The sequence below is a fragment of the Ornithorhynchus anatinus genome, chromosome 3 (genome assembly GCF_004115215.2).
Source record: "Ornithorhynchus anatinus isolate Pmale09 chromosome 3, mOrnAna1.pri.v4, whole genome shotgun sequence".
Classification (NCBI taxonomy): domain Eukaryota; kingdom Metazoa; phylum Chordata; class Mammalia; order Monotremata; family Ornithorhynchidae; genus Ornithorhynchus; species Ornithorhynchus anatinus.
Genome location: NC_041730.1, coordinates 86,697,950 through 86,966,366, shown reverse-complemented (window position 1 = coordinate 86,966,366; position 268,417 = coordinate 86,697,950). Strand labels below are relative to the sequence as shown.

Genomic DNA, 268,417 nt, shown 5'->3' with positions numbered 1-268,417 from the left:
GAAAGCCTAGCCACACAAAGTGCCCATCAGCTGGAGACATTTTGACTTCCGCAATTTGGGGCTTCCTCTAAAAATCAAAACAAAACAAAAACCCCTCAGGGCACGAGTCCAGCTTTGTCACGTAGTCGAGAAGTTCAAAGCGTGACATTTGAGCAGCAGAAGGGTCATCCAAAAGGTCTGGTGACTTTCCAGTGCTTGAACGCGGTGTCAGTGTGATCAGAGCTTTGAACCGGAATTCATTCATTCATTCAATCGTATTGAGCGCTTCCCGTGTTCAAATCACTGTAGTAAACATTTGGGAGAGTACAATATAACAACAGACGCATTCCTGCCCACCTAAGGGGCCCACATACTCTGTCGTCAGTAGCCCCTTACTATCTGTAAGAGCCCTCTGTCTCTTTCCAGAGGTTTTTTTTGGAGGGGGGTGGGGATGGGGATGTTTCTTAATTGTGTTCATTTAGAAACTGAGTGTGTTTCTGGAGACATTTGCAGGGAGTCTTCTTGAGAAGCGATCTTCCCCCACCTCCTTCTCCGAGTGCCGGCAAGAAAGCCGCGGTCGGACTGCAGGCTCCTCGTGGAACGGGCTTTACCTTGGGAGGTTCATGGGACCCAGCCGCATCCTGCCCCGAACTCTTGCTCTCTGGAGAACTGGGCCCCGGGTGGGATCGGCCAAGGAGTCATCGAACGGCGAGTCCGAGGCAGGCCTGCGCGGTGACTAGTGCCTAGCGACGAGAACGCCAGCGCTCGGTCCGTGACTAAGCTTTCTGCGGGCACTCAGCAAACAAAGAAGTTCCTACTTTCCCCTCTGTCTCCATCTCTTTCCAGCCGGCTCGATTCCCGTCCCCCTTTTATCTTCGGAGATCTGTGGCAACGAGAGCTGCTCTCTGGGGGCCTCGCCCGGGTTTTAGGCTGCTTGTGGCAACCTGGGCTACGTGGGACACGGGCGAGACCGTTCCGGGTCAGACTCACGAGTCTGAACAGCCCAGTGGCAGCAAAGGAACGGAGAAACCTTGTGGCGGTTGCCCTTCCTCAGGTTTTCTAACACCCCCTAACTTTTCCTTGTAATAATCCGTCGGGGATGTATCCCATCAGGAATTTGCCTAAACCTATCCTGAATTTTTCACTACTTTCTACCTTGCCAATTGCGGAGGGTCCTCGCTTGTGAGAACAGACACACCCTGAATTCAATCCCACTGGACAGGAGACTCCTAGAGGGACAGGGATCGTGTCCAACTGCGTTGTCTTGTACTCTCCCAGGGGCTCGGTACAGTGCTATGCACAGAGGAAGCGCGCAATCGGTACCACTGATTGGTGGACTAGTAGTCTTGATCTCGGTTGTATTCGCGACACTGCCTTGATAAGGGCCAAGGAGTTCACTTTTGCCAGTCTTGACCACTGGCCCTGTCTGTCTGGCAACCCCAGTGAGCCCCCCCCCCCCAAAACAGAGTCAAATAATGAAGAAAGAAATGTCAAGATTGAAAATATAGTTTGTCTAGGTACCCTTGGGTTCAGCAGTCATCGTTTTAAACTTGATTTTAATTTTGAAGGGGTGGGGCCACCAGAAGAGACAAAATTGTATGGGAGCCATCTTCCCCAAAAGCCACCTAGGAAAGGAGCAGGTCTACTGGAGGTCAGGGGAGAGGGTTGGAGAAGCAACGTGGCTCAGCGGAAAGAGCACGGGCTTTGGAGTCAGAGGTCATGGGTTCGAATCCCGGCTCGGCCACTTGTCAGCTGTGTGACTTTGGGCAAGTCACTTAACTTCTCGGTGCCTCAGTTACCTCATCTGTAAAATGGGGATGAAGACTGTGAGCCCCACGTGGGACAACCTGATTCCCCTGTGTCTACCCCAGCGCTTAGAACAGTGCTCGGCACATAGTAAGCGCTTAACAAATACCAACAAATACCAACATTATTAGGGTTCATTCTTGCCTTTGCGACCCTCCCCAACCCAAGGAGGGAGTTTGTGCTTTTCCTCTCTGGATTTTCTTGGTCAGATGAAAGATGAGTGCTTAGTAATACAGTGCTCTGCACACAGTAAGCACTCAATACCATCGATGATAAACACCGCTGATGATAGGAGGAGTTATTCCGACCATACCAGCATTTGGAAATCCGACTTCAGTTGTGGGCTTCCATTGACCCTTTTAAAACTGGCATTTAATGCCAGTTAAATGCACTCTGGCATTAGCAGGACTGCTTCATCGGGCTGCCCTAGTAGAAATCTAACCCCGGGGCGGTCTGCCCTTTCATTTGGAGGGAGGGAAGGGGGAATGGGGAGGGCAGGGGTTAGGAGCAGGGCCTGGTGGGCCAACTCCGGCGTCAGTCTTCCAGAATCCAGCCCTTTGGGGCTCGGACAATAATAGACACTAGGGCCTTTGTGACAACCAACACCAATCATCTCTTTCTCCCCCAAGTTATGTCTTTGGCATCGTGTCCCTCACTGATGCTTTGGGCTCCCAAACTTCAGGAAAATGGCACCCCAGCCCTTGAAATAGGGAATAGATATTGAATAATCTCAATCCCAGTTTGGCCGGCTCGGCCTTGCAGTGTCTTACCCTCAGGGCCCCACAAAGGTACAGACACGGCAGTCATCTTTCAGAGCAGAGGAGTCCTCCTGCCCCTTTCTGGGCTTCCCCCGTTTCCGGACCCCGAGGGCGTGGCAGGGTCATCCTGTTGACCTGCGTAATCCAGTCGCCCAGCCCCACTTCTTATCTAGGAGGGAAGCGGGATACATTTTTAAGGGATAGCGGCATTACGTGGTGGAGAACGGTTCTTCTTCAGTCAGGATGGAAATGGGAAGCAGCGCGGCCCAAGGGCTTTGATTTTGCGGATCGGAGGCCTGAGAGAGCTAGGCACGGTACCTCAGATCTCACGTAAGTCGGCTTGGGACGGGCCTGTGGATTTCCCGGCTCCCCCGTTTTCGAAGCAACGGCGGCCGCGGCAGGGGACAAAAAAAAAATCGTTCCCCCTCGTGCCCGCTTTAAGGATCTCCCTCCCGTCAACACAGTCGCGGCATTTTGGGCGTTTTCTCCCTGGGAGTTGGAACCCTTCTGAAGCTGGTGGGGACATTGTGGTAGTCTCAAAACATCAGGCCTGAGGCCACTAGGGATCGCTCCTTTCCCCAGACTGCAGGCTGTAGCTGGTACAAAGAAGTTTTTATATTTTATTTATTTTCCCAACCGTCTTCCCTGGGGGATAACTCCTTCCCGTAGAAGTCGATCTCTTCGGGCGAAGCTCGGGCCACGAGTTCCTCGGTAAGACTTAACTGCCGGCCAGTCTTCAAAGGGACCTGCAGCAGACCGCCCTGCTCTGTCTCCGTTGCCAAAACGGGGCACTCGGGATCGTAAAAAAGCGTGACCAAGGCGGGACCGGTTCCCAGGATATCTACCCTCACCCTGCCCCTCTTCCCGAGGACGTGGCAGGTGGAGAGATGCTGCAATGCTCGATAATCATCCGGCCGAATTGAATCCTTAAAGGGAAATCTTCACTTTGGCCCGAGAGCGCTGGTGCTTGAAACCGAAGCTGCCCCAGCCTCCGGAAATCGAGTGTGGCAAATCCGTTCTAGCAGTCAGTGACGCTCCTCCCCCCCCTCCCGTACACCCCTGCTTCCCAAACCCCTGTTGTTTTTCCTTTTTGTTTCAGCTCGGTCCCCACCCCGCAACCGAGGCGAATTTACTTGAAACCGTGGGAGCAGAGAGGGTGCAGAGCAAGGTGGGGGAAAAATTAGGGGGGGAGGAAGAGAGGTCCTGCGTCCAACCTGATTGTCTTGTACCTACCCCAGCGTTTAGTACAGTGCTTAGCATAGCCTAAGCGCTCAATGCCATCATTAAAGGTTTTGTGTGTGACGTCCTTTGGGAGGAAGGGACGCCCCCGCTTCCTCCCCCCTCCCCGTGTGTCTGCATTATTGCGCGATGGTGATCCAGTGCCTTTCCGCACCTTTCCGTCTCCATCCGGTGAAGCAAGCGTGGAGGGGTCCCTGAAAGCGTCTCTCACCCAGGGACCACCAGCCTCTCGGGAACCCGTTTTCAGCTTGTTTTCCAACGATTTTTTTTATAAAGAAAGGGTCCCCGTCCTTCCATGCCTTCCGTGCCCTCCCCCTTTCCGGCGTCATTTCGAAAAGGAAACGGGGGGCTGCCTGCGTGATCGTTCAGGCAGTTTCTAGGCAATTCCATGTGTGTATGTTGGGGGTTTTTTACTGTCCTTCAAAACAGGAGTTTGGAAATGGGGGTGGGTGGGGTGGGGAGCTCTCACCGATGGTTGCTGTTACTGTTAGATCAATAAAGATCTCAACTCTTCATTTGGTGGTGTTTTTTGGGGTGTGGGTGAGGGGAGGGGTGTGGGTGTTCCTCAGCTGCCAGAGAGCACAACTGGAGGTGCTGCCCCGGGCGTGTGGCTACTAGTAAAAACCAGCGAGCTTTTTCCCTCTGGAAGAACAGGGATCTTCCCGCTCCCCATCCGAGCAGCCGTGCCGCCCCGTAACAGACGACGTTCAGCTGCCGTCTCAGAATATCCTCTGGCCCACAGGATGAGGAAGATCGTGTTTCCCTGCCAGAGCGACAAGGCGAAGCCCAAGGTCCCCAGCAATGCTGGAAATGAGGCCCCTTTCCTCTGGAATATCACTCTGTTTATGGCGGAAAAAGCAGCCTCCCAAGAGCTCCAAGATGGTCCCGATCGTGGAGCCCTGTGCCCTTTAAATTGGCCCTGCTGTCTCCTCAGCGGGCAGGGCTCGGCTAGAAGGGCCTGTGAGCCGGGGCCCGCTCTCCTGTTGAAAGGGATATGCCCTCCTTGGAGGGGATGGGATTTTTTGCCCCGCCTCTCCTGGAAATGACTCCAAGGCCGGCTTTGACCTCATCATATCTGGAAGAAGCAGCGAGGCCCGATGAGAAGAGCACGGGAAGAGACCTCGGTTCTCTTCCGGGTTCCACCGCTTGCCGGGCTGGGTGACCTTGGACAAGTCACTTTAACGTCTGTGCCTTTGTTTCCTCATCTACGAGAAGGGGACGAGACGCTCGTTCTCCCTCGCCTGTGCCCGAAGCCCAACGTGGCACAGGGACCGTCCGAGGTGATCGTACTTTGTGTCTACTCGAGGTCTTAGAACAGTGCTTGACAAGCGCTTAACAAACACCCCCGTTAATTAATTCTGGGATCTCAAGGAAGCCGGTTGGATGGAAAGCTCAGGGCGACCGATCTCTCCCTTACTGCCATTCCTGTCTCAGCAAGGGGGACATCTCATGTCCTCAAAACGAGCCATGACCTTCAGCTGTTCAGCTGGGGGCCCCTGCTTGGTCAGGCCACGTCTGTCACGGGGAATGTGGGTTCCCTGGGCCAATAGACTTACTGTAAACACTCCCACTGGCTGTGGCCAGAAATAAGTTGACCTTTCCTTCCTTGTCTGAAGCCATATAAGTATTGCTGAGGCATCTGGTCAGGGATGTCCTGGGAGCCAACAGCTCCTTACAGTCGGCCTTAAAAACCCTCAGTCATCTTGTACCTTCCTACTTGGCCTCGCTGCTCTCCTACTGCAACCCAACCCACACACTTCACTCCTCCGCTGCCAACCTGCTCACTGTACCTCGGATCTCTTCTATCTCATTGCCGACCTCTCACCTCACCCGCGTCCTGCCTCTGGCCTGGAACGCCCTCCTTCATATCTGACAGACAATAACTCTCCCCCCCGTTCAAAGCGTCACCGAAGGCACATCTCCACCAAGAGGCCTTCCCTGACTAAGCCTTCATTTCCATTTCTCCCGCACCCTTCTATATTGTCTTATTTGCTTCTTTTATTCACCTCTCCCTCAGCCCCCCAGCACTTACGTACGTAGCTGTAATTTATTTATATTGATGCGTGTTTTCCCCTCAGACTGCAAGCTTGTTGTGGGCACGGAAGGTGTCTACCAACCCTGTTATATTCTCCCAAGTGCTTAGTATAATGCTCTGCACACTGTAAGCTCCACAGTAAATTCATTCAATAGTATTTATTGAGCACTTACTATGTGCAGAGCACTGTACTAAGCGCTTGGAATGTACAATTCGGCAACAGAGACCATCCCTGCCCAGTGACGGGCTCGCAGTCTAATCGGGGGAGACAGACGGACAAAAACAAGGCAACATAATCACGATAAATAGAATCAAGGGGATGTACACCTCATTAACAAAATAAAGAGGGGTGATTGACCGATTAATTGAAGCTCCCCTGGGCATTGCAAAACCACCAGAGTTTGACTCAAACGTTTTTGGATTTGTTCTTGAACAGTGAAGTGACTTTGGTCCACTCTGGGGTGGGCAGATCCCTCCCCATCTAGAGAATGCCACCCTGGCCCGGCCCAGCCCACCCATGAAATACATCTGAATCCTTGAGACTGACCCATTCCCAAAACCCTCAGAGGCCACTCCTGAGTAGACACTGCATCACTGTGCTTTAGCCTACTCACAGAACCCACATAAGAGGGGTTTTTTTTATGGTATTTGATAAGTGCTTACTTATGTCAGGTACTTTACTAAGTGCCGGGCAGATACGAGCTTATCAGGATGGACACAGTCCGTGACCCATGTGAGGCTCAGTCTTAATCCCCATTTTACAGATGAGGTAACCGAGGCACAGAAAGTGACTTGCCCGAGGACACGCAGCAGGAAAGTGGAGATCTGGGATTAGAACCCAGGTCCTTCTGACTCCCAGGCCCGTGCTGCTTCTCAGAGTTGGGGTTTGTGATGGATCAAGGGCATCGGGTGTGCAGGGAAGATCAGTTAATGCCCCATCAAATGAATTTATGATAGAGCAGCTGCTACTATCAAAACACTCTGTGTGGGAGGGGGTGGAGGAGGGGCCGCGGGTATTAGGGCTGCACTAATAATAATAATAATGTTGGTATTTGTTAAGCGCTTACTATGTGCCGAGCACTGTTCTAAGCGCTGGGGTAGACACAGGGGAATCACGTTGTCCCACGTGGGGCTCACAGTCTTAATCCCCATTTTACAGATGAGGGAACTGAGGCCCAGAGAAGTGAAGTGACTTGCCCACAGTCACACAGCCGACGAGTGGCAGAGCTGGGATTCGAACTCATGAGCCCTGACTCCAAAGCCCGTGCTCTTTCCACTGAGCCACGCTGCTTCTCTAGTCCATCCTGAAGTCCCCTGTTGACTCCCAAGGGGTGGGCGATAGGGCAAATTAAGCAGAGACTGCCACTGTCAGCCGGTGGCTCAGTCTGACCCGTGGGAGTTAGCCACAAAGTTGCCAATCAGCCTGTGTAAACACTTATGGGTTTGGATGTGTGCCACTCTTACAAAGTGGGTAAGACCTCATAAATGCCACTGCAGGTGCCTAAACCAGAGCTGGAGTAGAGTCCTGCGCTCCTCTCGGGTCTGCCCCTGGGTCAGAGTCAGCCGGGGCTCTGGAATTGGAGAATCCCTTCTTTCTTCGGCGATCCTTAGTTTCCCCTGGTCCAAGGGAAAACTGCCCCACCCCCTGCACTCAGCAGGTCTCTACCTGCTCATGTCAGTGCAGAACAGGATAATCAATGTCTTATGTGTTAAGCACTTACTATGTGCCAAGCACTGTATTAAGGACGGAGGTAGATCTGAGATAATGGGGCCTCACATGGAGGTCACAGTCTATGTAGGAGGGAGGATGGATATTGAACCCCCATTTTGCAGATGAGGGAAGTGAGAGGCACAGAGAAGTGAAGCGACTCGCCCAGGATTACACAGCGGGCAAGTGATGGAGCCGGGATTAGAACCCAGGTCCTCCGACTCCCAGGTCTAACTGTTTCCACTAGGCTATGCTGCTTCATCTTCACCATTTCTGGGTTCCTGCTGCACGGCTCCGTGGACTCCATTCTTTCCAACTCCAGGAGCCGATGATGCTGGTGGTGAGCGAGCCCTGTGACCGGGCCACAAGCCCGATAAGGAAGAGTCTGCAAAGCCGGAATCCCACACCAGAAGCCAACAACACGTTCCTTTCAGGAAGCAGAGTGGGCCATGGGGCAAATCCACATCTCAAAAGAGAAGTCGTGCGGCCTAGTGGATAGAACCCGGGCCTGGGAGTCAGAAGGACCTGGGCTCTAAATCCCTGCTCCACCACTTGTCCGCTGTGTGACCTTGGGCAAATCGCTTCACTTCTCTGGGGCTCAGTTACCTCATCTGTAAAATGGAGATTAAGGCTGTGAGCCCCATGTGGGACATAACCTTGTCCAATCTGAGTAACTTGTATCCACCCCAGCACTTACTATAGTGTCTGACACATAATATATGCTGAACAAATACCACAATAAAACAAAATAAAAAAGCACCATGAAAGTAAACTCATCCACCCTGCCTCACCCTGAGTGGCTGACTAGACTCACAGTGTTCCTCTTAGCTGCCTTGAAGAAACAGCTGGGCGCAGGGGCTACAATAATAATACGATTCTAATACTAATGTTGGTATTTGTTTAGCACTTATCTATGTCCCAAGCACTGTAAACTAAGCACCGGGGTAGATTCGATGCGTGTAAATTGGACACAGTCCCTGTCCCACGTAGGCCTCACATTATACCCTCCCAATTGCTTAGTACAGTGTACTGCACCAAGTCAGCACTCAATAAATGGATTTATCGATTGAGGGAGCACAGGTAGCTTATCCCCATTCCCAGATGAGAAAATGGGGAGACACAGAAAAGTTAAGTAATAATAATAACGATGATAATAATTGTGGTATCTGTTAAGTGCCGGGTGTTATGTACCAGGTGCTCTACTAAGCCCCGGTATGGAGTCGAGCAAATTGGGTTGGATACAGTCCCTGTCCCACATGGGGCTCGCAGTCTTAATCCCCATTTTACAAATGAGATAACTGAGGCACAGAGAAATAAAGTGACTCATCCATGGTCACCCAGCAAGCAAAAGGCGAAGCTGGGATTAGAACTCAAGTTCCCTGACCGCGAGGCCCAGGGCCTTTCCATGAGGCCACAGTGTTTCAGTGGGAACAAGCCTTGTGGAAGTTTTCCCATGTCAACCTATGGAAACGTCCCTTAGTGTCAGTCGCCACCCCTCCTTCTGACAAACCAAGACATCCTGAGAACTGAGAAGACAGCAAAAGATTTATTGTAATGTGCAAAGCATGGGCCAGACCACTGGAAACTACCATGGTAGCAGCTAGGTAGTCAGTGGCCCCCTCCCCACCCCCCATCCTCCCTAGCCCACTTCATCCTTACCACCTCTCCTTTCTGCCTTTGCTGCGAAAACGGGGACGCTTCCTACGTCAGCCACCCCCTCCACCCGCATTTCCAGGCACCTAAAAGTCACTGGCAGCGGAAGCTGACCCTCTCCTCCAGACTCTGAGCTCGTTGTGGGCAAGGAACGTCTCCGTCCGTTATGTCGTGCTCTCCCGAGCACTTAGTACAGTGCTTTGCACACAGTAAGCGCTCAATAAATACGTTCGAATGAATGAGTCCCCGGGGCCGGCCCTTCAGTCAGCGGTAGCCGCTTCAGTCTGTGGCCGGTGGGGCGGAGAGTAACAGGAGGGCCGTACCGGATACCTTCGGTTGTTACGGCCGACGGTTTCCCTCACCCTAATCTGCGCTCCCCAATAGTTCCCATGGAAATATCAGGGGGAGCGTCGACTGCCACTCGGACAGGCAGATGAATAACCGGTGTCCTCTCTGTCCCGCCGTGCCAGGAAAAAATCCTGTTCCTTTCCGGACGGACGAGGCTCGAGGATCCCCGACCTAGTCCTGGCCCGGAACTCAGGGCCCAGCGCGGGTGGGAGGTGAGGGAATCAAGCCAAGTCTCCAGGGCCGCGTAGCCCAAGATCATCCCCGATCCCGATCTCCCGGACTCCTTCATTGGCATCCGCACTCCTCCACGATCATGTCTTCGTGGTGGCCCAGGAGGACTTGGTCGCCTTCCAGGTACAGCATGCTCATGGGCCTCGTCTTCACGGGGGTGCAGCAGGTGTTGGGCACCAGGTTGGGGTGATAGTACTTGAGCATGCTCTAGAGGGAGAGAGTAGGCCGGGGAAGGGGAGGTCAGTCACAGTTCTCGAGGGATGAATAATAATGATAATAATGTTGGTATTTGCGAAGCGCTTACTACGTGCGGAGCACAGTTCTAAGCGCTGGGGTAGATCCAGGGTAATCAGGTTGTCCCACGTGAGGCTCACAGGTAATCCCCATTTGACAGATGAGGTAACTGCGGCCCAGAGAAGTGAAGTGACTTGCCCACAGTCACACAGCTGCCAAGTGGCAGAGGCAGGATTCGAACCCATGACCCCTGACTCCCCAGCCCAGGCTCTTTCCACTGAGCTATAACGCTTCCATTAACCCGCCAGAAAGGAAGGTGAATCAGCCAAGAGGAAGATCAGCACCTGTATAGGATGCTGTCTGTCCGTAGGTTCTCCAGTGCTCCCCTGGATGACTCTGCCTATGGAGGTCGGCTCAGAATGGAGCCCACGGCATTTCGGGTTAGGGCCCAGGCAGCCTCCTTGAGCATAGTGAAGGGATGGCTTTATGTGCCCTTTCCCCCCCCCTTAAAAAAAATAATAATAATGGTATTTGTTCATTCATTCAATCATATTTACTGAGCACTTACTGTGGGCAAATCACTGTACTAAGCACCTAGGTGAGTCAGAGTACTTGTTTTGTTGTCTGTCTCCCCCATTTAGGCTGTGAGCCCTTTGTTGGGCAGGGATGGTCTCTCTGTTGCCAAATTGTCCATTCCAAGCGCTTAGTACAGTGCCCTGCACACAGTAAGCGCTCAATAAATACGATTGAATGAATGAGTACAATACAACAATAAACAGATATGTTCCCTGCGCATAATGAGTTTACAATCTAATACTTACTATGTGCCAGGCGCTACACTAACCGCTGGATATAAGATAATCGGGTTGGACAGACTCCCTGTCCCACATGGGGTGCATAGTCTTAATCCCCATTTTACAGATGAGGTAACTGAGGCCCAGAGAAGCAAAGTGACTTGCTCCAGGTAATACGGCAGACGAGTGGCAGAGCTGGGATTAGAATCCAGGTCCTCTGAGTCCAAGACCTGTGCTCTGTCCACTAGGCCATGCAGCTTCTCTTTCTCTTAACTGAGTCCTCTAAATCTGCAGTGCAGGGTGATGGTTGTAATAGTAATAATAATAATGATGACAATAATAATAATAATAATAGTACTTGTTAAGTGCTTATTATGATAATGTTGGTATTTATTAAGCTCTTACTATGTGCAGAGCACTGTTCTAAGCGCTGGCATAGATACAGGGTAATCAGGTTGTCCCACGTGAGGCTCACAGTTAATCCCCATTTCACAGATGAGGTGCACCATACTAGTCACTGGGGTAGACATAAATTAATGAGGTTGGGCGCAGTCCCTATCCCAAAAGGGGATCACAGTCTAAATTAGAGGGAGTAGGATTAATCCCCATTTTATAGATAAGGAAACTGTGGCAGAGAAGTTAAGTGACTTCCCCAAGGTCTCATAGCAGACCAGCGGCTGAGCTGGGATTAGAATCCAGGTCCCCTCACTCCCAGACCCAGGCTCTTTCTCACTAGGACAATGCTACCCAACTCTGAGGGTCTCCAGAGTGGCCACTCTAAATAATAATTATGGTATTTGCTAAGCGCTTAACTATGTGCCAGGCACTGCCAGGAGTTGGGTAGATCCAAGCAAATCGGGTTGGATACAGTCCCTGTTTCACGTGGGGAATCACAGTCTTAATCCTCGTTTTACAGATGAGGTAACTGAGGGCCAGAGAAGTGAAGTGACTTGCCCAAGGGCACATAGCAGACCAGTAGCCGAGCCGGGGATTAATCTGACTTCCAGGTCCCTGCTCTATCCCCTATGCCGTGTCACTTTTAGAAAAGCACTCTAATGATAATAATAATGATAATGTTGGTATTTGTTAAGCGCTTACTATGTGCAGAGCACTGTTCTAAGCGCTGGGGGAGATACAGGGCAATCAGGTGGTCCCACGTGAGGCTCACAGTTAATCCCCATTTTACAGATGAGGCACAGAGAAGTGAAGTGACTTGCCCACAGTCACACAGCTGCCAAGGGGCAGATCCTGCATTCGAACCCATGACCTCTGACTCCGAAGCCCAGGCTCTTTCCACTGAGCCACGCTGCTTCTAGATTGTGGGCGACTATAAGCTCAGTGTGGGCAGCGAACATGACTACCGGCTCTGTTATATTGTACTCTCCCAAACGTTTAGTGCAACGCTCTGCATGCAGTAAGTATTCGATAAATACAATTGATTGATTTATTGATTGATGAGGGGCAGGAAACAAGTGTTCCCACCCTAAAAACAATGCCCTGAGAGTAGCCGCTAGAGGGACTCTCACCCCAGAAGAGTGGACGGGCTCATTCATTCAATCGTATTTATTGAGCGCTTACTGTGTGCAGAGCACTGTACTAAGCGCTTGGAATGTACAATCTGGCAACAGATACTTTAGCCTAGGTAGTAATACTAGCAGTAATTGTGGCACTTGTTAGGCGCTCTCTATGTGTCAAGCGCCGTACAAAGCACTGGGGTAGGTACAGTATATAAAATAAAATAAAAATGGTATTTGTTAAGCGCTTATTATGGGCAAAGCACCGTTCTAAGCGCTGGGGGATACAAGGTGATGAGGGAGTCCCACACGGGGCTCACAGTTTTAATCCCCCTTTTACAGATGAGGCATCTGAGGCCCAGAGAAGTGAAGTGACTTGCCCAAAGTCACCCAGCTGGCACGCGGCAGAGCCGGGGTTAGAACTCATGACCTCTGACTCCGAAGCCCAGGCACTTTCCACTGAGCCACGCTGCTTCTCTCTATGCAGATCGGACATGTTTCCTACCCAACACAGTCTAAGTAGGAGGGAGAACAGGTATTTCGTCCCCCTTTTATGGATCAGGAAACCGAGGCAAGATAAGTGAAGTGACTTGCCCGCGGTCAGCCAGCAGGCAAGTGGCCTAGTGGGGCTTAGAACGGGATCCCCCGACTCCCAGCCCTCTGATTCCCAAGTCTGTGCTCATCACACTAGACACCCCTGCTTCTCTGGCCCGAGTCAGGGTCCAAGAGTGCCGTTCGGCTCCCGGGTGACCTGGGGCCAGTCACAGCTGCTCTGTGTCTCGATTTCCTCATCTGTAAAAGGAATATCGTACTACCTGCCTCTCCTTACCTTCCTCCTCACCTCCAAGAGATGTTGCCAAAACAAAATGAGATTAATAATGTTGGCGTTTGTTAAGCTCTTACTATGTGCAGAGCACCGTTCTAAGCGCTGGGGTAGATCCAGGGTCATCAGGTTGTCCCACGCGAGGCTCACACTTAATCCCCATTTTACAGATGAGGTAACTGAGGCACCGAGAAGTTAAGTCACTTGCCCACAGTCACACAGCTGCCAAGTGGCAGAGCCGGGAGTCGAGCCCATGACCTCTGACTCCCAAGCCCAGGCTCTTTCCTCTGAGCCACGCTGCTTCCCACTACCGAGCTTCGGAAAAATAAAGGTGCAGTCCAAAATATTATTATTATCATCATTGGACTGTCAGATGTGGCTCTGGGGCTCCCGTGCTAAGGAAAGGAAGACCTTTAATAAAAGCGGCTGGTACGCTCCTCTGCTCTATTGTAAGCTCCTCCACTCCACTGTAATAATAATAATAATGTTGGTATTTGTAAAGCGCTTACTATGTGCCGACCACCGTTCTAAGCGCTGGGGTAGACACAGGGCATTCAGGTTGTCCCACGTGGGGCTCACAGTCTTAATCCCCATTTTACAGATGAGGTAACTGAGGCACCGAGAAGTGAAGTGACTTGCCCAAAGTCACACAGCTGACAAGTGGCCGAGCCGGGATTCGAACCCATGCCCTCTGACTCCCAAGCCCGTGCTCTTTCCACTGAGCCACGCTGCTTCTCTTGTAAGCTCCTTGAGGGTAGGGGACTTGTCTACCAACTCCCGGTGTATTCTCCCAAGCATTTAGTACAGTGCCCCGCACACAACGGCAACTGTTTGATAAATAGGGAAGCCGCCTAGCCTAGTGGAAAGAGTTCAGGCTTGGGAGTCAGAGGACCTGCGTCCTAATCCCGACTCCTCCTCTTGTCTGCTGCGTGACCTTGGGCAACTCACTTGCTTCTCTGTGCCTCACTTGCCTCATCTGTAAAACGGGGATCAAGACTTTGAGCTTGGGCTGTGTCCAAGCTGATTAGCTTGTAATAGTAATAATAATGTTGGTATTTGTTAAGCGCTTACTACGTGCAGAGCACTGTTCTAAGCGCTGAGGTAGATACAGGCCGTCCGACGTGAGGCTCCTAGTTAATCTCCATTTTACAGATGAGGTAACTGAGGCACAGAGAAGCGAAGTGACTCGCCCACAGTCACACAGCCGACAAGCGGCAGAGCCGGGAGTCGAACCCACGACCCCTGACTCCGAAGCCCAGGCTCTTTCCACTGAGCCACGCTGCTTCCCGTCTACCCTCGTCTCTACAACTACCTTGTATCTACCCTAGTACTTCATACAGTGCCTGGCACACCGTAAGCGCTTAACACATACTGCTGATTGATTGATCGACTCATCCAAGATAATAATGATAATAATAATGTTGGTATTTGTTAAGCGCTCACTAGGTGCCGAGCACTGTTCTGAGCGCAGGGGTAGACACAGGGGAATCAGGTTGGCCCACGTGGGGCTCACAGATGAGCATTTTACAGATGAGGGAACTGAGGCACCGAGAAGTGAAGGGACTTGCCCAAAGTCACACAGCTGACAGGTGGCCGAGCCGGGATTCGAACCCATGACCTCCGACTCCAAAGATCTGAGTAGCGGAGGGCAGAGAGAGGGAGGTGGTTACCTGGATGTAGGCATGGTTGGTGGGTTTGAATTCCTCTCCCAGCGGGTTGGGACAGACGCCCTCACAGCGGTAGGCGTTGTACTGCTTGGGATAGATGACCCATTTACTCCAGCCGACCTGACCGAAGTCCACGTGGAAGTTCACCCTCCGGCACCGGCCGCTGGCGCCGCTGACGGCTTCCTCCTTCTTGTGGCGCCGGTGTCTCTTGAACTTCTCCCGGAAAAGCCTCGCCCCCCGGGCCCTCTGAGAGTTTTCTGCTGCCCTCAGCAAGGGGGAGCCGCCCAGGCCGCTCTGCTCCTTCGAAGGGTTCGAGTGCAGCATCAGCAGCACGTCCGAGGCCGGGGCGTCCGGCCGCCGGGGCCCGCAGTTCCGAGCCGTCTCCTTCCCCCCGGCCGGCGTCTCCTCCCGGGAGCCGGATTGGCCGAACCAGTCGGAGAGGGGCCCGGTCACCTCCAGGACCGTGCCGTTGGGGGTGACGCTGACGCGCGAGGGAGCGAGGGTGGACCGGCCCAGCAGGCGACGCTCCCGGCAGGAGTCCGGGCCGCTCTCTCTGTCCGGTTTGGGCTGGTGGAAGATCTCCACCAGGAGTGGCTTTTGGGCCTCCGGGCTCAGGGGGTCGAGCAGCGGGGACACGGGCACGGGGAGCCTCAACTCTGCCATCTCCAGCTCCTCTGCCTGGTTGATGAAGGAGAAATCAAAGGCGAAAACCCATCGCTGCTCTTCCAGTTCCACTCCTAGGCAGAAAATAATAAAAATAACGGTGGTATTTGTTAAGCACTTACCGGGTGCTAGGCACTGTACTCGGCACTGGGGTGGATGCAAGTAAATCAGGTTGGACACCGTGGTCCTCATGGTCTCAATCCCCATTTTACAACTGAGGCCCAGAAGTGAAGTGACTTGCCCAAGGTCACGCAGCAGACGAGTGGCGGAGTCAAGATTAGAACCCATGACCTCCTGACTCCCAGGCCTGTGCTCTAGCCACTCTGCCAAGCACAGAAAGACACGCGGGTAGGGGGGAAGAGTCAATAAAGAAATGTCTGCCCCACCTTGGCTACCCTCACAAACCCTGGCCCCCACTTCATTCTTCAACATGGTGGAGTCGGGTCAAGCCCTGAGCTGTTCACGTCCGGCCACCGGAAAGATCCAGGGCAGGACCCTTCTGACCAGGGCGATGGGACAGAGCTGCGGAACGGTGCAGTGACTCAGCTGCAGGTGGCTGCTGGTACCACTTGAAGGGGCGAGGGGGGGGTTAAAAGAAGAGGAGGAGGAGGAGGAATATTTCCACTATCCCCGCCACGGCTGAGAATTGATTCTTCTAAGCTTCCCCCAAAGCTCTAGTCTGTAACCCCCAAAAAGCCAGTTTTGGTGATGGACTACTGGCACTCAACGGCTTGGTTCAGGATTAACTACTAGGGCCAGAGGTCACAGCGTGGCCCAGTGGAAAAAGGTCGGGCCTAGGTCCTGGGTTCTAATTCCGCCTTCCCTGAATTGCCTGCTGCATGACCCTGGGCAAGTCACTTAACCAATCATATTTATGGAGCACTTACTGTGTGCAGAGCACTGTACTAAGCGCTTGGAGCAGAGGAAAAGGGAGGGCTCGGTCCGGGAAGGCCCCCTGGAGAGGGTGAACTATCAGTAGGGCTTTGAAGAGGGGAAGTGTGCTAGTTCGGCGGATGTGAGAAGGGCCAGAGGTAGGACTTGGGTCAGGGGTCGACGGCGGGGCAGGCGAGGATGAGGCACACTGAGAAGGCTCCCAAGCACTTAGTACAGTGCTCTGCACACAGTAGGCACCCCATAAATGCCACCGACTGAGATTAGTCCCTTCCCACTCACCTTACCCTTTCCCCTCTCCGCCACCTTTCTGCCGCCTTGAACCTACAGCTAGGGGAGGCATCAAGCGTGCTTAGTGGGGAGAAATAGCTTGGACACTAAGTTAGTCACAAAATAGTATGACCACAGCAGAGTTCCTCTCTTAGAAGATCCTCTACTGGTCCCAGTCCTCAAAGGGGCCATGTGGAAATTGGGTGTTTACGGGCAAGAACACTCAGGAAGTAACTAAGGGCAAGTGTTCCCATGTACATTTGCGAGTCTGAGCAGACTTCAGGAAGGAGGAGGTGAGGTGCAGCATGATAATAATAATAATAGTAATAATTCGTGATATTTGTTAAGCTCTTACCATGAGCCAAGCACTGTACTAAGCCCTGGAGTAATATAATCAGGATAATCGGGTTCCACATGGGGCTCACAGTCAAAGCAGGAAGGAGAACAGGTAGTGAATCCCTATTTTACAGATGAGATAACAGAGGTTTAGGGAAGTTAAGTGATTTGCCCAGGGTCAAAGAGCAGACAAGTGGTGGAGCCCGGATCTTTGGACCCAGGTCTGTGCTCTTTCCACTAGTCCGCATCTTACCAAGTATCTGAACTCCATTAGCATAGGGTTTTAGCTGGCTTAATTGAGAAGTCCTTAACAATGGGATGGAAGACTGCTACTTCCCAGACTTTTAGTATGCCTGGGAGTCCCTTAACTTCTTCCAAGATCTTCCGCGATCTCCCTTTCCCCAAGATGAAGTTTCAGAGGTCTGTTCTTAAAGGAGCAGCTCCAACGTCAATATGATTCTCAAACACAATGCACTGTCCAGTTCTCTAGTTTCTCCTTCCTCCCACTGTCTTTGCTAGACGTGGGCAGAGAATCGAAGAGGAAATGGTGACTCCGGTCAGCACCTTTTGCTTCCCTCTAAACACCTGTCAGCTGTGTGACTTTGGGCAAGTCACTTAACTTCTCTGGGCCTCAGTTCCCTCGTCTGTAGAATGGGGATTAAGACTGTGAGCCCCACGTGGGACATCCTGATCACCTTGTAGCCTCCCAGCTACAGTGCTTTGCACATAGTAAGCGCTTAACCAATTCCATCATCATCATTATTATTATTACGGGTAAGAGTATCCAAGAGTCTGGGGATCGAAATGGCTACAGAGCTTTTCCTTTATCTGTGCTCTTTCTTCAATTATCCAGGCTAGCAGGCCCTTCCCGACGCTGATAATAGAAGCAGCGTGGCTTAGTGGAAAGAGCGCCGGCTTGGGAGTCGGCGGGCGTGGGTTCTGATCCCGGCTCCGCCACTTATCAGCTGTGTGACTTTGGGCAAATCACTTCACTTCTCTGGGCCTCAGTTACCTCATCTGTAAAATGGGGATTAAGATGGCGAGCCCCACGTGGGACAACCTGCCGACCTTGTATCTATCCCAGGGCTTAGAAAAGTGCTTGGCACATAGTAAGCACTTAACAAATACCATTATTATTATTATTAGAGAGAGTGGACTGCACAGGTGGGGTGATGGAGGTGTGGATGTGAAAGATTGGAGTCTGGGGTCCTTTAATAGCATCTAACATCCCGAGCATGGAAAAGAGAGCCCTTACCTCCCTCCCCCTCACCCCCGGCCAACACACACACACACACACACACACACACACACACACACACACAATCACCTCACCTCCCCCAAGATCTCTACTAGCCCCCAATGGATCCTGGACTCCTCCCCCACTCCTTTTCCTCCCCCACCCGCCTGGCAGAACAACTGCTTAATCCAATAACCCCCTCCTTCTCCCTGCTGTTCTCAGACACTTATCCCCCAATAACCCCTTTCTTATTTCACCCCCACCCCAATCACACTTTCCCACAAAACAGTCTGATTAACTCCCTCTCTACACGGTAAACTCGTGTGCAAGGAACACGTCTACCAACTCTGTTGTATTATTATCTCCCAATCAAGCAATCAATCAGTGGTATTTACTGAGTGCTTACTGTGTGCAGGGCACGGTAGTAAGTGCTTGGGAGAGTAATAATAATAACGATGGTATTGGTTAAGCACTTACCGTGTGCCAGGCCCTGTTCTGAGCGCTGGGGTAGTTACTAGATAATTGGGTTATATGCAGTCCCTGTCCCACATAGAGCTCACAGCCTTAATTCCCATTTTACAGATGAGGGAACCGAGGCAAAGAGAAGTTAAATGACTTGCCCACGGTCACACAGCAGGCCCGTGCTCTATCCACTAGGCCACTCTGCTTCTCTAAGTGCAACAGAATTAACAGAGACATTTCCTTTCCATAATGAGATTAGTACAGTGCTGGACATAGTAAGCGCTAAATAAGTGTCGCTGATTGATTACATTCCTTCCCTCAGCTACTTTGCTTGCTTTATTAGGCCACTCATCGACTATAGCATTAAGTCCTTCAATTTTCTCCCCTCTAAATACCAAACCCCCTCCACTGAGACCTAGTTTCTGTGCAGGATCTAGGACACTGTCTCTTCCATCTACCCTCTTCCGGTGGTCACCCCCAACTAAATAATTATTCTGACCCTTGTTCTGTGGGACCGCTAGGGACTACGGGACACCAGGGCACCAATTCACCGAGGATGCATCTCGGAGCCCCACGGGAGAGCCACAGCTGTTCACAGAAATGATGACTGCTGTGTAGTCAGAGAAGCAGCGTGGCTTAGTGGAAAGAGCACGGGCTTGGGAGTCACACGTCCCGACTGTACTCATCCCGACTCTGCCACTTGTCAGCTGTGTGACTTTGCGCAGGTCGCTTAACTTCTCTGGGCCTCAGTTCCCTCATCTGTAAAATGGGGATTGACTGTGAGCCCCATGGTGGGCAGCCTGATAACTTCCATCTATCCCAGAAGTGCTTGGCACATAGTAAGCGCTTAACGAATGCCATCATTATTTTTATGATGTACAACAGAGTTGGCAGGGAATGTGTCTACAGATCCTGTTGCTCTCTCTCAAGTGCTTGGCACAGTGCTCTGCTCAATAAATACCATTGATTGATTGAACGATGTACCCAGAGGCCTCATATGGCTGTTAGGGCTTTGGGGGGAAGCATTTGTGATTTTAAGTGCCTGAAGAAGGTCCTGTAGGGGTGGAAGAACCGCCCCCCACCGCCTCTTCTCCATCCTCCCTGCTTCGTGAACTCTCTGCCTGCCCCCCAGGCCCCAGCTGGGGTGCCGCTCCGACCTGGTTCGACCTTCATTTCAGGGTAGATTCTGCCCACGGGTCTTACTCCCCTACCCACGGGTCTTGCTCCCTTCCTTGCAGTCCGACCCCATCGCACCCCGACCCCCAAGAGGCTAGGTGATGAGCCTGGGGGGACAGTGGCGGGTGGGGGCTGCATTGGCATTGAGGGGAGGTGAGACTCCCAGGTGACATTTACAAATGACCCTTGGAGGGGGTGGCCTGGTCCTCTTCTCCTCCCCCCCGACCCAACTGCCGCAAAGGGAGGGCAGGGCTCACAGAGCTGGGGTGCTGGGGGGGAAGCAGGCCTTCACTTTAGATCAGATTAACGGATGTGGATTGCACCCCCCTCCCGCCCCCCGGCCGGGTCGGGTCGCTGTCTGGCCGCTGACCCGAGGGGCTGGCTCAGGCCCAGGCCTCGGCCCCCGGAGGGCAGGGGAGGGGAGAGGAGGGGAAGGGAGGAGGGGTGTGAGGTCGACGAAGGGGCAGCGCCGAGGGCCACCCGGAGGGATGTGGATTGGGCCGACTCGGGGCTGGAAGGTCTGGGATAGTCTCTAAATACACCCTAAACCCTCTCACCCCCTCTTGGCCCAGCAGGGCCTGGCGGAGACATCAACGGGCAGGACGATTAATTAGTTGGCATTCAAAATACTACTTACGGTATATGTTCAGCGCTTACTATGTGCAAAGCCCCGTTCTAAGCGCCGGGGTAGATGCAAGTTAATCAAGTTGGACACGGTCCCTGTCCCACATGGGGCTCACAGTTGTAATCCCCATTTTGCAGATGAGGTAACTGAGGCGCAGAGAAGTTATGCGACTTGCACAAGAGCACACAGCAGAGAAGTGGAGGAGCTGGGATTAGAACCCACGACCTCTGACTCCCATGCCTGTGCTCTTGCCGGGGCCCACCTCGGCCAGAGCACCGTACTGAGCACTTGGGGACTCACAGTGCCGATAGACTGGTAAAACAGAAGCAAGGGAAGGGCAGGCATATCAATTGATTAGCAGTATGAATTCAAATAATTGGAGCAGCATGGTCTAATGAGAGAGCACGGGCCTGGGAGTCGGAATACCTGGGTTCGAATCCCGGTTCCCCCTATTTACCTGCTAATTTTTGCCTCTAATCTTTAGTTTCCTCATCTGTAAAATAGGGACTTAAAAAATAGTGGATAGCGCACGGGCCTGGGAATCAGAAGGACCTGGGTTCTCATGCCGGCTCCTCCACTTGTCTGCTGTGTGCCCTTGGGCAAATCACTTAATTTCTCTGTGCCTCAGTTACCTCATCTGTAAAATGGGAATCGAGATTGAGCCCCATGTGGGACAGGGACTGCGTCCAACCTGATTATTTTATTTTATTATTTTATTTTATTTTGTTATTTTATTATTTTATTATTTTGTTAATGAATTGTACATCGCCTTGATTCTATTTAGTTGCCATTGTTTTTACGAGATGTTCTTCCCCTTGACGCTTAGTGCCATTGTTCTTGTCTGTCCGTCTCCCCCGATTAGACTGTAAGCCCGTCAAACGGCAGGGACTGTCTCTATCTGTTGCCGACTTGTTCATCCCAAGCGCTTAGTACAGTGCTCTGCACATAGTAAGCGCTCAATAAATACTATTGAATGAATTTGCTTGCATCCACCCCCGCCCTTTAGTACAGTGCCTGACACATAGTGAGTGCTTAAACAAATACCATAATTATTATTACTTAATTTCTCTGGCCTCAGTTCTCACCTGCAAAATGAGGATTAAGACTGTGAGCCCCATGTGGCCCATGGACTGTGTCCAGCCTGATTACTTTGTATCTGCCCCAGCGCTCAGAACAGTGCCTGGCACAAAGTGATTAACAAGTACCATAAAAAGAGAAAAATAAAAGGAATGAAATACTTGTTCTTTCCCTTAGATGTTGATCCCATATGGGACAGGGGTGGTGTCAGATTGATCTGAGTACCTTGTATCTATCACAGCTCTTAGCGCAGCGCTTGGCACAAAGCGTTTAATACCGTTATTTGATTATTATTAGTAGTAGTAGTAGTAGTATTCAATCAGTAGCATGTATTGAGTGCATACAGTGTGCAGAACTCTGTACTAAGCGCTACGGAGAGTACAATAGCATAAATAGATCCGATCCCTGCCCTCAAGGAGTGGGCCTAACAGTAAACTAAGCACTGGGAAACACGAGGTGGCTGTAAAGGACAGAGGACAGAGAGGGTACATACTGGATTGGCAGGGGATGGGCAGGGCCCAGACTGGTAAGGACAGGGCACGGATAGGATACGAACAGAGCACAGACAGGACAGGACATGGAACGGGCAGTGCAGAGGACAGACTGGTGGAATGAGCTGGGCACAGCCAGAATATGGACAGGACACGGACAGGACATGGACAGGGCATGGGCAGGGCACGGACAGAGCACAGACAAGACCGGACAGGGCACGGACAGGGCACAGACAAGACCGGACAGGGCACGGACAGGGCACAGACAAGACCAGACAGGATATGGACAGGGCACGGACAGGGCAGAGAAAAGACCGGACAGGACATGGACAGGGCACGGCCAGGGCACAGACAAGACCGGACAGGGCACGGACAGGGCACAGACAAGACCGGACAGGGCACGGACAGGGCACAGACAAGACCAGACAGGATATGGACAGGGCACGGACAGGGCAGAGAAAAGACCGGACAGGACATGGACAGGGCACGGACAGGGCACAGACAAGCCCGGACAGGGCACGGCCACCCGCCGGACAGGATACGGACAGGGCACGGACAGGGCACTTACAAGCCTAGACAGGGCCCGGGCAACCCCCGGACAGGGCACGGACATGGACAGGGTACGGACAACCCCCGGACAGGGCACGATAGGGCCCAGACAAGCCGGCCAGAGCACGGACACTCCCCGGACAGGACAGGACATGGACAGGGCAGGGCACAGACAAGCCTGGACAAGGCACGGACGACCCCCGGACAGCGCAAGGGCAGGGCAAAGACAAAACCGGACAGGGCACGGAAAACCCCCAGGCAGGGCACGGCTAGAGCACAGACAAGCAGGGCAGGCACAGACAACCCCCGGACAGGATACGGACAGGATAGGGAAAGGGCCCGGACAGGGCACCGACAAGCCTGGACAGGGCACGGGCAACCCCCGGACAGGGCACGGAGAGGGCACGGACAATCCCGGACAGGGCCCGGACACCCACCGGATAGGAGACGGACGGGACACGGACAGGGCCCGGACAGAGCACGGACAACCCTCGGACAGGACATGGACAGGGCACGGGCAAGCCCCGGGTAGGGCACGGACACGGACACAGATAGGATCCGGGCTGGACAGGGCAGATGACGGACAGGCCACGGACAAACACGGGCAGGGCAGCGTGGCTCCTTGGCAAGAGCCCGGGCTTGGGAGTCAGAGGTCACGGATTCGAATCCCGACTCTGCCACTTGGCAGCTGTGTGACTGTGAGCAGGTCACTTCTCTGAGCCTCAGTTCCCTCATCTGTCAAATGGGGATGAAGACTGGGAGCCTCACGTGGGACAACCTGATGACCCTGGATCTCCCCCAGAGCTTAGAACAGTGCTTGGGCCCACGGTAAGCGCTTCACAGATACCAACATGATGATTATTATCCCCTACGGGGCGGACCCAGAGCCGACCCCAGGCGTGGGCAGAGGAGGGACGGGTCATAGGTAGGACCGGGAGCGGGAGGGCCGAGATTAGGTCGGCCAGGGCGGGGGCGGGGGGGCGTTTTACCTTGCGCCCGGAGGCTGCGGATGATGCGCGCCCGAGGAGGAGCGCCGCGGAACAGGTTGAGCATGTAGGGGGCCGGGGCCGGGGCCTGGCCCGGGGCTGGGGGCAGATGGACCTGGCCGGGGTCTCTGGTCCGGACCGCCGCCGCCGTCGCCCCCCTGACCAGGACGAGGACCCAGGAGATCTGGAGCAGCCCGGGCCGGAGGCCGCGGCCCATCATGGCTCTGGCCTGGCTGGACCCGGCCCCCTCCCACCTTTATATCCCCCCCGCCGCCTCCCCCACCCTCCCCAAGCGGGCTGACCCCAGGAGGGTGGGGTGGACCGGGGGTCAGGCCGGACTGGGGGGGGGGGGGGAGAAGAGCCCTCCCCTCCTGTCTGGGCAGGGGGGCGTGGGGGGCTGGGAGGCTGCCCGGGGGAAAAAGGCCAGAGGGAGCGCTTGCAGGCCGGTCCTTCCTTCCTTCCTTCTTTCAATCGTGCTTACTGAGCGCTTACTGTGTGCGCGGCACTGGACTAAGCGCTTGGAAAGCACAATGCGGCACCTGAGACATGCATTCATTCATTCAGTAGTATTTATGGAACGCTTACTAGGTGCAGAGCCCTGGACCAAGCGCTTGGAAAGCACAATGCGGCACCTGGGACATGTATTCATTCATTCGATAGTATTTATGGAGAACTTACTAGGTGCAGAGCACTGGACCAAGCGCTTGGAAAGCACAGTGCGGCACCAGAGACATCCATTCATTCGATAGTATTTATGGAGCGCTTACTAGGTGCAGAGCACTGGACCAAGCGCTTGGAAAGCACAATGCGGCACCAGAGACATGCATTCATTCATTCGATAGTATTTATGGAGCGCTTACTAGGTGCAGAGCACTGTACTAAGGGCTTGGAAAACACATTTCGGCACCTGAGACATTCATTCATTCATTCGATAGTATTTATGGAGCGCTTAGTATGTGCAGAGCGCTTGGAATGGACAATTCGGCAGCAGATAGAGACAGTCCCTCGTCATTGACGGGCACACAGTCTCCCTGCCCGACAATAGGCTCACAGTCTAGAAGGGGGAGACAGACAACAGAGCAAAACACTGTCTGGTCCTTTGTTCATTCATTCTTTCGATCGTATTTATTGAGCGCTTACTGTGTGCAGAGCACTGTCCTAAGCGCTTGGAAAGCACAATTGGGCACCAGGTAGAGACAATCCCTACCCAACAACGGGCTTACGGTCTAGAAGGGGGAGACAGATAACAAAACAAAACGCTGTCCGGTCCTTCGTCCATTCATTCACTCAAGCGTACTTACTGAGCGCTTACTGCGTGCAGAGCACTGTAGTAAGCTCTTGGAAAGCACAGTTCGGCACCAGACACAATCCCTGCCCAACAACGGGCTCACGGTCTAGAAGGGGGAGACAGACAATAAAACAAAGCACAGTTCGGTCCTTCGTTCATTCATTCTTTCATTCGAACTTACTGAGCGCTTTTGGTGTGCAGAGCACTGTTCTAAGCGCTTGGAGAGTACAATTCGGCACCAGAGAGCGACAATCTCTAACCAACAACGGGCTCACGGTCTAGAAGGGGGAGACACATAACAAAACAAAACGTTCTCCTGTCCTTCGTTCATTCATTCTTTCAGTCGTGCTTACTGAGTGCTTACTGTGTGCAGAGCACTGTACTAAGCGCTTGGGAAGCACAATACGGCAATAAAGAGAGACAGTCGGACCGCCCACCACAGGCCGGTACTGTCCGAGTGTCCTGTTCAGGGCCTGTCCGTGCCCTGCCTGAGTCCCGCATGGGGTAATGAGTGGCTTAAAGCCCTGCACGGCCCTGGGAGTCAGAGTTGTGGGTTCTAATCCTGGCTCTGCCACTTGTCTGCTGGGTGACCTTGGGCAAGTCACTTCACTTCTCTGGGCCTCGGTTACCTCATCTGTAAAGTGGGGATTGAGACTGTGAGCCCTTCTTGGGACAGGGACTGTGTCCACCTCGATTTGCTTGCGTCCACCCCAGCGCTCAGTACAGTGCCTGACACAAAGTAAGCACTTAAATACCAACATGAATCCCTCTCCCTGCCCTATTCCTTCATTCCTTTCTTCACTGAGTGCTTAGTAGATGCAAAGCCCTGGTCTAAGCACTTGGGAAAGTATAATGCAGCAATAGAGACGATCTCTGCCCACAACGAGCTCATTGGTGGTGGAGGTGGGGGGACGGGGAGTAGGGGGAGAGATGGGCATCAGTACAAGAAAACAGATAGTATAAAAAAATAAAATTACGGATATTTTTAAGTGCTGTGGGGTGGGGGGAAGAGCCAAGGGAGCAAGTCAGAGGGATGCAGAAGGGAGTGGAGGATGAGGAAAAGTGGGGCTGCGGTCTGCCCTGCCTCGAGGCACCCCCCGGCATGTATAGGTGTGTGTGTGGGGGGGGGGGGAAATGAATCGATCAATCAATGGTATTTATTGAGAGTTTACCGTGTGCCAAGCACTGTACTAAAAGCTTGGGAGAGTATAACAATATAGCAGTTGGTAGATATTCTCCGCCTGCAAGGAATTTACAGCCTAGAGGATTAATCATTTGGGTTCCCCGAGTAACCTACTGGGGTAACAGAAAAATCGCATTCCCTCCAAAGGGATCAAATGCCTCAAAGAGGTGGAAAGTTGAGGGGGAGTCTTGGCTTCTTAGCCCCCCGATCCAGGATGTTACAAGCCTGCCAGGCTCTCTCTCAAGAAACAGCTCTAAAAAGGCTTCGGATAGGTGTGTGTGCATGTGCTTGTGTGGGTGTTTGTGTGTGCATGCAATGGGGTTATGTTTGTATTCATTCAATCATATTTATTGGGAGCTTACTGTGTGCAAAGCAGTATACTAAGAGCTTAAACAATAGCTGCAGCACCCCTGGGAAGCAGCATGGAGTAATGGATAGAGCACAGGTCTGGGAGTCAGAAGGTCATGAGTTCTAATCCTGGATCTGCCACTTGTCTGCTGTGTGACCTTGGGCGAGTCATTTAGAACAGTGCTTTGCATATAGTAAGCGCTTCACAAATGCCGTCATTCTTATTATTTCACTCCTCTGTGCCTCAGATACTTCATCTGTAAAACGGGGATAGCGACCGCATCCAATCCGATTTGCTTCCAACAACCCCAGCACTTAGTAGAGTGCCTGACGCAGAGTAAGGGCTAAACAAATACCACAGTTATCGTTATTATTTCTCAAGAACCCAGTTGGTCTTCTCTGTGCATTAGGGGCTCACACACTAACAGAGGAGACAGATATCCAAATATTTACAGGCAGAGAGGTTGGGTGGACAAATTGTACACGAGCGCTAAGGAGCGGGTAAATAAGCTCAGAGTGCCAGAGTTGGCTGAAGGGATGCTATGGTTCAGGGTGCCGGGTGGGTGTTATTATGTGTTTGTGAGTCATGGGTGTAGGCCTCGATGAAAAAGGGGGGGGTGTAAAGTGCGTGTGCTTGCTTGTGATGGGTACGTTTGCGTTTGTATAGGCGCGTAACGTGTGTGCCAACGGGTCTATGTGTTATGCACGTGCAAATGTCTGTACGGTTAAGGATAATGGGTGTATGTATGTGTTCGCTTGTCTAGTTTTGTAATGGGTGTTTGTGTAGTGGGTTTGTAATGGGTTTGTATGTGTTTGTGTAGTGGGTTTGTAATGGGTTTGTATGTGTTTGTGTATGTATTTGTGTATTGGTGTCTGTTTCTGCCCCCCAAAATACCGTCTGAGGGCAAGTACGGCCCAGACAGAGTCAGAGGGCCGGGCCAGGCCAGACGTGGGGCTCAGAAGACATTTTCCAGATGGTCCCCAGCCTGGGAATTCTCCGGACGGTTATCTGACAAGCCCCGGGCCGGCTGCTGGGGCCAGGATGTGGATTGGGCTGGTGAGGAGTGAATCGGGGGTGGGGTGGAGAGAGCCACAATTAGATGGTGATTGGCAACCCTTATATACCCCCATACACACTTTGGCTTCCCACTGAGGGGCTTCAGACTCGCAGTCAGGCGCACTCATCGCACACAAGCACACACATACACATATCTACTGCACAGGCACACCTTCAGTCACTCTCTCAGCCACCTATTTTGCCCCTTCCCCCTCCCCCCAGAGTTGGCATGGGTGGGACAGTGGGCCCTGATTGCACCTAAGGAGGCTGGACTCTTGCATCGGGGCAGGGTAAGGCAGAGGCGGAAGTCCCCGCACCCACAGACAGACAAATGGCCAAACTCCAGCAGGTTTGTCTCTCCTCTCATGCCTCATTTGGGTCTCGGAGATGACCCAGACCGGATGGGATCGGGACCGGGGGGGCGGGGGGTGGTGGTGTTCATTACCCTGGACCTCTGACGAGTCATCCCGAGCCTCACTCACTGACCGTGTGGGCCATTCAGTAGGGCCACCAGGCAGGGAGAGCTGGGCAGTGTGCCGTCCACCCCTCACCCAAAGGACTGAGGCCGGAGAGCTGCTCTAATGTACAGAGCCCAGTCCTTTCAACCTTAGGCTGAGGGGAAAGGGTGGTGTTGAGAGCAGGAGTCGTGGGGGGCTATCGATTGGGTCCTGGTAGCTTCGATGGCAACTCCATCTGCTGGCCCCGACAACAGCGCTTGATTCGTCACTAAAGAAGTGCTGATGCTCACGTGAGTAGCAGTGAAACAGCCAGCCCGGAGATGCCGGGGTTATTAACTGCCAAGCCCGGAGGTTCCAGGGCTATGAACTGCCAAAACCCAGAGGTGCCCGGGCTGTGATCCGCCGGTTTTAGAGGTGCCCAACCTATAAACTGCTAATCTCAGAGGTTCCCCGGGCTATGAACTGCCAATTTCAGAGGTGCCAGAGAAGCAGCGTCCGCGAGGCCTAGTGGTTAGAGCATAGGCCTGGGAGTCAGAGGACCTGGGTTCTAACCCCAGCTCTGCTATGCTTTGTGACTTTGGGTAAATCACTTAACTTCTCTGAGCCTCAATTACCTCATCTGTGAGCTCTTGCCCTTTTTCCTGTTTGCATGAGCTTCGCGCCACTCCGCTGGCTCTGAAGGACCTTAGGTGGATTAGGAGTCGCAGTGTGGGAGTTAATTTTTCCTGGGCTCAGCTCTGCTAAGGCGGAGGTCCGGGGAGAGGCAAATCCAGGCCTAATTTTCCTCCACCCCATCCGCTAGTGGTAACAATCCCGCTCATGGGCCGCCTCCAGCCTCCCCAACATCTCTCTCTCTGTCTCTTTCTGTCTCTGTCTCTGTCAGCCCAATTTAGGTCTACTGTGAACCCTTCCTAAACAACAGTTTTAAGCAAACTCATGTGTGTATCCCTACATGACCTCTCAAGCAGGCTTTGGTTGGGCGCTGAAGCTGGACTCAGTCAGTTCGAGTCCTTCTATTTTTTAAAGAAAGGCATTTGTTAAGTGTTTACTATGTGCCAGGCACTGTACTAAGAGCTGGGGTAGATACGAGATAATCAGGTTGAATATAGACCAAGTCCCTTTTATCTGTCTCTCTCCATCTCTCTGTCTCTGACCCTCTCTACCCTTCCCTCGCCCTCCTCCGCCTCCCACAGCTTCCCAGTGGTTCCCAGTGGTTCAGAGTGGGGAGACAGGATGGCGGGGATCTGGGCGATCTGCTAGGCACTTCAGGGGATGGGCAGCTGTGTCTCGGCCTGGAGAGGGTCGTGCTCCAGGGCCTGGCGTGGTGGGCGGTGTGGGCAGTTAAAACGTCCAGCTCTGCGGTGGCCAGACTCTCCATGGGGTGAGGTGCAGCAGCAGGGCAGGGTGGGGAGATACGAGGTGCCGGGTCCCCTTTCGCCCCGGCCTCTGCTGAAGTCGGGGGAGCCCCCGTGGCTGAGCTTGGTCCATCGCCATACCTGACCCTCACCCGGCCGTGGACAGAGAGCAACCTGGCATAGTGGATAGGACACAGTCCTGGGAGTCAGAAGGTCATGGGTCCTAATCCCGGCTCTGCCACTCTTCTGCTATGTAGTCTAGGGTAAATCACTTCACTCCTCTGTGCCGCAGTTACCTCATCTGTAAAATGGGGATTGAGGCCGTGAGCCCCACTTAGGGACTGTGTCCAGCCTCATTTGCTTGTATCCACTTCAGCGTTTAGTACAGTGTTTGGTGCATTCATTCATTCATTCAATAGTATTTATTGAGCGCATACTATGTGCAGAACACTGTACTAAGCGCTTGGAATGTACAATTCGACAACAGATAGAGACCATCCCCGCCCATTGATGGGTTTACAGTCTAATCCGGGGAGACAGATTGACAAAAACAATAGCAATAAATAGAATCAAGGGGATGGACACCTCATTAACAAAATAAATAGGATAATAAAAATATATACAAATTAGCTCAGTGCTGGGGGGAGGGGAAGGGAGAGGGGGAGGAGCAGAGGGAAAGCGGGGGAAAAGGGGCTTAGCTGAGGGGAGGTGAAGCAGGGGGCAGAGAGGCAGCAGAGGGAGCAGAGGGAAAAGGGGAAAAAATAAGTATTTGTTAAGCGCTTACTATGTGCAGAGCACTGTTCTAAGCGCTGGGGTAGATACAGGGTAATCAGGTTGTCCCACGTGAGGCTCACAGTCTTAATCCCCATTTTACAGATGAGGTAACTGAGGCACATAGAAGTGAAGTGACTTGCCCACAGTCACACAGCTGACAGGTGTCAGAGCTGGGATTTGAACCCATGACCTCTGACTCCCAAGCCCGGGCTCGTTCCACTGAGCCACGCTGCTTCGACTATTATTATCCCTGGGCTGCCTGCTCCTGGGAGGAGGCTCCCTTCTCTGAAGGGATCCTGCTGCACAGCCTTCCCCACCTAGTGTCCCCCTCCCCCCACCCCAAATCCCAGAATCCAGTTTATCCTCTGAGGGGTGAGGAAGGATTCAAAGAGAGAGAAGGGCCAGCTTCCAATTTCCCCACACCTCTATTTCGTTTCCTTTTGGCTTCTCTAATGCACTTAGTTAATAATAATAATAATGTTGGTATTTGTTAAGCGCTTACTATGTGCAGAGCACTGTTCTAGGCACTGGGGTAGATACAGGGTAATCAGGTTGTCCCACGTGAGGCTCACAGTTAATCCCCATTTTATAGATGAGGTAACTGAGGCACAGAGAAGTGAAGTGACTTGCCCACAGTCACACAGCTGACAAGTGGCAGAGCCGGGAGTCGAACTCATGACCTCTGACTCCGAAGGCCAGGCTCTTCCCACTGAGGCATTAAAGTATTCCCCCAGCATCCCCTTCCCCCACAGCACTTATGGCTCTATAATAATTATGGTATTTGTGAAGCACTTATTATGTGCCAGGCACTGTATTAAGCACTGAGGTAGATTGTGCTGTACTATATTGTACGAAATTTCCCAAGAGCTCAGTACAGTGCTCTGCACACAGTAAGCACTCAATCAATACGATCGAATGAATTAATACAAGCTAATCGGGTTGGACACAGTCCATGTCCTGCATGGGGCTCACAGACTTAATCCCCATTTTACAGATGAGGTAACTGAGGCACAGAGAAGTGAAGTGATTTGCCCAAGGTCACCCACAGTGGACGAGTGGCAGAGTTGGGGTTAGAACCCAGATCCTCTGACTCCCAGGTCTATGCTGCTTCTCTTTTTCTGGAACTAACTGGGTCCTCAGCCTGAGGACTCTCTATATTCATTCTCTGAGATATAAACTATCCGGGTCAGTAGACTCCTGTTGGGCATCCCTTATCCCAGCTGGATCTGGAGAAGGTGGGTTTTTAAATTTAATTTTGATTTTGTAAGAGTTTACTATGTGCCCAGGCACTGTACTAACCTCTGGGGTAGATACAAATTAATCCGATCGGTCACAGTCCATTTCCCAGGTGGGGCTCAGAGTCTTAATCTCCGTATTACAGATGAAGTAACTGAGGTACAGAAAAGTTCAGTGACTCTTCAGCAGACAAGTGGTAGAGTCAGGATTAGAACCCAGGTCCTCTGCCTCCCAGGCCCTTGCTCTTTCCATCCGGTTTGCTCAGCCTTGTCCTCTGGCCCTCATCCCTGAGAAGAATGCTCCGAAGGAATGTGGGCTCACAGAAGCAGACGGCCTTCCCTTCCTCTCCCTCCCTTCGCCCCGCTCTGCGCAATGCTGGACAATTTCAGTGCCGAAGATGGAGGGCAAACCTGTGCCCTGCCATGCCAGTGGCGAAACTCCCCTGCCCGCTGGCTCCTGGACCCATGAATTCATCCCCCTTCTCCTTGCCTGCAGCTCTGCCGATGTGAAGACTGAGATGAGCGCTACACTTAACTCCTGCAAGGCCAAGGCAGAATCAGTCTATCAATCAATTGTATTTACTGAGCACTTTCTATGTGCTGAGCACTGTACTAAGCGCTTGATATACTCTCGTATAATGAAATAGTTAGTAGACATGTTCCCTGCTCTCAAAGAGTAGAATTTTGACCCCTATCTCTCCACCTCCCCCCTCCACCCCTGGAATTTTACTTTCCAAGCACTTAGTACAGTGCTCTGCACACAGTAAGCACTCATTAATTACGCTTGAATGAATGAATCCTAACCATATGGCGGATCACTGTGGCAGAAACCACAGTAATAATAATACTAGTAATAATAATGTTGTTATTTGTTAAGCACTTACTATGTGCAGAGCACTGGTCTAAGGGCTGGGGTAGATACAGGATAATCAGGTTGTCCCACGTGAGGCTCACAGTTAATCCCCATTTTACAGATGAGGTAATGCATCAAATTTCCCGCCAACAAATATTCTCTGTGGACCTCTAATTCTGTAATCCCAGGGGAAAGAAAGCAGGCTCAGTTTTGCACATGAAATCTTTGCACCGAATCAAACTGTGATCCCACTTACAGCCACATAACCCTAGGACGCAGCATGGCTTAGTAGATAGAACACAGGCCTGAGAGTAAGAAGGGCCTGGGTTCTAATCCAGCCCCCCATTTATTTCTGTGTGACCTTGGGCAAGTCACTCGTGGGTGACTTAGTTACCTCATCTGTATAATGGGGATTAAGACTGGAGCCCCATGTGGGGCATGAACTGAGTCCATCCTGATTAGCTTGTCTTTCCCCAGCCCTTAGTGCAGTGTCTGGCACAAAGTAAATGCTTAACAAATGCCAAAGAAAAAGGACTCTGACTGACACCAGCTTCAGCTCCCAACCAAAGTCTGCTTGAGAAAGCCATGGAGGGAAGTACATACACAAATATGAGTTTGTATGCTCACAAAATGTATTTTTTTTTAGGAAGGCTTCACACTAAACCTAAATTGGAGGCAGTAACTCCTTTAACAAAGCCCACCCAGATACTGCGGCTATTTGAACACTTCCAGTCAGAATGTCTCTTATGATGGTTGTAATTTTTGCTACCAAGGTCTCTGGTCCCTGTTGTAGGTACTTTCCCATTTTCTGGAGTGGGAAACTGCGGTTACCTGCTTTGTCTAGGCAAAGTCATCAGAGTACTCTTGGCTCTGTCTCATTTTTTTCTAATGGTATGTGTTCAGTGCTTCCTATGTCTCCAAGTGTTGGGTTAGGTACAAGTTAATCAGGTCAGGTACAATCCCCGTCCCACACAGGGTCACAGTCTAAGTCTCTTGGGTGGCCAGGGGTTTGGGCTCCTAGGACCCTGGACCTCCAGTTCTTCTCCTGACCCTCAGATGACCTGCAGCCAATCGCTGTAATCCTCAGTTTCTCCATTTGTAGAAGAAAGGGGGCATGGAAGGATGACCTAATGTTTTGATGGTTAGATTTGGGTTATTAATTTCATCTATTATGTATAGGATGCGGAATGAGCAGCCAGTTCCAGAGCCCTGTGGTGGGCAACTCTCCCTCACCTCTCCTACCTGCCAGCTTCCTCTTCATCTCCCGTGGACGGCAGGGAAGGGCAGGGTGGGTCCGAACCCCGGCTCCTGCCTCCAAGGGGGATCCGGGGCGGGTGGTAGGCCCATCTCCTTCAAGAGGCCTTCCCAGATTTAGCCCCACTTTTCCTCTTCTCCCACTCCCTTCTGCTTCAACCTGATTCTCTGCCTTAACTGTTCCCTCCTCTCCCCACCCCACTGCACCTATGTATATATCTGTCATTTTATTTATTTCTACCGATGCCCGTTTACTTGTACTGATGTCTGTCTCCCTCCTCTAGACTGTGAGTTCATTGTGGGCAGGGATCGTCTCTCTTTACTGCTGCATTGTACTTTCTCAAGCGTTTAGTACAGTGCTCTGTAGTGGAAAGAGCCCGGGCTTGGGAGTTAGGGGTCATGGATTCGAATCCCGGCTCTGCCACTTAGCTGTGTAAGTCGCTTAACTTCTCTGTGCCTCAGTTACCTCATCTATAAAATGGGGATTAACCGTGAGCCTCACGTGGGACCACCTGATTACCCTGTATGTATCCCAGCGCTTAGAACAGTGCTCTGCACATAGTAAGTGCTTAACAAATACCAACAGTAAGTGCTCAATAAATCCGAATGACTGACTGAATGTAGCACTGTCCGGCCAACTGCTGGCCGCGATTGACCAGCCCTTGGGGGCGGACTGAGGAGGCTGGGGGAGGGTTTGAGGAAGAGAGGCAGGGTGGGACCCTCCTTGTCTACCCCTCCCCATCCCAGGCCCGTCCCCGTGGGAAAACGGACGGGATGCTGGCCTGGGGGACGCTGGGGGAGGGGAAGAGTCTCTCCTGAGACCCACCAGGCAGAGGAACAAAAAAGTTGCAAGAAAGGAGCTGGGACAAAGACGACCCTCCCCTCCCCTCAATTTCCACTACCCAGACCCACCCCCAGGCTGCAAGGGGAGGCAGGAAGAGAGCTAGGGGAGCAATGTCGAACAGAGAGCTAGGGAAGATGCTACAGGTTGAGGGTTGTGAGTTCAAATAACAATAATAATAATAATAATGGTATTTGTTAAGCTCTTACTATGTGCCAAGCACTGAAGCGCTGGGGTAGATACAAAGTAATCAGGTTGCCCCACGTGGGCCTCATAGTCTTAATCCCCATTTTACAGATGAGGTAACTGAGGCACAGAGAAGTTAAGTGACTGGTCCCAATTCACACAGCTGATAAGTGGCAGAGCTGGGATTAGAACCCACGACCTCTGACTCCCAAGCCCGGGCTCTTGCTACTAAGCCACGCTATTTGTTAAGCACTTACTATGTGCCAGGTACTGTACTAAGTGCTGGGGTGGCTACAAGCAAATCAGGTTGGACATAGTTCCTATCCCACGTGGGGCTAGCAGTCACAATCCCCATTTTACAGATCAGGGAACTGAGGTCCAGAGAAGTGAAATGACTTGCCCAGAGTCACACAGCCGAAAAGTGGCAGAGCCAGGATTAGAACCTGCGACTTTCTGACTCCCAGGCCCGTGCTCTATCCACTACACCATGCTGCTTCGAGGGCCTGGAGGGCTGGGATAAGCTTGGAAGCCCCATGGGCAGGGAGATGCAGGACCCCTGGAAATTGAGAGGGGGGCGAGGAGGGAAGGGCGACATCGTTAGACAAGTCACACGACCTCCTCCGGGCCTTCCCAAGATCAGAAATCTGAGGGTCACGGTAAACCCGGCCCACCCTCGCCATCCCGACAGAAGGATCTTGAGTTCGAGGATGAACTGCTGTCGGTGACAGGACTGTGAGTGTCACTGGCAGAAACCCTCTTGCACACTGGCGCACTTCAATGCAAGCTTTGTCCGTGAAAAATGTAGTCAGGCCCCATTTCTGGCCCAACGCCATTCACTGCTCAGACAGCAGTGGTTTAGAGGGGAATCACGGGCCATCCAAAACGGGAGGGACCTGGACTTGAACTGTGTTCTTCAGTAGCGGTGATGGTTTGCATCTAGTCATCCCCACTCTCTTTCCCATTCCCCCTGGGCCTTTGGCCAACGTTATGGCGGTCACAGGTGGGTAGAAAGGATGCAATCCACAGCCACAAATAGAATATTATTCATTCAATTGTATTTATTGAGCATTTACTGCTTGCAGAGCACTGTGCTGAGCACTTGGTAGAGTGCAGATAACAACTAGCAGGCACATTCCCCGCCCACAACCAGCTTCCAGTCTATGATACTAATAATAATGTTGGTATTTGTTAAGCGCTTACTATGTGCAGAGCACTCTTCAAAGCGCTGGGATAGATACAGGGTCATCAGGCTGTCCCACGGGAGGCTCTCAGTTAATCCCCATTTTACAGATGAGGTAACTGAGGCACAGAGAAGTGAAGTGACTTGCCCACAGTCACACAGCTGACAAGTGGCAGAGCCGGGAGTCGAACCCATGACCCCTGACTCCGAAGCCCAGGCTCTTTCCACTGAGCCACGCTGCTTCCCCGGTCTAGGGGGCTCTGTGGCAGTGAATGCCTTTCGCTTATTTTGAAAGCTTTATGATCCTCAGAGTGACCTATCAATCATTTTTATTTATTGAGCGCTTACTGCATGCAGAGCGCTTGGGGGAGTACAGTATAACCGAGTTGTTCCACACGTTCCCTGCCCACAGTAAGGGTCGAGAAGCCATTTCCATTTCCTTCCCCTTTCCACGCTCCTCCTTTAGACCGTAAGGTCCTTGTGGACGGAGAACCTATCGACTCCGTTGTATTGTGCGCTTAGTATAGCGGTCTGCACACAGTGAGTGCTCAGAGAAGGGCATCAGCTGGCAAGGCCGTGAAGTCCATTGCGTAGTCATTCATCCATTCAATAGTATTTATTGAGCGCTTACTAGAGAAGCAGCGTGGCTCGGTGGAAAGAGCCCGGACTTGGGAGTCAGAGGTCATGGGTTCGAATCCTGACTCTGCCACTTGTCAGCTGGGTGACTGTGGGCAAGTCATTTCACTTCTAGGTGTCTCAGTTACCTCATCTGTAAAATGGGGATTAACTGTGAGCCTCACGTGGGACAACCTGATTATCCTGTGTCTACCCCAGCGCTTAGAACAGTGCTCTGCACATAGTAAGCACTCAACAATTACCAACATTATTATTATTATTATGTGCAGAGCGCTGTACTAAGTGCTTGAAATGCACAATTCGGCATCAATCAAACCGTTCATTCATTTATTGAGCGCTTACTGTGTGCAGACCACTGTACTAAACGCTTGGAAAGTATAATATGGAGGGCCCAATGTGTACAGAACATTGTACTATGCACTTAGGAGAGTATAATCCAATATAATAGAGCATATAAAATAATAGGCTTGGGAGTCAGAGGTGATGGGTTCGAATCCCTGCTCCGCCACTTGTCAGCTGGGTGACCGTGGGCAAGTCACTTAACTTCTCTGTGCCTCAGTGACCTCATCTGTAAAATGGGGATTAAGACTGTGAGCCCCACGTGGGACAACCTGATCCCCCGTGTCTACCCCAGCATAGTAAGTGCTTAACAAATACCAACATTATTATTATTATTAATTAGGCAGCTGTATGACTGTGGGCAAGTCACTTAACTTCTCGGTGCCTCAATTCCCTCATCTGTAAAATGGGGATTAACTGTGAGCCTCACGTGGGCCAACCCGATGACCCCGTATCTCCCCCAGCGCTTAGAACAGTGCTCGGCACATAGTAAGCGCTTAACAAATAGCAACATTATTATTTAGTAGGCACGATCCCTGCCCTCAAGGCGTTTACAATCTAGGTAGGGGGTGGAGATAAACACTAAAATAAATCACGGCTGGAAGGAAGAAGAGTCTATAAAGATATGCACATAATTACTGGGTGTGGGCGGGGGGGGGGGGAGGTGGTGGTGTTGTGAGTACTTAATTGCTTGTGCGGTTTGGAAGTGCTGAAATGGCAATTGGGATTTTAAGGAGGGCCGATTAGAGATGAATCAACCAACTCCTGCTGGAGGAGGAGTGCTTTGAGAAGGGCTGTGAAAATGGGAAGAGCACTCATCTGTCGGGGGGCGAAGTAGGAGGGAATAACAGCCGGAAGAACCGAGAACAAAGCAGAGGATTATCCCGGGGGGGAAGGAACGGTGCGAAGGAAAAGGGTGTCTCGTGGAAGAGGGGGGAAGCAGGATAACGAGGGAGAAAGCTAATGAGGTACTTTAAAGCAGTGGTCCCGAGGTTTTCGACTGTAAACTCGTTGTGGGCAGGGAACGCGTCTACCAACTCTGTTCATGATAATAATCATGATGGTATAATAATGTGGGTATTTGTTAAGCGCTTACTATGTGCAGAGCACTGTGCTAAACCCTGGGGTAGATACAGGGGAATCAGGTTGTCCCACGTGAGGCTCACAGTTAATCCCCATTTTACCGATGAGGTCACTGAGGCACAGAGAAGTGAAGTGACTTGCCCACAGTCACACGGCTGACAAGTGGCAGAACTCATGACCCCTGACTCCAAAGCCCGTGCTCTTTCCACTGAGCCACGCTTTGCTAAGCTCCGACTATGTGCAAAGCACTGTTCTAACTCTGTTACGTTGTGCTCTCCCGAGCGCTTAGGACAATGCTCTGCGTACGGCAAGCGCTCAATAAATAGGATTGATTCTGCTTCGTGCAGAGTGGAATGTGGTCTCCGTTAAACGCTTACTATTCTTTCATTCATTCATGCAATCGTATTTATTGAGCACTTGCTGTGTGCTGTGTGTACTAAGAGCTTGGGAGAGTAGAATGTAATAATAATTATAGCATTTGTTATTATTATTATTAATAATAATGCTGGTATTTGTTAAGTGCTTACTATGTGCAAAACGCTGTTCTAAGCGCTGGGGGGATACAAGGTGACGTGGGGCTCACAGTCTTCATCCCCATTTTACAGATGAGGTAACTGAGGCCCAGAGAAGTTAAGTGACTTGCCCAAAGTCACACAGCTGATAAGAGGTGGAGCCGGGATTAGAACCCACGACCTCTGACTCCCAATCCCTTGCTCCTTCCACTGCGCCACGCTGCTTTGTTAAGGGCTTACTATGTGCCAGGCACTATATTGAGCCCCGGGGTGGGTATAAGCAAATCGGGTTGGACACAGTCCCTGTCCCACCTGGGGCTCACAGTCTCAATCCTCATTTAACAGATGAGATCCCTGAGGCACAGAGAAGTGAAGTGACTTGCCCAAGGTCACACAGCAGACAAGTAGCAGAGTTTGCATTAGAACCCAGACCCTTCTGACTCCCAGGCCCGTGCTCTATCCACTACGTCATGTTGCTTCTCTATAAAATAATCTGACAATAAACAGACACATTCCCTGCCCACGATGAGTTTACAGTCTGGAGGGAACACTCTGCTAAGCGGTGGGATGGGTACAATCACATCAGATCAGAATGGGCAACCTCTGGAAAGTTTTTGAGGAGTGGGGGTGAAGCAGCGTGGCTCAGTGGAAAAAGCCCGGGTTTAGGAGTCAGAGGTCATGGGTTCTAATCCCGGCTCCACCACCAGTCAGCTGTGGGACTTTGGACAAGTCACTTAACTTCTCGGTGCCTCAGTGACTTCATCTGTAAAATGGGGATGAAGACTGTGAGCCTCACGTGGGACAACCTGATTACCCTGTATCTACCCCAGCGCTTAGAACAGTGCTCGGCACATAGTAAGCGCTTAACAAATACTAACATTATTATTATTATGTGTGCAAAAAAATGTTTCAGAAAAAAATGTTCTTGGCAGCAGATCGAGGTATAGACTGGAGAGGGGAAAGGCTGGAGGGCGGGAAATCAGTGAGGAGGCTGATGCTGTAAGAGTTGTAGTAATATTAACACTTAATGATGCAAAGTACTGTGTTAAGCAATCAATCACATTTATTGAGAGCTTATTCTGGGCACTTGGGAGAGTACAATATAATAGAGAAGCAGCGTGGTTCAGGTTAGACCGTAAGCCCGTCAAACGGCAGGGACCGTCTCTATCTGTTGCCGACTTGTTCATTCCAAGCTCTTAGTACAGTGCTCTGCACATAGTAAGCGCTCAGTAAATACTATTGAATGAATGAATGAATGGAAAGAGCACAGGCTTGGGAGTCAGAGGTCATGGGTTCGAATCCTGGATCTGCCCCTTGTCAGCTGTGTGACTTTGGGCAAGTCACTTCACTTCTCTGTGCCCCAGTTACCTCATCTGTAAAACGGGGATGAAGACTGTGAGCCTCACGTGAGACAACCTGATGACCCTGTATCTACCCCAGCACTTAGAACAGTGCTCTGCACATAATAAGCGCTTAACAAATACCAACATTATTAGTTATAACAGAGTTGGTAGACATGTTCCCTGACTGTGAGAAATTTACCATCTAGAAGGGGAGGCAGACATTAAAATACATTATGGATATGTACATAGGTGGGGCTGAAGGTGGCATGAATAATGCAAGGACCGCGTAGAAGGGAGAGGGAGCAGGGGAAATGAGGGCTTAGTCGGGGAAGGCCTCTCGGAGGAGATGGGATTTTAATTAGTCTTTGAAGGTGGGGAGAGTGGTGGTCTGCAGGGGGTTCCAGGGAGTTCCAGGTCAGAGGCACGATGTGGATGAGGGGTTGGAGGCATTCATTCAATAGTATTTATTGAGCGCTTACTATGTGCAGAGCACTGTACTAAGCGCTTGGGATGAACAAGTCGGCAACAGATAGAGACGGTCCCTGCCGTTTGACGGGCTTACGGTCTAATCGGGGGAGACGGACGGACGAGAACAATGGCAATAAATAGAGTCGAGGGGAAGAACATCTCGTAAAAACGATGGCGACTAAATAGAATCGAGGCGATGTACAATTCATTAACAAAATAAATAGGGTAACGAAAATGTATACAGTTGAGCGGACGAGTACAGTGCTGTGGGGATGGGAAGGGAGAGGGGGAGGAGCAGAGGGAAAAGGGGAAAAAGAGGGTTTAGCTGCGGAGAGGTAAAGGGGGGATGGCAGAGGGAGTAGAGGGAGAAGAGGAGCTCAGTCTGGGAACGCCTCTTGGAGGAGGTGAGTTTTAAGTAGGATTTCGAAGAGGGAAAGAGAATCAATCTGGCGGAGGTGAGGAGGGAGGGCGTTCCGGGACCGCGGGAGGACGTGACCCGGGGGTCGACGGCGGGACGGGCGAGACCGGGGGACGGCAAGGAGGTGGGCGGCGGAGGAGCGGAGCGTGCGGGGTGGGCGGTGGAAAGAGAGAAGGGAGGAGAGGTAGGAAGGGGCAAGGTGACGGAGAGCCTCGAAGCCCAGAGTGAGGAGTTTCTGTTTGGAGCGGAGGTCGATAGGCAACCACTGGAGTTGTTTAAGAAGGGGAGTGACATGCCCGGATCGTTTCTGTGGGAAGATGAGCCGGGCAGCGGAGTGAAGAATAGACCGGAGCGGGGCGAGAGAGGAGGAAGGGAGGTCGGAGAGAAGGCTGACACGGTAGTCTAGCCGGGATATAACGAGAGCCCGTAACAGTAAGGTAGCCGTTTGGGTGGAGAGGAGAGGGCGGATCTTGGCGATATCGTAGAGGTGAAACCGGCAGGTCTCGGTCACTGATAGGATGCGTGGGGTGAACGAGAGAGACGAGTCAAGGATGACACCGAGATCGCGGGCCCGAGAGACGGGAAGGACGGTCGTGCCATCGACGGTGATAGAGAAGTCTGGGAGAGGACCGGGTTTGGGAGGGAAGATGAGGAGCTCAGTCTCGCTCATGTTGAGTTTTAGGTGGCGGGCCGACATCCAGGTGGAGACGTCCCGGAGGCGGGAGGAGATGCGAGCCTGAAGGGAGGGGGAATCTGCGTGTCATCTGCGTGGAGATGGTAGTCGAAGCCGTGAGAGCGAATGAGTTCACCGAGGGAGTGAGTGTAAATGGAGAACGGAAGAGGGCCGAGAACTGACCCTTGAGGAACTCCAACAGTTAAAGGATGGGAGGGGGAGGAGGCGCCAGCGAAGGAGACCGAGAATGACCGGCCAGAGAGGTAAAAGGAGAACCAGGAGAGGACAGAGTTCCAGGTCAGAGGCACGATGTGGATGAGGGGTTGGAGGCCAATTAGATGAGATCAACAGAGAGTTCGAGGTTGCCAAGTGAGCGTGCTGGGTTGTAAGAGGAAATCTGGAAGGCAAAGTAGGAGGGGGCAAGGTGATTGAGTGCTTTGAAGCTGATGGTAAGGAGTTTCTGTCTGATGAAGAAGTGGATGGGCAACCACTGGAGGATCCTGAGGAGAGGGGAAACGTGAACTTAAAGTGTTTTTTAGAAAAATGATCCACTGGAGTGGGGAGAGACAGGAGGCAGGGAGGTCTGAAGGAGACCATGCAGTGATCAAGGCGGGATAGGTTGTGCTTGGATCAGAGTGGTAGCAGTTTGGATGGAGAGGAAAGGACAGATTTTAGCCATGTTGATTACAGATGGAATACGTGGGATGAATGAGAGAGATGAGTCGACGATAATGCCAAGGTTTTGGGCTTGAGAGAAAGGGAGGACGGTGGCATTGTCTACAGCGATGAGAAAGTCACGAGGAGGACAGGGTTTGGGTGGGAAGATGAGGAATTCCGTTTTGCCCATGTAAGGTTTAAGATGTCAGGGGGACATCCAGGTGACGATAGGCTGAAAACAGAAAGAGGAGAGGAGCATAGTGTAGTGGATAGGGCACGGGGCTGGGAATCAGAAGGTCGTGGGTTCTAATCCCGGCTCCACCGCTCGTCTGCTGTGCGGCCTTGGATAAGCCACTTCACTTCTCTGTGCCCCAGTTACCGCATCGTAAAATAGGGATGAAGACTGTGAACCCTACATGGGACAGGGACTGTGTCCAACCCAATTTGCTTATATCCACCCCAGTGCTTAGTACAGTGCCTGGCACCTAGTAAATGCTTAAGAAATACCATAATAATAATAATTATAAGATACATGCAAGACTGCAGAGAGAAAGAGGTGAGGGCTGCAGAGGTAGATTTGGAATTGGTCTGCATAGAGGTGGTAGTTGAAGTCAAGTGGAGTGGGCATAGAAGGAGAACAGAAGGGGGCCTAGAACTGAGTTTTGAGAGATTCCCACAGATGGAGGGTGGGAGGCAGAAGAGGATCCCGCGAAAGAGACTGCAAAGGAATGGCCAGAGGAGGAGATGCCAAGCACTGGGAAGGAGGGACCAGGTGGGAATTAGACACTGGACCACCCTTAACAACAACAACAACAATAATAATAATAATTGTGGTATTTGTTAAGCACTTACTATTTTCCAGGCACTGCACTAAGTGAAGTGAGGCACTGAGAAGTGAAGTGATTTGCCCAAGATCACCCAGCAGACAAGCGGCAGAGTTGGCATTAGAACCCAGGTCCTTTTGACTTCTGGGCTCCTACTCTATCCACTAGGCCACGCTGCTCTTTCTGAGGCAGTCAGCACCCTCACACTTGGGGTAGGATTAGCCTGGTTCTCTGGAGACCATCTTCTAGTATCAACACTGCATGACTCTTACAAATACCAACATTATTATTATTAATTCCTCAGGGCCTCTCCTCTGGGGCTCCATTTATTGAAGCGTGAAATGGCAGGGTGGCACTCTTTGTTTGCTCGTCTTTATGGACCACCCACAGGATGTCCAGACCAGAACCATGAGCCTGGAGCTTACGTTTATAAGCTTTGCCCTCAAGGAGCTCGGGGCCTAAGGGAGAAGGCAAGGCAGATGAACAGATGGTGGGCATGCTTGTTGACCTTAAGATAGAGTAAGTGCAGGACTTAGTGGGGGCTGGAGTGGGGGCACCAGGGGTGCTGGGGCAGATGCAAGGAGAGGGGTAGTTGTACTAAGTGCTTCGAGAATGTGGGAAGAAAGAGGATAATAATTATGGTATTTGTTAAGTGCTTACTATGTGCCAGGCACTGTACTAAGCGCTGGGGTGGATACAAGTAAATCGGGTTGGACATAGTCTCTGTCCCACAGAGCGCTCACAGTCTCATTCACCATTTTACAGAAGAGGTAACTGAGGCACAGAGAAGTGAAGTGACTTGCCTAAGGTCACACAGCAGAAAGGTAGCGGAGTTGGGATTAGAACACATGACCTTCTGACTCCCAGGCCCGTTACTCTATCATGCTATTATTATTATTATTGTGGTATTTGTTAAACACTTACTATGTGTCAAGAACGGTTCTAGATGCCGGGGTATCAATCAATCGTATTTATCGAGCCCTTACGGAGAATTGTACTAAGTGCTTGGGAGAGTACAATAAAACAGAGTTGGTGGACACCTTCCCTGCCCACTGTGAGCTGAGATAGATTCAAATTAATTAGATCGGACACAGTTCCTGTCCCACATGGGGCTCACAGTCCAAGTAGGAGGGAGACCAGGCATCGAATCCCTATTTTACAGTTGAGGAAACTGAGGCAGAAACGTTAAGTGAGTCTCCCTAGATCACATAGTGATCGGCAGAGCTGGGATTAGAACCCAGATGCTCTGACTCCTGGGCCCACGCTCACTAGGCCACGCTGTTTTCCAGAAATGTGTCAGTAGTTGTCTTTTTGCTCTAAGATGAGGCCACCGGTTGCCATCGCTCACCACATCTGGATGTGGACAAAAAGGCTGCCGAAGGGCCACGGGTCTCTTCTATGGCAATGCCCAGTTCACAGAGTGGTGGGGCAACTGGAATCTGAAGTCAGAATAACCTCCACTTCGAATCCACCCCCATCATGCCCTCTCCAAGGGGGTAAGTCCTCATTCATTCATTCATTCATTCATTCATTCATTCATTCATTCATATTTATTGAGCATTTACTGCGTTCAAAGCACTGTACTAAGCACTTGAGAGAGTACAGTATAACAACAAACAGACGCATTCCCTCCCCACGACAAGCTCACAGTCTTGAGCTGGGGAGGGACAGACATTATTATACATAAATAAATTAAAGATATATCAATCAACCAATCAACCCATTAGTCATAGTATTTAAATTCTTGGGAGACTACCGTACAATAGAGGTGGTAGACACCATCCCTGCCCACATGAGTTTCAGTCGATAGTGGAAGACAGACCTTAAAATAAATTAGATAGGGGAAATGGCAGGCAGCGAGGCTCAGTGGAAAGAACCCGGGCTTGGGAGTCAGAGGTCATGGGTTCTAATCCCGGGCTCCACCACTTGTCAGCTGTGTGACTTTGAGCAAGTCACTTAACTTCTCTGTGCCTCAGTGACCTCATCTGTAAAATGGGGATGGAGACTGTGAGCCCTTTTGGGACAACCTGATTACCTTGTACCCCCTTTCCCAGCAGTTAGAACAGTGCTTGGCACATAGTAAGCGCTTAACAAATGCCATCATCATTATTATTTGTGGAATTGCCGGAGGGGGGAGGGCTGAGGATGGGGTGGATGTCAAAATGTTTAGGGGATTCATACTCAAGTGCACGGGTAACCCAGAAGGAAGGAGATTGAATCGTGTTCTCCCAAGTGCTGCTTAGTATAGTGCATGTGGTCATGGATTCGTATCCCAGCTCGGCCACTTGTCAAGCTGTGTGACTGTGGGCAAGTCACTTCACTTCTCTGTGCCTCAGTTACCTCATCTGTAAAAGGGGGATTAAGACTGTGAGCCTCATGTGGGACAACCTGATGACCCTGTATCTACCCCAGCGCTTAGAACAGTGCTCTGCACATAGTAAGCGCTTAGCAAATACCAACATTATTATTATTTAGTGCTCTGCACCTAGTAAGCGCTCAATAAGTACGACGATGGGCTGATTAAGTGCTTAATAAGTAGCATAAAAACAGCTGAAGCTGGTGAAGGTGGGCATAACCTCAACCGGCCAACAGGTGGCAGTGCAGGCCAGGCAGTCCTGCTGTCCAGCGGACCATTCATTCATTCAATCGTATTTATTAAGCGCCTACTATGTGCTGAGCGCTGTACGTGCCAGTTTGGTGCCTTACTGTGTGCAGAGCACTGTACGTGCCAGTTGGGTGCCCAGGGCCTGAAGGGGGAGGCGGGGGAGCTGTGTGTGTGTGTGTGTATGTGTGTGTGTGGCGGTCAAGCGCCTAGTACAGTGCTCTGCACACAATAAGCGCTCAGTAAATACTATTGAATGAAACACTAAACACTATTGAATGAGTGGGAGGGTTCAGAGGCTCTCCCACAGAGTTGGGCAAACTCAGGGAATTTTTGCAAAATGGTGTCAAGGACATCTCTCCCTTCCAGTGCATCACACCAGCAGTGGTCAGTCTAGGGGGGAAGCAGGTAGCTGTCCAGAGAGATCCCCCACCCACCACACAGACGCAATCGCACACACCCCTCCCATGGACTTCCCGCACACCAGGATGTTCTTTCTTGCCAGCTGTGTGACTTTGGGCAAGTCACTTAACTTCTCTGTGCCTCAGTTACCTCATCTGTAAAATGGGGATTAAAACCGTGAGCCCCACGTGGGACAACCTGATCACCTTGTATCCTCCAGCGCTTAGAACAGTGCTTTGGACCTAGTAAGCGCTTAACAAATACCAACATTATTATAATTTCTCATGCTCTTCTTGCTTTTCCTTTTTCTCCTCCTGCTTTCTTTTTTCATTCTCCTTTTCCCTCTCTCCTCTCCTTCTTTCAGTCTCTTCCTCTCCCTCTCTTTCCATGTCTCTCACAGTCTGTGATCCAGACACTCTGTCCTTTCCCTTTCCTTGTTCTCTCTCACAGTTCATCTCACACACTTTCTCCCTTCCTTTTCCTCTCTCACTGTCTCTCACAGTCTTTCTCAAGCACGGTTTCTCTTTCCCTTCCTCTCCCCCTCCTTTTCTGTCTCCCTCTCCCTTTCTCTCCCTCTCAGTCTCAGTTTCACATATATTCCCTCCCTCTCCCTCTCTCTCTCTCTCACAGTCTCAGTTTCACATACATTCCCTCTCCCTTTCTCTCACAAGTCTCTCTCTGTCTCTCTCCCTCCCTCTGTCCCCTTTCCCCCCAGGAGCTGCCAGGCCTGGCTGCCAGCACGGCCCCTCGGTCACCATGGAAGCAGGCGTGGGAATGCCGGGCCAGGATTGTTGTGGCCTTGAATGGGCCGTGGGGGCTGGAGATCTTTGCCTTTCAGGACAGGACGGCTTCCCGCCAGGGGGATCTGTGACTTCTGCCAGGCTGGCTGGCCCCGGCCACCCTTGGTCCTGTTTGGGAGCCTGGAGAAGGGAGCAGAACCCCTGTAGGAATGGGTAGTTTGTACCGGCCGTAGCTCCACGAGAGGAGCGGAACAAGGGTGCTTTTACCCCACCTTTTGAGGGGGTTGGGAGGGGGCATCTAAGGTGGGTCCCAGTGTAACGTGATGATGTTGTATGTGCCATTTTGCAGAAGTTTTCCGAGCCCACCTGACTTCCCTCTTGCTCCGGAGTCACTGAATTCCCCTCCCATGTACCTCTGAATGCAGGCACTTCTTCTGAGCTGAGCAACTCAGCGGTGGTGAAGCAGCGTGGCCTAGCAAGAGCGTGGGCCTGCGAGTTTTGGGACCTGGGTTCTAATCCCAGCTCTGCTACTTTCCTGCTGAGTGACCTTGGGTGAGTCACTTAACTTCTTTGGGCTTCAGTTTCCTCATCTGTAAAATGGGTATTCGGTTTCTGTTCTTCCTTCCCTTTAGCCCGTGAGCCTCATTTGGGACAGGGACTGTGTCCGTCCCGATTATCTTGTATCCACTCCAGTGATTTGTGCAGTGTTTGGAGCGTAGTAAGTGCTTAATCAAACAATCAGCGGTATTTCCTGAGCTCTTACTGTGTGTGAAGCACTAAGAAATACCACTATTATGATTATTATTATCGCTTTGATTGTTGTTATTATTATTACCCGGTGGCAGGAGCCAAGGCAGAGGGAGGTTGTGGGGTTAAAATAATGATAATAATGGTGATATTTGTTAAGTGCTTGCTTTGTGCCAAGCACTGTGCTAAGGGCGGGGTATGCAGTGTGAGAATTATGAAGAAAAAGCAGAGGTGAAATTGGGCTGAAAAGCCCAATGTAGGATCCATAGATCTGGCCACATTAGGCACACAAGAACATTCTCCCTTGTTGTAAGGTACTCGATGTTTGTAGCACCTGGTGCTGTTTTCTCTTTTGACTTTTTTCAGGGTATTTGTTAATCACTTACTATGAGCCAGGCACTCTTCTATGCGTTGTTTCTACTAAGGAGTCGATCAAGATAGGTTGGAAAGAGTCCATGTCCCACATTTTACAGATGAGGCGCAGAGAAGTTGTGACTTGCCCGAGGTCACACAGCATTCATTCATTCAATCGTTTTTATTGAGTACTTACTGTGTGCAAAGCGCTGTACTAAGCAATTGGGAGAGTACAGTATAACAACAGACACGTTCCCTGCCCTCAAAAAGCTCACGGTCTAGAGGTGGAGACAGACATTTACATGCATACATATATAAGACAAGTGAGGGAGCCAGGATTAGAACGCAGGTCCTTCTGACTCCCAGGCCCGTGTTCCGGGCTCTAGGCCACTCTGCTTCTCCAGTCTTCTCATCTCTCACTTTCCAAACAAAGCTTTCACTCAGAGAGAGCCGTTCTCATCTTGGCTGCAATGCTCCTTTCAGGTCTGAACTCAGAAATTGCCTCCACGTTTTCAGCTGAGCTGCAGCCCTTTCTTAGGCTTCATTCTACCATGTCCAAAAAACGCTTCCTCTGCCGTCCTTGATTTGGGTTCCCCAGTTTCAGCTCTTAGTTTGGCAGCTGTTCGGTCTCCTGCTGTCACTCATTCTCCTCCCATGTCCCACCCGGCATAGCCGTGCTAGGGAGAGCATATTTTCAATGCCGGGAGGGACTGGAGTAGATATAGGACAAAGATTAAAAAAAAAAGAATAGCAGATATGAAGGCATTCGTGCCCGACTGTAGTGGACGTTAATAAGAGTAGTAGTATTTATTGAGCACTCACTGGAAGAAGTGCACTGAATTAAGTCCTTGGGAAGTACAAAACAAGCAGGCTGTACTCATTCCCTTCCCACAAGGAGCTTCTACTCTAATGGGGGAGACGGAAAGGAGAGAGAGAGGCTAAAAAGCAGATGAATGGTCAGCCCACCCACTCTACAGGCCCAGAAAGGGAGGGAGGAAAGTCTATGCTCACCCAGAAAAGGCAGCGGCGAGATGCCAATACTAATAATATTTGTTAAGCGCTTACTGTGTATTAAGCACTTTTCTAAGCACTGAGGAAGATACAGGATGATCAGCTCAGACACGGTCCCTCTCCCACACAGGGCTCACAACCTAAGGTGGAGAGAGAACAGATATCGAATCCCCATTTTGCAGATGAGGTAACTGAGGCACAGAGAAGTTAAGTGACTTGCCCAAGGTCACACAGCAGACAAGTGAAGGAGCTGGAATTAGAACCCTGGTCCTCAGAGTCCCAGACCCATGCCTGTTTCACTAAGCCAGGCTGTTCCAGTGGTAGCCAGAGGTAGCTGGAACCTCCAGATCCCTGTCCATCATTCCTTCTCTGAGTCTGGACTGGCATACACATCAACCCTGAGTTGGGCATAAACACCGCCCTGGATGGCATCTATCGAGCTAGACTGTAGATGCTAGACTGTAAACTCACTGTGGGCAGGGAATGTGTCGGCCTGTTGTACTCTCCCAAGCACTTAGAACAGTGCTCTGAACACAGTACCGTGGCTCAGCGGAAAGAGCCCTGGCTTGGGAGTCAGAAGTCATGGGTTCGAATCCCAGCTCTGCCACTTGTCAGCTGGGTGACTGTGGGCAAGTCACTTCACTTCTCTGGGCCTCAGTTCCCTCATCTGGAAAATGGGGATGAAGACTGTGAGCCTCACGTGGGACAACCTCATTCCCCTGTATCTACCCCAGTGCTTAGAACAGTGCTCTGCACCTAGTAAGCGCTTAACAAATACCAACATATATATATATATATGTATATACACAGTAAGTGCTCAATAAATATGCCAGATCGATTGAAGCCCCCTCCGCCTGCTGGAACCACCCTGTTCAGGGCTGGGGGTGGAGGTGGGGTATCGGCCTTTCCCCCGCGCCCCCGTGGAGGGTCCTGTTTCTTTTCTGTCCTCCCATCCCCCTGGGATTGGGATCGTGCTGGCCACGCTGCTCCCACAGCTGCCCCCCACCCCGCGGGGGCTCCCCAGGGGGGCTACCCTGGTGGGCTATGTGTGCCTTTCTCAGCATCCCCCACACCCCCCTGCCTGCCAGCCCCCTGGGATGGCTGGGACTCAGACAGATGACTGTCTAGTGTGGATCTCTGGAGGAAGGTGAGGGGGGAGCCGGCCTGGTTGGGGAAAGGGTGGGCTTGAGGAGAACATACTAGCGAGTAGCTGGGCATCGGGGGAGAGACATTCAGCCCCTCTCCAAGCATTCAGGGCTGGGGGGAGAGAGACATCCCTCTCCCCTGGAAGACCGAGGCCTCGGCTGCCCACCCGAGTCTCCCTGCAGCAACCAAGGGCCAGTCTTCAATAAGGAGCCAGAACTAATTACGAGCCAGAACTATTGGCGGGGAAAGGTCTTCAACTGGGCTCCGAAGGCCCAGGAAAACTCTTGGGCAGGGAATGTGTCTGTTATATTCAGTTGTAGTCTCCCAAATGCTTAGTTTGGGAAGCTGCGTGGGCAGGGAATGTGTCTGTTATATTCAGTTGTACTCTCCCAAATGCTCAGTTTGGGAAGCAGCGTGGCTCAGTGGAAAGAGCATGGCCTTGGGAGTCAGAGGTCATGGGTTTGAATCTCGGCTCTACCACTTGTCAGCTGTGTGACTGTGGGCAAGTCACTTCACTTCTCTGGGCCTCAGTGACCTCATCTGTAAAATGGGAATTAAGACTGGGAGCCTCACATGGGACAATCTAATTACCCTGTATCTACCCCAGCACTTAGAACAGTGCTCTGCACATAGTAAGCGCTTAACAAATACCAACATTATTATTAGTAGTAGTAGTACAGTGCTCTGTATAGCTACTACTGATTGATTGATTGATTTGGAATGGCATCTCCCTCTGGCCACTTTTCCGGTAGAGTGCCTCCTTGGCCTTACCATCTTGTTTTGACCTTGGGCAAGTCATTGAGAAACAATGTGCTCTAGTGGATAGATCAGGGACCTGGGAGTCAGAAGAGCATGAGTTCTAATCGCCGGTTCACCGCTTGTCTGATGGGTGACCCTGGACAAGTCACTTCACTTCTCTGTACCTCAGTTACCTCATCTGTAAATAATTGGAATTAATAGTGTGAGTCCAGTATGGGACAGGGACTGGGTCCAACCTGATTAACTTGTATCTACCCCAGTACTTAGAACAGTGATTGTGACATAGTCAGTGTTAAATTCCATTATTATTATTATTATTTTTATTCTCTGTTCCTCAATTACCTCATCTGTAAAATGGGGTTTGAGACTGGGAGCCCTGTGTGGGACATGGACTGACTAGCTTGTATCTACCCCAGCAGTTTAGTACAATGCCTGGCACGTAGTAAGTGTTTAACAAAGACCATAAAAAAAGTAATTGAGACCCAGAGAATTTAAGTTTCCTCATCTGTCAAATGGGGAGTAAATATCTGTTCTCTCCCCTGAAGTTGTGAGCTCTGTGTGGGGCAGCGACTGTGCTCAACCTAATTATCTTGTATCTTCCACAGCACTTAGGACATTGTTTAGACATAATAAGTGCTTAATAAATGCCACAGTTACTATAATAATAATATTTATTATTATTATCCTGCTAAGGCCTTCTCTGAAGCCAGCCTGGGCCTGAGAGCCGAGGTACTCCTGGTCCCCTCCCGTCTCTGTACTGATTTGTAAAGAGTCTTGGGGCAAACCTCTGTCCTCCTCCCAAAAACCTCCTGATTGCTTCCGGCCCGGCGTGAACCCCTGTGACCGGGTTGGGCCACCTCCAGAGAGACAGCAGTTTGTTTCCCTGGATCCAGGCGGCCCAGAGGAAAAAACTGAGGCTCAGAAAGGGGCAGGGTCTTGTTTCGGGACACCCACATCGAGGGGAGACAGGAACCCCGTCTCCTGACTTCTGCTTCCACAGTTCTTCCTCCACCCATCAAGCTTACCCCGCACGGGGGTTAGGAGTTTGGGGGCAGCATGCTGAGGGGGAAGCTGGGTTGTGCAGCCATCGTTCAGGCAGGACTCCTAACCCTTTGAGTGCCTGCTGGGAATGGTCTGCATTGATCTCCCCCCCCCCCCCCCCCCCCCCCCCCCGCCCGTGGGCAGCGAGAGGGGCTGAGAGGTGGGGAGAGGACAGGCCTCTCCACCCCCTTCTCATTGCCCTGGGGTGACGGCAGCAGGGTGTGAAATCCTTGGAAGAGGGAGCTGGGGGTTGCCTTTCCCAAGGGAAAACAGGAGCCTTTCTTTTCAGAGTGATTTTCCCACCTCAGTCCTCTCCGCCACCCCTACCCCCACCAACCACTTTCCCACTTTCCCCCATCTTGTTTGGTGAAAAGGAACTCCTGGTTCTCTAGGGAGAGTTAAGAGAAGCCAGTTCCTCTCATCCTTCAAAGCCCCTTTCTGATTCTGTGGGAAAACCCCAGACGGCGCACACAGCCCGTAGAGCCAGCAGTGTCTGTGGCCACCTGCTCACCTGAGGTCTCCATGCCTTATTTGCTGCCCCTGCAGAGGTGAGTGGGGACAGGGAAGAGCACTTCTCAGACCCCACCTTGACCACCTCTTCCTCCTCCTCCTCCTAGCTGACCTCCCTGCCTCCTGTCTCTCCCCTTTCTAATCCTTACTTAACTTTGCTCCTCAGATCACTTTCCTCAAATGTCCTCGTGGATCAAATGTCCACATCTCTCCACACCACAGAAACCTCCAGTGGTTGCCCATCCACTTCCGCATCAACCAGAAACTCTTTACCACTGGCTTTAAGGCCCTCAATCATCTCACGCTCTCCTAATTTGCCTCGCTGATCTCCTACAACCCAGCCCACACACTTTGCTCCTCCAATGCCAACCTACTCATTGTATTTTGATCTTGTCTATCTCAATGCCAACCCCTTGCCCACATCCCCCCTCTGACTTGGAAATCCCTCCCCCTTCATCTACAACAGATCATCAATCTCATTCATTCATTTATTCAATTGTATTTCTTGAATGCTTACTGTGTGCAAAGCACTCTACTAAGCACTTGGGAGAGTACAATGTAAGAACAAACGGACATATTCCCTGCCCACAGTGAGCTCACAGTCTAGAGGGGGAAATAGGCATTAATATACAAAAAGAAATAAATTACAGATAGGTACAGATAAATACATATGTGCTGTGGGGACGGGAAGGAAGATGAATGAAAGGAGAATATCAGGGTGACACAGAAGGGAGTGGGAGAAGAGGAGAGGAGGGCTTCTTGGAGGATATGTGTCTTCAATAAGGCTTTGAAGTTGGGGAGAGCAAGTATCTGGCTGATATGAAGAGGGAGGGCATTCCAGGCCAGAGAAAAGATGTAGGCGAGAGGTCGGTGGTGAGATAGACGAGATCGAGGTACAGTGAGAAGGTTGGCATTAGAGGAACCATGTGTGCAGGCTGGGTTGTAGTAGGAGAGGAGCCAGGTGTGGTAGGAAGGGGCAAAGTGATTAAGTGCTTTCAAGCCAATGAAAAGGAGTTTTTGTTTTATGAGGAGATGGATGGGCAACCACTGGAGTTTCCTGAGGAGTGGGGAAACATGATCTGAACGTTTTTGAAGGAAAATGATCCGGGCAGCAGAATAGAGGATGGACTGGAGTGGTGAGAGACAGGAAGCAGGGAGGTCAGCAAGGAGGCTGATACAATAATCAAGGCAGGATAAGATTAATTGCTTGCATTAATTAGTTTGGATGGAGAGGAAGGGGCAGATTTTGGCGATGCTGTGAAGGTAGAACTAGCAGGATTTAGTCTCCTTGCCTTCAAAGTCTTACTAAAATCACAGCTCCTCCAAAAGTCCTTACCCGATTAAACCTTCATTTCCCCTACTTGCTCTCCCTTCTGTGTCACCTATAATCGATCAATCAGTCATATTTACTGAACACTTACTGTATGCAGACCACTGTACTAAGGGCTTGGGAGAGTACAATTTAACTATAGAAACCGACACATACCCTGTCCACAAAGATCTTACAGTCTAGAGCCTGTAAATTCACGTCTGTTTCCTTTAAGCACTTGATATTCACCCCACCCTCAGCCCACATCCCTTATGTACATATCCTTATGCCCTGCCATTTTCTCTTTCTATCATTTATTTTAGCGTTTCTTTCCTCCTCTAAACTGTAAGATCCTTGTGGGCAGGATTGGGCCACTTACCTCTATTGTACTGTACTCTCCCAAATGCTTAGTACAGTGCTCTGCACCCAGTAAGTGCTCAATTAATCTTTTAATTAATTCTATTTACTGAGCACTTACTGTGGGCAGAGCACTGTCCTAAGTGCTTGGGAAAATACAAGAGGATTGGTAAAATACTTTCCATTTACAGGGGGCCATAAATACAAAATACAGATGGGGGCAATAGTAGAGTATAGGAATATAAGTATTATGGGGATTTGCATTGATTATAATATAATGCAATTATAATATAATATCACAATATAATTGGGATATTTGTTAAGTGCTTACTCTGGGCCAAGCACTGTAATAAGCACTGGGGTAGATACAAGATAATTGGGTCCCAAATTCATTCATTCAATCGTATTTATTGAGCATTTACTATGTGAAGAGTACTGTGCTAAGCGCTTATAGTGTACAATTTGGCAACAGATAGAGACAATCCACGATAGTCTAAGTGGGAGGGAGAACAGATATTGAATCCCCATTTGATTGATTGTGGTCCCAGAAAAGACTGTCTCTGAAACCTCAAAAGCGTCAGACACCATTTTTCCCTCATCTATTTGGTAAGCCACTGTTGATGATGATAATAATAATGTTGGTATTTGTTAAGCGTTTACTATGTGCCGAGCACTGTTCTAAGTGCTGGGGTAGACACAAGGGAATCAGGTTGTCTATCCAGATTCATTCAATTGTATTTATTGAGCACTTACTGTGTGCAGAGCACTGTGCTAAGCGCTTGGAAAGTACAATTAGGCAACCCATCAACGGGCTCATTCATTCATTTATTCAGATGTACTTTTTGAGAGCTTACTGTGTGCAGAGCCCTGTACTAAGCTCTTGGAGAGTACAATTCGGCACCAGATAGAGACAATTCATTCATCCATTCAATTGTATTTTTATTGAGCACTTACTGTGTGTGGAGCACTATACTAAGCTCTTGGGAGAATACAATTGGGCAACAGATAGAGACCATCCCTGCCCAACAACGGGGTCACAGTCTAAACAGTTCTGCCTACGACCCAAACTTAATAACTGTGGCTTTTGTTAAGCGCTTATTCATTCATTCAGTCGTATTTATTGAATGCTTACCGTGCGCAGGGCACTGTACTAAATGCTCAGAAAGTACAATTGGGCAGCAGATAGAGACCATCCCTGCCCAACAACGGGATCCCGGTGAAGAAGGGGAGAGACAGACAGCAGAAGAAAAGAAGAGAAACGGTCAGACATCGTTAGCATCGAAGTCAGCGGAGGGAGCTGCGACCCCCATTGCTTAGAAGCTGTCATGGGGTAGGGAAAACTTGGGGGGGGGGCTTTTCCTCTTTTTGGTGAAAATGAAGGGGGCATCTAGAACACCAAGACAACCTCCCCTCAAAAAAATCCCACAAAGAATAGAGTGAGTGACCCCCAGGGATGGTGATGATGTGGTTTGGGGTTGAGGAGCCCTGGGACCCCAAGATGTGTCTGGACTATTTAGCTGGTGTAAACTTGTTGGGGGAAGGGACTGTGACTGTTTATTGTTGTACTGTACTCTCCCAAGCTCTTAGTACAGTGCTCTGCACACAGTAAGTGCTCAATAGATATGATTGAATGAATGAAAAAGGCAGCCTGAACCACCCAAGAACATTCCTCTTGTTTCTAACTCACGGGGGCTGGGCTGCTGCTTTCTCTGCCCTCTGCCACCCTGCTCTGCTGGTTTCTGTGCCTGGGGAGCAGGAAGAGACCCTTCCTCTTATCCCTTGGGTCACCAGGGACTGGCAGTGCCCTGGAAGCACAGCCTGGAGAAGGTCCATCACTGCCATTTTGGGGGAAGATGGGAAGTGGTGGTGGGAATCTCAGATCTGGGAATCTGGGGGAGTCCAGAATGCAGCATGGGAAAGAACACCGCCTGGGAGTTAGAAGACCTGGGTTCTAATCCCAACTTTGCCACGTGCCTACCGTATGACCTTGAGCAGGTCACGACTTCTCTATACCTCAGTTTTCTCATTTGTAAAATGGGAATGAAATACCTGTTGTCCCTCAGACTGCGTGTGACCTGGTTCTCACATATCTAACCCAACACGCAGCACATAGGCAGGGCTTAACAAATACTATCATTATTATTATCACAATCATCACCATCTTCATTATTTTTATTAATAGGGTAGAAGGTATCCAAGGGGTAACCTGTCCTGGTCCTGAACCTAATCACAAGGAAATTTCCTTCTGGAGATGGGAAAGGGGGTTTGGCCTAGTCTTTCCCCTCCTGCCTCTCATCCGCCCTACCACCCTTTGGGGTCAGTGGGGCTGGTGTCTGCTGGAACCCCTGGGACCCGAGTCCAAGCTCTGCAACTCCGGGTTCACGGCCGGAGCTCCATAAAGAGTTGCGGAGGAGGGGGCATCCAGGAGGGGAGAGGGGGAGTCTGTTGCTTAGTTACAACTGGGCAACAAGCCTGCCTTCTTTAAAGGAAAGAACGAGACGGGGTGAGGGCTGGGAAAGGGAGGGAGCCAGCTAGTGTCTTCAGGGATTAAGGGTCTCTGAACCGTGCTAATCAGCCAATGATTTATTTCCAGACAGTTGCAGCCTCTGTGTACATGAGACGGCAGCACAGGGGCGGTCTGTCTGCCTGCCTGCCTGAGCCCCCCGCCCTGTCCCATCAGAAATGGGTGGAGAACATGTCTACCAACTCTGTGATACTGTCCTCTCCCAAGCTTTCAGTACAGTGCTCTGCACACAGTAAATGCTCCATATGTACCACTGACTGATGGATAGATTGAGAAGAAACAGGATGCTGGAGAGGAAAGGGGAGAGGGCCACGTTGGAGGCCGTAGGCACGGAGAAGGCCCTTGGTTGGCATCCTGTGGCAGTGAGGATCCCCAGGTCTTAGGGACCTTGCCCTGGCATGTGGCCTCGGGGCCTTTGCTCATGAGTCCAGCCCACGGCTGGGAAGTGGGATGCTGCTCCTCTCCCTGACGCTCAGAGGGCTAAACTGAGTCCCGGCAGAGGAAAGTAAGACCCCCTGGGACCTAGGCCTAGCTGATCGAGTGTTTTAAATGAGTGATGGTAAGGAGATTCTGTTGATGCAGAAGTGGATGGGCAGTTATTGGAGATTCTTGAGGAGTGGGGAGTCATGGGCTGAACTTTTTTTGGAAAAAGAATCCAGGCAGCAGAGTGACGCATGGACTGGTGAGGTGGGAGACAGGAGGCAGGGAGGTCAGCAAGGAGGGAGATGCAGCAGTCAAGGAGGGATAGGATAAAGGTTTGGATCAATATGGTAGCAGTTTGGATGGAGAGGAAGGGAAGGATTTCTGCAGTGTCATCAAGATAGAACCGACAGGATTTGGTGACAGATTGAATATGGGGGTGGAATGAGAGAGATGAACTGAAGACAACACCAAGGTTAAGGGCTTGTGAGACAGGGAGGATAGTGGTATTGTGATGGGAAAGGAAAAGTTTGAGTGGGAAGACAAGGAGTTTAGTTTTGGATATGTTTAGTTTGGAGTGTTGATGGGACATCCAGGTCCACGCTGGGGAAGCAGGATGACTCAGTGGAAAGAGCAAGGGGATGGGAGCCAGAGGTCATAGGTTCTAATTCGGGCTCCGCCACTTGTCAGCTGTGTGACTTTGGGCAAGTCACTTCACTTCTCTGAGCCTCAGTTACCTCATCTGTAAAAAATGGGGATTAAGACTGTGAATCCCACGTGGGACAACCTGATCACCTTGTATCCCCCCCAGTGCTTAGAACAGTGCTTCGCACATAGTAAGCGCTTAACAAATGCCATTATTATTATTATTATTATCTAGGTAGATGTGTCTTGAAGGCAGGAGAAAATACACAGTTTCAGGGAAAGGGCTAGAGATGTAGATTTGGCAATCATCTGCAAAGAGGTGGTAGTTAAAGTTATGGAAGTGGGTGTAGCTGGAGAAGAGAAGAGGGCCCAGAATTGAGCCTTGAGGGACCCCTCTTTTAGAGGGAGGGAGGCAGAGGAGGAGCCAGCTAAAGAAACTGAGAAGGAGCAGTCAGAGAGATAGTAGGAGAATAAAGAGAGGACAGTACCAGTGAAGCCAAGGTTGGATAAAGTTTCAAGGAGAAGGGTTTGGTATACAATGTCGAAGGCAGCTGAGAGGTCTAGGAGGATTAGGATAGAGTAGAGGCTGTCAGATTTGGAGAGAAGAAGGTCATCGGTCACCTTAGAGAGGACTGTTTTTGTGGAGGGAGGCGGGGCAGAAGCCCGATTGAAGGGAGTCAACGAGAGAATTGGAGGAGAGGAAGTGGAGACAGTGGGTGTAAACAATTCTCTCAAGATGTCTGGAAAGAAATGGTAGGAGGGAGGTGGGGCCATAACCGGAGGGAGCCATGGGGTCAAAGTAGGGCTTTTTTCATATAGAGGACACATAAGCACGTTTGGAAGCAGTGGGGAAAGTGAAAAGTTGAAGATGGCAGCCAAGGAGGGAAGAAGGGAAAAGGCTAGTGTTTCAAAAAGCATGAAGGGACGGGACAGAAGCACAGGTGGAAGGAGTAGATTTAGAGAGGAGGTGAGAGATCTCTTCCTGAGTTGCTGTAGGAAATGTAGGAGAGTTGAAAAGGGTGGAGGAGGAGTGGGGGACTTGAAGAGGAGCAGAGGAGATTTTAGAGAGATCATAACTGATGGTTTCAATTTTGTTGATGAAGTATGTGGCCAGGTTATTAGAGGAAAGAGATGGTGGGAGTCAGGAGACAGAAGGTTTGAGAAGAGTATGGCTTAGTGGATAGAGCATGGGCCTGGGGTTCAGAAAGTCATGGGTTCTAATCCCAGCTCCACCACTTGTCTGCTGTGTGACCTTGGGCAAGTCAATTAACATCTCTATGCCTCAGTTCCCTCATCTGTAAAATGGGATTTAAGACTTGTGAGCCCCGAGTGGGACAGGCACTGTCTCCAATCCAATTATCTTGTATCTACCCCGGTGCTTAGAACAGTGCCTGGCACATAGTAAGCATTTAATAAATACTGTTATTATTATTATTATTGAGGAGGGAGTCGAATGTTTGAAAGAGCTGTCATGGGTGCAGTGGGTGTGGGGGTGAGATAGGAAGAAGTATTGTTCTCAGGCAGTGGAGAGGGCCAAATTGAAGCAGATAAGAATGAATATAAAATAGACAAAGTCAGAGAGATTACTGGATTTCCACTAACAGAGCTTCATAGCTCAGGCACAGGAGGGAAGGAAATGGACTGTGGAGGTGATCCAGGGTTGCGGGTTACTGGTACGAGCCTGGCTGAGAGATAAGGGAGCAAGGGAATTGTGTTCAGTGGAGAGGGTGGTGTTGAGTGTGTCGATCTGTGCGTCAGGAGGAGGTAGTTTGGGAATGGAGACCAAATGGGGTAGGGTGCGTGTAGAATATCACAGAGAGTCAAAAGATCTGAGATCTCTGTTGGGGGAAAAGGACAGATTTACACAGGGTGGGTTTTTGGGACAGAGAGCTGGTGAGGAGGTTGAAACAATGAATCAATCAAGGGTTTTTATTAAGTGCTTACTGTTTGCTAGAGCACTGTACTAAGCACTTGGGAGAATAATTAATAACAACAATAATAATTGTGGTACTTGTTAAGCTCTTACTATATACCAAGCACTGAAGTGGATACAAGTTAATTAGGTTGGACACAGTCCCTGACCCATATGGGGCCCACAGTCTTAAACCCCATTTTACAGATGAGGTAACTGAGGCCCAGAGAAGTGAAGTGACTTGTCCAAGGTCACACAGCAGACATGTGGTTGAGTTGGGATTAGAGCCCAGGTCCTTCTGACTCCCAGGCCTGTGCTCTATCCACTAAGCCATGCTGCTTCAGGAAAAAACAACTATTTGGTGCTTTTTAATCAAAGCACCTTGCATAAGTTATTTAGTCCTTGTAACATCCCTGTGAGGTAGGGTACAGGTATTATTACCCCCAATTTACAGCTGGGAAAACTGAGACATGGGGCAGTTAAGTGGATTGCTCAAGGCCAGACAGGGAACGGGTCTCAGAGCAGGGACTTGAACCCAGGATCTCCGCCTTCAGGACTGTGGCTCTATTAGAATCCAGGCCCCCTGACTTCCAGGTCCAAGCTATTTTCACTAGGCCACACTGCTTCTCATCCTGTCCCCAGGTTCGGCGGTTTGGCGTGTTGGTTCCGGCTGCCGTCACTGTTGGAAAATGGGCAGGCTGCTGGGGGAGAGGGCATCGTCATCCACGCAGGCTCCTCTCTCCTACCCCAAGACCTCCCCTCGCGGGGTGGGAAAGTGATCCAGAGGGGCAGAAGCTCGGCCGAGAGGCCGAGACGGGCATGATTTGTCACTGCCGTTTGTCGCTCAAAAGGCCCAGAGGGCTCTAGAAAGACTCCAGGAAGGCCCGGTTCCCCCTCCTTGGACTGTGTGGCAGCATAAACCGTCCTCCTGGTTCCCGTGACTCAGGCGACTCGGCTAGGTGCCAGGGACAGAACAATAGGTGTGGGTTTGCAGCCCACATTGGCCCAAGTCGGTTGTCCCAGACCGAGTCCCTGAGGGGGTGGAAGCAGGGGAATGCTCCGGGCTCTTCCACCTGAGAGACTGGGGTGAGGAAACTGGGCTGGATGGCTTACTGTAGGCTCCTTTTGGTGAGGGAACGCGTCTGCTTACTGTTGTATTGTACTGTCCCAAGCCCTTAGTACAGTGCTCCGCACACAGTAAGTGCTCAATGAATACGATCGAGTGAATGAATGCTACTGAATCATAAGAGTAATGCCAGGTTTATGGGAATAATAATTAACGATGGTATTTATAACCGCTTAATATGTGCCAGGCATTATAGTCCCTGGCTCTGAGCCGAAGTGGTGGAGTTACCTTGGCTTGGTTATTTCTCTCACACACCCAAATCCCGCCGCCCTGCCCGTGAGAGTGCCTTGGTTTGCCATGGCCCCCGTGCCCGTCAGGGCAGACTGACAGGGTGCAGGCTGTCGGGTGCCTGTGTGTGCCCCGGCTGCCCCTCCTGCAGGGTTGGCCAGAGCTGCCTTATTGAAGGCACATCTCCAAGAGGCCTCGCGGCCCAAGCCCTCCTTCTCTCTTCTCCTACTCCCTCTGCGATGCCCTGACTTGCTCCCTTTATTCATTTCCCCTCTCAGCTCCTCGGCACTTATGTACACATCTGTACTTTATTTATACTAATGTCTGTTTCCCTCTCTAGATTGTAAGTTTGTTGCGGTCAGGGAATGTGTCTGTTCTATCGTTCTATTGTCGTCTCTCAAGCACTTAGTAATAATAATAATAATGTTGGTATTTGTTAAGCGCTTACTACATGCAGAGCACTGTTCTAAGCGCTGGAGTAGATACAGGGGAATGAGGTTCTCCCATGTGAGGCTCACAGTCTTCATCCCTATTTTACAGATGAGGGAACTGAGGCACAGAGAAGTGAAGTGACTTGCCCACAGTGCTCTGCATACAGTAAGCGCTCAATAAATACAATTGACTGACCCTATGGGCTGGGGTGCCTCGGGGGATGGTGGCCGGGTGGTTTGGGCCAGCTCAGGACAGCACCAGGAGGGAGCTTGAGGCGTGCCAATATCACTGTCCAAAATGGTTCAGGTTCATTCATTCATTCAGTCGTATTTATTGAGTGCTTACTGTGTGCAGAACGCTGTACTAAGCGCTTGGAAAGTACAATTCAGCAACAGACAATCCCTGCCTAACAACGGGCTCACAGTCTCCAACACCTGGTTCTGGGCCCATCTGGGGAGGGTCTCCGGCCCTTGTCCCTCATTTGAGGCTGGACTTGGGACACTGGAGGGAATTGGGGTGGGGGGAGTCTTGGGCTGGGAGACTAGGGGTTTAGCATTCTCGTTTCTGCTTTGCTCCTGACTTGTGTGATCTGGACATGAAGCTCTTTGAGCCTGTTTCCCATCTGCGAAATGGGGAGAATAATTCCTTCCCCACTCGGCCAGGATCGTTGTGAAACCCAACAAAAGATGTGAACTCTGTAGGTGTGTAAATGCAGCAACAACAATGTGGCCTTACTGCGACCCTGGGACCTGCATTCGAATCCCGGCTCTGTCCCTTATCTGCTATGTGACCTAGGGCTAGTCACTTCACTAGGCCTCAGTTACCTCATCTGGAAAATGGGGATTAAGTCTGTGAGTCTCATGTGGGACGTGGACTGTGTCCAACCTGATTAGCTTCTTTCTACCCTTAGTATAGTGCCTGGCACGTTGCAAGCGCTTAACAAATACCACAGACAATATATTATTATTAACAAATATACTGAACACCTGCCAAGTCCTGAGCACTGAACTATCCCTGAGAGGAATAACTGTGACACAGACCTTGCCTTCAAGAAGCTGATACGGATGAGCTAATTATGCTGTTTGAGAAGCAATGTGGCCTAATGAAAGGAGCCCGGGCTAAGGAGTCAAAGGACCTGTGTTCTAATCCCAGCTCTGCTACTTCCCTGCTGTGTAACCTTGGACAAGTCACTTCTCTAAACCTCAGTTTCCTCATCTGTAAAATGGGGATTCAATAACCATGAGTCCCATGTGGGACAGGGACTGTGTCCAGCCTGTCCTGTTTTTACCCTAGAGCTGAGTACAGTGCTTGGTCTGAGTAATCACTTAATATCACGGTTACCAGATCTTTGAGGACAAAGATCGTGTCTTCTAATTCTCTTGAACTCTCCCAATTACTTATTTTAATTGAATTTTAATTTTTTAATGGTATCTAAATGCTTATCATGGGCCAGGCACTGCATTAAATACTGGGGTAGATATGAGAGAATTAGGTTGGGCACAATCCATGTCTTAATCCCCATTTTACAGATGACAGCCCCAGAGAAGTGAAATGACTTGCCCCAAGTCCCACAGCAGACAAATGGCAGAGCTGGGATTAGAACCCAGATCCTTTTGACTCCCAGGCCCCCGCTCTATCCATTGAGCCACGCTGCTTCTCAGCTTAGTCACGATTCTGTGAGGAGACCACACATGCACATCCTTCAGAACGTGCTATACCTCCACCTGTCTACGTGGCCTAGCAGGAACACCACCGGCGGGTAGAGAGCACTAGTGATACTGAGCATTGTAATCCATTCCTGCTCCCCGTTTCTCAATCCTGAAGTCACAGGCCCGATGCTTATCGGTCATCCCCAAAGGGGGACCCGATTCAAAATCAGTCCAGTGCTCTGCCCACAGTAAATGCTCACTAAATACAATCGATCGATCCATCGGTTGGAGGGCTTCAGGGAGGTGGCGCCTCCGTTCTTACGGACCCAGTTCTGTCGGTCTGGTGCAGCTGGGATTCCACAGGGGGAAACGGCAGAGTTTTCTGATATTTAGGCTGAAAATCGGATGCTGCCTGAAAGCACAATAATGCTGAATTCCTTCAGTGCCACAAATCATCTGACCCCTCTTTGAGAATGGTCGGTGCGGCTGAGGCTGAAACCGCACTCCGTTGTCTGAGGGGCTACTGCTTTCTGTTCTTCAAACTCAAAACCAGATGTAGCAGGCTGTGGAACCAGAGCTGGCTGCCGCACAGTCTGGTATGGCCTCGGAGCTTGTCTATTGGGTTTCGGGCTCCTGCCGAGAACAGAGGATTTGCTCCCTTTATTACCCCTCCATCAACCCCTCAGCACTTCTGTCCTTATCCGTAATTTTTCATTCATTCATTCAATAGAATTTATTGAGCGCTTACTATGTGCAGAGCACTGTACTAAGGGCTTGGAATGTACAAATCGGTAACAGATAGAGACAGTCCCTGCCCTCTGACGGGCTTACAGTCTAATCGGGGGAGACGGACAGACAAAAACAATAGCAATAATTCATTCATTTATATTGTCTGTCTCCTCCTCTAGACTGTAAGGTCTTTATAGGCAGAGAACGTGTCTACCAACTCTTGTATTCTACCCTCCCAAGTGCTTAGTACAGTGCTCTGCACACAGCAAATGCTCAATAATATTTTTTATGGTATTTGTTAAGCGCTTGCTATTGCCAGGCAGTGTTCTAAGCGCTGGGGTAGATACAAGATAATCAACTTGGACACAGTCCCTATTCAACATGGGACTCGCTGTCTTAATCCCCATTTTCCAGATGAGGTAACTGAGGTCCAGAGAAGTGAAGTGACTTGCCCAAGGTCACACAGCAGACAGGTGGCGGAGCTAGGATTAGAACTCAGGTCCTTCTGATTTCCCAGCCCGTGCTCTGTCCACTAGACCACATTGCTTCTCTAGACTGTAAACTCTCTGTGGGCAGGGAATGTGTCTGTTTCTTCTTATCTTGTACTCTCCCAAGCACTCAGTACAGTGCTTTGCACACAGTAAAGGCTCAATAAATATGATTGAACGAATCAATGAATGAAATACAATTGATTGATCGATGGATTGGGTGAGAGCCCTGGGATTATCTCTTTCTCTCTGCCACCTTCCCGTGAGGAGATGCCTGTAAGAATATTCATAATTGTGGCCTCTATTAATTGCTTACTATTTACCAAGCACTGAATTACGCGCTGGAGTAGATACAGGAGTTTCGAGTCAGACACAGTCCCTGTCCCACATGGGGCTCACAATTCAAGTAGGAGGTATTGAATCCCCATTTTACAGATGAGGTAAGTGAAGTGCAGAGAAGTTAAGTGACCTGCCCAAGGTCACACACCAGGCAAGTCAGAACCCAGGTCCTCTGACTCCCAGGCTCGGGCTCTTTCCACTAGGTCACGCTGCTTCCCAGCCACCACAGCTCCCACCATCGAACCCACTCCTTTCCGAAGGATCCTTCTTCCAGTTGAGGTCCAGGTTAGTCGGACATTTTGCCAATTTTACCTACTTACTGAGCTCTTACTGTGTGCAAAGCACTGTACTAAGCACTTGGAAAAGTAAAATATAATAATTCATTCATTCAATAGTATTTATTGAGCGCTTACTATGTGCAGAGCACTGTACTAAGCGCTTGGGATGAACAAGTCGGCAACAGATAGAGACAGTCCCTGCCGTTTGACGGGCTTACAGTCTAATCGGGGGAGACGGACAGACAAGAACAATGGCACTAAACAGCGTCAAGGGGAAGAACATCTCGTAAAAACAATGGCAACTAAATAGAATCAAGGCGATGTACAATTCATTAACAAAATAAATAGGGTAACGAAAATATATACAGTCGAGCGGACGGGTACAGTGCTGTGGGGATGGGAAGGGAGAGGTGGAGGAGCAGAGGGAAAAGGGGAAAATGAGGCTTTAGCTGCGGAGAGGTAAAGGGGGGATGGCAGAGGGAGTAGAGGGGGAAGAGGAGCTCAGTCTGGGAAGGCCTCTTGGAGGAGGTGATTTTTAAGTAAGGTTTTGAAGAGGGAAAGAGAATCAGTTTGGCGGAGGTGAGGAGGGAGGGCGTTCCGGGACCGCGGGAGGACGTGACCCAGGGGTCGACGGCGGGATAGGCGAGACCGAGGGACGGCGAGGAGGTGGGCGGCGGAGGAGCGGAGCGTGCGGGGTGGGCGGTAGAAAGAGAGAAGGGAGGAGAGGTAGGAAGGGGCAAGGTGACGGAGAGCCTTGAAGCCTAGAGTGAGGAGTTTTTGTTTGGAGCGGAGGTCGATGGGCAACCACTGGAGTTGTTTAAGAAGGGGAGTGACATGCCCAGATCGTTTCTGCGGGAAGATGAGCCGGGCAGCGGAGTGAAGAATAGACCGGAGTGGGGCGAGAGAGGAGGAAGGGAGGTCAGAGAGAAGGCCGACACAGTAGTCTAGCCGGGATATAACGAGAGCCCGTAATAGTAAGGTAGCCGTTTGGGTGGAGAGGAAAGGGCGGATCTTGGCGATATCGTAGAGGTGAAACCGGCAGGTCTCGGTAACGGATAGGATGTGTGGAGTGAACGAGAGGGACGAGTCAAGGATGACACCGAGATTGCGGGCCTGCGGGACGGGAAGGATGGTCGTGCCATCCACGGTGATGGAGAAGTCTGGGAGCGGACCGGGCTTGGGAGGGAAGATGAGGAGCTCAGTCTCGCTCATGTTGAGTTTTAGGTGGCGGGCCGACATCCAGGTGGAGACGTCCCGGAGGCGGGAGGAGATGCGAGCCTGAAGGGAGGGGGAGAGGACAGGGGCGGAGATGTAGATCTGCGTGTCATCTGCGTAGAGATGGTAGTCAAAGCCGTGAGAGCGGATGAGTTCACCGAGGGAGTGAGTGTAAATGGAGAACAGAAGAGGGCCGAGAACTGACCCTTGAGGAACTCCAACAGTTAAAGGATGGGAGGGGGAGGAGGCTCCAGCGTAGGAGACCGAGAATGTAAACAGACGCATTACCTGCTCCTAGTGAGCTTTTATACTCTTGAAGTTAGGCCTCACCAGGGCAGAGGGGGAGGGGAAGTGCTTAACCAGACCCCCTATGGTGCTGGAGTTTGGTCCCTGGGGAGGAAGATGGGTCTCCAAAGGACCCTGCAAATAAAGAAGCAGCATGGTGTAGTAGATAGAGTTGAATAATAATAATATAATAATGTTGGTATTTATTAATAATAATGTTGGTATTTGTTAAGCGCTTACTATGTGCAGAGCACTGTTCTAAGCGCTGGGGTAGATACAGGGTCATCAGGTTGTCCCACATGAGGCTCACAGTGAATCCCCATTTTACAGATGAGGTAACTGAGGCACCGAGAAGTTAAGTGACTCGCCCACAGTCACATAGGTGCTAACTATGTGGCAAGCACTGTTCTATGTGCTGGGATAGATACAGGGTCATCAGGTTGTCCCACATGAGGCGCACAGTCTTCATCCCCATTTTACAGATGAGGTAACTGAGGCACCGAGAAGTGAAGTGACTCGCCCAAAGTCCCACAGCTGACGGGTGGCGGATCCGGGATTAGAACCCATGACCTCTGACTCCTAAACCCACGCTCTTTCCACTGAGCCACGCTGCTTGCTCTGCACACAGTAAGCGCTCAATAAATACGATTGAATGAATCAATAGAGCATGGACCTGGGGCAAATCACTTCACTTCTCTGGGCCTCAGTTACCTCATCTGTAAAATGGGGATTAGGACTGTGAGCACCATGTGGGATATTGACTGTATCCAACCTAATTATCTTGTATCTACCTCAGGACTTAGAACACTGCCTGGCACATAATAGGCACCTAAGAAATACCATTAAAAATACAACAACAACAAAACTGCTAATTCTGTTGTACTGCGCTCTCCCAACCACCCACGTGGGACAGCCTGATTACCTGAGCAGCGTGGCTCAGTGGAAAGAGCACGGGCTTTGGAGGCAGAGGTCATGAGTTCAAATCCCACCTCTGCCACTTGTCAGCTGTGTGACTGTGGGCAAGTCACTTAACTTCTCTGTGCCTCAGTTACCTCATCTGGAAAATGGGGATTAAGACTGTGAGCCCCATGTGGGACAACCTGATTCCCCCGTGTCTACCCCAGTGCTTAGAACAGTGCTCTGCACATGGTAAGCGCTTAACAAATACCAACATTATTATTACCTTGTGTCTACCCCGGGGCTTAGAACAGTGCTTGGCACATAGTAAGCGCTTAGCAAATACCCTCATCGTCATTATTATTATTACAGTGCTCGGCACATAGTAAGAGCTCACTAAATATTATTGATTTACCCGTCTCCATTGCCTCCACAAGAGGGGGCCGCCGCACCGAAGGACAGGGAGATGAGGAGGTGGAGGAGGAAAAGGAGGAGGAGGAGGAGGAGAAGAAGAAGGTGGAGGAGGAGGAGAAGAAGTTGGAGGAGAAGGAAAGGAGGTGGAGGAGGAGGAGGAGGAGGAAGAGGAGGAGGAGGAAGATGTGAAATGGTGTTGGCCCACAGGGTGAAGCAAGGGGCTTTGGAGCCAGGGAAAAGGGTCTCTCTCTGAGCTTTCTGGGGATGCGTGGAAAAGGGGGCTCTGCTAGGAAGGGCCATAGCAACTTGATCTGTCCTCTCCTGGAGCAGAAGAAAATCCTGGGTTTTTCCAGGTTCATGCCGTCACTCCACTTCTGGAGTTGTGCTCTGGCTTAGTGGAAGGAGCCCGGGCTTGGGAGTCCACATGGGGTTCACGGTTTTAATTCCATTTCTGCAGATGAGGCACAAAGAATCAGAAGAGAAACAGCGTGGCTCAGTGGAAAGAGCACGGGCTGGGGAGTCAGGGGTCATGGGTTCTAATCCCCGCTCCGCCGCTTGCCGGCTGTGTGACTTTGGACAAGTCACAACTTCTCTGTGCCTCACTTACCTCATCTGTAAGATGGGGATTAACACTGTGAGCCCCACCATGGGACAACCTGATCACCTTGTATCCCCCCCAGCGCTTAGAATAGTGCTTTGCACATAGTAAGCGCTTAATGAATACCACCACTGTTACAAAGAAGTTGTGTCTTGCCCAAGGTCACACAATAGATGTGACAGAGCTGGGATTAGAACCTAAATCCTTCTGTCCCCCAGGCCTGTGCTCTTTCCATTAGGCCACACTGCTTCTCCCGCCTTTCCCAGAGGCCCCCTGTCTCTAGCTCTGCCAATAATAATGTTGGTATTCGTTAAGCGCTTACTAGGTGCGGAGCACTGTTCTAAGCGCTGGGAGAGATACGGGGTCATCAGGTTGTCCCTCGTGAGGCTCACAGTCTTCATCCCCATTTGACAGATGAAGTGACTGAGGCACAGAGAAGTGAAGTGTCTCGCCCACAGTCACACAGCTGACAAGTGGCAGAGCCGAGATTCGAACCCATGACCTCCGACTCCCAAGCTGGGGCTCTTTCCACTGAGCCACACTGCCAATAACCCTGCCTCCCCAGTCACCTGGGGCTTTTCCTCTTAGACCACGTGCGGTCTAAACTGTAGACGACACGCTCACTGTAGGCAGGGAATGTTACATTGTTAGAATGACCTCTCCCAAGTGCTTAGTACAGCGTTCTGCACTCTGTCAGCGCTCCATAAATGCAATGGATTGATTGATTGGGCAAAGGGGGAGCAGCCATCGGAAGGGGGCACCAGGAGTGAATCTCTGATGGGGTCTGGGATAGAGAACGGGGCAACTTTCCCCCCTCAGGGAGCTCTGTGTTGAACGGGGGAGATGGAGAGGACACCCGCTCGGCAAATGCGCGGCGTCCTAGACACCTCAGTAACCGGACGGGAAAGAAGAGCAAAGGAGATGGATTGTGTCTGTGGGTGGGGCTAATGAGGGAAAGCTTCCTGGAGGAGGTGTGGAAGATCATGATCTGTTCCTCTATTCCTCTCCCCATCTCCCCAGCCCTTCCTGAAGTTTCATCTTTGGGTTTATGGCTTCTCCTCCTTCCCCAAAACACATGCGCTCACCCCGACGCACCCCCGCCTTTCCAGGTGCTGATGCTTTTGGTGGGGTAAGGCGCAGCTGGCTCTGTTTTAAAAACCCTCTGTCCTGGGAACACCTCCTTTCCTAGATGGGAGCGGAGAGGTGGGCAGGGTCGGGGTTGGGGTTTGGCGGGGGGTGGTGTCAGAGAGAGCTTATTTTCCGGGCAGGGTTTGGAGAGGAGGAAGTGACTCATGGTTAAAGAATCAACTCCCTCCTAGTAAAATGGCAGGAAAAAAAGTGAGCGTGTTAATGTGTGCGAGCTGGTGTGTTTATAAATTCATGTGTGTTTTTTTGTTCATATGCGCATACTTTAAAAAAATTCATTATTTTGTTAAGCGCCTGTTATGTGTCAGGCGCTGTACTAAGCACTGGGGTAGAAATAACCTAATCAGGTTGGACAAAGTTCATGTCCCACATGAGACTCATTCTTTTATTCATTCAAACGTATTTATTAAGCACTTACTGGGTGCAGAGTACATCGTACATTCCAAGCGCTTAGTACAGTGCTCTGCACATAGTAAGCGCTCAGTAAATACTATTGAATGAATGAATGCTTGAACAGTTACACGGGTCTGTGTTTATGCGTGCCCACCTCTGTGAGTACGTGAGGCCGCACAAACCGCTCCGAACGTGAGTGCGGCTGTGTAGGCGTGAGGCCACGGGGATGATGGGGTGTGGGCAGGTGGGTTGTTTGGGTGCTTTGACCGATACGGTAGTGTCCATTTTGGCTCCGCATATCTTCTTTTATTTCCCAAAAAGGAGTAAAATGCCTTCGCTGCCTAGCCCTCCTTTCATTTATTCAATCGTATTTATTGGGCGCTTACTGTGTGCAGATCACTCTACTAAGTGCTCGGAAAGTACAATTCAGCAATAACCTCTTTTCCTCCTCCCTTCTGCATCGCCCTGTCTTGCTCCCCTTATTCATTCCCCTTCCCAGCCTCACAGCACTTGTGTAATGATAATAATAATGTTGGTATTTGTTAAGCGCTTACTATGTGCAGAGCACTGTTCTAAGCGCTGGGGGAGATACAGGGTCATCGGGTTGACCCACGTGAGGCTCACAGTGAATCCCCATTTTCCAGATGAGGTAACTGAGGCACAGAGAAGTGAAGTGGCTTGCCCACAGTCATACAACTGACAAAGGCAGAGTGGGGACTCGAACCCATGACCTCTGACTCCCAAGCCCGGGCTCTTTCCACTGAGCCACGCTGCTTACATATCTGTCATTTTGTTTCTCTATATTAATGTCTTTCTCCCCTCCTAGAGTGTAACTCCTTGTGGGCCGGGAACGTTTTTGTTATATCGTTATGTTGTACTCTCCTAAGCGCTCAGTTCAGTGATCTGCACACAGTAAGTACTCAACAGATACTAATGACTGAGTGAGTGAGAAATTGTTGATTTCTTTTGAAGTTATGTTCTCTTGAGACTGCCCTTTGCAGCCCCTGGCCTGTAGTTCCTGGTAATTTGTTATATAAAGAGGTGGTCTATTTTAGGCTTCAGTCAACTTGGGCTATGAATATTTGGTCTTCTGACCTAAGGATGTTTAAGGCTGGGCTTAACTTTTGGAAATCAACATTTTTAGAGATTATTTGTGGTTTATTGGAAACTATTTCACAAACCAAGTTCAGTGGGGTGATAAGTAATAGGCCATTTGGCTCTCCAGGGTTATGTCTCCGTCTGTGGAAGCGGGATATGCTTGGAGGGCCTGGATTCTGATGGCTTTCCTTGATACCCATCAATTAATCAATCAGTGGTAATTATGGAGTGCTTACTATGTGCAGAACATTGTACAGAGCACTTGGGAGAGTGCAATCCAGCAGTTTTGTTTTTGAATGGTATTTGTTAAGCACTTACTATGTGCCAGGCACTGTACTAAGTGCTGGGATAGGTACAAGTTAATCAGATTGGACTCAGCTCCTGTCTCACATAGGGATTCACAATCTTAATCCCTATTTTAGAGTTGAGGAAACTGAGGCCCAGAGTAGTGAAGTGACTTGCCCAAGGTCACGTAACAGATAAGTGGCAGATCGGGGATTAGAACTCAGGTCTTTCTGACTCCCAGACCTGTTCTCTATCTGACACGTTCCCTGTCCACGACAAACTGTAGAGGGATGTTTTAGTTTACAGCCTGCTTCCCTCCCCTCTGAAGTGCTAACTTTCCCTCTAGTAGTCTCAAAGGGACCTGTCATTCCTGAATTTCCCCAAGCCCCTTCCAGCTTCCCCAACTTCTGGGGGTAATGAGTTGGGCAGGAAACGTGTCTCCCAACTCTGTTGTATCAACAAATCAATCATATTTTATTGAGTGCTCACTGGGTGCAGACCACTGTACCAAGCACTCGGCAGAGTCCAGTGTAATAATAGTGTTGATAGACACGTTAATTAATTCATTCATTCAACAGTATTTATTACTTACTATGTGCAGAGCACTATACTAAGCGCTTGGAATGTACAATTCGGCAACAGATAGAGGCAATCCCTGCCCAGTGACGGGCTCACAGTCTAAGTGGGGGAGACAGACGGCAGAGCAAAACAGAACGAAACAAAAACAAGGCAACATTATCACGGTAAATAGAATGAAGGGGAGGTACACCTCATTAACAAAAGAAATAGGGTAATAAATAATATATACAAATGAGCACAGTGCTGAGGGGAGGGGAAGGGGGAAGGGGGAGGAGAAGAGGGAAAGGGGGCTTAGATGAGGGGAGGTGAAGGGGGAGGAGAAGAGGGTAAAGGGGGAGCAGAGGGAAAAGGGGGGAGCTCAGTCTGGGAAGGCCTCCTGGAGGAGATGAGCTCTCCGTAGGGTTTTGAAGAGGGGAAGAGAGTTAGTTTGGCGTTCCCTGCCCGCAACGAGCTTACAGTGCTCTGCACACAAAAACCACCCAATAAGTACCACTGATTGATGGGTATTTTTATTTGCTTGCTACCTGCTGGGTGGAGTGTGGTCTAGTGGTTCGAACCCGGGCCTGGGAGTCAGAAGGTCAAAGGCTCTAATCCTGGCTCTGCCACTTGTCTGCTGTGTGAGCTTGGGCAAGTCACTTCACTTCTCTGTGCCTCAGTTACTTCATCTGTAAAGTGGGGATTGAGACAGTGAGCTCCGCATGGATTAGGGATTGTGTCCAATTCGTTTTGCTTGTATCCACCCCAGTGTTTAGTACAGTGCTTGGCACATTCATTCAGTCCTTCATTCAATCATATTTATTAAGCGCTTATTGCGTGCAGAGCACTGTACTAAGCGCTTGGAAAGTACATTTTGGCAACAAATGGAGACAATCCCTACCCAACAACCGGCTCACAGTCTAAAAGGGGGGAGACAGCCATCAAAACAAGGACTTAAATATTATTATTATTATTAAGTGTTTCTATCTATGATGAGCCTGTCACCTTCAGGATTCAAAGGTCTCCCCTCATCCTCTTCATGGGGGTCCCTGGGCTGACCTGATTCAATAGTATTTACTGAGCGCTTATTATGAGCAGAGCACTGTACTAAGTGGTTGAAATGTACAATTCGGCAACAGATAGAGACAATCCCTGCCTATTGACGAGAAGCAGTGTGGCTCAGTGGAAAGAGCGCGGGCTTGGGAGTCAGAGGTCACAGGTTCTAATCCCCACTCTGCTGCTAGTCAGCTGTGTGACCTTGGGCAAGTCACTTAACTTCTTTGTGCCCCAGTTACCTCATCTGCCAAATGGGGATTAAAACTGTGAGCTCCACGTGGGACAACCTGATCACCTTGTATCCCCCAGCGTTTGAACAGTGCTTTGCACATAGTAAGTGCTTAACAAATACCGCAATTTTTTTTTATTACAGTCTGATCTGCACTGCTATGCGGAGGTAGACTTCAGTCATATTTGCTCTCCCCCCCTTCCTTCCAGGTTAAAAAGAATCGTAATACTTTCCACCTGCCCTCCTAAAGAAGCTCTTCATATCCCCCTTCTCATCACATTTAGCCCATTCTACCTTCTTCAAGAATCTTCTACCTCGCTGCAAGAATTACTTTTCCTTTTAAGAAAATGATATTTTCAGTCCAATACTTGAACTATGTGGGGGATGTTAGTTTGTCTATTTTAAATAAAACTTAGTTTGTAATCTTGTTTGTAACCTTTACTGTCTTGATTTATGGGTTTTTTTGCAAGCTTGAAAAGCACTTGTCTATATTAAATTTCCATATTTAGTTCCAGCCAAAAGATGAGTATTTGGAAGGTTGAACTACTTGCTATAAATTCAAAATTGACTGTGCCAACAGGATCATACATCACCTCTTCCTCTAAACCAATCATTAAGCACCAGCAACTGATCAGAAACCCATGACAACTGTCCACCTCTCCCTACTAATTCCCATCGTAACTCTCTCCTGTAATGGTTTTATCTACTTGTTTTGTTGTCTCCCTCCCTCCCTCTAGATTGTGAGCCTGTTGTGGGCAGGGATTGTCTGTTTTTGTTGCTGAATTGTACTTTCCAAGCGCTTAGTACAGTGCTCTGCACACAGTAAGTGCTCAGTAAATACGATTGAATGAATGAATTCTTCAGCTCCGTCCTGCTTAAAATGAGGTGGTCAGATTGGCATGTAATATTTCCTCATGTGGGCAGACCGCAGCTTTACGTACTGGCAAATCTATGCACCTTCTATTTGTTTAGAAGACCTGGGCCCTGATTCCGGCTCTGCTGCTTCACCGCTGTGTGGCTTTGGGCTTTTCTGTGCCTCGGTTTCCTCATCTGTATAATAGGGATTCAGAACCTGTGCTCCTCTCTCCTTAGACCGTAAGCCCCGTGGGGGTCAGGGATTGGGTCTGATCTGATTGTATCGCATCTACCCAACGGGCCTGGCACTGTACTTGGCCCATAAGCAAGTGCTTAACTAGTACCAAAATTGTAATAATTCTGTTTCTTTCTTCTAAAGTCCCATCTTCCAGTTGGCCTTTTGGCTTTCCCCTTCTAGACTGGAAGCATGTTGTGGGCAGGGAACGTCTCTACCAACTCTGTTGTATTGTACTCTCCCAAGCTCTGAGTACAGTGCTCTGCACCCAGTGAGCACTCAATAAATATCATGGATGAAGATGATGATGAAGATGATTGACTGGATTGGGGGAGGGGGCAGAGGGACCATAGGGGAATGAACTGAGGGCCATGTTGGAGCTGGAAGATCACTCATTCATCTATTCAATCGTATTTATTGAGCGCTTACTGTGTGCAGAGCACTGCCTAAGTGCTTGGAATGTACAGTTTGTCAACAAATAGAGACAATCCCTACCCAACGATGGACTCACAGTCTAGTAGATGGGCTCACAGTAACAGATCCTTTATTGTTCCCTGCAACCAGCCTCTGAGGTGGAAGATTCCTCGATCAGATTATGGACCAGAAGCTATGATGTAGGCAGGAATCAATCAGTCAATCAATGGTATTTATTGAGTGCTTACTATGTACAGACACATTCCCTGAGAGGATGGAGTCTACCAAGTCCGTCGTACTATCCTTTTTCATACTGTATTCTCTCAGGGGCTTAGTACGGTGTTCTGCACACAGTGAGTGCTCAATAAGTACAACTGAATGAATAAATGAATTCCAAATGCTTAGTACGGTGCTCTGCACACAGTAAGCACTCAATAAATACTATTGATGGACTTATTAATTGATAGGTGTTGGGCTTCTCCCAGTGCTTCTCCACAAGGGGATCAGACGGTCTAGTTGACCAGACACCAATACTAGACATCTGGGAGCTTATAGTAAAAACAGAAGACACTCCCTGCCTTCAAGGAGTTTACTATCTAAGGGAGGAGACAGGCAGACACAGATTGAATACATTCAGTGAGAACGAGGGGGAAAACTTAGATACAACTTGATTAATTGTCTAATATTTGAAGCAATTCTTCTCTTCATAACAGACTTTTCTAGACTGTAGCTTGTCTCGACTGTAAACTCCTTGTGGACAAGGAGAGTGTCTGCCAGCTCTGTTATATTAAACTCTCCCAAGTGCTTAATTCAGTGCTCTCCACGCAGTAAGTGCTCAATAAATATAATTGATTGGTTGGTTGATTGATTTCTAATATGGAGGAATTTGTGAATCTCAATGAAGTTGAGATTTGAAGCTCATCAGGTTGTAAACCCATTAGGCTATAAGTGGACAGGGAACGATCCCGACTCTGAAACATATCTGCTGCGTGTCCTTGGGCAAGTTGCTTAACTTCTCTGTGTCTCAGTTTCCTCATCTGAAAAATGGGGATTAATACTGTGAGCTCCTTGTAGGACATGGACTGTATCTCACCTGATTAGCTGTATCCACCCCAGCGCTTAGTACAGCGTCCGGTGCGTAGTAAAGCCCTTAATAAATACCTTAAAAAAAAGTGCTATGCTTCTGTTGAACTTTCCCAAGTCCTTAGAACAGTGCCCTCCCCGCAGTAGGCATCCGATCAATACCATTGATTAAGTCAATCAATCAATATTATTTATTGCCTCCCTTTTTAATCCATCGTCAGTCATATTTATCGAGTGTTACAGCGGTAAGCATTTAGTGGTGGTCTGTCCGATACGAAGAGGGAGGGAGTTCCAGGCAGAAGGAAGATCGGGAGCAATAGGTCGACGGCGAGTGAGAGAGATGAGATTGCGGCACAGTGAGTAGGTTCATTCATTCATTCACTCAATCGTATTTATTGAGCGCTTACTGTGTGCAGAGCACCGTACTAAGCGCTTGGAATGTCAAATTCGGCAACAGAGACAATCCCTGCCCGACATCGGGCTCACAGTCTAAAAGGGGAGACGGACAGCGGAACAAAACAAGTAGTCAGGCATCAATACCATCAAAATAGAAAAATAGAATCAGAGGTATTTACACATCATGGATAAAATAAATAGAGTAATAAAAAATATATACAGATATACCCAAGTGCTTTGGGGAGGGGAAGGAGGTAGAGCAGAAGGAGGGAGTAGAGGCGATGGGGAGGCGGGGCAGAGGGAAAGGGAGGGCTCAGTCTGGGAAGGCCTCCTGGAGGAGGTGAGCTCTCAGTAGGGCTTTGAAGGGGGGAAGTGTGTTAGTTTGGCGGATGTGAGGAGGGAGGGCGTTCCAGGACAGCGGTAGGACGTGGGCCGGGGTCAGCGGCGGGACAGGCGAGAACGGGCGACCGTGAGGAGGTGAGTGGCAGAGGAACGGAGTGTACAGGGTGGGCAGTGGGAGAGAAGGGAGGTGAGGTAGGAGGGAGCAAGGGGATGGAGAGCTTGGAAGCCAAGAGTGAGGAGTTTTTGTTTCATGCGAGGGTTGATAGGCAACCCCTGGAGGGTTTTGAGGAGGGGAGTGACACGCCCAGAGCGTTTTTTTAGGCTGCTGTTAGACGGGCCAAGTGTGTGGGCTGGGTTGTCATGGGAGAGGAATGAAGTTAGGAGTGGGGAGAGATGACTGAGGGTCTTCGAGCTGACGGCGAGGGGGCTGAACTCTGGTGAGGGCTTGGGAGAGCACAGTAGATACGTAGTCTGAGAGCCCCGTGCGGGACAGGGACTGGGTCCAACCTAATGATCCCGTACCTACCCCACCGCTTACGACAGTGTTTGACACATAGTAAGCACTTAACAAATACCATTTTTTTAAAAAAAGTATTCCTGTCCCAAAAGAGCTTGCCATTTGCAGGAAAGATAGACGCTCAAATTCATTACAGAGAGGAGGAAGTCTGATGCTCACAGTCTGTTGGGAGGGGGCGAGGGTTGGTGGAGGGGAGTTGGAAGGATTATACGATCCAGGATGTATAAAATACCCGGCTGCCCCTTCTGAAACAGTGGGAAAGAAAGTTCAGCAGGGGTCAGGAGCGGGTGGGGGGGGGGGGGGTCACACGGTGTGCTCTGCCACTCAAGTATTTATTGAGCGTTTACTGCGTGCAGAGCACCGTACCGAGTCCTAGGGAGAGTACGATCCAATACAGTTGGTGGACGCGTTCCCTGCCCACAGAGTAGGTAACAGTCCAGAGGGGGAGACAGAAATTAAAATAAATAAATGACAGGTACGGAAGTGCTGTGGAGCTGAGGGGGGAACTCAGGGGTCTGGGACTCAGGGAGCAGGCTAATGTCATTCACCCCCTTTCCCAGCTGGGAAGACTGAGGGCCAGAATGGACAGTGGCTGTGCAAGCTACAGGGGATGGAGCTGGGGTCAGAGCCAGGAATCTCAGGTGGGAATCTGTCTAGGAATAGATCATTCACCCCCTTTCCCAGCTGGGAAGACTGAGGGCCAGCATGGAGAGTGGCTGTGCAAGCTACAGGGGATGGAGCTGGGGTCAGAGCCAGGAATCTCAGGCGGGAATCTGTCTAGGAATAGATCATTCACCCCCTTTCCCAGCTGGGAAGACTGAGGGCCAGCATGGAGAGTGGCTGTGAAAGCTACAGGGGATGGAGCTGGGGTCAGAGCCAGGAATCTCTGGCGGGAATCTGTCTAGGAATAGAACGAGCAAATGAAAAAAGGGGAGGGAGAAGGGAAGGAGGCTGGGAGAGAGCGACCAAAGCAGAATGGAAGTCAATCAATGAAGGATATTTCCAAGTCCCTAGCTTCCAGGGAAAGACCATTCCAGGTGCCATCTTTCCCTCGTGCCAGAGCTGCAGTAGGTTTGGCGGGAATCCCAGGCTGACCTGCGGGTACGAGAGAGAGAAAGCGTGTGAGAGAGAATAAACGGGGGAGAGAGAAAGTTTGTGAGCGATAAACAGAGAGGGAGGGAGGAGGAAGAGAGGAAGGAGAAGCAGCATGGCCCAGTGGATAGAGCCCGGCCCTGGGAGTCAGAAGGGCCTGGGTTCTAATCCCGGCTCTGCCACTTGTCTGCCGGTCACTTCACTTCTCTGGGCCTCAGTTGCCTCATCTGTAAAATGGGGATGAAGAGGGTCAGCCCCATGCCGGACAGGGACTGTAGCCAACCTGATTATGTTGCATCTACTCCAGTGCTCAGAACAGTGTCTGGTCCGTAGTAAGTGCTTAACAAATACCATAAAAGGTGTGTGTGGGAGGACTAGCCCTGGTTTTAAACTCTCCTCCTCCTTCTCTTTCCGTCGCGGGTGGGGCCCAGCGTCAATGAAACATAAGGTCGGTCGGTCAGTCAATCGGTTGTATTTATTGAGCGCTTACTGTGTGCACAGCACCGTACTAAGAGCTTTGGAGAGTACAATAATGCCATAATGATGGCATTTGTTAAGTGCTTACGCTGTGCAACGCACTGTTCTAAGCGCTGGGGAGAATACCGGGTGATCAAGTTGTCCCACGTGGGGCTCCCAGTCTTCACCCCCATTTTACAGATGAGGTCACTGAGGCCCAGAGAAGTGAAGTGACCTGCCCAAGGCCACACAGCAGACAAGCGGCAGAGTCGGGATTAGAACTCATGACCTTCTGACTCCCAGGCCCGTGCTCTAGCCACTACATACATATCTGTACTTTTAATTTTTATTAACGTCCGTTTCCCCCTCTGAACTGTGAGCTCGTTGTGGGCAGGGATCACCTCTTTTTTTTTCCACTCCGTTGCCCTTCCCAAGCGCTTAGTACAGTGCTCTGCACACAGTAAGCTCAATAAATAGGATTGAATGCATGACTAAGCTCATTAGAGAAGCGGCGTGGCTCTTGGAAATAGCCCGGGCTTGGGAGCCAGAGGTCATGGGTTCGAATTCCGACCCTGCCACTTGGCAGCTGTGACCCGTCCCGCTCTTCGATTGGTCCGCGCCTAAGCCCCGCCCCTCTCTCGCCCCACTCCTTGGTCGGCTCCGCCCCCTTCCCGTCCCGCTCTCCGATTGGCTCCACCCCTCCGTCGATGCCCCGCCCCTCCCGTCCCACTCCTCGATTGGCCCGTCCCTCTCTAGGCTCCGCCCATCTCTAGGCCCCGCCCATTTACCGACAAGCTCCCCAATTGGCTCCGCCCCCTCCCTTCCCGCCCCTCTATTGGTCCGTCTCTCTAGGCCCCGCCCCCTTATCGACAGCTCCCCATTTGGCTCCGCCCCTCTCCCCAATTGGCCCCGTCCCTCTAGGCCCATCTTGCAGCCACGCCCCTCTCACGAAGCCCCGCCCCGATCGGCTCCGCCCCTTCCCGCCCCGCCCCCATTGGCTCCGCCCTTCCATTGAGGCCCCGCCCCCTCCCGTCCCACTCCTCGATCGGCCCGTCCCTCCCTAGGCCCCGCCCCTCCATAGGCCCCGCCCATTCGCCCACCAGCTTCCCATTGGGCTCCGCCCCCCCCCCGTCCGGCGCCTCGATTGATCCGCCCCTCTCCAGGCCCCGCCCCTCTCCCAACGAGCTCCCCGATTGGCTCCGCCCCTGCCCGCCCGGCTCCCCGATTGGCTCCTCCCCTCTTCGGGCCCCGCCCCCTCGTGCAGCCCCGCCCCTCTCCCATCCCATTCCCTGATTGGCCCCGCCCCTCTCCCGTCCCGCTCCCCGATTGGCTCCGCCCCTTCCCTCCCGGCTCCCGGATTGGCTCCTTCCCTCTTCGGGCCCCGCCCCCTCGTGCAGCCCCGCCCCTCTCTGGGCCCCGCCCCCTCTGGCAGCCCCGCCCCTCTCCCGACGAGCTCCCCGATTGGCTCCGCCCCTTCCCTCCCGGCTCCCCGATTGGCTCCTTCCCTCTTCGGGCCCCGCCCCCTCGTGCAGCCCCGCCCCTCTCTGGGCCCCGCCCTCTCTGGGCCCCGCCCTCTCTGGCAGCCCCGCCCCTCTCCCATCCCGCTCCCCGATTGGCTCCGCCCCTTCCCTCCCGGCTCCCCGATTGGCTCCTCCCCTCTTCGGGCCCCGCCCCCTCGTGCAGCCCCGCCCCCTCTCCCAATCCCATTCCCTGATTGGCCCCGCCCCTCTCCCGTCCCGCTCCCCGATTGGCTCCGCCCCTTCCCTCCCGGCTCCCCGAGTGGCTCCTCCCCTCTTCGGGCCCCGCCCCCTCGTGCAGCCCCGCCCCCTCTCCCAATCCCATTCCCTGATTGGCCCCGCCCCTCTCCCGTCCCGCTCCCCGATTGGCTCCGCCCCTTCCCTCCCGGCTCCCCGAGTGGCTCCTCCCCTCTTCGGGCCCCGCCCCCTCGTGCAGCCCCGCCCCTCTCCCGACGAGCTCCCGGATTGGCTCCGCCCCTTCCCGCCCCGCTCCCGATTGGCTCCGCCCTTCCATGGAGGCCCCGCCCCTTTCCCCTCCGGCAGCCGGCCGGGCTCCCGCAGAGCCGAGCCGAGCCGAGCCGAGCCGAGCCGAGCCGAGCCGAGCCGAGCGCAGCCGCTTCCCGGGCCGGTCCTTGTCCGGCGGGCGGTGTCGGCGTCCCATGGCCGCTGCACCGGAGCCTCCGTGTCCGCGGGAGCCGGCGGGGACCAGGTAGGGGGTCGCTCCTCCCTCCCTTCGTCCTCCCGTCCGGGGTGGGGGACCCGGCCTTCCCCTCCCCGCACCCTCCTCACCGGGGCTTGCCCCCCGGCGCGGGGAATAATGCTGCTGTGCCCAGCACTGTGCTGAGCGCTGGGAGAGATCCAGGGTCATCGGGTTGGCCCACGTGAGGCTCCCAGTCTTCATCCCCCTTTTAATAATCATAACTTTGGTATTTGCTAAGCGCTTACTCTGTGCCGAGCACTGTCCTAAGCGCTGGGGGAGAGACGAAATAATAATGTTGGTATTTGTTAAGCGCTTACTCTGTGCCGAGCACTGTCCTAAGCGCTGGGGGAGAGACAGGTTAATCAGGTTGTCCCACGTGGGGCTCCCAGTCTTCATCCCCTCTTTAATAATAATAATGATGTTGGTATTGGTTAAGCGCTTACTATGTGCCGAGCACTGTGCTAAGCGCTGGGAGAGATCCAGGGTCATCAGGTTGGCCCACGTGAGGCTCCCAGTCTTCATCCCCCTTTTAATAATAATAACGTTGGTATTTGTTAAGCGCTTACTCTGTGCTGAGCACTGTCCTAAGCGCTGGGGGAGAGACAAAATAATAATGATGTTGGTATTTGTTAAGCGCTTATTCTGTGCAGAGCACTGTCCTAAGCGCTGGGGGAGAGACAAAATAATAATGATGTTGATATTGGTTAAGCGCTTACTATGTGCAGAGCACTGTGCTAAGCGCTGGGAGAGATCCAGGGTCATCAGGTTGTGCCACGTGAGGCTCCCAGTCTTCATCCCCCTTTTAATAATAAAAACGTTGGTATTTGTTAAGCGCTTACTCTGTACTGAGCACTGTCCTAAGCGCTGGGGGAGAGACAAAATAATAATGATGTTGATATTTGTTAAGCGCTTACTATGTGCAGAGCACTGTGCTGGGAGAGATCCAGGGTCATCAGGTTGGCCCACATGAGGCTCCCAGTCTTCATCCCCATTTTAATAATAATAACGTTGGTATTTGTTAAGCGCTTACTCTGTGCTGAGCACTGTCCTAAGCGCTGGGGGAGAGACATAATAATGATGTTGCTATTTGTTAAGCGCTTACTCTGTGCAGAGCGCTGTTCTAAGCGCCGGGGAGATCCAGGGTCATCAGGTTGGTCCACGTGAGGCTCACAGTCTTCATCCCCGTTTTAATGATAATGTTGGTATTGGTTAAGCGCTTACTACGTGCCGAGCACTGTTCTAAGCGCTGGGGGAGATAACAGGGTCATCAGGTTGTCCCACGTGGGGCTCCCAGTCTTCATCCCCTCTTTAATAATAATAATGTTGGGTATTTGTTAAGCGCTTACTATGTGCAGCGCACTGTCCTAAGCGCTGGGGGAGATACAGGGTCATCAGGTTGTCCCACGGGAGGCTCACAGTCTTAATCCCCATTTTACAGATGAAGTAACTGAGACACTGAGAAGTGAAGTGACTTGCCCAAGGTCACACAGATGACCGGGGGGGGGCGGAGTCGGGATTAGAACCCACGACCTCTGACTCCTAAGCCCGGGCTCTTTCCACTGAGCCACGCTGCAGGCTCCTTGCGGCCAGGGCACGTCTCCACCGACTCCGCCGTACTGCACTTAGTCCACTTAGACCAAGCGCTTAGTCCAGCGTTTAGAACAGGGCTTGGCACACAGTAGGCGCTTAACGGATATAATAATAATAATCTTGGTATTTGTTAAGCGCTTACTATGTGCAGAGCACTGTTCTCGGCGCTGGGGTAGACACAGGGGAATCAGGTTGTCCCACGTGGGGCTCGTAGTCTTAATCCCCATTTTACAGATGAGGTCACCGAGGCACAGAGCAGTGAAGTGACTCGCCCACAGTCACCCAGCTGCCAAGTGGCGGAGCCGGGATTCGAACCCATGACCTCTGACTCCCAAGCCCGGGCTCTTTCCGCTGAGCCACGCCGCTTCTCTATCATCATCATCATCATCACACTGCTCTGCAGAATTGAATCTGGTTGTTTTCAGCCCCTCCCGCGGGGGGTTGTCCGGTGCGGAAGGAGACCAGCTGTGAGCGACCCCGAAAACCCCTCGCCCCACACAGTGGACACCTCCGGACGGTCTCGGGGCGCGTCCGGGACTTGCCTCTTTAGCCCGGACCAACGGGGGTGGCTTCTGCACCTCGGGGGAGCCGAGAGCTTTCCCGAATTCGGGAGACGGCCCGGCCCACTCTGCCCTGCCCGCCTCTGGTCGTCGGGGCTCGGGTGTCCGTCCGGCCCGGGGCCTTCTGTGCTAAGGTCCGCTGCGGGAGACACCAGGGGTCCCCGACCTCGCCTCGGTCAGGATGGGAAGCCTGAATCTGGGGGTGGGGTAATTGGGGAGAATAAAGATGGGACCTGGGGCAATGGTAATGGTATTTGTCCAGCGCTTCCTATGCGCCAGGCACTGCACTAAGCGCTGGGGTAGATAGAAGCTGATCGGTTTGCACGCAGCCCCCCCATGGGACGCAGAGCCTTAATCATTTACCGACGGGGTAGCTGAGGCACAGAGAAACTAGGTGACTTGCCCAAGGACCCACGGCAGACAGGTGGCGGAGCCCGGGGAAGCAGCGTGGCTCAGCGGAAAGAGCCCGGGCTTCGGAGTCAGAGGTCACGAGTTCCACTCTCAGCTCGGCCACTTGTCAGCTGGGTGACCGTGGGCGAGTCACTTCACTTCTCTGGGCCTCAGTTCCCTCGTCTGTAAAATGGGGATTAACTGTGAGCCTCACGTGGGACGGCCCGATGACCCCGTATCTCCCCCAGCGCTTAGAACAGTGCTCTGCACCGAGTAAGCGCTCAACAAATGCCAACGTTATTATCATTATTAACTCGGGTCCCCCTGACTTTCGCACCCGCGCTCTATCCACGAGGTCACGCTGGTTCTTTTAGTGCCTTGAGATCCCCCCCCATTCTGGTGGCTACCTTGGACTTGAGTGCGAATCATAAGTTAGCCATCCCTATGCTCAACTGAAGGAGTTTGAGTACCGCAGGACGTGCGTGGGGAATCCGCGCTTGGAGGAGAGAGGGGATTCCAAAAGTGCCAGGTGTTGGCTGGAAGGCGCTGGAGATTTCCCTAGGGAAACGCCTCCCCCCAGATGCTCCTGCCCCCGATTCCAGCCCCGACCTCGGATTTAATCCATCCTTGCAAAGATATTCAGGCGTTTTCCAGCCCAGCCGGTCCCCCCGCCCCGGGAGGTTACCGAGAGTCCGTCGAACGAAATCCCCGATTCCCTACTCTGCTTGCCCAAGGTAGTAGTCGCCCCCCGTGAGTAGGTGAGTCTATTTACAGTCTGGTTGGGCAGCCGATGATGATCATTGGTTTTTGTGGCCGGATGTAGGGCTGGGGTCGGGGGCGTCGTGTTTTCCGTGGGTGGGTTGCTTCGGGTTAAGCCACTTCGGTCAAAAGACGTCCTCAGGATGGCTCTAGGTCAGGATGTGTGCTCGGGGATCCACCTGCCCACACGCTCTTTAATCGGGATTGTGGGCCTGGTCGCAGCGGCGGGTGGGGAGTGGCAGCCACCTGAGGGGAGGCAGTGATTGAGGCAGAAGCCAATCTCTTGGCTTTCAAGAGAGTCCAGCCTAGCCTTGTGCTGAAATTAGGATTGGGATGGAGCTTTTCCTCTCTTTCCCCAACCCAGACTCTATTTTTTTTTTTTGATGCAGCGGCACAGGGAGGGTGAGAGGCTGGGGAACGGGCCCGGGGGTGGGGGGGGGTCGGACGGGAACGGTAAAGGATGGCAGAATCCCAGCCCCGGACCGCCGACTGCCCGATCTCCGGAAAGCCTCAGCACCCTGAATTCTGGTGCCTTTGGGGGTCCCTGGGTTGTGGCCTTAGGTGCTCCAGCTCCGCGGTATGATCATTCTGCTGCCCTGCTGCCCTGTCCTGCCGCGGGCACTTGGCCGTAATAATAGTGGGATTTAAGTGTGCCAAGGACACTACTGAGTGCCCGGGTAGATACAAGTTAATCGAGCCAGATTTGGCACCAAGGTCCCACAAGCAATGATGATAATAATCTTGGTATTTGTTAAGCGCTTACTATGTGCAGAGCACTGTTCTAAGCACTGGGGTAGATACGGGGTAATCAGGTTGTCCCACATGAGGCTCCCTGTTAATCCCCATTTTACAGCTGAGGTAACTGAGGCACAGTGAAGTGACTTGCCCACAGTCACACAGCTGACGAGTGGCAGAGCCGGGAGTCGAACCCGTGACCTCTGACTCCCAAGCCCGGGCTCTTTCCACTGAGCCACGCTGCTGGAGCTAGAGTTAGAACTCGGGTCCTTCTGATGTCTGGACTTGTGCTCTACCCACTGGGCCACACTGGTTCTTTGAGCGCCTTGAGATCCCCCATCCTGGTGGCTATCCTGACCTTGAGGGGGAAGCCGAAGCTTGCCCTCTCTACGCTCAACTCCAGGAGTTTGAAAGAATCTGGAATTTGGGTACTTGAGCGTGCGGGCGGGGAGTCCGTGCGTGGGGCTTCACAGTCCAGTGGGGGAGAATAGGTATTAAATCCCCATTTTACAGATGAGGAAATTGAGGCACGGAGAAGTTCATTCAATAGTATTTATTGAGCGCTTACTATGTGCAGAGCACTGTACTAAGCGCTTGGGATGTACAAATCGGTAACAGATAGTGACAGTCCCTGCCCTTTGACGGGCTTAGAAGTTGCGACTGTTCCAAGGTCATAGAGCAGTAAATGGCCAAGTTGGGGTTAGAACCCAGGTCCTCTTGACTCCCAGCTCTGTGCTGTCCATTAGGCTATGCCGATTCCCAGCGTGGCTCAGCGGAAAGAGCCCGGGCTTGGGAGTCAGAGGTCATGGGTTCGACTCCCGCCTCTGCCAGTCGTCAGCTGTGTGACTGTGGGCAAGTCACTTCACTTCTCAGTGCCTCAGTTACCTCATCTGTACAATGGGGATTAACTGGGAGCCTCATGTGGGACAACCTGATTACCCCGTATCTACCCCAGCGCTTAGAACAGTGCTCTGCACATAGTAAGCGCTTAACAAATACCAACATTCTTCTTCTTCTTCTTAATAGTCCCTAATGCAGCCCGGCAGATAGGTGCAAAAGATTATTGGTTTGCTAAGCACCTCAAAGGGTCCCGCTCCTCTCTCCCCACCCCCCAGGTCCCATTGGTGATGCATGGCAGGAGGAGGGCAGGAATTCGGGAGCTCAATAGCGTTGCATTTTTCTTCTTTTTTCTCTTTGTAAGTATCCTTGCTTGCCCCCAGGCTGATTTCTTTTAGGCCCTGCCTGACTTCTTTCACATTTGCGAACTTTCTGTACTCACTGCTGCCTGCCAGAGACAACTGTGAATGAGCAGTTCAAAGCCAGACGGTAGTGAAATAATCATTTCCTTTCGGGGGAAGTTTAGCTAGGGTGTTGGAAGACACGGAGGTAGACAGTGCTTCCTGTGTGTTGAGACTCTCTCCCCTCTACGGCCCTCTTGAAGGTTTCTGCCTCCCTCTTGCCGGGGTTGGGGTGGAGGTTGGGGGATGGAGGCGGAGGAAAGAGAGAGAATGTGTGAGTAATAATAATTATGGCACTTGTTTCGTGCTTACTATGTGCCAAGAACCGTTCAAAGCTCTGGGGTAGATGAAGTTAAGTGAGCGCTTAGGAGTTAATCAGGTGGGACACAGTCCCTGTCCCTCATGGGGCTCACTCTCTTAATACCCATTTTCCAGACGAGGCAACTGAGGCCCAGAGAAGTGAAGTGACTTGCCCAAGGTCACACAGCAGACAGGTGGCAGAGCTGGGATTAGAACCCAGGTCCTTCTGCCTCCCAGGCCCGTGCCCCATTCACTAGGCTGTGTTCTGTGGGGGTGGGGTGGGGTGCTCAGGCCTAGGAGAGGATTGTGTCTTTCTGTATTCTCCCAATAGCTTAGTACAGTGCTCTGCACACAGTAAGCACTCAATAAATACTATTGATATGAGATTTCTCCCCTTGTCCTACTGGGTGTTAGGTGTTAATAATGTTGGTATTTGTTAAGCGCTTACTATGTGCCGAGCACCGTTCTAAGCGCTGGGGTAGACACAGGGGAATCGGGTTGTCCCACGTGGGTCTCACAGTCTTAATCCCCATTTTACAGATGAGGGAACTGAGGCACCGAGAAGCTAAGTGACTTGCCCAAAGTCACACAGCTGGCAAGTGGCAGAGCCGGGGTTCGAACCCATGACCTCTGACTCCAAAGCCCGTGCTCTTTCCAGTGAGCCACGCTGCTTCTTTCTTGTTAGTTCCCCCTGTCGTGTCCTGAGCATTCCAGAGAAGCGGCGTAGCTCAGTGGGAAGAGCACGGGCTTGGGAGTCAGAGGTCATGGGTTCAAATCCCCGTTCAGCCCCTTGTCAGCTGTGTGACATTGGGCAAGTCACTTCTCTGTGCCCGTTACCTCATCTGTAAAAGGGGGATAGAGACTGTGAGCCCCACGTGGGACAACCTGATCACCTTATATCCTCCCCAGCTCTTAGAACAGTGCTTTGCACATAGTAAGCACTTAAATGCCATAATTATTATATTATTATTCCTGCCGTAGGGGTGTGGTACCCTTCATGGGCAGCTCCTCCCAGACCCTAGTCACCCTTTCACCCCCTGCAGGACTCTCTGTCAGCAGGGAAGTGTGAGACCAGGCAGGGCAGACTGGGATGGGAAGATCAGGAGAGAGAGCATCACCTGCACCTGATCAATCAATCGATGGTATTTATTGAGCGCTTACTGTGTGCAGAGCACTGTGCTAAGTGCTTGGGAGAGTATAGTGCAATAGAATAAGCAGACAAGTTCCCGGCTCACATAAGCAGCGTGGCTCAGTGGAAAAAGTCTGGGTTTAGGAGTCAGAGGTGATGGGTTCTAATTCCCGCTCTGCCACCTGTCAGCTGTGTGATTTGGGGCAAATCACTCCACTTCTCAGTGCCTCAGTTACCTCATCTGTAAAATGGGGATTAAGACTGAGAGCTTCACGTGGGACCACCTGATTCCCCTGTGTCTACGCCGGCGCCTAGAACAGTGCTCGGCACATAGTCAGCGCTTAACAAATACCAACATTATTATTATTATTATCACGAGCTTACAGAGCCCTTTGTAAACTTGTCCCCTTTGAGTAGGTCTCCGTCAACCTGCCCACCCACACACCTGAATTTACCAGCTTTCGCACAGGTATCCTGTGTGGTAGAACTTTCCTAACTTTTTCTCTTTTAGAGTTCCCCAAGGACTTCTCTCACCCCCTGCCCCCCACCTCTCTGATTCACGTTTGCGGTGCAGGACAGGAGACTGAAAGGCAGACTCTTCCAGGTGCAGCTGTGGGTGAGGGTGTATATGTGTGTTTGTTCGTGCAGCTTGTATTTCTGTTGCAGTGGGTGGAGAGGGGCTGGGGCGGGGGCTGTGGAGCTGAGACCCCCTTTGCTATGGCAGTGCAGCCAGGGGCTGTGTGACCTGGGGTAAGTAGATGAACCTAGCTGAGCTGCAAGTATTTTAGACTATGCGGACAGGGAACGTGACTGCTAACCCCGTTGTATCCCAATCGCTTAGTACAGTGTTCCGCAGATAGTAGGCACTCAGTAAATACCATCGATTAGTTGCAGAGAAGTGGAAGAGAATCAGCCATTGTTAGCCCGGGGCCCGAGGGAGGAAGGATTGATTGAAGGATGGCGTCTTCAGTCCTACTCTGAAAGGATCGGTTTGGAAATTCAAGGGAGCATTCCAGATGCCAGGGCACGGAGGAGATGGGAGGCAGAATCCGGACCGGATTGGGGGTGTGTGTCGGGGGAGGGCGGCGGGTGTCCATCCGAGGAGGTGGTGTAGGGAGATGACTGCAGGTCTCCCTGTGGCTGTGAGCTCTGGCGTTGCAGTAGGAAAACCCTCGAGGAGCGGCGTCGAAGCCAGGATTCCCGGCCTGTCATTAGCAGGGGCTTTTTGTCGTGGGAGGGGAGCTGGTGTCTAGCTAAGAATAGCCCCCCAAATCATAGCTTTGGCCTTCTAGGGTGTGTCTGCCGCCGGCCTCCTGGACCCGCTCCCTGGACAAGGGCTTTAGCCATCCAGTTTTCTGCTTCATTAGCCTGCTGCCTTGGACTCGGGCTGGGCTGGGCCGTTTCCTCCTCTAGAGTCAAAGGACGGGCTGTCCCGTTCCCGGGCTCTGGGCCCTCGACCTGGTTAAACCCAGTGGTGCTGGGCTCTAGGGAGAGACGGCCCTTCCCTCCCTGCCCTCTTCCCCCCCCCCCCCCCCGCAACCGCCCAGGGTGGAGAGGAAGTGGTCTCGGCCCCTCTGGACCCACCGGGCCAGAGGAGGGAAGTTGGATTTGGCCTCTGGGGGTGGGTGCAGGGTTGGGAAAGTGGTGAAGCAGCTGGAGGGAGTCTGAGCCACTGGCATCCCTTGTCACGGGATGTGCCCTCCCTGGACTGTGGGTTTCCTCCTGTCCCAGGGCGGGCAGCCTGGCTGGTGGCCCTCCTGTTCTCCAAAGGGTCCAGAACGGCCAAGATGGGTGCCCGAGGCCCCGAAGGAAGCCGATGGCAGGACGCAGAGTTGGGAGCCGAACCGGGCGGCCCCGTAGTTAGCTAAGGTGGAAGGGTGAGGTGAGGGTTTGAGGGGCAGGTGAATAAGATGACAGAACCATCTCTGGACGAGCTGCCACTCAGGTGGGGGGGGAGACACCATTTCCAGAAAAGGGGACGAAATCCTTCTTCCCTTCCCCCTCTCCTTCCTGAGCCTCCTTCAGGATTGCCCTCCACTCCCCACATGCAGAGGGGCTGGGATGGGGCATGAGGGACCCTTTGGCAGCAGGTGCTGGGGGGAATGTAGGATTTGGGGGGACGGAGGGGGCTTCTCTGAGCTGCCTTTCTCCCGGGCTCTTTCATCGCTCACTCACCCCTTGCTCCGTCGTGTGCCCCCATCCAGCTGTGCGGGGAAGTCAGAACAATTGTGCCTCTAGATGGGATCCATCTGCCTTCGTGAATGGAGAGTGGAAAAGGGGGGAAATTCCCTTGGGCGGGGAGGGGAGGTGGGGGGTGAGCCTCGGGAGAAGAGTGATTGTCCCAGGCAGATGGCATTTTCCAACCCTGAAGGAGCAGCTGTGCTCCACCGTGTTCGGCAAATAAGGACTCCCAACTCCCTTTCCCCTCCTCCTCCTCCCCTCCCCGAGGTGGGGAGGGATCCCCCACTCTCCTCCTGAGCCCTGCAGGGGCCAGGGGTGGGGTGTGGGACAAAGGTGGGGAGCCTGTGCCTCCTCCCCTCTGCAGCTGCTTGGTTTTTCCTTCTCAAAGGACAGGGGCTGGCAGAGGCCCGGATCGAGGGGGTCCTGGGGCTGGTGAGGGAGGGCTGGCAGTGCCCCAACTTCACAACTGGCCCTTCCCAAAGAGGGGCCAGAGGCTTTTACCTGTGGGAGGGAGCCGGGGCCGTGGGCTTGGATCTCCTCCCCAGAGAGGCCCGGTGAAAAGGGAAAGACGTCACCTGAGGGCCAGGGGTTATCTTCCCTGGGGGCCGGCCAGGGAAGAGGTGGCGGGGCCGGGGTTGGCCGTTGGTGGGGGGCAATGCTCGGTCCGGGGAGGGGGTCAGGCTGGAGACTCCCCACATGGGCCCCATTGACTCCTTTCCCGGGCCCTGAATTCAGGAGGGCAGATGGTGCCGGAAGGCTGCGCGGGCATCAGCTTCGTCGGCTTGGAGGGGTTTCAGAGATCCTGTTTGAAAAGAGGAAGGAAGAAAAAAAGATTTTTCCCTTCTTATGTTTTCTTTTTCTCTCCCTTTCCCATCGGCCCTGCTGCAGGGGCCGGGCCAGTGTCAGTTTGGAACTTAACCCCTTACTTTCAGCATAGCCCCGGGGGGCTGCCCACAGTGGGCTCTGGTGACTCGCCTGCTCCCTTCCGCGAGGGTCTCTGTTGACGTGGCTCTCCGCGTCCTGCCCCTTGGCCAAGCAGGGGTGGGCGCTGAGCCTGGTGTTTCCCGTGTGGCAGCGGATGGCAGATCTCCTAGAAGGCTTTGGGGTTCCCGAGGAAGCTTTGTTTGCAGTAATAATTGTGATACTTATTAGGCGTCTATTGTGCCGAACCCTGTCCTTATCCCTCATGGGATACACAGGCTAAGAGGTGGGAGAACAGATAGTGGCCTAGGGGAAGGAGCGCTGGCCTGAGAGTCAAAGGACCTGGGGCTCTAGGTCTTACTCCACTACTTGCCTGTTGTGTGACCCTGGGCATGTCACTTGACTTCTTTATGCCTCAGTTTCCTCATCTATGAAATGGAGATTAAATACCCGTTCTCTCTTCCTACTTAGATTGTGTGCCCCTTGTGGGACGGGGACTGGGCCCTGCTGATTATCTTGTATTTATCCCAACATTTAGTACAGTAGTTAAGACAAAGTAGGCACTTAACATTATTATTATTATTTTATAGATGAGGAAGTGGGCACAGAGAAGTTAAGTGACTTGCCCAAGGTCACACAGCAGACAACTGGTAGAACCGGCATTAAAACCGAGGACTTCAGACTCCCGGTCCTGTGCTCTTTCCCATCTGGACAAGCTGTTCATTAGAGGCCCCAGCTGGAAATGCCCTCCAGGTCATCTGGAGCATCCCCCTGTCTTCAGGTGGGATCAGCCTTCCAATATACCTGAGGCAGATGAGGGGCTCTCGAGAGGAAGCAGACCCCCACCTCCTCCCTGAGACTCCAAGAGCCTATTTCCAGCCAGGTGCGGGGGTGGGGATTCTGCCCAGTGGACAAAGGAAACGGGATTTGGGTATATTTCTGGGGCAAGGTGGAATTGCCCCCATTTTACAGAAGGAGAGGGGGAGGTCCACAGAGGGCAAGTGATTCAACTGTGGTCCCACTGTAAGCCAAAGTTCTGCCTCCTCCGCCTTGATCCCAAGTCCTCTGCTGCCCTCGGAAATCCTGGCAGCAGGGAGGAGGGTTTCGGTTGATCATCCGGGAAGGCCCTATCTTTGTTCTGACCCCAGAACAGAATCACGGTTGCTACGTTTTGTAGTTAACCACAGGTCTGGTGGCAGGGGCCGGAGGGAGGAAAGGCCAGAGAACGTCACAATCTCACAATCGAGATATTCACCTCCCTTTGGGTCTCAGACCTCCTGATTTTGAAACAAAGACTCCTTGCAAGCCAATCACCTTCCCCACAAAGTTTAACAAAGTGGCTTGGGGGCTTTTTTGGAGTTCTGGGTCAGAGTGGCTGGTGGCCCCCAGTGAAAACCGGACAAGGAGATGAGGCCGAGAGCCCCTTGAGATTAGGGACTGGGACCAACCTGATGGACTTGGATTTACCCTCGCGTTGAGTACGGTGCTTGGCACAAAGTGTGCTACAAATGCCACTTGTACACACTGTGTAAAGTGACATCGTATACGTTATTTGGTGGAAGCATGCAGATTTTGCGTGATCCTAGGATGTTCTTCCGGAGGGGAGAGGGGCTTCCTCAGAGCCTTTGCATTCCTCTTTCAGATGTGTATAAACTGTGGTGTTGCTTTCCAGTCACGGAACTCGACAAGCAGGGGGCTCAGGCTGAAAACAAACAAAAAGATGACAGAAGAGCGTCTAGTTGCAGACAGGGGACAGACCAGTTGAAAATTGGACTGTCTCATATAAAAGCAGACAAATGGCCACCTAAGGTCAGGGGCTTTTTCCCACCCCCTTATGTCTTGGGCCGTCCCCAGGCAGGGTGGGGTCGGCCGGACGGGTGGAGGGGTCTCTGACCTTCTGGGGACCTTTCATTCCCCCCTTTGATCCTTGGATCCTGGATCCCTACAGGTTTGAGATTGGCAGCAGAGGAGACCCCCCCCCCATCCCCCGCACTGTCCCACTGACCAGTGAAAAGAGCATAGGCCTGGGTATCACAGGACCTGGGTTCTAATCCCATCTCTGCCGCTTTTCTGCTGGGTAACCTTGGGCAAGTCACTTTACTTCTCTGGGCCTCAGTTATGTCACCTGTAAAATAATAATAATGATGGTATTTGTTAAGCACTTACTGTGTGCCAAGCACTGTTCTAAACACTGGGGCAGATACAAGGTAATCAGGTTGTCCCACGTGAGGCTCACAGTCTTAATCCCCATTTTGCTGATGAGGGAACTGAGGCACAGAGAAGTTAAGTGAGTCGCCCAAAGTCATACAGCTGGCGAGTGGCCGAGCTGGGATTAGAACCCATGACCTCTGACTCCCAAGCCCGTGCTCTTTCCACTAAGCCATGCTGCTTCTCCATGCTGGACGATGTTACCGCAACAGTAGGTGTCTCAGTTCGCAGGCAGTGGGGAAGGGTAAAGGGGGGCTGTGGATGAGGCAGCTTGGACCCCTAAAGTGTGTCCCATCTGGTTGCCTGCCTGCCTACCTAAGGACCCCTTGCTGCTTCTATGTGGGACAGAGACTGTGTCCTACCTGATTAGCTTATCTACTCCAACGCTTAGTACAGTGCCGGACACTTAGCGCTTAACAGATACCATTATTATTATTATTATTATCCCTGCCTGAGCTTTGTGCTCTGAGCTTTCTTCTGGGCTGGTGCCAAGCTGCTGGTTTGATTGGCCAGCAGCTGCAGGCTGCTCTTGAAGAGTTCCTCCGGTGCTTGAGAGTCTGGGAGGCTGCTTCCTGGAGAGGAGGAGGAAGTTTGCCCAGGGATCTTGTGTCCAGGAGATTTTACTCTGCTTTTTTCTGGTGTCAGTGGAGCCCCATCAGGATCAATGGGTCGGGATGGTTTTTGTCGGGATGCCGCCGGGGGAGCGGGTGGTCTCTGGTTTCTCGCACCGAGCCCGGTGTGAAAACAGCCCTCCCCACATCTGCAGCCGAGAGCACTGATGTCTTTCTGTACCCGTCCTGGCCAGAGGGGAACATGAGAAGCTTTTGAAGGAAAAACACGCCACCTCCACAGGATCTCTTGCTTAGGGAGGAAGGAAGCAGCTGATGTCATGAGCTGGAGGGCCGGGTGCGTTCCTGGCTGGCTCTGTGGCTAGGCTTGCTGGGCGATACTGTGAAAGCCACTTGCCCTCTCTGGTCCTTATGATAATAATAATAATAATATTTATGGTATTAAGCACTTACTGTGTGCCAGGCGCTGAACTAGGCACAGGGGTGGATGCAAGCAAATCGGGTTGGACACAGTCCCTGTCCCAGGTGGGGCTCTCTGTCTCAATCCCCATTTTACAGATAAGTGAGGCCCAGAGAAGTGAAGTGACTTGCCCAAGATCACACAGCAGACAAGTGGCAGAGCTGGGATCGGAACCCATTGCCTTCCGACTCCCAGGCCCGTGCTCCATCCACTATGCCATACTGCTTTTCAGGAGCTGCACAGATTTCTCTTAATTCCATCATCTCGAGGGGGTGAAGATTAACGAGGTTATGCAGAAGGTCCAGAATAGTTGCCAAGCAGCAGCTCTTCCCAGGTAACCCATTGGCAACTCAGGTGATGGTTTCTTTTTGGCTCTTTGGTTTAGATGCTTGCAGTGGACTTGGGATTCATAGGTGGTTGGGGAAGGGGGAGTAGAAGGAACAGAGAGAAGCAGAGTAGTCTAGTGGATAGAGCACTGGCCTGGGAGACAGAAGGACCTGGGTTCTAATCCCGGCTCCACCACTTGTCTGTTGTGTGACTTGGGGCAAATCGCTTTACTTCTCCCTGCCTCAGTTACCTCGTCGGTAAAACGGAGATTGTGGGACACGGATTGTGTACTCAGTCCAGTGCTGGGTACATAGTAAGGGCTTAACAAATACCATTGGGAGGAAAAAAATAAAATAAAAAGAAGCTTCTACTTCAATATGGGATGTGGAGTTGTGGATTTTATTCGCAGGACTGCGGGCAGACGTGTGTGCGTGTTTGTGTGTGTGCGTGCATATTGGGAGGTGGACAGGATGTATCACAGGGCCGGAAAGTTGTCACTGGGGCGAGGAGGCAGGTGGGTGGGTGGCTGGATTGATGACACCCCAGAGAGGGGCCCACTTAGGGGTTACCATGGCAATGAACCTTTAGCTTTGATTTCGAGATTGGCGCTTGGTGGCAGCTCCTCGAGGTAGTCGAATGCTGTTTTTGGGCTAATAACAGTGTCTGTTGTAGTCGCGTTCTTACCGCGAGGCCAGGTTAATGTGGAAGGCCGAATGGTCTAATGGAAACCCCTGGAGTCCGGGAGTTGGAACACATAGGTCCCGGTTATGCCTATGACCTTCTGGGTGACCTCGGGCAGGTCACTTACCCTCCCTGGGTTGCAGTTTCCTCATCTCTAAAATGGGAATAACAGTGAGATTGTTGATGTTAAAGGAACGAACAGGCGTGTACCTCCTGATGGATCTAGAGGAGAGTTTGAAACTGCCTGGGCTTCAGCTCCGGAGCAGGTCTAACCTTCTGGATTGGGTTGGGCCGGAACCAGGCCTTTGGCCCACACCGGATTCTCTACTGGACCGACGTCTGAGAAATATTGTGTGGGCCCAGCAATGGGGGAGCCACAGTTAGTGGGGCAGAGAAGAGCTGGGCTATGAAAGTTCATTGTAGTTGTAGTTGTTGTAGTTGTAATAGTTGTAGTTGTCTTAGAAGTATTGTAGTTTTTGTTGTAGTGGTAGTATTTGTTGCAGTAGCGGTGGTTGTTATAGTTGTTGTGGTTGTGCTAGGAGTAATGGCTGTTTTTTAGTAACTGTTAATAGTAATAATTATGATATTTAAGCACTTACTATGTGCAGGGCACTATTCTAAGCGCTGGAGTAGATACGGGGTAATCAGATTGTCCCACATGGGGCTCACATTTTTTTAATCTCCATTTTTACAGATGAGGTCACTGAGGCCTAGAGAAGTGAAGTGACTTGCCTAAGGTCACCCAGCAGACAAGTGGCGGAGCCGGGATTAGAACCCACGACCTCTGACTCCCAAGCCTGGGCTCTTTCCACTGAACCATACTGCTTTTGCAGTAGAAGTTGTAATGGTAGTTGTCGTTGTAGTAGTAGTAGGTGTGATAAGGGTAGTTTGGAGTAGTTGTAGTATAGTTGTAGTGGCGGTTCATTCATTCATTTGTATTTATTGAGCGCCTATTATGTGCAACTGTCACTGTTGTGATTGTGGTGGTGGTGGTGGTGGTTGTAGCGGTCGCGGTAGTAGTGGTTGTCGTAGTTGATGTAATAGCATTTATTGAGTTGTCCCCGGTGCAGTTCACTAAACTCGAAAAGTAAAAGCAAAGAGATGACGTGTTCTCTGCCCACAAGGAGCTTACACTCTAGCAGCGGAGTCACATCTAAAAATATTTACAAACTGAATGTTCATAATAAAATGTAAGTGCTGCCGGTGGGACAATAGTAATAATACTGTTAGTATTTTTTAAGCGCTTGCTATGTGTGGAGCACTGACCTAAGCTCTGAGGTAGATATAGGGTTGTCCCACGTGAGGCTCACAGTCATAATCCCCATTTTGCAGATGAGGAAACTGAGGCACCGAGAAGTGACGTGACTTGCCCAAAGTCCCACAGCCGACAGGGACCGGAGCCGGGATAGAGCCCACGACCTCTGACTCCTAACCCCGGCTCTTTCCACTGAGCCATGCTGCTACTCTGAAAGTAAGTGGCGATGCCCTGGAGGCCGGAGGGGATGCGCGATTGCCGGGGTGACGGATGAGAGGTCAGGGCTAGCAAGGAGTAGATCTGGGAGACACGCACCTAGAGGGGGTAGTTGACGTCCAGCGAGCAAACAACCTCTCTGGATTTGCCGTGTTGTCCTCTCTCGCCTTCCTGGACCCTGTTGTGCAGGCTGAGCAAGACTGTCCCCGAGCATGGGGCCATTCCTTGATTTCTCCCTTCTCATCCATACAATAAATACCATTGATCGATTAATTAAAATAGTCTTTAATCCCTCTTGACTGAGGGATTAAATAATAATTATGATATTTAAGCACTTACTATGTGCAGGGCACTGTTCTAAGCCGCTGGGGTAGATATGGGGTAATCAGATTGTCCCACATGGGGCTCACGTTGGGCATCGGGAGCAGGGAACGTGTCCATTAATTCTGTTGTACTCTCCCAAGTGCTTAGTACAGTGCTCTGCACAAACTAAGCACTCATTAAATACCATTGATTGAATGATTAGAAGACACAATACAAGCCATCAGGGCGCTTACAGTGTGTAGCTGTGGAATCCCCAGGAATCTTTGTTTGGCCATAGGGTGGAGAATCCCAGGGAATAGAAAATGACCAAGGCTGGCAGCAACTGGAGCACATCTTGGCTGTGGCCAGGCCTTAACAGTGAAGCCCTTTTGTCCAGGAGCTGGTGGTGCTGGGGGAGGGGTGTGTGTGTGTACACGTGTGTACGTGTGTAACAGGACAGAGGGCAAGGGCCAGAACAGGGCCTTCACGTCTCCCCGCTGGGCGAGTCCCCCACTGCTCAGTTGGGGGAGGCAGAGGATGGCACCTAGGCTGGGGAGCGGGTCCGAAGCAGCCGCCAAAAAGAAGCTGAGGAACTGGAGGCCAAAAGAAATCATAATAAAATCTGTAGTAGTAGTTGTTAAGCGCTTACTGTGCGCCAAACTTTGGGTGAAGAGGTGGGGTTAACCATGTTACCAGAAGAGACTCAGTCCCTGTCCCACAAGGGGCTCCCAGGTCAAGAGGGAGGGAGGGTGGGTATTTAATCTCCATTTTACAGATGAGGAAGCTGAGGTCCAGAGAAGTAAAGTGACTTTCCCAATATCACGCAGCAGGCAAGTGACAGAGCTGGGATCAGAACCCAGATTTCCTATCTCCCGGCCTCCTGGGCCGAATCAGAACTTCCGTCTGCCGCTCGTGGCTTCGGAAGAACCACCCCCGGATATGTCACCATGGAATCAGAGGCCTTTACTATTCCTCCGCGAGAGGTGAGAAGGGAGTGAGAGTGTTGATGGATGTTTGGATGTGGCGTGGTAGTGTTAATAGTTGTCAATCAAAGGCATTTATTGAGTGCTTACTGTGCCTGACCTGATTGTCTTGTATCTACTGCATTGGGTGGTATTGGGTAGTGAGGACTTGACACAAAATAAGTGCTTAGCAAATACCACAGTTGTTGTTGTTCTAGTAAATGTTTTACCAAAAATGCTATTGTTATTACTGTTAAGTGCACTTGCATCCCTATTAATAAACACTTCAGGTAATAAACACTTCAGGTGATGATTGTAATCTTTCTCTAAACTCGACAGATTTAACATTTCTATATCCACTCCCTTGGAGAATTTATTGGCTCCCATGGCTTCGACTACCATTTCTATGTGGATGATTACCAAATTTACATCTCCAGCCCTGATCTCTCTTCTTTGCAGTATTTCCTCCTGCCTTGAGGACATCTCCATTTGGATGTCCCGCCGAAACCTCAAACTTAACCTGTCTAAAATAGCACTCCATCGTCCCACCCAAACCCTATCATCTCCCTGACTTTCCCGTCACTGTAGTCAGTGCCACCAACCTCCCTGCTTCACAAGCCTGTAACTTTGGTATTATCCTTGATTTATCTCTCATTCAGCACATGTATTCCATCTCTCACCAGATCCTGTTGCTTCTACCTTCACAACCTTGCTAAAATCAGCCCTTTCCTCTTGATCAAATGGCTACTTATCCTATCCCACCTTGACTGCTGCATCATCCTCCTTGTTGACCTCTCTGCCTCCTGCCTCTCCACTCCAATCCATACTTCACTCTGCTCCCTGGATCAGTTTTTCTGAAGAAACTCTTAAGTTCACATTTCCCTACTCAAGAACCTTCAGTGGTTGCTCATCCACCTTCACACTTACCACTCCTTACCACTGATTTGCTTTAAAGCACTCAATCAGCTTGCCCTCCACCTATCTTACTTCACTGATTTTCTACTAAAACCCGCCCTAGTCACTTCTCTGATGCCAACATACTCACTGTATCATGGTGGTCTTAGAGAAGCAGCGTGGCTCAGTGGAAAGAGTCACTTGGGAGTAAGAGGTCATGGGTTTGAATCCCAGCTCTGCCACTTGTCAGCTGGGTGACTGTGGGCAAGTCACTTCACTTCTCTGTGCCTCAGTTACCTCATCTGTAAAATGGGGATTAACTGTGAGCCCCACGTGGGACAACCTGATGTCCCTGTATCTCCCCCAGCGCTTAGAACAGTGCTCTGCACATAGCAAGCGCTTAACAAATACCAACATTATTATCCATCTTGCCCCGACCCCTTCCTCATGTCCTGCCTCTGGCCTGGAACTCCCTCCCTCTTCATGTCCTACAGATGTTCACTCTCCCCACCTTCAAAGCCTTATTAAAAGCACATCTCCTCCAAGAGGCCTTCGCCAACTAAACCCTCATTTTCCCCTACTCCTTTTCCCTTCTGTGTCCCCCTTGCACTTATATTTGCCTCACCCTCAGTCACACAGCACTTATGATCATATCTCTAATATCTGTCTCCCCTTCTAGACTGTGAGCTCCTTTAGGCACAAAACATATCTATCAACTCTGTTATATTGCACTCTCCTAAGTGCTTAATATAGTGCTCTGCATACAGTAGTTACTCAATAAATTCTATTGTTTCTTTTCTTTCATTCATTCAGTTGTATTTGTTGAATGTTTAATGTGTGCAGAGCGCTGTATTAAATGCTTGGGAAAGTACAATACAACAGTAAAACAGTGACATTCCCTGCCCCCAACGAGCTTAGTCTAGTTAAGCACCAGTATACTGAGGCATTTAAACCATAATGTAAGCACACAGATAAGTTAAAAAGTCATACATTAATAGAGAGGAACATGGGCGTTCATTTTTTATTTTTTTTTAAAAAGCTGTGGTGGAAAATGATGCAAATGTAGACAGTGGTATAGGGACAACTGGTACATTTGTGTGTGTGTGTGTCGTGCTTCTGCTCAAGACTGTAAGCTTGTTGTGGGCGGGGAATGTGTCTATCGTATTGTACTTTCCCAAGTGCTTAGTACAGTGCTCTGCACACAGCAAGTGCTCAATAAATACAATTGAATGAATGAAATGGAATAAAATTTCTCCCCAGCCTGTCAGACATTCCCTTCCCCCACAGATCCTATTGCCCTCATCCCTCCCCACCTTCAAAGCCCTCCTAAAATCCCACCTCTTCCAGCAATCCTCCCGATTTAATTATCCACACTCCAAATCGTATCAACCCAGTAGCTGCCCCTCTTCCTATCTTCAGCTTTTGGCTGTAGATATATTAGATTTCCAGTGAACGTTCAATCAATCAGTCAGTCATATTTACTGAGCACTTACTGTGGGCAGAACACTGTACTAAGTGCTTGAGAGAGTAGACCATCAGCGCGTTATGATCAGAGAACATGTCTCTAATTCTGTTGTACTCTCCCAAGTGCTTAGGACAGTGCTTTGCAAATTATAAGCACTCAAAAAATACCATTGATTGAGTACAATATAACAGGGTTGGTAGACACATTTCCTTCCCACGGTGAGCTTACAGTCTAGAGTTTACAATCTCATATTCAATTTATGTAGTTGGATTTCTTGGCTTGTGAATATTTCTATGTCTGTCTCCCCATTAGAGTGGAAGCGCCTTGTGGTCGGGGAGTCTTTGTGGGCAGGAAATCTTTGTGGGCAGGGAACGTGTCTCATGCTTCTGTTGCTTTTCCCCAAGTGCTCAGTACCGTGCATTGTGCTCAGTAAACACATGACATCTGCTACTAGTGCTGTTACTCCTGTGACTGCTGCTACTATTCATTCAATCATATTTATTGAGCGCTTACTCTGTGCAGAGCACTGGACTAAATGCTTGGAATGTACAATTTGGCAGCAGATAGCTACTGTTATCTACTAGTTATCTACTACTAGTACTGGGAAGCAGCGTGGCATAGTGGATAGAGCCACGGGCCTGGGAATAGAAGGTCATGGTTTCTAATCGCCGCTCCACCACTTAATAATAATGTTGGTATTAGTTAAGCGCTAATAATAATGTTGGTATTTGTTAAGCGCTTACTATGTGCCCAGCACTGTTCTAAGTGCTGGGGTAGATCCAAGGTTAGGTATACAAGATACAAGGTACAGACACTTGCCTGCTGTGTGGTCCTCACTTTTGTGGGCCTCAGTTCCCTCATCTGTAAAAGGGGGGATTAAAACCGTGAGCCCCACGTGGGACAGGGGCTGTGTCAGACCCGATTGGCTTGGATCCACCCCAGCGCTTAGTTCAGTGCCTGGCACGTAGTAAGCGCTTAATTACCATTGCAACTGCTACTGAGAATGCTACTTGTGTTACTTCTACTATTTCTCCTCCTCCAAAAAAGCAAGTGGCAGTGAAATGCCTCCCTGGGCATAGGGAATGGGTGTGAAGGCGATTTACAGTAGTTGTTAAGTGCTAACTGTGTGCTAAGCACCGTTCTAAGTGCTGGAGGATGGGTGGCGTTCCCCGTGCCCCAAGATGGCATCTGCAAGGCAGAGCAGGCTGGAGACAGTAGTCCCTGGGGGCCTTGGAGGGAAAGAGGATTAATCAATCTATCAGCGATAAGTATTCATTCATTCAGTTGTATTTATTGGATTAAGACTGTGAGCCTCACATGGGACAACTTGATTACCCTGCATCTCCCCAGCACTTAGAACAGTGCTCTGCACATAGTAAGTGCTTAACAAATACCAACATTATTATTATTATTATTATTATTGAGCACTTACTGTGTGCAGAGCACTGTACTAAGCGCGTGGAAAATACAGTTCGGCAACAGATACAGTCCCTACCCAACAACGAGCTCACAGTCTAGAAACGGGAGACAGACGACACAAGTAGATGAGCATCAATAGCATCAAAATAGATAAATAGAACCATAGATAAATGCACATCATTAATAAAATAAATAGAGCAATAAATATGTATAAGTATAAACAAGTGCTGTGGGGAGGGGAAGGGGGTAGAGCAGAGGGAGGAAATGGGGCAATGGGGAGAGGAGGAGGGGCAGAGGGAAAGGGAGGGCTCAGTCTGAGAAGGCCTCCTGGAGGAGGTGAGCTCTCAGTAGGGCTTTGAAGAGGGCAAGAGAGTTAGTTTGGTGGACGTGAGGAGGGAGGGCATTCCAGGTCAGAGGTGGGACGTGGGCCAGGAGTCGACGGCGGGACAGGTGGGAACGAGGCCCAGTGAGGAGGTTAGCGGCGGCAGAGGAGCGGAGTGTGTGGGCTAGGCTGTAGGAGGAGAGAAGGGAGGTGAGGTAGGAGCTGGCAAGGTGATAGAGCTTTGAAGCCAAAGCTTCTTTTGAGTGCTTACTGTGTGCAGAGCAGTGTACTAAGTGCTTGGGAGAGGCTGGTAGACTTATTCCCCGCCTACAATAACTTTATGTATTAGCCTCAGGAAGGAGTGCTGAGAGAGGACAGTGGAGGCTGCAAAGTAAGGTGTATGAATAATGATAATTATGATATTTGTTAAGCAATTACTATGTGCTAAGCGCTGTTCTAAACGCTGGGGTAGATACAAGGTAATCAGGTTGACCCACTTGGGGCTCACAGGCTTAATTCTCATTTTACAGATGAGATAACTGAGGCACAGAGAAGTGGCTTGCCCGAAGTCAAACAGCAGACCAAGTGGCAGAGCAGTGATTAGAATCCATGTTCTCTGACTTCCAGGCCTGTGCTCTTTCCACGAAGCCATGCTGCTTCTCAGCATATTGCAGCATGGACGATGTTAGCCACAGCAGTAGGTGTCTCAGCCCAGGCTGGGCAGTGGGGAAGGATGAAGGAGGGCTGCAGATGAGGAAGCCTGGGCCTCGGACCTCTAAAGTCCCATCTGGTTGCCTGCCTGCCTACCTAATACCCCCTAGACTGTAAGCTCATGTGGGCAGGGAATGTGTCTGTTTATTGCTATATCGTGCTACCCCAAGGGCTTAGCACAGTGCTGTGCACACAGTAGGTGCTCAAAGAAAGATTGACAGCCTCTGACAGCCTCAGCTGACACCTAGCAGCCGTGGGTGATCTGGCTCTTGAGATTTTTAAACCTAACAACTGCACGGTCTGTGTGAGGGTCTCTTCTGTCCCGGGAGCTGGATGACCTGGGGGGCAGGAAGAGGAAGAATGAGCCTCTCAGTGCTCCCTCCCCCACCCCCCCACTCTTCCCCACCCCCAGCCTCTCCACTCCTTCCCTGGGGGAGGTTCCCAAGCTTTGTTGTGGTGGGGTTGGGACCTTTGTAGTGCTCGGGGAGGAATGCCTGTGGCCCACTCTGAAGACAGGGTTTTGGAATCACTATCCATCAGGAGTTATATTGTTTGCCAGCTACTGTATCGTACTCTCCCAACTGCCTAGTACTGTGCTCTGTACACAGTGAGTGCCCAGTAAATGCCACTGATGATTTATGTGGACGAGGATGTGCCTGCCAACCCTGTCGCATCTACTCTCCCAGTTGCCTAGTATGGTGCTTCTGTATACAGCAAACGCTCAATAAATACCACAGTTGTTACATGGACAGGGAATGAGCCTGCCGACTCTGTTGCCTCGCACTCTCCCAATGGCCTGGTAAGGTGCTCTGTACAGAGTAAGCGCCCAATAAATACCACTGATAATGGTGATGGGTTAGGGCCTGTTTGGGTTCTAAGTTCCGGCCTTGGGAGAGCCCAGCGGGATCCGGGAGCCAGGCGGGATCTGGGACTTGTCCCGCTGGTGTTTAATCTGTCTATGCTGACCACCTTCTGTCTCTCTGCCTCCTGCCTGGGTGAGCGGCTCTCTGCTGCTGCTGTTCCCGTCAGCGTCTGTCTCAGTGCGAGCTTCTCAGCCTCCTTTCCCTGGGCATAGCTATCGTTTCCAGTGTGCTGAGCTTGGCAGGACCCTGCCCCCTACCCCAAATCGCTTACCACCTTGGGGCGTAGGGGCCCTTACTGGGCCTCAGGAAGGAACAATGATGTGCCTGCTTTCACAGACCTAATAGCACTTGTTGAGCACTTACTGTGTGCAGAGCAGAGGAGAAAGCACAGGCCTAGGAGGCAGGATGAACCTGGGTTCTAATCCTGGCTCTGTCCATTGTCTGCTGTGTGACCTTGGGTAAGTCACTTCACTCCTGAGCTTCAGTTACCTCATCTGTAAAATGGGGATTAAGACTGTGTGCCCCATGCAGCAGGGACTGTGTCCAACCTGACAACCTCATATCTGCCTCACTGCTTAGTACAGTGCTTGGCACATAGTAAGCATTTACCAGATATCATTTTTTAAAACAAACTATACTAAACACTTGGGAGAGTACAGTAGACACAGTGTCAGAGCTACCCAGAGTTTACAATCGATAGTATTTGAGTGGCTACTGCGTGCTGAATGCTGTGCTTTGCTGTGCTGTGCTTGGCTTTCCTCTTTTGTCGTTCTCCCTCCCCACTCAGTGTCCCATCATTCCCTGGCCCCAGCCACTGGGTCAACTTTCCTGTGAAAGGGGAGGAAGAGCCTCAGGGGAAATGGGAATTGGGTGGAGCCAACCTTCACAGAACAAATAAACCAACAAAACTCCATCTTGAGTCCTTTTAGCCCTGAAGAGCCCACCACCAGGTCCTACCTGAGAGGTGGGATGGGGGTGGGGAGGTCCAATTCAGAGAGCTGTGGGGACCCTCTTCCCTGAAACTCTGGCCCCCAGGAATCTGTTCCTGCTACTGGAGTGCTGCTGGAACCATCTGAGTCCCTGTTGTTCACAGTGGGGAGCTGGGCCCGTGTCCACTACTGTTTTGGCCAGAGCAGGATGGTCAGCCGGTCCTTTTCCTCTGCTATTTTGGCCAGAGGGGATGGTCATCCAGGCCCATATCCTCTGCTGCCTTGGCCAGAGGGGATGATCAACCAGGCCTCTGCTCCCCGCAGTTTTGACCACAGGGGATGGGTCAGCTGGGCCCCTGCCCTCCGCTGTTTTCACCAGAGTGGACATCCACCCTCTGTCCTGGAGGAGGGAGCTGGGAACTGAGATCGATAGGCTGCACCCTCTCTGGCTGGGAGCCTCTTTGCCTTTCAGAGTGAGAAGGTGGAGTGACCCCTTCCATGGGGTTGAGATGGAAGGGGGCAGGAAGATGGGTGGTGTGGCTGCTTCTCTTGGCCGGGACCAGGAGTGCCCAACTCTTACTCTCCTCTGATCTCCATTTCCTGCCCTGGCAAGTGGTGTGCCATCCAGGATTGGAAGAGGAGGCAGCAGGAGGAAGGACAGCAGGGGCTCGGCCTATTCTCAGCAGCCACAGCCCTTGGGCTTTATGTTCCGGGAAGCCTGTGCTCCCAACTGCCTTTTCAATGAACTAGTTAGCGTGGGGATTTTTTTTTCTTCTTTTTCCCTTGTCGCTTTTCAGAGCGACTCTCCCATGGTCTTTGCTTCATTTCTCTTTCTCTTTGAAATCCAGGGGAAGCATTTCCTTTCACAACTGCGCACATCACAAACAAATCTCTGTAAGAGGAAGCTCCGTCCATATTTCTGCTGCTGCAATGTGTTTCCTTGACAAAATGACCCTCACCAGCTGGACCAAGCCCCACAGCTCCTCCACCCACCCCCAACCAGGCCATCCGCTCACTTGGATGGCAATAAGTATCTATCAGTCCGTCCACCGGTGGTATTTGTGGAGTGCTTACAATGTGCAGAGCACTGGACTAAGTGCTAGGAAGAGCACAATCGATTTAGTAGTCACGGATCCCTGCCTGCAAGGAGTTTGCAATCTACCCGGCAAGACCCAGCTGGTAGCCCCGCATCCTCTGGCTGGACTAGGTTACTTCCTGTCATCTCATCCATCCCCCTGCCTCTTGGCAAGATGGCCGTAAACCATCCCGGATACATAGGTGTCCTGACCGGCTGCCTCCCATTTAATTCTCCCTCTCCAGAAATTTTCCCTTATGTCTAAGTAATGTCCAATCTTCCAATCAGTGAGTGGTGTTTATTGAACATTTACTGTGTGCAGAGCACAGTACTAAGTGCTTGGGAGAGGACAGTAAATACCCTAGAGTTACTAATAATGATAATGGTGGCATTTAAGCTCTTACTAAGTGTCAAGCGCTGTTCCAAGCATTGGGGTAAGCTAATCACGTTGTCCCTGTCCCACATAGAGCTCAAAGGCTTAATCTCCATTTTACAGATGAGGGAACTGAAGCCCAGAGAAGTTAAGTGACTTGCCCAAGGTCACAGAGCAGATAAGCAGTGCAGCTGGGTTTAGAACCTAGGTCTGCTGACTCCCAGGCCAGTGCTCTTATCCACTATACCATGCTGTTTTTCAAAGTTTCTCAAGCATTCAAAGTTGGTAGGCGTCTCCAATCAAGTAATGGTATTTATTGAGTACCTATTGTGTACAGAGCACTATACCCAGTCCTTGGGAGAGTCCAAGCTGTGCTCCCTGCCCAATACAAGGTCACAGTCTAGATCGGGAGAGATTTCCTCTTCTGAGGTGAGCGGGATGCACCCCAGGCTGAGGTTTGGACCGGGGTAGTGGAGGGGCTGTGGTTGGGAGGCTGCGGGCTTGGCCCAGCGCCTGTCCCCGCTTGGCTGTGTGACCTGGGGAGAAGATGCCCACTTCCTTGAGTCTGAGGGATGCCCCCTCCCCTGACCTTGTGGGGATTGCGCATTATGAGTCTTTTCCCCCCTTCCTAAAGCATCAGGAAGTTTTGGAGGTGGACGCCGAAGGGGACACAAGGTGGAATTGTTCCCCGGGTGGTGACCCTGGGGTGGGTGGGCCGGGCTGGTGCCAGCCCCAGGAAGTGGTTCTGCAGGTTGGGGATTGAGCTGTATGTGTGTTTGTGTATGTGAGAGAGACAGAGGGTGGGAGAAAATGGGGGAGATAGTGAGGAGTGGGTAGAGTTGTGGGACGGGGGGCAGCAGTGGGCCTGTCCTGGTGCTTTGAGTGGGCTAGCATTGGCATTCCTTTTCCCACATGGCTATCCTGTCCCTCCCCGCTTCTCCCCGGCCTCCAGTGAGGATTAAATTCACTTGGGCTGAAACTGTGCCAGAGCAAAGAGGCCACTCTCCTGTACGGCTAAGGCTGGGGGGCTCCGACGAACGTCCCTTTTAGGCAGCTTCTGTGCCCCGAGAGGGTCCATGGCTTGCCCCCTTCCCCTCTTCCCGCCCACCAACCTCTAGGCTTGCAGACTGTGCGGGGCACAGCCCAGGTCTCTTGGCTCATCCCTTCTCAAACCAACCGGTTCCTGGATCGGCTAAAGAGATAAACAGGAAGTGAGGAGATGCTGGAATGCTGGGTGCTTCCCCCCCCCCCCCCCCCCCCCCCCCCCCCCCCCCCCCCCCCCCCCCGACTCCTGGAGGAGCCTTAGGCTCCTTGCTCTCAAACAATCAGTCCATCTATCAGTAGTATTTATCGAGTGCTTTACTGCCCTAACACCCTTGTACATTTTCCTAGAAGTCCTGAAAGTCTGGGCTGATCAGTTCTGAAAGTAAAAGAGAATTTTGTTGGGCCAAATGAAGGGCGATCAGCTTGTGGCTTTTTGGTAACCTTAGTAATAATAATAATGAAGTTACTAATGAATAATTATGGTACTTGTTAGGCACTTACTATGTGTCAAGCACTGCACTGGGAAACAGATGACTGGGGTGGACACAATCGATGTCTTTCCTGGGACTCGGCATTCAAAAAGGAGGGAGTAGGATTTAGTTCTCATTTTATAATTGAGGAACTGAAGCACAGAGAAATTAAGTGAATTAAGGAGACGGAGCAGGTGAGCTGCAGAGCTGGGATTAGAAACCAGGTCGTCTGATATTGAGGCCTGGGCTCTTTCCACCAGTCCCTCCTGCTACCCTGTGGCCTCTGTCTTTGGCTGTGGGGTAACAAAATGTGGAGCAACTCATTTCTGAAAAGAAAAGCTGTGGTTTTCTTTGGTACTTCCCATGTACCACCTATATGGGACTCACAGTCTAAGTGAGAACGGGGCTTTTATCCCCATTTTACAGATGAGGAAACTGAGGCATAGAGAAGTTAAATGACTTGCCTAAGGTCACCCAGAAGACTTGTAGAGGAACCAGGATTAGAAATCCAGACCCTTCTGACTCTTTCTACTTAATGCAGCTTTTCTGCTTCCTGCTTCTCCCACTGAGTCCCAGTTCTCCTTCTGCGATATGAAGTAAAGTTGCTCACTGTCCTTGCCTTCTGGCCGATGCCATGTTTCCCTTGGCCTGGCCTGCCTTTCTGTTTCCACCTTCCCCCTTGTCTCCCCTCCTCTCTTCTCATCATCCCTGGGTAATGCCCCTCTTCTTTTAATGGTGTGTAAAGCGCTTTCAGTGTGCAAGGCATGTACTAAACGTTGAGGTAGATACAAGCTAATCAGGTTGAACACAGTCTGTGTCCCTCATGAATGGAGCTCCCAGTCTTAATCCTCAATTTACAGATGAGGAAACTGAAGCACAGGGAAGTGAAGTGACTTTTTTATGGCATTTAAATACTTACTATGTGCCAGACACTGTCCTATGTGTTGGTGTAGATCCAGGGGTGAGGCCAGACCTGGACTTCTGACCTGCGGCAGGGAGTCCTGGGAGCTGCTGAGTCTTGGTGCTGCTCTGCTCACATATTTTTCTATGGGCGGGATTCAGCAGGTGGTGACCGGTGGTGGTGGAGGTGAGGGTGTTGGGCTACTGGGCTTTCTAGGGGTCCCAGCCCCCTCCCCCCTGCCCGTCTAGGTTCCAGAGGCTTAGGAGCTGGACATTCCCCTCCCCCACTTGCCCACTCCCCATTGCTCGGCTCTGCCATGCATCCTGAGGTCACTTGGGGGAGATGGCTCAGAGAAGGCCATCTCTCCACTGGACCACACATCAAACCCCTGCTTAATTGACTTCGGGCTCACCATTTGCCCAGTTCTGTGCTGATTTTCAGCTGGTCTGTCAACTGCCCCTGATCCAGAGCCAGATGCCTTTTATGCCCCATCTTTTTTTAAAAAATTGTATTTACAAGGCCCTTACTATGTGCTAGGCACTGTTCTGAATGCTGGAGTAGACACAAATTAATCAGGTTGGACACAATCCCACATGGGGCTTGCGGTCTTAATCCCCATTTTCCAGATGAGGGAACTGAGGCTGAGAGAAGTGAAGTGACTTGCCCAAGGTCATACATCAGACAAGTGGCGGAGTTGGGATTAGAACTCACATCCTTCTGACTCCCGGGCTTTTGCTTTATCCACTAGGTCATGCTACTTCTCTTAACTGTAGATGCCCGGCTGTCCAACCCTATTGCTCGGAAGTGGTGTCTGTGATTAAAGACACATTGGAGGGAGGAAAGGGAGATCTGGAACAGCTCGGAGACCCACTATAGATGTGGTAGATTTCCGAAAAATTTCAGGATGGCGCGAGCTTGTTAGGGTGCTTGGTTGGTACACCGGGCTCTGAAGGGGCTCTGAAGGGGCATTCGGCATCCGCGAGCACCGTCGGTGCCTGCCCCTTCTGGAGGTCTTGCCACTAGTGCGTGAGGACTGTGGGCTGGGAGGAGCCCGGGAAGGTGCTTGGAAAGACCGAGGGGACCCAGCCATGCTGAACCGGGAAGGGAAGAATTGAGTTCTCGGGGCCGGTCCCTCCCCTGCTCAGTTCTCTGGGAAATGCTTGGGTCCCCAGTGAGCTTTACAGGAAAGGAACGTGATCCGCTGAAGTGTGCACACTTTGTGGCTGACGGGGGGATTCCATAGGCAGGGTGATGCCTCCCCTCATTGCAAGATGCGAGGGTGTGCGGTGGCTCCTTTAACCTCGGCCTCTGTGGACTTCCATCTCCTTCTTCCCCACCCATTTTTAGTCTCTCCCCGATCCGTCCTGAGGCGACCAGATTCCTGACCCACCTCCCTTGGCCTGACCATGGAATTGGCAACCTCACACCTGGACTGAGCCGTCCAGAACCGACCGACACTGTGGCATTATGTCACGCTGTCTGGCTGCCCTAACACCCTCGGCGACGCTCTCTCTCCAGCAAACGGCAGAACAGACACCGCGGAAGGGGGAAGGGAGAGAGAGAGCTTTGTTTCTCACTAGAGGGTCAGGGAGCTGAAATTTCAGGAACCCAAGTGGCGGCCGAGCATTATTCTGAGCATGCTCAGAGTTCATTCATACACTATATAGCCTAGAAACATTTGCCTGATGAAGAAATGCAGAAAATTGACTATATCCTGGACAAGATACCTGAAATTCTAAGGCTTTCCTAGCCAGTCCAGGGCAAATGGTCAGCATGGCCTGAGAAGCAGCATGTTCTAGTGGATAGGGCGCAGGCCTGGGAGTCAGAAGGTCATGGGTTTTAATCCCAGCTCTGCCACTTGTCTGCTGTGTGACCTTGGGCAAGTCACTTCACTTCTCTGTGCCTCAGTTTCCTCGTCTATAAAATGGGGATTAAGACTCTGAGCCCTTCATGGGACAGGGTCTGTATCCACCCCCCATTAACTTGTATTTCTCCCCCCCCTCCAGTGCTTAGTACAGTACATGACACATTTATTATTATTATTGTTAATAAAAGATCTACGGGCCTCAGGTTCCTCATCTGTGAAATGGAGATAAAATACCAGTTCTCCCTCCCTATTAGATTGTGAGCCCCAGTGTAGGATAGACACTTAGTGGCATATAGTAAACACTTAACAGATGCTACTATTATTATTTTTCTTATACCATTTGGCTGCCCATTTCCAATTAAGAGTAGAAGACCATAGGCAAGATCATTCCTAGCAGGCCAACGGTCTATGCTGTTCTGTGCTTTGTCTTTGACAGCGACACTAGGATGCTTGGAGGACCTCTGCAGTTGGTACCTTCTTGAATAGCCGCTCCCTCCGCCCCCATAATAAAATGGTGGTATTTATTAAGTGCTTACTATGCACCAAACACTGTTCTAATCACTGGGGTAGATACAAGGTAACCAGGTTGGACCCACACCCTGTCCCACCTGAGGCTCACAGTCTTCATCCCCATTTTACAGATGAGGTAACTGAGGCACAGAGAAGTGAAGTGACTTTCCCAACACCACACAGCAGACAAGGGGCGGTAGCTGGGATTAGAACCCACGTTCTCTGACTCCCAACCCATGCTACACCCACTAGGCAATGCTCCTTCCACGTCCCCTCCAAACCCGTAACTTTACCTCTCACAGCCCATTCCAATCCTACTTGTCTCTGGTTTTACCCAAATACCTCTTGAACTGACTGCTATTTTTTGGTTTGCCCAGCTTCCTCTGGAGATGAATTGCCTGTGTTTGCCAGGAGAGGAAGGGTTTCCAATTGCTTGTTTTGAACCTGGCATCCAGCGTCCGGTGGTGCTCCCTCGTTTTGATGCCATGGAATATGGTGAACAAGAATTCTGTGCTTGTCCTCGCCTTCCGTTCATGCCTTTGCTTCAATCATGTTTCCTCTCAGATCCTGCCTGGAAATTTCTTTAGCTGGTTGTTCTACCAAAGTTTCAAAGCAGTGTGGCCTAGTGGAAAGAGCCTGGGCCTGGGAATCAGAGGATGTTCAAATGGGTTCAAATTCCGCTCTGCCGCATGTCTAATGTGTGATCTTGGGCAAGTCAGTTCACTTCTCTGTGCCTCAGTTCCCTCGTCTGGAAAATGGGGATCAAGACTGTGGGACAGGTGGGATAGGGACTGTGTCCAACATAATTACAAAGCAGCATGGTGTAATATATAGAGCACGGGTCTGGGAGTCTGAGGGTCATGAGTTCTAATCCCAGTTCTGCCACTTGTCTTTAGTGTAACCTTGGGCAAGTCATTTCACTTTATTCCTCTGGGCCTCAGTTCCCTCATACATAAATGGGGGATTGAGACTGTTAGCCCCCCGTGGGACAGGGACTTTGTCCAACCCGATTTGCTTGTATCCACCCCAGTGCTTAGTACAGTGCTCTGCACACAATAAGCACTCAGTAAATATGAATGAATGAAATGTCCTAATTATTATTACCTCAGTGCTTAGAACAGTGCTTGGCAAGGTAAGCGCTTAACAAAAACCACAATTATTTATTTTTTGTTATCCATCCTTGATCATCTCACACCTTCTTAAAGGTGTGGAGGCCAGACTTCCTGCAGCTCTCTCCAAGTGTGGGCAGATCATGGGACAAAACTCCACCTTGTGTCTTCTGACTTGATTATCTCATCTTGACCACAGTGCTTAGAACAATGTTTGGCATGCAATAAGTGTGTAACAAATACCACAGTTATCCCCTAAGATTGGGAACCCCAAATAGGATAGGGACTCTGTCTAATCTGATTATCTTGTATCTATCCCAGCACTTAGAACAGTGCTTGACACATAGCACATAATAAATACCACAACAATAATAATAATAATATGACCATGGTGGGGAATGCAGTGGTGGCTGCAGGGTGGCCCTGTCCCACATGGGGCTCACGCTCTAAAAAGGAGGGAGGACAGGCATTGAATCCCCATTTTACAGATGAGGAAACTGAGGCACAGAGAAGTGAAGTGACTTGCCCTAGGTCACCCAGCCGGTAAGGGGGCGGGGCCGGGATTAGGACCCAGTTCCTCTGACTCTCAAGACCCTGTTTATCCCCATGCAGCTGAGTTCCTGCATGATGCAGGCTATGATGGTGGTGGTGTAGAGAGCCCAGGGCCCAGAGGATGGAGTGGGAAGGGTTAAAGAAGCTAACCCGGCTGAGGCAGGGAAGATGGCCGGATGTGTAAGCGGAAATGGCAAAGGACAGGCTGTTGGGTGAAGTCACTTCCCTCTTTGGGTGCAGCCCCCTCATGACTCCTCCCTTCCACAATAACCAATTTCCTTCACAGCGGCCACCAGCTTCCACCTCCCTGAACTCCCAGGGCCGCGGGGTCACCAACAGATATGTGGGCATGCCTTGTCCCTCACCACCCTGTGGAATATTGCTTTGTCTGCCCATGAGGTCACTTCCTTGTCTGGGGTGGAGAGAGTGGGGACTGGTTGCCCTTGCTTTCCAACTTCCTTTTTCTTCAGGGTATGGGTCAGGAAGCCAAGGTGCTATGGGATGTCGAGACTTTGGCCTACCGGCTTTTGGGCCTTGGCGAGAGGGTAGCGCGAGACGTTTCCTCGCGCCCGGCCTGGATCCCCGGGTGCGGGGAGCCTCGGACCCCCCAGCCAAACCTCTGCCTTCTTTTCTTGGAACGCCTCTTTGAAATGATGTGTGACCCTGAGAGTTGCTTGAATTCTCTGAGCCTCTGTTTCCACTATGAAAGGGGAAGCCCAGAACAGAGGTATAGGGAGGGTGGAAGTCGGGGATTTATGCTTTGAGCTTCCTGTTTAGGGAATAGATTCTTAGATAAATTCAAGTTGGTGAGGTTTTATAACCTGAGAATGTTAATGCTCAAGGGATAGGGGCAGTTTTGGTCCCTGGCAAACACAATCATTTATTGAGTGCTTACTGTGTGCAGAACACTGTACTAAGCACTTGGGAGAATACAATATAAAAATAGACACATTCTCTGCCCCCATTGAGCTCACAGTCTAGAGGGGGAGACAGACATTAACATAAATAAAATTACACATATGTACATAAGTAGCTGGGGGACTGAGGAAAAGGTGAATATCAAATGCATAAAGGGTACAGATCCAAGTGCACAGAAGACATGGAAGAAAGGGAGTAGGGGAAAAAATAGTTTGAGGAAGAGCTTTTGGAGCTGTGATTTTAATAAGGCTTTGAAGATGGGGAAAGTGGTTGTGTCTAACCCAATTATCTTGTATCTACCTCAGTGCTTAGTACAGTGCCTGGTACAGAGTAAGCACTTACCAAATACCACAATTAAAACTGTTCTGAGACCTGGCAGGTTTTCATAAAGCAAAGGACCGTGTCTAGCGGCAAGCCGCATACCAGAAAAACCATGTTTCTGTCTCTGAAGGGCTAAGCAGGGCTCAGAAGAGAGATGCTGGGGACTTGGGGATCCTGGTAATTGCGGATAATTTGCAAAGAGAGCAACGGGTTCATCCCTGAGCAGAGACCTCTCCAGTCCACGATTACCCGCCTGGAGATGTTTCTGCTCAGGGGAGAGCCCGGTTGCTCTCTTTGCAAACGATGCAGTGAGATAAGTGGTGGAAAAAGGAGATCCTGTTGGGCGGAGGGAGCAGGAAGCAGGCGGATTCTTCGCGCGGGGGAAGTAGAAGGCTTCGCCTCTTGGGCGTAGCGTCCGCGGAGCAAGATTCGCCAAACTAACTCTCTTCCCCTCTTCAAAGCCCTACTGAGAGCTCACCTCCTCAAGGAGGCTTTCCCACACTGAGCCCCCTCTTTCCCTCTGCTCCCCTTCCCCCCAACCCTCTGCTCTTCCCCCTTCCCCTCCCCTCAGCCCTGTGTTCATTTGCATATATTATTTGTATGTATTATTTATTACCCTATTGATTTTGTTAGAGGTGTACATCCCCTCAATTCTATTTATCTTGATGATGATGTCTTTTTTTTTTTTTGTTCTGTTTTCCTTTGCTGTCTGTCTCTCCCCCGTTTAGACTGTGAGCCTGTCATTGGGCAGGAATTGTAACTGTTGCCGAATTGTACATTCCAAGTGCTTAGTACAGTGCTCTGCACATAGTAAGGGCTCAATAAATACTATTGAATGAATGAATGAATTTGACGAACGTGGGCCTTTTAGGAGAATTCTGCTCTCTTGGCTTTCTTCCCCAACTCACATTGCCTGTATGTGCTTGTCTTCCCTGCCGTCCCTCTCCTGGCTGGGTTCTCCCCTGGCTGGTCTTCCAGGCTTTGCCCAAACATGTGTGGTGCGGGTCTTGGCACGTTCCTTGCCGTTTGGGTTTGTGATAACACACTGCGCACATCACTGGCTCCTCTGCTCCTTCCCTCCTGGCTGCCCTTCTCTGAGTTGGGGTCTATACTGTAAGTTCCCTCTAGACCGCAGGCTCATTGTGGGCAAGAAACTCATTCAATCGGATTTATTCAATGCTTACTATGTGCAAAGCACTGTACTAAGTGCATGGGGGAGTACAATATAACAGACATTCCCTGCCCACAACAAACTCACTGTCTAGAGGGGGAGACTGACATTAATCTCCATAAATAAATAAATTACAGGTATATGCATAAGTTTTGGGGGGCTGTGAGTGGGGATGAATGAAGGAAGCAAGTCAGAGCGATGCAGAAGAGAGTGGGAGAAGAGGAGATGAAGGCTTAGGCAGGGAAGGCTTCTTGGAGGAGATGTGCCTTCAATAAGGCTTTGAAGTTGGGGGAATGTGCCTACCAACTCTGGTGTATTGTACTCTCCCAAGTGCTTGGTTTAGTGCTCTGCTCAGACTAAGCATTCAATAAATGCGATTAAATGATTGGGTTTGGGTCTTGCATTCAGGCAGTGGTGGTGGGCTGTCCTCTGCTCCTGGCTGTTGCCCCAGGGACTGGCTTGAGTGGTGACAACGACAGTCTTCTCTGTGCCTGTGGCCTGAGCCAAAGGTCCATGCCCTTTCTCCGCTGTGAAACAGACATTCGCAGAATAAAATCCAGCCCTTTAATTTACCGGAAACTGGCATGGCCGAGCCTCAAGAAATCCGATCTCGACCCCATTCCTGCTTGACCTGATTAAGGCTGAGTTCCTCTGAGGAAGCCCCAGACCCTCCAGGCAGCTCCTAGTTTGGGCCAACCTCACTGATGCCCCGTTGCCCCTGTCTCATCTCTCCCCCACGGCCCAGGCATGGGCCTAGGGCATCAGGGGGCCAAGGATGTCCAAACCTAGCCGTGTCTACAGCGTGCCCTCTCTATTGTGCCCTGGGGTTGGAGGAGGGGTGGGATACCGAGGCTGCCCACATGCCCCGGGAGCACGAGAGACCCATGGCTGGGGTGATTGGACTGCCCTGCACAAGTTCCTGAACTTGAGGGAGCCATCGTTTCCCTACTGATTCTTTTTTTTCGGGGGAGGGAACAGTTCTGCACTCCGCCCAATCCCATATTTATTGGCGTAATGGCTGTATTTCATAGGTCAATTTTTCCTCATGAGTATGAGCCTCTCATTTTTGAGATGTTACCATGTGGGCTCTGTGGCTTTTCTGTGGAGGTGAACAGGGCAACAGTAAATTTGGTAACAGGTTTTCCTCTACCAGAAATCTTGGCTCTAAAAGGTGTGTGTTGTGTGTGTGTATGTTGGGCGGGTTTGGGGGAGGGAGAATAGTCCTCTCTCCTTGTCCTTCCTCCTCCAGTTCATAGGAGGTAGGGAGGGGGTAGTCTACCCACTTCATAGATGGGATCACTGAGGCCCAAATATAGTAGTAGCTCTTCCTCTACCAGAATGCTTTGCTTTCTAAGGCACATTTGTGTGTATGTGTGGGGGACGAGTGGGGACAGGGGAGATCATCCCCTCCCCTTGTCCATCCTCCCCCAGTTGTAGGAGGTAATGAGGGTAGTCACAGGTGGGACCACTGAGGCCCAGAGCAGCATCTGAATCCAGACAGGCCTGCTTGAGTGGTTACGGCCTGACCACTCTGCCCCCGGGCCAGTCCAGTGATGCCACCAGCAGCGGGAAGGCAGCTAAAACGATTCCCATCTGGGGGCCATGTGTTGGCTTGGTGATTGATGTACGCCCAGCTGGCGTCCGGGCGAGGAGGTGGGGGGAGGGCGATGGCCTCAGCCTCGGAGCTCAGCTCTCCCGGGGTGTGTCTGCCTAGCCTTGCGGGCTCACGACTGGGTGTAGTTGGGGATTATAGCCCCTCTCCCCCAGAACCCTCCTACCCTCCCTCACCGTATTGCTTTCTAATGGCATGGTTGTCAGATGCTGCCTCAGAGGGACCTGAGAAGAGGTTAGTAGGAGGTACTCTTGAAAAGTAGCATGGCCTAATGGATAGAGCCCCGGCCTGGAAGTCAGAAGGACCTGACTTCTAATCTTGGCTCCACCACTTGTCTGCTGGGTGACCTTGTGCAGGTCACTTCACTTCTCTGTGCCTCAATTACGGAAGCAGCGTGGCTCAGTGGAAAGAGCCTGGGCTTGGGAGTCAGAGGTCATGGGTTCTAATCCTGGCTCTGCCACTTGTCAGCTGTGTGACTTTGGGCGTTATTTAACTTCTCTGTGCCTCAGTTCCCTCATCTGTAAAATGGGGATTATGACTGTGAGCCCCATGTGGGACAACCTGATCACTCTGTATCCCCCCCAGCACTTAGAACAGTGCTTTGCACATAGTAAGCACTTAACAAATGCAATCATTATTATTATTATTAGAAACTGTGTCCAACCTGATTAGCTTGTATCTACCTCAGCGCATAGTAAACACTTAACAAATACCATAAAAAAGAATGAAAGGACATTAGATTCATCATTCTAGTGTGGCAAGGGAACCTCGAGAGATCATTTGGTCTAGTCTCCTGCCCCAGGTAGACCGAACCACCTCTGTCTGCTAATGGGCTGTTTTAAAGCTCTCTAGGGATGGAGACTCCATACTGTTAACCCCCTTCAATCAATCAATTGTATTTATTGAGCACTTACTATGTGCAGAGTACCGTACTAATAATAATAATGTTGGTATTTGTTAAGCGCTTACTATGTGCAGAGCACTGTTCTAAGCGCTGGGTAGATACTGGGTAATCAGGTTGTCCCACGTGAGGCTCACAGTTAATCCCCATTTTACAGATGAGGTAACTGAGGCACAGAGAAGTCAAGTGACTCGCCCACAGTCACACGGCTGCCAAGTGGCAGAGCCAGGATTCGAACCCATGACCTCTGACTCCCAAGCCCAGGCTCTTTTCTACTGAGCCACGCTGCTTCCCACTAAACACTTGGGAGAGTACAACAGAATTTGCTGATACTTTCCCTGTCCATAATAAGCTTACAGTCCAAAGATAGATATTAATGTGAATAAATAATTTGTAATATCTAACAAAGATATGTACGTAAGTGCTCTGGGGTTGGGCAGTATCAAATGTCCAAAGGTCACAGATCGAACTACATAAGTGAATTAGAAGGGAGAGCAAGCTGGGGAAAAGAGGGCTTAATAGGGGAAGGCCCCTCGGAGAAGGTGTGGCCTTAATAATGCTAGAGTCAAGGTGGTTTTTTTCCCTCCCACCACAGTCTCCCCTGCTGCAGTTTCTATCTGTTTCTTCTTGGTCCATTCTCTGTTGGTGCTGAGAGCAGCTAGTTGGTGTCTTCCCTGTGGAAAATGACTTTCTCCCCCTCCCCACTACACACACACACACACACACATGACACATACCCACACGCACACCCGACCACTTACAGAGCCTTTCCATCTCCCTCATTACGGCGGTCAGCTGCCTTCCCATCCGCCTCAATTACTCCTGGCACCCCACACACTCTGGGAGACGTGACAGAAACCAAATGGGAATATCCTATTCTTGCCGCTTTCTCTCTGGAGGCATTTTAAGCTCTTCAGGGATCTCCTTGTTTCCAGATGAGGGAGACAGGCATCACTCCCCAAACCAGAATTAGCTGTGGGTTTGACGCAGCCCCCCATGGTCTCCAGCATTTCCAGGGCCCTTATTGTGTGCTGCAGAGGAAGGGGGCTTCAGGTGGGCCCATCCAAGCCAGGGGCAGTATCTAGCTGAGGGTCGCCCAGTGGGATCGGAGGTTTTGCAGCCCAAACTGTTGGGTCTCCAGGCGGCCGCCTCAGGATCCGAGGCTGAGGAGTCTCCTCCTGTGAAGAAGGGCGGGAAGCGGGCGATGCTGTGGGGTGGGGCGAACTTACTATGGGAAGTGGGGGAGGGAGGCCGAGGCCAGAGGAAAATTTGCCTACAAGTGTCTCGGTAGTACAGGGGGAGAAGAAGGCCTGTGCTTCCTTCTAATTAGTGGTGTGTCAGGCAGATGTATCCTGCAGCTGCAGGGCCTTCCTTCCCCCCTCCGCCTGTCCGCTCACTCCTCCAAGGGCCCTCTCCCCTTGCCAAGCTGCCCCAGATTTATCCCCATTGTTCAGCCAGCCCCTGGCATTCTGCCAGGGAAGGGGGTCCAGGCAGGAGGAGGAGAAGGAGGAGGAGGCGTGTGAACGGCTGCTGCGGCTGATCCAGGTCTCCCCTCCCCTCTTGGCGCCCCCAGAGCTAGGGAAGGGGGAGCCCCCCAAGCTCCTGGCTGAGGGGTGGAGGGAAAGGTGCGTGTGGAGAGGGAGGCTGGAAGCTGGGATTGCTCTATCTCTGGGCCAGCGGGAGGTGGGGTGAGGTGGCGGGGGAGGCTCCCTGCCTTCTCTGCTCGGAACTGGGCTCTCACAGCCTGAGCTGGGAAGCTCTGACGTGGGCACCGGGAGGCGGGTTTCAGCCGCCTCGCTGGCCACCTCTGGCGGGTAGGGGTGGGGGACGGCACAGGGAGCTGCAGCCCATCGATCATCATTATAGGGATTTATTGAGTGCTTACCCTGAGCACACTTTGTTCCTCGAATGCTAACCTTCATACATTCTTTCAGCCGTATTTATTGAGAGCTTACTGTGGGCAGAGCACAGTAATAATTGCTGGGGAGAGTTCAGTATAATAATGAGTCACATTCCCTGCCCACAACGCACTTACAGTCTAGAGACGAGCTTAACCTTCTCCCTGTATCTCAGTCTCGTCTGTCTCACTGCCAACCACTTGTCCACTGCCTGGACTGCCCTCCCTCCTCAAATCCTACAAGCAATTACTCCCCTCACTCCTCAAAGCCTAACTGGAGGCACAGCTCTTCCAATAGGCCTTCCCTGACTAAGCTCCTCCTTTCCTCTTCTCCCACTCCCTTCTGTGTCTCCCTGACTGGCTCCTTTTATTCATCCCCCCCTCCCAGCCCCACCACACATGTACATCTCTGTTATTTATTTTACTGTCTCTCTCCCCCTCTAGATTGTAAGCTCACTGTGGGCAGGAAATGTCTATTATTTTGTACTCTCCCAAGTGCTTAATATAGTACTCTGCCCACAGTAAGTGCTCAATAAATATAATTGAATGAATGAGTGAATGAGTAGCGCTGTATTAAGCTCTTGATATTCGCCTCCCTCCTAATATCCTGATATTCGTCTTTCAGCCTGATCTGCCCTGGCCAAGCTGGGTGTTCAGCCTGGGTAGGGCCTCTGGGGACTCCTGGATAGAGGAAAAGAGCAGTGGGAGCTGGGGCCTCTCAAAGCCCCTAAATAAGTTTGCTCTGGGCCTCAGTTTCAGGGTGAGGGAGGCCCTCTTGTTTCCCGCTCAGTACGTACATATAAAGGAGCACTGCTAGCCATAGGGGTAGGCCAGGGGTAGTCCTCCGCAGCCTCCTCCATCTCGGCAGGAGCATTTTCCTCTTTTTCTGAAAGGGGAGAATCAATCAATGGTATTTATTAATTGTTTACTATGTGCAGAGCACTCTACTAAGCATTTGGGAAAGTGGAATAATCAATCATATTTATTGAGCACTTACTGTGTCCAGAGCACTGTGCTTAGTGCTTGGGAGAGTACAACACAACAATATAACAGACACGCACTCTCTGCCCACAGTGAGCATAAAGTCTTGAGGAGCTTAGAGTCTATAGTGTAACAAAACGAGGCCCAAATCAAGAGGTTGAGCTCTGAACCTCTCCATTTACCAGAGGAGTGAGTGAAGGGATGTTTTTGTGCTTGAGAAACTCGGCAGCGGGCTTTAGTCGCTGGCACATTTTTGTCCCAGCAGTGGAGGTGGCTCATGGTCCTGGGCAATGGAGGAATGCGGGGTCGCAGCTGGGTTGGTTTAGGATCGTGGAGAAGATTCTTCTGAGTGAGCTCCTTGACGGGGCCTGTGGACAGAGATGTCCACCAGGAGTGGCCATGTACTCCTCACCAGGGGTTGTCGCCCCCAGAAAGAGAAGTCGCGTGGTCTAGTGGACAGAGCATTGGCCGGGGAGTCAGAAGGACCTGGGTTCTAGTCCCGGCTTCACCACTTGTCTACTGTGTGACCTCGGGCAAGTCACTTCATTTCTCTGTGTCTGTTACCTCATCTGTGAAATGGGATTTAAGATTGGGAACCCTATGTGGGACAGGGACTGTGTCCAACCTGATCGTCTTGTATCAACCCCAGCGCTTAGAACGGGCTGAATACATAGTGAGCACTTAAGAAATACCATTAAAAAAAAAAAAGGAGTTGACTGGAAGCCACAAGGACTTGAGGGGGTCCAACTGCCCCAGATCATGTCACAGGTGAAGGGGCCTGGGGGATTGGCGGCTGATGGACTTGACAACAACAGTACCCAGCATGGGCCTGTGGCCACTGTACCAACTTTCACCATAGAAAACACCTCCATCCTCCGTACCTCACAAGTCTGTAGCCTCGGCATGATCCTCAACCCATCTCTCTCATTCAACCTGCACGCTCAATCCGTCTCTAGAATCCACCTTCTCCTCTCCATCTGAACTGTTACCACGCTGATCCAAGCACTCATCCTATCCTGCCTTGACTACAGCATCGGCCTCCTCCCTGACCTCCCTGCCTCCTGTCTTTCCCCTCTCCAGTCCATACTTCACTCTGTCAGAATCATTTTTCTGAAAAATTGTTCAGTCCATAGCTCCCTCCTCAAAAACCTCCATCACCTCCACATCAAACAGAAACTCCATTCCATAAGCTTTAAGGCACCCTCTCTCCTTACCTTTTTCATTCAATCATTTGTATTTATTGAGCACTTACTGTGTGTGGAGTACTGTACTAAGAGCTTGGAAAGTACAATTCAGCAATAAAGAGAGACAATCTCTGCCCACATTTGGGGATCTCTTACCACAACCTGATCCACACACTCCGCTCCTCTAACACCAGCTTTTCTCTATACTTTGCTGCTTCCCACAACTTTTTATTTATTTTCATGTTTGTCTCCCCGTCAACTGTAAGCTCCTTGATGACAGGGATTGTGTCTACCAACTCTGTTGTGCTCTATCAAGCTTTTAGTGCAGTGCTCTGCCCACAGTAAGCACTCAATAAATACCATTGATTGAGTCCCCTCAGTCCCCGGGGTGGCAGCTGGACATCTCAGAACAAAACTGAAGTTTTGTGCCTTGAAATAACCCTGCAGTTTTCCACTGGGAGGAGCTCATCCAGCCATCTAGGTCAAAGTCAGTTGTCGGAACTCCACCAGGGGACTTTTTTTATTGTGTCGTCGAGTCGTTCCCGATTCAGAGCGACTCCGTGGATATACTTTCTCCAGAACGTCCTCTCCTCTGCCGTAATCTGCAACCTTTCCAACGGTTCTTCCTTTATCGTTGTTGTGGTCTCTATCCATCTAGCTGCTGGTCTGCCTTGTCCATGTTTTCCCTGGACTTTTTCTAGCATTAGTGTCTTCTCCCGAGACTTAATCCTCCTGATTACGTCCAAAGTATGCTAATCTAAGTGGAGTTATTTGGCCTTCCAAAGACCACTTTGGCTTAATTTGCTCTAAAATCCATCTGTTTGTTTTTCCGGCTGTCCATGGATTTCGCCCACGGGACTGAGGCAGTCCAAGTCCATGCTGCCCTTCCTAACCCCATCCGATGAGAGACTCTCTGGCATCCTGACTGGCCAGCTGACTGAGAGTGATTGAGTAGCTGGCTGGCTGCCTGACTGGCTGTCTGGTTGTCTGTCTGTCTGTCTGGCTGATGACTGACTGGCTGGCCGACTGACTGGCTGTCTGGTTGGCTGTCTGTTTGACTGACTGGCTGGCTGGCCGGCTGGCCGACTGACTGGCCGACGGAGTGATTGAATGTCTGGCTGGCAGACTAGCTGAATGATTGATTGATTGGCTGGCAGGCTGACTGGTTGGCTGACTGACGGGCTGGCTGGGCCCTGGATTGAACTAGTGGAAAGGGAGAGAGGTCCTTCACTTTATCTCTTCTCTAGAAGGAATGGAGAGTAGATTCTCTCTGCGGCATCAGTCCGCCGAGCCCATTGGTGGGGTGGGAGCAAAAGAGCACAAGACATTGCTGATGCTCCCAACTGCTCCAGGCAGGCAGCTCCCCTGTAGCCCCCCAGTTGCTTCTGTGACCACAGGGACTATGCTGCCTATGAGAAGCAGTGCGGCTTAGTGGAAGGAGCACGGACTTGGGAGTCAGAGGATGTGTGGGTTGTAATCTCGACTCCGCCACTTGTCTGCTGTGTGACCTTGAGCAAGTCACTGAATTTCTCTGGGCCTCAGTTACCTCATCTGTAAAATGGGGATTAAGACTGTGAGCCCCACGTGGGACAACCTGATTACCTTGTTTCTACCCCAGTGCTTAGAACAGTGCTTGGCACATAGTAAATGCTTAGCAATTACCATTATTATTATTATTACTATGTGAGTCTGCAGATCATGAGCCCCAGCTTGGTTCCCTTTCTCTCCACCTTTCAGCTCCCCTGCCCAGATAGGTGGGCAGGCAGACTGGAGGAGGCAAAGGTGGGCAAATAGTCACTGTGCCCACTCCTTGTGGGCTGGATAAATGAGAGGTTCAGTTGCTGGTCCAGGGTCCAAGGCGAAGAAACCGGGGGACCAGCCTGGTAATAAGTGCTCGTATCAGTGTGGTAGCAGTTTGGATGTGGAGGAAAAGGCAGATTTTAGCGAAGTTGTGAGGGTAGAACTGACAAGATTTGGTGTCAGATTGAATAAGAGAGATGAGTCGAGGTTATTGCCAAGATTTCAGGCTTGTGAGACAGAGAGGATAGTAGTACAGTGACAGGAAGATAGGGGAAGGACAGGATTTGGGTGGGAAGGTGATGATTTCTGTTTTGGACATGTTAAGTTTGAGGTGTCGGTGGGTCGTCCAAGTGGAGATATCCGGAAAGCAGGAGGAATTAGGAGATTGCAGAAAAGGAGAGAGATCAGGTCTGGAGATGTAGATTTGGGAATCATCTGCCTCGAGAGGGTAGTTGAAGTTATGAGAGTGAATGAGTTCTCCAAGGGAGTGGGTATAGATGGAGAATAGAAGGGGACCCAGAACTGAGTCTTGAGGGACTCCTACAGTTAGGGGGTGGAAGGCAGAGAAGAAGTACGCAAAGTAGATTGAGAATGAGCAGCCAGAGAGATATGAGAACCAGGAGTGAACCATATCAGTGAAGCCAAGGTTAGATGCTTCCAGGAGGAGGGGTGGTTCACAGGGTTGGGAGGTTGAGGAGGAATATTAGGATTGAGTTGGATTTGACAAGGAGATCATTGGTGATCTTTGAGAGGTCAGGGGATTGAGGAGAGAATTGGGGAAAAGGAAGTAGAGTCAGTGGTTGTCGATAACTCACTTAGTTTTGAGAGGAAAGGTAGGAGGGAGATGGGGCAATAATTGGAGGGAACAGTGGGGTCAAGAGTGGCTTTTTTTTTTTTAAGGGTAAGGGATACATGAGCGTGTTTGAAAGCAGTGGGGAAGAAGCCATTGGAAGGTGAGCAGTTCAAGATAGTGGGCAGGGCGGGAAGAAGAGAGGGGGCAAATGTTTTGATATGGTGTAAAGAGTTGGGGTTGGAGGGAGTGGATTTTGAAAGGAGGAGGGAGTTCTCCTCTTGAGATACAGCTGGGAAAGATGGGAGAGTTGAAAGGGCAGGAGGAGTGAGGGACTCCAGAGGAGCAGAGGAAATAGGAAATTTAAGGGAGATCATGCCTGATGGTTTCAATTTTCTCAATCAAGTGTGTGGCCAGCTCATTAGCAAGAGATGGGAGGGACAGGGGTTTGAGGAGGGAGTTGAATATCTGAAAAAACTGGCTAGGGTGATGGGCATTGGTGTCAATAAGGATGTAGAAATAATATTGCTGGGCAGAGGAGAGGACAGAGTTAAAGCAGGCAAGGATGAGTTCGAGTTGGACAAAGTCGGCTTGATATTTGGATTTCCGTCAACAGCGCTCCACAGCTTGTGCGCAGGCACGAAGGAAGCAGACTTATCCTATCTCGCTTATCTGCTTCCTCGCTGACCTCCCTGCCTCCTGCCTCTCCCCATTCCAGTCCATACTTCACGCTGCTACCCGGATCGGTTTTCTAAAAATAAATTTAGTCCACGCCTCCCTGCTCAAGAACCTTCAGTGGTTGCCCATCCACCTACATGAAACAGAAACTCCTCACCGTCAGCTTTAAAGCACTCCATCATCTCGTCCCCTATTTACTTTACTGGTCTCCCAACCCCCACGCTTTGCTGCTGACACACCAGCTTGCTCACTGTACCCCGATCTCATCTATCTCACCACCGACCCCTTTCCCTCCCTCTGAACTAGAACTCCCTCCCATTCCATATCCGCCAGACCACTACTCTCCCCACCTTCAAAAGCCTTATTAAAGTCACTTTTCCTCCAAGAGACCCTCCCCGATTAAGCCCTCTTTTCCCCGAATCCCTCTTCTATGTTGTTCATTCATTCAGTCATATTTATTGAGCGCTTACTATGTGCAGAGCACTGTACTAAGCTCTTGGAATGTACAGTTTGGCAACAGAGACAATCCCTGGCCAACAACGGGCTCACAGTCTAGAAGGAGGAGGCAGAAAAACCAAACAAGTAGTCAGGCATCAATACCATCAAATGCACAAGTTTATGCACTTGGATCTGTGACCTTTGGGCATTTGGTGTTCACCCCACCCTCTGCCCCACAGCACTCCCTCTCCAGACTGTAAAATTATTGTGGACAGAGAACGTGTCTATCAACTCTGTTATATTGTACTCCCCCAAGTGCTTACTACAGTGCTCTGCACTCATAAATACCATTGATTGGGTCTCAAGGATGGTCCGTGGGGGCCAGGGAGGGCGGCCCTTTCCGGGACTAACCTTCTGGGGACTCAGGAGCCCAGATGGTCCATCCTCACCCCTCATTTTGTTCCAGAGAGAGCCAATGGGCCGAGTGCATGGTTGTGTTGCCCTGGTTCCATTCTAGGTTGCCTCCTGATAGTTGAGCTTTGGAAAGCCACCGAGGCATCCGGTCCAGGAGAAGTGGCTTTTGGCTGTGGTCAACAAGGTTTCCGCGGCACCTGCTGTATGCCCGGCAGTGTATGGAGTGCCCACTCTGTGCTGGCCAGTGTACAGAGCACATGCTAAGTGCCTAGTGTGTGCTGGGCAGTGAATGTAGGGCGTGCCTACATGCTTTCTATATGCAGAGCAGTGTACTAAGTGCCTATTATGGGCAGTGCATTGAGTGCCCACTATGTGCTGGACAGGGTACTGAATTCTCTCTGTGTGCCGGACAGGGTCCTGAGCCCTTATTGAGTTCTCACTATGTGAAGAGCAGGGTACTGAGCATTTACTAAGTGCCCATTGTTTGCTGGGCAATGTAGTTAGAGTGCCGCTGAGTACCCGCTACGTGCCGGGCAATATACTGAGGGCCTACTAGGTGCCCGCTATAAGCAGGACCGTGTTCTAAGTTCCCACTGCTAGGCAGTGTACTGAATGCCGATAGAGCATCATCTGTCTGCAGGACAGTGTACTGAGTTGTCTGTGTGCCAGGCGGGGGACTGAGGGCCCATTTTGTGCATGTTAGTGTACTTAGTGTCAATCAACCATCCGCTATGTGTAAGTCAGTATACTGAGTGCCTTCTAAATATCCTAAATATCTAAATATCCTATATTAAGTGCCCACTAAGTGCCCACTATGTGGTAGACAGTGTACTGAGTGCCTCCAGAGCACCCTCTATGGACAGGGCAGTACTCTACTGTGTGCAGGCAGGGAATTATACGGATGTAGGACACTGTTCTGGCTGCCTAGTTGGTGTAGGGCACTGTTGTGGACAGTGGTTAAGTTCAGAGTGCTGCCCTGGGCACCCAGTGGTTGCCTGCTGGGTCTGGGGACCTTGTTACGGACGTCTGCTGGCTGAAGGGTACTGTCCTGGCCACCTGGTTGGGGTAGGGCACTGTGCTGGTTACCACCTGGGTACAACATGCCGGGGGCTCACCAAGTGTAAGACACTGGGCTGCCTGGCTGGTGCAGGACACTGTGCTGGGCAACATCCAGGGCACAGTGCTCGGGGCCCACTGGGTTCAGGGCACTTAACTGGCCAACTGGTTGGTATAGGGAGCTATGTTGGGCACCAGCTGGTTGCAGAGTGCTGCGCTGGTCACTGAGCCCTTGGCAATCTCTGGTAAAGAGGATGTCCCCTCCCCTCAAGGAGGTCACAAGCCGGGAGAATGAAAACCCTGAGTCACTGTGGGCTCCTTTACTCTGGGGTTACATAATGCTAGTTATCGTAATAATAATGATAATTGTGGTATTTGAGTGCTTACTATGTGCCAGGCACTGTACTAAGCACTGGGGTGGACAAGTAAATTGGGTTGAACACAGTCCCTGTTCCTCATGGGGCTCAAAGTCTCAATCCCCATTTTACAGATGAGGTAACTGAGGCCCAAAGAAGTGAAATAATAATAATGTTGGTATTTGTTAAGCGCTTACTTTGTGCAGAGCATTGTTCTAAGCGCTGGAGTAGATACAGAGTAATCGGGGTGTCCCACGTGAGGCTCACAGTTAATCCCCATTTTACAGATGAGGTAACTGAGGCACAGAGAAGTGAAATGACTTGCCCAAGTTCACACAGCAGACAAGTGGCAGAGCTGGATTAGAACCCATGACCTGATTCCCAGGCCCATGCTCTATCCACTGCGCCATGCAGCTCCTTCTAGAAGGGGACTTCCAGCGGACTCAGGGATAAGTGGGGCAGGCGGAGCTTGTCAGCTCCAGGGTCCGGCAGGGGCAGGAAACCGGTCAGCCTTATCCAGCACAGTTCCTCTTTCTGCTGCCGCTCCTCATTGGGCCGGTGTGAGCCCTGGGCCTGGCAGTACCCTGATCCCGGGTAGGTAGAGAAGCAGCGTGGCTCAGTGGAAAGAGCATGGGTTTTGGAGTCAGAGGTCATGAGTTTGAATCCCAGCTCTGCCACTTGTCTGCTGTGTGACCTTGGGCAAGTCACTTCACTTCTCTGTGCCTCAGTTACCTCATCTAATAATAATAATAATAATGTTGGTATTTGTTAAGCGCTTACTATGTGCAGAGCACTGTTCTAAGCGCTGGGGTAGACACAGGGGAACCAGATTGTCCCACGTGGGGCTCACAGTCTTAGTCCCCATTTTACAGATGAGGTAACTGAGACACAGAGAAGTGACTTGCCCACAGTCACACAGCTGACAAGTGGCAGAGCTGTAAAATGGGGATGAAGACTGTGAGCCCCACGTGGGACAACCTGATTCCCCTGTGTCAACTGTATATATTTTCATTACCCTATTTATTTTGTTAATTTTGTTAATGAAATGTACATCACCTTGATTCTATTTAGTTGCCATTGTTTTTACGAGATATTCTTCCCCTTGACTCTATTTATCGCCATTGTTCTCGTCTGTCCGTCTCCCCCGATTAGACCGTAAGCCCGTCAAACGGCAGGGACCGTCTCTATCTGTTGCCGACTTGTTCATCCCAAGCGCTTAGTACAGTGCTCTGCACATAGTAAGCGCTCAATAAATACTATTGAATGAATGAATACCCCAGCGCTTAGAACAGTGCTCTGCACATAGTAAGCGCTTAACAAATACCAACATTATTATTATTATTAATAAATACACTTGATTGATCGATTGAGGCCTGGCAGAGTAGTTTGGCTCCCTCGTGAGGTGCAGGGCTTGAGGGGACCCAACTCCTGGATCCTCCCACGGGTTGGGCCTCTTGCTGGCTAAAACTTCAGCTTCCCCATATGTGATCCTGGGCCACAGAGGGAGGGCGAGGGGGAGGACAGGCAATTGGCCTTCCATCAGGAGCATTGAGAATCTGGTACCAGATGGAGTGGGGGCCGTGGGCATCCCCTTGACCACCCTCGCTCCAGCCCGTCCTGCCCTCCCGGCGGCCCCTTGCTCTTGGGATCGGCAGGCGGGCCGCGGGAGAAGGAGCTGGACGCTGCTGAAGTCTCTCTGGCCCTGCTGGGAAGGATGCTACATCCCCGGCTCCTGCCACCCAGGGTGCTCTATGACCTCTCCCTGCCCCCGCTGTAAGGCTCTTGGCTATTTTGGTCTCTGGCAGCCTCCGCTCCAGCCAGTGGACTGGATCAGAGCTGGCTGCTTGGATGTGAGTCACTCGGCATAGCCCCGGACCCCCTGCCCCCTCCCTGGTCTGGAGCTGCTGTGTCAGCAGAAAGGAGAGCACATTACTGCACTCTCTCCTCCTCCTCTCCCCCTCTTCTTTACCTCCCTTTCTCCTCCTCCTTTCCTCCTCCTTCCTCTTCTTTCCTCTGCCTCTTTCTCTACCCGTCTTGCTTTCCTTCTCTCTTCCCCCCCTCCTTTCTCCTCTCCCCAGCCTGTCTTTCCTCCCACTCTGCCTACATCCCAGGCCATGCCTTGCTCCACAGTGATGGGAATTTCCAGAGAGGCAGAGACTTGCCTGGTTCAGCCATCAGAGAAACTACATATATAAGTTGCAGTGTGGGGAACTTAGGTTGGACAACAGAAGGATTTCCAGTCAGCGAGGGATGTTGGGTCTGGGAATGGGTGTGGAAGCCCTCCTTCTCGAGAGGTTTAAAGACAGGGGGAGGTTCACCCGTCATCCTGCCAGCATGCAGGGGGTAGACTGATTGACCTCTCGGTCTTCTCTGGCTCTGTGACCTCTGGGGCAGAGACATGATTAGAATTCAGCCCCTTGCCGTCCCTAGCTCGGGCTAGATCTGTTGCTGAGATGCTGCTGGGTGGGAGATGGGGGCTTTTGGGACATTTCCTGCCGATCTTGGAAGGAAGATGGGGCCAGGGCTGGGGCTGCAGGGGAATGAGGTACTTCCTGGTTTGAGGGAGAGATTATGTGTTCATTACCCAGCTGCCAGGCGGGGCAGCCGCAGGGGAACCCAGGCTCCCCCCATCTCCTATCTCCCCCGCCTCCCTGTCCACAGCTGCAAATATCCGTCTCATCTGGATTCCCGCAAAGCGGCCGGCCACCAGCTGTGGGGAGCGGTGAGGTCAGCCAGCCGGGACCGTCGACCGTAGTCACTGACAGGTTTTATTCAGGGCTTGAGAGGGAGGCCCCCGGAGATGAGCTGCTCCAAGCTTCCATGAGGCCTCAAGATGGATGGAGAGAGGGAGGGTGCCCCTGGGGCCACGCCATGAGAGCGTCCGGGGACCTGGGGCTCTGCACAGCCGTGTCTTCGGTCAATCTCTCTCCCTGTGGCGGGAGTCGTGTCTTCGGTCAATCTCTGTCCCAGCGGCGGGAGTCCCCGGAGAGCTGGCCCATCCTTGCCAGTGGCTGTTCCCGCCTCAGGCTTACTCTAGGGTTGTTCGCCCCACCTCACCCTCCATCCCCCTCACAGGTCCGGGGTCGGATGCCATCGGGAATACACTCCATCCAGCATTAACCTCAGCCCGGCGCTGGGAGGGGAGCCACGGCTGGGCAGTATGGGACGTCCCAGGTTCTATCCCGGTGTGGCCCATCTGGGCTGTGTGATCCGAGGGCAGCCACTCGACCTCTCCGAGTGCCCCCTTTCCTGTTTGTACAGAGGAGGCTAATCCTGTACTCCACCTGAGAAGAGAGTTTGATCTAAACAAGAAAGCGGGAGTCTGGGTAGTGTTCTAAGCCGCCGGGAGGTAGGCCCCTCAAACAGGATGAGCGCTTTCATTCACACAGCTGTCACCGGGACGGCTGGGAGTCGTCAAGGGGGCCAGTGCCGGAGGCCGACCGGAGAGAGCTGCCTCCAAAGCCCAGAGGGATGGATGATGCTGGCCTTGGGGAGCCGGGGTGGGGGAAGGGATTTGGCAGCAGCGTTCTCTGGAGGGTTCCAGAAGTGTGGGCATGCTGTGCCGGGGAGCCACCGCCACCTGGGCTGGAGAAAAATTGCTGCTTCCAGGAGGCCTGGGCTGTGGGCCTAGTGGTTGCCCATCCAGCTCCACATCCATCAGGGCTTTTTTTTTTAACTGAGTACTTACCGTGGCAGAGCACTGTATCTGAGAAGCAACATGACTTAGTGGATAGAGCACGGGCCTGGGTTCTAATCCTGACTCTGCCCCATGTCTATTGAGTGACCTTGGGCAAGTCACTTAACTTGTCTGTTCCTTAGTTACCTCATCTGTTTAAAAAAAAAAATGGGATTGAGTGTGAGCCCAATGTGGGACAGGGACTGTGCGTAATCTGATTAACTTGTATCTACCCCAGTGCTTAGCGCAGTGTTTGGCACTTAGTAAGTGCTTAACAAGTGCCATAATAATTATTATTCATTCAATAGTATTTATTGAGCGCTTACTATGTGCAGAGCACTGTACTAAGCGCTTGGAACGAACAAGTCGGCAACAGATAGAGACAGTCCCTGACGTTTGACGGGCTTACGGTCTAATTGGTGGAGACGGACAGAGAAGAACGATGGCAATAAATAGAGTCAAGGGGAAGAACATCTCGTAAAAACAATGGCAACTAAATAGAATCAAGGCGATGTACATTTCATTAACAAAATAAATAGGGTGATGAAAATATATACAGTTGAGCAGACGAGTACAGTGCTGAGGGGATGGGAAGGTAGAGGGGGAGGAGCAGAGGGAAATGGGGGGGAAAGGTTTAAGCTGCAGAGAGGAGAAGGGGGGGCGGTAGAGGGAGTAGAGGGAGAAGGGGAGCTCAGTCTGGGAAGGCCTCTTGGAGGAGGTGAGTTTTAAGTAGGGTTTTGAAGAGGGGAAGAGAATCAGTTTGGCGGAGGTGAGGAGGGAGGGCATTCCAGGACCGCGGGAGGACGTGGCCCAGGGGTCGACGGCGGGACAGGGGAGAACGGGGGACGGTGAGGAGGTGGGCGGCGGAGGAGCGGAGCGTGCGGGGTGGGCGGTAGAAAGAGAGAAGGGAGGAGAGGTAGGAAGTGGCAAGGTGACGGAGAGCCTCGAAGCCTAGAGTGAGGAGTTTTTGTTTGGAGCGGAGGTTGAAAGGCAACCACTGGAGGTGTTTAAGAAGGGGAGTGACAGGCCCAGATCGTTTCTGCGGGAAGATGAGCCGGACAGCGGAGTGAAGAATAGACCGGAGCGGGGCGAGAGAGGAGGAAGGGAGATCGGAGAGAAGGCTGACACGGTAGTCTAGCCGGGATATAACGAGAGCCCGTAGCAGTAAGGTAGCCGTTTGGGTGGAGAGGAAAGGGCGGATCTTGGCGATATTGTAAAGGTGAAACCGGCAGGTCTCGGTAACGGATAGGACGCGTGGGGTGAATGAGAGAGACGAGTCAAGGATGACACTGAGATCGCGGGCCCGAAAGACGGGAAGGACGGTCGTGCCATCCACGGCGATAGGGAAGTCTGGGAGAGACCGGGTTTGGGAGGGAAGATGAGGAGCTCGGTCTCGCTCACGTCGAGTTTTAGGCGGCGGGCCGACATCCGGGTGGAGACGTCCCAGAGGCGGGAGGAGATGCGAGCCCGAAGGAAGGGGGAGAGGACAGGGGCGGAGATGTAGATCTGCGTGTCATCTGCGTAGAGATGGTAGTCAAAGCCGTGAGAGCGAATGAGTTCACCGAGGGAGTGAGTGTAAATGGAGAACAGAAGAGGGCCGAGAACTGACCCTCGAGGAACTCCAACAGTTGAAGGATGGGAGGGGGAGGAGGCGCCAGCGAAGGAGACCGAGAATGACCGGCCAGAGAGATAAGAGGAGAACCGGGAGAGGACAGAGTCCGTGAAGCCGAGGTGAGATAAGGTATGGAGGAGGAGGGGATGGTCGACAGTGTCAAAGGCAGCAGCGAGGTTAAGGAGGATCAGAATGGAGTAGGAGCCATCGGATTTGGCGAGAAGGAGGTCACGGGTCACCTTAGAGAGAGCAGTCTAGGTAGAGTGGAGGGGACGGAAGCCAGATCGGAGGGGGTCCGGGAGAGAATGGGAGTTAAGGAATTCTAAGTAGCGATTGTAGACGACTCATTCTAGGATTTTGGAAAGGAAGGGTAGTAGGGAGATAGGACGATAACTGGAGGGGGAAGTGGGGTCAAGAGCGGGTTTTTTTAGGATGGGGGAGACGTGGGCATGTTTGAAGGCAGAGGGGAAGGAGCCCTTGGAGATTGAGTGGTTAAAGACAGAAGTTAAGGAAGGGAGGAGGGCAGGGGCGATGGTTTTAATAAGGTGAGAGGGAATGGGGTCCGAGGCGCAGGTGGAGGGGGTGGCACTTGCGAGGAGGGAGGAGATCTCCTCTGAGGATACTGCAGGGAAGGATGGGAAAGTAGGGGAGGGGGTCGGTGGGGGGGAGGGGAGAGGCGGAGGGGTGACTTTGGGGAGCTCAGACCTGATTGTGTTGATTTTTGTGAGGAAGTAGGTGGCCAGATCATTGGGGGTGAGAGATGGGGGAGGGGGAGGAACAGGGGGCCTGAGGAGAGAGTTAAAGGTCCGGAACAATTGGGGGGGGTGGCAGGCATGGGTGTCGATGAGGGAGGAGAAGAAGTTTTGCCTGGCGGAGGAGAGGGCAGAGTTAAGGCAGGAAAGGATAAATTTGAAGTGTGTGAGGTCGGCTCGGTGCTTGGACTTTCGCCAGCAGCGCTCGGCAGCTCGAGCATAGGAGCGTGGGAGGCGGACAGAGGAAGTGATCCAGGGCTGTGGGTTAGTGGAGCGAGAGCGGCGGAGGGAAAGGGGGCCAGAGAGTTGAGATGAGTAGAGAGGGTGGAGTTGAGAGCGGAGACCTGATCGTCGAGAGTGGGATGTGAGGACAGGGCGGCAAGGTGAGGAGAGATGCTTTTGGAAAGACGGATGGGATCAAGAGAGCGGAGGTCTCTGTGGGGCAGTAGCAAAAATTTGCAGGGGGAGGGAGTGTGAGAGATGAGGCAGGTGAGAAGGTTATGGTCAGAGAGAGGAATTATTATTATTACTAAGTGTTAGGGAGAGTACAATACAACAGAGTTGGTGGACACGTTCCCTGCACATCATACCGAAACTTCTCACTTTGACTCTTAAGTTAATCAGCTGTCTCCCCTCTGCTTATCCTTGCTCCTCTCCCACTACAACTGAGCTCAGACACTTGGCTCCTCTAGCGTCAACCTCCTTACTGAGCCTCGCTCTCCCCTCTCTTTCCGTTGTTCAGCTTGTTTCCACCCTTTCTCCTGCCCGGAACTCCCTCCCTTTCACAGCCAACAGGCCACAGGTCTCCCCATCTTCAAAACCCTATTAGAACCTTGTCCCCAAGAAAGCTGTCCCTAACAAATCTCTCCTCACCCTGTTTTCCTATGCACTTGGATCCACATGACCATCCCCTTCCCACAGCACTTAGGGACCAATTGATCCTTCGATTGTATTTATTTATTATTTATTGTATTTATTGAGTTCCTACTGTTTGTAGAGCACTGTAGAGTACTAAGCGCTTGAGAGTGCAGTGTAAGAGTTGGTAGGCAGTTTTTGTGCCCACAATGAATTTACAGTCTAGAGACACAGTTCATATGTCTCATAAGCCTATATGGGCATATCCTTGTACTTGGTTCCTTTTCATATGTGTAATTTAACGTCTGTATCCCCTGTTAGATTTTAAGCAGCGTGGCCTAGTGGAAAGAGCCCGGGCCTGGGAGTCAGGGGACCTGTGTTCTAAACCAAGCTGACACTTGCCTGCTATGTGATCCAGGGCAAGCCACTTGACTTCTTTGGGCCTTGGGTTTCCCATCTGTAAAATGGGGATTAAGACTATGAGTCTGATTTGGGACAGGGACTGTGTCCAACCTGGTTATCTTAGATCTACTTCAGTGCTTAATGCAGTGCCCGGCACGCAGTAAGCTCTAACAAATACAGTTACTAAAAAAAAAAAAGCCTCTTGTGGGTAGGGATCATGTCCACCAACTCTATTGCATTGTACTATCCACATCAAACAAACTCCTCGTCATTAGCTTTAAAGCACTCAACCACCATGCCCCACCTACCTCACCTCCCTGATTTCCTGCTACAGCCCAGCCTGCGCACTTTGTTTCTCTTAAATTAACTTTCTCACTGCCTCTAGATCTCGTCTCTCTCGCCGCTGACCTCTCACCTATGTCCTGCCTCTGGTCTGGAACACCCTCCCTCGTCATGTTCGACAGACAATTACTCTCCCCCAGTTCAAAGCCGTATTGAAGGCACATCTCCAAGAGGTCTTCCCTGACTAAGCCCTCCTTTTCTCTTCTCCCACTCTCTTCTGCATCACCCTGACCCGCTCCCTTTATTCATCCCCCCCTCCCCGCCCCACAGCACTTACATGTACATATCTGTAATTTATTTATAATTAATGTTTGTCATCCCCTCTAGCCTCAGAGTTTGTTGTGGGCAGGGAATGTCTGTTATATTGTACTCTCCCAAGGACTTAGTATAGTGCTCTGCACACAGTAAGTGCTCAAATCTGATTGACTACTCTCCCAAGTGCTCAGTACTGTGCTCTAGACATAGTAAGTGCTCAATAAATTCCATTGTTTGATTGTTTTGGACATACTGTGGGACCGAGTTAGCCAGTGCCCTCCCTGGCTCTCAGTGGCCTCTGAACACTGGGGCTTGGGCTCGCAGAGAACATAGAGGTGAGGAGACCCCCTGGTTAACCGCTATCCCTCCGCACCCCCTTCTCAGGTGACTTGGTGAAGCCGCCTGCAGATGATGGGTACCACGGCCAGCACCGCCCAGCAGACAGTGTCGGCCGCAGCCCCCCAGTTCGAGAACGTGCCCGGCGACGGGACCATGGACGACCGCCATTCCGTCAGTCTCCATTCCTTCCAGACCATCGGCCTGCACAACAGCAAAGCCAAGTCCATCATCACCAACAAGGTGGCCCCCGTCGTCATCACGTGAGTGACCGTGGCCGGGGGTGGGCCCCACCCTCCCGCCATCCTCTGGCCGATGGACCTTGAGTCCGTTTGGGGAGCAAAGTAGCAGGGGCAGGGGCGGAGACTCTTGGAGCCCAGGATCAAGGGAACGGAGCAGTGTCCAGTAGTACTACTGCTGGCCAGAAGCGTGGACCGTGGTTAATGGAAAACAGGAAAAAGGAAATAGGTCGGATTAGTCGGCTCACTGTGGTGGTGGTTTTGTGAATGATTTTTGAGGACCTGACCCAGGTTTAGCAACTTAAGACCCAGTTAAGTGGGGGAAACTGAGGTAACCCACACACTTAGATGTCATTTCCAGAGCAGCCCAGTTTATTAACAGCACTGGTTGTCCCCAAGCAGCCGAGTCCCGAGCCCTCTTCCTTGAGAAGTTTTGCCTTTGCCGGTTCAGGTACAACTGCAGAGAGGAGTTCCAGATCCACGATGACCTGCTCAAAGCCAATTACACAGTGGGGCGCATCTCGGAGAACAGCCTGGAGCATTACCTGGTCCAGGTAAAACCCCCGGACCGTTTTCCTACCCCACAACTCTTCTTCTCCCGAGGGATCCATGGCCTGAAACCCCCTGATCAAAGAATATGGGGAATCTCACTGCCCTGTGAAGCCTCATCAATTCGAGATGGTGTAGGTGCAGCTCATCCCAGAGGCAGGGGGAGAGCCTCGTTGATCTCCCAGCCAGGCGAGGCAATGGGGAGTGGAGTAGCTTTTGAGTATTTGAAGAGGGAAGGGAAGGAGGGACGCAGTCTGACTCCTTCCCCTAAGGACGAGAGCTCAGGTTGTTTGAGGATGACACTAGTCCCTGAATCGCAGGAATTACCACCACCTTCGCCCCACCTTCTTGCCTTCCCCGGGGGAATCTCTTTGGGAGACACAGCTACCTATTCTCCTTAGGTTGGGCTGTTCCTGAGCTGACCAAGTTCTGGATGACTCTACCTCCGAGGCGGCTGTGGTGGAGAGGCTGGGGGGAGGGAGGACCACTGGATTTTACTAGGGGAAAATCCTGGGGAATGAATAAGGCAGCTGTTCCGGGCTTCCTCCCCACCTCTGCCTCCGACACACACACACTCTCTCCCTCTGTCCATCTGGAATCGAATCCTCCTGCACCTCTTGAGCTCCGTGTTCAATCCCCTGACCCTCTCCTCTGCTCTCCTGTCCCAGGGGAGGTGCTTCATAGTCCGGGACGTGCACAGCAAGCTAGACGTGCTGAACACCACCGGCGGATGCGGCGCCCCCAACTTCCGCCAGGCCAAGGGCGGGTATGCGGTGTTTGGGATGGGGCAGCCGAGTCTTGGGGGCTTTGAAAGTGTCCTGCAGAAGCTCCAGAGTGACGGCTATAAGGTAGGCTGGGTTGCCTCGCTGGGCCCAGTCTGGGGCAGACAAGGCAGGCCCCAGGGGCTGGGGGAAGCAGAGAGGTCGGAGGACAGGGTGAGGGGTGGCAGGATGGTACCTCTCCGAGCTTCCTCTGGGAGCCACCAGGTTTCCACAGTGCAGAGGGCCAGGAGAGTTGGGGGGCGGTCTTTCGGTGAACTGGGGGCTTTGGAGGCCCCAGCATCTTCTGGACAAGGCCCTCGGGTGGGGTCCCCTGCATCTCGTTGTCATCGGCGGGCTGGGGGCAGAGGTCAGGCCCCCTCTCCTTCGCTCTCTGCAGGAGTGCATCTTTTTCTGCATCCGCGAGGAGCCCGTCCTGTTCCTGGCCTCGGAGGGTGACTTCGTACCCCACACCCCACGGGACAAGGAGAGCCTGTCCGAGAACCTGCACGGCTCCGGTCGGTCTGCCCAGGTGGAGAGCTTGGAGCTGGCCATCCGGAAAGAGGTGACAGTGTGGTGGGGCCGGCGGGGGCTCAGTTTGACCAGGGCGAGGCCCGGGCCCCGGGGCTTTCTGAGGACCGAGAGGAGGAGCAAAAAGGTCAGTTTAGGGCCAGTTCAGGAGTGGGTGATTGCTTCCCCCTGCTCTTCCAAGCCAGGGCCGCCAACCGGGACCCCCAAGGGAGGCCCAAGCTGTCTTTTCATTATGGTGTAGTCCAGACTCGCGGAGAAACTCTCCAAACTGACCAGGCCCACAGGACACTTCACTAGCCAGTCCTCCCATTCTCCGTTCTTTATTCCAGGGACTCTTTGCAAGATCAGCCCGTGGAGTTGGGCCCAGGGAGTGGGACTGGAAAGCAGACTGGAGATGCAGGGTTGTTCGTCAGTTTGATAATCTTCCCTCCCTCCTTCCTTTCTCTGTGTCTTTTCTCTTTCCTTCCTTAATTAATGACATTTACTGTGTACTTACTGTGTACAATGCCCTGTACTAAACGGTTGGGAGAGAACAATAGAATTGGTGGATAAGGGGCTTACCATCTTCCCTTCCCCAGCAATCCCCTACTCCCATTGGTCCCTCTCTCTTTACCTGGCCTCGGTGGTAGCCCTGGGCCCAGTGATGCCGTCTGAGTACCAGGAGTCGGGTGACTATGGACACTGGGCATTCCACCCTTTCATAGTTGGGTGGGGAGAATCCATGGAACGATTACTCTTGAGAGGAATGTTGGACCTTTGTTCTGCCACTATCATCGCCACTTGGACTCCCCCACGCCAAAGCCCGCATCATGCGAGGAAGAGGAGACTCTCCTGCAGCTTGCAGTATCCCTAGAGCTTTTTCCTTCTCCTTTCGGGCTCCGGTCCTCACCGGTGGCCCCAGGCCTGGCTGTTTCAGGGGCCCGGCTGTCACTCTCCCATGCGCAGATCCGTGACTTTGCCCAGTTGAGCGAGAACACATATTACGTGTACCACGACATAGAGAATTTCCGGGAAGAGCCACACACCGTGCACATCCAGAGCGAGGATGACGTCCGGGTGACCGAGGAGGTGTACAAGCGGCCTGTCTTTCTGCTGCCCTCTTACAGGTACTGGGCGGCCGCTGCCGGCTGCCGTCCCTCCCTCTGGGGCCCCGGAAGGAGCGGGGACCCTTGGATTCTGATTCCTCTGGTGACTTTGGGCCATTTCCTCTTCCAACCTCAGCCTCCATTTCTGCATCTGCAAAAAACAGAGAGTTCTTGGCCCCTGGCTTGCCTCCCTGAGGTGTGTCAGTGGGTCTAGGAGGCCCTGGGACGGAGCGGGGCGCTCTGGGAGGAAGGACTGGAGACGTGTGACTCCAGCAGGCCCGTGGCCGGTTCTCTGGGCTCTCCCTGGGGAGTGTCCACGCAGGCCTTCCCATTGGCAGGCTTCTTTGTCTCTGCCAGGTACCTTCGCTTGCCTCTACCGGTGGATGGGGCGCCTCCTGAAGCCCAGTTTGATGCCTTTGTCGCTTTTCTCAGGGTAAGCCCGTGGCCGGGACAGTCACCCCATCAATCCAATCAGTAGTATACTTGAGCACGTACTCTGTGCCGGGCACTGTACTGAGCACTTGGGAGAGTACATAGGGTGAGAGCTCAAGGAGCGTACTTACAATCTAACGGGAGAGAAGAATGCCAAAATAAATTCCAAGGAAGGGGGAAGGAATGGTGTGGAGAGATCTGGACATAATAATTACGGTATTTGTTAATAATAATTATAGTATTTGTTAAGCGCTTACTACGTGCCAGTCACTGTACTAAGTGCTGGTGGAAGTCGGGGCGGTCTGAAGGGAAGTATCCAAGTGGTTAGGTGACAGATCAAGCTGGGCCTGGAGACCACAGAGATGGGAAAAGGCGGGGGAAAGTCTGGGCAGAGGGTCTCTACTCTGCCACAGTGTTTCTCCCGGGAAAGACCAGTGTGAATGAAACACCCACCTATGCCCAGACTTCCAGACCTGCGTATCCGTCCTTGGTGAAGCCTTGTGCACTAAGGTGGCAAATGCGCTGCACATTTTCAAACCTTCATCCATCGGAATCATCGTCGTCGTCATTGAATGAGCTGCCCTGTGTGTAGAGCCCCTCCTGGATGGCTGGGAATGTAAAGCAGAGACTCCTCTGTCTTGGAGGAGCGCTTGGTCTCAGGGAAAGACAAATCGGCGCATATAGCCAATCGTGCAGCGACACGAGTGAGCAGAATGAAAACAAGCAATGGTATTTGAGTGCCTGCTATGTGTAGAGCCGTGTACTAAGCTCTTGGGAGAATACAACAGAGGTAGCAGACACATTTCCTGCCCACAACGAGTTTACAGTCTAGAGAGACAAAAACAAGCAGTTGCTTAATGAACAGGTGTACCTGCAAGTGCTAAGATGACTGAAGGGTGGGGTGGGGGCATGTGTCCCGGGAGCTTGGGGGTGTTGCCTTGGAGGGCTTTGACAGAGGGGTTGAGAGATGTGGTTGGAGAAGGGAAAGATGATGCTCCATTCAGGAAGAGAGGCCTGTGCAGGAGCCAGATTTGAGGGAATGGTGAGCAAGATAGAAGGTCAGCGAGTGAAGAGTGCGAGCTGGGATGTGGTGGGAGAAAGAAGCGGAGAAGTAAGAGGGAGGCAGCTGCTCGAGAGCCTTGAAGCTGATGGACAGGAGTTTCTGCTGTCCCTCTCTTCCATCCCACTTGTTCCCCGGCCGATGGCAGAAGGTGCTCAATTCCAGAAACTCAGTTTGAGAGTAAATGTCAGAAAGAGGCAGGCGGGCTCCGAAGAGCCTTCGGTCGGAAAGCCTTGACTCTTGGCCTTGCCAGGGACCCGCCGTGGGGCTGGGCCATCTCCCCAGCCCGCCAGCTTCACCCCGGTGCCGATCCCCTCCGTCGCCCACTGGAGTCGGCACCGCTTGGTGGAGATGTCCGAGGCGGATTGCCCCGACTCACAGCCAGGGCACCCATTGAGCAGTCACCAACCCCAGGCCCCGCTGATTGCCACGTGGCCTTCTCATGCCGGGTCCCCCCCTCCCGGAAACGGAAGAGCGGGACTCCCGGACTTAGCTCTCAGCTCTGTGCCCTGGGGTGCTCAGTGGGTGGGCAGACAGATGGTTGGATAGGTGGATGCCGGGGGTCCACGGGCATCCATTCCCTTGGCCTACTCTGACATTGGCACCTTCAGCTCACGGTGCCTTGTCCTCCCCAGGAGAGCCCCAGCCTGCTGCTGCTCCAGACACCCACTGCGCCACCCCCGGCCCTGCTCTTCAGCTGTCAGACCGGAGTGGGCAGGACCAACCTGGGCATGGTCATGGGCACCCTGGTGCTGTACCACCGCCGAGGGGCATCCAAGCGGCCGGAGTGAGTGAGGGGGATCCCTGGCTGTAGTGGGGGAGATTGGGGAGAAGCAGGTTCAGGGAGGGGGGTAGCTACCCGGCCAGCCCTGATGACCAGCGTGCTGGGATGCTGGGCCTGGGCCAATGGAAAGAGTTTGGGAGCTCATACTGCTGTTGGGGGGCAGGGCTTGCCAACAACCGCACAGTTCAGTCTCCTGCTCCAGCCTGGAGGATATCCTTCTGGGCTTCAGTTTTCCCAGTTGGATCTCATCCTCCCTGACCAGGGTGAGTGAGAACATGTGCCTGCTGGGTCTCAAGGGCCTGGAGAGGCAGAGAGGAGGAGAGGGAAGGCAGACCACACCCTTAATATCTTCTCCTTCTCTTCTTTCCTCCCCTTTTTTCCTTCTCCTCCTCTTGTCTTCTCCATTTTCCTCCTCCTCCTCTTCTTCCTCTTCTTTCCTTCTCCTCTTTCTTCCACTTGATTTCTTCTCTTACACTTTCCTTCTCCTCCTCTTTCCTTTTTCTTCTCATCTTTGCTTCCTGTCTTTCCTTCTCCTCCCCGTTTCGTTTTTTCTCGTCCTCCTCTTTCCTACTTCTCTTTTCCCCTTTCCCCTTTCCTCCCCGCCACCTCGCACTTCGGCAGGGTCTCCTCCCCACCAGCCTCCACGTTGCCCCGGGATCACCTCAGGTTGGTCCAGAACTTCATCACCATGGTGCCCAAGGGGAGTCAGATCGTGGAGGAGGTAAGTGGAAATGAGGGAGCTGCTGAGCATACTTGGGGTTCTCCCCCTCCCCTCCCTTCACTTGCAACTTATGGAGTTGGGGGAGGGAAGGGAAGGTGAGCCTCACTGCCTCTCGAACACCCTGAGACCTCTTTGCGGGGTGGTTGGTGGGGGGGGGGGCCCTCTCCCACCCACTTTTGTTTCAGGTGGACAGCGCCATTGCCTTCTGCTCTGAATTGCACCATCTGAAGGAAGCCGTGCTGGAAAATAAGAAGCAGCTGGAGGAGGCTGAACAACAGGACCAGGCTCAGGTGAGGGGAGGCATCCTTCTGGGGGCATCAGGCTGCCTGAGGCAGCAGGTGCTGTGGTGTTGGGTAGACCATGACCCGGGAATTCCAGGCTGGGGCTTGGGGAAGCCTGGGTCCCGGCCTTGACTGAGCTCCCATCTTGCTGAGGGATGCCTTTCCCCTAGGGTGACGGTGAGCCGTTCCCTCCGGTCGACCCTTTTCTACGATTTTAAACTGGCTGATGCTTTCCCCTTCTTCCCGATGAGGCTCAGAGAGGGAAAGCGTGGCGCAGTGGGTCCGGTAGAGAGTGGGGCTTGCTCCCCAACTGTGGCCTCCATGCTCTTCTCATCTCAAGGGGATCCAGGGCCCCCGAGAGACGACTGGGTCCGTGGCCCAGCAGGCTGATTGATGACATTTTGGGGGCAACTTGGGTAGTGCCCCCAGCCTATCTCACTCCTCAGCCTGTATCGGAAGGAACGTCACTCCATCTTTTTCAGAAGCCATGGAAAGGATTCCCAGAAGTCCACTGGGCTCTGGCCAGTGTCTCCCCGGGCTCTGGACAGCACAGTCCCTCTGGGCTCTGGACAGCATCCCTCTGGGCTCTCCATTCAGGGTCCTTCCGGGCTCTGGACAGCGTCCCTCTGGGCTCTGGACAACATCCATTCTGGCTCTCTGTTCAGTGTCCCTCTGGACTATGTTCTGCCTCCCTCTGGGTTCTCCATTCAGTGTCCCTCCGGGCTCTGGACAGCATCCATCCTGGCTCTCTGTTAGACTTCCCTCTGGGCTGTGTTCGGCGTCCCCCGGAGTCCAGGGCTTCGGACAGCTTCCCTCCGGGCTCTGGGCAGCATCCCTCTGGATGGTGTTCCCCCCGGGCTCTGAGTGGCATCTCCAGGTGGTTTCCAAGATCCCCGGCAGGAGAGTTCTCTTGGCGGCTCGTTATGGGCAGGAAACACGTCTGCTGATTCTGCTGTATTGTACTCTCTGAAGCTCTTAGTCCAGGTCTCTGCACACAGTAAGTGCTCAATATATACCATTGATTGATTAGGCCTGCACCAGGGAGCAACTTTGTGTTCTGATTGTAGGATGGAGAGGGGGCAGAGCTTCTCAAGGGGAGCAAGAAGGACCAGAGGGACAAAGAGGCGGGAGCCAGGGGCAGGTAGTCATCCAGGGCTAACGGGATGGAGGGGACCCGATCACGGGGTACACTCAGACCCTTTTGGAAGTGTTCAGGTCTGATCGGAGGCCTGAACGTTGTACTTTCCAAGCACTTAATACAGTGCTCTGCACACAGTAAGCGCTCAATAAATTTGAATGAATGAATGAAGCCAGGGTAAGCCCAGCCCAGACAGCTGTGGGGGCTGAAACATTTGATTCACCCGTGTTTGAAACCAACCCTCTGCCAGGAGGGCAGAGTTGTGGGGTTGGTGGTCACCCCTGTGGAGCTGGCACCACTGTGCCCGCGAGGTTCACGATATTATCAGGAGCCATCAGGATCGTCTTCTCCTGCTCCCTCCGTCTCTGGCCTGAGAGAGCTAGTAGATCTATTTGGAGCATCCTCTCCCAACCCCCCGCACTTCCCCCCAGCCTCCTCTCCATCTAGCAGATTCACAAGAGAATCAGATGCAAATGGTGTCAAGGGGAGAGAGGGGGCCTGGGCTGCTTCCCTGACTCCCAGCTCAGCTGTGGACCGTGTGAGGGCCCCTGCATCCAGCTGACACCGTACAGGGCTCTGGACAACAGGTGCTGTGTCCGAGAGCAGGGCCAGAGGTGGAGGTAGGTGGAGGCAAGGACGGGGGAAGGGGAGGAGGTGGCAGGGCGACAGGGCTGTTGACTTTTCCCCACCAGGCCCCGGCCTCCAGACATAAACAGGATGGAGCTGGGCCTGGGCCCAGGTGTGAGCGAGTGCACCCGTCCGGCTGGCCCCGTGATCGGGGCAGCCCCAAGGCCCCTGGGGTCATTCTGGGAGGGTAGGGGAGGCACGTCTCTCCACCGGTCAGCCGGGGTGGGGATGGAGCCGGCGATCTGTCTGTCCACGCAACGGGCCGTGATGTGTCAAGGCAAGGCACTTGCCATCAGGGGAAGGTCTGTGGAAGAGGGAATTTTTATACTCTGTGTGCATACGTGTGTGTTTGTGTATGTGTGTGCTTGTGTGTGCATCGAGGGTGTTTACGCTGTGTGTGCACGAGCCTGTGTGTTCACACACAGTAAACGCTCAATAAATATGATTGACTGAGTGTGTGTCAAGGGTGTTTATGGTCTGGGTGCACATGTGAATGTGTGTGTGTGTGTGTGGTGATTCTCCTCACCCCAGAGCAAGGGATCCAGTCATCCCTCCCGGCTTCCCACCTTCCTCAACACCACACCCCCTATTTGCATAGTGCAGTGCTAAACACTTAGGCCACTGCTCTACACACAGTAAGTGCTCCATAAATACCACTGATTGTTTGATCCAAGACTCCCCAGTTCAGGATTTGGCAGCATTTTCCTCTCCCCGGTCTGGGCCAGAACCATGTGGAACAACTGCAGATGGGAGGGCAGTGGAGGGTTGTCCAGGGAAGAAGAGTGGTGGACAAAATGGAGAGGGGATTGGGGGTGGTTCATGGAGAGGTTTGGGGAGATGTCAGAGGAGGCAGAGAAGGGTTAGGAAAGGAGGGGAGGAGGAGTGGGGAAGGGGAGGGGGAGCTGTTTTAGGCATTCCCTATTTTTGGTTGGGTGCCAGGAGAGGGCCTCAGGCCCCTACATCCTTAGCAGTTCCTGTTGAAATGACCAAATTCCTTGCAGCCTAATTTCTTCTGGGCCCCAGATCCTCTTCTCTCATTCCCTCTCCTGTCCTGAGACTCTGGAGAGTTGAGCCCCTCCTGTGACTCCAGTTTCCCCTCCTTTCAGCACCTCCTTAAGCTGCCTGGGTGATTTTCTGCTGAAAGCCCTGTCCTTCTATCCTTGGGCCTTATGTCAGGTAGGCCCAAAGCCTGGATCTCCTACTGCTGTCCCCAAGGAACAACAGCTGGTCCCGTCTCAGGACAGAAGCTTGGTCTCGTGCCCTGGGAGATGGACGTGGATGGGGAGAGCAGAGCCTATAATTTCCCAGGAACACGTTTGCTCAGACAAGGATGAGACCTGGCTACTTTCCAACCTGGCCCAAATCACCCTTATAACTCTGAGGGCTGGGCTTATTATTATTATTATTATTATTGATAGTAATACTTGCTAAGTGCTTACCGTGTGCCAAGCGTTGTTCTAAGCACTGGGGTAGATACAACTTAATCAGGTTGGACACAGTCCCTGTCCCGCATATAGGACTCACACTCTTAATCCCCGTTTTACAGATGAGGTAATTGAGGCCCAGAGAAATGAAGTGATTTGCCCAAGGTCACACAGCAGACAAGTGGCAAAGCTGGGATTAGAACCCAGGTCCTTCTGACTCCCAGGCCTGTGCTCTAATTGGAACAGTGTCGGGGGCATAGGGCAGGTGGGGGCCCAGATTCCTTGGTACTGCTTCCCTTGCCTTTAGGGGCTTCCTATAGGGGCTTCATCAAGATAGCAGTGTGCCTTGGATTCTGGGCCTGGTTTTTATGCCATACTGGAAATACCTAGCAGTGTCAAAGACCCGTTTTTATCACGGACTTTATATTGGCATGCTACTTTTGGTCATTCATTCAAACGTATTTACTGAGCTCTTACTGTGTGCAGGGCACTTTACTAAATCCTTGGAATGTACAGTTCAGCAACAGATAGAGACAATTCCTGCCCCAGAACGGGCTCGCAGTCTAAAAGGGGGAGACAGACAGAAAAACAAAAAAAGGTAGGCTTCAAATAGATATTTATCAAAATAGATAAATAGAATCATAGATATATACCCATCGTTAATAAAATAGAGTAAATAATATATACAAGTATACACAAGTGCTGTGGGGAGAGGAAGGGGGTAGAGCAGAGGGAGGGAGTAGGGGGAATGGGGAGGGGAGGAGGGGATGGATCCTGTGTTTGAGCATATTTAGCTTGTCGCATCAGGATCAGGGAGAGTGTTCACTTTAATTACGGAGGGCAGTTGAAAGTGAGATTTTTGCAAGCCCTTTTTGACCAAAGGACTGGGGAGAGCTGGAGAGTTTCTGGTGTGCTGTCTGAAATAGTTTAGGCTTTGTCCTCTGCCAGTCAATCAATCATTTACTGAGCATTTACTGTGTTCAGAGCACGGTACTAAGCACTCAGGAGAGTACAATGCAACAATATAACAGACACATTGCCTGTCCACAACAAGCTTACAGTCTAGAGGGGGGGATTGGACTAAAGTCTGAAGATTGGACTACTTGCCACTTGTCAGCTGTGTGACTGTGGGCAAGTCACTTAAATTCTCTGTGCCTCAGTTACCTCATCTGTAAATTGGGGATTAAGACTGTGAGCCTCACATGGGACAACCTGATTACCCTGTATCTCCCCAGTGCTTAGAACAGTGCTCTGCCCATAGTAAGCGCTTAACAAATACCAACATTATTATTCTGTCAGTGCTGGGAGGGGGGCAGAGGCCCCCAGGTACCACTTAGCACCAGGGGTGGGAGTGGAGGAAGTTGTTTTAATCATTCATTGCTTCTCTTTCTTCTTCCAGGGGAAGAGCAGCAGGGAGCTTATCCTGCAGAAGACCCTGAAGAGTCTCGAACGCTATTTCTACTTGATCGCGTTCAATTATTACCTCCATGAACAGGTCCGAGGCCCCGCCTAACTCCGTGGATAGCCTGTTGACCTCGGAGGAGGAGCTGAGGCACTAAAGTCCGTTTGTCTAGCCCCCTCCCCACCCCCAGCCCCTCCTCACAGTCCCTGGAGGGTGGGAGATGGCTCATAGTCCCCAAGCTGGATCCTTCTCTTGACACCAGTCTTTTCAGTACTCTCCTCTTTGTGGTCCAGCTGGCTCAAGTCTCTGCGGTGATCTGTGACTGGCTTGGGAATGGAGCAGAGAAGGCCTCGGCTCTGGAGATGGGCCATGGCCTGGCAGAAACTAGGGCAGTGTCGGGTAGCCTTCCACAGGAAACATAATAGTCACTCAACGGGAGGCCCTTCTGTTTGTAATAGTTCTTGTTAGGCACTTACTATGTATCAGGCACTGTTCTAAGTGCTGGGATAGATACAAGCTAATCAGGGTGGACACAGTACAGTCCACATCCCAGGTGAGGCTCACAGTCTCAATACCCATTTTATAAAGAGGTCCCAAGGCACAGAGAAGTTGTGACTTGTCCAAGATCACCCAGTAGACAAGTGGCGGTGCCGGGATTAAAACCCCAGTCCTTCTGATTCCCAGATCTGCGCTCTATCCACTAGGCCATGCTGCTTCCCTCTGGGCGGCAGGATATCCTGGGGGGTCAGGAAGCACCCTCAGGCTGCCAGGGAGCTGCATTTCAGACCGTTTAGCTCCCCAGCCCCTGAGCGGAGCTGGGGGCTGGTGCTGGGGGAGGCAGGAGGAGCCGAGGCGGGTGGGATAGGGTGGGGTTTAGTGGGGCTGGAGTCTCTCTCCCTCTGTCCCCTCCCACCTTCTTGTGCAGAGTTCAGTTGCTGGGGACACCACTTTGTGTAGGTATTGACATCGTAGAGTACCCATTCACTGAGAGCCAGTTGAAGGAGCCGTGTGAGTTGAAGAGCCTTGTAGGGGGACCCAAGGATACTATAGAAAAATAGCACTATTCAGGGGTGGGCATTCTGCAAGGTATGGCTGTACCCTGAATTTCTATAGTGCTCTGGTAATTCCAAAGTCCTTTTGCCTCTATTTATTCTTCTTTTATTCGAATGGGGAAAGTAGGGGCAGGTGAGGGAATCGGGGCCTGAGAGGTTAAGGGACTTAGCCCAGGTCACATAGTGAGTCAGTGGTGGGGCTGGGATTAGAGCCCAGGCTTCCTTCCCATCTCCTGCCCCCTGACCAGCACCCCGAAGGCTGTCGTGAAAACTGCTCTGGGTGGGATTGTGGGAGGCAGTAGGGAGCGTGGCCCAGTAGGCAGGTGAGCGGGCGGTGCCGCCAAGCCCGAGTCCCCGTCCGACCCGTCGCTGAACACCGTGTTTCTCTCTCTCCGTGGCCGTCAGTACCCGCTGGCTTTTGCCCTCAGTTTCAGCAGATGGATGTGTGGGCACCCAGAGCTCTACCGACTGCAGACAAACATGACCCCGGCAGAGCTGACGGGCACCGCAGAGCTGATCGCCAAGGGGACGCGTGTCCTGGTAAGCATCTGCTGAACATTCTTCCCCACCTCCTACCTGCCAGAGATCAGGAAGCCGGAGGGTGGAGCTTCCCGGAGACAGGCACGATCCCACCAGGTCTCCAGGGCTCCCTGGTCCTTTAACAGTTTGCACCAAGACCCTTAGGATCCCAGAAACTTCCTCCGTCCTTCCCCTCCCTGTGGATGGGGCAGCTGCTCATTATGGGCAGGGAATGTGTCTGCTAATTCATTCACTCGTATTTATTGAGCGCTTATTGTGTGCAGAACACTGTACTAAACACTTGGAAAGTACAATACAGCAATATATTATTGATTACCCTATTTATTTTGTTAATGAGGTGTATATCTCCTTGATTCTATTTATCTTGATGATGTTGTCTTGTTTTGTTTTGTTCTGTTATGCTTTGCTGTGTGTCCCCCCCATTTAGACTGTGGGCCCAACATTGGGCAGGGATTATCTCTATCTGTTGCCTAATTTTACATTCCAAGCACTTAGTACAGTGCTCTGCACATAGCGTTCAATAAATACTATTGAATGAATGGAGAGAGCCCGCAATGGGCTTCTGTTGTATGGTACTCTACTGCTCAGTACACTGCTCCGCACATAATAAGCGCTCAATAAATACAACTGATGAGTGATGATGAGGAAGCAGCCCACAGCCTGATTTTCCACAGCCCAGGCCAACTGCCTTCAGGAATGAGTCCTGGGGGCAGGTTGGAGCCTTTGGCCTGTAGTAGGGGCCATGTTGTCTATGTGTAGCCATAGGAAGGACCGCTTGGGTTTCAGGTTTAATCATATCTCCCTATCGCCACCCCCATCCCCACTGCCGTCATCATTCATTCATTCATTCATTCAATAGTATTTATTGAGTGCTTACTATGTGCAGAGCACTGTACTAAGCGCTTGGAATGTACAAATTGGTAACAGATGGACAGTCCCTGCCCTTTGACGGGCTTCCAGTCTAATCGGGGGAGACAGACAAGAACAATGGCAATAAATAGAATCGAGGGGAAGAACATCTCATTAAAACAATAGCAAATAAATAGAATCAGGGTGATGTACATCTCATTAACAAAATAAATAGGGTGATGAAGATATATACAGTTGAACGGACGAGTACGGTGCTGAGGGAATGGGACGGGAGAGGGGGAGGAGCAGAGGGAAAGGGAGGAGAAGAGGGTTTAGCTGTGGAGAGGTGAAGTGGGGGGTAGAGGGAGCAGAGGGAAAAGGGGAGCTCAGTCAACGATCAACAGCAGTCATCATAGTATCATCGGCGATCATCATTTCATCTTGGTATCAGTTAAAAAGTATCAGTATCAAGAGTATGTACTGAGTGCCTATCCGGGGAGTAGAGCCCTGTGCTGAGCTCCTACTGGGGGAAGAGTCGTAGACCGAGTGCTTACCATATTAAATATTTGGAGAAACATTGAGGAACTTATAGTATAATGGGAGCATTGTGTGGGCATTGACCCCATATAGTGCCCATTCACAGAGAGCTGGTTGAAGGAGCTGTGCATGTTGAAGGGCCCTGTTGGGGGATCCAAGGGTGCTGATGGGGGAAACAGTAGATATAGTTTGCAGATCTACCCTAAGGAAAAGTGAGAGAACAAAGACCTAGGTGTTAGCAGGCCATCGATAGAGATATAAAATGAGTGCTGACTTGGGGGTGTGTGGCATGACTGGGGGTGTTGATCAGGACCAGAGTCCTTGGGTTGTGCAGAGGCCACCCCAGGATGCCCCATTAAGTGATCCTCCTCCCGCCCCCATTTACACATCAAGAAATGAAAGCCCAAGAAGAGCTAGCCACTTATTTGCTCAAGGTTATGCAGTGAGAGCCGGGGTTTAGAACCTCCAGCCCTTCCCGAACAGGGCTACTTCTCCTCCGTTTCCCTCTATCTCCATCTTGCCCCTTCTTTCTTTTCCTTCTCTCATCCTCTCTTTTCCCTGCCCTGCCCTGACCCTCCCAAAGCAGCCACCCTCAGCGTGTGACGGCCCAGGCATTTGGCTCCAACCCCCTTTCCTTTGGCCGACTCCACTTCATTGTTTCCCACTGGACCCAAGACACTGTAACCCCACACCTGGGAGAGGTTTGAATAAGTGAAGCCTCAATGAGTGACCTTAATAGTAGTCATAATTTTGATATTTGTTAAGCCCTTACTATGTGCCAAGCACTATGCTACAAGCAGAGGTAGCTACAAGCCAGTCTCTACACAGTCCCCATCTACTATCACTACTACATGATTATTTCTTAAGTGCTTACTGTGTACAGGGCTCTGTACTGAGTGCCGGGAAAGAATACACGGGAGGGAATTAGACAAGGTCCCTGTCCCTCAGAAGGGGGGCTCAGCACTTAGAACAGTATACTCGCTGTACCAAGTGGATTCTTAAACGCTGCTGTGGCTACTATTCAAGTGCTTAGTACAGTGCTTTGCACACAGTAAGTGCTCAATAAATGATTGAATGAATACTCTACTACTCATCTCTTCACAAGATCCCAGGGAGGGAAACAGGTCTGGTCTGAGGTCAACTCCCTATCATCCCCCTGCCTCCAGCTCCCCCAGCAAGAAGGCATTAGGGGACTCCATCTCATCCTGCTTTGCCCTTCTGAGCTCCAGCCTGCCTCCTGTTGCCTGCTCCTTCGTCTCTCCTGCCAGTGCTCCACTCTGGCCCCCTACCTCTGGCAGACCCGCTCTGCAGAAGGAGACAGCAGCCGGCCCCTCCACTCCCCTGGGTGCGCCTTCCTTCCGCAGGTAGCGGATGACCGTTTTTCCCCCGATGTGCTCAGCACCATCAAGGAGATGGACGTGGCCAACTTCCGCAGGGTCCCCAAGATGCCCATCTATGGCACCGCGCAGCCCAGTTCCAAGGTGAGCCAGCCTCCCCGGTTGCGTCGGTAACCACAGGGCGCCGGGGGAGCTTCTTCGCCACCACTGGCTAAGGATGTGGGAAGACTGGGGTTGACTGGGGCCTGCCCTCTCCCCACCCTTCACAGGCAATAGGAAGCGTCTTGAGCTATCTGACTGATGCCAAGAGGAAGTTCACCCACATCCTGTGGGTGAACCTACGGGAAGAGATGGTTTTGGAGGGTAACGAGCAGACCTACACCCTCCGGGAACCCGGGCACCTGGACCGGCTGATTCCTGTGCCAGCTACATCGCCTGAGCAGCTGGAGGTCAGCGGCCCCTCTCTGCTCCCCTCCCCCCTGGGCCACAAAGGGTCAGCTAGAGCCTGGCACAGTGCTGGGGGGACGGAGCTCCTTCTGTCGGGAGAGAGACAGGCAGGTTCACAGACACGGGCGGGATCAGCCATGAGAGATGTAGGCTGTGTGGGGTCAGGATGGGAATGGACAGATTCCTGAAGGTCCCCAAATCCCACTCCACCAGGATGTGGGGGCACCCACTGGTGCTTGAGTCGGTGGTAGCTTACTAGCAGGGGGGTGAGAGAGAGGAATCCATTCCCACGGAAAGCTGTGCTGCTAGAAATAGCAACTTCAGTGGAGTTGGGATAGAACTATGGACAAGTGTCCGTAATGGATCCCTGTTTGGGATGGAGAAAGAGTTGGGGGTGTTTGATAGCCCTCCCCTCAACCAGGCCTGGCTATCCAGGAGAGCAGCCCACACAATGCTTCTCCAACTCTCCTGGGGCCACTGACAGGGACGGAGGCCTGAGCTGGGCAGACTGGGGTTCTGACCCAATGATAGCGCTGCCGGTGTTCTTCCATTTTTAAAACGGAACCTACAGAAGGGAAATACCGGGCGAGATGGGATTGGGAGCCTTGGGGTGGGATAGGGAGATATGGATAGGGAGAAACAAGTTGGGTTGGTACTTTGTTACCCAAGGAAGGGGCCGGGGCCTGAGCCGAAGCGGTTGCTGACCATCCCCACTCTTTTTCTCCACTCGTCCCCAGAAACTGGAGTCACAGCTGCAGGCTGACTTGCTGGCTTCTCAGAAGGGGTTGGAGGTGCCCTTGGAGCCAGATAAGCCGAAGAAGTTGTTGAAGAGCTGTATGACCATGCAGGATGTCTTCAACCTGCACAAGGGCATCCACAAGGGGCTGCTGTACTACAGGGTCCCCATCCCTGACTTCTGTGCCCCCAGGGAGCAGGTAATAACAGCCATAACAATGACTGGGACGTTAGTCAAATGCTTACTATGTGCCAAGCCTTGAACTAAACACTGGGGTAGATACAATGCAGTCATAGCAGATACAATCCCCGGCCCCATAAAGCTTCCAGTTTGTGAGGGAAGGAGGGAGAGCAGGCAATTTATCCCCATTTTACAGAGGACGAAACTGAGACCTAAAGAGGTTATAACTTGCCCAAGTTCACACAGCAGGCAGGTAGAAGAGCCGGGTTTAGAACCCAAGTCTGTGCCCTTTCCACTAGGCCAAGCTACTTCTTGGTAATGGATTATGGTAATTGTGGTATTTGTTAAGCGCTTACTATGTGACATCACTGTACTATGCGCTGGGGTAGATATGAGACATTCAAGTCTCACATGGGGCTCACATTCAAGTAGGAGGTAGAACAGGTATTAAATACCCATTTTCGGATGAGGGAACTGAGGCCCAGAGAAGTTTAAGTGATTTACTCAGGGTTACAAGGCAGACAGGTGGTGGAGTTGGGATTAGAACCCAGGTCCTCTCATTCATTCAGGTGTATTTATTGAGTGCTTACTGGGTGCAGAGCACTGTATTAAGCGCTTGGGAATCTATAATACAGCAGGCACTTGCTCTTTCTGCTATTCCACACTGGGTCAGGCCTTTCTTTGCTATAGGCCGGGTGGCTATTGATTTGCTTTCATCCTCGACAGCAGGCCTGCCCATCCGGTATTTTTATTTTGAGCCTCCCAGCCTCCCTCTGCCTCGGCTCCCGCTGCCGAGTGCCAAGACTCAGAAGCGGTGCTCATGTTCACCGCGTCCTGGACGGGAATTTAGGGGCTCCAGAGAAAGGGTGGAGTTGCAGGATGTCCCATAATGACACTTTCAAGGCTCTGTGGATTGATCATTATTAATAAAAATAACAATAAAAATAATAATGGTACTTATTAAGCACTTTCTATGTGCCCAGCACTGTTCTGAGCGCTGAGGTAGATACACTAATCAGGGGGCTCACCCTCTTAATTCCCATTTTACAGATGAGGTAGCTGTGGCCCAGAGAAGTTAAATGACTTGCCCAAGGTCACACAGCAGGCATGACGAAACTGGAATTAGAAGCCAGGACCTTTTGACTCCTAGGCCCACGCTCTATCCACTAAGCCAGGCTGCTTCTCATTTCTGTAGAAGGTTAGGGGTGTCACCGTCACTTCTCACCACGTGACCCGAGTCCCGTACAAAGTGTAACATCCGCCTGTGACTTCCGGGGTGGAGGGCAAGTGGTGCTGGATGGTGTTGATGGGAGCAGGCGGAGCCAGAGGCCAAAGGGGAACAGCACCTTTCTCTGGAGCGGCGGGGATCCCACAGACGAGTATCGTGTTTGTGTGTCGTATTTGGGGCGGAGGTTTACTGAGGTGGTGTGTGACGGAGGGTACGGGTGACCACTTCGTGGTAGCGGAGGTCGCCTTTAGTCCCTGATGCCCACGGTGAGTCACTCGACGTTCACCACCACTGCCAGTCTCCACTCCACGTTGCCCCTAAGTACCAGCTGTATCCACCCCAGCGCTTAATACCGTGGCTGGCACATATGAAGCGCTTAGCAAATAGCACAATAATAATAATACCGGTGCGTGCTGGTGAGAATTCACCTGCCCGGAGCAATGAGAAACATCTTAAGAGTAGGAAGAATGAGACAAGTTAGCGTGCTTTATGGGCGAGTCAAGACTTTGGAGAAAGAGATGAGAGAGAGAGGGAGAGGGGCAGGCATTGGCTGGCTTAATAATAATAATAAAGTTGGTATTTGTTAAGCGCTTAGTATGTGCAAAGCACTGGGGTAGATACAGGGTAATCAGGTTGTCCCACGTGAGGCTCATAGTCTTAATCTCTATTTTACAGATGAGGAGGTAACTGAGGCACCGAGACGTGGCTCAAGACAAGCAGCGTGGCTCAGTGGAAAGAGCCCGGGCTTGGGAGTCAGAGGTCACGGGTTCTAATCCATTTATTGCCATTGTTCTTGTCTGTCCGTCTCCCCCGATTAGACTGTAAGCCCGTCAAACGGCAGGGACTGTCTCTATCTGTTGCCGACTTGTTCATCCCAAGTGCTTAGTACAGTGCCCTGCACATAGTAAGCGCTCAATAAATACTATTGAATGAATGAATGAATGAATAATCCCGGCTCTGCAGCTAGTCAGCTGTGTGACCTTGGGCAAGTCACTTAACTTCTCTGTGCCTCAGTTCCCTCATCTGTCAAATGGGGATTAAAAGACTGTGAGCCCCACGTGGGACAACCTGATCACCTTGTATCCCCCAGCGCTTAGAACAGTGCTTTGCACATAGTAAGCGCTTAACAAATACCACAATTTATTTATTTATTTAAGTGACTTGCCCCAAGTCACACAGCTGACAAGTGGCAGAGCCGGGATTCGAACCCATGACCTCTGACTCCCAAGCCCGGGCTCTTTCCACTGAGCCACGCTGCTTCTCTAAAGATGGCTTCTCTATAAATGGCTTGACCATTTAAAGTTGTCTCTTGCCCCCCACTGGCCTCTTGCTGCATCAAAGGCGAATGAGGGTAGTGTACGTGAACCTTGGAGAAATTGCTAGAAATTGGGTGCTCTGAGAGAGGCTCCTTACTGTCCTTACTCCCACTTTTCAGGTCAGTTCAGACAGATAATAATAATGTTGGTATTTGTTAAGCGCTTACTATGTGCAGAGCACTGTTCTAAGCGCTGGGGTAGATACAGGGTAATCAGGTCGTCCCACGTGAGGCTCACAGTTAATCCCCATTTTACAGATGAGGTCACTGAGGCACAGAGAAGTGAAGTGACTTGCCCACAGTCAAACAGCTGACAAAGGGCAGAGGCGGGATTCGAACTCATGACCTCTGACTCCCAAGCCCGGGCTCTTTCCACTGAGCCACGCTGCTCCCAGCTGCCCCACTCCTGCCACCGCCAGAACAAGACGGACAGGAAATTGAAGCAGGGTGAGGGACAGGAGATAAGATGTCAAGCCTGGGGAAGGACTGGACAGTAACCTGACCCCCATGATCTGAGGGTGTCCCAAGACTGGGGCATCTAGTTGGAAGAGTGGGAATAGAGTAGACTGGCCCCTCCACTGCAGGGCTGTCTTTCCTACAGGACAGGGTTGTTTTTGTTTTTTTTAAATGGTATTTTTTAAGCGCTTACTATGTGCCTGGCACATTATTCATTCATTCAATAGTATTTATTGAGCACTTACTATGTGCAGAGCACTGTACTAAGCGCTTGGAATGTACAAATTGGTAACAGAGACAGTCCCTGCCCTTTGACGCGGGCTTACGGTCTAATCGGGGAGACAGACGAGAACAATAGCAATAGCTAAGCACTGGATCAGATACAAGTTGATCAGGTTGGACACAGTCTGTGTCTCATATGGGCTTCACAGTCTTAATCCCCATTTTCCAGATGAGAGAGAACTGAGGCACAGAGAAGTTAAGTGACTTGCCCAAGGTCACACAGCGAACAAGTGGCGGAGCCGGGTTAATAATAATAATGGTGGTATTTGTTAAGCGCTTACTATGTGCAAAGCACTGTTCTAAGCGCTGGGAGCATATAAGGTGATCAGGTTGTCCCACATGGGGCTCACAGTCTTCATCCCCATTTTACAGATGAGGGAACTGAGGCACAGAGAAGTTAAGTGACTTGCCCAAAGTCACACAGCTGGGATTAGAACCCACAACCTCTGACTCCCAAGCCCGGGCTCTTTCCACTGAGCCACGCTGTGTGTCTACCCCAGCGCTTAGAACAGTGATTTGTACATAGTAAGCGCTTAACAGATACCAACATTATTATTATTATTATTCTCTGAGCATTAGGGCAAGGCATTCAGGTCAGACACCATCCCTGCCCCAACCAGGGTTTACATTCTAAGTAGGAGAGAGAACAGAGATTGAATTCCCATTTTAGAGATGAGGAAACTGGGGCCCAGAGAAGTGAAGGGACTTTCCCAGAGTCACAGAGGAACAGAAGCAGAGTCAGGATTGGAACCCAAGTCTTCTGACTTCCAGGCCCCAGCTCTTTCCATTAGGCTGCACTGCTTCTCTGGGAGAACATAGTGCAACTGAGTAGGGAGACACGATCCTTATGTTCAAGAAGCTTGCACTATGGCGAGGAGGGCAGCCTGCCGGGCGGGGTGCAGCTCCATCAAGGGGCGCCCTCGGAAGTCCCATCTCCCAGAGGAACTCTTCCTTCAGGGCTTCCTCTTTGGTCCTCTTGGAGTCTCTGGAAGCTGTGCCCATTTAGAACCCCCACGGGCAACTGTCTCCCAGTTTGGGGAACACTGGGGAGGGGGCCCGAGAGTTCCCTTCTGTCCCCTCTCCCGGGTGGCAACTGGCTTGGTTTTGGGGTGGGGGCGGTTGGGCACCCTTGGAAGTGTGTGTCTACACCCTTAGAGAAGCAGCGTGGCTTAGTGGAAAGAGCACGGGTTTGGGAGTCGGAGGACGACGTTTCTAACCCTGCCTCCGCTATTTGTCTGTTTTGTGACCTTGGGCAAGCCGCTTCACTTCTCTCTGCCTGTTACCTCATCTGTAAAATGGAGATTAAGATCGTGAGCCCCCCGTGGGACAACCTGATTACCTTGTATCTACCCCAGTGTTTAAAAGAGTGCTCGGCACACAGTAAAGCGTTTAACAAATACCATTATTATTATTATTATTCTGAGGAGGCTAATGGCTCCCTGCTGGCAGCCTGGGCAGTCAGTTTCCATCAGCCATGGGCAGCCCCGGGCCCAGCTTGGTAGGTGCTGGCATCCAGAGGGTCCCGGTCCTCTTCAGAAGGGTGGCCCTACCCCACTCCAGGCCGGCGGTCCTCAGCCCTGCTTTCTCCACTCCGTTTCTCTCCACAGGACTTTGACCGACTCCTGGAAGTGATGAAGATCGCTTTGGCCAAGGATGCGGACGCCGGCTTCGTCTTCAACTGCCTGAGTGGCCAGGGCCGGACCACGACCGCCATGGTGATAGCCGTCCTCACTCTCTGGCACTCCAGCGTAGGTGTCCGCCCGGGAGAGGGCCTAGGGACCGTAGGGGGTGGGCAGCGGCAGGTGGCTGGAGGCAGCAAAGGGCGGGAACACTAGTTTGTCAGGGTTGCCGTGGGTCTGCAGGGAGGGGTGGGGGGAGAGCTGGGTGTGCCCAGCCCTTCTGAATGCCCCAGGTGGTCCAGACCGGGGTATCTGAGGGGGGTCCACTGGGACCTGGGGGCATGGGGACCTTCCACCATGTCTGGCTCTGAGCTGCTGGGCCTTCTGGTGGCTGTGGCAGAGTAAGTAGAGGATTGGATGGAGGTTGGGATCAGGGCCAGGGCCAGGGTGAGCCTGGGAACAGCCTCCAATTAATCAGTAAGGATATTTATTGAGCACTTATAGTGTATGGAGCACTGTAGTAAGCCTTTGGGAGAGTACAATACAACAGATTAGAGCGGGAGGGAAGCAGGCTGTATTTCTTGGGCATCTCAGCAGGCTGGGCTGGCCTGGGATCGGAGATCCGGTTCTTCTTGAGGACAGAGGCCGGGGTTCCTAGGGGCGGGTCCCGTCGCACGGTTGGGCACTGCCGGAAGGCCCGGGAGCACTCGCCGCTTTTCCGGAGCCCCCATCTGTCTGGCACTGCCACGATCCCGGCTGGTGTCTCCGCAGGGCATCCCCGAGATGGGCGAGGAGGAGATCGTCAGCGTGCCCGATGCCAAGTACACCAAGGGGGAGTTTGAGGTAAACACAGCTCCCTCCACCCCCTGCCCACACGTCTTTTCGTTGCACCCTCACTCTCTTCCCTAAGTCGTTCTACTCTCTGCTGTAGCCTGAAAGCTCTTTGTGGACAGGGAATGTGTCTGCTTATTGGTGGTGGGCAAAACTGGGATCCCTCGGGACTTCCGGAGCTGGAATGCGGGGGCTGGGATGCCTGCTGTTGGTCCCTTGGCCCCATCCCTCCGCCGTCCCAGCCAGGTCGGCGTCTCCGACCTTACTTTGCAATTGGAGAGACTGAGGCATGGATTGGGCCTCCAGCTGGGGGCCTTTGTGGGCAGGAAGAGGTCTCCTTTGCCCATGTCCCGACACTCTGGTAGACTGGGAAGGCCCTTTTCCTCTCTCTGCGCCTCTATTCATTCAATAGTATTTCATTCAATAGTATTTATTGAGCGCTTACTATGTGCAGAGCACTGTACTAAGCGCTTGGGATGAACAAGTCGGCAACAGATAGAGACAGTCCCTGCCGTTTGACGGGCTTACAGTCTAATCGGGGGAGACGGACAGACAAGAACAATGGCACTAAACAGCGTCAAGGGGAAGAACATCTCGTAAAAACCGATGGCAACTAAATAGAATCAAGGCGATGTACAATTCATTAACAAAATAAATAGGGTAACGAAAATATATACAGTTGAGCGGACGAGTACAGTGCTGTGGGGATGGGAAGGGAGAGGTGGAGGAGCAGAGGGAAAAGGGGAAAGTGAGGCTTTAGCTGCGGAGAGGTAAAGGGGGGATGGCAGAGGGAGTAGAGGGGGAAGAGGAGCTCAGTCTGGGAACGCCTCTTGGAGGAGGTGATTTTTAAGTAAGGTTTTGAAGAGGGAAAGAGAATCAGTTTGGCGGAGGTGAGGAGGGAGGGCGTTCCGGGACCGCGGGAGGACGTGACCCAGGGGGTCGACGGCGGGATAGGCGAGACCGAGGGACGGCGAGGAGGTGGGCGGCGGAGGAGCGGAGCGTGCGGGGTGGGCGGTAGAAAGAGAGAAGGGAGGAGAGGTAGGAAGGGGCAAGGTGACGGAGAGCCTCGAAGCCTAGAGTGAGGAGTTTTTGTTTGGAGCGGAGGTCGATAGGCAACCACTGGAGTTGTTTAAGAAGGGGAGTGACATGCCCAGATCGTTTCTGCGGGAAGATGAGCCGGGCAGCGGAGTGAAGAATAGACCGGAGCGGGGCGAGAGAGGAGGAAGGGAGGTCAGAGAGAAGGCTGACACAGTAGTCTAGCCGGGATATAACGAGAGCCCGTAATAGTAAGGTAGCCGTTCGGGTGGAGAGGAAAGGGTGGATCTTGGCGATATTGTAGAGGTGAAACCGGCAGGTCTTGGTAACGGATAGGATGTGTGGGGTGAACGAGAGGGACGAGTCAAGGATGACACCGAGATTGCGGGCCTGCGGGACGGGAAGGATGGTCGTGCCATCCACGGTGACGGAGAAGTCTGGGAGCGGACCGGGCTTGGGAGGGAAGATGAGGAGCTCAGTCTTGCTCATGCCCAGTTGTGTTTGAGGAGTCAGGTTGGGTTGCACTCCAGTCCTCACCTGAGTGGGGCGGACAGAAACATTGCTGCCAGCGTGGTTGGCAGAAGGGGGATGAAAATTCCTTAATCTCCCCCGGGAATGCGAGGGCTGTAGGAGCGGGCCCCTGCTGCAGAAAGATGCGTCCCCCCCCCCCCATCCTGCCCTCATCTCTGCTGCTCTCCTTTCCACGCCCCAGGTGGTGATGAAGGTGGTCCAGCTCCTGCCCGATGGGCACCAGATGAAAAAGGAGGTGGACATGGCCTTGGACACCGTGAGTGAGACCATGACACCCATGCACTACCACCTGCGGGAGATCATCATCTGCACCTACCGCCAGGTGAGCCCTTCCCCTCCCTCCCTCCCTATTTCTTCCTGGGTTTTCTTTTCCTTGGTCATTCACCCACTGCCTCCCACCGCCACCCACTGCCATCCACTCACTGCAGTACCCCCATCCATCTACCCGGTGCAATTCCCCTGTCCATCCATTCGCCCACATGTCCACCCATCCATCCACTTGTGTGTCCACCCAGCCAACCACCCATGTGTCCACACATCCATGATGTGCCCATCTTTCCACCCAGGCGCTTACCCCTCTACCCAGTCATCTACCCATCGACCCACCCACACGTCCAACAATCCCTCAATCTCCTCACCCGTCCGTTCACCCACCCACACGTCCACCTACCTGCTCATCTGTCCACCTTACCTATGCACCTATCCACCCACTGATTAAGTGGCCACTATATGCCAAGCACTGAGCTAGCCTCTGTGGAGTGTAGGGCATTCAAGGCACATCCTGGTTTCAGGAAGTTTACAGTATGGTGAGGTAGACACTGAATCATGAGTAATGAGCTCAGTAGCGGTGATGAAGTGGGAGCACTCCTCACCCCTGCATGTGTGGGGTACAGCATGGATATTCATGGGGCACATGACCATCTATACCTCAAAGCTGCTGGAAGTTCAAGTCCTTGGTCCGGGATGACTCTTTCAGACCCGATGGAAGATGGCATTGTGGGGCAGGTTGACCCATTCCCACCAGACGTAGAACTTATGGGTTGGGTAGAGACTGGGCAGACAGCTAGGAGTTCACCCGGAAGAGCTTCCATTGATGTCACTGGGCCCCACAAAGGTGTATCAATTTCCGCCCTTCCCCAATACTTAATCATATTTATTGATCTTTTACGCTGTGCAGAGTACTGTACTAAGTGCTTGGGAGGGTACAGTACAACAGAGTTGGTAGACGTTCCCTTTCCACAACGAGTTTACAGCCTACAGGGGGAGACAGACATTATAAATAAGTGAATTACAGGTATTTGCCTAAATAATGTGGGGCTGAGGAAGGGGTGAATGAAGTGCAAATTCAAGGTCAAGGGTATTGCAGAAAGGAGTGGGAGCTAATTCTCTTCCCCTCTTCAAAACCCTACTTAGAGCTCACCTCCTCCAAGAGGCCTTCCCACACTGAGCTTCCCCTTTTCCCTCTGCTCCCTCTACCCCCCCTTCACTTCCCCTCAGCTAAGCCCTCTTCTCCCCACTTTCCCTCTGCTCCTCCCCCTCTCCCTTCCCCTCCCCTCAGCACTGTGCTCGACTGCTCAATTGTATATATTTTTAATATCCTATTTATTTTGTTAATGAGATGTACATCACCTTGATTCTATTTATTGCTATTGTTTTTGTCTGTCTCCCCCGATTAGACTGTAAGCCCATCAATGGGCAGGGACTGTCTCTATCTGTTGCCGATTTGTACATTCTAAGCGCTTAGTACAGTGCTCTGCACATAGTAAGCGCTCAATAAATACTATTGAATGAAAGAATGAAGTGAGAGCTTAGTTGGAAAAGCCCTCTTGGAGAAGTGCTCTGAGAATGGGGAGGGTGAATGTCGGATATGAAGACGAAGTTCCAGGGTAGAGGCAGGATGTGCGTGAGGCGTTGGCAGTGCGAGAGACGAGAATGAGGTACACCGAGTCGGTATTCGAGGAGTGAAGTGTGCGGGCCGGGATAGAAGAGAGCAAGACAATCAAGTGCTTTAAAGCCTGTGGTTTAGGAGTTGCTGTTGGATGCAGAGGTGGATGGGCAACCACTGGAGGTTTTCTGAGGGGTGGGCAAAGGTGGACTGAACGGTTTGGTAGAAAAATGACCGGCAACAGAGTGAAGTGTGGCCTGGAGTTGGGGGAGACAGGAGGCAGGGAGGTCAGTAAGGAGACTGAGGCGGGAGACAGGGCGGGAGGTTGCCTGCTTATCTCTGTGCCACTAGATGGCGGAGCTCACCGAAGATTTCTCCATCCTTAGTGGCGTTTCGGCACCTCTACACCCTCCTCTTTTGGTTAGCAACTTTTATCCAGCGCTTAGAACAGTGCCTTGCACATAGTAAGCGCTTAAACGCCATCATTATTATTATCATCCTGCCTAGATTCTTATTTTTATGACCCACATGCTTCAGGAGGAGCCCCTCCTAGGGAATGGTACCCATCAAACCCACTTCCCTTCTTACCCTTTAAAGCAGATCCTGCGGACGACGGCTGTTAGCTGACATTGCAGTGGGCTCCCCGCGAGACTCCGTCCTGTGCCTCGGTCTCCCCATTGGTAACTGGGGATATATAACAATGTTGGTATTTGTTAAGCGTTTACTATGTGCAGAGCGCTGTTCTAAGCGCTGGGGTAGATACAGGGTAATCAGGTTGTCCCACGTGAGGCTCACAGTCTTAATCCCCATTTTACAGACAAGGTAACTGAGGCACAGAGAAGTGAAGTGACTTGCCCACAATCATACAGCTGACAAGTGTGCCTACCCCAGCGCTTAGAACACTCCTCTGCACATAGTAAGTGCTTAACAAATACTAACATCATTATTATTATTATTATTAAGTGGCAGAGCCAAGATTCGAACCCGTGACCTCTGACTCCCAAGCCCGGGCTCTTTCCACTGAGCCACACTGCTTATATAAAATGCTTTGAGCTCACTGACTTTTTTTAAAAATATTTGTTAAGCGCTGCTTATGTGCCAGGAGCTATATTAAGTGCTGGAGTAGATGCAAGTTAAGCAGGTTGGAGGTAGTCCCTGCCCCACGTGGCGCTCAAGCTCTTAACCCCCATTTTACAGATGAGATAACTGAGGCACAAAGAAGTCAAATGACTTGCCCAAGGTCACATAGTAGACAAGTGGCAGATCTGGGAGTAGAACCCAGGTCTTTCTGACTCCCAGGCCAATGCTCTACTAGGGTATACTGCTTCTCTATTGTAAAAAAAAAACCCCATAAAATAAAATAGTACCACTGAGCTCCAAAACGATACTTTTTTCCCCATAAGGAGCCAGTTCCCCTTCCCCTCTCTTCCAAATACCAGCATGGCTAAGAGGAGCAACATGGTTTAGGGGAAGGATTATGGACCTGGGAATCAGAGCACCTGGGTTCTGCTATGTGATCTTGGGTAAGTCACTTAACTTCTCTGTGTTCCAGTTACCTCATCTTTAAAATGGGGATTCAATACCTCTTCTCCCTCCTATTTAGACTGTAAGCCTTGTGTGGGTCAGTGACTGTGTCTGACCTGACGACCCTTTATCTTCCCCAGTGCTTGACACAAAGTCAGCTCTTAACAAATCCCACAGTCATTAGTATTATTACTAGATCAGGGGACTTAATAACAATAATAATTATAATAATAATGACAATAACTGTGGTATTTGTCAAGTGCTTACTAAGTGCCAGGCACTGAACTAAGAGCTGGGGTGGATACAAGGAAATCGGGTGAGAGACAGTCCCTGTCCCACATAGGGCTCACTGTCTTAATCCCCATTTTATAGATGAGGTAACTGGGGCACAGAGAAGAGAAGTGAATGGGACTCACCGTCTTAATCCCCATTTTATAGATGAGGTAACTGGGGCACAGAGAAGAGAAGTGACTTCCCCAAGGTCACAGAGCAGACAAGTAGCAGAGCTGGGATTAGAATCTATGTCTTTCTGACTCCCAGGCCGGTGCTGTGTTCACTATGCTATGACTTAGCACCCAAACCTACCTTGGGCACCTTGTGTTGGTCCCATTGAGGCAGTTGCTGTATGGCCCAGAAGGGTACTATTATATCCAGCTCTGCCAGTGCCCGGGAGACCAATACAGATTTGTTTGCTGGAGACCCTGACACAGAAGGAGATGTGGTGGTCTTAGGGCTCTGGTGGAGTTCGATTCATTCATTCAATTGTATTTATTGAGCACTTATTGTGTGCAGAACACTGTACTAAGCACTTGAGAGAGTACACTACAACAATATATAGACACATTCCCTGCCCACAACTAGCTTAAAGTCTAGAAGGGGGGAAACAGACATCAATAAAATAAATTACAGATAAGTACATAAGAACTGTGAGGCTGAGAGGAGGGATGAAAAAAGAGCAAGTCAGGGTGATGCAGGAGGGAGTGGGAGAAGAGGAAAGGGCAGTCGGGTAGGAGAGACCCAGGGGGCCCCAACTGAGGGAAGCCAAACGTCAGGTGTAAGCCAAGCTTGAAGTGACCTTCCCCAAGGTGGACGCCGGGTTGCTCCTGCTGGTCGTCCAGTTTCCAGTCCAGCCCCATTCCCAGAGGGAGGAGCCCTTTGCCCCAGTCAGCCAGCTAATCATATTTATTGTTTTCTGTGTGCAGAGCACTGTACTAAGCACTTGGGAAAGTACAATATAACAGTATACCAGACATATTCCCTGCCACAATTAGTTTACATTCTAGAGGGGGAGCCAACATTAATGTAAATGAATAAATGACAACTATGCACATAAGTGCTGTGGGGCTGGGATGGGGAATGGTACAAGGGAACAAGTCAGGATGACACAGAAGGGAGTGGGAGAAGAGGAAAGAAGGACTTAGTCAGGGAAGTCCTGTTGGAGGAGATGTGGCTTTATTAAGGCTTCGAAGAGGGGGAGAGTAATTGTTGGGTATGAGGAGGGAGGGCGTTCCGGGCCAGAGGCAGGACGTGGGCGAGAGGTCAGCCGGTGAGAAAGATGAGATTGAGGTACAGTGTGAAGGTTCACACTAGAGGAGTGAAGTATGCGGGCTGGGTTGCAGTAGGAGAGTTAGCGAGGTGAGGAAGGAGGGGGCGAGGTGATTGAGGGCTTTAAAGCCAATGGCGAGGCATTTCTATTTGAAGTGGAGGTGGATGTACAACCAGTGGACTTTCTTGAGGAGTGGGAAACCATGGCATGAACGTTTTTGTAGAAAAATGATCCGGGCAGCAGAGTGAAGAATAGACTGGAGTAGGGAGGACAGAAGGCTGGGAGGTCAGGAAGGAGGCTGATAAAGGAATCAAGGTGGATTAGGATAAATGATTGGATTAATGAGGTAACAGTTTGGATGGAGAGGAAAGGACAGAATTTAGTGGTGGTGCTAAAATGTTGCCCAGTGTTTGCAGGGTTGAGGGGAAAGATGGAAAAGTGTTCTGGAGAAGCAAAGACCTCTGAGGATTCCCTTTAATCTCTTCGCATCCACCAAGGTACCCACCCCTGGGAGGGGATGGGGCGGTGGGGGTCCCTGGCGAGAGAAGGCCCCCTGTACTAGTTCAGGCCTCCAATGGCCAATCCTGCCCCTCTCTACGGGGCTCCTTTCCCAGGCCTCCTTTGCATCATGGCCTCTCCACATTTTTAGAACTTGGGTAAACTTTGGATATGACTGTACTGTCGAATAGAGAAGCAGTGTAGCCAAGTGAATGGAGCATGGGCTTGGGACTCAGAAGTGCCTGGGAGTCAGAAGGATCTGAGTTCTAATCCTTGCCCTGCCATTTGTCTGCTGTGTGACCTTGGGTCAGGCACTTCACTCTCTGTGCCTGTTACCTCATCTGTAAAATGGGGATTAAGACTGTGTACCCCATGTGGGACAGGGACTGTGTCCAACCTGATTAGCTTGTATCTACCTCAGGGCTTAGTATGGTGCCTGGCACATAATAAACACTTAAATATTTAAAAAAAAGTCTGAGGGTCAGGCATGGCTGAGGGCCTGAAGGGCCCATTTCCTATTTCCCGGTTCAGCCCCATGCTTGGTGTGGAATGTCCACAACCACCTCAGGGGACTTTTCAGGTCCTCTAGTGTGAACTCTGTTCTGGGAGGGGGTGTTTAGGACAGTGCCATATTCCCTGTGTGCTCAGTAAATCCTCATAAACTGACCACTGTGGCCTGGACCACTCTGCCCCACGTGGGGCCTTGCTTCGGCATTTAGGGTCACAGATAACCTTGCAGGCGAGGACCTCTTCTCTCTCCCCTATGGCCCAGAGAGGACTTGATGAGGCTAGTGGGGGAGGGACTCATGAAGTCTGCCGTGTGATCTTGGGCAAGTCACTTAACTCCTGTGCCTCTGTTTCCTCATCTATCAAATGGGGAGTAAGTCTTTGAGGTCCTTGCGGAACATGGTCTGTGTCTAACTTGATTAGCTAGTGTTTACCCCAACGCTTAGTACAGTGCCTGGCACGTACTAAGCCCTTAACAAATACCATAAGAAAAATTAGGAGAGAGTTCTTAGAGGTAGGATGAGAATCCAATTCTGATTGAGGGAAGCTTCTTCTCAGAAGTCAAGTTGTGTATGTGTGTGCGCGCTCACACACATATGTACCCAGCCACACACACTCTTTTACATTCTTTGCTAATCAGCCCAAGGACAACTGGGTTGAGCCCGGACTTCACCATCAAGATCCCTGAAGGCTTTGGCAAAGCAAGTTCCTTTTTGGTGCCACAGTTTCCCTGCCTGTAAAATGGAGCCAGGCTTCTGGCAATCAGCAGCCTCCTGGCCCAGGGCACCCAGGGGTCCTCTGACCTCTTCTCTCCCCAGTATTCCTGGTTTGGTACAGGAGCCACAGGGGTTATGCTGTGGCTGTACCCTCCCTGCAGAGACACCCCCTCCCTCTTAGTCCCTGGCTGACCTGCCAGAGGCAGGAGACCCCAGACCCGCTCTATCTCCCAGGTTACCCTGGGGATTGGGACCCGGGGAGAATGAGGTTGGGTCTTTTTGGTGGGAGGAGATGGCGGAAGCTTTGGGGCCTTTTGGTCCCTCTGTTCCCCAGGGTGGCTCTGGACTGGGACTGTGCTTCTTGGCTCAGACTCCTGGCGACTCTTGGAATGACCCCTCCCTGGCCACGGGGTGGATGGCCATTCCTCAGGGGCTGGTGTGTGGCGAGAGGAACCTCCAGAGCTGCCTCAGGCCCCAGAGCCCTCACCTCTCCTTGCCTGGCCAGTGAAATGCAGGCTGCTTTTTTCTCCATCTTCAGGGAGATGGAGTTCAATGTGCTTCAACTGAAGAATTCAATCCTCCTGCTTTCTCTGGTCACCTCCCCTTTCTGCTCCATCCCTTTGCTACTATTTTAACCCTTTCTTCCTCCCCCTTCCCTCTCTTCTTCATCCCCTTTCCCTTCCTCCTCTTATTCCCTTTTACCCTCCTTTCCCTCCTTTTTCCCTTCCCCGCTCTCTTCTCCCCATTCCCCTCTTCCTTTTTCCCTCCCTCCTTCCCCCTTCCCTTCTCCTCCCCATTCCTTTCCTCCCCTTTTTTGTTTTTCTCCTCTTCCCCATCCCAATTTCCATGTCCACACATTATTATTTTTATGCCCAGGCTGGTTATCAGCCTGGATATCTTCTTCCTATATTGCTTTCCCCTGGTGTCTGTCTCGGTGTTGATATAGATGATTGGAGCTTTTTAGAAGAAAGAGCCTCTGTGGATCCAGTGTTGTGGTGATTTCTTTGTTATAGTTCCTATTAATATGATTACTTAAGTTACAGTACCAAGAGAAAAAGGAGGAGATGGGTGAGGGGAATAATAATAATAATTGTAGTATTTAAGTACTTACTATATGCCAGGCACTGTACTAAGCTGCTGGGATAGATAAAAGATAATTGGGTTGAACACAGTCCCTGTCTCACATACAGCTCACAGTCTTAATCCCCATTTTACAGAATCTCCCTGGGGACCCTGGCTTCCTCAGTTCAATTCTTTATGTTCGTGACTCAAGTCACTTTGTTGCTTTCTCTCCCTTGTTTTATGGTATTTGTTAAGTGCTTATTATGTGCCAGGCACTGTACTAAGCACTAAGGTAGATATAAATAATCAGGTTGGACACAGTTCATTTTCCACATGGGGCTCTTGGTCTTAATCACCATTTTACAGATGAGTTAACTGAGGCACAGAGAAGTTAGTGATCAACTTGTATCTTCCCCTGCAGTGTCTGGTACATAGTAAGTGCTTAACAAATACTTTAAAAAAAAATCAACAATAAAAAAGTAGTCCCTGGCCCACATGGGCAGGGGTCTAAGTAAGTGGGAGAACAGGTATAGAATCTCCAATTTACAGATGAAAAAACTGAGGTCCAGAAAGGTTACATGACTTTTTTTTAATGGTATTTATTAAACACTTACTATGTGCCAGGCACTATACTAAACACTGGGATAGAGACGAGCTAATCAGATTGGACATAGTTCCTGTCCCCCACTGGGCTCAGAACCTTAATCCCCATTTTACAGATGAGGTAACTGAGGCACAGAGACATGAGTGACTTGCCCAAGGTCACACAGCAGACAAATGGCAGAGCAGAGATTAGAACCCAGGTCCTTCTGACTCCCAGGCCCATGCTCTGTCCATTAGGCCACAACTTGCCCAAGGTCACATAGCATATTAGTGGGAAATCTGATCTCTGGCCCACCTCTACCTTCCAGCCAGCCCCACAACCAGAAGTTGGTAGGTTGGGTCCCCATTACTGGGTGGGAAGGATGAAGCCCCGGCTCTAAGTAAGGATCTCCCACGTCAATCATGATTTACTGAGTGCTTATAGTGTGCAGAGCACTGTACTAAGCACTGGGGAGAGTACAATACAGCAATAAACAGTCACATTCCCTGCCCACATGGGCTTATATTTTAGAGTGGGAAAGGCAGACATCAGTACAAATAAATGGCCCACAATGATCTTAAAGTCTAGAGGGAGAGACAGGTATTAATATAAATAAATAAAATTATGGATATATACATAAGTGTTGTGGGTCTGGGAGGGGGGATGAATGAAGGGAGCTAGTCAGGGCGACGCAGAAGGGAGTGGGGAAAAAAGGAAAGGAGGACTTAGCGAAGGTCTGTTGGTGGCGATGGGCCTTCAATAAGGCTTTGAAAGGGGGAAGAGTAAATGTCAGATATGCAGGGGGAGGGCATTCCAGACTAGAGACAGGTCGTAGGTGAGAGGTCAGCAGTGACACAGACAAAATCGAAGAACTGTGAGGAGGTTAGCATTAGAGGAGTGAGGTGTGTGGGCTGGGCTGTAGTAAGAGAGTCGTGAGTTGAAGTAGGAAGGGGCCAGGTGATTGAGTGCAGAACAAGGTAAGTCTACCTCCTCTGTCTTTTCCTAGAAACCCTCCAGTCCCCCTCCCTGCTTGCTTCCCAAAGCCACTTGGAGTCATCTGGGAACTGGAGGAGTTTGCTGAAGGGGTATGGAGGCTGTTCTCTGTTCCCACCCAGCCTGTGAGGCTGGCTTTTCCAGCTCTCTTTCCCTCTCTTTCTACCCCCAAATTGCCTCACCTCACTCAGGCTCCAGAGTCCATTTCCACCGCTGTGCCTTTGGCAACCAACGGAGCTCCCATAAATCTGGAACGAGGTCAAGGGAGCGGATACCAGTAGGCCCCGAGATCTCCCTCACCTCCTCACTGGCCACCAGGTTGGAATGCGCCTGCCCAGCCTGGGTGAATGGGGCCAGCGCGAGCGAGTTCTGAAACCTGCTCATCCCTCCTGGGCTTCAGATGAAGGCGCCTCAGGCCTGGCCATAAAGGGGCTGCTTTTTCTGGGTCAGTAGAAGCTCCTGCTGCAGCCTGGGGAATAGCTGTGCCCACCTTGGGCACTTTGGTCATTTATGGATGTGCGCGCTCTTCTCTCTCCTCCTCTCTTCTTGCTATCCCTCTCTCTTCTCCTTCTCCCCTTTTCCTCTCCTCTTTCTCCCCTTCTACTTGTCTCTGCTCTCATTCTCTTCCTCTCCTCTCTCCCTCCTCCTCTCCTCCTCCTCTCCTTCTGTTCTTTGGTTCATTTCTTCTATTGAGGAGCAGCGGGATTCATTCATTCTTTCAATCATATTTACTGAACACTTAACTGAGAAGTCCAATCAAAGGCTTCCTCAGCCTATGCATAGACTTGCTGTAATAATAATAATGATAATGTAATAGTAATCGCAGTATTTCAGTACTTAGTCTGTGCCAAGCATGGTATTAAGCACTGGGGAAGATACAAGATAATCAGACCGAGGAGAGGACTCAGTCCATCCGTGTTTTGCCCAAGTTGACCTCAGCCTCTGACAAAAATATCTCCAGCTCTTGAGCTGGGGGTATTGAGGCCCCACTCGAATCTGCAGCTCAGGGGAATCTGCCAGGCTGGAGGTCTGGGGAAACAGAGAGGGCATTGGTGGTGGTGGTGTGAGTTTTTGCTTTTGTTATTATTTAGCACCTACTATGTGCCAGACAATTTTCTGAGCACTGGGGTAATCAGGTTGGACACGATCCATGTCCCACTTGAGGCTCACAGTCTTAATCCCCATTTTACAGATGAGGTAACGGAGGCACATTCATTCATTCATTCAATAGTATTTATTGAGCGCTTACTATGTGCAGAGCACTGTACTAAGCGCTTGGAATGAACAAGTCGGCAACAGACAGAGACAGTCCCTGCCGTTTGACGGGCTTACGGTCTGATCGGGGGAGACGGACAGACGAGAACAATGGCGATAAATAGAGTCGAGGGAAGAACATCTCGTAAAAACAATGGCGACTAAATAGAATCAAGGCGATGTACATTTAATTAACAAAATAAATAGGGTAACGAAAATATATACAGTCGAGCGGACAAGTACAGTGCTGAGGGGATGGGAAGGGAGAGGGGGAGGAGCAGAGGGAAATGGGGGGAAAAGAGGGTTAAGCTGCGGAGAGGTGAAGGGGGGGTGGTAGAGGGAGTAGAGGGAGAAGGGGAGCTCAGTGTGGAAAGGCCTCTTGGAGGAGGTGAGTTTTAAGTAGGGTTTTGAAGAGGGGAAGAGAATCAGTTTGGCGGAGGTGAGGAGGGAGGGCGTTCCGGGAGCGCGGGAGGACGTGGCCCGGGGGTCGACGGTGGGATAGGTGAGACCTAGGGACGGTGAGGAGGTAGGTGGGTGGCAGAGGAGCAGTGTGTGCGGGGTGGGCAGTAGAAAGAGAGAAGGGAGGAGAGGTAGGAAAGGGCAAGGTGATAGAGAGCCTTGAAGCCTAGAGTGAGGAGTTTTTGTTTGGAGCGGAGGTTGATAGGCAACCACTGGAAGTGTTTAAGAAGGGGAGTGACATGCCCAGAGCGTTTCTGCAGGAAGATGAGCCGGGCAGCGGAGTGAAGAATAGACCGGAGCGGGGCGAGAGAGGAGGAAGGGAGGTCAGAGAGAAGGCTGACACGATAGTCTAGCCGGGATATAACGAGAGCCCGTAGCAGTAAGGTAGCCGTTTGGGTGGAGAGGAAAGGGCGGATCTTGGCGATATTGTAAAGGTGAAACCGGCAGGTCTCGGTGACGGATAGGACACGTGGGGTGAACGAGAGAGACGAGTCAAGGATGACACTGAGATCGCGGGCCCGAGAGACGGGAAGGACGGTCGTGCCATCCACGGCGATAGGGAAGTCTGGGAGAGGACCAGGTTCGGGAGGGAAGATGAGGAGCTCGGTCTCGCTCACGTTGAGTTTTAGGTGGCGGGCCGACATCCAGGTGGAGACGTCCCGGAGGCGGGAGGAGATGCGAGCCCGAAGGGAGGCGGAGAGGACAGGGGCGGAGATGTAGATCTGCGTGTCATCTGCGTAGAGATGGTAGTCAAAGCCGTGAGAGCAAATGAGTTCACCGAGGGAGTGAGTGTAAATGGAGAACAGAAGAGGGCCGAGAACTGACCCTTGAGGAACTCCAACAGTTAAAAGATGGGATGGGGAGGAGGCGCCAGCGAAGGAGACCGAGAATGACCGGCCAGAGAGGTAAGAGGAGAACCGGGAGAGGACGGAGTCCGTGAAGCCAAGGTGAGATAAGGTATGGAGCAGGAGGGGATGGTCGACGGTGTCAAAGGCAGCAGAGAGGTCAAGGAGGATTAGAATGGAGTAGGAGCCATCGGATTTGGCAAGAAGGAGGTCACGGGTGACTTTAGAGAGAGCAGTCTCGGTAGAGTGGAGGGGACGGAAGCCAGATCGGAGGGGGTCCGGGAGAGAATGGGAGTTAAGGAATTCTAAGCAGCGATTGTAGACGACTCGTTCTAGGATTTTGGAAAGGAAGGGTAGTAGGGAGATAGGGCGATAACTGGAAGGGGAAGTGGGGTCGAGAGCGGGTTTTTTTAGGATGGGGGAGACGTGGGCATGTTTGAAGGCAGAGGGGAAGGAGGCACAGAGAAGTTAAGTGACTAGACCAAGGTCACACAGCAGACAAGTGGGAATTTAGTGGGGCTGCCCAGAGGTCTCTGTGACTGGGGACTTATTCTGTTCCACCTCAATCCCTAGGAAGAAATCCCAAGCTAAATCTTCCTTAGGGTTGAAGGGTTGGCTGCCCTGCTTCCTGTTACTCATTTTGAGGCAGAGACCTCACAAACGTGGTCAGCCAGATGGGTGGAAAGATGGTAATACTAATCAATCAATCAATCAGGAGTATGTACTGAGAGCTTACTGTCTCCTGGGCACTGTACTAAGCACTTGGGAAGTAAAATAGAGTTAGTAGGCACAATCGCTGCCCTAAAGAAGTTGACCATCTAGCAGTAGGTAGCCAGGAGGGGCCTGGGGGAGAAGAGTTCAGTGTGTTTTTGAAGCCAAGGGGCCAGGAGGTGACTGAGGTGCTCTGAAGGCAAGGGTCTAGGTAGCCTGGGTGTGGCTCAACCTCACAAGTGGTGGAGTTCGTGGAGGTGCAAACCACTGGCTCAGGAAATCACTCACATGGGACCCTGCTAGCTCTTTGTTGGGTCTACCAGCGACTCCACCACCGAGCTTTGGCTTGGCTCTCAGCTGCACCTCTCTGCCCGGGAGTGAGATTGTTGTTGGGAATCCCCTGGCCCTGCCTGCTCACAGCACTGCCCTCTGAATTGTCACCTTCACTGTGTGAATGGAAGTCAGCAGCAGGGCCTCTTCTCCACGGAGCCCAGTGAGGCCGACCACACACCTCCCCTCTCTCAACAGAGAGGCTGAGGCCCTGAGCAGGTTTTTTTTTTAATGGTATTTCATAAGTGCTTACTATGTGCCAGGTATTGTACTAAATGCTCGGGTAGATACAAATTAATCAGGTTGGACACCGTCCTTGTCCCACATGGGGCTCGCAGTAGAATCCCCATTTTGCAAATGAGATGACTGAGGCACAGAGACGTTAGGTGGCTAAGCTGATAAGAATGCTTGCTTTGGACTTTCCAGAGTGAAGTGATGCCCAGTGTGAGGTAGCTACTGTGGTCCAGAGAGTTCCAGTTAGCGGTGGGGGGGTAAAGGACTCTGGGGGTGGTCAGGTGTCCATGTGTCTGTGTGATAATAGCAAGAATAGTTGCGTTTGTTAAGTGCTTACTGGAGTAGATAGAATACAACCAGATCAGGCACAGTCCCAGTCCCACCCAGACTTCACAGCCCAAGGGGGTGTTAGAACGGGTTATTTCATCCACGTTTTACAGATGAGGCACAGGGAAGTTAAACGACTTGCCCCGGATCACACAGGCAAGTGGCAGAGCCAAGATTAGAATCCAGATCCCTCTGACTCTCAGGCCTGGGCCCTTGCCACTAGGCCATGATGCTCTGATCCGTCCTCCGGCGTCACATCGCTGCTGTTGAGGAGGGGTGGGGGGATCTGGTCAGGCAGAAATGAGGAGGACCTGATCAGCCCTGGGCCTATCCATTCCCAAGGGCAAGCAGTCGACCATCAGGGGGTAGGCGGCACAGTTGTGGAAGTTTGCCCACAGTCCCCCTGCTTGCAGCCACAGTGATCATCCCAAAATCAGTGGCCCGAAGGCCGGAGAATCCCTTGGGGTCGCGAACCCCTCAGCTGTTCCGTATTGTGGTGATCCGAAGCATCTGGAGCTGGCTTTGCCCAGGGCCTCCCGGGGGTGCGGGGTTGGGGGGAAGGAGAATTGCGGGGGAGGACCCTCACTATGCCCTTGCATCGTGGCAGGGCTGGGCACGTGGGAGAGTTTGGCCCCAACCAGGAGAAGGCTTGGTTCTCATTTGGGCTTTTATTTTTGGCTCTGGGTCTCTCCTTTTAATAGGAACCAAACCGGCTCTCCTAGGGGAGAACGTGCCTGAGGGCGGATCGGGTGGGAGGAGAATTGCTTCCTCTAGATGGTTTGCCATTGTTGTCTTACTAGACACGCACAATCCGTATTATATGCACACACACATACAAGCTCACACGAAATAACTCTTTTTAGATGTGCACATACCTAAATGCTCTTCATTCTCTAGCTTTCTCATTTTTATGGTATTTGTTAAATGCTTTCTATGTGCTGGGTCCTGAACTGGGTTAAATGCAAGCTAATCGGGTTGGACCCAGTCCCTGTCCCACGTGGGTCTCACAATCTTAATCCCATTTTACAGATGAGGAAACTGAAGCCTAGAGAAGTGAAGTGACTTGCCTGGTGTCACACAGCAGACAAGCGGTGGAGCGGGGATTAGAACCCAGGTCCTTCTGACTCCCAGGCCCGTGCTCTATCCACTAGGCCATGCTGCTCTCTTACGTTCTCTATTTTGATCTCTCTCTCTCTCTCATTTGCGTTTTCCTCTGCTAAGTGCCATTGCTGAGTTCCTGTTCTTCATATCACAATTACCAACCACATCACCTGAGTAACTGCTGGGTGTAGAGCACTGAATTAAGGTACCCTTAGGAGCAGAGTACAGTGGTAAAAGACAGTCTCCTCCTTCAGAGAGCCTAGGATCTAATTGAAGGTGGGGATGGGAGAAGGAAATGGGAGCAAATGGACATAAACTACCAAATGTACCATGTATCATAGGTGAAAGTAAGGAAAAAAAACAAATGTTCATAGCAAATGTCAAAAAATAAAGTAGATGAACAGATGTACACAGGAGTGCTAAAGTAGCTGTTGTACTCTCCCAAGTACTTAGTTCAGTGCCCTGCACACAGTAAGTGCTCAGTAAATACTAGTGTCTTGTAGATGTTACTAAGGAACTCTCTGAGAGCCAGGATTATGCCTGCTATATTGTATTCTCCCAAGCACATGGTTTAGTGCACACAGAAGCACTCAAAAAATACCATTGAGTGATTCGGTTCAGGGAGATGGTTCAGGATTTTATTTGGTTAAGGACCGTGGCCTGGTGGAAGGAGCAAAGGACTAATTGTCAGGAGGCCCGAGTTCTAATTCCATCTCCACCACTTGCCTGCCACATGACATCGGGCGAGTGGCTTAAATTTTCTGGACCTCAGTTTCCTCATCTATGAAATAGGGATGCAATACTTGTTCTGTAAGCTCTTACGGGCAGGGAACATGTCTGCTGATCCTGCTGTGTTATACTCTCCTAAGCACTCCGTGCCGTGCTCAGCACATAGTAAGCACTCAGTAAATACCATCGATTGATGGTTCTCCCTCTCCTCTGGACTGCTTAGACAGTTCTACCCTTGTCTCTGAAAAGGACCTACCATTTTGGACCTACCACCCATTAGGTCAGCCCTCTGTTCTAGTGCCCCGAGGATCCTTTGCCCCCCGCCCCTTTGTTTTGTGGGGTGGGGGACGGCAGCTCCACTTGCATTCCACTAAGGCTAGGGCTTCTAGAGCCTCTCCATCCCCTCCCCCAATCAGGGTGCCACCACCACCAATTTGAGGTGCATGGCTGTGCTTACCACCAGCATGTTCATGAGTATGTGTGTGTGTATGTGTGCGTGTTTTACTGCTGCACACCTGGAGTTTATTACACTTGTAAAAACAAAGCAGGTTTGAAAAGACCCAACCTATTTAATTTAAGAAAAAAAAAGTCTTTATTAGGGCTGAGGCTCTCTCCATCTCCAAGCGAAAGGAGGTGGAGGTGCCATTTTAAAAAGAGCGAAGACTCTGAAATTTGGAGTTTTATTTGGGTTTAAGGAGGCTGCATGTCCTGGTGGAAGGGCACAGGGAGGGAGTTGGAAGTTTCTAGTTTTCTCGTCTTTCAGTCTGGACCGTCCTCCTGGCCACCTGCCGCCCGGAGCGGCTCCCGGGAAGATCCCAATCTGCTTCTGGGGTTTGGCGGTGTGAGCGGAAGGGTTTGAGAAGTTCCAGCCTGTTGAGAGACCCTCTCCTCCTCTCCCAAATCTCCCTCAGCCACAAGGGCTGGTGTTTCCTCCAATTGCTCTTCACTGGGTTTTTTGTGTTCTAAAGAAGTCAACCTGATGGTGACCATGTCCCCATGCTGGACTCCCAGCTGGATTATTGCTATTCCTGAGAACACCACAAAATGTCCTTCCCGTCACCTACCCAGAAAAGGCCCAGATCTGCCCTCAAAGAGCCTTAAAGTCTAAGGATAAAACCAGGAGCTCAAAGCAAATGCAGACAGATTCTGACTCACACACCCACACGCCCACATAGGGTCCCATTCTACTGTTCCCAGCTGGGGTCTGTTTACAAACTACCCAGCATTCTGCAGTGGGTACCGAGCCAGTATTCCCTCCCAACAGATGATCCTTCCTCTGCATAGTCCCTTCCAGAATTATAATTATAATAATAACTGTGGTATTTGTTAAGCACTTAGGCACTGTATGAAGCGCTGGTGTGTGTATAAGCAAATTGGTCGGACGCAGTCCCCATCCTGCATGGGGCTCACAGTCTTAATCCCCATTTTACAGATGAAGTAACTGAGGCTCAGAGAAGTGAAGTGATTTGTCCAAGCTCACACAGCAGACAAATGGTAGAGCCTTCTGACTCCCGGGCCCATGTTCTATCCACTGAGCAGTGCGCTTCTCTGCTTTCAGAGAATATTCTCTACACCTTTAAGGGAGGCCAGCAGATGTTTATTCAAAAAAAAGCAACTTACTCGACTCACCAGCTTTCCAGGCAGTGTCTTGCCCAGGACGGTTAAGTTGGTTTCCCGGCTGGACACTGCCTCCGGGCCTGGCAGGACTGTCACCTCCCACTTCATTTGGGGTTTTTAAATTGACTGTTTAGACAGCAGCAGCTTCCTGATGTCCAGCGTGTTGAATTCATTCTTTGTCAAGACCCCCCCAATATTCTTTGTCAAGACCCACAGCTTCTGGGGTTCAGACAGTCCCTGGAGTGGGGAGGGGGCTAGGTTATGGCTGGAGTATCCTCTGATTCAGTTTAAAGTGGATCTTGGGGAATGAGGGAAGTGAGCCAGAGTGTCAGTTCGGTGACCGTCCTCCTCTTGAGGGGGCCGGAGGCCGGTAATGGCCTGACACGTAGGAGGCCTGAGCACCCACAGTGGTCCAGATCGAGAGGTTGGTGAGCTGGTCCCACCCCCAGGTCTGGGGCTCACCGGTGAGAAGATGTGAACCCCTGCTGGGTGGGTGGGGGGTGGGGAGGAAGATTTCTCACCAGGTTGGAGTGACCCCCCATTCGAAGAAGACTATGGTGCCTGCCGATTTGAGCCCTCCTCCCTCCCTTAGGCCCCTCCTACCCTCTGGCGACCCCCAGCCCTGTCCAGAAGGATCTGGTTCAGCGCCTCTCCTCTTCCCCGAGTTTCAGCCTCGGCAAAGTCTGAACCAGATCTACATCTGGGGGTGTGGGGCTGAGTGAGGAGAAGAGGAGGAGGCCCAGAAAGAGGAAGGGAGGAGAGAGAGAGAGAGAAAATGGCAGCCTAAGTTTCCCTCTCCTTCCCTTAAGACCTGTGTTTAAACCTTCATAGGTCACAGGAGGAAGGGAGGTTGGCAGGATGGATAGACCTGATCATAAGTGTGTGATTATGGACTCCAAACCACTTGCTAATTAAGCCACTGGGGCTCTGGACCCCAGAGCTAGCGTGTCTGGAGTGGGGGGAAACTGTCGGGGTGGGGGGTGGGGTGGGGTGTGTGTGTGTGTGTGTGTGTGTGTGTGTGTGTGTGTGTGTGACACCACCTAACTTGTTTTCAAATACCTCAAAGGAAAGACAAGGAATTGGTAAAGTTACTGGAAATCTCTGAATGTTAACGCCACAATAATAATGTTGGTATTTGTTAAGCGCTTACTATGTGCCGAGCACTGTTCTAAGCGCTGGGGTAGACATAGGGGAATCAGGTTGTCCCACGTGGGGCTCACAATCTTAATCCCCATTTTACAGATGAGGGAACTGAGGCACAGAGAAGTTAAGTGACTTGCCCACAGTCACACAGCCGACAGGTGGCAGAGCTGGGATTCGAACTCATGAGCCCTGACTCCAAAGCCCGGGTTCTTTCCACTGAGCCACGCCACAAGTAGATCTCATTCAGAACGAGCCGAGAGCAAACGTGACTCTGGTCCAGATGTTGGGTTCGTGAAAATATTCTCTACACCTTTAAGAGAGGCCAGCAGACGTTTATTTAAAAAAAAAAAATTCTTACTCGACTCACCAGCTTCCCGAGCAGTGTCTTGCCCAGAATGGTTGAGTTGGTTTCCCAGCTTGACACTGCTTCCGGGCCTGGCAGCACTGTCACCTCCCGCTTCATTTGGGGTTTTTAAATTGACGGTCCAGAAAGTGGCAGCTTCCTGATGTCCAGCGTGTTGAATGTTTACTTAAACCCTTGCCCTCGGGAGGTAGAACTCTGGGGCTCTGCAGACCAAAATCCGGGAACATACCCTAAATGCAATCTGTAATTTTCTCCTAAAAATGGCCAAACCAACTACCATCCATTGGCCACTTAGCCCAAATGTATCCCTTCCCCTCAGTGAGTACTATTTTGAGCCCTTCCTGTGAACTTTGCAAAGCCCCCAGCGGGAACAGTGCCCCACCAGCTGAGCCTGGACTCTGTAGACATCGTTTTCTCCAGCTCCTGAAACCCTCCACGCTGAGTCAGCCGTGCCAGGAATATTCCGAGGTTATATTCACATTCCGCTTGTCTACGGCTTTCCTCAAGTGAGTCCATGAGACCTGGATTCAGAAACCTTTCTGCATTTGTTAGTTTTCTGGCAGTGTGGGTAAAGATAACATTTTTCCTTCTCCTCCCCACCCATCTTCTCCATGCCCTATAACGTTTCATTTTAATGTCTTTGGTACCTCTCCAAGTTCCACTGCTAAATAATGTTTTAGTAATAAGTAATGAAGAAATAACTTCCTGGAATGTTAGATTTGTCCTTTCTCCTATCTAGAAAATATCTAGTGTCCCTTGGGTTCCCCCTCTAGATTGTAAATTCCCCTTTTAGGCTGCAAAGCTCCTGATGGGCAGGGAAAGTGTCTACCAAACTCTGTTGCATTGTACTCTCTCATGCTCTTAGTAAAGTGCTTAGCAAACAGGAGCCATGGTATAATGGCTAGAGCACGGGCCTGGGAGTCAGAAGATCATGGATTCTAATCCCAGCTTCGCCACTTGCCTGCTGTGTGGTCTTGGGCAAATTGCTTCACTTCTGTGCTTCAGTTACTCCATCTGTAAAATGGGGATTGAGAGACTATGAACCACTCATGGGACAGAGACTGTGTCCAACCCGATTTGCTTATATCCGCCCCAGTGCCTGGCACATAGCGCTTAACAAATGCCACTATTATTATTAACAGTAAGAGCTGAATAAATACCATTAATTGATTCACTGAGTCCCATCCATGGCCAATAAATCAAGGTTGAGCCCACTGACTTCTCCAGGGATTCGTGGATTCACGCTGGGCAGACGTCTAACAAGGGAAAATGTCACGGACTAATTTCTAGAGCTGTCATGTTGTGGAACTCAGCTCGGCAGGCCCAGGAGACAGCCTCACAGGATCCCAGAGCTGAAAGAGGTGGTACAACCTTGAGGCCCAGCCTCTGGGCAGTTTAGTGAATGACCAGGCTTTCAGACAGAGGAGTATCTGCTTTGGCTACAGGTCTCTGGCAGATGGGGACACTGGAGGCTTCTCCTGGCAGCCCGTTCCCAGGCTGCCTCAGCCCGTGGGGAGTAAATAAAAATAATGAATGTAAGGTGCTCTGGTAATAAAGCACCAAATAGAAACTCAGTTTTTGAAAAGCGGCCTAGCCTACGGCATATATGTCATCCCCACAGTATGTGTATATGTGTGTAAGTGTGTATGTGTTTGTAATTTATCTATTTATATTAATATCTGTTTCCCCCTCTAGACTGTGAGCTCATTGTGGACAGGGATGTGTCTGTTATATTGTAGTTTCCCAACCTCTTAGTACAGTGCTTTGCACACAGTAAGTGCTCAATAAATGATTAATTGAATGAATGACTAGAACACCGGCCTGGGGGTCAGAATAACCTGGGTTCTAACCCGGCTCTCTCCCTCTCCTATGTGTCAGGCAAGTCACCTCAGTTACCTCATCTGTAAAATAGCGATTAATACTGTGAGCTCTACATGGGACATAGACTGTGTCCAACTTGAGTAGCTTGCATCTACATTAGTGCTTAGTACAGCATCTGGCACATAGTAAGCATTTAACAAATACCAGAAAAACCAAAGGTGTCCTCTACTGTCCCACCCAGGAGTCCTCCCTTGCCTCACAGCCAGCCGCTGGCTGGATTCCTGGGTCCATGCCTGGGGGCTGGCCTGGGGGACCAGCTTGTGGAGATTGTCCTGGCAGTTGGGACAAGGGCCACGGAGAGCCACAAGGCTTTGGTGCTACATGCTTCCAGCCCCGGCCTCGACCCTGCCCCTGGAACTTGAACAGAGAGAGGAGCAGGGGCGATCGCTCCACCCTTTGGGGGCCCTCCTTGGAATGTTTGCAGAAAAAGGGCCGTCAGCTGCTACATTTTAATTGTTGGAACATTTCTCATGGGAACAGAATGCAGAGTGGGTATAATAAAGTCGTGGGCAGGCAGCCGACTGAGCTCTCCCTGACCTCCTCTTTAGCTCCCAGGGGTTGTAGACTCTCCTTTTTGGGAGGATTTTTTTTTTTTAAATGGAGCCTTCCTGTCCAGAGGCAAGGGGGTGGTCGAGATGACCTCTCTTGGGCCCTTTCAGCCTCAGGATCCTCGGGTCCTGGATCATCATAGCATGAGGAACCACTCGAAGATTTTATGGCTTTGTAAATGCTAGGCGGTGCCAGTAAACTGAAAAAATCAACTGTTGCCTTCCTTGAAGAGGACATAGGAACTTAGCTATCATGAGGCACAAGGGCCAGAGAGTGAGATTGGATTTCAAAATTTAGGTGGAAAAGGGATGAGATTCTCATTTCACATGCCTGGTGAGTGCATATGGCTCAGCTGCTCGGAGTGTCCTGGAGTTAGCTCAGAAAAAGCGAGGCGATTTGCGATCCCCTGACATCTCTGCAATTTAAATCACATCAATCAATCAATGGTATTTATTGAGCATTTACTATTTGCAGAGCACTGTACCAAGTGCTAATGCAACAGAGTTGATACATTCCCTGCGCACAAGGAACTTAGTCTAGAGGGTGTGACAGTAATACAAATAATCATCAATTGTAAATCGGTTGGATTTAGTGAGCACTTACTGTGTGCAGGGCACTGTACTAAGCTCTTGGGAGAGTACAACACAATATAAAGTACACGTTCCCTGCCCACAGTGTGCTAGCAGTCTAGAGGCAGAGACAGACATTAATACAATAAATATAGATATGTACATAATTGCTGCAGAGGTGAGGGTGGGGTGAATACCAAGGGGCTAAAGGATACAGATCCAAGGATTTAGACGGAGAAAGGAGAAAGCTGTTGAGGAAAACAGCTCGTTTTGGGCAGGGAACATGTCTGCTAATTCTGTTGTATTCTCCCAAGCACTTGGTACAGTGTTCAGCACATAATAAGTATTCAATAAACATGATCGATTGAGGAAGATCTCTTGGAGGAGATGTGACCTTAATCCCTGTGTTGAACAAATCCGGGTGGATTGTTTGAGTAGAACTGGCCAGAAGCCAGGACCTGGAGTCACGCCAAGGAGGCTGCCTGGCCCTCTGAGGGAGAAAAGAGATGGGAGGGAGGATGTGACTTACCCTGTCTCAGCTGGTCAGGGGGCCAGTTAAGGTTGAGGGATTTGCATGCCCTTCTGGTTTGGTCATGGAGTCTTTCTAGACCATTTGTGCTGGCAGCTTTCCAGGGCCTGTCAGAGAAGGTTCCGGTATGCAGGGCAGCGTGTGGGGTGGAGAAGCCGAGCTGGAGCCCAGGCCCGAGAGCCTGCTGTTCGGCCTCGAATTCATTCTGGTGACGTCTCTCTGGGCATCGCGTTTCTTTATTGTGATTTTTTTTTGAAGTCAAGAATGTGTCAGACGTGGCCAAATAACTCCAAAATGGCACCCAATCTGGTTTGGGGACGGGGAGGGCAGCAGTTTCTGACTGGCTGCTGGTGACATCACACCACCAATCCATCCAGAGTGGCAGGCATCTGGCTCAGTTTGGGCTGTCAGCTGTACTTCTGTGGTCACGTCTGGCCTCTTCAGACTCTGTATTTCACCAGGCCACTTGGGCGGTGAAAGTCTTTTGGGCTTCATCCTCCAGGCTGCTGTAGACCTGCTCTGAAACCCTGAAAATAGACTCCCCCTAGGGTTATTGTCTGCCTTCGGTGGGATGACATAATGATACTAAAAATGTATCCTCTTATTGCAGGATACACAACCGATTCCTTTCTTGGAACTCTTTCGGGAGAATGATACAGTTTTGGCTGCTGCTTGCTTTGGACAGGTGTCCTTTGCACTCTGTGGGTCCCTAGGGTCAGCCGCTGCTGGGGACAGTTACCTGCAGTGATGATATGCAGTAGTGTAGCGATAGCCTTACATGTGTACTCAGTAGATGCTTAACAAGTGCCATTTGTATTAAAGTGCCAATGGCACTTGTTAAGCATCTACTGAGTGCTAGGCGCTATACTAAGTGCCTGGGGGGAGTACAACCCCACCCGACAGGTAAATCCAGGCTGTTTTTCACTGGTTTTCCAGCCAGCAATGAACATCTGAGGCCTTGCCTGCTCAGGGCAGCTGTTCTATGGCTTTCCTGACTTTCGGAAAGCTGGGGTGAGACCACAGTGTCCCTTTACAAGATCAGTGGGTCTCAGAGGGCAGGTCTATCCGAAGTCTAGGCGGAAAGGATAAACCAAAGTCTTTCGAGGCCGTTAGAACGGTGACCAGAAGACCTTTCCCCGTTCCTGAGGAAATCCAAAATGGCTACCAGGCACCTCTGGATGTGCCCCATGAAGCAGCAGCAGCTTCTGTCAGGCCCTTTTGAGGTGTTTGGGACTGGACTTCCCATCCAAGAAGGATATGAACCAGAGAGGCCCTGCTTGTCCCTCCCTCTCCAGAACTAGTTAGATTCGATTTTGACAAAGTTGCATTCTGCTGATGCCAGGCAATGTTTCTCATTTTTTTCCCAAATCCAGAAGGAACAGGGAGGAGGTATGAGCTGAGAAAAAGTTCAGCTTTAAGATCAAGGATTTATTTTCTCCCACTTGAAAGGCAGAGTGGACCAGAAGTCCAGATGGCACCCTTTTATGGTAGAGCCAGCCTGGGGGCAGCTGGGCAGAGAGAGTATGATTGTGCTGAGGACAGTCTCCAGAAGGGTCAGGGCTCAGTCCAGCAGAGTGCTAATATCATTTACCAAAGAAAAAAAGAAAAAGCAACCTGCCCCCAGGCATCAGGCAGTCTCTCCTATGGCCATTTTCAGTCCATACTTTTCCAGAGCATGCCCCTTGGGATCCAATTCCAACAGGTAATGTGTCCTGAGGGCCAGGGCCAAAGTAATTAGAGTGCCGTGGAATGCTGTGACCTGTCACGTAAAAATGATTAAGGGAAGGGTTGTTTTCCCAAACCGCTTAATACCCAGCCTGAAGTAGATCCAGAGGGTCTGTGGCTTTGGTCGCAGAAGCTGGGGGCTTCACTTCATTTATCCATTCCTTCAGTTTTATTTCTTTTTGGTGCCCTCTCCCCTCCCCTTCCAAACCCCAAGCGCATGGTTGGGTTTTATGGTTGTGCAGCAGTGGGGTTCTTAGCCTCTGGGGTGTGAAGGCCAGGGTGACGCCATCCTGTCACTCGGACAACCATTCGCCCGCTCGTGCCAGATCACAAGCGTCAACTGCTTGCAGGGTTGGGAGGACTGAAGGTTTAGGCTCCACCTGTGGATGGCATGCAGGGCCAGGTAAAGGAGAGGATCTCTTGGAAGCGGTGGCGAGTAGGCTGGGTTAATAATGATGGTATTTGTAAGCGCTTACTATGTGCCAAGCACTCTTCTAAGCCCTGGAGCACCATTCTAAGCTCTGGCTGGCATCAGGCTGCCCGACTCCAAGTGGAAGATATGTACATATCTGTATTTTCTGTACATGTCTGTAATTCAATTATATTAATGTCTGTTTCCCTTTCTAGACTGTAAGCTCATTGTGGGTAAGGGAATGTGTCTGTTTACTGTTATATCGTGCTCTCCCAGGCACTTAGTACAGCGCTCTGAACACAGTAAGTGCTTTCTAAATACTACTGAATGAGCGAGTGAAGAGGGTCTCGGATCCTCCCCGTGGCCCAGCTTGTGTCACTGCCAGGAATGCCGTGGGTCTGACTTGGCTTCCGAGTGAACGTTCGGCCTCTCGGGGACAGGGTTAGAGGGCCCCTGGAGCCATAAGGACTGAGGAAATTTCCAACCCTTGGCTTACTCTTGTCCACTCCATCTTGGCCAAAAGAAGCTTCTTGTTTCCAGAGAACAAGCTCATAAGCATCTCCCGGAGGGTTCCACAGCTCCCAGGTGGGGCTGAAGGGACTGTGCTTTGGGGTAATAGAGTGGAAAAGATGGGGGAGCGGACAGAGCGTGGTTCCCTGGAGACCCCCACGGGATTGAAGCGGCTTTGGATTGGGAGAGGGAGGAAAGGGGCCAACACCAACCCACTCTGGCTGAGCACAAAACTTGGAAAAAGCATCCGAAGTCCAGCGCTCCAGGAATCCACCTGGGATGGTGAGGTGAAGAGTAAGGGGAATTGTAAGCTGAGGTCCCGTTCCCCACCTGACCTCTCTCTTTGGAGTTGGGGGGAGGCATAGAGTTTCCAGTTGGCAGGAAAGCCTTCTCTTTCCTCTTCTCTCTCCCTGTGACTAAGAGCACCCTACCTTCCTGAGGTGGAACCTTTCCCTTTGCCCAAACCCTTCTCCTGCACCTCCCTCGATTGAAAATATTGTGGTCAGCTGATTTGGTCTTCTCAGATTCCTTTTGAAGGCCGGTGCATTGGTGCTCCCTTGACCTCTAAGCCCCTATGTCAAATTGCCCCCCCACCCAAAACAGACCTGCAGAGATTCCAATGGATGACTGAACAATTCCTGAGCATACATACCTACCCAAAGCAACTGAGTCACCTGTTGCAGCCTGATCTGTGATTTAGAAATTCCTCACGTGCAGTCCAGTATTTCCACAGCACTCTAGTTTTGCTGAGTGGGGTCGCATTCTTTTGATGAGTCTTGAGCTTGCATTGTTATCCTAAATTGCAATTGGAATGTGAGTAGGTCCGGTCTATAGCAGATCCAGATGTTAGAAACCACTACTCAGAAAGTTCCCAGTAGAAATGAATAATTATGGTACTTGTTAAGCACTTTGTACGTGCCATGCGCTGTTCTAAGTGCTGGGGTAGATTCAAGTTAGTCAGATTGGGCACAGTCCCTGTCCCACATAGGCCTCACACTCTTAATCCTCATTTTACAGAGAAGTGAAGTGACTTGCCCAAGGCCGCAGCAGGCAAGTGGCGGAGCCAGGATTAGAACCCATGACCTTCTTACTCCCAGGCCCGGCTCTATCCACCTAGCCATCCTGTTTCTCATGCTGCTAATGTGTTTGTATCCGATCTGATTATCTTATATCTGCTCTGGTGCTCGCTGCAGTTCTTGGCACATAGTAAGGCGTAACGAATACCACAAAGCCATAGGCAGGACTTGACGACTTCTTTATGGGGATCCAGCGAAGGATGAACATCCAACCCCACAAAGCCAAGCTGGCAATTAGTGAGGGTGAAAGAGACTTATGTCAGCCTTCGAGGTTCCTCCTCCATATACGCCAGACCACTCTCTCCACCTTCAAAGCATTTAGTAGGTCACATCTCCTGCCCCATTTAAGCCCTCTTTTCCCTGGGTCTCTCTCCCTTCTGCATCACCTGTGCACCTCAATCTATGGCCTTTGGAAACTTGATATTCTCCCCACCCCAAGCCCACAACACTTATGTACACATCTTTAGATTATGTATTATAAATTACTTATAATGTCTGTTAATATTATAAATTACTTATAATAATGTCTGTTAACGTCTGTTTGCCCTTCTAGATTATAAACTCATTACGGGCGGGGAACGTGACTGCTAGTTCTATTGTACTCTCCCAAGTGCTCGGTACAATGCATATAGTAAGTGCTCAAAAAATATAATTGATTATTGAAGTGTGTAGAACAGCAAAGAGGTCTCGCCATCCTTTATCACTCAGAGTGCTGGAGTCTCCTCATGTGTCAACTCTGGACTTGGGTCAAGCTGGGTATTTTCCCCTGAGGTCACCAGCTCTGGACGTTGCTGAAGCACTTATAAAAGGAGATTCTCTTCGTTCTGGTTGCAGGTTGGCATGGTTAAGACTCTGTGAGAGCCAAAACTAACAGATGATAACTTTTGAGTTGGATGTTACTCCCTGGCCCTTGCTGTAATTGTATCGGCTTTGGACTCCTGTCCCTGCCCATCTTGGTCTGCTGACCCTCATGTTCGTTTGACACACACTCTCTCTCATATCTCTCTCTTGCCCTCTCTTCTCTCCCCCCCCCCCATCCAGCCCCGGCCTGCATCCTTCAGATGGTTTGGGCTCAACATCTGCCACCTCTTTGCAAGGAAAGAGAAACGGTGGAGAGAGAAAGGCACTGGAAAGTTGGCCAGAAAGAGGGGGCAGGGAGGACTGTATAATGAGATGACTGTGAAAATTATGGCCGGGGAGAGGAAATAAAGAAATGTAAATAGGAGGAGAAAGTTAGAGGAAAAATCTTCAGTTTAGTGAGTTTTATGTATTCGTGTTCCTTGGTTTTATTGTGTATTTTGGGCACTGTTCCATAGCTCTCTAGATCTGGGGGCAGGAGGAATTCTGGGCAACCATCTTACGGTTTGGCAGTGTGACTGCTGGGTCTGTATATTCATGTAGAAACAATGTTGGCCAGTAGGCGTGAGCAAATGGTAGAGAGCGCCGCTCTGTCCCCAGTTCCCTGCCCCCTCCCCCACCCACTGAACCGTCCTGCTGGCTGGGGTGGCCGCCTCTCCCCCGGCCCGCCCCGTTGGTTTCATTTCTTTCTGGATTCTTTTTGGAGGAAACCAAATTCTCTTCCCAGTGGGCACCACTAAAGAGCAACAAACATCTCTCTGTAACGAAAGTACTTTCAAGTTCCGGCCAGGGTCCTGCTCCACAGGGAAACTGAGTTGATCTCATTGCATCACTGACCTTGACATTACTTTTCCCCCCTCGGTTTCCCTTCCTTTTCTAGGGCCTCCTTGGGCTGTGCCCAAGTTAAGTTCCCATCTCCCCTTAAGACCCCGCTTCTACTCAGAATTCCAGTCACCTTACAGCCGGAAAGCCTAGCTTTCCCCACCTATAAACAGAGCCATTTCCCATTGGTATGCTAGCCAGAAAGTAGTTGGGTGGGAATAAGGTTTAGTAGTTACCAATCCAGATTCTCTAGGAATGGGTCCCAGAGTGTCGGTCAGGAAGGGGACAGGACCCACACCCAACCCCACCCACCTGCTCATGCTTCATCCCCGGCCAGGACCGTCTCTGATTTTGGGGGTCCTACCCAAGCGAGAGGTAAGTGTGCCCAGTTCAAACCAGAGGTAATGAAAGCTGGTCCTGCCAAGCCGGTGGAAGAAAGGCCTTTGGAAAGCAGTCTGTTTATTTTTATATGCAACAGGGTTGGACCCTTCCCTCCCTGCCTGCTCCAACAGGGCAGAGTTTGGAGGAAACTGAGATCACCTTAGGAAACACTTCATCGTCCTGAATCACGAATGGCACAGATGGGGGTAGCCTGGAATATCTTTAAAAAACACACTTCCCATTTAAAGGCAAATGGCAATGTGGCAAAATGGTTCCTAAAGCTAACAGCTCACCACAGATTCTCTACCCTTTCCATATTCTAGTGGGTGAAGATTCTGACCTAGCAGTAGACCCTCTGACATCACCGCACTGTCCCAAGGCCTCGAGAAGCCCGAGATAAGCATATAACCCCCACTCCCCCCAACCTTTTATTTTAAATGGTATTTGTTAAGCGCTTACTATGTGCCAGGCACCCTACCAAGCACCAGGATAGATACAAACCAATCAGTTTGGACAGTCACATTAAGGCTCACAGTCTTAATCCCCATTTTACAGATGAGGGAACTGAGGTACAGAGATGTTATAAGCGACTTGCCCCAGGTCACACAGCAGACAAGTAGCAGAACCGGGATTAGAACCCAGGTCCTCTGGCTCCCGGGCCCGTGCTCTTTCCACAAGCCCACCCTGCTTCCCTGTCCCCAAGAGCTTCCACTCCACCTGGGGAGATGGACACAGATGAAGCACCCGAGGATTCTTGGGAAGAGGACTGTGGGGAACTGTCCCCACTGTTTTCATTAAAGCCATTTGATGTTTTTCACTCTCCAGATCCGTGGGACTTAGCTATCTTGCATGATATTAGAAGCATCACTCATGAGACCCACTGAGGGTGAACAGATTGGCTCCTAGATATGTTTATCGGTGATAAGGGATGAGATTCTGCAGATGTACTGTGTCACCTCAGAAATAGTGGAAATCACCCTTATGGTTGACTTTAAAGCACTCAGTCAGCTCACCCCTTCTTACCTTACCTCACCGATCTACTACAGCTCAGCCCATGCACTTCGTTCTTCTAGCTCCAGCTTGCTCGCAGTGACCTGGTCTCACCTATCTCGCTGCCAACCCCTTTCTCATGTCATCAGCAACATCAGCTTTGAACCTGAACTGCCAGCGAGAGGCGATTGACCCGATGAGGCAGTTTTTCATTTGAGTCAGTTTGGTGCCCTAAGGATGCATTAAGTTAGAGTTGGGTTCTCTTTGCTGTGTGAACTGGGACAAGTCATTTATCTCTCTGTGCTTCAGTTTCTTTCCATCAAATGAAGACCCTACCAGTTGATATTTTACCTGCCTTGCCAAGGTGGGATATGCCAGCATTTCACATTCACAAAGGGCTTTTCAAATGTTTTAGTAGTTAAGGAGGTATGGTTGTCCCCATTTCTGAGCAGGGGAAATGGTGGCTCAGAGAGGGTAAGTTTCTTTTTTCTTGTCCCTCCGAGAGTCAGGATTCATGCTGGGCTCTAAACTTCAGAGCCCCTGAGGCTTTACTAAATTGTATACCAGCTGCTGAGATGTTGCTGGAATAATTCTATTGCAATAGTTGTTGAACTAAAAATGATTTGAGGTAGCACAGCGGTTTGTGGATCTGCAGCTAGCATGTTGAAGAAGAATCTGTCAGTCAGTGATATTTATTGAGCACTTACTGTGTGCAGAGCACTGTTCTAAGCACTTGGGAGAATACAGTACAGTGGAGTTGGTAGATATAAACCCTGCCCTTAAGGTGCTTTCGGTGCAGAGGAATGCCTGAACTTTATCTTTAATTTTTTTTCACGTTCAGTCATAGTTGGCAGCCTCCCACCTCACCACCCCTCTCCTCCCCCATCCCCTGTTTTGGCAGATCGCTCCTCACTTCTCCAGGTTTATGTCAGCCGGGGGTCAGAAGACTCTTGGAGTCTCTGCTGTCTTGCTGTTTGTTATTCACTGCAGGCAACTTGGTGGGAGAGAGTCCTCAGGTCTTGCTGTAGCAAGAAGACAGGAGCAGAGAGGAAATTCATTCAATAGTATTTATTGAACACTTACTATGTGCAGAGCACTGTACTAAGCGCTTGGAATGTACAAATCGGTAACAGATACAGTCCCTGCCCTTTGACGGGCTGACAGTCTAATCGGGGAAACAGACAAGAACAATGGCAATAAATAGAATCAAGGGGAAGAACATCTCATTCAAACAATAGCAAATAAATATCAAAATGATGTACATCTCATTAACAAAATAAATAGGGTAATGATATATACAGTTGAGCAGATGAGTACAGTGCTGAGGGGATGGGACGGGAGAGGGGGAGGAGCAGAGGGAAAGGGGGGAGAAGAGGGTTTAGCTGCGGAGAGGTGAAGGGGGGGATAGAGGGAGCAGAGGGAAAAGGGGAGCTCAGTCTGGGAAGGCCTCTTGGAGGAGGTGAGCTTTAAGTAGGGTTTTGAAGAGGGGAAGAGAATGAGTTTGGCGGAGATGAGGAGGGAGGGCATTCCAGGACCGCGGGAAGACGTGGCCCGGGGGTCGACGGCGGGATAGGCGAGAACGGAGGACGTGAGGAGGTGGGAGGAAATGACAGGCAGCTTTCAGAAGGAAGTTTGAGAAATTTAAAGCGAGAGGCCAGTGACACTGAGGATGACGGTTCAGAGGGAGCAGGGTTGATGCGTCCTTGCGGCCTCGGAATCAGGTCCTCGGGATGCAGCAGGCCTCCATTCTCTTTCACCTGTCAGAGAAGGGAAGACCTTCTCTCAGCAGATGAATAGGGAGAAACAGAATCTTCCCCCAGACCCGCATGGCGTGCCAGAGGGTTTCCAGCTGGGGCCCAGCTGTCGGTGAGGCAAAGCTTGTCCTCCTCCCTCTCCCCTCTCAGCCTCTTAGGCGGAGCTCTGCTTTCTTTCCCGCTGAGATGTCCCTTGGCCTGCCTAAGGGATTCGGAACCGGCGCCAAGTTTTCTCTCTCGTGGGCGGGTTAAAAGTAGCGGCTGTCCCTGCGAGAGGTGAAACCAAAGTTCACTGAAGAAAACTCACGATCCACACATCTTCATAATAATAATTGTGGTATTTGTTGAGCACCTACCCTGGACCAGGCACTGTACTAAACGCTGGGGTAGATACAAGCAAATCGGGTTGGACACAGTCCCTGGCCCTCGTGGGGCTCACGGTCTCAAATCCCCATTTTACAGATGAGGTAACTGAGTCTCAGAGAAATGAAGTGACTTGCCCAAAGTCACGTCTTCCGGTGGCCCTCGGCTTTGAGCCTCATTTTCAAGCCATCGAGAGGGGGATTGGCCTGGGTGCCTTCCGCCACCCATTCTGTGGTGCTGGAAGCCAATGATGATGATGGCATTTCTTAAGCACTTACTATGTGCCAAGCACTGTTCTAAGCACTTGGGGGAGGGGATTTAAAGTAATCAGGTTGTCCCACGTGGGGGGCTCAGTGGGGCGCTCAGTCTTCATCCCCATTTTACAGATGAGGGAACTGAGGCCCTGAGAAGTTAAGTGACTTGCCCAAAGTCACACAGCTGACAAGGATTAGAGCCCCTGTTCTCTGACTCCCAAGCCCGTGCTCTTTCCATTGAGCCACACTGCTACTCTCATGGGGCTCCCTCCCACACCTCTACTCTGTGAGATTTGATGTGCCTCCGAGGCACCCCGCAATGGGCAGATACCGTGCAATGGGCAAAGGGAAGCAGCGTGGCTCAGTGGAAAGAGCCCGGGCTTGGGAGTCAGAGGTCATGGGTTCGAATGCCACCCCTGCCACTTGTCAGCTGTGTGACCGTCGGCAAGTCACTTAACTTCTCTGTGCCTCAGTTACCTCATCTGTACAATGGGGATTGAGACTGTGAGCCTCACATGGGACAACCTGATTGCCCTGTATCTCCCCCAGTGCTTAGAACAGTGCTCTGCACATAGTAAGCGCTTAACAAATACCAACATTATCATTATTATTATACCTGAGCTTCATGGTTTTCTAGGAAAGCACATCTTGCAAAACTCAGATGTCACTTGTTTTAGATTTTTCTACAGTCAGAATAGAATGGTGCTCAGTTCTCCGACAGTCGGGGCAGAGGGAGTGGTGCACTGAGGCCAAGACCCTCAGTGAGGAGGACTCACCCTGTAGCTGTCACCCATCCTTCCTCTGTACATGGCGGGACGGAATATGAAGCCAAATAGGCTGGCGGCCACAGCCCGCCATCTTGCAATCCCCAGCGAGGTTCCGACCCTCGTGGAATGAAAGCGTGGACTGTTGCAGGCTGGAAGGAATCTGGTTGTATGAAGATGTGGATTGGGGTGATCAGGGTACTGGGATTTCAGTTCTGCGGTGCAGGGGGGTGGCAGGTTCCAAGTGCCCGCTGAGCTTGATTGTCCCTCCAGTGACCCACCCCTCCTTGGAGTCTGGGAACTTGACTTCCTCAAACCATGTTCTTTCCAGGCCTTCCTAAAAGTCCCCTCCTCCAGAAGGTCTCAGATTTATCCCTCCCCACTGCCTGTTGGTCATGCTATCTGATCAGCTCCTCGACCATCCTGATTTTATTGTTTGACTGGCATTAATTATTATTTTTTAATTATTTGCCTGTGCCTTAGTGTGCACATCTCTTCTCTCACTTTTAATTCTGCTCTGTATTGTATTTAGGAGCTTGCCGAAGATTGTGAGCTCTTTAAAAATCCAAGGACTCCATCACCCATTCCCCTTGTATGTTGTCTGAGTGCTCAGTACAGTGCTAGGCACACAGTGGCCCCTCATTAAATGCTGCTGACCCCGATATTGATATTTTTGAATGAGAAAATTGCGGTAGTTACCCAGCTCTTCCTACGTGCCAAACATAGAGAAGCAATGTGGCATAGTGGATAAAGCATGGGTTTAGGCGTTAGAAGGACCTGGGTTCTAATCCCGGTTCTGCCACTTGGCTGCTGTGTGACCTTGGGCAAATCATATAAATCCTCTGTGCCTCAGTTACCTCACCTGTAAAATGGGGATTAAGTCAGTGTGCTTATATTGGCTTATACCTTCCCCCATGGTTAGTATAATGTTTGGCACATAGTAAGCACTTAACAAATACTGCAAAAAAACCCCACTAAATGCTAAGCACTGGGGTAGATACAATACAATCAGATTGGGCACAGTCCACGTGGAACAGGGGCTCCAATCCAAAGGGGAGGGAGACCAGCTATTTAATAGGGGAGGGAGAACAGGTATTTAATCACCATTTTCCAGGTGGGGCCCAGAGAAGTTTAATGTTTTGTCCAAGCTCACACAGCAGGCACATGTCGGAGCCTGGATTAGGGCCTACTCTTCCCCCTATCCTTTATCATTTTTTCTTTTCTAGGGGAAGGCGGCCAAGGAAGAGCAGGAAGTGAGGACGCTGCAGCTGAGGAGCCTGCAGTACCTGGAGCGCTATATCTACCTGATCCTTTTCAATGCCTACCTGCACCTGGAGAAGAAGGGGTCTTGGCAGAGACCATTCAGTGTCTGGATGCGGGAGGTAAGAAGCAAAGGCCGGGGGGGAGTTCAGCCTTGCCAGAGGGGAGGGTGGCGAGCATAATACAGTGCTCTGCGTTCAGTAAGCGCTCAATAAATACGACCGACTGATTGGACATGGTTTGGGGTGTTTGTAGTGTCCCTAGCCTCGGGGTTGCTGTGAGATGGATTGGGGTGCCCCTGAGGAAGTGAGGTGCTGGGGTCCCCTCCTTTCATTTCCTTGTTGCCAGAGCCATGCCTGTCAGTAGCTGGAAATGGGGTCGGGGGAAGGTGTCTGTGCATATGTGTGTCCCCTGAGGGGTGGAGTCAAGGAGATGGCCTTGATGTTGGGGGATAAGGGGTGGTGGTCACGGTGAGCATAAAACTGCTGTTCCTGCCCGCCTCCTTTACCCCAGCTGAACGGTTGCAGCCAGGAAAACCAGCCACAAGGAAAGTTTCCGCCACAGGTGCAGGGAGAGACCAGTATATAGCTCACAGCAGTCTCAGGGACCAGCCACCTCTTCTGCCAACCTTCAGGACTCCCAGTTCACATGATTTTGGTATTTAAGCACTTACTATATGTCAAGCACGGTACTAAACTCTAGGGTGAAACAGGATAATCAGGGCCCACTTGAGGCTCACGGTCTAAGTAGGAGAGGGAGCAGATATTGAATCCCCATTTTGCAGATGAAGGAGCTGAGGAACAGAGAGGATAAGTAACTTGCCCAAGGTCACACAGCAGGTCTGTTTGGTTTCGAGCTCCTGTCGAGAGCTGAGCTGTCCTGAATAGGGAGTGGGAGCCCTGGAATTGTCTCTTTCTGCCACCTTCCTGTGAGAAGATGCCTGTAATAGTCATAATTGTGGCATTTGGTAAGTGCTTACTATGTTACAAGCACTGTATTAAGCCTTGGGATAGATCCAAGAAAATCAGGTCAGACACAGTCTCTGTCCCACATTGGGATCACAGTCTAAGTAGGTGGGAGAACAAGTAGAGAATCCTCATTTTACAGATAATAATAATAATAATGGTATTTAATAAGCACTTACTATGTGCCAGGCACTGTACTAAGCGCTGGGGTGTATACAAGCAAATTGGGTTGGACACAGTCCCTATGGGACTCACAGTCTTAATCCCCATTTTACAGATGAGGTAACTGAGACGCAGGAAAGTGAAGTTCACTTGATCAAGGTCACACAGCAGTCAAGTGATGGAGACAGGATTAGAACCCATGACCTTCTGACTTCCAGGCCCGTGCTCTATCCTCTACGCTGCTTCCAGATGAGGAAACTGAGGCCCTGAGTGTCTTGGTCCAGGTCACACAGCAGTCAAGAGATGGAGCCAGGGTTAGAACCCAGAATCTCTGACTCCCAGGCCCGTGCTCTTTCCCCCGTGCTCTTTCCTCTAGGCCACGCTGTTTCCCATCTCCCCAGCCCCTTCTCTTCCCAATCCCCACTGATACCTCAGGTCTGGGAGTCTGGGCTTCTGGACCTGGATGCAGCCTCCTGAAGGAGCTGGTCCCCCAGCTTCAGGGTCTCCCCACCACGGCTCTCCTATCTGTGGGACTGGCCAGTGTCTAGTTGTCAGCCTCCACTTCCCTCACGGGTCACCTCTGTCCCCCTGCCTGGCCAAGGAGACCCAAGCTAGCCCACAGCTGCGGGGAAGGATTACTCACGCCTCTGAGTAAGTCCTCTCAAGATTTCTCCTCCATGACGTATCTCACCCCCCCGGCGCCTCTGGCTGCCATGAGGGGCCTCTGGGCTCCCGGAAGGAGATGGCCGTCTGCACCCCCAATCCCAGGGGTGATCGCTGAGCTCCCTGGCCTTCCTGGCCCGGAGAGTTGTCAGGTCGTGCTGACCTCCTGCCTCGTCCATCTCGTCCCCGCTGCCGATGCCGCTCCCGTCTCTGGACTGTGGCTGGGCATCTCGCTGAGCCCGGTCCGTGCGGGTCCCATCTGCGAGGGGATCAGGGGTCCCATGGGATGGGGCTTCAAGGAGGCCACCCTGTCACCTCGCCACCAATCAGGCCAGGGTGGGTCCTCCTCCTCTCTCTCTTCAGCCTCCAGGGCCCTGGAGTCTCCGGACTCATCTCTCCCAGCTCCTTCTGTGGGGTTAATTGTTCGGAGGGCAGCAGGGTGGCAAGAGGCTCTGAGAGGACGGATGGCCTCGGAACCTGGGTTACAGTTGGATGGGGAGCTACTGTGCCCCAAGGATGCTGGCACCCCCCATTCCTGCGACTGATACGGCTGTGTCCAGAGGGCTCGGGGAGGGAGGGGAAGCCCAGACAAATGTAATTCTGTCCTCGGCTGCCTTGGGGATACCACAGCGAACCCAGGGCTCTGGGAGTCCGGAGTGTCCCAGTGCCTAGCCCCTCCCTTCTTCTCCCGTCTCCTCCAGCTGCAGAAACAGCTGCAGCGGTTTTCCGTTGACCGAGGTGTGGGGACCAGCGAGTCCTGCCAGTGGAATTTTCTGGCCGCCCGCACACCCCTTCTCCCCAGCCGAACTCCCTCGAGATGCCTGATCTCCCTTGGCCACGGCCTAGTTCCTCTCAGCTGGCCCTCTGCGGGGAGAAGGCCGGAACGGGGCGAACGTTCCCGGAAGGAAGAAGCGGCATGGCGTAGTGGATGGAGCACAGGCCTGGGAGTCAGAAGATCGTAAATTCTAATGCCGGCTCCACCAGTTGTCTGATGTGTGACCTTAGGCAAGTTACTTCACTTCTCTGGACCTCAGTTACCTCATCTGTAAAATGGGGATTGAGACTGTGAGCCCTGCATGGGTCAGGGACTCCGGCCAACCCAATTTGCTTGTATCCACCCCAGCGGTTAGTACTGTGCCTCACACATAGTAAGTGCTTAAATACTATTATTATTATTATCATTACTGTCCAGCCCACCTCTGCCTCTACACCTTGGCTCCTCTCGACCTTCCCCATCCTGCAGCGAGCCACGTGGCAGCCAGGAGAGAGCTCGTGCCCCAGAGACCACAGGGTGGGAGTGAGCCCAGCATAACTCCTGTCATCCCCAAAAAGGAGGCAGAGACAAGGACAAGAAGCAGCAAGACCTAGGGCATAGAGCACGGGCCTGGGAGTCAGAAGGATGTTCGTTCTAACCCGACTCCGCCACGTGTCTGTTGTGTGGTCTTGGGCAAGTCACTTCACTTATTTGTGCTTCAGTTACCTCACCTGCACAATGGAGATTAAGACCGTGAGCCCCACGTGGGACTGGAACTGTGCCTAACCTGATTACCTTGTATTCATTCATTCAATAGTATTTATTGAGCGCTTACTATGTGCACAGCACTGTACTAAGCGCTTGGAATGTACAATTGGGCAACAGATAGAGACAATCCCTGCCCATTGACGGGCTTACAGTCTAATCGGGGGAGACAGACAAAAACAATAGCAATAAATAGAAAATACGAAGAGGGAGGGCATTCCAGGCCAGAGTATCTACCCCAGTGCTTAGCCACTATGCCTGGCACATAGTAAGTGCTAAAGAAAACCACAATTGTTATTATTGTTATTATTTGGTTAGGATGGGGAGGAGTCAGATCTGTTTTCAGTAGCGCACGTTGGGAATCATCTCATGGCACCCCAAGGATTGTGGCGGGGGGTTTGGGAGGTCATCCAGGCCACCCCCTGCCTCTTAATCCCTGACATGTAAGAGTCTCCTGATGGTTCAGACTTCAGTGGATGGAGATTCTGCTCCCCCGGCTCCTCTGACTCTCCCTGGCACTCCACTGGGTCAAGAGACGTTTTCTACAACTAGCATAGATCCTTCTTGCTGGATCCAAAGCCCATTTCCTCTTGCTCTGTCCTTCATGGAGATGGAGAACAGCAGAAACTGTGGCCGAATAAGGAGGTCATTTCATCAGTGCTCATCCCCACCCACTGTTCCGGGTCCAGGTAGGCAGGGAATCTCCTCAGAACCCCCTCTAGGAAGGGGACGGGGGAAAGGCTAAGCTCCCTGGGGACAGGAGTCATGTCTTCAGGTGTGTTGAACTGTGCTCTCTCAAGTGCTGCTTAGTATAGTGCTTTGCACACAGTAAGCACTCAGTACCATTGATTGATTGCTTGGAGATAATCCAGAGATAGGGGCATAGGACCCCAAGTGGCTTGAAGAGGGTCGGATGTTTGGGTGGTGGTGGAGTCGAGAGGAAACTCTTTCCTCTTTGCAACTTTGCTCCTTTAATGTCAATCTACTGTATCTCGATCTCGTCTATCTCACCGCCGACCCCGTGCTCACGTCCTGCCTCTGGCATGCAACGTCCTCCCTCTTCATATCCGACAATTATTCTCTCCACCTTCAAAGTTTTACTGAGGGCACATCTCCAAGAGTCCTTCTCTGAATAAGCCCTCTTTCCCACGTTTCCCATTGCCCTGATTTGGTCCCATTATTCACAACCTCCCTCAGTCCCACAGCACTTATATCCACATCTATAATTTATTCGTTTATATCAGTGTTCATCTCTCCCTGTAGACTGTCAACTCGCTGTGGGCAGGGAATATGTATACCAACTCTGTTGTCGTGCACTTCCAATCACTTAGTACAGTGCTCTGCACAGAGTAAGTCCTTAATAAATACGATTGATTGCAAACAGATTGACTCCACTCTCTAGCAGAGTAGCCCGTTGGCCACAGCAAACCCTTCTCCTACACAACAGGAAAGTTTCATGTCCTTACACAAGGAGGAAAGGGACAGAGAGGACAATGGGGTCTATCTAGGTCTGGTAGGGGACCCAACTCCACCCTGCAGGTCACCTGGTCCACTGAGCCGGGTCTTGTCCAGTGCAACTTATTCAGTCATTGAGTACTTTCTGTGTGCAGAGCGCTGTATTAAGTGCTTGGGAGAGTGCAGTACAAATGAGTTGATAGACGTGTTCCCTGCCCACATAGAACTTACTATCTAGAGGAGGAACTAAGAGTCTAGATGCAAGCTTACAGCCTAGTACAAGGAGTATGGGATTGGGAATCAGGACACCTGTGTTCAAGTCCCAGCTCTGCCACCAGCCTGCTGGGTGACCACAGGCAAGCCACGTGACTTCTTTTGGCCTCAGTTTCCTCATCAGATGAAGATGAGCTTCGTGGAGAACCCCATGTAGGACAGGGACTGTGTCCAATTTCATAACCTGTATCTACCCCAATCAATCAATGGTATTTATTAGTGCTTACTTTGTGCAGAACACTGCACTGAATGCTTGGGGGAGTAAAACATAACAGAATTAGCGGATATGTTCCCGGCCCATAATGAGCTTACAGTTTAGAGGGCCTGGGGCTTAGCACATAGTAAACATTTAATAAATGCCATTATTATGATTAATGGTAGGACTTCAGAGTGGGGGAGGGCCCAGGATTGGGCAGGCCAGCTGTGAGGCGAGGGAAAGCCTGCAGGCGAGCCAATCATAATTACTAGTGTAAAAAATGGTTCAGGGATTGTCTCTCTTTATTGCTGTATTGTACTTTTCCAAACGCTTAGTACAGTGCTCTGCACACAGTAAGTGCTCAATAAATATGATTGAATGATCTATCCCTGCAGCTGTGGTACAAATGATAGTGATACTGTGGTCACCAGCTCCTCCAAGAGGTCTTCCCTCCTTTCCTCCTCTCCCACTCCCTTATGTGTCTCTCTAACTCGCTCCCTTTATTTATCACCCCCCACCTCCAGCCCAACAGCACTTATGTACATACCTGCAATTTATATTAATGTCTATCTCCCTCTCCATTTATTCGTTCGTATTTATTGAGCGCTTACTGTGTGCAGAGCACTGTACTAAGTGCTTGGAAAGTAAAATTCAGCAACAACAAGAGACAAGCCCTGCCCACAATGGGTTCACAGTCTAGAAGGGGGTAGATAGACATCAAAACAAGTAAGCAGGCATCAAGAGCATCGTTATAAGTAGAATTATATCTCTCTCTATATATAGAGAGAGATATATATATACACAAATCAGAACAAGTAAAACAGGCGTTAATATAAATAAATAGAATTATAGATATGTATATAGACACACAAGTGCTGTGGGGAGGGGGGTAGAGCAAAGGGAGGGAGCCGGGGCGAGGTGAGGGGGCAGGGGTAGCTGAGGAAAAGGGGGGCTTAGTCTGGGAAGGCCTCCTGAAGGAGGTGAGCCTTCAGTAGGGCTTTGAAGAGTGGGGATAAGATTGTAAGTGCATTGTGGACAGCGAATGTGTCTGTTTATTGTTACATTTTACTCTCTCTAGAGCTGTGCCCACAGTAAGCGCCCAATAAATTTGACTGACTGGTCTGGTAAGCCCCTGCCTGCTCAGTTATTTCCTCAGCCCTTTTCCATCCTCTTCCAGGTGGCAGCCAAGGCCGGCATCTATGACATCCTCAACCAGCTGGGCTTTACTGAGTTCGAGACCACGGAGGATCAGCCTCTTTCACAGCTGCGCTACCGCTGGAAGGAGCAGAGCCTTGGCCCCATGCCCTTCCGGGGGTCCTTAATATAGGAAGCCCGCCCTCTCTCTTCCTTCTTCCCTTCCGCCTCTCCTCCCCCACCTCCTCTGTCTCCGGTGGCCCTGCGAAGCACCTTGGGAAGTGGCACATGCACAGATGTGGGTGTTGCATGTGAGAGAGAATAAATGAGAACTGCCTTAAAAAAGGGACTGATTTAGGGGTCATTCAGACGTGATAATCTCTATTGCAAAGGAAGTCCTGACACGAGAGGGACATTTTATGGACACCTTTCCCAAGAGCTCTGCTGTCTGCAATCCCTCTGGATCAGGCCGATCTTTTGTTTCTCGTTGGGCCGTGGTCTGCTTGCCATCCTGCATCCCCCAGACCCGCTCTTCCTTAGTGCCTTGGGGTGTCTCGATCATTTCAGTGCCAGAGTTTCATCCACCCCTGCCGTATTAGGCTAAGGTTATCTTCTTGGATATGTGCGCATGTGTGTCCGTGTGTGGCTGAGTGTATGTATTTATTACCCCGATTTTGATTATTGCTCTGTTCTCCATCGTCACCTCCCACAGGCTCAAGAAAAGACCCACCCTTCCCCTTCCTTTCTCCCCTTGCTTGGCACGGGGCTCCCGTTGCCCCCACCATTGCTCACTGCTCCTGCTGAGGCCGCTGGGAAGAGAACGCTGAGGTGTCCCAGCGTGGCACCTCCCTAGAGGCCGGCTGTGACGGGGAAAGAAAACAGAATGAAACAACTCTCCCAGGTGGAAGGAACAGATACAAACAGACCAACCCCTGAGGAGAATCCAATGGGGAGGGCCCAGGGAGAGGGTGGAGGTGTCGATGGAGGTAGTTACACCCCCGGGTCCCCTTCCATTGGCGGTGGACGGTCCGGAGAAGGAAGATGAGGAGGCCGGGGATGTCGAAGGCACTGGAGGAGGAAGGAAGCCTCTCACTTACCTGAAGAGAAAACCCTTCGGGACCAGGCCCCCACCTTGCCCCTCCACACCTGTGCTGAGTCCCTGAGAAGCATCTCACAGGCCCACCCGGCACAGGCCACCCCGAGAATTGATCTTTCTCTTCATGTGGGCTGGTCCCATCACCTGAGAGCTTCCCGTCCCCTTCAGGCCTCTCCGTGGGCTGAGGTGCTGCTAAGTGAATTCTCCCATTGGGGAAATGCCAGGTACCCGGCGGAGGGTGTGATGGGACAGTCCAGGCCATGGAGCATGGGCTAGTGCCATCTTTGGAGGGCTGGTCGGGAGGCCTGCAGGTGGCCTGTGGTCCCGCTCTGTCTTTTACTAACAACCATCATCCGACGGGAGAGGAAACGTTTTCTTTCTTCGCCGGCAGTTGGGGCCCAGTCCCGAAAGGACCCTGGGAGCATATTTGAGTAGTTGAGACAGCTACAGGAAAATATTCGTTCATCAAACTGATTTGCTTTCTTTTTTTTTTCAAAATTTTTTTTCTCTTTTTCCCAAAGCATACTGTGGGGCTTTGAAACACTCGGGCTCATTCTTTCTTGGCACAAGCTTCCTTTGACAAACGTGAATAGTTTATCTTGATTTTTGCAGGGGTTGGAGAACCAATCCTGTAGACGTGATAATGGAAAATATTTGTCTCTGCTGTATTTTCTTTGTAAAACTACTGTACATCTGTGTGCCACCTGTAGATTTTTCATGTTTTGCATGTTTTCTTTTATTTTTTTAATTTCTGCACGAGTAGGGCATGATCCAGGTTTCAGAGCTCAGAGCCAAACTGAAACTTCCAAGTTCTCATCCTGCTCCTGACCTGCCCTCTCTCCCCAGGACCACCCACTCCAATTCTGCTGTGGCCTTTGGCAAGTAACTTTACCTCTCTGCCTCAGTTTCCACATCTATAAAGTGGGAACAATACTTGCCTACCTCACAGGGGTGTTGTGAGGGTTAATTCTCTTATTTGTACAGGCTTAGAGCAATAAAAAGTGCTAAATGATTGTTTTTGTGATTTCCCTCCCCTTCCCCTTTATTGTTGACAGAGAGCCCTTTCAAGGTAATGTTTACAAGAGTTGGTTTTTTAACTCCAGCTCTACCGACCTATACCCCATCCCCACAAGGCCAGGCAGATGCTAAAATAATTGAAATCCACCATTCTTTCTGACCATATTAAGTGCCCTTATCCAGACGACCCTTTAAGAAGGAATCGGCAGGGTGCATCGAATGCAGGCAGCATTAGTGCATGCAGATATATCTGGAAAAAAAAACTTAGCGGTGGCCAGTCAGCTGCTCACCATGCTGAAAGGCAGGGCAGCTGCAAGTCCAAAAGTGAAATGACCCCCCGACACTGATTTTTAAACAGAGTGGCACTTGTCTTATCCCAACTGGACTATTGCATCAGCCTCCTCGCTGATCTCCCTGCCTCCAGTCCATACTTCACTCATGTTTTCATCACTCAAAAACTTGCCCATTCCTCTCTGCATCAAGCAGAAACTCCCTATCACTGGCTTTAGGCATTCAGTCAGTTCTCTCCCTCTGACCTTTTCTTGCTCCTCTCTTTATGCTCCAGTTTCCACTCTTTGCTCTTTTCAAGCCAATTTACTGTGCTGTGTTCTTGTATCTTTCGCCAGTGATCTCTTGTACAGTTCCTCCCTTCTATCTGGAACTCCACTCCGGCAGACCACTGCTCTCCCCATCTTCAAACTCTTCTGTAATCACATCTCCTCCAGGATACTTTCTCTGATTAATCACCCATCTCCCCAATCTGCGTGCTCTTCTACTGCCACTTCAGGACTTTCATGCTCCCCGCAAGGACTTGGCTGCTTAGCTCTCTCTAGCACAGCATTTTCTTATTATTTTAATAGTATTTCTAAAGTGCTTACTATGTGCCAGGCACTGAACTAAGGGATGGGATAGATACCGTCCCTCTCCCACATAGGATTCACAGTCTTAATCCCCAGTTTATGGATGAGGTAATTGAGGCACAGAGAAGTGAAGTGACTTGCCCCGGGTCACACATAGCCGCCAAGTAGCAGAGCTGGGGTTAGAACCCAGGTCCTCTGACTCCCAAGCCCAAGCTCTTTCCACTTGGCCACACTGCTTCTCTTCTGTACTTCTCTTCAAACTTGGTTGCTTTCCTCTACCTATAGTGTATTTTAGTGTCCACCTCCCCTGATAGATTTCAAGCTCCTTGAAGGCGAGCATCATGTCTACAGATTCTTTTGCACTCTTCCAAAATGTTTAATACTGTGGTCTGCTCAGAGCAAGTGCTCAATTAATATTGCTGATTAATCAGACCAGGCTTCCTGGAAGGGGTGGGTTTTTCAAAGCTCACTATCAAGTTGTCAGCAGTTCCAGGACAGTGGCTTTCTACAGAAGTGAACCACGCTAGAAATTGAAACCTTCTAGCTTCACTTTTGGAGCTTCTGTGGGATTCACGATGCTGAAATGCAAGCTTTCTCTGCAGCCAGTGGGTCACCGGTTGGACCCTGAGGGCAGGGAGGGATGGTCATGCCAGCAGCTGCCCATGGGGGACACAGAAGAGAAATCAACGAGGGTTCCAGTCACTGTGGAGTTTCATGGTGGTGGAAGGAGATGGCCACGATGGATTTGAGCCTATGAGTCTAGTCATTAAACACTGGAGGTACTTGGAGTATTCCAAAACTGGGCTGGAAGCTAGGGTGGTAGAGATATTAATTCTGAATGTTTCAACAGGAACATAAAGGCCTAGTGGAAAGAGCACAGGCCTGGGAGTCAGAGGGCCTGGCATCTAATTCTGGCTCCACCACTTACCTGCTGGGTGACCTCAGTCAATTCATTTAACTCTCTGCCTCAATTTCCTGTAAAAAGAAGATTTTATACCTCTTCTCTCTCCTGCCTAGACTGTGAGCCCCAGGTGGGACAAGGACTTTGTTCAACCTGATTATCTTGTATGTACCCCAGTGCTTACAACAGTGCTTGACATATAGTAAGTGCTTAAGTATCATTAAAAACAAAAAACAAAAAAACCCCTCACATCTCCAAATGGGACCCTTCACCTGGGGAATAGAGCCTGATGTCAGGATTTCCCTGTTTCTGCTAATGAACATTTTTCCCAGAAATCTTCCTACTTTCCCTCGCCTGGAAAGGGATTTGAGGGAGAGACAGTGAGGAGCCCTCTGGAACAGCAATCAGGAGAGAGTGAGGGACTGGCTGTGGGCCCATCTGTGACTTGCTGGGTAACTGAGGGCAAGGATCGCAATCTCTCTCTGAGCCCCCATTTCCCCAATTATAAAATGAGAGCGGTCCTTGTCCCACAGGAAGATTGTGAGGATCCGATGAGAGCGCCAACATGGATGTGCTTTGGACATAAAAGGAGCCTTCGTGCAGGCAAGGCGTGCCGTGGGCCTGTTTCTCCTGGTTTCCCGGTTCACTTGGGAGTGAATGTTCAATCATGGAATCTCCTTCTCTGGAAATTAAATTAAGGGTCTGGAGCGATGATTAAAGTGCAGTTCTGTCTTGAGGGCTTCAGGGACCGAAGGGTCTCCTGGAGCCTGTTGAAGCTCCGTGGTTTACGATTCTGTGATGTTAAAATCCCCAAATTTGCCACACTCGACTTTTAAGCGGTTTTCCTTGACCCCACAGAGCTGTTTGTTTCCTGTGACTCATGCTGAGTGGATCATCTCTTCTTTCTTCACGTCTTTGGGTTTTGTTCTGCCACATCATCTCAGCTCACTCAATTTGCTCCTCACTTTCACCCCCCTCTGAAGACACAAATGCATTCAGCCCCTTCTGCCTCCCCAGACCCTTTACATTACAAAGGGGCATTTCCCCCAGGTGACTCTTCTCTCTGGAATTTTTTTGGAGAGAGGGACTTGGGGTTTATTAGAAACTGGTTTAATCAGTTGATCCATCAGTGGGATTTACTGAGTTGGTGCTTTTAGCAGAGTACCTTGGGAGAGAACACAGAAGTAGTAGATACAATTCCTGCCCTTAAAGAGATTCAGTCTTTAACGATCCCCAAGGGGATTGTCTATGGGCAGATAATCTGTGTTAGAGTTCCACATGAGGAGGCGGTCCAGGTGATTAATCAACCAATCAATATACTTATTGAGCGCTTACCTTGTGCAGAGCACTGTTCTAAGCCCTGAAAGAGTACAGTAGAGTGGGATCCCTATTCTTAAAGGAGTTTACAATCTAGCTGGGGTAACAGAAGGAAGGGTTTTTAGGAGAGTTTTGAAAATGGGAAGAGCTAGGGTCTGGCAGATTTGAAACAGGAGATGCAAGCAAAGTCAAGGGTATAGAGAAAAGGTGGAGACCAAAGAGTTATGCACATATCTATAAATTATATATTACAAATTATTTCTATTTATGTCTGTCTCCCCTTCTAGACTGTAAACTCCTTGTGGGCAGTGAGCATGTCTACCAACTCTGTTGTATTGCACTTTCCCAAGTGCTTAGTACAGTGGTCTGCACACAGTAAGTGCTCAATAAATATCAACGACTGATGGATTGATTGATGAGACAGAAGGCTAGCATGGTGGGAGTGAAGAGTGTGACTTGGAATGCAGCAGGTGAAGAGAGTGGAAAAGCAGCATGGTCTAGTGGATCGAACACATGCCTGGGAGTCAGAAGGACCTGGGTTCTATTCCCAGCTCCATCACTTGTCTGCTGTGTGACAGTGGCCAAGTCCCTTCACTTCTTGTGCCTCAGTTACCTCATCTGTAAAATGAGGATTAATAATGTTGGTATTTGTTAAGCACTTACTATGTGCCAAGCTCACTTCTAAACGCTGGGGGAGATACAAGGTAATCATGTTATCCCAAGCAGGGCTCACAGTCTTCATCCCATTTTACAGATGAGGGAACTGAGGCACAAAGAAGTTAAGTCACTTGCCCAGGGTCACATAGCTGAGAAGCGTTGGAGCCGGGATTAGAACCCATGACCTCTGACTCCCAAGTCCGGGCTCTTTCCACTGAGCCAGACTGAGCCCCAGGTGGAACATGGACTTTGTCCAACCTGACTAGCTTTTATCTATCCCAGCGCTTAGTACAGTGCCTGGCACAGAGTAGGCACTTAAAATACCATTAAAAATATAAGGAGGAAGGAGAGCTAGTGGAGAACCTTGAAGTCAGTGGTGAGGTGCTTTTGGGAAATGAGTGGCTCCAGGAGGAGCATGACAAGCTATGAATAATATTTCAGGAAATCTGACTGGAACAACAGAGAGTAGGATGGATTGCAGAGGGGAGAGCCTGGAGACAGGGAGAAAAGTGTTGCAGTCGTCTTGAGTCGTCGAGTCGTTTCCGACTCATAGCAACGCTACGGACACATCTCTCCCAGAACGCCCCACTCTCCATCTGCAATCGTTCTGGTAGTGTACCCATAGAGTTTTCTTGGTAAAAATATGGAAGTGGTTTACCATCACCTCCTTCCGTGCAGTCAAATTGTATCTCTGCCCTCGACTCTCTCCCATGCTGCTGCTGCCCAGCATGGGTGAGTTTTGACTTGTAGCAGATTGCCTTCCACTCTCTAGTCACTGGCCAAGCTAGGAATGGAATAAGTATGCCTCTGCTTGATTCTCCCTCCCGTAGCCTGGTAGAGTACTGGTAACTCTCCAGGTGTGACCTTGACAGGGGTGCAGTCATCTAGTTGGAAGATTACAAGAGCTTCAACTGGGTGGGGGTGTCAGTTTGGTGGGGAAAGGGTGATTCTAGAAATATAGTGGAGGAAAATCCAGCAGGAGTTAGACTCAGACTGTAATTTGAGAGGTGAAAAATAAAGAGGAGTCAAAGGTGACCCAAGACCAAAGTTGGTAAATTCCTACTGCCAAAAGGAATGTGTTTGGTGGGTCGGGGATCCCCTCAGATCATGTTTTTCCTCTTATGAATTTGGTGCCCAGATGGTTTATCTCTTCTTTTATAGGTACTCCCCTCTCATCTGGTGAACGAGCGACCAAGTGGGATTCAGATGCAATTGTAATTCAACAGCCCCTTCCTTGGTCCCAGAGAAGATAGAATCTTTTCTCTGCCACCAGAATTATCAGTTCTAAACTGTAAACTCATTGTGGGCAGGGAACGTGTCTACAGACTCTGTTATATTGTACTCTCCCAAGCGCTTAGTACAGTGCTCTGCATACAATGATTGATTCCGTTGGAGCTGAAACCAGGGGAGTAAGAGCCAGGCAACCACCCTGGAGAGAGAAGTAGTGTGGCTTAATGGACAGAGGATGGGTTCTAATCCCAGTTTTCAGTTGGGTTCTGCCACTTGTCTACTGTATGACCTTGGGCAATCACTTAACTTCTTTGTGCCTCAGATGCCTCATCTGTAAAATGGGGATTAAGACTGTGAGCCCCATGTGGGAGATGATGCGATGTGTTCAACCTGACTAGCTTGTATCTACACTAGGTCTTAGTACAGTGCCTGGAACATAGTAAGCACTTAACAAATGCCATTTTAAAAAAAATACAACTCAGAAGGGAACCAGGATGAACACCATCTAGTTCTAGCTATCTTTGGCTACATGTAAAGCCAGTAACGCCGATGGTGAGACTTGCCTCAGGTAAAAATAATAATAATTTTTATGGTACTTGTTAAGCACCCAGCACTGTTCTAAGTGCTGGGGTAGATACAAGTTAATCAGGTCGGACAAAATCCCTGTCCCACATGGGGCTCAGATATGTTATTCTGCCTCATTCTGATTTTCATCATTCTAAAAAGGCAGCATGGTCTAGTGGGAAAAGCATAGGACAGGCAATCAGGAGACCTGCGTTCTAGTCCCAGTTCTCTTCTTGGCCTGCTGTGAGACCTTGGCCAAGTGACTTAAGCTCTCTGCACCTCAGTTTCCTCATCTGTGAAATGGGTATAAGATACTTGCACTCCTTAAGTCAAAAAATGGTATTTACTGTTTATTATTGCAGAGCACTATACTAAGTGCTTGGGAGAGTAAATACAAGAGTTGTGACAGACGGGACAGAGATGGTATCTGATATGATTGTCTTGTGTCTAGCCCAGAATTTCGCACAGTGGTTGCAACAAGTACTGAGTACATTCTATAACGAACGAAGGCAATGCTTTGCAACATTCTTTTTTAAAATGGCCCCTCGGGCGGACCCCGGGCTCTGACGGGAGGAGGAAGCAGAATAGAGAGAGAAGTCATTTTCAAGAGCGCTGCTAACTTTAACGGAAATCCACCCCTTGCTTAAAAAGTTAGTCTCAAAATGACCTTCATACACTCTTGGGGAAGCACTCTTAGGGAAGCCTCTAGGAAGGGCATTTTCTGGGATCCCCATTCTTTTGCAGGAGGAGTATCCACCTACCTGAGACCACCTGTAGCGGCACTGATGAGCTGGAGTTAGAACACAGGAGAAGAAGAGCCACCGTGTTCCAAATCTGCAGTTCTGCAGCCTGGGGACGTCTCAGGGGTCCTGCCTTGGATCCTGGATAGTGGGCCAAACATGGCCCCCAACTCCTCGACCACGGAGGGAGTGGCTGAGACTACAATTTCCAGCAGCCCACAAAGACAGTTTTGGAGGGCGAATCACCATGGGGTCATTGCAGGGTCTTCCCAGATGTTAATCCCATTCCGTCTGGATGCAGATGCCGGAATCCTGTGGGTCAACTCAAATCAGGGGGCCAGGCTAGTTACCCGGTGAGGAAAACTGGGCAAATCCAGCTAATCCAGTCCTCCAAAGTCTCGGTACAACCCTCAGATTGGGTTATGTCCCTTTCAACTCAGACTCCAGTGATGCTAGTGCTGGGGGACCTGCCACCTGAGACTGGTCCTCTTGGGGTCAGATTGACCTTGTTTTTAAAAAAATAGTATTTGTGTCAAACACCGTTTTAAGCTCTAGAATAGATACAGGTTAATCAGGTTGGACACGGCCCCTGTCGACATGGGGATCACAATCTAAGTAGGAGGGACAACAGGTATTGAATCCCCATTTTGCAATTGAGGAAAGTGAGGCCCAGAGAAATTAAGGGATTTTCCCAAGGTCACACAGCAGGCAAGTGGCAGAGCCTTGTGGCTATTCAGCCTTTTGAAAACCTACTCACTCTGTAGCAAAGGAGAAATGCGCTAGTGGAAAAGGGGGTTCTAAGTCCTGCAGAGCCACCGGGGCTGGACTTCCCATTCACGGTCTGCTGTTGGTTTCCGTGCGCTCCTTGCTAAGACCTGGGTGTGAAGGAGCCGAGACCCATGCAACGTTTTGGAAAGAAGACTCCGTCGGTAGCAGTGTCAGGGTTCCTGGTTCAGACTGTAAAATAGCACCGGCTGAACGGGGCTTCGGGAGTCTGCGGGGTGAGATCTCTGGTCTAACAGTTGGGCTTCTCTGGGGAAATTTCTGGCCACTTTGCAAGGAGGATGTCTTTTCTGAGTGGATCCTAGCAGGCGTTCGGTGAGTTTGATCCACTTGTTGGGGGGGTGGCTTTCCAAGGTCCCTGAGGTGAGGGTTGGGCGGAAGGCTTTGAAGGACAGGAAAGAACTCAGCACTGTTATTAGAGGATGAAAGACACCAGGAAAATGACCCACCCACCAAATCCCAGTCCTGTAATTGGGACTAAATGATAAATATTCCTGCATTGTCCCTTGAAGGGCCAGTGGATAAAGAGCCTTCTTCTCTCCTCAAAACCAGGTCATCCTTAGCAGCTAGTGAAAGGAGAAAGAGACCATCCCTGTGGCTGGCAGGAACTGTTTCCCTCTTGCTTAGCCCTCCTGAATCTCCAGAACTGGTGAGACATAATTGCCTTCAAACTAAATAAGTTGACCAGCTTGGGAATGGACCTGGGGAAACTGAGGAGGGCTGCAGGAGTGCTCTGGTCATCCTTCTGCTACTTTTTCTTCATTTCCTCTGGCGATTAATCGATCCTGGGGCTTGTTAAAGCTCATCTCTGGCACTTTTAAGCTTGCTATGTTAGAGTCCTGGCAACTCGGCATCCGTTCATAGCCCTGGCACTACTTGCTCTCTTGGGCAGCCTTTGGTTCCATCTCTTTGTGGATGAATCCAAAATCATCTCTCCAGTCCAAACAATTCCTTACTTTACAATCCTGCACAAATTAAAATTTAAATCAAATTTAATGTGTCTAAAACTGAACTTGTCATCTTCCCTCCTAAACTTCCTAACTTTTCTCCACCTCTGACTTAGAACACCACCATCCTCCCCGACAATCTTGGGGTAAAGTCTTACCATTGACTTCCAGGCTATCCACCAGATTTCTCTGTCGTCCATATCAGCTTTCTTCTTCAGCTTCGTCCCAGCTCGCACTCTTTGCTCCTCTCAAGTTTGTCTTCTTATATGGACCCTATTTTCTATTCTCCCACATGTGACCCCTTGCTTGCTGAGGCTGGAACTTCCGCCCCATGAAATCTGCCAGACCACACGTCTTCCCAGCTTGAAAACTTTCTCAAAAGCCTACTTCCGCTGGTAAGCTTTCCCGAATATTTGCATCACCCCAATCGAATCAACCCCACAATCACCATTAGCATTATGCATTTTATCCCTAATCTCAGCCCAAATCTACATTTGTTTATTTTTAATTTTATTTTTCATTCAATTATTTAACTATTTCATAGTCATGCTGTTATATTTCTTGGCCTTTTCTTGGATTATACTACTGGCAGAAAAAAAAAATACATCCGTCTGTCCCTGCCATTAGGTTGTAAGCTAATGTGTGTTTGACTATTGTTCTACTCTCTCAAGCTTGTAATATGCTGCTGTGCCCTTAGTAGGGGTCTATTAATAGCACTGTTGATGATGATGATGATGATGATTCTATTGTCCTTAGTAATAATGATGATGATGCCATGGCACATTCAGCATCATTTCACATTTTAAATGTACGGAAGCAGGTGATGTACTGGAAAGAGCAGGGGCCTGGGAGTCAGGGGACCTGGGTTCTAATCCTGGCTCTACCGATTGCCTGCTGGGTGACCCTGGGCAAGTCATTTAACAGCTCTGAACCTCAGTTTCCTCATCTGTAAAATGGGGATTAAATACCTGTTCTCCCATCACCTTAGATTGGAAGCCCCATGTGGGGCAGGGACTGGGTCTGATCCAATCGTCTTGTATGAAGCCTTGTGCTTAACGCAGTGCTTGGCACTCCGTAAATGCTTAGTATATTGTTCTGCATACAAAGTGCTCAATGAATACCACTGATCGATCAATTGATAGTAAGCGCTTAGTATGGTTCTCTGTACACAGCAAGTGCTCAGTAAATACCATTGATTGACTATAATAATAATGATTATGGTATTTGTTAAGTGCTTACTATGTGCCAAGCACTGTTCTAAGCACTGAGCACTATTAGTAAGCAGTATTATTAGCCCCTGTTATTATTATATTTAATATTACATAATTGCTTGAGCTCTGGTCCTTCTTTCACAGCTAATTAAGCCAAGGTTTCAATGGTGTCCTTCCTGTTTTTCCTGACTCTTTAATCCACAATCCTCAAAGCAGACGGGAAGCATTTCAGTCGGGTCCCAGGGGATACTGTGTCCAATCTGATTAACTTGTATCTACCCTAGTGCTTAGAACAGTGCTTGGCACATAGAAAGTGTTTAACAAGTATCATAATAATAATAGCTATTATTATTATTTTCATACTGTGGGGTACGGTGAAAATGATGGGGGTAGGGAACAGGTGGATAGTCTTTTGGGACCCCATTTCCATCAGTCTCAAAACTCTCTGTAGGGTTAGATTCAGAAATAGAATTACCACAAACACCTCTGTGACTGAAGAAAAGAACTGGGGTAGTCAGTGATGGTGTTAATGAGCAAAATATTGAAGAGTGGGGAGTGGGGTGCAAGAGAGGGGAATGAGAGGAGAAATGAGGGAGAGAGAAGAAAGAGAGGAGGCAGAAAAAGAAATGGAGAAAGGAGAAAGAGGAAGGGGGAGGAGGAAGAGGAAAAGAGCAAGTGATGAAAGATCAAAAGGAGGAGGGGAAAAGATAGGTGGGATAAGGGGAAGAAAGAGAGGAAAAAAAGGAGAGTGAAGGGAAGAAAAGAGAGGATGGAGCAAAGGGGAGAAGAAAGAGATGGGGGAATAGGGAGAAGAGACGAGAAGAAGGGTGAGGGAGAGGACTAGAGAAAGAAGAGGAAATTCTTTCCCCCCAAGAGAGTGTAGCTCAAAATCCCTTACAGGTTTGAGGGGGGTTGCGATACATTTCATCAATCCATCAACTCATCAATGATATTTATTGAGCACTTATTGCACGCAGAGCACTTTACTAAGTGCTTGGGAGAGTATAATGCAATAAAGTTGGTTGATATGTTCCCTGGCCCCAAGGAGTCTAGACAAGCATTGATTCCTCCAGACAAAGAATGAGATGGAGAGGGAAAAGCTAGAAATGTTCAGGTCTAACCTGAACACTGAGGATGTTGTATTGTACACTCCCAGTGCTTAGTACAGTGCTCTGCACACAGTAAGTGCTCAATAAATAAGATCGAATGACTGAATAAATGGATGAAAAGGATGTCCAGGGGATGCAACCGTCACATTGTTCCACCAAGCTTCCAGTTGCCATGCTGACTTCCTTTCTTATAAGAAATCTTTCCCAGAGTAGGATTTCACAGCTTTCATAACAGGGAAGGGACTTTTACTTTATCTTATTCTGGCCTAGAACCTCAGGCTTAGAAGCCTGTGTGGGAACAGAGCCCAGATTTCTTGACACCAATCACTAGCCATTTCCCTCCAACTGGAAAGCTGGGCCAGTATCCTCCCATCCCAGACCAGCAGCCTTGAGAGAACCGGAGACACGGCCTGACGTCAATGGGAAAATGTGGACATTCTGGGCCCAGAGAGCCACCATCAAGCTAGGCTTCAGGCCAGCTTGTGAGACCGCAAATGATTTTTTTGACAAAAGATCAAGGCCCCATAACAGCTGCTATTTTTAAAAAAAGTATCAGGAGTTGGCAAATAGCCGTGATGTCATCCTAGGCGACAGGAGAGGAGTTAGGAGGAGACAGCCGCTTTGGACGGGGGCCCCTGTGGTGGGTGGGCGTGTGTGTTTAAAAATATTTTCTGTAGCTCTGTTTATTTCATGCAGTATGTGGGAGAGAAAGAAAAAGCATCCAGGATCAGAGTTGGGAAAATTAACCTTCCCCTGAGGGGCTGCCTTGGGGGCGGTGAACACCCCCTCAAGATGTGGCTATTTGAGGCTAAACCTCAGGCCTACTTGGCAGTAATTCTTCTGGGGAGTCTCCGACGCTGCTGCTGGGAGCCAGTGGAGGAAATGGATTAGAAGTGGGGTCGGGCAGGCCAGAGCTGGTTTGACTAATGCTGATGCCTACAGCAAGACTTTTCATCTTCCCGCTGTAATGATACTTTAGCTTTTAAAAGAGAGCCTTGTTTTCTTTTGAGAAGTTCAATGCTTTTGAAAGATAGGATCCTCTCCAGACCTCTTCTTAGCAGCCCTGAGAGGAAGGGATGAGCAATGTAGGTGTCTGTTCGATGAGAGTGAAGGGGATGATGGTCCCCATAAACTTTTGAGCCGGACTCCAGCCTCATTCACACCAGGTCTCTGATCTGACCTGATTTCCCAACTGGGGATGAAAAGACCCCACTTAGTAGTAGGTTTCCTCTTTGAAGCTAGTCCCCTCCTAGGAGAAGCAGCATGGCCTATTGGATAGAGCTTGGGCCTAGGAATCTGAAGAACCTGGGTTCTAATCCCGACTCCTCTATTTGTCTGCTGTGGGACCTTGGGCAAGGCACTTTACTTCTCTGTGTTTCAGTTATCTCATCTGTAAAATAGGGATTAAGACTGTGGGACGCAGGTGAGACATGGCCTGTATCCAACCTGATTACTTTGTATCTACCCCAGTGCTTAGAACAGTGTCTGACACATAGTATAAACTTAACGAATACCATCAAAAGTCAATTCCCCTTAAAATCCCTGCCTTCCACCTTTTGCCCCTGTTGCAAAATGAAAAGTTGACATCTCTGAATGATGGGGATAATTAGCTCCATTGTTATAATGTGGTATTTGTTAAGCACTTACTAAGTGCCAAGCACTGTTCTAAGCACTGGGATAGATACAAGGTAATCAGGTTGTCCCACGTGGCGCTCACAGTCTTAATCCCCATTTCACAGATGAGGGAACTGAAGCACAGAGAAATTAAATGACTTGCCCAAAGTCACACAGCTGACAAGTGGCAGAGCCAGGATTAGAATCCACGACCTCTGACTCCCAAGCCCAGGCTCTTTCCACCAAGTCACGCTGCTTCTCAAAATAAGGTACCAGAAGTAGGGTTCGAACCCATGTGGACACACACCCATTGAATCTTAAATCCAACGCTTGAACCACTCAGCTATTATTCTGGTGGGGAAACTGAGGCCCAGAGATTTTAAGAGACTTGCCCAGGGACACCCACCCCCCCAAAAAAAAAAATCAGAGGAAAAGGAAGGATAAGAATCTGGGTAACCTAATTCTGAGTTGTGCCTTCTGTCTCCCAAGTCATGGTGCTTTTCTCTGCCCAAGGCAGGGTTTCCGTTTAGTTTGTTGAATAATCCATTTGAAATTTAAGACTTCAAGGCTGAATAGAGAACCAGCCAAATTCAACTGGTTCTTTTTTACAGGCTCATCGGCTAGCCTCTCCTCCCTCATGTATTAGGTTCACCCTATTAGCTCCACATTTTTCTTTTCCTGAAGGCCGTGGACTCAGCAAAACGTCCTCTGGTCCTGAAGGCATTATTCCCTTGGTTGGAAATCCCTGTGAATGGAAACCAGCTGCTTTGGATTGACTGGATTTAAACTCCTAAGAAACTTGGAACAGAGCAGGGATCCTCGGCCACTATCTGCTCCTCTTCCTTCAGGCGGCCTGCTGGAAAGAGAGTTGCTGAGCTCTGCTGAAAGACTGTGGGACAGTCTCTCCTCCCCTAAACCATTCCCCGCCCAAGGGTACATCCTGCCACAGAATAATAATAATGTTGGTATTTGTAAAGCGCTTACTATGTGCCGAACACTGTTCTAAACGCTGGGGTAGATACAGGGTAATCAGGTCGTCCCACGTGAGGCTCGCAGGTATTCCCCATTTTACAGATGAGGTAACTGAGGCACAGAGAAGTTAAGTGACTTGCCCACAGTCACACAGCTGACAAGTGGCAGAGCTGGGATTCGAACTCATGACCTCTGATTCCCAAGCCCGTGCTCTTTCCACTGAGCCACGCTGCTTCAGAAGACCCAGGATGCTGGGCCAGTCACGACGAACCTCAGCACTCTGAGCTAGAGAAAAGAGGCCGAGCCTGGGTGTCAGAGGACCTGGGTTCTAACCACAGCTCTATCACCTCCTGGGTGACCTTGAGCAAGCCACTTAACTTCTGTGGACCTCAGTGACCTTATAGGAGAACTCCACGGAGCTGTATTTACAAGGGGCTTCTGGGAACTCCTCACCGCAAGCCGCTGGTTGCAGGAGCCCAGGAGTCCAGCCCTCATCCTCACCCCAATCCCATACCTGTTTCCTCATCTGTAAAATGGGGATTCGGTACCTGTTCTCCCTCCACCTTAGACTGGGAGCCCCTTGGGTGACAGACACTGCATCTAAACTAATTATCTTGCATCTAAGTGTATTACCTTCCACTTAGTACAGAACTTAACATAAAGTGAGCTCTTAAATGCCACAGTTACTATTGTGAGAATCAGCCTGGCCCAGAGGAAAGAGCATGGACCTGGGAGTCAGAGGACCTGGATTCTAATCCCAACTCTGCCACTTGTCTGCTGTGTGACCTTGTATCAAACAACCTCTCTATATCTCATTTTCCTCCTCTGTAAAATGGAGATTAAATCCTACTCCCTCCTACATAGACTGTGAACCCCATGTGGACGGGGACTATGTCCAACAGGATCATATCAACTCCAGTGCTTAGTAAAGTGCTCAGCACACAGCAAGCTCTTAACAAGTAGTATTATTATTATCATTATTATTACTGTTATTATCAGTACTGGGTCACTGAAAGCTGGTCCTGCTTCATTTTGAAATGGGCTGGTTTACTGGATTTAGAGGCCTCTGTAACTGAAAGCTACCGGTATCCACTGAGCCTTCTCAGTCTATAGGTTTCACAGCAATTTTCCAAATCACATCCAGTTCAGAGTCACATCATCATCAACAAAAGCATTTATTCTGTGCTCGCCTCCATGTAATGTTACAAGTGCTGTGCAAAGCAGTCATTTAAGCAGTCAATTCAGAACAAGTGAAGAGAGACACAGAGAAAATGAAGTGTGTTCAGAGTTGATTACATGGATTAGTGAGTCAGTCAGTTGTATTTATTGAGTGCTTACTGTGTGCAGAGCACTGTACTAAATGCTTGGGAAAGGACAATATAATGATACAGCAGACAAATTCCCTGCCCACGATAAGTTTATAGTTTAGAGGAGAGATGAGGTGGCTGATGAAAGCTTGCAAAATTAAGCCACTAGGAAATTTATTTTGTTCATTCATTTATCCATTCATTCAACAGCCCTCGCTGTGAGAAGAACTCTGGAGAAGAGACAATATGGATGGGGAAGAGAGGTTTTGGGGTTGAAAAGGAAATACAGTGCAGGGATAACACTGTAGGTTTTTGTTGGGGAAAGATTGGGGGTATAATTAAAAAAAAAATTTAATTAAAAAAAGTTTGTTTTAGATTATCTTTCCACGATTCACATGCAACATCTGTCTGGCAAACGTTTCTTCAGGACTAGTACTTCTTTTGGACTTTAGCAAATGACGTAATAACGGTCAGATGCTAGACATCATAGCAACCTGCTGGAGAAAATATATCTATTATTTATGGTTCACTTAAAATGCCTAGGCCTCCAAATAGCTCCTTCCAAAATACAAGACCAAGCATACTGATGACCTTGGAGGCATCAGCGATTCATCTCATCAATGCGGTAAATCAGTAATATCTGAACCTGGAATAGGATAGACTCAAACCAATAAATTCATTTTGGCAGCAGGATTACCAAGGAAAATGTAACGAAAGTTCTAAAAAACTACATTTTGGACATATATGATCTGGGTGAATCTCATTGTAAAAAATGATTTGGGTGAATCCCAATGTAAAAAATGATTTGGGAGTGGAAGTGGGTTTAAATGAGATATAACACCTCAAATCCGTACTCTAAGGCTACCATATCAAAAGATCACTGCCACTGAAGAGACATTAGAGAGGAAAACTGACATAACTTCAGTATGCCAGATTTGGGTTAGATTCTCAGCAGGGAGGATTGCTAATCATAAACCTGGGCGACTGGTAGAAACTGAGATTCTCCTTCCCTGGGAAAAATAAGTGACTTGGTTAGTTTAGCTGTGTCCAACCTGGAGGCAGACATGGGCCTGGATGACCTCCCCCAAGGGGTCATCGAGTCCACGATTCAACATCCCCCCTCTAGACTATCAGCCCGTTGTGGGTAGGGAATGCGTCTACCAGCCCTGTTATAATGTACTCTCCCAAGTGCTAAGTGAAGTGCTCTGTACACACAAATACCATTGATTGATTGAATGATTGACTTGATTGATTGAATGATTGACTGACTGGTTGACATTAATGGCCTGAGTTGCTCTGCTTAGAAGAGAAAGTAGCGAGGCGAAGGGCTTGGGTTTCCCACAGCACTAGCCCCTGGAAACTCCAGCGTTCCCACCACTCAATGGGCCGTTGGACTTGGTAGACCCAGTTGGTCCTTCACAGCTTGGTCCCACAGAGGGGCATACTCTAGGCACTTCTGTCCCTTCAGGTGGGCCGCACAGGTGGCCTTATACGTGAACTCCAGAGAGCCCTGCTTACAGAGGCAAATTATCTTCTGGGAATCCCCTGCCACGAGCTCCTGATCGCAGGAGCCCAAGAGGTCATCATTCCAACCCTCGTCCTCGTCCCACACCTGCACCCTCAGGGGTCCCGCCCTGGGCAGCTGGATCATACCAAAATCTATCCACTGCCCCCACACTGGGTTGTTGTTGTTCCACACCGTGGGAGTCTTCCGCTCCTGCCCCCCGAGGGACACCTTGACATAAGCATCTGTGGCCGTGGTTTTGTCTCCCCACAGATTTTTGGCCCTGTTGATGGTCACCTCCATCCTGGCCAGACCCCGATCCTGAGGGCAGCAGTTCTCGTCTATGCCTCCTATTTTCTGGCATACGCAGCGGCAGGGGTCACGGGAACTCTTCACCTTCCCGGGAGGGCACGGCTCGGTGCAGTTTTGCCACCGGGCCCTCTCGTTGATATACTCGCTCACGGCCTGCCTCAGTTCTTCCCTGCGGGGGTCCTGGGGCTTCAGCAGGAAGTGGAGAGGGGACAGGGAGTAGTCCACCAGCCCGGGGGATGCTGGGAGTGTGGCAATCCAGGCGGAGAAGTGCTCTGGCCCCTGGGGGCCCCCAAATATCAGGTCAGCCGTCTTCTCATGATGCCCTCCCACCACCTCCACGTGTCGCTCGTTGTACGTGTCGTGGAAGGACCCTTGGATCCCATGCTTTTCCCCCTGCTCCTCACACTTCTTTTTGGCCGTGGTTGGCCCGTGGTTGAGTACATTCACATTCGCTTCCACCTCCAGACAGTTGGCCACCTCGTCGGCCGTGACCCCGTCCAGAACCAGCTTGCAGGTGCGCAGGGCGGTCATGTCGCTGGTCCGACCCCCCAGCTTCAGAGACGTGATGAAGTGAGTGCCGTATTCAGAGACCAGACGGAAGTAGTTGGATTGAGTGGAGGAGTTGAACTTGAGGGGAAGGGCCTGGATAGCTCGGTTGAAATGGGTTTTCAGTGGGGGGTCACGAACAAGGTGAAACCTGGGAGGGGAGAGAAGAGTCAGTCCAGATTCAATTGAAATCATCAGTGATATTTATTGAATACTTGTCGTGCACAAAACACTGTGCTAAGCACTTGGGAGAGTACAGTAGAATTGTTACACACGGTCCCTGCACTCAAGGAGCTTTCAATCTAGTGGGGGAGGCAGGCACTAAAATAAATTACAGATAGGGAGAAGCAAGAGAGTTGAAAGATGCGAGCTTAAGTTCAGTGGAGTGGGGGATGGATACTGTCCTCTCCTGGTTCTCCTCCTATCTCTCTGACCACTCATTCTCAGTCTCCTTCGCGGGCGTCTCCTCTGCCTTCCATCTCCTAACTGTGGGGGGCCCTCAAGGTTCAGTTCTGGGCCCCCTTCTTCTACATCTGCACCCACTCCCTCATTCACTCACACAGCTTCAACTATCACCTCTATGCTGATGACACCCAAATCTACATCTTCAGCCCTGATCTCTCTCCCTCTCTGCCGTCTCACATTTCCTCCTGCCTTCAAGACATCTCTACTTGGATGTCCTCCCATCACCTCAAATTTCATATGGCTAAAACTGAACTTCTTATATTCCCACCCAAACCCTGTCCTCCCACTCACTTTCCCGTCACTGTTGACAGTACCACCATTCTTCTTGTCTCACAAGTCCATAACCTTGGCATTATCCTTGACTCCTCTCTCTCGTTCAACCCACATATTCAAGTCATCCTGTCAGTTCTATCTTCACAGCATCGCCAAAATCCACCCCTTCCTCTCTGTCCAAATGCTACCATATTAATGCAAGCACTTATCCTCTCCCACCTTGATTATTGTGTCAGCTTCCTTGCTGACCTTCCGGCCTCCTGTCTCTCCCCACTCCAGTCCATACTCCATTCTGCTGCCTAAATCATTTTCCTTCGGAAGCATTCAGACCATGTTTCCCCCCTCCTCAAGAAACTGCAGTGATTGCCCATCCACCCCCGCATCAACCCAAAACTCCTCACCGTTGGCTTTAAAGCACTCAATCACCTTACCCCCTCCTACATCACCTCATTACTTCTCCTACTACAACCCAGACCCCACACTTCGTTCCTCTAAAGTTAAACTTCTCGCTGCACCCCTATCTTATCTATCTCACCGCTGACCGCTCACCCACACCCTACCTCTGGCCTGGAACACCCTCCCTTCTCCTATCAGACAGATAATTGCTCTTCTCCACTTCAAAACCTTATTGAAGGCACATCTCCTCCAAGAAGCCTTCTCTGACTAAGTCCTCCTCTTCTCCCACTCCCTTCCGTGCCGCTCTTACTTACTCCTTCATTCATTCTCCCTCCCGTCCTCACAGCGCATATGTATATAGCTGTAATTTATTTACTCAACCATCTATTTATTTATATTAATGTTTGTCTCCCCCTCTAGACTGTGAGTTCACTGTAGGCAGGAATGTGTCTGTTTGTTGTTATATTGTACTCTCCCAAGTGCTTAATACAGAACTTTGAGCACAATAAGTACTCGATAAATACAATTGAAAGAATGAATGAATGAATGAATATCCTAGTATTTAGGTGATGTTGAAGAGCTAAAAGAGCAGTTGAGGGGGATATGGGCAGGGTGGTGAGGGTGATGAAGGCCTCCTGGAAGAGATAAGAAACCACATCTCAGTTGCTTCAGTTTCCTCATCTGTTAAATGGGGAGTCACTACTAGTTCTCTTTCCCACTTAGACCTAGAGCCCTGTGCAGGACAGGGACTGTGTCCAGTCGAATTATCCTATATTCATTCATTCAATAGTATTTATTGAGCGCTGACTATGTGCAGAGCGTGGTACTAAGTGCTTGGAATGTACAATTGGGCAACAGATAGAGACAATCCCTGCCCACTGATGGGTTTACAGTCTATCCTATATCTACTCCAGTGCTTAGCACAGTGCTGGGCACATAGTAAATGCTTAACAAACACTACTATTGGTATTCTGAAGGGCTTTGTGTTTCCCTATGAAAAGTGATCTGGTCTTACTTCCACCCCCAATTCAGCTCGTTGTGGGCAGAGAATGTGCCTGCCAACTCTATTGTATTGTACTCTCCCAGGCACTTAGTACAGTGTTCTGCACATAGTAGGCACTCAATAAATACTACTGATGATGGTGATGATGATGATGATGCTCATGCCCTCCTTGTCAACTCTAAACCACTGCCTCATTGGGGCAGGTCTTCTGAATGCTGTGTTGGAAATTACAATGACAGGGGTTGCTTCCTTTCCCCAAATGTTGAAAATGAAGGTGTTTCAGGAGCCTATAATGCTATGTGCCATCTCATGGTATAAGGGGACCCTGCCCTATGCCAGGGTTGGTTCTCCAAGAATGGCTCTGTGTTGGCCCAGGTAGGGAGAGGCTGAAAATGGTGCTAGGGGAAGGCTGAGTATGGTGCCAGGATTCCCTGGCACCAGGAGGTGAATCTCGAGTCCCGGAGGGCCCTCCTGAAATTCATGATGAAAGAAAAAAACCTGGAAGGAAAATTGGGATCCATACAAAGCTGGAGCTCTTGATTCATTCAATCATATTTATTGAGTGGTTACTGTGTGCAGAGCGCTGTACTAAGCATTTGGGGGAGTACAGTGTAACAATAGACAGGCATGTTTCCCTGCTCAAAGTGTGGATCCTGAGCTACAGTTAGGTGCCAGGAACTGTCGGGTTCTACTGGGTTCCATGTGTGTCAGGGGTGGGAGGGGACATGGGAGCATGGCATGCAGGTGGAAGCTAAAAACAAAAAATTAGTTTGGCACAGAGTATGTCTATATCTTCTAGACTGTGAGCTCACTGTGGGCAGGGAATGTCTGTTGTTGAATTGTGCTCTCCCAAGCGCTCAGTACAGTGCTTTGCACATCGTAAGTGCTCAATAAATACGATTGATTCATTGATTGATCAGCTCCCGTAACCTTGGCATTATTATCCTTGACTCATCTCTCTCATTCAACCCACATATTCAGTCTGGCACCAAATCCTGTCAGTTCTACCTTCATAACATCACTAAAATCTGCCCTTTCCTCTCCATCCAAACAGCTACCCCACTGATCGAAGAACTTATCCTATCCAACCTTGACTATTGCATCTGCCTCCTTGCTGACCACACTGCCTTCTTTCTCTCCCTACTCTGCTCCTTACTTCACTCTGCTGCCCAGATCATTTTTCTGAAAGAATGTTCAGTCTGTGTTTCCCGCTCCTCAAGAACATCCAGTGGCTGCCCATCCACCTCTGCATCAAACAGAAATTCTTCAACATCGGCTTTAAAACACTCAATCGCTTTGCTGCCACTTATGTTACCCTGCTGCTTTCCTACTACTGCCCAGTCCGTACACTTTGCTCCTCCAGAGCCAGCTTGTTCACTATACCTCAATCTCGTCTATCTCATCACTAACTTTTTGCCCATGTCCTCTCTTGGACCTGGAACTCCTTCTCCATCCATATATGACTGTCACTCTTCCCACCTTCAAAGCCTTATTAAAATTACATCTCCTCTAAGAGGCCTTCCCCAGTTAAACCCTCATTTCCCCTACTCCCTGTCAATTATTCAATCAATTGTATTTACTGAGTACTTACTGTGTGCAGAGCACTGTACCACATGCTTGAGAGAGTACAACGCAAACATGTAACAGACACATTCCATGCCCACAATGAGCTTTCAGACTAGAGGGGGACACAGACTTAAATATAACTAAATAAATTGCACATATGTACCTAAGTGCTATGGGGCTGGGGAAGGGCGGAAGTGAATAAAGGAAGCAAGTCAATGGGACACAGAAGGGAGTGGGAAAAGAGGAAATGAGGGCTTAGTCATGGAAGGACTCTTGAAAGAGATGTACCTTCAATAAGGCTTTGAATGTGGGGAGAATAATTGTCTGTTGGATACGAAAAGGGAGGACGTTCCAGGCTAGAAGCATGCCGTGGGTGAGAGGTCAGCGGTGAGATAGATGAGTTCAAGGTACAGTGTGTGGGCTGGCTTGTAGTAGGAGAGTAGCGAGGTGAGGTAGGAGGGGGGAATGTAATTGAGTGCTTTTAAAAGCGACAGTAAGCAGTTTCTGTTTGATGAGGAGGAGGGTGGGCAACCACTGGAGGTACTTGAGGAGTAGGGAAACATGGTCTGAACATTTTTGTAGAAAAACAATCCGGGCAGCAGAGTGAAATATGGACTGACATGGGGAGAGACAGGAGGCAGAGAGATCAGCAAGGAGGCTGATAACGGTCACCAAGGCGGGATAGGATAAATGCTTGGATTAACAATTTGGATGGAAAGGAAAGGGCAGATTTTAGTGATGACGGGAACTGACAAAATTTAGTGCTGGATTGAATATGTGGGTTGAATGAGAGAAGGGAGTCAAGGATAACGCATTTGTTATGGGCTTGGGAGGCAAGTAAGATGGTGGTGCTGTCTATAGTGATGGGAAAGTCAGGGGTAGAACAGGGATTGGGTGGGAAGATATGGAGTTTGTTTGTTTGGTCATGGGTTCATATCCCAGCTCTGCCAGCTGTGTGACTGTGAGCGAGTCACTTAACTTCTCTGTGCCTCAGTTACCTCATCTGTAAAATGGAGATTAAGACTGTGAGCCTCATGTGGGACAACCTGATTACCCTGTATCTACCCCAGCGCTTAGAACAGTGCTCTGCACATAGCGTTTAACAAATACCAACGTTATTATTATTATTATTTTGGACATATTAAGTTTGAGGTGACAGCAGTGAACAGTATTGTGATATAGGTAAACTGCCTTCAGCAAAGTAGTAATATCATTAGCATTTACTGAGCACCCACTTGGTGTACTAATCTCTTTGGAAGTCCAGAATAATGAAGTAATACTGTCTGTCTAAAATCAATCAGTGGTATTTATTTAGAGAAGCGGCATGCCTAGTGGATAGTGCACAAGTCTGGGAGCCAGGGGGACCTGGCTTCTAATCCCCGTTCTGCCACTTGTCTGCTTTATGACCTTGGGCGAGTACCTTAACTTCTCTGTGCCTCAGCTACCTCTTCGATCAATTAATGGCATTGATAGATTGCTTGCAATGGGCAGAACACAGCATCAAGTGCTTGGGACAGTACAATACAACGGAATTAGCAGACCATTTCCCCCCATAATAAGCTTACAGTCTTCATCTGTAAAAATGAGGCTTGGATGTGAGCCCCAAGTGGGACATGGACTATGTCCAACCTGATTAGCTTGTACCTACCCCAGTGCTTAGTACATATAGTAAGCACTTAACAAATAACAAGTAAAAAAAAAATATATTGAATGCTTACCTTGTTCAGAGCACTGTACTAAGTGCTCGGGAGAGTACAAGATAACATTTGGTAGACACTTTCCCTGCCCGCAACAAGTAACTTGATTAGCTCGTATCTACCCCAGTGTTCAAAACAGTGCCTGACACATAATAAGTGCTTAACAAGTACCGTTATTACAAAAAAAGAGCTTACAGTGTAGAGGGAGTAAGGCATGCTTACTCTAACAGGGGAGACCAACGTAGAAATATTTACAACTAGAGGATTCAAAATATGTAAATTGAGATGCATCCGTAAGTGCTAAGGAGGATGTAAATCAGCAAAGACAGAAGAAACATTGAAAAGACACACTGAAGCAAAACCACAGACAATGTGGCCTAGCCATAGACACTGAGGAGACAGCGGGAAAAGGCAATCCTGCCAGCTGGACTGCAATTTGAAATGGATTAACCCTTTTTAAAGCAAAGGTTTCAAGAAGATGCAGGAACAATACAGATGAGCAGTGTGGCCTAATGGACAGTGCACGGGCCTGAGAGTCAGAAGGATCTGGGTTCTATCCCCGGCTCTGCCACTTGTCTGCTGTGTGACCTCGGGCAAGTCACTTAACTTCTCTAGGCTTCAGTTACCTCACCTTTAAAATGGGGATTGCTAGTGAGCCCCATGTGGGATATGGACTGTATCCAACCTAATTAGCTTGTACAACCCTGGTGCTTAGAGCAGTGCTTGGCACAGAGTAAGCGCTTAACAAATACTATAAAAAAATAGTGTCAGGCACTAAACATAGCAAATGCAGATAATCAATCAATGGGATTTATTGAGCACTTACTGTATGCAAAGGACCATTTGAAGATGCATACAGTAAAGTATGGACCATTGCACATAATCTGGTCTCTAGGCTGGTTGATGTCACTATTCTTGGTGAGATTTTTATCCACATGCGTGGAAATGGGTGAGAAGACCGATGTCCAACTGACCGTCTCTTTAAAGCCCCTCTGCCAATACCCATCTGGACTTCCTTGTTATGAAGCGGGATAGAGAAGCAGCAAGGTGTAGTGGATAGAGTACGGGCCTGGGAGTCAAAAGGTTATGGGTTCTAGCCCCGGCTCTGCCACTTATCTGTTGTGTGACCTTGGGCAAGTCGCTTCACTTTACCTCATCTGTAAAATGGGGTTTGAAATTGTGCTCCTCACATGGGACCGGGACTTCGTATATAGAGAAGCAGCGTGGCTCAGTGGAAAGAGCACGGGCTTTGGAGTCAGAGGTCATGAGTTCGAATCCCAGCTCTGCCACTTGTCAGCTGTGTGACTGTGGGCAAGTCACTTAACTTCTCTGTGCCTCAGTTACCTCATCTGTAAAATGGGGATTAAGACTGTGAGCCTCACGTGGGACATCCTGATTCCCCTGTGTCTACCCCAGAGCTTAGAACAGTGCTCGGCACATAGTAAGCGCTTAACAAATACCAACTTCGTACAATCCTATTTGCTTGTATACCCCCCAGCACTTACTACAGTGCCTGGCACGAAGTAAGCATTTAACAAATACCACTATTATTATTATAATCATTATTACTACTCTGGGAATCAGGAGAGCTGCATTCTGGTCTCAGCTCCATCAATCAATCAATCAATCGATCCATCGTATTTATTGAGCACTTACTGTGTGCAGGGCACTGTACTAAGTGCTTGGGTGAGCTCAATATAACAATGTAGCAGACACGTTCCCTGACCACAGTGAGCTTGTGGTCTGGAGGGGGAGATAGACATTAAAAGGAAGAAATAAATCATGGATACTTGCATAAGCGTTGTGGGTCTGGGTAGTGGTGGTGAATTAAAGTATCAAGTTAGGGCAACACAGAAGGGAGTGGGAGAAGAGAAAATGAGGGCATAGTCAGGACGAGCCTCTTGGAGGAGATGTGCTTTCAATAAGGCTTTTAGGGTGGGTAGAGTGATTGTTGGATATGAAGAGGAAGGACGTTCCAGGCCAGAGGCAGGACATGGCGAGAGGTCAGCAGCAAGATAAATGAGATTGAGGTACAATGAGTAGGTTGACATGAGAGAAGCAAAGTGTGCAGGCTGGGTTATAGTAGGAGAGTAGCGAGGTGAGGTAGGAGATGGCAAGGTGATTGAGTGCTTTAAAGCCGACGGTGAGGAGTTTCTGTTTGATGTGGAGTTGGATGGGCAACCACTGGAGGTTTTTGAGGAGTGGGGAAACATGGCCTGAAAGTTTTTTTAGAAAAATGATCCCGGGAGCAGAATGAGGTATGGACTGGAGTGGGGAGAGGCAGGAGGCAGGGAGGTCAGCAAGGAGGCTGCTACATTAAGCAAGACGGTATAGGATAAGTGATTGGATGAATGTGGTAACAGTTTGGATGGAGAGGGAAGGGTGGATTTTTGTGATGTTGTGAAGGTCAAATAGACTAGATTTAGTGATGGATTGAATATGTGGGATGAATGAGAGAGAGGCATCAAGGACAATGCCAAGGTTACAGGCTTTTGAGACAGAAAGGCCTGGTAGTGCTGTTTACAGTGACGGGAAAGGTAGAAGACAGCAAAGTGATTGAGTCTTTAAAGTCTGCGGTAAGGAGTTTCTGCTTGATGCAGAGTTGGATGGGCAACCACTGGAGGTTTTTGAGGAGTAGGGAAACAAGCCCAGAAGGTTTTTGTAGATAAATGATCCAGGCAGCAGAGTGAAGTATGGACTGAAGTGGCGAGAGACAGGATGCTGGGAGGTCAGCAACGAAGCTGATATGGTAATCAAGGTGGGATAGGATAAATGCTTGGATTAATGAAGTAGCAGTTTGGACGGGGTCTGTCACACTGGCTTGTTGTAGGACACTGGGCTAGTCATCATCGTTCTCATCATCAATGGTATTCACTGAGAGCTCACTATGTGCAGAGCGCTCTACTAGGAACAGAGTTGTTTCCTCTCCTTAACTTCTCTAATGCCTCAGTTTCCTTATCTGCTAAATGGGGGTAATAAACCCTACCTCACAGGTATCCTGGAGGGTAGCATGAGATCCTTAAAATGAAAGCACTTGGGAAAAAATGACAATGCAAAATCAATTATTATTATTGCTATTATTGATAATAATCGTTATTATTCTTGTTACTATTGCTATAATACTGGCTGTTCCCCACCCCAGAGCCAGCGGCAGATCCCTCACCTGTAGAAGTGACACTCCACCTCATCGCTGGTGAAGATATACTCATCCTCCTGCAGTTTCCCTGTAGCAAAATTGACTGCTTGGGAGTGGGATGCGGCTAACGACACCTGGAAGTTGATTCCTGGTTTGGGGGCCACTTCCAGCCCCACCTTCCAGTCATTTTGGATGCTCTTGGATACTGAGTGGGCCACCTCTATGGTCGAGTGAGACATTGTCTTGACTACTGCCCTGTGACACTCGGACGTTTCAGCGCGCCAGTCCATGATGGCCAAAGGGAGACGCTGCCGTTCCCCACCCAGATGGTCATTGTGGCAGAGTATGCAGGTTCCGTTCTTCCGGAGGTATTTAGTTAGATCCACGGGAAAGAAGCCAGTGCGCTGGAGGGTGGTGACATCCACGCCTTCTCCTGCCAGCTGGTATCCTGGAATGAACTTTTGGTTGTCCTTACACTCTTCCGAGGTGGCAGGGCGGCAGGGGGCAGGGACGGGTGAGGGCAGGAGGAGAAGGAGAAAGAGAAATAGGCCGGAAGCCATGGCTATGGGAGAGAAAGAAGATTTAGGTCAGCTCGTTCCTCCACTGACAGCCCCACCGTCAAGTAGCATTAAGTGAATCCTGGCCAGCTGCTCGGTGGGCTAAGACTTGGCATGGCCCCTAGGTTCTTGGAAGTTACAATCCAAAGGGTTCAGGGAAATACGTGGAGTGTTGGAGAAGCTACAGGGTGTTAGAACTAGCATGTTTATAGCCAATTTACCTTGCTCCCTCCAGGGGTTGCCAGAGAGGACTGTGGGTACCGGCCACCAGGGCTGGGCATGATGGTTGGGCGGTGACTGGGGGAACGACAAGCTACCTTGGTACAGAGAAAATCCAGGGCTGGGGGGTTGGATTATAGGTTTGGGGGCTCAATGGAAAGATCTGGGGCTCAGGACTCGGTTTTTTTCAAACCCCATTTATCACTCTGACTCACAGTGTCTCACCCAAACCATGCTGATTCGAATGTGACTCCCTAAAAGGAAGCAACTTGTCTTCTTTGCCCACAGCCTGAGGGTCTTTCCCCTCAAACTAACCTCTCTAGACCCCAAATTTCTCACCTTGGATTCTTACCTCAACTCCTTGGGGGGAATGTGCTTGAGGCAGACACCTTTCTGCGTCTATGGCTCTGTCAAATGGGGTGCTGGAGCTCTGTCAGTGTGAGAATGTCATTACCACAGGACCTGTCACCTAGGCAACTGCCTGCATCATTTCTGGTTCCTTCACATAGTGCTGGGCTGTGGTCTCTCCCCCCACACAGGCCTCCTCTCCACGTCCCCAATCCCCCCCCACCCCCCAAAATTTGCCTGAGCCCAGTTGAAGGAAGTATCTGTATCTTGAATCACACCAAAAAACAAAAAGATGCCATCCCTGCCCTCATGGGGCTCACACTTGACAGGTAGGACTGTAGATATAAATTGGTACATATTTAATAGCTAAGAGTGAAATAATTTGTGTAAATAATATCCACAAATGAATAAATGGATAACGTAAATAGCATAAAAGGAAGTGAACAGCTGCTTCTGCTGAGAGGAGCACGGGCCACAGATTCTCACGGGGAAGACACAGTTAAGTGAGGGATGAGTCAGTGGTCCCTTCTCCAGGTTGAGCTCTAGGGGATGGGGTATAACTGGGTGATGAGGATGCACCAAAGCTACCAGTTTCAGGTCATGCTACCAGTTTCAGGTCATGCTTGCTGACCTACGAGCTCTCGCTCCACTCAGTGGGAGCCAGTTCTGACAGTGAATCATCACAAGACTGACTCAAAACCGAGGCAGAACTGGCATTGAAAAGATGAGGAGTAAATGGTCTGCCTCCAGAAAATGAACGATCTCTGATCCCCCTCTATGGACTCTTCTGCTCAAACCCCGAACAGAACCCCAACAGCCCTCAATCAACCAATCAGTGGTATCGATCGAGTGCTTACATTGTGCAGGACAGTGGACAAAGAGTTTGGAACAGTACAAGAGAATAAGTAGATATGACCCCTGTCCTCAGGGAGCTTACAGTCTAGCAGGAGACTTTTACACTTTCCCACCCACCATACCCTCTAAACCTGCTGCTTCATCTGGCTCTTAGCTTACCTACCTACCTGCACCTCCCAAAATGTTCTCAGATTGTTAAATGTTCTGTCACGGCCCTGGACATCCACCTGCGGATCCCTCTTCGTCATACCTGTTAAATCTCTGGGGTGATGAAGATGACTGGCTCCATGGATTTCCAGCTGTGGGAGAAGCTATTGATTCCTCAATATCTCCTCCAGATTTTTGACAGGACTCACAGTTTCACTCACCTCAGTCATCCTGAGTTTTCAAGCAGGGCAAAAATGAGCTAAGAATTCCTGAACATTTTTTTAACAGTATCTGTTAAGCTCTTCCTATGTGCCAGGCATTGTACTAAGCAATGAGGTAGTAACATGGCCTAGTGGAAAGAACATGGGCCTGGGAGTCAAAAGGACATGGGTACTAGTCCTGGCAATGCCACTTGTCTGCTGTGTGATGCTGGGCATGATGCTTCACTTCCTCTGGGTCTCAGTTACCTTGTCTATAAAGTGGGGATTAAAAATGTGAACCCCACATGGGACAGGGACTGTGTCTAACCCTATTTGTTTGTACACATCTCAGTGCTTAGTACAGTGCCTGGCACATAGTAAGTGCTTAACAAATTCCACACTTATTTGGACAACAGGTTGAGCACAGTCCATGGGGCTCACAATCTTAATCTCCATTTTACAGATGAAGCAACTGAGACATAGAGAAGTGAAGTGGTTTGCCCAAGGTCACACAGCGGACAAGTGGCAGAACTGGGATTAGAACCCAAATTTTCTGACTCCCAGCCCCATACTCCTTCCACCAGGTCACACTGTTTCATGCCTGAAAAGACCCCAGATTGAGCCATTCTGAAATGTTATGCTCCTTCCCTAAACAGCGCTCCTTTTTTGCTCAGCCCTCACGATGATAAATTGGCACTTTTGCTCCTCATTGCCCAGAATTCTGGGTCCCCATTACCCAGAATCCCCATTTTTAAAATGGCATTTGTTAAGTGTTTACTGTTTGCCAGGCCCCATTCTAAACCCTGGAGCAGATACAAAGTAATCCCACATGGGGCTCAGAGTCTCAATCCCCATTTTATAGATGAGGTAACTGAGGCACAGAGAAGTTGAGTAATTTGTCCAAGGTTACATAGCACACAAGTGATGGAGCTGGGATTATAACCCAGATTCTGACTTCTAAGCCCGTGCTCTATCTACTAAGCAATACTGCTTCCCATTCTCTTCTATCATGGACTCTGCCTCCAGCTTCTCTCACCTCCCCGCCCCCCGCCTCCAGCTTCTCTCACTTCCCCTGGGCCCTTCTCCTACTTGGTCCTGTCTTCCCCAACCCTGGGAGACACCAAAGGAGCTAAACTGTCACCAGGGAAATTGGATCATATCCAAAGGGTTCAGGGTGGGAAGGACCTTGGAGTCCTAGAGAGGTCTTGGGAGATCAGCATGGCATAGTGGACAGAGAATGGGCCTGGGAATTAGAAGGTCCTGGTATTTCTCTGAGCCTCAGTTACCTCATCTGTAAAATGGGGATTGGGACTGTGAGGCCCTCATGAGACTGGGACTGCATCCAACTTGATTTGCTTCCCTCTATCCCAGCGTTTAGAACAGTGTCTGGCACATAGTAAATGCTTAACAAATACTGTTTTTATTATGATTATTATTATTATTAACCTACCAGGACTAGTTGGGCTGAACTTTTGTGGCCCACTCCAGCCCAGGTTGAGTCCAACATAAATCCAACAAATACAGCAAATTTAGAAGGCTGGACTATCTTAAATCCAAACCTTAAAAGACTTGTCTGCGCAGCAAAACCAACAACCTAAAGGGGTCATGTCTGTTTCAAATGACTGAACAGCTTTGGCTGGCAGTACCACTCCCATCTTTTTCGTTCACATCCATTTACAAGTAAGCTGGCAGTTGTGGTTTATTGGAAGGAGCCCAGGCCTAGGAATAAGAGAACCTTGATTCTAATCCCCGACTCTGTCACTCATCTGCTGTGTGACCTTGGGCAAGTCATTTAACTTTGCCATTCCTTAGTTTCCTGCTCTGCAAAATGGAGATCAGATATCTGTTCTCCCTCCTCATTATCAATTTATAGTAATCAATAGTCAATCAATGGTATTAATCTAGATCTGACTTTGTGCAGAGCACTGAACGAAGTGCTAGGGAGAATACAATTCAGCAGAATTTGCAGACACGTTCTCTGCCCATAACAAATGATTCCAGTGAGGGACAGAGACTGTGTCCAACCTGGTTATCTTGTAACAATCCCAGTGTTCAGTAAGTTAAGAACTTAATAGATGATACAGTAATTTTCATTATGACTCCATTTAAATGCACATTTGGCCTCCTTTTGCTCCTTTCCCTTAACTGTCCCTGCCTCCCAATTAGTTTGTAGGGATAGACCTTCCTGGGGCCTGTTTGGGGTCTGCTTACCACCAAGATGGGAGTGGCTCTCTTTGAACAAAAGCATCTTATAGAAAAAGAGACAAGGAGACAAAAAAGTACAACAACAAAATAAGGAATTTCATGTGCATTAAATTCTCAAGTGCTCTACTGGTGTTTTCTACCATACGTGTACTGATAGGTGAATTTCACACTCAGTGGTGCCTTCTTTGAATATGCAGAACAGTCAATCAATCAGTGGCATTTACTGAGTGCTTACTGTGTGCAGAACACTACACACAGCAGCATTTGGGAGAGTACAAAGCAATAGAGTTAGTAGACATGTTCCCTGCTCACATGGAGCTCCCAGGGGCTCAGTTTACACTAATGGGAGGCTGGGATAAACTGTAATTGGTTTCTTGCCACCTTGACCAGGCTCCAGGGTCATCGAATTTCGTTGAAAGGAAGGCTGGAGTGCTTAATACAGTGCTCTACACACAGTAAGCACTCATTAAACATCTTTGAATGATCGAAGGGTTTGGTGGAAAGAAAATAGTCATTTGGGTCTGCCTGAGGTCCTCAGAAATGACAGCAAAGGTTCAGTTTGGGTGTGAAAAATAGGCAGGGAGTGGTGATAGGAGGGAGGAATGTCCGTTACAGTCCACTGGGAAGCAGCATGGTGTAGTAGATAGAACAATGGCCTGGGAGTCAGAAGATCATGGGTTCTAATTCCGGCTCTGCCACTTGTCTGCTGTGTGAACTTGGGCAAGTCACTTCTCTGTGCCTCAGTTCCCTCATCTGTAAAATGGGGATTAAGATTGTGAGCCCCACCTGGGACTTCCTGATTACCTTGTATGTACCGCATTGCTTAGAACTGTGCTTGACATTTTGTAAGCACTTAACAAATACCATAATTATTATTATTATTATTTTGGCCTTCTTGACCTGTTGGGGCTGACTGAGTTTGGTGCTGATATCGTCCTCTTGATATGAATGTATCTCTTTGTGCTCATCGGAATTGGCCACTGTGACTGTTCTGTGCTGCTTTGAAAAATTGAAACAAGTTCCACTACTTGCTTGTTGTGAGCAGAATCTGCTGATTTACAGACATTAAGATCTGTCTTTTCTCCTTCCTCAGGGGAAACAGGGTCAGCCCACAGGGTGGGATAATCATAGAGAGGCTTATTATCGAACCCTACGAGGTGATTTCACATTGGCCCTCAGCTAAGCAGTGACAGAAATAGCAGCTTCAAAGGGTGGAACCAGGTGTCAGATTGATAGTGTTTAGTCCTTCAAACCACTAATCTCTCCACAAATCGGTCCTGTGATCTTCTGAGAACTCTGATAATGTCTGTCAGTTTCCCAATCTTTTCTTGTCTATCTTACCCCTCTCCCTGCCAACTCCTGTCTTATTTTCCATTGCCGCTCATGCCCAACTGGCGCTCCTAAATCCCCATCTCTGGCAGTGAGGATTCTCCCCATCAAAGGAAGAAAAGTGGAATGAATAATTATTGATACAGTGGAATTCTAACATGAGTTGGGGATGGACACGTTGTTTGGGTATCACCAATGTGCTAATAGAGTGGATAGACAATTCAATTAGAGAGGAAATCTGTGTTCTTAGGCTGTGGAGGGCAGAGATCAGATCTTTTATTTCATCTCTGTGTCCCCTCAGAAGCTCATTACAGTGTCCTGGACATAGTAGGTGATTAATGCATGCTATTGTAGTTGAGACCTTTTTTTACCTACCACAATGTAAATCAGAGAGCTAACGTGTCCTAGTGGAAAGTGCCAGGGCTTGGGAGTCAGAGGACCTGAGTTCTAATCCTGGATCGGCCATTTGCCTGCTGTGCGACCTTAGGCAAGTCACTTTCCTTTTCTGTGCCTCAATTACCTCCTCTAGCAAATTAGGACTGAGAGGCTCATGTGAGACACGGACTGTGTCCAACTCGATTATCTTGTATCTACCCTAGTGCTTAGAATGGGGCCAGGCACATAGTAAGCATGTAACAGATACCTTTAAAAAACAGAAAAGCAAGGAGCAATATACTCATAATATAGTGAAATTTCATGAGCTATGTAGTTCTTACATCTACTATTTACAGTAGTCTTCCTATGTCTACAATGGGTTCACTTTAATCCATACACACACATGAGCAAGCGCACACACACAAACACACACATATTCTATCTTGTGCATGTCCAGCTGATGGGAGGATAGCCCTCTTCTACAAGCACTGGGGTAGATACAGGGTAGTCAGGTTGTCCCACGTGAGGCTCACAGTCTTAATCCCCATTTTACAGATGAGGTAATTGAGGAACCAAGAAGTGAAGTGACTTGCCCAAAGTCACACAGCTGACAGGTGGCAGAGCTGGGATTAGAACCCATGACCTCCGACTCCTAACCCCTTGCTCTTTCCACTGAGCCACGCTGCTTCTGGAACCCTAAACTAACAAACCAGGAGTCTCAAAGAGGTTTCTGTGGGGGAAAATTAATTTTTTGGCAACACTTTTGACATCTGATCAATTAATCCTATTTAGGAAGTTTCTGCTCATCTCTTTTGGGTAAGGAGTTAGGAAAGGTACCTTATTACTTTGACTCATATACAGGGTTGAGGAAACAGTCTTTAAAGCACTCAATCACTTTGCTCCCGCCTATCTCACCTCCCTAATCTCCTATTACAACACACACTTCGTTCCTCTAATGCTTATCTTCTCATTGTACCTCCATCTTGCTTATCTCACCACCGACCTCTCACCCACGTCCTGCCTCTGGCCTGGAAGGCCCTCCCTCTTTATTTCTGATAGATATTGCTCCCCACCTTCTTCAAAACCTTATTGAAGGCGCATCACCTCTAAGAGGCCTTCACAGATTAAGCCCTCCTTTCCTCTTCTCCCCTTCCCTTCTATGTCCCCCTGACTTGTTTCCTTTATCCATCCCCCTCCTAACTCCACAGCACTTATGGACTGATCCATAATTTATTTTAATGTCTGTCTCCCCCTCTAGACTGTAAGCTCCTTGTGGGCAGGGACCATGACTACCGACTCTGTTATACTGTACTCTCCCAAGGGCTTGGTACAGTGTTCTGCACACAGTAGTGGTCAATAAATACCACTGATTGACTGACTGACTGAAATTGCAATGTAGTAGAGCAGATAGACCCCACCCTCCAAATACCCTACGTCTCATTATGTTTGTTGCACTTATGACGAGGTTCTAGCTACTTGCCCTGTTGTGGCTGAAAATCTCGTCTACCCTGTGCCCACAGGAAAAAATGTCTTTTGCCCAACTGCTGCATTTGCAACGTGGCTTTGATCTGCCTCTTGGAATCAAACCAGCCTGGAGTTGCTGCTCTAAAATAGCCTCCTCTTTTCTGATTGCTTTACAGGAAGCTGTTCTGCCCATTGCTGCTGCTGTCTTGTTTTTTAAAAAAGATTTCTTCTGCCCTCCTTGCTTCTACCACTTCACAATGGAGAAGCAGCCTGGCTTAGAGTAAAGACCATGGGCCGGAGAGTCAGAAGGACCTGGGTTCTAATCCCGGCTCTGTCACTTGACTGCTGTGTGGTCTTGGGTAAGTCCCTTAACTTTTCTGTGCCTCAGTTGCCTCAACTGTAAAATGGGTATTGAGACTATGAGCCCCATGTGGGACATGAATTGTGTCCAACCTGATTAGGTTTTACCTACCCCAGAGCTAAATATAGCCCTTAACCAATACCATAAAAAGCAAACAAACAAAAAAAGTTCTTCAGCTAAATATGCCTCACAGCAAGGACTCCCTGAAAGGATTTTCCCAGTGCCAAGATATGGTTTTGATTCACTAGAGTGTAAATTCCTAGTGGGCAGGAATCGTGACTATCGATTCTATTGCATTGTACCCACCCAAGGACTTTGTTCTGTGCTCTGCACATAGAAAGTGCTCAGTAAATGCCAGTGATTAATCTGCATCTGCCCAAAGCAAACCTACTCTCTGTCTAGGATGGCATAAGCAGACAAGGAGAATTTTGGGAAATCTTTAACAGCCACTGGAAGGCATGGTTGAATTACTGCTCCCTACTAAGTGTAATAGGGTGATAGGTTTGGCTACCTCCTTTCTTTAAGATTTCTTGCCTTAGCAATCAAAGGGTTTCTAAGGAAACCCCTGCAGAAACCTACTGCCTAGGTGTGGGGAATCTATGACAGTTAACCCCACATATAATAATAATAATGGTTATGGTACTTATTAGCACTTACTATGTGTTAAGCACTGTTCCAAGGTCTGGGGTAGATGCAAGTTAATCTGTTTGGACGCAGTTCCCCTCCCACATGAGGTTCACAGTCTTAATCCCCATTCTACAGATGAGGTAAATGAGGCCCAGGGAAGTCAAATGGCTTGTCCAAAGTCACACAACAGACATGTGGTAGAGCCTTTGTTGAATATCGAAATTGAACCCATGGAAATACTTACGCTGAAACTCTTGAAAGATTCTCCTTAGCCTGGGCTAGTCTTGACCTCAGGCTGCAAAAGCCAGAACTTTCTCTGCCTACTCATGGCCCATACTTTTGTAATTTAGGTCTGCAAGCTCTTTGAGGGCCTGGATCATAACTCCTTACTCTACCTGCACAGAGTAAGGTTCAATAAATACCATTCATTGACCAATTCGACTTCTCTTTAGGGTCACCCTCCCAGGAGAGCATTTCCTATTGTCATCTGGAGTTTTGAAAACGAACCTTTGCCAACCAGCCCCGAGTGGGTCCGACACCTGCAAATTAGCTGCCTTTCTGAAGGATTTTCTAGCTCCTTTCCCAGCAGTGAGGCTACGAATGAGGACTTATTTACCCAAAACACACAGATATTTCTTTTTATATGAAAAGTAGTAAGAGCATTTTTCTAAAGGAAGATTATCAGCATGGCCTAGCAAAGACAGCCAGGGCCTGGGAGTCGGTAAACTCTCTGTGGGCAGGAAATGTGTCTATCGACTCTGTTACGTTGTTACTTTGTACTCTCCCAAGCATTTAGTACAGAGCTCAGTAAATATGGTAGATTGATTGTTTAAGATTAAGATTGATTAAATCTGCTGGGTGACCTTGGGCAAGTCACAACTTCTCTGTGCCTCACCTACTTCATCTGTAAAATGGGGATTAAAGCTGGGAGCCCCATGTGGGTCACGGATTGTGCCCAACTTGATTATCTTGTATCTAACCCAGCGGGGCTCTCTACAGTTCCTGGTCCATAGTAAATTTTTATTGAGTATTATACATGCGTACACATACATACACAAACCCAGCAATTAGTATTTGTTAATCTACATGTTCTAATAATAATAATTGTGATACTGTGTGTCAGTCACTGTACAAAGTGTAGGGGTGGGTACAAGCAAATTGGATCAGACACAGTCCCTGTCCCACATGGAGCTCACAGTTTTAATGACCATTTTATAGATAAGGTAACAGAGACCGAGAGAAATGAAGTGACTTGCCCAAGGTCACACAGGAGACAAGTAGCAGAGCTGAGATTAGAACCCAGGTCCTCCTCACTCCTAGGCCTGTGCTCTATCCACTAGTCCATGCTGTTTTTGATCAGCGCCACATCATTTAAGGCTCTGAAAATTCCCACCAGCATTTAAGGCAGCATTTAAGATCTTCAGTCATTTCAGTTTATGAATCTAACTGGGAACACTGGCATCATTGGGCCTGCATGGTTGACAGGTCTCCCTATGTGCAGACAAGTCCCTAGCTTAAATCCATTGGGATTTAAGTCGTTCTCAGTTCTGCAGATGTCTGGGGCTTTGTCTTCTTCTGAGCCTTCTCGTTACTGGCTCTCCTACTGATTGCCTGAAGGATGGGAAGAAATAATAGGAATTGGGAAAAGTCAACTGGAGGGCAGAAGGAGTAGGAAAACATTTCCTTTGCTTCAGGATTTGGGTGCAAAGTTATCTTTGTCTCAAGAAATTCAAGCACAAAGGAATATCCCAAGAAACAAACTCCCTGTTTCTTTTTCTCCAGCTCAGTGAAGCCTTGATCAAACGAGCTTAACAAATTCCATTAACAACAATAATGAGCAGGAAACCTCACTATAGTATGAGACTTTATAGGCTCCAGAGAATTGATAATATAGAGCTAATATAGGGAAAACTGAGAGTAAGAGAACTGTTCGGTTTACCCTGGAGAGGAAAAAAGAGCTATTCAGTTATTCACTAATGTGAGATTCTCTCTGCTTTTCAAATCTAAATTTCAAATCCTTACATATGGTTGGCAGAAAGGAGCAAGGAACTGTTTACCAAGTCATCCTCCAGCCCAAACAGGAACGTAGAAAGAAAATTCTCTTTGCAAGACTTTAATCTGATGGTTTATAACCCTTCCTTGGTCACCTGGGACCAGAAGTAACAAACAGCTCCCTCTTATGTTTGACTCACAATAAGTCTGCTACCGTTTGGTCATGCAAAAAGTGAAGAATCTAATTTTTTTGCAAGCAGCTAGATTTCTGATTGAAAGCTTGGCCACTCTGTGACTGGAAGTTTCCAGCAGTGGCAACAGGATGCTTGGAGGAATATAGAGACCACTGCCCTCCTAATATCTCCAATCATATTATTGTGGAGCCCTACTTTGCCCCTGAAATCCCACCTTGCCAGTTATCCATAGTTTCATATCCAATCCTTTCTTGAATCTATAGATTTTTTGCCCTGCACAACTTCCTGTGGTAACCCATTTCATATGCTCATTATTTCCTGTGCAAAAAAGTATTTTCTTTCATTTTCCTTTAAATTGTCCCTTTTGATGTCCAGTGGGTCTACTCTTATTTTGGGGTTGCGCTATTTGGTAGACAGCAATTCCAGGTTTATCTTTCCTGATTTTGTAGATTTCAGTCATGCCCCTTTAGTTCTGTGTCTTTCCGGGCTGGATTCGTAATCATTTCAGCCTATTTAGGATCAGAAGCTGTTTCATTCATTCAATCATATTTATTTAGCGTTACTGTTTGCAGAGCACTGTATTAAGCTCTTGGGAGAGTACAATACCGCAATAAACAGACACATTCCCTGCACACAACGACTTTACAGTCTAGGGGAGGAGACAGACATAATATACATAAGTAAATTACAGATATATTAATAAGTGCTGTGGGACTGGGGGCGGGGGGGAGAGGGCGGGAATCAGTGAAGGGACCAAGTCAGTGCAGCACAGAGGGAAGTGGGAGGAGAAGAAAGGGGGAGCTTATTCAGGGAAGGCCTCTTTGGAGGAGATATGCCACCCCTCATTACTTCAGTTGCTTGTCTCTACACTTTCGGAATGTTAGTTTTGTCTAAAGGAGATCATTTCTAAATTTAGGTGGACACTTTAAATTAGATGTCAAAATAGAAATCATATAATATTTTGAGAAATATATATTTTTTTCTTTAGTGATTAGAAACCTTATTGAATTTGAAGTCTTATTAAGGATCAATTCTAATGGGAAAGAAAACTGTTCGTAGCTACTCATTTAGAGTAAGTATTTGACTAATAGCTGAGCTGGGAAAGTCAACAAAGATCTCAACCTTTCTGTCTGCCTCGCAGCTAGAACTACCGACTCCCGTGAACTCCCCCTCAGCCTGATGCATGTAGGGAAAATATTGCTCACTAGGGGCTTTACAAACCACACCCACCTGGAAGAACTGAGGGCCTGGTCATCTGGCCTTTTAGTTATTGCGGTCAATTTACTGTTTTAGATGTGACAGGTTTTTCTCGGTAGTGGAGTGGAGGTAGAAGCTCTGGATCATAGCCAAAACATCTTTGGACTTCGCTCCTTTCGAGTAAAGCAGGTAGTGGATACTGACCAGGTCACCCCTGTACAGTTTTTCTTGCCTCAGTGGTTCCTTCAATCCCAGGTGACTGGAGAGTTCTTAGAATGCCACAGCACAGAGGGGAAGTCGAGTCCTGGGTGAGCAGGATAGGGTCTCCTGCTTAGTCATGTAGATGACTAAGAATTGACCATTCAAAGGCTGGCAGAAACCAGGCCCTCTGCTTCTGTTATTAGTAACCTTTGGGGTTTCTCTGACCCTGACTAAAAAGCAACAGGGGAGACCAGTAACCACTCCTCGCTCTGGTCCTCAGAGTGTGGAAACTTTTTTTAGTAATAATATTTGCTGAGTGCTTTCTGTGAGCCAGGTATTTAACACTGGGGTAGATACAAGATAATCCGTTTGGATCCAGTTCATGTCCCACATGGGGCTCACAGCTTTAAACCCCCATTTTACAGATGAGGTAACTGAAGCACAGAGAAGTTAAGTGATTTGCCCAAGGTTGCACAGCATCCACATCTCCCCAAACCTGCTCTCCCAGGACTCGACTCCCCTTCTCAACTCTGTCTTTTTTAAGGCTTCTCCAGTAACCTGGGATTGAAGGATCCATCTGAGACAAGTGGTGGAGCAAGAATTAGAACCCAGATGCTCTGACTCCCAAGCCTGTGATCTTTCCAGTAGGTTACTCTGCTTCTCTGAATCTGGAATTAGATCACTGTGGTCCAGGGAGCATTTGAGGGGAAATATCGGTGACCTGCAGTGGCTGGACCAGGCCCAAGACTGTGAGGGGTCTACCCTGGTGGGGTTGGCAACAGGAAAAGGCAGGAAATAACGTTTTCTGACTGGATGAAGAATAATTTCTTCTTTTTTCTTGCCTTTGTCATGAGGCAGTCACTCAGAATAACTCTCCTGGGGAGGTCATTTGTTGCTATGCAGAGTGCTCACTAGACTGTAAACTCCTTCTGCAGGCTATAAGCTCCTTGTGGGAAGGAAACATATCTACCAACACTATTGCACTCTCCCAAGTGCTTAGTACCATGTCTGTGCTCAAAAAATATAATTGATTAATTGATTGTTTGATCCCTGACTCCCAGGATCCCTGATAGAAGCGAAAGAGGATAAGGGCTGGGAGGAAGAAGGGGAAAAGAAGAAATGGTCAGGGAAAAGGACTAGAGCAGTGGGACTGAAAAGTGAGGGCAGGAGAAAAGAGATACAGAAGAGAAGGTGGCAAATGAGAGCTGAGGGAGAAAACAAGGGCTGGCAGAAGAAGTGTGGCTCAGTGGAAAGAGCACGGGCTTGGGAGTCAGAGGTCATGGGGTACAAATCCCGGTTCAGACGCTAGTCAGGTGTGTGACTTTGGGCAAGTCACTTAACTTCTCTGTGCCTTAGTTACCTCATCTGTAAAATGGGGATTAAGACTGCGCGCTTCACATGGGACAACCTGATCACCTTGTATCCTTCCCAGCGCTTAGAATAGTGCTTTGCACATAGTAAGCACTTAACAAATGCCATAATTATTATTATTATTATTATTATTAAAACACCAGGCTATTCCAAATCCCCAGGCAGCATGAGAGCTTAGGATCTTTCCTCGTAACATCGTCCACGGAGCCTCTGCCCCTGATCCGTAACTGTGACTCAATTCACATTTGAGTCTGACTCTGAATGTAAGGTTCTTATGAGTAGGAAATGTGCCTTTGGCTACCTGTTGTATCTTACCAAACGGTTAGTACAGTCAGTACAATGCATTGCTCTCAGTAATGCTCAGTAATTGCTCTCTCCCATTTCTTCTACTACTGCTACTACTAATAATCATTATGGTACTTGTTAACCATTTACTATGCCCCAAGCACTCTTCTAAGCACTGGAGTAGATACAAGTTAATCAGGTTGGACACAGTGCCTGTCCCACATGGAGCTCTCACTCTTAATCCCCATTTGGCAGATGAGGTAATTAAGGCCCAGAGGAAGTGAAGTGACTTACTCAAGGTCACAAATGGCAAAGCTGGGAATAGAGCTGACTCCCAGGTCCAAGCTCTGTCCACTAAGCCACGCTGCTTCTCTGCTGTTCCTACTGCTGCTGCTGCACTGGGATTAAGGGTGGAAATGGGGAACCTCCTGTAGGTCACGAGAGCCTCTGAGGCAATCTTGGTCAGGTTGAAAATCAGGATGGCCTAGTGGGAAGAGCACAGGATGGGACTCAGGAAGCCTCAGTTCTAATCCTGGCTCCACCACCTGCCCACCTGTTTGAGCTTGGACAAGTAGCTTTATTTCTCAGGACTTCAATTTCCTCATTTATAAAATGGGGATTAAATAACTATTCACCATCCCCCTTAGACTGTGGGTCGAGGATGTTTATGAAGTGGGTATCATAATTAGAGAAAAGTTTCCCTTTCCCATTTGAAATCATCGGTTTTGTTTTTTGAGAGCAGTTCTCATAATAGGTTTCATTAGATATTAGTAGCTACAATGAAGATTTGGGATTATAATCATACTGGAATTTGTTGAGTGCTTACTCTGTACTAAGCATTGTACTAAGGGCCATGGTAGATACAAGACAACTAGGGAAGCATCATGGCCTAGTGGAAAGACCGTGGGCTTGGGACTCAGAGGTCCTGGGTTCTAATTCTACTGCCAATTAATTGCTTGCTATGTGATTTTGGGTAAGTAGCTTCACTTCTATGTGCCTCGGTTCTCCTGTTCTCCCTCCTACTTACACTGTGAGCCCCGTGCGGGACAGAGACCCTGTTCAATCTAATTGACTTGTATCTATCCCAGTGCTTAGAACAGTGTTTGTTACATAATAAGTGCTTAACAAATACCTCGAAAAAAGGGTCACATTTCTTTGTCTCTCAAGACTAGAAATAATTGAACTGGATTCATATGGTAGAATGAACCAGTGGGGTATGGGCTTCCCTTATTCAGCCGGGCTAGAGCATCTTCCTCCTGAAACACTCTCTCTCCCACCCACCCAGTACATCAGGAAGCCTCATATGATTCAATCCATGGTCTTCAGACTTGTTTCCCAGCATTCCTGGTTCCTCCACTCTCCCTCCCTCTCCGCTCAGCAGGGAAATCAGTTGGTCGGGATTGGGTTGAAACCTTCTGGGGCCGTCATGGCCACCGGAAGCTTTGCTGATGTGGCCAAATTTACCTGCTGAAGCTCCTGGGGTCAATTCCTGCCGCCCAACCCCCATGGAGTTGCTTTTGGCCTTCAGGTTCAGAACAGTCTGCGATCCGAAACAGAAGTTACATCAGGAAATCCCAGTCTTGATTTAGTCTACCGCACCCAACTCTGCAAAACAACACCCCAATTTTGGAGCCACTGAAACAGGCTGGAACGCTAGTGAGTTCTGAGCTCAGGTTTCATTTATTCCAGAAATGCATTGCACCGCCAGATGCCCTGTGGATAGTTTCCTCTCTGAACGACCCTGAATGGAAAGTTCTGATTTTCAGATTAGTCTCATTTTAGCCTAGTAGCCTCACCTCAACTCCTGTCTCCCCAATATGTTTGCTGACCCAAAACTCAAACATTTTGTCACTACTTCCCTATTCCAACTCCAATACAGCCTCTTTCTCCCAGAAAATGCTACTCTGATAGAAACTAAGACTATTTGTGCTTTCCAAATAGCAGACCTGCCCTTGAGCAACCATAAGTAAAACCTTCTCTCAGAAGTCTGCTCGGCCTTTGAGAACCCAGGGGCTCTGGCCAGAATTAGCTCCTCAACCATCTCATTATGTTCCCTGATCCCTATTCTCAGTGTTTCAGGGGCATAATCCAGACACTTCCACAACTTCAGCTGGGGCAAGCAAATAACATGGTAGGAGTATAACACTGAACCCCTGGTCAACTGGCCAGCTTCAATTTTCACCTTTCCTGCATCCGGTTTCCAGATACAGATACCGAGATTATCAGCCCAGCTGTTGTCAGCATCCCACACCTTTATTTGGAGGCGTTCCCCTGTGGCCATTTGCATGATCCCAAAATTGATTTTATCAAGTTACACACTGGTTTGTGTTTTTCTAAGACTGTCTTGGTCTTCCATTCTCTCCCCTGGAAGGGCATCTTGATGAGACCATCTGTTTGAGAGGGGGCATCCTCAAACAAGCCTTTGGCTAGGATCAGTAACATGAACATCCTGGCAAAACCTTTCTCTCAGGAGCTGGTGGCATCTGAACATGGGCACACATGGAGACAGGGGTCCTTGACACTTCTTGTTCTGTCAGTAGGACACGCTTCTGTATATTTAGCTTCAAGGTCTTTCTCATCAGGTATTTTCTCACAGCCTTTCTTAACTCTTCCTTCCTGGAATGCTTTGGCTTCAGCAGCAAGTGGAGAGAGGACAGGGTGTAGGCCACCAGCCCAGAGGATTTTGAGAGTGTCTCCATCCAGGAAAAAAACTTCTTTTCATCCTTCCCCTTCCCAAACAATAATAATAATAAGGATGGTATTTGTTAAGTGCTTACTATGTCAGGCACTGTTTTAAGCACTGGGGTAAATAAAAGGTAATCAGGTTGTCCCACATGGGGCTCACAGTCTTAATCTCCATTTTACAGATGAGGAAATTGAGGCACAGAGAAATTAAGTGACTTGCCCACGGTCACACAGCAGACAAGTGGCGGAGTTAGGGCATCCTACCGCATTGACCTCCAACCACTTCTAAGTGTTGCTCATTACAAATTTCATGGAAGGATCCTATGATCCCATATTTTCTCGTGTGATTCTCACATTCTGAGATCTCGACTGACACCTGACACTGGACTTAACACTTGCCAGAGCTCCTAAGGATTGGCGGTTTGTAACCCCGTCTTCTGGTTGTTAAAGGCCATCTTGCAAGTGGGCAGGGTGGTGATGTCTGAGGTCTAGCTCCCCAGCATTAGGATGCTAGTAAGCGCTTAACAAATACCAACATTATTATTATGTTAATGAAGTGGGCACCATAGTTAGAGATCAGTTAGAACTATTCAGAGTTAGTGGAGCTAGTGAATTTGACTGGCAGAGCCTCAATAGCCTGATTGAAATCTGAGGGGGTGTGTTGACAAGGAGCAACCAAAGGTGGGAGAGAGGAGTTAGTTCAAGGGGAGAAGCGGCGTGGCCTAATAGAAAGAACACCGACCTAGGAATCAGAGGACCTGGGTTCTAATCCTGGCTGCTCCACCACTTGTCTGCTGTGTGACCTTGGGCAACTCACTTAGCTTCTCTGTGCCTCACTTCCCTCATTTTCAAAATGGGGATTCAATCCTCTTCTACCTCCAAATTGGACTATAGACTCCATGTGGGACCTTGCCTCTAACCCAGTTTTAAATACAGTGTTTGGCACACAGTAAGTGCTTAACACATACCACATTTATAGTGCAGGGACAGTCCCAGCTCTCCTGTTACTTCTCCTGTCCCTCCAGGGCTTGCTCTGTTGGATGGAGGGGGAGGTGGGACCAGCCACATCCTGTCAGGCTTCCTGTCCTTGTTATCCCCGCTACTCACTAAAGCTCGCTAAATCCCATTGAAGTACTTGGCCGGAGAGGAGCCAGGCATTCTCCTGAGTTTATCTTGACTTCTTCAGACTCCTTCAAGGGGCATTTCCTGGTGGATGCAGGAGACTCCTACACCTAAGTGGGTGCTGCCAGCTTCACATGGCCTGCAATTGCAGGACCAGCCGAGAGCTCCATTCCCCACTCTCCACTTTATGCCATAATGTTACACAGTGCCATCCCATGTAACATTTTGTGGACATACATTTCTCCACCAGTAACCCTGCCACTGCACTATTGCCACTCCCACAATCTCCCTTTGTCCTGTCCCTGTGGGTCAGCACCGAGACCCCCGGCTAACCCGGGTAACTGCATCCCCTCCTTCAGCAGCCATTTCTGAAATGAGCTGTGATGAGCTCTGAGATGAGCTGTAGCTCTGCTCTCTTTGAGAAGCATGGTGAAGTGGCCATCTTCGAGAGAAGCCACCAGCCCTGCCATCTTTGAGACGGGCTAGGTGGCCTCCTTCTTTGGAAACTCCCGGAACGTTACCATTCTAGAAGGTCCTCACCTACACTTCCAAAGGAAATAGCTTACTTCACTTATCATTTGAAGCCTACCTTGCCCACCTTGCCTAGATGGAAGCTACAGCTGTAATTTTATTTATTTCTATTGATATACGTTTACTTGTATTGATGTCTGTCTCCCCGCCTCTAGATTGTGAGCTCGTTGTGGGCAGGGATTGTCTCTCTTTATTGCTGTACTGTACTTTCCCAAGCACTTAGTACAGTGCTCTGCACACAGTAAATGCTCAGTAAATATGACTGAATGAATGAATGAATGAAATCCAAACATATGGAGCCCAGAATTCAGCTGACCCATGTTAGTTTGCCGAGTTAATCGTGGGCATTTCCCAATTTGGTCAGGAACACATCCCTGGGATTTCAGGAAGCAAACTGTCACTCTTCCTGTTTTATAGCAAGAGTTCTGCAAGGAGGTGTATCAGAGAAACATAGCTGGTACCAGGGAGATCGTGACAGAGTTGGGCATAACCTCATGCTGGCTCTGGGGCAGCTGAAGTAGCCACACAAATGAGAGTTAAGTCCTCTAATGCTCGCAGAAACCCAGTCACCACGGGGATGAGGGAACTTAAAGCCACACTAGGGCCTGTTGGAACTTGCAGATGAGCAGCAAAGTGATGGGGTCATCCAGCCATCCTTCAACTGAGTACAGCTAAATTTTGTTCACTCTGCAAGCCCAGGTGTTCTAGCTTTTAGTTGTGAATCAACATGCAGGTTCTCCCCACAGTTGTGCTGTCAATAAGATACACCTTCCTGCTCCCCTCCCTCCCTTCTCCTGGTTCACAGCCATCTGCTCCAATCTAACAGAGACTCGGGTTGGGTCAGATGAAGATTTCCCTTCCCTCTGGATTCTGGAGGGGCCAGACTGGGTTTGAAGGCGCTTGGAGTCATAGAGGTGGGTGTTAATGGTTTGTTGTCTCCTGTGGGTCTGAGAGCCTCAGGGCACAGATGATCTGCTCTGCTTTCATTTCAGTGGGAGGAACTACAAGCCCGTGATCAATGCCACAGTGGGTTGAAGAAGTGATCAATTCAGTCCTGGATTCTTCCTCTGACATGAGCCACTGGAGGTTTGGGGGAATAGGGTGAAAATTGTCCTCTGTGCTCCGGCGCTAATGTTCTGAAGAGGGGATCCATGACAAGTAGTTCATCCCTAGATGGATGGCAGCGGGAACAGGCACTACCACTGACTGGGGTGAAGAAAGACTTTGCCTCTGGTCACAGGGATGAAGGGACACACATCATGGCTTGAATTTGCCAATGAGATGATCCAATCAACAGTGATTCCTACATCTTTATTTCAGTCAATGATAGAAAGTTGATTATGAGACTCCATGTGAGCTCATTTGCCTCTTGTTTAAGGAGGTGCGGCGAGTACATGGCTTAGCCAGACCTTTGATGAGGGAACTCAGAATTAGGTCCAGTAACCCATGAAACTCATCTCTGAACCTCAAAGACTTGGCCGCTATAGCCCTCATGTCCATCTCTTGTTACCGCATGTTCCTCCCCAGCCCAAACCCACTTCTAGCAAGAGTGAACCATAGCCTTTCAACATTTTAGACCTACCTGTAAGACTGCCCGAAGGTAGAGAGCAAAACTGAGCCAATGTTCCGGGGCTTCCCACCACCACCTGGGCCGGGATTGATGAACGAAAAGTCCACTGTGGTCTGTGTTTCTCTGATGTGATTGCCTGGGTCGGCCTTAATAATAATTTGTGGTATTTGTTAGGTGCTTACTATGTGGCAGGCACTGTTCAAAGCACTGGGGTAGATATGAGATAACTGGGTTGGACACAGTCCCTGTCCCATATAGGGCTCACAGTCTTAATCCCCATTTTACAGATGACGGAATTGAAGCACAGAGAAGGTAAGACACTTGCCCAAGGTCACACAGCCGACAGGTGACTGAGCTGGGATTAGAACCCTGGTTCTTCTGACTTCCAGGTGCTTGCTCTATCCACTGGGCCGTGCAGTGAAAAGAGCATGGGCTAGGGAGTCAGAGGTCATGAGTTCAAATGCCGGCTCCGCCCCTTGTCAGCTGCGTGACTTTGGACAAGTCACTTAACTTCTCTATGCCTCAGTTACCTTATCTGTAAAATGGGCATTAAGACTGTGAGCCCCACGTGGGACAACCTGATCACCTTGTAATAATAATAATAATAATGTTGGTATTTGTTAAGAGCTTACTATGTGCAAAGCACAGTTCTAAGCGCTGGGGGGAATACAAGGTGATCAAGTTGTCCCACGTGGGGCTCACAGTCTTCATCCCCATTTTCCAGATGAGGTAACTGAGGCCCAGAGAAGTCAAGTGACTTGCCCAAAGTCACACAGCTGACAAGCAGCGGAGCTGGGATTAGAACCCATCACCTTTGACTCCCAAGCCCATGCTCTTTCCAATGAGCCACCCTGCTTCTCTAATAATAATGCTGGTATTTGTTAAGCGCTTATTATGTGCCAAGCACTGTTCTACGTGCTAGGGTAGATACAAGAGAATGAGGTTGTCCCATGTGGGGCTCACAATCTTCATCCCCATTTTACAGATGAGGTAACTGAGGCACAGAGAAGTTAAGTGACTTGGCCAAGGTCACACAGCTGACAAGTGGGAGAGCCTGGATTTGAACCCATGACCTTCGACTCCCAAGCCCAGGCTCTTTCCACTGAGCCACGCTGCTTCTCAAAACTCTAAAGCTCATACTCTAGCCACTAGGCCACTGATTGATTACCACTCCCCACCTCTCCAGCCCAGTGCAGTTCCTGCTGCTCCCTCCTTCCTTGGGGCAAAATGTATCTACGAGCAATCCTCAGTTGCTGTCCCCTCCCTCCCGCTGTCTACTTGAATTTGCTTGTTCTACTCAGCCCCAGCAGCTCTCCACCCCAGAGCCAGCTGCGTGAGCCTCACTTGGAGTAGCGACACTCCATCGTGTTCATGCTGAGGATATACTGATCTTCCTGGGTCTTTCGTTTAGCAAAACCGCCTGCTTTGGAATGGGACCCGGCCATAGCCAAGTGGACTTGGGCTCCGGGCTCAGGTTGCAAATCCAGCCCAGTTTCCAGTTCTGGATGCTCTGAGCTACCATATCAGCCACCCCTATGGCTGAGTGAGATGTCGCCTTCACTACTTTCTTTTTGCATCTGGACACTTGAGAATGCCAGATTATGATGGCTATAGGGAGACGCTGGTATTCTCCTTTTCGAAGATCACTGGTGCAGAGAGTGCAGGTGCCATTCTCATGGAGGTACTGAAAGGGGTCTGTGCACTGGAGCCTGGTGACCTCACCCTCCTCCCCTGCCTTCTCGGACCCCGGGACAAACGATTGTTGCTTCTCGCGTTCTTCCTTGATCACCTTGATGCAGAAGGTGGGGATGGGTGGAGGCCAATGGAGAAGGAGGAAGAGGAGGAGGAAGCAGGTGTCCATGGCTGCAGACAGAGAAAAATGGATTAGAACACCTGGATCCTGTGACTGAGGAGAGGCACCGGCTATGTGACTGAAATGTTCTCCCCAAACTACCAGCCACAGACCCTGAGAGGTGACCAAAGAGGGGAGATGGAGGCAGAGGCACAACCTGAATCTAGCTGTGGGATGGGAATCTAGCTAACATTGTCCCCCTCACTCCGTTCTCCCGGGGAATGTGCCCATTCTTGCCCCAAAGTCAGTGCCAGCTTTGCACGTTCTGCCACCGTTAGGCCAGCAGAAAGCACCACTCCCTACGTTCCACTTGATGCTGTCACGCTACGCAATGTCATCTCATGCAACATTTGGTGGACGTGCATTTCTTTGCCTGCGCTCCTGCTACCCTGCTGCTGCCACCCCCACAATCACCTTTAACCCATCACTGTGGGTTGGTTCTAAGACCCCAGCTAACCCCGGTAGCCCCGGTAATGCACCCCTTCATTCCGCAGCCATTTCTGAGAAGAGCTGCCATGCTGCCATCTTTGAGAAGCGTGGTGAAAGTGACCATCTTTGAGGGAAGCCACCGGCCTGCAATCTTTGAGAGGGTCCAGGCGGCCGCCATCTCTGGACACTCCGGGGCGGTTACCATCTTTGGAAGTTCCCGTGTGGCCACCCCCACCTGCGTTTCTGGAGCCAATGGCTTACCTCACTTTCTGCCTGAAGTCAGACTTGGTCACAGCCATACTTCAGCTCAGGAGGGAAGCCTTCTCCCACATCTTCCGAATGAAACAGGGTTGACCAATAGCCAAGAGAAGTGGATTACAAAGCATCACAAGCCCATGGAAAATCTGGGGAATCCCAACCAATGCCAGGCTTCCCCTTTCTATATTCCAGAGAGACGACAGACCGCAGGAATCCCTTCTGTCCTCCCCATAAACCATCTTGGTATTTTCTTGGCTGCCTGTCTATATTATAATAATAGTAATAATAACAATGGTAATGATAATAACGATAATATCTGTTAAGCATTTACTGGGTGTCAAGTACCGGGACACATACAAGACAACCAGGTCGAACCCAATCCCTGTCACAAGTTGGTCTTCGGATCTAATGGGGTGAGAGAAGTGGTATTTCATCCCTATTTTACAGATGAAGAAACTGATTCAAAGAGTAGTTAGTGACTTGCCCAAGGTCACATAGCAGGTAAGTGGCAGAGCTGGGACTGAAACCCAGATCTTCTGATGCCCAGGCCTGTGTTCTTTCCATTAAGCCACATAGTTTGGATTTCCTGGGAAAAATGAACAAATATGAAGAGGGGCACAGTATTGTGTCATGGTTTCCTTCCTAGTATATACACTCCAGTCTCTATACTGATTTGGGCCCTGCTAGTGGTGCATTTCCCAAGAACATTTCTATATGGGGCTCTCCGGAGGCACATCGTCACTCTTACTGTTTTATAGCAAGAGTTCCACCAGGTCCCAGATGTAACTGTGAACGTGATGATAACGTGCCCTCTCACCCCAGGACAACCGGGAAGTGAATCAGGGACAAGTGGGTGGTGCCGGGACAGAACCTCACAGATAAGGGTTAGGACCCTTAATGCTCACAGAAACCTAGTCACCACAGGGATGGGGGAACCGTATGCCTAGTAGATAGAGCATGGGCCTGGGAGTCAGAAAGACCTGGAGTCTAACCCTGGCTCTGCCACTTGTCTGCTGTGTGACCTTGGGCAAGTCACTTAACTTCTCTGTGCCTCAGTTACCACATCTATAAAATGGGGATTAAGACTGTGAACCCTATTTGGGACATGGATGGTGTCCAACCTGATTATCTTGTATCTACCCCAGTGCCTACTACAGTGCCTGGCACATAGTAAATACTTAACAAATACCATAAAAACAGAACAACCAAAACAACAAAATAAAAGCAAACTGAAAGCAACACCAGACTAAGGGCCTGTTGGAGCTTTCTGATGATAAATACCATTGATCTTATCTGAGCAGCAAGGCAATGGGGCCATCCAGCCAAATTTAACTGAGTACAACTTCCCTTTCTTCCCTTTGCAAACACAAGTCATCTAGCCTTCAGTTGTTAGGCGGAAGGCGGGTTCTCCACAGAGTCCTTCTGTCAGCAAGGTAGACCTTCCTGCTCCCCTCCCTCCCTTCTCCTAGTTCACACCCAACTGCTCTAATCTAAAAGAGACTCCGGTTGGGGCAGAGGAAGATTTCCCTTCCCTCTGGACTTCTGAGGGGGCCAGGCTGGGCTTGGGGACACCTGGGGCTATAGAGATGGTTGTTCGTGGCTTGTTGTCTCCTGTGGGGCTGGGCACATGTGATCGGCAGGTCACAGGGCACAGGTGATCTTCTTGACGTTTGTTTCAGTGGGAAAAACCGCAAGTCTACTACTCAGTCATTCAGTCAGTCAGTGGATTGTATTTATTGAATGTTCATCTGTGTGCAGAGCATTGTACTAAAGGACAATATAATGTAACAATATAACAGATACATTCATTGCCCACAACGAGTTTAAAGGCTAGAAGGGAAGACAGACATTAATATAAGTAAATATATTACAGATATATGCATAAGTCCTGGGAGGATGGCTAAAGGGAGCGCTTCAAGGAGGCACAGAAAGGAGTGGAAGAAGAGGAAAGGAAGGCTTAGTCAGGGAAGGCCCCTTGAAGAGGATGTTGGTTCCCATGATGTTCAGTAAAGACCAAATATTTATTGAGGTTGGTGCAAAAGAGTTAAGGAACAGATCCCAAAGACATTCCACCCCCATAAAAACTGTTTTAATGAGCTCCCAGTCTTTTCTCTGATGTCCCCAATGTGACATCTGTTTTAGCCCCAAATAAAACCAAACCTATAAACAAATGAACGTACATGAACCTCCCTGCTCCGACCTTTCAATCTCTCACCTTTGAGTTCTTCTCCACTTGGGCAGTGCTGTCTTCTCTCAGCTTGATACCTGGCTGCAGGATGAAAATCTTCTTCAGAACCAGCCATTTCTAGTCTAGCTTCGCTTGCCTCTTCACTGGCTACCACCTCATCCCAATCACCATATGTTGATGAGTAGAGCCCCTCCTCTCCTGCCCTGACAAGTCCCCTGACTTTCCCACAGCATGCCCCTTCCTGCCCTCATCTGATAATTTAAGAATGCATTTTGTACATTTGGAAATCAAATTCTAACCCATATCTCCATGTTTTCCCCACCCTTGCTCCCAAGTGTGTGACAATGCCCACAAAACACCTCTGCTCAGAAGAAAAGACATCACAAACAAAATGAAACTAAAAATCATCCAGTCCACTCTTCATAAATCCCCCATCAGCAAGGCCTAAGCAATGACTTTCCAGTTAATAAGGCCCCCTCACTCGAGCATGGGCTTTGGAGTCAGGGCTCATGAGTTCGAATCCCAGCTCTGCCACTTGTCGGCTGTGTGACTGTGGGCAAGTCACTTAACTTCTCTGTGCCTCAGTTCCCTCATCTGTAAAATGGGGATTAAGACTGTGAGCCCCACGTGGGACAACCTGATTCCCCTGTGTCTACCTCAGTGCTTAGAACAGTGCTCGGCACATAGTAAGCGCTTAACAAATACCAACATTATTATTATTATTATTATTAAATAATTCTGAACTACTTAAATTTCCACCCCCCATCAGGCCTCATGAATAAGAATGTTTATTATGTTCATGTCTTCAGGGTCATTGCCCCAGGCCATAGATGCATCCAAATGGGGAGAATGTATTCTGAGCCTCAATTTCACTTTACTTGCCATGCCAAATCCTTCATCCACATCTTTATGACTCCCAGTGTCATTAAATACCAATGATAATTGAATAGAAGATACTTTGGTCCACTTCAAACCCTACTAAAGTGGCTCAGCCCCCGAAATGATCCACCCAGTTTCCTCAGCAGACCAGGCCAGAGAGCATCATTACTCCAACCTCTCCTCATGTATTATCCTGTTATCCCATCCTGAATCAGTCCTGCTAGGATCCCCATCCCCAAAGTTGCAGTGACACACCGTAGATGTCCTCCTGGGACTCTGGTTCTAACCAGGGAAGTATAACTGGTCCTCCAGGGCTTGTTCCCCTGCTCAGTGTTGGCTTGTCAGTCCGGTGTGGGTACCTCTTTCATTCAATTCATTCATACTTATTGAGCGCATACTGTGTGCAAAGCACTGTACTAAGCACTTGGGAGAGTACAATATAACAACAAACCCATTCCCTTGCCCACAATGAGCTCAAATAATGACCATTATTTTCGGTGTTCGTTGAGTGCTTACTGTGTGCAGAGTACTGTACTAAGACCTTGGCAGACTGCAATACAGTAGAATAAGACACAGTTGGTACCCTTAAGGGGCTTACAGACTTAAGGGGGACCTTCCCCAATTCCCCTCTAATTTCCCTAATTTATAACCCCTACTCCCACCACTTCAGCATTCCATGTTATCTAAGTACATGGGTGCACACATATCAGTAGCACTTAGTCCGGATCTTTATACATGATCGCTTTCACCTATCTGTATTTAGGTTTGTGTCTGCCTCCCCTGCTTAGTTGTAAAATCCTTGATAACAGGGATCATGTCTACTATTTCCATTGTACTCTTCCAAATACTGCTCTATACAGAGTAGGCATTCAATAACTGTGATCGATTGGTTGATTGGGGAGCTCATCCAAACCCACAGCTTCCCCTAACCCCTGTAGATGGTAAAACACCCCAGTCTACCTTGCTCACCTGGACCGCTCTCCTTTTCTGCAGTCTCACTACCAAGGCTTCAACTACCAGCCCTATGCGAATGAGTGCCAAGCCTTCCTTTGAGAAGTGCACCGTTGTTAAATGACACTATGCCACTTCCAGTGTATATTCCCAAGTGAGGTGGGGTAAGAAAGAATTTTATCATCTTTTTCATTAAGGGTACCACTGCCCCCCTGGGTACACAATGAACAAGAATAATAGGGTGAGCAGCACCACCCAAAACCACTAGCATCACAATCAATTCTTTCACAGAGTTTCTCGATCCCAAAGTGGTTGGATCATGACTTGTCCTTGTTTACCATGGGCTAGCTATTTCATCATCATGGCTATGTATTCTATATGAACATATTTATCTTTTATTTTCAAAGATACAATAATGATGGTTAGGTTAACCTAAGGTGTGTGTGTGTGTGTACACACATGTATATGAAAAGGCCATGAGGAGATAATCTCAAACATCCTACATACACATGATCACTGTCCTTTATCGTGCTGTGGCATTTGTTATTTGCAAAGCCTTTGACTGCTTTTACTTTTGTCTCTTGGCCTTACGATCTTCTCAAAGCATTTGGCTGATTTGGCAAAGCAGCTGTTCATTTGAATGTCTTCCTGGATCTGGCTCTGTGTGTGCAGTCATCCACACATTGCTACTCTCGCCTTTGGGAATTGAGAAATGCTTCTAGTCTGTTGTGCTGGGGAGTTTCTTGGAGGACCAGAAGGGAATCCAGTGTCTATGTTCACCTTTCCTTGTGGGTCTGTCACCAAACCCACCCTCCACTCTTCATTCTTAGATTGTCCCTCAAGGGACAGGGACCATGTCTGATTCCCAACTGTGTATTCTCTCCCAGTGCTTATTACAATGTTTTGCACACAGTAAGTGTTTAAAAATTACTATTACTACTTTAACTGCTAGTATGTTCATTTGTTAGAGTGAATGAGAGTACAAAATAGGGCTGCACTTTATTCAACATAGTCATAATGCATTGGCATTATAGGGGCTAGATCGTTTTCACATCTAATGTTAGACCATGCACTTTCTATGCCCTCTCTCTCCCTGTAATCACTGTGTATATTTGATTACACTCCCCCCACACTATACATATATATGTGTGTGTAGGTGTGTATATATATATATGTTTTATTTTTCAGTTGTGTTCTTTCCGGCTCTTGGAATATCAACACTCGGAGGCCTCCTATTTAAAATAGCCTTCCCATTCCCGGTTGCTTGTACATGTGGCTGGTTTGATTGCCACTGTTGACTCCCAACAATCCCTGCAGTCAGCCTAGTTTAAGATTGGCCTTTCCCATTTCTGGCTCTCAGGGAAGGGTGTGGACAGAGAAGAAGTAATGATCCCTGTGCACATATCCCTGTTACCTAACACCCCTGCTAGCCACACAAGTCCCTTGACAGGTCTCTGCTCCACTCCTTAGTCAGGTGGGAGAGAAGTCATCTTTCCTGTTGGCTCTCCTGCATCCTCCTGCCTCCCCAGCCCAGGACCATTCCTGCTGTGACCACCCTTCTTTTGGCAAGATGTTTCTCTGGAAATTATGTTGTTACTGCTGTGCCCCAACCCCCCTTTCTGGGCATCAAACTGGATTTGCATGTTATATTCAGTCCTGGCTGCTCCCCACCCCAGAACAAATTGCGAGACTCTCATCTGTAGTAACGACACTCCACATATCCACTAGGGACTTTTATTCAACAAAACTGGCTGTATTGGAATAGGTCCCAGCCACAACAACTTTGCCATTGTCTCAGCTTTCGTTGTTCATTTGCAATTCCTCCTGACAGTTGTTTAGGATGCTCTTGACTAGCAAATTGGCTACATCTATGGGTGAATAAGATACAGATTTGACTACTCTCCTCTTGCATTTGGTTACTTCAGTTTGCCAGTCAGTGATGGCCCAAGGGAGGAGCTGCCCTCTTCAAACAGAGAATCAGAGTGGGAGAGAGAAAGATTTTATTATTTGGAATTTGTCAAGCACTCACTATGTGCCAAGCACTGTTCTAAGCACTGGGGCAGATACAAGCTAATCAGGTTGGACACAGTTCCTCTCCCATATGGGGCTTACAGTTTTAAACTCTATTTTACAGATGAAGTAACTGAGGCCCAGAGAAGCTAAGTGATTTGCCCAAGGTCACACAGCAGACACCCAAGTGGCAGAGCCAGGATTAGAATCCAGGTCCTTCTGACTCCCAGGCCCGTGCTCTATCCACTAGGCCATGTTGCTTCCCTATTTCCTTCCTCTGGCCTCTGGGCCTCGAGGGGGCCAGGCTGACTTTGGGAGCAACTGGGTCATAGAGACTAGTATTGGTATTATGTTCTCTCCTGTAAGTCTGGAAGTCGCAGAGTACAGAGGATCTGCTCTGTGTACGTTTCAGCGGGAGAAAACACAAGCTCATGTACTGTATAGCTTCTATCCTAAAACTGCCTCCCTTGATCCCACAACTCCTTCCAGTTATTGTTCCATCTCCCTCTTATCAATCCTCTCCAAACTCCTTGTGTGAGTTGTCTACATCCAGTTCTCTCTTCCACCCCACTCCAATCTGGCTTTTTCTTCCCCTTCACTGCACTGAAACTGCCCTCTTAAAGGTCACTTTCCCCCACTCCAGACAAGAGGCCTCCCTGTCCCGGCTGCTAAGGCCTCCCACACTTCTCCTATTCTTCTGCCATCACTTTGGCTAATGGTGCCAATAATGACGTTATCAAGAGCCTTGTGAGAGGGGCCCAGGAGACAGTTCAGGCCCAGATCCAGACTTCACTTAATACGCCCCTACACACGGGGCTCACAACCTAAGTAGCTTTTCCTCATTTTTCAGAGCAATGAAAATGAAGCACATAGAAGTTGAGCGTCTTGCCCAAAGTTCCACAGCAGGTCACTGGCAGAGCTGGGACTAGAAGCAACATGGCCTAGTGGATAGAACACAGACCTGAGGGTCAGAAGGATCTGGGTTCTAGTCCTTGTCCTACACATGTCCGCTGTATGACCCTGGGCCAATCACTTCAATTTTTTGTGCCTCAGTTACCTTATCTGTAAAAGAGCTTAGTTCAGTGGTCTGCACACAGTAAGCGATCAATAAATACAATTGAATGAATAAAATGGGTATTAAGACTGTAAGCCCCATGTGGGACAGGGACTGTGCTCAATCTGATTAGCTTGTGTCTTCCCCAATGCTTAGAACAGTGCTTGACAAATGGGAAGTGCTTGACAAATACCATCATTATTATTACACCCTACTGCTTCTCTGTGACACACATTTAGCTCCCTAAACCTAGAAACAGATAAACATACCCAGGCACCTCTCTGATCCAATCATCTTTCTAATGTGTCTCCCTCTCTGATCCAATCATCTTTCTAATGTGTCTCCTTTGAGTGTTTCTCCTTCTGGACAGTGCCTTCTTCTTCCAGCCTGGCACCAGAATGAAAGATCAAAAGATTCCCCCAAACCCGCCTGCTCACCAGTCTGTCTTGATCTTGGGGCCTCCCACATATCGGCTTTCTCATTGGCTTCCTCCTCCTCCTAGAGGGGTGCAGGCAGATGGAGAGGACCCACCTCTACTGTCTAAGCAAGTCCCCTGACCATTTCCCCAATGAAGCTCTTCCTGTTCTTGTATATTTTTAATCAAGCAATCAATCAATCATATTTATTGAGTGCTTTCTCTGTGCAGAGTACTGTACGAAGTGCCTGGGAGAGTACAGTATAACAAGTGGGTGGACACATCCTCTGCCCACAGTGAGCTTACAGTCTAGAGGGGGAGACAAACATTAATATAGATAGATTATGAATATGTACAGTCGTGCTGTGGGGCTGAGGAAGGGGTGAATAAAAGGAGCAAATCCAAGTACATAAGGGTGTATTATTTAAGTTTAGAGTCACATTTTAATTCCTTCCAGAACCTTCTACGTTCATCACGTTTACTAATACAGACTGTAAGCATTTTGAGGTGTTCCTCCCACAAACCACATCCCCCGGTAGAGGGTTTTGAAGAAAGGATAGATGTGTGCCGAGCCATGCTTCAGGAAGATGTTCTGGGCAGCAGCAGTGTGTGGTCTAGAAGGGAGAGGCTGGAGGGAGGGAGACCAAATGGGAAAGCCGACGCAATCGTCTAGCTGCAGTTAGACCGGATCTCGCATTAAGGTGGTAGTAATTTGGCTGGAAATTAGGGAGCAGACCCAGGAGACATAGTTCAGGGAGAACTGGCAGAATGTGGCAGTAGACTGAATGTGAGAGTTGAGCAACAGAGAAGGATCGAGGAGGGGGCTTAATGGTCTGACTGCAGCCCACCCAAATCAATTAATGGTATTTATTGAGCACTTACTGTGTGCAGAGCACTGTACTAAAAACTTGGGAGAGTAAAATACAGTAGAGTTGTTAGCCATGATCCCTGCCCTCGAGGAGCTTACGGTATAGAGGGATCTCATCTTTCTGTCTTTTGTACCGTTTTTTCTTAACCTTGACTCCTTTTCCCAAGTCCTCATGTGGTAATAATACCGATTATAATAATAATCACTGGAATAGACACAAGTTAATTAGGTCTAATGCAGTCTCTGCCCCATATGAGACTCACAGTCTGAGGGAGAGGGAGAACAGATATTGAATCCCCATTTTGCAGATGAGGAAGCTGAGGCACAAAGTTAAATGACTTGCTCAAGGTCACTGCAGGCAAGCGGCAGAGCCGACATTAAAACCAAGGTCCTCTGACTCCCAGGTCTGTACTCTTTCCACTAGGCCACAATGCAGTGTGGCTCAGTGGAAAGAGCCCGGGCTTGGAAGTCAGAAGTCATGGCTTCTAATCCCGATTCCACCCCTTGTCAGCTGTGTGACTCTGGGTAAGTCACTTCATTTCTCTGTGCCTCAGTTCCCTCATCTGTAAAATGGGGATTAAGACTGTGAGCCCCACATGGGACAATCTGATCATCTTGTATCCCCCCCAGTGCTTAGATCAGTGCTTTGCACATAGTAAGCACTTAACAAATGCCATCATTATTATTATTATTCTCCCTGCACCCCTGCTGCCGTCTGGGCTGCGGACGTATCAGTTGGCAGCTTAGTTAGCTGCATGCTATGCTCCTCTGCCCGCCGCTCCGTTCCCCATCCCTCGACCCTGACCGCAGTCTCACCCGAGGTAGACGGGCTGCTCTGGGCTTGCCGGGCGTAGGGTTGAGTGCCCTTGGCCACCAGCATCTCCCAGTGCCCGCGGCTGGGTGGGCATGAAGGTAGCTGGGGGCTTCTGTGGCCTCCATCCTCATTTCCTCTTCTCCCTTTCCCTTTCCACATCACCCCTTATTCACCCCTCCCTCAGTCCCACGATGCTTATGTACATATCCATAATTTATTCATTGATATTAATGTCTGTTTCCTCATAAAGACCGTAAACTCCTTGTGGGCTGGGAACATGTCTGCCAATTCTCTTGTCTTGTACTCTCTCCCAAGTGCTTAGTACAGTGTTCTGTGCACAGTAAGCACTCAATAAATATGATTGATTAATTGGGAGTGGGGGTCCCATCTGGTGGATGAGGATGGGGTTCCTAGGCTCCATACTGGCCCTTGAGCCCAGCCCCCGAGCTGGGGCTGAGGCCGGCTTCTGGCTCCCCCTGCTCCCTCGCCACTCGCTCCCTTTTCTATCAGGTATTCCAGCTTCCTCCACATCTCACCTCCCTGCTTGCACTTGCTACGCCCTCTCTCTAAACCCTCCTTTTAAAGCCTTATTATTTAAAGCCTTATTTCCCAGTGGTATATATTGAGCACTTATTGTGTGCAGAGTACTATACTAAACACCTGGAAGAGTAAAATACAACAGAGTTGAAAAAAGTAGTTCCCTGCCCAATGGAAGGCCAATAGTCTAGAGAGGGAGGCAGACATTAAAATCGGTTATGGGTACATATGTGCTGTGGGGCTGAGGGTGGGTGCCATATGTCAGAAAGTCATGGATTCTAATCTCTTATCCACCACTTGTCTGCTGTGTGACCTTGAACATGACACTTCACTTCTCTGTACCTCTGTTATCTGTAAAATGGGGGTTGAGACTGTGAGTTCCATGTGGGATGGGGGTTGAGTCCAACCCAGTTTGCTTGTATCCACCCCAGAGCTTAGCACAGGACCTGGCCCACAGTAATTGCTTAACAGATACCACATTTATTATTATTATTATATTTAATGATCGACTAGAAGTTGTATTGGAGATGGATGGATCAAATTCAGCAAGGAAGAGCCCGGATGGCACTTTTGAACATAGGATTCAGGGGTGGCTTGCTAACTGAAACCTGGGAAAGAAGTGAGGAGTTAGTTTAGGAAGCATCAGGCTCAGCAACAAGACCTGGAATTGGAAGAACATTCACAACATCTATTTTCTCAGTTGGGATGAATTTTTTAATCAATTCCAACATTCTGAAGAGGGAATAATAATAATGATAATAATGATGACGGATTTAGTTAAGCGCTTACTATGTGCCAAGCACTGTTCTAAGCGCTGGGGTAGATACAAGGTAATCAGGTTGTCCCATGTGGGGCTCAAAGTCTTAATCCCCATTTTACAGATGAGGTAACTGAGGCACAGAGAAGTTAAGTGTCTTGCCCAAAGTCACACAGCTGACAAGTCGCAGAGCCGGGTTTAGAACCCATGACTTCTGACTCCCAAACCTGAGCTCTTTCCAGTAAGCCAGGCTGGGAATATGTGAAGAGGGAATCCGGTGTCCAGCTCTAAGAGGACAGCAGTGGGGACAGTGCCTCTCTGATGTCTCCAATCATGTGGTTAAAGTTAGTCTCGAAGAGGACTGTGGTCAGAGAATGTGTCTAATAATAATGTTGGTATTTGTTAAACGCTTACTATGTGCAGAGCACTGTCCTAAGTGCTGGGGTAGATACAGGGTAATCAGGTTGCCCCAAGTGGGGCTCACAGTTAATCCCCATTTTACAGATGAGGTAACTGAGGCACAGATAAGTTAAGTGACTTGCCCACAGTCACACAGCTGACAAGTGGCAGAGCCTGGAATTGAACCTATGACCTCTGACTCCCAAGCCCGGGCTCTTTCCACTGAACCACGCTGCTTCTACCAACTCTGTTGTATTGTTCTCTTCCAATCGCTTAGTGCAGTGCTCTGCATATAGTATGTGCTCAGTAAATACCAATGCTGATGATGATAACAATATCTTTATTTTGGGCATGATAAAACTTATGAAACTTCCACAGTAGGAGCTCAGCTGTCTCTTGTCTAATAGAGCATGGCCAGTGCACAGTTTAGCCATGCCACCAGTGAGGGAGGTCAGAATTCAGTCCATTTATTAATGAAACTCATCTCTGAACATCACGAACTTGACTTCTTCCCCCTCTCCTGATCTTGCCTGTCCCTCTCCTGGCACAAGCCGGCAGAGAACTCATTTCTAGGAAGAGTGAACAATTACTTTTCAATTTAGATCCCATCTAAAAGACTGCCTGAGGGCAGAGAGCAAACTGACTTAATATAAGGTACAGCATGCCCCTAGCCTCTGAGCCCAGATTTGTGAATCAAGAATCCATTGTGACCAATGTGTCTTTGGTGTGCTTGCCAGGGTTGTCTTGAAGTGGATCTTATTTTTTCTCATATCTGCTAATCAATCATTTAATCAATCAATCATATTTATTGAGCACTTTCTGAATGCAAAGTACTGTACTAAACCCTTGGATGAGTACAGTATAACCTATTTGGAAGACACATTCACAAGGAGCTTGATAGCTCTATTGGACTCTTTCAACCATTTAGTACAGTGCTCTTCACAGAGCAAACACTTCATTGAATACTACTGATTCACTGACTGACTGAAAGCAAAGAACGCTGGCCCTGTAGACAGATGTTGGTTGACCGGTTTCTATTCAGTTCTGCCGACTGATCCTTAGCATCTGTCCCTACTCAGTCCAAATCCTGAAAATCCCACCACAACATTCAAAAGAGATAATCCATCGGTGGTATGAACCGATGTGTTGATAAACAGGTGTCAGTGATAGGATTCCCAGAAAAACCCCGCACCTGTGAGGAAGACTTATGGCAACAGGCAGCAGTGATGCTGGGCATTCAGAGGGACTTTGGCATCATTTGACACCAACAAGCAGGAGTAATAGTGGCAAAGATATACTTCTCATGGAGCCTCGGGCCCTGCCCTGTTCCAACTTTCTGGGGCTGCCAAAAGCAGCCCTTGCTTTCGACCCAGAGTCTAGGCTAAAGGCTCTTTATGGGCTCCGGCAGGGCAGGACTGTGTCTGGGTACCCATTGTGTGTAAATGAATGACTTTTTTGTGCTCAAAATAGTCTAAAATTAGGGGCCCATTTTTGAAAGCATTCATGGCAGATTGCAGGAATAATAATAATAATAATTATTATTATGCACTTGTTAAGCACTTACTTTGTGCCAAACACTGTTCTAAGTGCTGGGGTAGGTGCAAGTTAATCAGGTTGATCACAGTCCCTGTCCCACATGGGGCTCACACTCTTAATCCTTATTTCACAGAAGAGGGAACTGAGGCCCATAGAAGTGAAGTGACTTGCCCAAGGTCATACAGAAAACAAGTGGCAGATCCGGGTTAGAACCCAAGTCCTTCTGACTCCCAGACCCATGCTCTTGCCACTAAGCCACCCTGTTTCTCTAGACAATGCAACCCCAAAGGTGAAAACCCCAGGTGGGGATGCTGGGGTCATCTTGGTGCCAGGTCAAGAAAACGACAGGAATGGAGGGGAGCAAGGTCTCCATAGCCTATCTGTGGGTTAGAAGGGCGTTTAGCCACCTGCCCCTCCATTTTAGGGCCTGGAGGCCTTAAGAACTACCACCTCCCTGCTTGCTCAAGTCATCAGAGTGGCGTGCGACATTAAGAAGGAGAAGAGTCCTCCCCGCCCAACCTAGGAAACTCCAATCTCTAGACTGTGAACCCATTTTGGGGTAGGAATTGTCTCTATCTGTTGCTGAATTGTACTTTCCAAGCGCTTAGTAGAGTGCTCAACACACAGTAATCGCTCAATAAATATGATTGAATGAATGAATGAAACTGCGGAGGTAGCCAGGGAAGACCACCGATAGCACCCTGGTACCAGCCTGCCACCCTGTTCCTCCCCAGTGCTGACCCCTATGGATAATGAGAAAGCTCCAGGACATGATAGCAACATTGCTTAAATGCTTGCTTGAGCTTTTCCTCAACATACAGAACACTAAGAACTTTCCGCAAGATCTCAAAGGAGCCAACCCGGTTTTCAAGAAGAAGGGCGGAAGTTCACTTTTCTTTATCACTGAGCTAGGTATTAGCCGTTGTCCTTCTGGACCCACAACCACTGACTAAAGGCTTCCAGAATTACAACCTGGCCACAGACCACAGACTAGCATAGTGCACATGATTGTCATAGCATCTCAGATGCAGAATAAGTTCAAGAAGCAGCTACAAATTTTCTGGTGCCATGACTGGTCTTGTCAGACTTAAAGATGCCTTCTCTGATACATTCTCTGTCATCAGCAGGATACGGTTGGGTCATATGGTAAATCTAATCCTGTTTATTCATTCAATGATATTTATTGAGTGCTTACTCTGTGCAGAGCACTGTACTAAGTGCTTGGCGCTTACTATGTGCACAGCACTGTACTAAGTGCTTGGAATGTACAATTTGGCAACAGGTAGGGACAATCCCTGCCCAATAACGGGCTGTCATTCTAAATTTAACTGAGGTATTTGTTAAGCACTTACTGTGTGCCAGGTACTGTACTAAGCACGGGGGTGGATACAAGCAAGTCGGGTTGGACACACCAATTGAGGAACAGAGAAGTGAAGTGACTTGCCCAAGGTCACACAGCAGACAAGTGGCAGGGCCAGGATTAGAACCTATGACCTTCTGACTCCTAGGCCTGTGCTTTCTCCACTATGCCATGGTGCTTTAGATAATTTCCCTTTCTCCCTCTCACATCACTTCTGAATACACAGTGGAGTTCACATTTTGTCTAAGCCAAGGTATTTCCATGAGCAGAATGCAGGTGTTCTATTGAGAACACAGTTGTATGAACGTGACAGGACCAATGTGTGAATTGTGTTAATGTAAATAAGAACATTCAGACTGTGGGTCTATTCATCTATTTATTCAGTTCTCAGTTTCTGCCATATCCCATCTACTATCTATTATAATCTTGTTCTTCCTTCTGATAATAATAATAATAATAATAAAATGATAATTAATAATTATGGTATTTGTTAAGCACTTCCTATGTTCCAAGCACCGTTCAAAGAGCAGGGGTAGGTACAAGGTAACCAGGTCATCCCATGTGGGGCTCACAGTCTTAATCGCCATTTTACAAATGAGGTAACTGAGGTACAGAGAAGTGAAATGGCTTACCCAAGGTCACACAAGCAGGCAAGTGATGGAGCCAGGATTAGAACCCACATCCTCTGAGTCCCCCGCCCGTGCTCTTTCCACTAAGCCATGCTGCTTCTCTTACTTCTACTCCCTCCATTTTAAATAACGTGAGTCTGTCTCCTCCATTAAATTATAAGCCCCCAGGGTACAGAGGGTCTGTGTCCTTGTCCCAAGGGCTAATATATTTTTCTGCACACAAAAGGCTCACAAAAATACCACTGATACCACTGATTAATTGAGATAAAGCAGCATGGGTCAGTGGAAAGAGCAGCTTAGGAATCAGAGGTCATGGGTTCGAATCCCGGCTCTGCCGCCTGTCAGCTGTGTGACTTTGGGCAAGTCACTTGACTTCTCGGTGCCTCAGTTACCTCATCTTTCAAATGGGGAATAAGACTGTGAGCTTCACGTGGGACAACCTGATTACCCTGTATCTAGCTCAGCACTTAGAACAGTGCTCGGCACATAGTAAGCACTTAACAAATACCAACATTATTATTATTTTATAAGTGAGATAGTTATCACTTCTAATGGTAGAGCATCTATATTTATATTTACTCTCTCTTTCCCTGTAATGAGGGTCTAGTTCAACATCCCACATAACAGTCTTTCATGATTCAGAGGAGTCCTTAACACAAGCCATCTTAGCCCAGCCCTAATGGCCCTGGGCAGTTTCTGATAAATGACTACTGAAAAATAAGATTTAGCTCGCCACCCAGCTGAGCTAAAGCATCTTCCTTCTGAGATCTCCCTCTCTCCTATCCAGCACTTAGAAAAGTGCTTGGCACATAGCACTTATATACCATAATTATTATCCCCCTAATAATGACAGTAACGATGACCAGAGTGGGGGGAGGGTCATAAGGAAGCCATAAATGGTTCAATCTTTTGTCTCGAGTCTTCTTTCTCAGCATCTCTGGTCCCTCAGCCTTCCCTCCTTTTTTCCTTGGCAGGGAAACATTTGGTCGGGATTGGGCTGAGACCTTTTGGGGTCAACCTGGCCAACAGGAACTTTGCAGATGTGGCAAATTTTTCCTGCTGCAGCTCCTGAGGTCAATTCCTCCTCCTGGCCCCCAGGAGAGCTGCCTTTGGTGCTTTAGTCTGTGAATCGGAACAGAAGCTCTGCCAGGAAATCCCAGCCCTGAATTTACCGTCCATCATGCCCATCTGCAGAACAATGCCTCTATTTGGGAGACATTGAAACAGACTGGAATACCGGTGAATTCTGAGCTCAGCCTTCATTTATTCCAGAAGCTCACTGTACTAATAGCCAGATGCCCTGTGGAAAGTTTCCTCAATGAAAGTTCCCATATGGAAAGTTCTGAGTTTTTAGATTCCCTATTAGTCTCATCCCAGAGTCCCCACACCTCATCAGCTCTTGCTGTTGTGGGAAGGAAAAGTATCTGTTTATTGTTCTATCATACTCTCTCAAGCACTTAGTAGAGTGCTCCGCACACAGTAAGCACGCAATAAATATGATCAAACGAACAATTGAATGACTGCCCCCAAAGTGTCCTAAACTGTCCTAAACTAAATCATCTGATCGCCCCCTCCCTTAGGGTTCCAACCCTAGCCCCTGCCCTTACATCAATCCACAGAAAATGGCACTCTTAAAACTAAGACTATTAACATTTTCCAAACAGCAGCTCCTTCTGGAGTCATTCATTCAGTAGTATTTATTGAGCGCTTACTATGTGCCTAGCACTGTACTAAGCGCTTGGAATGTGAGTCATAGATGTCTTCTGCTGGCAGGCCTGCTCTGTGCTCATGGGCTGTTGTGGTTCCCTACTCCCTCCTCTGGGTTCACCACGGGGGCATAATTCAGACACTTTGGGCCCTGCAAGTGGGGCACACAGGTCACCAGGAACTGGAAGGTCACGGACCCATTGTTCAGGTAGCAGACCTCAACCTTCAGCAATCCCGCCATGGCTGCTGGGTACAGGAACCCAGGAGGTCATCATCCCAGCCGTTGTCTGCATCCCACACCTCTACCCTGAGGGGACACCCTGTGGTCATCTGCAAAATCCCAAAATTGAGCTTCTGCCCCCCCAGGTCAGGTTGTTTTTATTCCACACTGTGGGCACCCTGAGCTCCTCTTCCTTAAAGAACACCTTAAGGTAAGCATCCATCTGAGTGGTCAGGTCACCAGACAGGCCATTGGCCTTGATATCAGTCAGCTCTATCCTGGCTAGGCCTCTCTCCCCGGCGCAGCAGTTCTTATCAGTGACTTCCGATCCTGGGCACACACAGAGACAGGGATTCTGGGCACTCTTCATTTTCCCTGGGGGCCACGGCCGGGTGCAGTTTTGCCATCGGGCCCTCTTGGTGATGTACTCAGTCATGGCTTGCCTCAGCTCTTCCCTTTGGGGGTCCTGGGGTTTTGGCAGCAGATGGAGAGGGTCCAGGGAGTAGGCCACCAGCCCACAGGATGCTGGGAGTGTGGCCAACCAGGCGGACAACTGTTCTTGGTGGCTCCAAAGATCAGGCCAGGCATGCTTTCGTGCCGACCTCCCACCACCTGCATGTGTCACTCACTGTACACGTCGTGGAAGGACCCTTGGAGTCCATGCTTTTTCCTCTGTTTCTCACACTTCTTAATCCTCTTGGAGGAATTCTCTGAGCCCTCCATTCTCTCTGTGGTTTCCACAGCCAGGCAGTCTGACATCTTCTCCACCTGCAGTCCTTCCAGGGCCAGCCCACGGGTGCGCAGGGCTGTGATGTCGGTGGTCTGGCACCCCCAGCTCTAGGGATTTGATGAAGTGGGTGCCGTAGTCCAAGATCAATTGGAAGTATTCTGGGCAAGTGGAGGCAGTGAGTTTGTCAGGGAGAGCCCAGATGGCTCGCCTGAAATCGAGCTTCAGCAGGGCAGGGTGGCAATGCTGGCCCAGTCCTAAGGGAAGGGTTTGATTGTTGGCAATGATGCCAAGATGGCACTTTCTCTCCTTTCCCCAGAGGGACTGTGCCAGCTTGATCCATGCTCATCTTTGTGCCCAAATCTTTTAACATGCACTTATATATTTATTGTATTTAAGTGCTTATTATGTGCCAGACACTGTACAAGCACTTGGGTTGGATACGGTCCCTCTGACACATAGGGCTCACAGTCTAAATCCCCATTTTTTAGATGAGGTAACTGAGGCACAGAGAAGTGAAGTGTTGCCCCAAAACCACGAACTGATAATGAAAGCTAGGGGAAGAGCAAGAATGAAACAGAAATCAGTAGAAACACATCAAGACAAAATAGCTGAACACATAATTGAAGGTACAGAAAAATATGTGAATAGACTATATAATGCTAATATACATATGAACTAATGCCAATGCTGAGGATAGGAATAAAGGACACCGATGTGGAGGGTAGGTGTTAGGCTGATGTGACTGGGGTGTGGTAAATTAATCCGAGAGGCTTCCCAGAAGAGATGGGATTTTAGGATGGCTTGAAAGATGGAGTGTGATGTGATCCAATGGAATTGATGGTGGAAGGAGTTCCAGGCTACGGGAATAAGGGGAGTGAGAAGTCAGAGGCAGGAGAGGTAAGAATGAAATCCAGTTTGAATGTCACCTGGGGGGAGTGAAGAGTGCACAATGGGGACTAGTGGGAGAAATGTGTTGCTATGTAAGATGGAGAGAGATCATGTCTGTTGCTCGTTATGAGAAGGGAACATGTCTGCTAATTCTGTTTTATTCTCCCAAGTGCTTAGTACAGTGCTCTGCACGTAGGAAGTACTCAATAAATATGACTGATGGATTGATTGTCAATTATTATACTCTCCTGAGGGCTTAGTACAGTGGTCTGCACACACAGTAGGTGCTCAACAAATCCTGTTAAAATGATTGATTGATCGATTGATTGGTGAAGAGGCTTAAGCCAAGGCGAATGAGTTTCTGCTTGATTTGGAGGAAGATAGGAGGTCTTTGAAGTGTGGAAAGATAAACAGCCTCGCTGGGCCATGGGCTGCTTCCTATTATGACATCTTGAAGTAGTGTTCCTGTTTCTTCTTGTTGAAAGACGAGGGGGGGGGGGGAGCATCAGCATTAAGGCAGTTGCTTGTATCCAGTTCTACTGAACATCCCTGGCTTCTACATTGTCCTGACCAACCCAGGGACATAACCCCAGGATGTCCAGGGAAGTCCATCCGTGAAGCGTATTCTTTTTACATTGGTCCAGAGCTGTGAATGAACAGAGCCCAGAGAGATCCAGTCCCCATTAGGCAGGCTCCGATTACTTCATAGCTCATTTTTCAACATCCCCAATATGACACCACCAAATGAAATCTAAACATTTTTAGTGTCATATATAACCTAAGCAGCTCTCCCCACCTCTAGACTCTAGCTCTACTTCATTGTGGGTGGGGATTGTCACTGTTTATTGTATTTTTCTTTCCCAAGCACTTAGTATAGTGCTCTGCACACAGTTAGCACTTAATAAATGCAATTGAATGAATGAATAAACAAGTAAAATTGCTCAGGAGTCTCTCCGCATGGACCCTCCAGCCTCTCTCCTGTCCCCTTGGAGTGCTTCTCTTCCTGGTCAGTGCCTCCTTTCCCCAACTTGATACCAAAGTGCAGGATCGAAAGCTTACCCAGAACCAGCCCTCTCCTTGCTGGCTTAGCCTTGGGGCCTCCCACCTATCTGACTTCTCACTGGCTGCTACACATCCTAAAATGGGCCAGGCAGATGGAAGGTCCCACCTCTACTACTCAGGTAAACCATCTGACCTTGCCCACAATGTATTTCTCCTTGCCTTCAGTTGCAGTTTTAAAAATGTACTTTCTATGTGTGGAGATCACTTTGAACCTATTTCCTCACCGCCGCTCCATAATATGTTTTTTTCAAGGTGACAGTGGACCAAAATACACTTAAAGGAAAAACAAAAATGACAAAAAGTAAGCTTCTTAAAACTTCTATAACACTGTCCTTTCAAGTAACGAGAGAAGCTGTCCCCCAGCTAAGAAGCAGTGTGGCCTAGTGGAAAAAACCTTGATCCAGGAGTCAGTGTCAATATAAGAGGAGATGTGTTTGTGTGGGTACAGAGAACTGTCATCATGGCAACTAAAAACTCGATGAGAGTGTCTATGATATGTTCCAATTATGCATCTGCCTTCTATTTATGGGATGAAGACTCCTGTCAAAAATGACAGGAGAGCCTCAGCTCCGTCATGAAGATTTTGGGACAGGGAATCTGTAAGAGTAATCTATCAGAGTAATAGCCAATCCATCAGTATTGACTGATCATGTATTTTGTGCAGAACATTTCATTAAGCACTTGGGAGAGTACTGTAGAGCGAGCAAGAAGGAGTTTACAATCTAAAGGTGGAGATGGACAATTAAATATATTTCAAGTGGGGAAAACATTGAGTAAAAGGATATGTTCCTAGGTTTTGTGGGGATGGGGCGAGGGTGAGTCCCTAAGGGTTTAGGAGGTATGGACTCAGGTACATAAGTGATGTAGAAGGGAGGGAAAATAGGGTGGAAAATGAGAGATTGGTCAAAGAAGGCCTACTTTTTTAAAATGATATTTATTAAACACTTACTATGTACCAGGCATTGTACTAAGCGTGGTAGCATAATCAGATTGGACACAGTCCAGGTACTACATGAGTCTCACAATCTTATTCCCCATTTTACAGATGAGGTAATGAGGCACAGAGAAGTTAAGTGATTTATCCAAGGTCATACAGTGGACATGTTTTGGTGATGGGATTAGAACCCAGGTCCTTCTGACTCCCAGGCCCATGCCCGTGCCACATCTCCTGGAGGAGATGTGATTTTAGGAGGGCTTTGAAGATGAAGGGAATAGTTGTCTGTCAGATGTTGAAGAAGGAGGGAGTCCCAGGTGGTGGAGAGGATGTGAACTAGGGGTTGATGGCAAGATACAAGAGTAAGGCACAGTGAGTAGTTTGGCATTAGAGAAACAAAGTGTGTGGGCTGGGTGTAGTGTGAGAGGAGAAGGATAGGTACGGGGAAAGAACTGAGAACAGAACTAAAACCGCTGGTGAGGAATTTCTGCTTGATACGGAGATGGATGAGCAAGCACTGGTGGTTTTTGAGGAATGGGGAGATGATCATGGAACGATTGTTTTTCAAAAAAAGAATTGGGCTGCAGAGTGATGTAGGTACAGGAATGGGGAGAGGCTGGAGGCTGGGACAGCAGCAAGCTGGCTGAGACAGGATATGACAAGTTCTTGGATTAACAGGGTACCAATTTGGATGCAGAAGAAGGGGAGGATTCTGGAGATGCTGTGACACGGTATGGCCTGCTGAATAAAGCATGGGTTTGAGAGCCAGAGAACCTGAGTTTGAATCCCAGCTCCACCACCTGCCTGCTATTTGATCGGGGGCAAGTCGCTTAACTTCTCTGTGCCTCTGTTTCCTCAACTTCAAAATGGATTCAATATCATTCTCCCTCCTACTTAGACTATGAGCCCGATGAGGGACAGGGACTATATCTGGCCTGATTAACTTGGATCCATCCCAGCACTTAGGACAATGCTGGAAACATAGTAAGCACTTCAAAAATACCATAAAAATAGTGAGTTCTGAGCTCAGGTTTCATTTATTCCAGGAGCACATTGCACTGCCAGATGCCCTGTGGAAAGTTTCCTCACTGGAAACCCCCAAAAGGAATGTTCCTGAGTTTTCACATTCCAAATTAGCCTCAACCCAGCCAGGTCTTCTCCCCTGGTCTGCTCCTGGCTCCCTGAACTGACCCTAATCCCTCCCCTCCCATCCATCCCCCATAGATGAAACTGCCCTCAAGATTAAAACTATTAATAATGCCTTCCTCACAGCAGCATCCCGAACAGCCCCTTCTGCAGGCACAGA

At 50.0% G+C, this 268,417-nt stretch overlaps 3 protein-coding genes across 3 annotated transcripts; 1 reads left to right on the top strand and 2 right to left on the bottom strand.

Moving 5' to 3' along the window:
* Positions 1-9,772: 9,772 nt before the first annotated feature.
* Positions 9,773-23,769, bottom strand: NODAL (nodal growth differentiation factor). The gene is made up of 3 exons (XM_029059871.2): positions 23,556-23,769; positions 14,793-15,526; positions 9,773-9,964 (listed from the first exon to the last, which is right to left on the bottom strand). Exons 1-3 carry the CDS (start codon positions 23,767-23,769, stop codon positions 9,812-9,814), a joined length of 1,101 nt encoding a protein of 366 aa, XP_028915704.1. The 3' UTR covers positions 9,773-9,811.
* Positions 23,770-79,927: 56,158 nt separating this feature from the next.
* Positions 79,928-199,685, top strand: PALD1 (phosphatase domain containing paladin 1). Its single transcript, XM_029060453.2, has 20 exons — positions 79,928-80,052; positions 134,127-134,341; positions 134,769-134,871; positions 135,535-135,714; positions 136,025-136,189; positions 137,101-137,261; positions 137,598-137,673; positions 139,368-139,519; positions 140,138-140,237; positions 140,423-140,527; positions 145,107-145,202; positions 146,567-146,701; positions 149,452-149,568; positions 149,694-149,873; positions 150,609-150,806; positions 155,676-155,816; positions 156,459-156,530; positions 158,266-158,406; positions 191,176-191,331; positions 197,620-199,685. Exons 2-20 carry the CDS (start codon positions 134,151-134,153, stop codon positions 197,767-197,769), a joined length of 2,619 nt encoding a protein of 872 aa, XP_028916286.1. The 5' UTR covers positions 79,928-80,052; positions 134,127-134,150; the 3' UTR covers positions 197,770-199,685.
* Positions 199,686-215,145: 15,460 nt separating this feature from the next.
* On the bottom strand, positions 215,146-225,359 carry LOC100079767 (perforin-1-like). The gene is made up of 2 exons (XM_029061420.1): positions 224,827-225,359; positions 215,146-216,414 (listed from the first exon to the last, which is right to left on the bottom strand). The coding sequence occupies exons 1-2, from the start codon at positions 225,357-225,359 to the stop codon at positions 215,280-215,282; spliced, it is 1,668 nt and encodes a 555-aa protein (XP_028917253.1). The 3' UTR covers positions 215,146-215,279.
* Positions 225,360-268,417: the final 43,058 nt, after the last annotated feature.

Bases quoted from the DNA above. Each gene is read 5' to 3' on its own strand.
- NODAL (XM_029059871.2), bottom strand. From the start codon at position 23,769: ATGGGCCGCGGCCTCCGGCCCGGGCTGCTCCAGATCTCCTGGGTCCTC. The intron at 15,527-23,555 runs GTAAAACGCCCC...TTTTCTGCCTAG, and splicing joins CCGCAGCCTCCGGGCGCAAG to GAGTGGAACTGGAAGAGCAG. The intron at 9,965-14,792 runs GTAACCACCTCC...CTCTCCCTCTAG, and splicing joins CCAACCATGCCTACATCCAG to AGCATGCTCAAGTACTATCA.
- PALD1 (XM_029060453.2), top strand. From the start codon at position 134,151: ATGATGGGTACCACGGCCAGCACCGCCCAGCAGACAGTGTCGGCCGCA. The intron at 140,528-145,106 runs GTGAGGGGAGGC...TTCTTCTTCCAG, and splicing joins AACAACAGGACCAGGCTCAG to GGGAAGAGCAGCAGGGAGCT. The intron at 145,203-146,566 runs GTCCGAGGCCCC...CGTGGCCGTCAG, and splicing joins ATTATTACCTCCATGAACAG to TACCCGCTGGCTTTTGCCCT.
- LOC100079767 (XM_029061420.1), bottom strand. From the start codon at position 225,359: ATGGCTTCCGGCCTATTTCTCTTTCTCCTTCTCCTCCTGCCCTCACCC. The intron at 216,415-224,826 runs GTGAGGGATCTG...CTCCCCTCCCAG, and splicing joins GTGGAGTGTCACTTCTACAG to GTTTCACCTTGTTCGTGACC.